This window comes from Lagenorhynchus albirostris, chromosome 10 (assembly GCF_949774975.1).
Source record: "Lagenorhynchus albirostris chromosome 10, mLagAlb1.1, whole genome shotgun sequence".
NCBI lineage: Eukaryota > Metazoa > Chordata > Mammalia > Artiodactyla > Delphinidae > Lagenorhynchus > Lagenorhynchus albirostris.
Window position 1 is genome coordinate 5407771 of NC_083104.1, and position 288358 is coordinate 5696128.

A 288358-nucleotide genomic window follows, 5' to 3' on the forward strand; every position below is an offset into this window, starting at 1 on the left:
GAACACGTGTAGGAATTATTTAGATAAGATGTTAGTATCAATGCAGATGTGGTATGCATTCTCACAGCATTTGTGGCTTTTTGGGAACATACTCCTGAGTCCCAAAGAAGCCACAGTGAAACCCCTCGAAACCCGCCCTCTATCACAGACTCCTTCAGGATGCCGGGAGATTGGCGGACCCCACTCACGAGAGCAGGCCCATCCTGCCTCATGGGCACCTCCGTGTGGGTTTTAGCTGAGGAGACTGATGGGCCAGACAAGTAGCTCCAACTGGGCCACTACGGAAGCCAAGATGCTATGCTTATTAGAAAGGCTCCACATTCAGGACAACTGGTAGAACTGCCAAGTTACTGGGGAGGTGTCAGGAAGCGCAGCCTGGGGGGCATCTAAAGGACAGCCGTATTCTCAACCGTTGCAAAGACAGTCACACACACACCAACACAAACAGCTTCACCCTCCTGGGTTTTTCTCGTCCCTATACTCACACGCACACACACGCACGTGCCTCACGTACAGTCTCTCAGTCAAAAGGGGGGCCTAGGGGAGACCTCATGGCTGAATCAAATGCTGGTTAATGCTGCTGCTTTTATTACACCAAAGGTCTTAACATTTATTTGGAGAGGAACACAAAACTTGGCATACTGGCATGCATTCTCTACAGCACAGTTTTGGAGAAGCTCAAGATCACTGCACCCCACACAGGAGAACAACGCCGGAGGTGGCAGGGGGACTGTAGGTTCTTGATCTCTCTGGTCAGCAGACTACAGGTGCTTCACTACCATAGCAATCGAGGAATCTTGTGTGCTGGGCAGGTGTGTTTTCAACAGCTAAACAGGTGTGACAAGGGATCCAGGTGTGGGTGAGTCCCTAACACTTAGAGCCGAGAGTTATTCTGGGGTAAGTATATTCTCCCCAAACAGGTAGCACTGACTACAGGGGGGCATGCTTAGCACTGCATCTGAGCTCGGTTAAGCAACCAGGTGTCCTCAGTGAAGGGAATCCTGGTTTCAAAGAAAGAATAAGACATGATGGTGCTATCACAATAAGGCCACTAAAGTCACAGCGAACGAGGATCTCAGAGGAAGCTCTCACGACTACAGGGAAGCAGCTCTATCGTCTCTGACGTCAGGTGCCCCTCGCTGGGTAGGCGCCTGCTCTGAGACCTTCACCTGGTCCTTTCTGAGCTGCAGCACATCACTGAGCGCAACAGAGCAGAGGAGGGGGCCACACACGTTAAGGTCATGGGACATCACCACCAAGTGTGGCTGACTGTTGTCGGCAAATGTCTTGGATTCCTTTCCCGGTTGGGCTGGGTGCCCCTGTGTGTCGGGAGAGCTAATCTGAAAAGAGGCTGGCAAAGGACTTCCTCAAGCTCCGGATGGTCTCTGCCTTGGCTTCATCCTCATTGGCTGAAGACCGGAAGAAGGAGGACTCAGAGAAGCTGAAGGCATTTGTCAGGGACTGCGACTTGCTTGAAGATAAAAACCAGAGAGAATGTGAGAGGGTGGTGTTCCCAGTGAGGCAGGGAAGGACGGTGACACGAGGATACACGACCGGAACGCCCACTCCCACCCCAGGGAGACTGGGTGGCAGAGGAGAAAGCCAGCATGGGGCATACTAGCAGGCCCCTGGGAGGTCCCTGTGCTCTTTTGTTTACCTGCAGTGCTGCTCAAACAGGAAAGGATGGAGGCAGCGTGGGAGAGAGGGAGAAGGGGGAAAGAGAGAAGAGAAGAAGGAGAAGGGAAAGAGGAAGAAGGGGTGGCTCAAGGCTCTTCCTTTCACTTAATGCTAAAGGGCCCACAGGCTAAATTTCAGGGCCCCAACTTGGCAAGAACTAATCCAGGAATCTCACACCCTTCCCCTTGGATGAAACGTAGCAACCAGGGGCCAGTGGACTCTTGTGCTCTCTTTCTCATCAACTGTCCAGTAGTGGAGCCAGCATCAGAAGACCTGGGTCAAAGCCTTGGTCCCGCCTCTCACTCACTCTTGACCTTAGGAAGCCACGTGCCTCTCTGAGACTCGGTTTCTTGTTCGGTTTCTTAATTGTGTTATGTAGATGTCTGGTAAAATGATCGCTAGGCCTTTTCAGCTCTTTCTTTTTTGCTTTTTTCTCTGATTCCAGAAGAACCTTTTGACTTGGCACGAACTCTAACAACTCCATTTACCGTCCTTACAATGGGCGTAATCGCCCTTGCAGCCTTCCTCAGAGGAGCCTAATATGAGGTGTGTGAGTTTCAGGGTGTCCAGGGCAACAGAGATACACATCAGGCCTACACAAGGTTACTGGGTAGTTTTCTAATGAAAAAACCCAAACTGCACACATTTTAGGGACCAATTTTTCCCTTGAGACACTAGTGAGTCAGAGAGAAAAACTGTGAAGGCAAGAAGGTGGAGGGGAGGCCAAGCCAACACTGCAGGAGAGGACACGTGGTCTGGCGTCTCCATGGCCGTCTTCTCTCCTTCTTGACTTCTGCTTGTCTCCTTCCTGCTGGTTCCTGGCTCCAGAACTCCTCTCCCAGTATCTCAGCGCTCCCAGCCCTCCCCTGAACTCGGACAGCCCCAGAAACTCCCTTCTGCAGGGCCGTGAGCCTGTCTCTTCTCCCGCAGTGGCTGAACAGGTGCCCTGCCTCTCACTGGGCCTGCCTGGGATGAGCCCCAACATGCTGGCCTCTGGGAGCGGCGACTCCTCTGCATGCACAGGCCGGGGGCACAGGTACAAGCCTCCCGCTTGTCATCAGAGGCTGGCTCGATTCAACAGCTTCAGCCCAAAGGCGGTGACAGCCCACAGATCTGCCCTCAGACTGGGGCCAGAGTTGGCTCAAGAGAAGGTAGGAGAGATTAAAAAGTCAGCTGCAGAAAACGACGGGGTTGAGGGGAAGGTGTGAGGCAGGCGAGACATGAAATGTACCCTTGGCCAGAGCTGCGGAGCAAGGCCGGGGGATGGCCCTCCCATCATACAGGACTGGAAGACCCAACGGAAGTGGTCATCCGGACCACCCGAGCCCTCACCCTGGCTCTGCTGCTAACTAGTAGAAGGGTTTTGACAACATCAGATCTCTCTCAGCAGTGTTTTCTCATCTGTGCAGTGACTAGAGATGATCTCTGAGTGGCTCATCTGAGCCCCAAACTCGACAGCTCCCTGTTCTCCGTCCCTGAGAGTTTCATCTCTTTACTGAGATGCACTCACGGAACGCTTCCGATCCCCCGGGCCGTGGCTGTCTGTGCTGACAGTCATGACAGAGGTCTGTGGTTGGGGACCTTGAAGAGAGCCGTCTCTGGTTCTGGGGGAGGGTGGAGCTGAGCACCCAGGTGCTGTCCCTACCAAATGCAGCTATACTGTTTTCTAGGGGCCCTCAGTTCTGTCCTCTGAAGCAGGATAGCGTGACAGGGGTTTCTAGGGTTACTGTTGGGAATGAGCGAACCCAAGAGGATGGAGTTCCTCAGGGTCTCTATATGGGCCTCTCCTCTGATGACCACACCAGAAACCAACCTCCTTCTGACAAAGCTGAAGGTAAAAAGCTGAAATGGATTTAACTACTTCCCCCTTTTCCTTCTGGGCAGCCTTGCTGATTGGCACACCCTAAACTGTGAGTCAGAGGCAGAAAAGAGAATTAAAATTTTTTTTTTTTTTTTTAGAAAGAGAAAGACACATATACACACAGAGAAAAGGAATGGAAAAAAGAGTGGGAGGGAGGATTAAAAAAAAAAAAAAAAACCCAAACCCAAAGCTCATATAAGAATGGGAGAGGGGGTAGTAACTGCTTTATTGCCACTCCCCAGGAAGAAAGGGGAGGGTTTGAGCTTCTAGCTAGACCTTAAGACTTTCACTTCCCTCTTTCTTGCCCTCCCCAATCAACCCAACCATGCCCCCCACAAAAAAAACCCACCAAAACCCAACCCCCGAAAAACCCCACAAAAATATCTTTAGGAGGAGGTCTGATTGAAGGTGCTTCCTAGCAGCTCTGGAGCCCAAGGCCTGAGAGGAGGGGCAGGAAGAGGGGAGGGAGGAGCTGCTGAGTCGTCTCTTACTTGAGCTGTGGGTGAGGCTGGGGCTTCTGTGGTGGAGCAGCCGGGGGTGGCTGGACCTCTGCCAGGGAGCTGCCGCTGGAGGGTGCATCTCCGTGGGTGGTGGGGCCGCCCGAGGAGGAAGAAGAGGAGGAGGAGGAAGAAGAGGAAGGTGGCAGCGACGGTCCAGGGGGGAGCCGGCGTGGACGTAGCACCTTGCCTGGGGGTGGCATTCCTTGGGGTTGCCCAGGGCCCCCTAGGTTCAGTACAAGAAAAACTTCATAATTTACCCATATCAGAGGGTTTCCTTATTAGAATCTATGTCCCAAAGGGTGTGGCTATTTAATTACCAAAGGATAAGCTCTATGACAAGAAGCCATCCGAGGCTCTGAAGGGCTCCAGAGCAGGCCCCCGGTTACCCTCAGACGTCGCCACTACACGCTCCTCCTCACACTCACAGCGGCTCAGTCACAACAGAAGTCGGAGCATGGGGAAGAAGCCATGGGATGAGCGGCCCCCATCAGAGGTGAGATCTCTTACGGAAGGCCCCCAGACCACAGGGACCACCCCTCTCCCCCAGAGTTTCCTCAGGTACAGGCCAACCTGGCCCACGGTGTGCTAGGAGGTCTCAAGTTCCACATTGTTATTTTGGAGTCGGCCTTAGTCTGTCCTGCTCCACGCCTGCATGTCTGATTGCTGTACCCCCAGCAGGGCTTCCTTTCAGCATTAAGTCATGCCCATGACTGGGACCTTTCGTGTCCAGTTGCCTCTTAGTACCATCCTCAGGGGCTCCAGTCCCTCCCAGGTGTATGTGGTGAAATTCTCCAGAAATCCAAGTCCCATTCTCTCCCTGGAGATGTTGTGAGCACCATTTGGCAAAGAAGAGGCCCCCCCCAAAAGGACCAGGATCCCCTTCTCCCAACATGAGACAGAAAACCATGTGGTGACCTGGAGATCTCATTTCTCAGTCTCAATCCCAGAGTCCACGTTCACGTGCCCACTGGAAGGAGCTGGCTTACAGAAACTCAACGACAGCTAAGAGTTGTACTGTAACTTAGTTTTCTAGAAACACCAGGACACCTGTACCCTCTGGAGAGGCAGAACTGTATGTCTATACCATAGTACATCCATGATTGTAAGTCAGTTTCCCCTCTACACGGCATGGACTCCACTTTACCATCAATGACCAATTAATACCAGGGTGAGTTACACATAAATAAGTAAATAAGTGAATGAATGAAATTTTGCATGTTGAAGAAGTTCTAAGTTCAAATCAGAAAACTAGTGAAGATGGTAGATTAGCAGCGCATTTCATATTAACCAGTTTTTGCCTCTTCCAAAGTTTGACATCATTTGTATCAGCATTTTCTTGTAAAGTACTGCAGGTTGATAGCTCAGCCTCTTGTACCAGAAACCTGAGTGCTTTCCCAACTGCACAGAGATGCTTGAATAGCCAGAAACTTTACAACTTAACACTGAAGACAGATATAACTTTTCCTTTATTGCACATTAAGCTGTACAGGAGTCACAAAAGAGAGGTACTTCAATCACACTTCCAGCATTGGCTGAGGGTCTCCCCGCTGGATTGGTACAAAAAAAGGCGACAACATCAGAAAAGAAATGGGTACAAAACACCTGAACGGCAATCCTATACTGTGACACGGATGCCCCAGGCCACAGAGTTGTCCTCAGCATGCTGCCTGAGGGCACAGGACAGTCAGGGTGTGCTGTCTGCTTGTGTTTGGCCCTGGGAGGGAGCCCTAGTCCCTTTCTCCCTCACCTGATAGACCGTGGCTGACACCACCACCCTGGAGCCTGACTAAATTCAAACGGCAACTTCGTATTTGTGGCTCACAAATGTCACATGAAAAGCACCTGAATGTTCACACGGATCACATGCAAAGAAGCAACACCACCGTCAGCTCACCGCTTGGACAAAAATAAATTAAAAAAATAAAATGTATTCCTCCATTCTGGGAAATGTTTCTTTATTCCTTTCTATCATTTCATCAGATTGGGAGGTATTTAAGGACCTGATTCTTATGCAACCCACCTGGAAGTGCTTAACTGCATATATATGTATATATTTACAACAGATCGACTACCATCGGCATCTACATCGTCTAAGGGAGGAATCGCGGACAAGAACATTCACACTCAGTGCATTTCCCTGTAGCTCAGAATTTGCCAGCAATCAAGACAGAAACCAGGGCATGTGCCCCTTGACACAGAAATCATGTTACACACCACCAACACCAGTTATTCCTCAAACCTGGCAATCCAGAAAGGTGACATGTCAGTACAGAAGTGAGAGGGAATGCAAAAGTAGAGCTAGAAGCACTTCTTCTAAAAGGCAAACTGCTGGCGTGAACTCCCACAGCCCACGGTGCTAGAGGAGGCCACTGGATGCCCGATCCTGGTCTGGCCAGGACATGGCAAGATGAGGCACTGACCCGAGGCCTGGTCTAGTAACTGCCTCATCCCTGCCCAGGAGCTGCATGGCGGAGGAAAGAGGACAAACGGGTGAGGGCTCTTTAAGAGCCACCGCTGTGGAACCACGGCCCCAAACACACAAGCTAAAATCTGAGACAGTCCCTCTCAGGAAAGATAAAGCTCTTCATTCTCTGGACTCTGGAGGGCTTTTGGAACAGCTGACAGCGAAAGCAGGTGCCCACCTCAGAGCTCTGGAGGCAGTGTACCCACTCGAGGGAAACGGCACAGTTTCGATTCGCTCCCATGTCGTGATGCCTCAGGAGAGGCCAAGAGAAGAATGGTTGAATCCTTCCCAGACTTCTCAGTAGCTCCCTGCCTTCTACGTCCCAAATTGCTAAAGAATTATCTCTGTACACAGTAAGCTTTGGGGAAAACGAAGCAGCCTCAGTTCCACAGAAGCGCACAGATGGCCAATTCAGAAACGGCAAAGTAGAAACAACTTACAGGGACTAAGATGAACACAGGGAGAATACTCACAAGTTCACTTTGATATTGCACATCAGCGGCCCCATTTTTTTTTTTGTGTCTAATCTCATAGCTAATTAGTTAATAATAAAACGAAGGGTATACTGGGATGTCAAATACAGAACACGCTCCTGGAAATAGCTTATTCTTTATATTTCACGTCATCACTGAAAACACAAGAGCTCTACAGGCACGGCCAGCTTATTCACATAAACTCAAATGCACCAAACTTTAGCAAATGGAGAAAAAGATGGATGCCTTCAGATTCAACGGATGAAGCTACGGAAATAAGACCTCGAAAATCTCTTAAACTTCTATCTATTTACCCTAGTCATGCAGAAAGGAAGCAAAAAGCACAGTTCATTGAAGATCCCAAGCACACTCACGGAGGTAAGCAGGGGGTGGGGGGCAGTTTATCTGAGTCTGGGGGGAGAAGGAGGGGAGTTGGGTTTTATTTTTGTGGTCTTTGTTTCTCCCCTGTCCACCCCCCCACCCAGTCCTATTTCACCCCACATTATGTAATTAAAATATACTATCAAACCACCCAGAAGCTAGTCACACTGAACTTGGGAGAGGCACAATTCTTTTGTACACTGTTGACAAACAGCCCTGGAATCACAAGGTATACAGAGAGACATAAGTGAGCATTACAAGCACGAACAGGAACAGGTAAACAACCAGACAGAGGCACTGACACTGCATAGGAAAAACACAGTCCAGTCAGCCTTGAAAAAACGCAGAAATGGCACCAATGGGAGGGTCTGTTGCTCCCCTCCCCGCTTTCCTTTCTTTCCTTGTTTGTTTTTGGCTTAAAATTTCTGCTTTGAAAACTACCAATCGCTTTAAGAAGCTTGGACTTGTTTTGGCCCTACTGCAATGCCATTACAGTCGAGAATATACTGTAAACAACCTTGGGGGGCTGGCCGCTGAGGTGGGGTCTTGCTCGAGTCCGGATCCTTAAGTGTTCCACTCTGGAAGACAAAAATGCAAAAGAGATACAAACAAAACTCCAAGCAGATTCCAAAGAGAAACCCTGTGGCTCTGTGGCAAGGCTGCAGAGGGATCCGGTGGGATCCAGCGGGATCTGGCCCAGGGGCTTCTGCTGTTCCGGAAACGCCTCAAAGGGACTCTCAGCCTCTGGGTTATTGCCGGGGCCCAAGTGTACGCAGCCTGGGGCTTAGAACCACTCTGACAGGAGTGTCTGACACCTCCTTACCCTCTTTTCATTTCACTCCCTTGTAGACACTCTTTCTAGAAGCTTTGAGACTTCCAACAGCATCTGCTTTCTTCTCTGGGGGCTGCCCAAGGCCCAGCTCCCCCGGCACTCACAGGCGCAGCTTCCTGAGGAAGGATCAACACCAAACTCCCGAGAGTGGCTGGAGTGCCAGTGGGGGCTGCACCAGGTGGCTAGCCTAGACTTGGCTCACTTCTCCTGTGGAGTTAACTCTGGGGTGGGATCAGCCCTGGGGCTGACCTAGGGGTCAGAGCCACTCTTTGGGCTGGGCTGGAACTCCCACAGGGAGGGACTTGAAGGAGGGGGCAGTCTTTTGTGTCCCAGGACCCTCCTTAACCAGAGGGAAGGAGTAAGATGTTAATGTTTGTAAAAGTGCTCAAGGCCAAGCTGTTTTTCCCTCTCTAACAGCATAATTGCATTTTACCCAACAACATGGCTCTCCTCCCAGGCTTCCTCTCCTCCCAGCTGTGATTCTGATTATGCCCCAACGGGATCAAAGATGCATGTGACTTCAGTTTGTCTAACACTTGTACCAAAGGCAGTGAGCATTTGGGGCTTGAATTTGGCAAGGGGGAAACGCTCCATGAAGCCTGGGGGCTGCCGAGTGTGCAGATGGTGATGCCAAAGAGGGAGATTCGGGGGCTTCCCTGGTGGCGCGGTGGTTGAGAGTCCGCCTGCCGATGCAGGGGACACGGGTTCGTGCCCCGGCCCGGGAAGATCCTACATGCCGCGGAGCGGCTGGGCCCGTGAGCCATGGCCGCTGAGCCTGCGCGTCCGGAGCCTGTGCTCCGCGACGGGAGAGGCCGCAACACTGAGAGGCCTGCGTACTGCAAAAAAAAAAAAAAAAGGAGGGAGATTCGGAGGCAAGGCTGTGAGAGGCTCAGTGTGTCTTCAGCACACCCCACTTCCTCTTTCACTGCTCCTCTCCCTTGTGACAGGCCCCCCAGCCCTACTCCCACATTAAAACTGTTCCCCATTCCCATGGGCCTCCAATCTGGCCTTCAGGCCCGTTTTCAGCTCCACTACTGGGAGAGCAGAAGCGCTACCCTCTCCAGTATTATGGTCTGTTAATGACAGCACTGCTGTCACAGTTCTACTAACAGGATCTCAGATAGGAGGCAGGGGGCCTTTGAAAGGTCCTGGTGCCACTGCATCAGAGGGTGCCCATTCTATCTACAATCCCGACCTCTCACAGATCACAGCAAGAACACCCACACTTCCTTTCCTTTCTTCCAGGGACTTTCATGGGATCCACGAGGTGGGTCTGAACCCCGGCAATGAAACACCCACACCCAGTAAGCCAGCTAGGGCCCACACCATCCAGTCAGCAATCGAGACCCATCAGTTCTTCCTTCTTGGCATCTAAGATTCACCATCTCCTCTTGACCAACTCTGGTCAGGCCTGTATCATTTCCTGTTTAGACTACTAGAACAGTCTCTCAAATCTTCAGTCTCTTCTCCAATCGATGTTCTGGATACCTATTATCCTCTTAAACCCCTTCTCTAATTGTATCAGTTTACTGCTCTAAATAATTTATAGCTAACACTACATAGCTGGGTAACATGATGGACAATTTTATGCAGTATTTCCCTTAAACCTCACAACAGCTCTACGAGGTATCAACATCCCTAATTTTTAGATAAGGAAACTGAGGGCCAACTAAGGCAGGTAATTTGCCCAGGGTCGTACTGAGGCAACTGGCATGTGAGCCCAGGCAGTTTGACCTTCTCTTCCCATTGCCCACAGGATGACGTCCACATCTTCAGGCTGACACCAGAAACTTGCTTCAGCATGGCTGGACTGGCCCTTCTAGCCTCTCTCCCTCATGTTCTAAACTTACCTCCCTCATGTTCTAAACTTAGGCCACTCCAATGTTTATGCTAAATACCCTCCAGAAATACCTTTTCTCCTTTTCTACCAATCCAACCCAACATATCCTGGAGGTCTAAGTCAAATTCTACCTCATCCATGAAATCTCTCCTCTGATTGCCCCTTTCAATTCTGATCTCCTCTCTGAAATCCTACAATAGCACTTAATAGACTGTCTTGTTATCCTGAAGGCTGGGATGCTGCTGCTAGGGAGGCCGCCAGATCCTTGAGGGCATGGGCTATGAGTCTTCATCTTCTCATGAATTCCTAACAATTACAGTGCCCATTCCTTTCCAAAGAAAAATTGGGATATATGGTCTGATATGGTAACTATTTATTAAAAAGGTAAAAATACTTAAAATTGGGAGTATTTTGGAAAATTTAAGACTATCGCCATTTTACCAATGTCATCAAGCACAGGACTGAGCACGTAAGAGGTCCTTAATAAATGCTTATTAGATAAATGACCATGCAACAACAGTGAAGTCCAAAACGGAGTAGAGTAGAAGTCTTTTATGAGAAAAACGTTGTTAAACCATAGATGTTAAACCACACTGTATTGGATATCAACTCTGATTAGCAGCTCTGAAAATGCTCAGGTTAGCGAATTAAACATGAGGCCTGCTCCATGTGCCTGCATATTAGGTGCAGAAGGGAAAGTCAAAACAAGTCTCGAAGAAGCAGAAATTGTTTCCTTTTCTTACATCAAGCCTGAGTAATCCAGTCATGGTAGGGATACTTCAGTCCCAAGAGTTCTTTCCCATTGTGAGCTCTACTTTCTCTTGGCCTGGCTGCCAACTGGAAGAGAAGTCTGCAGGATGGTGTTTGGTAATGGGCGCACAGGATACCAGGGCTGCCTTTTTACCCAAGCTGGGTGTCAACCCCACCCAACACACACACACATACACACACACACTGCTGTTGGGTCTCCAATAGTAAGTCTTTAAGATTGGGCAGCAGAGTGACTGAGGAATTTGGGCTTTGGGGTTAGGAAGACGGTGGGTTAAATCTAAATCTCCCACTTACTAGCTTTGTGACATCAGGCAAGTCATTTTCCCTCCTGCATCTGCCTTTCTTCAAATGGTTTCTATGATATAAAGTGAGGTTACCTATTTATCTACCTACTTACCTACCTACCTATCTATCTATTGAGACATCTATCGAGAGATATCTATAAGTACCTGTTCCTGGCAGGTGCTACAAAAGATACGACAGATGATGGTAATGGTGATGCTGACGAGGCCTTTTCCTCTGAAGCTTTGTTGCTTCTTAGGTCTCACTCTCATAATGGAATACCCCCTCATACAGTTTGTGCAGCCACTAGGGGCACTTGCCAGTCCCCTCCCCCAGGGCCTCACTTTGTACCACTGACAGCTGCCAATGATTCACCTCAGACATTGATCAAGAGCAGCTTAAGATGCTCTCCTCCCAGAGAACTGTTATCTTCAGAGACGGTTATGGAAGACCATAGGGCACAAGGTTAGAAGAAGGGCCAGTGGGCAAAAGCTCCAACAGGTAGACTTTCACTTACAGGAAGAACTTCCTATAGTAAAAACAGTGGAAGAGGCTGTCTTGGGAGATGGGTATGTTTGTGCAGAGGCTAGAGAATTACCTGACAAAGATACAGTAGGGAATATACCTTTATGGAATATGAAATAGATTAGATGAACACTACAGTTTATCTTCCAACTCTGAGAACCTATGAGTCCAGGAAAAAACTTTAAAAATCCCACAGATTAAGCTCTGATGGGGAAACTCACAGCATGAGCTGATAGGGGTAGTCATACCATGAAGCCTGGTCCCGGCTCTCCTCAGCCTCAGAAATATACAAACAAGACACCCAAGGATGAACTGAGCCCAAAAGTTCCCTTCCAAAAGCTTCAGCGGAAGAGCTCCCAGTAACCTCCTTTGCACTGGAGCCTGGGAATGTGCCTTGGCCACCCCTGTCTGGCGCCTAGGGAGCTTCTCCTGCCCCCGCACCCTGGAGCCTGTGGACTGAAGACTTCCCAGGGGTTATGGGAGCCAGGAGAGTCCCCCAGGACTGTCCCTTGCCAGGCTGAGACTCTCTGGCCCTGCCTACAAGCCTTCTGTCTGCTGGGGCTGGGGGCCTATTCCCTATGGGGTTTGGCTACCATGGAATCTGTCTCCAGTCACCAAGAGCCGCCTGGGATGCCGCATTCCACAGAAGTCTGGCCACTCTGGCGTCACTGCCAAAGTCTGGCCTGTAGCCAGCCCACAGCAGGAACTCAGGGCCAGATTGAGCTGCAGCATTTCCCTCAGGAAGCTGAGTTGACTCAAACAGGTAAGAATGTGAGGTCCAATGCTTGTGCCCAGCTGCACACAAAAAAGGAGAATAAATGGCCTTAGGGCAGCATAAGGAAAACCCCCAAACAACCCTGGGCTTAGAGAAAGACGACAGGCTCAGAGGGTGTCAGCTTGTAATGCTGCTGCCAAAAATGTGATGCCGCTGGAGGTGCATCAGTGTCCCAGCAAGGGGAGGTCACAGGTCCACTGCTCTTTGGGCTGCTAAGCCTCACAGGAGAGCACTGTAATCATCAGTTCTGGGCACCTTTTTTAAGGTGGACACCAGTGGAATAAAATGGGTACATGGAGCAGACAGGATGGTGAGAAGTGTGAAATGACATCTTTCCTCATGGGACTTTGGGCAAGTTACTTAATCTCTGAGTCTCAGTTTCCCAAATGAGCCAAGTCTAAGGATTAAATGTGGTAAATGGGGAAGCCTCCAGGACTGAACAGAAGATCAAGGTTAGCCAAATGTAAATCTGATCAAGGTCAAGGGCTGGTGTGGGTAGTAGTGAGCCTCCTGGCATTAGTGTTTAAGCAGGGCCTGGACGAACTGTCAGAGACGCTGTGGATGGGCTCATGCAGTCGCAGGCAGGCGACTTCTACAGGCTCTTCTGGCTCTGGGCTTCCATGAAGCCCTGCATACACTTTTCGGGTCTTTAGGTGTCTGCGGTAAGAGACGAGCCCTCCTTAGCTGTGGAGTCCTGAGCCCAGCAAGAATGCAGGGAGGTGTCCTGCAGGCACAGGCTTTGAGGGGAGGCTGCTGCTGCTCCCCACCCAAGCCGACCGGGCTCGGGTCCCGCTGTGCTGAGGCCACTGGCCTTAGTGACCAGGGAAGCCAGGGAGAGGGGAGTAGGAGAGAGCTGGTGAAGCACGGGTGCCGCCAGGTTGGGAGGTTCAGCACGGGGCTGTACGAGGAGGAGGGCGAGGGTTCCCCCCCCACAGCACAAGGGCCAGCTCTCTCCATTCTTACCATCTGTGTGCTCTGGTGGCGCATCAAAAGGGCCCAGTGCAGGTTACTGCAGAGCGTCCTTGGAACTGGGGACCAGAAGATCCAGCTCTCCTGCTTATAAGCTGTGTGACCTTGGACAAATCATTGGCATTCTCTTTGCTGATATGTAAAACAGAGTCAGAAATACCAGCTCAAACCGTCTCATGTAAAGGTTGTGAGGTTTAAAATAATGGCTGTGCTTTGTAAGTCATAAAGTGCCAGGTAAAGTAATGATATGAGCATCATTACTATTATTTGGGTAATAATAAATATCAATCCAAAGGCATGACGCCTTAATGGTAGGATTTCACGCATCAGTGGAGAAGATATTGTTGGGTGGGCGGGGTAGGGTGTGGACTCTGGGCTAAGCTATGCCATGCCCTCTGACTTGTATCACTGACTTGTCCCAGCGAGGTCCCTGAAGATGCAGAAAAGTCACTTCAAAAGCAGTAAATGTCAGCTCTTGAGCTGACGGGAAAGGAAATCACGGGTCTGGGCGAGAAACCAAGTCCACGGTTGAGGGTTTGTGGGTTTTTGCCAAAGGCACCTTTAATTTGCCATCCTGTGGCTTTCAGCAGACCAGCTGGGAGAGAGGAGCTCCTATCTGAGGTCCCAGCAGGCTGGAAAGCTGAGGAAGGAAAGACATTGACTCAACTCTTGAGAGCTGCTGGCCTGAGTCCAGCTGCCCCACCATGGAGGAAAGCCTGTGCTTGCTCAGCATATCTGAGACAGGAAATTGAGAAAGGGTCTCAGGGTCTGGCCCCAGGAAAGAGGCCAGGCCAAGCGCCTCGCCGGACACGCCACAGAGCTATTCTGATCAGCTCCCCAGGCCCCACTCCCCCGGTCCAGGACCCCAGGGGGAATGAGGCAGCGGGAAGGAATGTGGTCGGGAGGCTGTAGGTTCAGCCAGAGCAAAGGGGACAGCGTGTTTTCAGGCACCTTGGGACCTTTCTGGGATCACTCCTGCAGTCCCCAGTGCCCAACTGCCTTCTTCTGAAAGGGTATAAAAGGCACCCAAGGATGAGCTCCTCCTCCTTTTGTGAGGGGAATTGCTGCTCCAAGGGCAGAGCTCATCGGATTGGAGCCCTCCCATAATCAGTGATTTCCTAACGACACAAGAAATGTCCTGTGGCGCGGTCCATGAGACCTATGGGGACCCAGAGGGCCAGGTCACCCGAGGTCAGAATGTCAGCTACAAGTGATTAAAGATGTCCCTTAAAAGTTAAGACAGCCCCAAAATAGTCAGTTTCCCTGAATAGTCTGTTAAGGGAGCTGGTCACTAGTGACTTTATCTGAACCTGCCTCAAATCTCACATTTTCAGCTTATCCTCACAGGGGAACAAATTCCCTAAAGCAGTCCAGCTGTGGGAAGCAGGAAGGCCTTTCCTTGAAATTTACTTTTTCTGAACTGAACGAAGCCCTCTTAGTCCCGTGTTTGGGATCTGAGTTGTGTTGCCTCCTTAACTGCATGGCCCTTTAGACTCCAATGAAACCCCTTCTCAATCTTGGTCTCCTTGTACTCAAGAGACTTCATCTTTATGAGCCCTTTGTAGCTTGAAAGACCTGGCTGGAAAGGTTTTTGAGTATCTCTTTAGACCAGAGAGCCAGTGAAAAAGGACTTGCATAATGCCCCGGCAGAGGCCAGAGGTTATCAGGCCTCAGTCCTTCAATTCGGAACACTCATCACTGCCTTTCCCAGGTCTGTGGCTAGCACACGGCCTGCATCACAGCATCTTAGATCTGGAAGGAGATTTTTAAAAGTTGCCTGTTCCAACAGCCCTAGCCCCCAGCCCAGCCTTTCACAATGTGCCTGACAAGTGGCTTGGACATCAGCAGTGACGTGGCAGCCACATACCGCTTTCCCGAGCAGCCATTTCCTCTCTTAGCATCAGAGACTTTACTCACGTCTTCCAGTAGGCTTGCCTTTGGCACCAGTTCTGCCCCATGACAGCTGTTGGAGAGCTGAAGATACTGAGTCATGGGCTCCTTGAGACTACTGCTGCTTCACGACAGCCCCTTTAACTTTTACTCATAGAACAGATCTGCCAAATGCCCCAACCTCTAGGTCTCCCTCCTCTGAGCACCGTCCAGTTAGAGTTCGTCCTTGTTATGCTGTGACCCTCAGACAGGAAGCAACATTGGAGGTGTGCTCTGATCAGCTCAAGATCGGGGAGGAGCCTCATCTTCCTCCTGGACACATTATGTGTGTTAATGTTTCCAAAGGCTGAATCTTAGAATCACTCCTCATGGGTCTAGCCCATAGCCAAACAGAAAGCCCATGGTGTCCGAAATCCCTTCATTAGCAATTCAGCCCTTTGGCTCTGGAAGATTTTACAGGAAAATAAAAAGGGAGCCATGTAATAGGAAATGAAAACAGACTAGCTGCATGAAGAAAGAGCCCTAGGACACCACCTCTGCAGGCATGACCTGAAAGCTCTGTCCACCTGCAGTTCTCTCCCTGGTTCCCCCGAGTCTCAGGAGTAGCACCTCTCCAGAGCCCCAGGATGTAAGGCCCAGCTCAGATTCCAGACGACAGACCCCAGGATCAGTGAGTGTGACAGAGGGGAGAGCAGGCCTACAGGGAAGAGGTTCTGGAGGTAAATAGCCTAGAGGCTTTGGCCACCACTGGCCACCAGGTGTCACTGCCACCTTGAGAACAGTATCCCTAAGGCACTCCAGAGTAGAGGGTCCTTTGCCATGGCCAACTCTCAGGGCAGCCCTAAAGCCGGCAGGCCAGCCAGGCTGAGACCAAGCTGTCATCAGCCAGAGAAGGCTTTGCCACTCACCCACTCCCTGCTCTCAGAGACTTAGCGCCTCTCACACCCTCAGAACTGGGCACAGCAGGTGGCCTGGGCCCAGCCCCATGACTTTGCTCTCTGTTTCCTATAATTAACCCACTTTGGTCTAGGCAGTTGGCTGACAACAAGATAAGGGAGGCCCTCTGCTCACCTCCCCTGTCCCTAACCTCCTTTAGGCTCTCTTTTAGAGTCAAAGAAATGAAAGCTTTAATAGGGGAGCTGTAGGCAAGGAGAGAGAAGGAGAAAGAGAGAAAGGTAGACACATGGCTAGTCATAAGTCTGTCCTGGTCTTGACCTAGAATACTGGGCAAGAAGTAGCATCTAGGGCTTGTGACTCAGGCCAGAAGCTCTCGCAGCCTGAGCTACAGAAGAAAGAGGCCAGCAAGAGGGGCCTGACCATGAGGAGTGAAACGTGTTAGTGGCAGCACCTGAGGGCTCAGCTCGCCATTCAAAGTCCTGGCGGGGACCTAGGTAACAGACTTTGGTTTACATCTCTTCCATTTGCACTCTACTAAAATTGTTCATAGAATCCCAACACCAACTCCAATATGCTGCTAGGGCTGTTAAAGACACTTATTCCAACCGGGAACTCGTCCAACAAATATGTATTGCAACGGCAGATCAAGGAAGGGGTAGGTGGGAGTGGTTTATCACTGTTGTTTATATAGAATTGCTGTCACGTGGTGATAATAAAAAGCAGACAGATTAGTTTTGTTATTGCTGTTCAACTTTTCTACCCACGATAGACTGTACCTGGGCAGACCATGCCCCCACCCCTCCTTAGTGTACCCAGGGTACATCCAGTGGCTGCCAGGGGCTGGCCACTCTGCCAGACACAGGGACACAGCAGTGAACAAGCCCTACTCTTGAGGCGCCGACATTCCAGTGGAAGAGACAAAGAGACACAGATGAGAATGATCATAGCCGACAGCAAGTGATGTGCAGAAAATTTAAAAAGGGAGGGGTGGTAGCCAGTGACTAGGTGGCAACTTTGGATTGGAGGGTTTAGGAAATATGTTATACAATCATGAAAGAGCCAGCCATGCAAAAATACGGGAAGAGCACTTCAGAGAGAAGACACAGCTAATGCAAAGGCCCTTACCAGCATGGCGAGGGCACAGCGAGCTAGGATGGTATGAGGGCACTGCATTTATCACTGTGGCCCTAAGTCTATTAACTAATTTTAAGCACATACTTTGGGGTAGGCCTGTGCTAGTCAGTGAAAACACAGACAAATAAGGCTCGAAAGTATCTGAGAGACATTTGCTAAATTAATTAAATTATGTATGTAGTAAAGAATTTGGCCTTGCCCAAAGACAGATCTGGCCTTTACTCACACCCCCCTCCCCCCTTGGAAAGTAGCCTCTAAACTCTTGGAATTTCCTGAGTGACAGGAGTGTCTCTGTTATTCAAGGTGGGGGCCCCTCAGCCCACCTGATGGTGCATGATAATGAAGTGACTCATGGTGGGCCCCTCAGGCCCCTTGGTATTAGACTGACCTCCAGGGAGGGGAAAGTTGGAGACTTGAGTTCAAGGAGGTGATCAATCAATCAAGCAAGCCTACAAAATGAAACCCCAACAAAAACTCTGAAATTCAGGTGAGCTTCCCTGGTTGGCAACACTCCATGTGCCTTATCACATACGGATGCCAAAGGATAACGCATCCTAAGGACAAAAGCAGCTTTGTGTTTGGAACCCTCCCAGACTCTGCCTCATGCATCCTTCTTTCACTTATATTTGACCTGTATCCTTTCCAATAATACACCTGTGAGTATAACAGCTTTCAGAAAGTTCTGTGAGTCCTTCCAGAGAATTATTGAACCCGAGGGTGGTTTGGGGAACTATCTGAACTTCCTGCTGCTGTCAGGAGTGAGGGTAGTCTTGTGGAGGACTTAAGGGCCTTTAGACTTTGCAGCTGGGCTGACTCCAGGTTTCATGTGACCTTAGAACTGAAAGGGATCTAAAGATCATCTAATCCAATTCCATTTTATAGGTGAGGAAACAGGTCTAGAGATGGGAACTGACTTACCCACGGTCATGTAATGTCACGGCAGAGTGAGACTAGCTCCTGAGTGTCTTGACTCCCAGTGTGGTGTGCTTTCCACAGTTTTACAGTTTCTGTTGTAACTTCAAATGTAAGGCTCAGCAGAGAAAAACTCACCCTGAAGCCAGACTGGCTTTGTTACAAGGAAGTTTTGCAGGTGTGCCTATATTTAGGGAAGCTCATTCCCTACCAGGTTTCCTGCCTTGACTCTGACATATTTCTCTTTAAAATATTTAAGCTGAAATATGTAATGTTTACAAAGTAAGGGACTTATATGAAAGAAGAATCAATGCTTTCATTGGGTGAAAACACTTTTTTTGGTAAATTCTTTCTTTGTTATTGAACTTCTATCATTTTCATATAATCTAAATTTTATTGTTAGAAGAGATCTTAGCGATTTGTTTTTGGTTCAACCCTTCATTATACACGCAAAGATACTGGGGCAGAGAAACAGAAATCTACCAAGCTGACCTGGTGAGTCAGTGGCAAGGACAGGCTGAACTCAGGTCTCCTGACTCTCAGTGTAGCCTTCATTCAAGTCAGGATGATTTCCCTTTAGGAGGCCAAGACAGTGTTGCACACATTTATAAAAGTACTTAAGCAACCTTCACAGAATCCCAGAGCAGCCCATTTTTGGTTATCTTGCCTGGGTAGCAACAGGCTCTCTTACTCTGTCATAAATTGTTTAAGCAGCAACCAGATATTCTCTGTATTTCTCAGTGGGTAAGGGGGGAAGGGGGCTCTTGTCACTTTTCCTCTGGAGCAGGAATGAACATCAATCTGCCAATCCCATCACTGAGACAGTGTGGACTGAAAGGCAAGACTAGGACTCAAACACCTTGATTCCATCAGATTTACAAAATCATAAAATCTACTGCGGGCCTCATATTATTTTAACCGGGAAAATCTTGTTATCACCTCTAGTTAAGTACAATATTCAAATAATGGGCTTGTATCTCTAACAAGCAACTAAAGTGTGTTCTCCTAATTACCCTACCTAATTATCTAGTGACTACATTCCTGAAGCACAGGAACAGATTCTTGCACTTGGTCAGAGGCCCCCAGAGCGTGAGCCACCTATAGAAGGTGTGAAACAAACACAAGAGCTAATCTATGGTAACATCCCGCCACATGGGGCCACTCTCAACTTGGATACCCAAAGAGAGCACAGATGTTTCTATGTTTCTATGCTATGATTCTGTGATGTTCAAATGATGAGAAGATAAATGTGGGCTAATTTGCTTCTATACTAAATAATCCAGACATTTTTATCTTGTTTTTCTTTTCTTTTTTTTTTTTTTTTTTGCCCTCTCCCCCTCCTTTTCTTCTTTCTTACTGAAAGATTTCAAGAATCCAATTACTTGGCTCCTGATTGCAGTATAATCCCAGCACTGATCTTTAGAAAAGGGAGTGATGATCTCAAAGCCTAAAGCTGTAGGGAACCCACACCCAGAGGCTGCTTACATAACAACACAGGTAGCCTTTACTGAGCATTTACCATGTGCTGTGCCATGTGTTAGGTTCTTCACTTCATCTGATCCTTGTAACAGCCCTAGAAAATAAGGGCTGTTGTTTAGATCTCTCCTGAGCCACGGATATGGTCCTCGTGCAAGGTCACAAAGCCAGTAAATGGAGGGTCCAGGATTCAAATCTGAATAGTTCCTGCTTCAAAGCCCACATTCTGAATCACTATTCTATTCCACCTCCCTAACTGAAGTAGGATCTCGAAAGCAAGATTGCTGAGAGATTTTCATTATAAGGCATAAAACCTGAGCCCTGGAAAGGGCAGTAACTGCCCCCCAGAGTCACAGAGCTGTTTAGGGGAAGAGCTAGTCTAGGACTCAGTTCTTGGATTCATTGTCCCAAGTTCTTACTACTCTATTATACGGTGGAGAGAAGAGTTTGGCGATACTTTTGAAAAATGAGCTACCTCCTAGATGACTGTCTTTAGCCCACTCTAGTGCCACGGGGCCTGAGGTTTCACAGAAACCTCAGTGTGGATTTCCCACTAGACCTGCAGCTGGAATACTGTCACTGTGAATGTGACTGCCTGGAGTCATACACCACAGTCAACTGGAGACAGCTTCCTCATCTCCCTCAGGAAGGAAAGCAGAACTTGAATATGAGCTTTACCTTGTCACTCTCGCTCAGAATGAGAGACCTGACTCTCCCCTCTCTCCAGACCAGGAGATTTCTCAGAATCACCCTTCTTTCTCTACAAATGCGGCAGACCTCTCAGGCAGTGAACAGCTAATGAGAGATCCGATCGAGCCCTTCCTCAGATACCTCCCAGTTTAAAAGTCCCAGGGGAAACAGGTTCTGGTTCCCTGGAGTCTTCAAGTTCAGAGGGAAGGGAGCCAGTACTCCAACTCTGGAAAGTTCTAAAGCTGATCCTGCAGCTTGCTAATGAGAAGGTTTCTATAAGGGGTGGTAGAAGATAATCAGGTGTCCAAAGGGGAGGGAAGGGAAAGAGAGGGAGAAGGAAAAGACTACACAGAGCCCATGCAGGCCTCTAGGTATCTGACCTCTGCTCCATCCTAGAGCCACCAGTCCAGAGCAGTGGGCTTGGCAATGGTTCTTGGCTCTCCTCTGTCTCCTCCCTGCTTACCTGTGGCTGCTGAGTAGTTAAGGGTCTCTGAGGAGACAGGCTAGGGGTCCTGGACAGCAGCTGGTTCATCTTGCTGATGACCAGTTCGGTGATGAGCTGTCTGTCCTCCACTTGGTGTTCCCCAATCAGCGGCATACTACAGTCCATGACCTGGTGGAGGAAGTGGCCCAGATTAGGAAAGGGCCTGGAAACATCCAAGGCCTGGTACAGTCTTTCAGAATGAGCAGGACTTAAGCCAGCAGAGAGAGGTTGGGGTGAAGCTGGTGCTTTTGTCTTCGGCTAGAAGCATGTTCCTTTGCATATATTGGCCTTTATCCCCTTCTCCTGCAAGCCTTTGCCTTGGGCCTCCCCCAGACTTCACCCATGCCAGGGCTCAGGGAGACTTCAGTCTGGTGGCTGAAGGTGGTGGGGAGAAAGAGAGAGCAAGGAGAGAGGATGCCTTCTCTTCTCACCACCAATCCAATTTTTCCTGTACCTCAAGGTCCAGATCAATACTCTCCTCCTCGAGGGAGTGTCTGCTTGCCCAGGATCATAGACTCTGGAGTCCAACTCTCTCATTCATGGATAAGAAAACTGAGGCCCACCGAGAGGCGGAAGGTATGACCATCCAGAAGTTACATGCCAAGCAGACCATGGAGCAGATGCCGAGCCCACTTTGGGCTCCTGACATGAATCCTCTGCAAATACCACCAATTCTTGGCAAGGAGCCTCTCCTGCTCCTGGGAAGACTGGATGGGAATGTGTGTGAAAGACCATATGGCCACTGACTCTCCCTTTAATACAGGAAAAGAGTCAGCAAAATTGTGCCGGAGGCTCAGGCTGAGTCAAGTGTCTCAAGGCTCACAGAAGGGCTAAGAAGAATCTCCTGCACCCAGGAGTTCTAGTCCAGGCTGACACCGATTCACTATGTAGCCTTGGGCACATGTTCATGGCATCAGGCCTCAGTTGTCTCACTGGCAAAATGAGCAGACTGGACCAAATGATTCCCAAAACCAGCTTCCTGAGACCAAGAATGGCAAAACCACTAAAGTCTTCCCAGAGGAGTGGCAGGCTAGGACCCAGGAACCCAAGTCTGGCATCTCTTACCAATGGTGTGGGTCAGCCTAGCTGGTTAGAAATAACATCTCCCACTGGCAGGTGTGTTTTTGCTATGCATACCCCCTGGCTGTGTCATCTGGAAACCTTCCCAGGGCTCAGGAGACTCTAACATAAATGCAGTCCGTGCTGCCCATGTAGGTCTCAAGCCGAAAGTCTGGCCTCCAGCCTAGGGGGTTGTCTCTTACTGAGATACTGTGTGGGCCAGACTCACCTCAAAAATGTAGTCTTTCCCATCTTTGCCATGCACAGCTTTGACAGCACAGATGTCCAGGCCACCAAACATCTCAGAGCAGGTGTCCACCCACAGCTTGTACCTGGAAGGGAGGGGAAGGTGTCCCGAGGCTGGGGCATTAGTCCCATGCTCTCCTTGCTGTCTCTACCTCTCCCAGCCCCCGCCCCATCCCTCCCGCCCTCCACCGCCACCAAATACACTGCCTTGTCTACAGGGCCCTCCTGCTTTGCTTTCCAGATCCTACCTGCCTTCCCAAGCTCAGGGCAGGTCTCACCTACTCCAGGTGGCCTTTCTTGGCCATGCCAGCCCACAGTAACTCCTCCTTTCCCGGACCTTCTATGGCATGTCCCGTCTTTATCTACACAATTCAGCACATAACCCATTCCTGCCTGATCTTGTTAACTGGGTGCTTGGGCCTTTGGGTTCCATCTGTCTGGCCTGATCAGAGGCTCCCTTTGGGCAGGGCTCTTTTCTTACACCTCCTCATCTACGGACACCTCCCCTTACTTACCTGTCTGACATGGCGATCTGCTCCAGCATTGCAGAGCCAGTGTTTGTCTTCCAGTTCCCTGAGATCGACGTCCTCCTACAACAAGGTCCCGCCAGGACAGACAGTGAGCCGGGCCAGCAGGAGGAGGGCTCACCACCACTTTCCCCACCTGCTTCTCCCGCAGATAGCCGGGGGCCTGTCTGCTGAGCCTAGGGCCTGGCTGCCTCCGCCAACCCTGGCCTGCAATGCTCTCCTCCTTTCTACAAGAGTCCCACCCAGACTGCTCTGGCTCCACGGAGCCTTCCCTGATCCTTTCAACCAGATGAGCACTTGCTCTCTTTAGAACACCTAGAGGACTTTGCCTACACCTCACTTAAAATCCTGCGTCTACTTTTTACTTTAGTTATTTGAGCTAAGTCTTCTGTCCACAAGTCTATTAATCACTTAAGGGTATATATTTTGTCTTGTATTCCCAGCAGCCTACCCACTTGGTATCTAGGCTGAGTTGGTATATACAAACTGAATTCTATTGATGCTGGAAATACCCTCAGGGTTCCTGTGAATATCTCCCCATGGCTTCCTCACTAGCTCACTTATTAATTTAGCAGTTAACTTTGAGGGCCTACAGTATCAGCAACATGACTCTGGACAAGTCAGTTAACCTCTTCAGGCTTAAGCTGCCTCATCCACCACATGCAGCTGATGGAGTCAGGTCCCCAACCCCTTCTCTTCCATGCCCTCTGCACCCTCCCTCCAAGAGCACGTGTTAGAGTCAACTAGTCTTGGACTAAATAGGAGGCAGGTGACCTGGCTTCTGGTTCTGGATTTGCTCTTGACTGGCTCGATGACCTTGTGTGAATCGCTTCAACTCTCTGTGCCTCCCTTATCCCTTTGTAAACACAGGGTTGTCATGAGGACCAACTGATACAGTTTTAAATAAACTGTAAAATACCAAAAATATGGCTTTTAAATTATTAGTCTTCACTCAGACACAGTCAAGAGGAAGGGGATGGCCTAGGGGACAGAAAAGCCCTGCTCAACTACTGACAGAGCCCTTCACCTGCTGTCCTTATCACTCACTATGACTGAAGACAGGATGATGTGCTTCTCTGCTTAGCAGTTCTCAGGAGTATTCTCGCAGAGATCTGATTTCAGACACTGAGAAACCGAGACACACGGCTGGTACTTCAGAGCCCTGAGCCAGCCCAGTGAGCCGACCGATGTGGCAGTAACAGCTCCTCACATTTGTACAGTACTGACTACCTTCCAAGGCTCTTCCTTCCCAAATCCCTCGCCAGAGCCTCACTGCAACCGCCCTGTTGTGAATAGGCTGCGATTCCTGCCCCCACTTTACGGACAAGGAGATGAAGACGCAGAAAGGTTAGATGACTTGTCCAGCATTGTATATCTACTCAAAGTAGATACAAGATAAAAACTCAGGACTCTTCGTTCCTTCATTGTGCTGCGCTTTTCCCTACACCCCACTACCTAGTTCAGAAAAGGAAAACAACTGACAGCTGAGTGGCTTGCAAAATATGAATAGAAACACAAAGACAGATCATAGTAAAAATAATGCTGTCTTTCTAACAGTGGTGGTTCACAGGTGTGTTCTTGTGGCGAGGATGGACTCCTCAAGGACAGGGGCAGAGAGTCCCTCACTTCCATGTCCCCAGCACAAGGCCACGGTACATAATAGGGTCTCAGAAACTTTGAGTAATAATAATGTCCCTTATACTTTACACCTTTCTCTAACAACAGGATGCAGGGCACAGATCCATGCAGGCTACCTGGGGCACGTGGGAGCAGAAGGGAAACTGAGAAGCCATTTAGGGAGACTCACAGGTCATCCGACCTCCACAGAGGGACCCACATTACTGCCTACTGACAGCGGAGCAGGAGCTGCGCATTCTTTTCACCGACCGTGGCTGCCTCTAGGTCTCTAGGGTGAGGGCTGGGGCAGGAGGGAAGAATCTCAAACCTTATCCTGACTATTGCCAAGGCAGTTCCTTCTTCTGAGAGCAAGAGAATGGCCAAAAGTTTGGAGAAGAGGAACTGAGAGGGCCTAAACATTCCCCCAAATAACTGATGGTCCCTTGCAAATAAAAAAGTAAGTAAATGGTCATCATCAAAAAATCTACAAACAATAAATGCTGGAGAGGGTGTGGAGAAAAGGGAACCGTTTTGCTCTGTTGGTGGGAATGTAAATTGATACAGCCACTATGGAGAACAGTATGGAGGTTCTTCAAAAAAATAAAAACAGAACTACCATACGACCCAGCAATCCACTACTGGGCATATACCCTGAGAAAACCATAATTCAGAAAGAGTCATGTACCACAATGTTTATGGCAGCTCTATTTACAATAGCCAGGACATGGAAGCAACCTAAATGTCCATGGACAGATGAATGGATAAAGAAGATGTGGCACATATACATAACAGAATATTACTCAATCATAAAAAGAAATGAAACTGAGTTTTTGTAGTGAGGTGGATGGACCTACAGTCTGTCATACAGAGTGAAGTAAGCCAGAGAGAGAAAAGCAAATACTGTATGCTAACACATATAAACTAAAAAAAAAAAAAAAAATAGTTCTGAAGAACCTAGGGGCAGGACAGGAATAAAGATGCAGACATAGAGAATGGACTTGAGGATATGGGGAGGGGGAAGGGTAAGCTGGGATGAAGTGAGAGAGTGGCATGGACATATATACACTATCAAATGTAAAACAGATAGCTAGTGGGAAGCAACCACATAGCACAGGGAGATCAGCTCGGTGCTTTGTGACCACCTAGAGGGGTGGGATAGGGAGGTGGGAGGGAGATGCAAGAAGAGGAGGATATGGGGAAGTGTACGCATATGACTGATTTGCTTTGTTGTGCAACAGAAACTAACACAGTACTGTGAAGCAATTATACTCCAATAAGGATTTACTAAAAAAAAAAAATTATAAACTTAAATAAAGTAGGAATCAGATGAATAAAGGTAAAAAAGATTGTGTGCTTCAGTTCTTCATAAGGGCTTTTCCCTGCATACTTACTGAGGGCCTACTACACGCCTGCTACTGTACAAGGAAGCAGGGCCACAGAGATGACTCCGGTTCCGCCTAGAGAGCTCAGAGGAGCGTGGTACAAATACCCAACGTGTGAAAAGCGCTCAACTAGAGGTGTGCAAAGGGTTACAAGAAGGGAGTGCAGGGAAGGGACTCCTAACTACCTCCAGGGGTGGGGAGTGTACACACTAAAAGGAAAGATGAGGGAAGAAAAATGAAAATAGATGGTGAGAGAGGGAAGCTGCTCAACCCTGACATCTGCTCAAGTCCTGAGTGGCAAAGATCAAATTCATATATTGTAATGTTCTCTCTTTGTAAAGAAAAACACTACCTTAACATTTTTTACAGTGTGAAGTTAATATTTCCAAAACTGGACTCGTAAGCCATTTGCATTCTTATGTATTTTATGGAAGATCAGGTAGTCTTGAAATCTTTTCTTTTTCTAAATTGTACTGGAGGAAACGTTTACCTTTCCATTCTGGCAAATGGACACAGTTACATGGAGAAGTCATCTATTCTCATAACCACTAGGCTTTTAACGTTCTGTGGTGTTTGCAGGGCTATATCGTTACGTCAGGAGTTTCTTAACATTTTCTGTGCTCTGGCCGCCTAGTGAAGCCTATGGATTCCTTTCAATGTATAAAATATGTAAGACGTGTGAATGTAAAATAAACTACACAGGACAACAAAGGAACTCAATTATTTAAAAGAATTTACCAAAAGAGTTATCAAAAATAGTAAACAAATCTCAGATTAGTAAAAAATATGTTTCTTCATAAATAACAAATGTATTTACAGGTGTGAATGCAGTGGCAAGTCTAACTACCATGATTCTTAAATAGTGATAAAAGTAACGGGTGTTCAGAGATATCTGTGACAAGTGTATGTGTACAGAAACCTCTGTGCTGCCCATTAGTGACAAACCACATGCGCTGCTGCTGATACTCCAGTCTGCTCATAACTCAGGAGAATGCCAGATTCCACTCAGAGGCTAAAATGAAAATAAATACCCATTTATTTCTCATCTCAGTTCAGGAACCCCTCCTCTGCCTTGAAAGGAAGCCAGGCTAAGACTCCCTTGACTGGAATGGCTCCCGCTCTCTGTTCTCTGCCTTGTGGGCCAGAGGAGGCTAAACTGCGAGGTGGCTACCACCTGGAGGCCGAGAGTCTCCCCAGAGCTGAGGAGACAGCGAAGAGCATCTGTGGGGACCCCACCCCCACTCACATGTAAGCCTTGTAGTTGTTGCCTATCTTCTGGACCCGGATGTCATACTTGGCGTCAATAAAAGGCTCTGCTGTGGCGTACGTCTGGGTGAGGGCCACCACGCTGGCAATGTCCTGGAAATCGTAGTGGTTTTCCACTCTGACCTAATGGAGAAAGCGCGCACACACACACACACACACACACACGAGAGTCACAAGAGCCCTGAGCCCCCAAACCCATCAAGATGTTTCCATCCAGATGCAGACCTGAGAGCCACATCTCCCTAGGAAGTCCCTACTCTATTTTTTTTTTTTTTTTTTCCGGTACGTGGGCCTCTCACTGTTGTGGCCTCTCCCGCTGTGGAGCACAGGCTCCGGACGCTCAGGCTCAGTGGCCATGGCTCACGGGCCCAGCCGCTCCGCGGCATGTGGGATCCTCCCGGACCGGGGCACGAACCCGTGTCCCCTGCATCGGCAGGCGGACTCTCAACCACTGCGCCACCAGGGAAGCCCCGGAAGTCCCTACTCTTGAGCTTCCCTTCCCAGGGCTCAGGAGCCACATTTGCTGCAAAGAACACAGGGACCAGTCAGGTGGCCTGCACTATGCCTGCTGCAAGAGGACCGTTTGGGTAACACTCATGGCTTCAGAGGGGCCAAACGGTCTTCTCCTTGAAAAGAAGTCATCAGCAACAGAGGCAGAAGAACAGTCCACAACCAGGCTCTCTGAAAAGTGCCCTTCTTGGCCTCAACCCCAGAGCACAGCAGCCCCAGCCTTACCTTGCCCATGCCCGAGTGAGCATGGCCGATCTTCACCACCACAGGGAACGTGGGCAGAGTCAGCTGAAAGCAGAGGAGAAAGGAATGAATTGGTCAGAGTGTACGTGTGGAATCTTACAAATATTTTTCTTGGGAACACCCTTGGAAGGGCTCTTTAAAGAACTAGTGCAACCTACTTGCCTCGCAAATTAAAAAACTGAGGCCCATAGGGTGACAGTGACTTGCTTAAGGTCACAGCATATTAGTAGCAGAACCATAAGGACCCTGCTCTCCAACTTGGTACTCTCTACATCTTTAAAACTTATCGCTTCATCCTTCATGTGTCCAGCTTTCCTGCACTGAACCTGGCTTTTCTCCCCTCTTTCACACTCTCTTCCTTGCTCACCAACACCCCACACTCAGCACCAAACACAGCTTACTTAGTATGCAAAGGCCCATCTCTGCCCAGCTTGGGGTTTGGAAGAGAGCTGACATAGGAATTCAACACGTTTATCACTCAAAAGAGATCCTTAAGAGAGTAAACATTACCTTGAGGTAGCCGTATTTTAACAGAAGAACTATGAAAACTTAAAAGAAGAACTACCCTTCAAAGGCAAGATTTCAAGCTGTTACAAAATGGCGATGGAAGAAATAACGTGGTGGAGGGGAAAGAGCACTGGACTAGACGTCAGGAGACTTGCATCCCAGTCTCTCTGCAAGTCCCCTTACCTCCCTGGGCCTCAGCCTTCACATCTGCCAAGCGAAGAGACTGGACTGGATGCTTTCGAGATCCCGAGCAATAACACATCAGACTCTATCTTGATCCGGTGTTGCGTGAAGAACCAACCTGGACACCAAATCTCATCCTTCTTAGTCAGGCCTCAGCTCTCTTTCAGTTTCCTTCTTTTCAAACATCACCACCACATCAAGATGAAAACATGTCTTTCAAAGGAAATAATGTTGACTCTGACGAAAAGTCAGATCCCCACGGGAATCCTGAGTGTGACCAGATACTGGGAGTACCTGACCTGAGGATTTCAGTATTCCTGGCTGAGGCCAGCTGAGACTGGGGCAAAATCACGTAGTTCAATCCTACTTTACGGAGAAGGAAGTGAGGCCCAGAGAGGCAAAGGTTGCCAAGCTACCTAGTGACAGAATCAGTACCCAGCCTGCGACCTGCTGGTGGAACGCTGGGTGGAAACATGCTACGACAACAATCCCGTGGGTTTCTTTCTGTTTGGAGGGTCGGAGAACTATGCCCTCTGTCAAACAGTGGACAGGACTCCAGTCCGTGGCCTCAAGTGCCTTGCTTCTTTGTTTTCTAAGCTGCCCCACCCTCTATAACAAGATGTAGTCTCTCAGCTGAGTAGGGGCCTGAGATAGGAACCAGGGTGGCCTAGGGTCTGGAGAGAGCTTTGAGAACCCAGGTTTGCCCTAAGTGATGGGCTACCCCGTGCTTTGAGCCCCCAGCAAGAGCACTGTCCTCAGACATCTGCAGAGTCTGAGCTCTGGGCACGGGAAAGGGTTTCTAAAGCACTGGCTGCTTTCTCGGACATCTCTCCCCACCCCCCAGCCGACAGAGCCAAGACACACACACACCCCAACTTTCTCTGTCCTATTCCATTACTGTTTGCTGTTGCTTTGGAGCCTCATAAATAGGGCATTGAAAACACTTCCTGCAGCTGAAAGAAGCCCTGAGTAGCTTGTCTCATTCCCAGCGTGCAGCTCAGCAAGAGATCCGTCCTTCTCTGTCACTGTCTCTTTTGCCTGTTGTAATTCCGTCTGCCTCTCTCTGACTCCGCCTGTCTCTTTCTGTTTGTGCCTCTCTACACTCTTGTCCTTTCTGCCTGAATCACAGTCGCTTGGTCTCTGTGTCCCGGTGCATTTGTCTTTGTTGCCCTGTCTTTCGATCCTTACACCATCCCCTTTCCCACCCCTCCCTCTACTTCCAGAAGGCTCAGGCAAGGAAATAGAGGCTAGGAGACTCTCCTGGCTTCCCTCTTCATCTTGCTGAGCCTGCCACTGAGCCTGCCGGCCAGGAGGGCCGCTGGTCCCGCAGCCGCGGGTGGCCTACAGCCAAAGGAGGGCGGAGCCCATCGGGGCGGGACTGGCCCTAGGTCCACCTCATAAAACCAGGGGCGAGGGGCGCGACGAGTTCTGGAGAAGCCCTGGAGGAGCTGCTTGGTCCGACAGTCCCCAGAGGCTGAGTCAGGGCGCTGCCGTGTGACATGCCGCGGAGCCCCCGGACCGCGCCGAGCTGGGCACTGCTGCTGCGGTTGCTGGCGCTGCTTCGGCCGCCGGGGCTGGGCGAGGCGTGCAGCTGCGCCCCCGCGCACCCCCAGCAGCACGTCTGCCACTCGGCGCTAGGTGAGTCCGGGGGAGCCCTCGAGGTCCACGGCAGGGGGTGGCTGTGTGGGGTCGAGGTGGGGCCCAGCGGCAGACCTGGAGTCTGGAGGGAAGGGGAGGAGCTCCAATCCCGCACCAGTTGCCTCCTGCTGGGGCCCCGTGGGTCGGGCAGGGCCGGCGCCACAGCCACCTTGCAAGCGCCGCGACCCGGAGACTTGCGAGGGAACAGACTGCATAAAAGGCCTCCGCAGCGACCCCGTCTCCCCTGCCTACTGCAGTTACGGGGGGGGGGCGGGGGGGTGTTGTCACTGAACAACAAGTCTCCGGAACTCTGCGGTGATTATTCTGATCTACTGGATGGGGGAAGGGAAAGCCAGGGGCCAGGGGGTTGCGCTTTCATTATAAACATCCTTGGGTGTCCAAGCCTATAACTGAGGTTGTCACCACGCCCTCACTTCAACACACAGCTTTTGCCCTTTCTGTCCCTCTGCCTGGAATGCCCTTCCTTGAAACCCTTAAATTCCTGGCAAACTCCTATTCATCCTTCAAGATCTTACTCAGGTGTCTCCTCTTCTCTGAAGGCTTCCTGACTCCTTGGTGCCACCACAGCACTTCTGTGCTCCTACCATGCTGTGCTGTTGGTCTTTCTAAGGGTGTTCTCCACCACACCAAGAGTTCTGCAGGGTGCGGACCCTGTCTTAATCATGTTTGTGGGTCTAGTATCTAGCGTTAGGCCAGGCACAGAGGAGGAACTCATAAACAGGTTTTGATTAATACCCAAGTGGCAAGAGATGAACTACCTCTGTGCAGGGTCAGGACATTTATTAATTCATAAACATTTACCAACATCAACTCGGTCAGTCTCTCTCTGAGGCCTTGGACTACAGCAGTGGATGACCGCACACCAACTGCCCTCAGGTGGCTCCTGCTTCCTCCTCTACCTGCCGCACCTCCACCCCACTGCACCCTGGCTGTGGAGAACCAGACTCCCCAAACCAGCTGCTAAAGTGCAGGACCCAACAGGCCCGAGGGTTTTGGAACTTCCAGCAAGTGCAGAGGAGTTTCCCTCACATGCAGCATTCTCCCCATAACCCACCAAGACCTAAACCCAGAATTCCCCTGCACAATTCTCCAGGGTGATGCCACGTCATCTAGATCCCAGATGGACCACTCCCACGTGTTGCTGAAAGTTCCCTCTTTTCTCTTCCTGTGCAGCCATCCGGGCCAAAATCTCCAGTGAGAAGGTAGTTCCTGCCAGCGCAGACCCTGCTGACACTCAAAAAATGATCCGGTATGAAATCAAACAGATAAAGGTACATGGGGACAGGCCAGGGCGATCACCCCCTTGGGCTGTTAGGAGGAGTGGAGTCTGTGATCTGGGAGCGGTGAGGCCGATAGGTGAGGCGGCCTGGCTCAGCGGTGTTGGGGCACAGATGCTCAAGTGCAGGGGATGACATGTAGGCAACAGGCCCACCGGAGCCAAGGCACAGTGCGGGACAGGCCCTCAGCGCTTGTGCATAGCGCTGCTAGAGGCACCTCCCTTCTCACTGGAATCAACCAAGGTTTAGATTGTTTTAGAGAGGAAAGACCCAGTTGGGCCATCTGTGTGCAACAAATCCTGAACTAGACTTTCGCTTAATTTTTTTAGATTAAGAAAAAGTTTTTCCTGTGAAGATATAAAGTACACTCACTGACCCAGTACTGCTCTTTTGTAAATGCTTTCAGATGTTCAAAGGGTTTGAGAAAGTCAACAGTATTCAGTATATCTATACACCTTTTGATTCTTCCCTCTGTGGGGTGAAACTAGAAGCTAACAGCCAGAAGCAGTATCTCCTGACTGGTAAGTGAAAGACCAGCAAGCGGCCCTGAGAGTCTCTGCCCTAAGGAAGGCAGTCAAGGAGGAGCCCAGGCTGACCCTGGGTAGTGAGCTGAGCCAGGTGGCACTTTCTTGGGCATAAAACAGAGCTGTGTTACGAAGAGGCAGCCTAGGTTGGGAGGAGCCTTGGTAACGTCCCTTTCAGTGCAAGAGTCCTCACTGCCACTGGCTTGCTAGTTCACAGGTTGCTCTCCCAGCCTAGGATAACTGGTTCCATTTCCAAACAGCTTTAATTGGTATAAGATTTTTGGTATCTTGAGCCAAATTCTGCCATTCTGAAACTCTCCCTTATGGGTTCAGCTCTGCCCTCTATTCTACAATGACCCTTCAGAGGGCTGAGGACGACAGATACATGCACTCTAGCTCCAGGTCTACTGGTTGTGGTTCCCAGACCCCTTCCTGCCCTGGCCACCTTCAAAGGGATATAGCCTGTCCCTGTCCCTCCCCAGCACAGGACCCCAAACTGGACACCACACTGCAGGGGAGGTCTTAGTTACACAGAGCAAAGGAGGATTGTGCATTTTGCAAACTCCCCCTGCAATACACACATAATTGTCACTGTAGCCTACAAATGTATTAGCTTTAGACAGCCAGGACAGGTCACACTCTTGGCTCGTGGCTGACTCACATCCGAGGCCCTATTCTGGGGGTGCAGTAAAGCACAGGCCCTAACAGGAGCCTTGACTCTAACGTGATTCTCTCTCCATGACCTTGGACCCAGGCAGATCCCTCATACTGAACTGGTTGGGATAGAACAGTTAAAGAACCTCACAAGAATATAATCCATAAGTGAATGAATTCAGTACTGAATTATTTTGCAGTTCAGGGAAAGGCATTTGTGTGGTTGTAAACAGTTAGGGAAGCTTCATTGTCTAAGAGGGATCTGAATCGGCCCTAAAGTATGAAAAATATTTAGAGAGAAGGCCAGGAAAAGAAAAACATAGCAGGTGGGGAGGACAGGAGGAGGAATTCCACTATCTGTCCAACCCCTTAGCAATGAATGACCACCTACTCACTGCCTGGCCTGGGGCAGGAGAGTGGAGACTCAGTAACAAGTCGCAGTCCTCAAAGAGCTCACAGTTCAAACTTCTGAGAAGTCATAGGCATTGGAGGCCACACTGGTAGGGGCCCCCAGCTCTGAGCATGTGCTGATCGGGGCGCCTCTGGATGGGAAAGGCAGAGGCGGGGCATGCCCCTGAGCCCTCCAGGTCCCAGGACTAGCCAACGAGGCCACCTCCTTCCTGAGCACCTGCCCTCTGCCTGCCTAGCCCTCTCCTAGGTACGGTGGTGCATCAGGGGAAGCAGCAAACATGCTGGCTGCCCTCACAGAGGTCAAGTCTAAACGAAGGTGGGGTTAGGTGACGAAGCACAAGCGTACTGAAAAGTCATCAGTGGCGCCTGCAGGAGAAGGCACAAGCTCTTCTGCCTAATACCGAATGCCCTCTGTGACCAGACCCTGCCGACCTCTCCAGCCTCGCCTCCTGCCACTTGTCAGTGACTGTTCCCAGCCCCTCGCTTCTCCTAGAGCTGAATGAAACTACTTATGGTTGCAGTAGGTATACTGCTGGGCTACGCCCCTCTGTCCCAACATCCAGAAGTTCTTCCCCACTTGTCTGGCAGGTGAACTCCTACCCATCCCTTCAAGGCCCAATGCAAGCATCATCTGCTCTTAGACACCCTTCTTGCCCCCAGCCCTTCCACAGACGGAGATAATTGTTCTTTCCTTTGTTCTTATACTGCATCTTGTATATAATCACACAACAGTGTCATTTTTGCCTACTTATCTGTCTTCCTTACTAGTGTTTAAGCTCCTTGGGGGCAGAGATCCTGTCATATTTATTTCTGGATTCCTGGTACCAGGTCATAGTAGTTGCTCAGTCAGTAAATGACTGAGCGACTGAAGTTCTAAGAGAGGTGTGTGCTAGCACGGTCAGGGATGGCTTTGCGGACGAGATAGTACTAAAAAGGGTCTTTGGAGACAGGAAAGAGTTTGATAAGTAAAGAAAGGGAAGGGGAAAGACTCACCAAGATAGGTATCACTGGGGCAGGAGACTGGCCTGTGTAGATATTGGGAAGGGTTGGAAAGGGTTGAAAAGGAAGAAAGACCTACTATCTATTGAACATCTTCTGTGGGCCCACAACTGTGCTGGGAACTTCACAGACATTCTCTCATTTAATCCTGCCAATAACCTCATTATTCTCATCTTTCAGCTGAGAAGTTATGTGACTTTCTTAAGGTCACACACTAGTAAATGATAGAAAAGAAGGGGGTTCCACCAAGATTCTGACTTAAAGCCCACATCCCTCTGTCTACACCATGCTAACGTAAAGGTCTTCACCCCAAAGTTCTCTCTCATACAAACATCATCTGGTAACAGCTTCGATATAAAGACAATAGAGGTATTTCTGGTTCCTTCACTGAGTCCCATGTCACCACTGCCACCAAAAGATATTGAAGAGGCTGTAATTTGGGGCTCCTTCAAGAATCTGGACTCCTGGAGCTCCATGAGCAGATTCCTCATGCTAGGCTCTCCTCCATCTCCCCTTGAAGGTCAGATCCTCAGTGATGGGAAAGTCTTCATCCATCTGTGCAACTACATCGAGCCCTGGGAGAACCTGTCCTTTTTGCAGAGAGAAAGTCTGAATCACCACTACCATCTGAACTGTGGCTGCCAAGTAAGGAATGTCCATTTCCAAGGTCTTTTGGGGGCGGGGGAAGGGTCTTGAGCCGTGCAGCCTCACCTTTCATGTATTCCTTCCTTCATGCATGCGTGGTCTATTCACCTGCTGTACTATACTTGAGATCTGCGATGGACCAGGCATCGTATGAAGCTGGGGATGGGAAAGCGAGATGGCCCATAGTCCCTGATCTCAGAGTACTTACATTTTAGCTGGGAAGGCAGCCATCGTATTAGGCAGACTGGGATAACACACTACCGTTTAAAGAGAGTCTACTTTTTTTGCCAGGACCTGTAATGGTTAATTTATTTAAAATATTTAATTTAGTCTTTAAAACAAATTTTTGAAGACTTAAGATTTCCATCTTAAGGTGAAGAAATTAATGCTGTGGGAAGTGAAGTGACTTGCTTAAGGTCAGTGGTAGAGTAAGGACCTTCAGGTCTTTCTGACTCCAGAGATGCCATTAGGGAGGCAATACTATATATGCAGAGCACAGGGGGAAGGAGAACTAAGGGAGAAATCTGGAGACTAGGAAAGGCTTCATAACGGAGGGGGCGTTTGAGTTAGGCTGTAGGAGAACATGTAGGAGTCTGAAAGGCAATAATGGAAAAAGGACACCCTACTCACTTTGATGTTGTGTGGCTATGGCTCTAGATCACCACCTGCTATATGGTGCCCTGTACCATCTCTACTCCCAACGAGTGCCTCTGGACAGACTGGCTATTGGAACGGAAGCTCTATGGGTACCAGGCCCGGCACTATGTCTGCATGAAGCATGTTGATGGCACCTGCAGCTGGTACCAGGGACGCCTGCCCCTCAGGAAGGAGTTTGTTGATATCATCCAGCCCTAGGAGGGACCACCACATACCTTCAAGAATCCTGAAAACCAAGTCATTTTCCTTCCCTCAGAGCTCTGGCTGTCACCACCTGCCTCATCACTGCCAGACAATGGGAAGTAACAAGTGGATGGTCTGGCCAGCATTAGGGCAGGGATGGGGCATATTACAGCTTGTGTCCAAGACCCCAGTCCAGAACCTGTCAAGGGCTAGGGAAAGTAGCATGACTTTTCTCTCCTGTCCTCAGCCCTTCATCCCTGCCTCCCAAACCCTTTTAGCTGAGCTGGTATTTGTTATTGATTCTGGCTTAGTTTCTTTTCCAAAGCTAGGACTATTCCTTCTTCTCCCCAGATAAATGTGCTTTCTTTTTGTCTTAACTGATCTGACAGGGGAGAGATGGTGACTATTATACATATGAGATGGTGTGGTGGCCTTGTGACGTACAAGACCAGAAGGTGGGTTGACAGTATCATAAACAGGCTGATTTGGAGAAATGAAAAGAACAACATCCTTTGGCTGTGTATCCTCTACTCCTCCTGTCTCACCTCATTCTGATCCTTCAATCCCAGCTTTGGGGGAGTGACTTGGGGGACAGAGAATCATCCAGTGTGAAGCCTACAATGGCGTAACCTCCCTCCATGTGCTGTAATCCCCTCTATACCATTCCTGGCAGAGGGCCTGGCCCAATTAGCAAGATAAGAACAGACTTGGGTTGTCTCTCTAGGTTAACTATACTTAATGCCCTCAACTGATGTCCAAAAGGCTTCTCCTCTGTCTCTTTTAGAAAGTCCTTCTCTACTAGATTACTAATGTTTTCATTCCTACTTCAAAACTTTTTTTTAAGCTAAAAAAAGCCTTTCTCTTATAGAGTTGAAATTCCCACTTAGCTTTTGACACCTCAGAGAGACCTTAGGGGTCCTCTCTTGAAGGCAAATATCAGGATAGAGGACGGGAGAAAAGTAACGCAAGGGCCCTTGGGGCAAAAGGATGAGGAATACACTTTGCACGTGTTGCAGTTTTTTTCAGTGGTCAGCCTGCTAGACGCTACAGCAGGAAAAAGCCAGCTTTGAGAGCCCCTTCAGTCTTCAGCTCAGTCCCCTCTTGGACTCCCTGAAATCGCCAAGCACAGACCCCTAGGGTTCCTCAGCCTCTGCAGGGCTTCCTGACTTGTCCTAAAAGGGAAAGCCCTGATGACAGTCTCAAGGATTTATTAAACACAAGGGCTTAAGGTTCCAGGGCCTCTCCTGGGGAAGCTCTGACAAAAATGAAGGAGGCAGTTCTTTTCGAGGCCCAGGGTTGTTATTCATCTTCCATGCGTGGCTCGCTGATAAGCTGGGCCACGCACAAAATGCCAGGAGCAGGCTCCTCATTCACAGAAATGGTGCAAATGGAGATTCCTTCTGGAACTCTCTGTCCCCGAGTACCAGACTTGGAAAGCTATGGCACAGAGAGTCTCCGCTGGTGGGTTAGGGAGGACCACCAACTGACCGTGCAGGCCTGAGGCAGAGTACGTGGGGCCAGAGAAGAAGAAGGGGGTTAAGCCCCAGGTCACCACGAGAGAAAAACATTAGTAATAGCCTCTGTACCAACCATCCATTCCATTTTTCTGCTCCTTCTGCCATCCTAGGATGGCCTCAGAGAAGGCACAGTGCAACCCTAGTCTTATCAAAATTTTGAGGAAGCCAAGGGAATGGAAGGGCCTGATGAATAACAACAGGAACAACACCTTACATCTGAAGAGCACTTCACATTCTTCACAGACTGTTACTTAAAGAATCTCACTTAAATTATGCAAGTACCATATTAAATGTCCTGGCCAGGAATAATTATGCCCACTTGCCTTTCGCACTGGGAAACTGACATGCAGTGAGGGAATGCAACCATCCCTGACTTGTGGGGCTGGGCTTGGACCCGAAGCAGCTGGATCTTCTGATTGTTGATTCATGGATTTGTCGCTCGATAAAATGCCCTTGTTTCTGCTCTTTCCTATGCTGTCTCCAGGTTTTGGAGACAAGGGGCTATCAGCTAAAACCCAGCCACCCTGGTTTCACAAAGCAGGTCTGCAGTTCAACCTCAACAGAGTCTCTGGGGTTGGGAGGCTGAGGCCCTCTTCAGAGCCCCACAGTCACCACGTGGCTAAGCTCAGAGTGCGAACAGCAGAGAGACTGAAGCCCGCACTCAGTCACCTACCATTTCTTTGTGGTTGGGGTAGTATGTCTGCTCAATGAGTGGGAACTTTTCTCCTCCCAGTGTCTTGTAGACGGCCACCAGCTGGGCAAACTGCAAAAGAGAAGCAAAGGTTTCAGTTTCCCTAAACAGCTCTGGAACAGACAGACCAAGTGTCAATCCAACAAATATCTGTTTGTCAGTCAAACAATTATTTATTGAGTATTTGCTCACTGAGGACTTTGTGCAAAGCTCTCTGAGGATATAAAAGAGGTGTCCCATTCCTATTCTCCAGGAACGTATGCTTTAGTTGGGGAAGGGAGAGAGTGAGCTAACATTCATTCAGTGCCTACTCAATTTTAATGATATTTCATTTAATCCTCATATCAAATTGATGAACTAGGTTCTTTATCATCTTCATTTTACATATGAAGCTCAGGGAGGGTAGGAAGCTTGCCTAAAGTCACGGAGCTGCAAAGAGCTTGTAAAGCTGGGATTGAAATTTGGGTCTCTAACTCTAAACACCTTCGTCTCTAGAGATGGCAAGTGATGAAGCTGGATAGGTAACATGGGGCCCAGTCATGGAAGTTCAAATGCCAAGCAAAGGAATGGTAGCTTTTTCCTGCAGGGAGAATGGAGTCATGGAATGCAGGAAAGACAGACGCAGTCTTCTAGGACTTACTACTCATCTATGAACTGAACTCACTGGACCTTCACCTATGAGAAGCCAGAACAGCTCCATGGAGAAGAGATGAAGTACACAGACTTAAGTGTCAGGGTTTGCCTTTGGCAAACATGTAGCACCCCTTGGTGTCCCCTGCCCCCCACACTTTGTAAGTGAAGAAACTGAGGCCCAGAGAGGTCACTTGCCCAAGGTCACACAGTAGTTGAGCCAGATTCATAGCCAGGCTCCTCTATTCCTAACCCGTAACTCTCCCTACTCACAGCAGCCTTTCAGGCTCTAAAGAGATCACGCTCTTCCCACAGGAAGCTTTCCGGTTCCGCCCACTCACACACAAGCTCCCCACATCCACCCCAGTGTGCTGGCAGCAGGGGTAATCCAGCTTCTTCTCTCTAGTGCTACTGGGTTCACGCTCTAAGCCACTGATATCTGGAACTGCTAGTAGGAAAAGCTGCCAGATCAAATCTACCTTCTATTTATTAGAGAAAGGAAAGCTAGAACATTTTTCAAAAGCTCGGGTTCTGTTTTTGATCAGGGATGTTAGCGCATGAGTCAGTTCGGGGGAGACGATAAAAGCCAGAACTGGGTTGTTAGAAAACTGCAGTCTTCTGATTCTTCTTGTTCTGCTCGAACTTGCTAGGTGTCCTTAGGCAAATGATATCTCCTCTCCGGGCCTCCTTTTCTTCATATATAAAAAGAGAGAACTGAATTTGATCAGTTCCTCAAACTTTTTACCACAAAAGAACATCTTTTTATTACATTTCCTCCCAAACTCCATGATCAAACTGTTGTTTAAGTGATCATCTGCTGTGGTCCTTTTGTGAGTAGAGATAGAATCTGTTATTCTTGAAATGCTGAAAAACAGCGGAATTTCCGGGTCACTTCCCTTAGTGACACGCAGTTGGTGACTCTAGATCTCTACGGCCTCCTCCAGGGCTGCAAGTATGACTGATGGACTCTCAAGGCCCAAAGATTTTATTATTGGAAGAGACTTGAGAGAGTCTCTAGGCCAGACATCTCATTTTACAAAGGAGGAGACTGGAGCTATAGAAGCAAAGGAAAGTACAGGCTCCCACATCATGCCTGGACTTGGGGCTGCACTGGGACAGCGCCCAGGTCTCCTCCTGCCCAGTGCATTCTCCACTGTACCCTGCTGTCGCCATTCTCTGGTTCTTCAACCTTCTCTGACTGTCTAGACCACCCCTCAGACCTTTCCTGCCTTCTCTGATTCTCTCCACCACCTCATCTGACCTTTAAGTCCTGCCTGCCCACCTCGGCCTGGCTGGACTCCTGCTCTGTGTCTGGACACCTGCCTGAGCTCCCAAGGCTCTCCAGCCTCCCCGGAGAGCTGATACCAGCCCTGCCTCACAACCTCTGTCCTGCTGCAGCCCACGCCCTGGCACGGCACCAAGGCATGTGGGGCCCTATCTTCCCAGCATGTGGGATTGTTAAACAGACACCACACCGATGCCAAGAAGGCCCACGGCAGGTTCTCAGAGTCCCGGCACAGCCAAGGCTAAAATGGCAGCCAGTTCCCAGGCACTAGCTGGGCCTCTGGGAGCTCATACTACCCTCCTCCACCCCCTGCAGTCCCTTCTGCTCAAAGTACTGGGCTTGGCATCTAACCCCTGCCTCCTTGGAAACTTAGATTCAGTCACAAGCACACAGTCACCAATTAAACAAAAGGAATATCTGATAAGGGTTATTTCCACCATGCCTAGACAAAAGAATGGATTTGGGAGGCTGGGGGTGGTATTGGCAATGAATAGGAAGCTAACATTCAATATAACCACTTTCCAGTGTATCAGGAAAGACTTCTTGGATGAAATGGGATTTCAAGATCAGTCTGAATTTAATGTTATCCTTATCCCTCCTGGAAATAAAATGCTTTAATTCAACTCACGTGCATCTGTCTCTAAAAAACACCCAGAGTGACAGGATTTTCAGATAAATTTGCAGCAATATGTGATGGTGGCATTCTTGCACTCTCTGGAATGCTACTTTCATTGGTAGGTCTACTTCTGCTTTCAAAATCCCAGTGTGCCTGCCCTGACCAATTTATGAGATAGTGGATATGCTCAGAGACACTGTGATAGAGACAACGTAGAGCCTTTCCCAATCCAGCTGAGGCCTCTCCTCACACCAAGAGCAGCCACAATAAAGAAATTTAGAAAATACACACCAAAGTCATCATCTCAGCGGGACCCTCCCCTCACAGTCACCAGATTCGTTCATTCCCATTAACAGACAGAGAACGATATATAAAATGCCATCAGCATGGCAGCTGCTTAGTGAAAACGAAGGGAGAACTTGGTGTTTTGCCAGGGAGCCCCGCTGTTCTCATGCGATGCCAAAGGCAATATGCTGGATTGTGAAGGGGTGAGAATGTGAACCTTCACCAGATCCCAAATCCCAGGAGGGGCAAAGCCCCAGGCACAGGCTTTCTGATCTGCCCCTCCCTGGCCTCCAGCACAGTTTTGGAACATAAAGCAGGGAATTAGTTTCTTTCAGATCCCCAATACTAGGGGACCGTAACACCAGGCTGGCAAGCTGGTGGAAGGTACTATGATTATTCCTAGTTTACAGACAAACCAGAGCACAGAGAGGTTTAGTCAGAAGGCTGATTAGTGAGGGTGCCCCAAAAAAGCTGATAATAGCAGAATCGCCCTGTGTGGCTATGAGGGAGCCAAATTCTAACAGGTATTGAAGGGGTGAGGGCGGAAAGGGCTAGGACATGAGTGCAGTAGGAAAGGTCATGTGACGAAGGGGAAACCTGGTGAAGGCCTCATATGTGCTCTTCTGTGATTAGCAACTCATTCAAATCACACAATTCCTGTAGCCTGTTTCTGCACAACTTTAGGACTCCAGAACCTCAGGCCAGACAGAGGGAAAGGCTGAACAAGTGGCAACTACAGCAGCTCCCAGATCTTTCTACTCCTTGCTCATTGGTCTTTCTCTCACACTGTCAGGTCTCCCTGGCTTCCAGTGGAACAGGAAAACTGAGTTCAGGTGTAAAAGTAGAGGTGATGGATCCATTTAGTTAAAAAACACCCCCTCCAGCTCCCTGAGTCTGGGAGCTTGGGGTCTGGGAACTTCACAATCAGCCACCAGTGCCATGACCCTTGGCAAGCCAGTATGTGAGACCTGAAATGATTTTTGAAAAACAAGAAGAGGAGGATGTGATTACGGGCAGGTGTTTCCTTCCAAGACGACCAGCCTGGAGCAGCAAAGTTATAGGAACTGGATCCCCCAGCTGTCAGAGGGGAGGCCAGAGAAGCCCAGGACCATCACAGGCCACTTTCCCTCCTAGCGTCACTCTTCTCTCTGCTCAAACGTTTCTACTGCCTCCAAGGCTTCCAGACTAGCCAAGGAGGAGAACACCAGACCAGCTTCTTCCTCACGTGATAACCCAATTTATGCGAGAGGGACTGTCATCTAGAGAAATCCTTGCCCTGAAACTTTGGTAAGTTACTTAATCCTTTCTGGGTCTCATTTCTCTGTAATAAGTGATAATAATGATAGTAACTTCCTTGTAAGGTTATCGTGAGGATTAAATGAAGTTAATGTAGGAAAATCTCAGATCATGGCGTCACATAGTAAGTGGTTTTATACTCCTTACCTTCCTTCTTTAATTTTCACATCTCTACGTGAAGGGGAGAGAGCTGATGATCTCTAAGGGCACTTCCAGCACACGTACGTGTCTGACTGATATATGTGTGGATGAATCTCATGTTAAGGTTGTTGAAACACTTGGTAGGACTCTGACACGAACATCCCTCTGAGATGGACCACCCCCTTGGCCCCCACTGGCCTCAGGCCTTTCCAATGGTTAGGCCTTTCACAGACAAGAAACTGGCACTTTTATTGTTGTACCCTATGGCTAAGGGCAGAGCCTACAGACCTGTAAGGGCGTCTTCACAGAATCTTTGGTGTGACTTCGCTGTGAGGCCAAAGGTCCACTCTGCAGCAAGGGCGGCCCAGCCCGTGATGACAAAGTCCTACTGTGAGAGCCTACCCTACCCTGCGTCCCAGCTGAAGCTCCTCCCACATCTTCTCAGCTGGCACCTGCTGCACCTGGATCACCAGTGGTCCTCCTAGGGACTGGGAGATAAGAGGACCAGGGTCCTACCCTTTTACCTGGCCGAAGGGTAACTCACTCACCACCCACGGCTTGTCACAGAAGTTGTAAATGGATTCCAGGGAGTTGATGCTGGGGAGGCCTGCATACTGCATGCCAATGATCAGGTGGCGGAAGTCCTCATTCTCTGCCATGCCAAACGCATGCTGCCGGATGAGCACAAAGTCTGGTCGGAAGGACCTGGGAAGAACGTAGAAATCTGCCATCAACCAGAACCTCAGGTCATATACATCCTCTTGTCTCCCATCTCCGAAGACCAAGACAGGGAAGGAGTCTTGGGGGTTACCCGAGCCAAGCCCTTCATTTTATCATTACTATTCTTTCATGGACTAGGAAAAGAGGTATTATGTTTGGCACTTCTCAAAGGAGATTTGAACAGATTTCTGAAATTCTCTTATTCCTCTGGGTTAAGCACTGTCTTTTTCTAAGGTGCAAAGCCCTCAGGAGGGAGGAAACACTTTAGACGCTCACACCTTAGGTCAACAAGAATTTTCCCTGCGCCTGTGGGGCATGACAAGAGCTGGAGCTCCTGTGGCTCCAGCGCTGGCACCCCAAGGGGGTCCCAGCAGACTCTGAAGACCACACACGTGGCTGGCTTCACTGCCCTGCCGTGTAGATCCCTGATCTCGGCGCCCTGCTCTGACTCTTTAAAGCTGCTCCTTAAAATAGGCAGTGCCCTCATCAGGTCCCCGGGTGAGCAAGGGTCCCGGCTGGCTGAGAACAGATACCAGACGTCCCCATGTTATTCTTCCAAAGCGGATGCTAGGGAGGGGTGCAAATATTTTTTGCAGAACTGAGGTTGAGCAACTGGCTACAGGAAGCACTGAGAGTACAGAGTGTTCCCATGCATGGAAAGGCTCCTTGCATTTCACCTCTAGCCAGCAGAGCTCCCAGCCCCAGCTGCTCCACAGGACCAGGGCCCCCATCTTCATGCCCTGATTCCAGAGGAACCCCACCTTCCTGGAGAGTCAGTTCTGTGGCAGCATCTGCCCTCAAGGCTCTAGGCCTTGGCCATTTCACACATGTGTAATGACCTACCCGGTTCTCTTCCCAGGCACCCAACCAATCCCCACCTACAGCTCCAGCCCCACCTGGGCTCAGAGATCAGTCTTTTAAAGTGGGGGTGGAAGGACCCCTCCTCAGTCGCTCAGGGGAGCTAGCATCAAGTCAGGTGGCATGTGCTCTGACCTCCTTGTGCCCTAGTTCTGGGAAACTGGCTCCGGCTGTATGCCTGAGACCAAACCTTATATCCTAGTCACACGCACTGAGCTCTAGGCTTGCGGTCAGCTCCTGATTCCCCACACTGCGACTGGAAGGGCCTGCCTTATTTTTGCCAGATCCCTCCCAGCACCCTGACATGGGCCTTCCTGTCACCACCTGCTTGTGTCATGCATCCCTGTGATTCATCGCATTTGCAGTTGGAGGAGCCCACCATTCTCTCTAGAAGGAGCTTCCTGAGCTCACCCCCATGTGGACAGATGTCTCCTTTTCTGTCCTCCTCAGTCTCCAGGATGGATGAGCTCACATTTCCTGACGTGAGGCTCCAGACACCTGAGTTCTGCCTTCCCTGTCACAGACCCAGGTCCTGTTGGACACTGGCAGCCTCAGTGTCAGGGTAGCGTAGATTGAGGTAGGGAAAAGGGTGACGTGAACACTCTTCCTGGAGCAATACCCTGATGTCTGAAAACCCGAAGCCACGCTGAGCCCCAGGGAAGAAGAACACTGTGGGAACCTTGCTCCCTCATCTGGAATCCCCATCACTTCCCGCACAGAACTGTTGTGTTACAATTGATGATGTCTGTAAGTCACCCAGCACCCTCCTGGCACGTAAGTGCTTTGTAACTGCAAATTTTCTTCCACCCACAATGTCCCTTCCCACCCCAGGCTTTCCTATCAGACTTATGAGTTCCCAGGAATTTGGAACATAGAAAGAACACAGGGCTGGGAGTTAAGAGAATTCACATAGAACACAGGGCTCTGCTACCAACTTACTGAGGGAATCTAAGCAAATCAATGTAAAAAAGGAGGCTGAACCAGAGCAGAGGTTTCCAAACTTTTTTTAAAAAGCAATGGAACCCTGTTTTCCAGGGGAAATATATTCAGAGATAAAAGCCCAGAGCTGCACTGGCTGAGGTAGGGCGGGAGTCTTGGAACACCTCTCACAGGAATCCAGGTACCGCTCAGAGAGCTCTGAGCCCATGGAGCGTTCTCTACCAGTGGACTATGGCCTCCCTAAAGGCAGGAGCTGCCTTCCTCTGCCACTGCCGCACAGCACACATCATCAACTTCTGTACACTATACATAGCAATGCTGTCCCACTGCAAGCCAGAGATGGTGACTGTGGTGACAGTGACAGCGACCCAGAGGACAGAAAGGACCTTACCGGACAACCTTTGTGCCATTCCGGAGCACCTGCATATCCACAGCATAGGTCCCATCTGCATGGGCCACCAGGTTGAGCTCTGAAAATTCTGCCTGGAAGATAACAGGAGGAGATTAAGAGCGTAGATTTCACGGTATGTGTTTTTTACTATGATAAAAAATGAATAAATAAAAATAACAGTAGGGGAGTAAGCCCACAGTCCTGATTCTGCGGGGCGCTCCGCATAGCAGCAAGAGCATCCCTTCCAGCAAACATTTATTTACCGTTTGCAAAGCATTTTCCCAAACTGATCTCATCTAACTCTCACAGCTACTCTATGAGGCAGGAGGGGCAGAGATAATTATCCTTATTTACCAAAGGAGCAGCTAAGTGACTTTTCTGGACAAACAAAACTTATTGTTGGCAGAGACAGGAGCATAACTCAGGCCTTCTGACTCCCCACCCAGCATCCTTTGTGCTGCCTCTCTACAGAGCGGGAATGCAAACTGGGGCAAACATGCCCTTTATCAATTTTAACATAAATACACTAAGTTTTAGTTTAGACTTTTAGTTCTGCTCCGGCCCAACTAGCTGCATAAGATGTTCAGGCAAGTTACTTGTTCTCTCTGGGTGGACAGTTTCTCCCATCTATAAAATGGGAATAATTTTTTTTATCAACCTTGCCTATCTAATAAGTTATTTTAAGAACTGAATGCAACAATGGATAGGAAAAGTACTCTGTATCAATCACAGCACACCATGTAAGGAATGATGAGTAACTTCTAGCATTACATATAAAATACATGCATTGTTTAAACTGGACATCCCCCTATGCACTCGAATGGACCTAATCTCTATTTATCACGAAGCAAACAGTACAGGAAGATAAAAAATGACCTTTCAGGACTTCTCTGCATTAAGACCAGGAGGTGTGCTTTTCTAAGTTCTCTTTGAAGTGTAGCCTCAGGCGTGCAGAGGAGGCACCACTGGAGGCCACACAACTGAATGGCAGACGTGTGCCTACCCAGCAAGACCATGCCACCAGCAATATGTAGGTGTGGCCATGTCCTAGGAAGACATTCCTCTAAAGTGTTCCTCAGCCTGAGAACCCTGCACCCAGAGGGCCCCAAGAGCCACGCTGCTTGCCTCTCTACGGACACCAGAGCCATGAAAAGAAGTCAGCGAAGTTGAAAGATGCAGCCTTCAGAACCATGTCTCATAGAGAGAAAAGTCCTGGAAAGGGTTGGGGGAGGAGATGGAGAGCCTAGAAGCTAGTGACGGACACTGTGATCTCCACTTGGCAGAACTAAATGGTTCATTCTGGAATGTCAAGAGGGGCCAACAATGATGCAGATGCAACCCTGGGCTCCAGGCTGGTTACCTGTTCCACTTTGATATCATAATCTCCAAGGACTTTTTTGCCCCGAAAGCACTTGGCCCTGGAAAAAAGGGGAAAAAACCCACACAAATTAGTTCTGTACAGGTGTTTGTGGTCAGAAATTCACTCTCACAAAGACGAGGACCATGGCAGACAGAATCCCAGAATGAGAGTCAAGAGACCTGGGTCAGTCTGCTATTGGATCACCATGAGACAGCCTCCAGTCAAACCACGGCCTCCCCTCTATAAAATAAACCAAGAGGCCTTTCACTCTCAGGCATTGTCATTTTATGATAACATCCTTGGTCTTTCCAAAAGGAGGCTAGAAGTAACAATTTCCCTAATGTTACTCCTGGTAAAGACTAGGTCAATTTTATACATCCCTATAGTTTCCTCATCTTCCCCCATCCTGCCTTTCACTCTGTTTTTCTAGTTGGTTTCCACCCTTGGAATTTTAGTTTCTAAGGAAACTGTTATTATTTTACCTCTTCATACCCATACTTCCAAAAAGGATTTGAGACAATAATTTAAAAAGCAAATATATCCAACAAAACAAGGATTAAAGGACAATCAATGAATGAAGGAGAGTTAATTATACCAGAAAAAAAGCAGAGGGCAGGGGGAGAGGCTGAGGAAAGCTACTATAATTGAACACAAAACCTATCCTGTGTTTCTGGGCAGTCGAGAGAATGAGTCAAGCCTAGATACACTGTACTTATTATCTTCCCGTTTTGTCACAGAGCTGGAGGAACCTCACATTACAGCTGCTGGTAAGAGGACTGTTTATGCTTATATTTATAGCCATTGCTACTTTGCTCTTCACCTCCCCTTCCTCTCATAAGAGTTTCTTATGTGCCTTTATAGGCTGGTTCTCCACCTGTAAAAAGGGCCCTTCCACATGCTACCTAGGTTGGGCTTGCTTTCCCAGTGCTTGAAATTTCAAATTAGTATGTTTCACTGGAGGTTTTCTAAAAGTCCCTCTCCAAAACAAAGGGATAAACTAACATGTATTGGGCATCATGTTCTAGGAATTATGTGCTAATTTCTTTCAAGAACATTTCATTTAGTCCTCACAACAACTTATGAGATAGGGAGAAAGGCATTCATTTTCGAGATGAGGAAACCAAGACTCGGGATAAAAATGGCACATTCAAGGTCATATGGCAAGTTAGTGACAGAACCAATATTCACACCCAAGTCTGAGTCCAGAGTCGTTGGCGCTGCACAGCACTGTCTCCCTCTGCTTATCCATTCTTGCCATCCTCATTCCCACCATTACAAAAACTGACTTGTCATGTATGCTGCATTGCCTGTGTCTTTTCCCATTTTCTCTCTTCTGTGCAAAAGGGACTTGATGTTGTGAGCGCTAGTTCCACTACAAATACTTCCTACACCGGTTCCTGTGAACTACCCGGGACGAGGCCAGGCTATTTCCTTTCCGATCTGGTTCTGGAACAGTCTGTTCTAGGAAGTTGTCATTTGTCCTATCCAAGTCCCTGGCTACCCTCAAATTGCTCCTCAGAGGCATTCAGCCATCCTGGAGCTGGAGCACTGAAGTCCATCCCCCTACCTCTGCCCCAATTCCTTACTAAGCTTCATCAGCTTGCTTCCAGAACGCTGTTCAACGTTCACAGCTCAGCAAGCCCCTTCGGCAAGGGGCCTGTAGCACATCCCATCCCTTTTAGGGTTCCATCTTATTTATGGGTTTAAGTAATAGTGTATGCATGGCACTATCACTGCTCTGCAGATCTTGAGGACTCCGTACGTCTTCGCCCACGACTATAAACAGAAGGAACTGGAGTAAATGATCTAAGAGGTTCCTTCCCTGTGTTGGTGAGGTGTGCCTACCCTGTTACCAGCAATGCTTTTCTGATGCTTCCTCCCATCTTCCTGTCTCAAAATAGCTCTCCTTCTGTGAGCTAAGTCTCAGAGGCATTAACAATAACCTCTCATTCTGTATGATGCCTTGCATTTTCAAAGCACATTCTTGCCTTATTTGTTCCTTACAACTCTGTGAAGCAGCCAGGACAGACAGTGCTGTCCATTTAACCAATGGGGAAAGAAACCCAGAGCAGCTAAATAATATGCTCAAATCACAGAGAAGTTCATAGGAGTTAAGCTTAGAACTAAGAGTTTATGTCTAGGTACTTAGGTGCTGCCAGGGTTTTTAATTCACTCATTTATTTTGTGGGTTGTGAACACTGATATTGAAGTATAAATATAGATTCTGTCTGCATTTATCTGCCACTTTCTGCACCTGCCCATTGACCAAGTTGGCTAATGATACTGTTTTCAGGCCTTGTGCCCACCCCCAACTCTCCAATTATCTTAATGCCTTTTCCTTAAGGTAGTCTGTCCTCTTGGAAATGTTAGTTTGAGTTTCTGGCTCTGGGTGATGGACCTCTCTTGGCTGAGCCACAGTCTTATAGAAAAGGAGCCAACGTGGCAGGCGATGGAGCAGAGTCTTCTGGAGAATGAGCACATTCTCCCAGGTATTTTCATGAAAAATTTTGTAACTTACAAGCAAGTGACAGAATTCCTTCCTGATCCTAAGAGAGCACTGTTAGGGAGCAGTGTGCTAGAATTCAGAGGGGTTCTGGATCACAGGGCTCTGGAATCACAGTCTGCGTGGGAATCCTAGCTGTACACTTTTTTGGTTGTGTGACCACAAGCAAGTGGCTTAAAAAAAAAAAAAAGTATGTCACATGGTTAAACCAATAAATCTATCTTCAAAAGAATAAGATGGATAAGATGAAAAATTTTTTCCTTTCCCATTTCTCTTGCATCATACATACTCCCCATTATCAGTTGCAAGCATATCCTTCCAGTGTGTGAAATTGTGTGCATATATCTGCATACATATATGTTTCAAACATATGGCATCATGCTACATAAACTCTTCTTTTTTGAACCTTAATTTTTTATTACACTTAAAAATATACCAGTCCTTTGGGTAGTGTAGGCATTTTAAAATATTAATTCTTCCCAATCCATGAACACGGGATATCTTTCCATTTACTACTTTATAATAACTTTGTATAGAATATAACCTTTGAAAATGTTGTATGTTACTATGTTGTATGCATGAAACTAATATTGTAAGTCAGCTCTACTTCAATTAAAAAAATACATCTTAGTGATATGCTTTCAACACATACTGATAGACCTCTTTCTTTCTTTCTTTTTTTTTTTTTTGTGGTACGTGGGCCTCTCACTATTGTGGCCTCTGCCGTTGCGGAGCACAGGCTCCGGACGCGCAGGCTCAGCGGCCACGGCTCATGGGCCCAGCCGCTCCGCGGCACGTGGGATCTTCCCGGACCGGGGCACGAACCCGTGTACCCTGCATCGGCAGGCGGACTCTCAACCACTGCACCACCAGGGAAGCCCTAGACCTCTTTCTTTGTAATAGCTGCATGAAATTCCATTTGAAGGTCATACAGTAATTTAACCAATATTTACTGGTGATATGGAGGTTCCTTAAAAAACTAAAAATAGAACTACCATACGACCCAGCAATCCCACTACTGGGCATATACCCTGAGAAAACCATAATTCAAAAAAAGTCATGTATCACAATGTTCACTGCAGCTCTATTTACAATAGCCAGGACATGGAAGCAACCTAAGTGTCCATCAACAGACGAATGGATAAAGAAGATGTGGCACATATATACAATGGAATATTACTCAGCCATAAAAAGAAATGAAATTGAGTTATTTGTAGTGAGGTGGATAGACCTAGAGTCTGTCATACAGAGTGAAGTAAGTCAGAAAGAGAAAAACAAATACCATATGCTAACACATATATATGGAATCTAAAAAACAAACAAAAAAAGGTCATGAAGAACCTAGGGGCAAGACGGGAATAAAGACAGAGACCTACTAGAGAATGGACTTGAGGATACGGGGAGGGGGAAGGGTAAGATGGGACAAAGTGAGAGGGTGGCATGGACATATATACACTACCAAATGTAAAATAGATAGCTAGTGGGAAGCAGCCGCATAGCACAGGGAGATCAGCTCGGTGCTTTGTGACCATCTAGAGGGGTGGGATAGGGAGGGTGGAGGGAGGGAGACGCAAGAGGGAAGAGATATGGGGATATACGTATATGCATAACTGATTCACTTTGTTATAAAGCATAAACTAACACACCATTGTAAAGCAGTTATACTCCAATAAAGATGTTAAAAAAAAACAAACAAAAAAACCCCCCAAGTGTAGGGACTTCCCAGGTGGTCCAGTGGTAAAGAATCCACCTTCCAATGCAGGGGACACGGGTTCGACCTCTGGCCGGGGAACTAAGATCCCACATGCCACGGGGCAACCGAGCCTGGGCACCTCAACTAGAGAGCCTGCGTGCCGCAAACTACAGAGCCCATGCCCCCTGGAGCCTGCACGCCATAACTAGAGAGAAGCCCGAGCACCACAATGAAGAGCCCGCAGGCTGCAACAAAAGATCCTGCATGCCTCAACAAAGATCGCACGTAGCACAGCTAAGACCCAATGCAGCCATAAATAAATAAACAAACAAACAAATAAATAAATAATAAATAAATCTTAAAAAAAAAATTACTGGTGACCGTTTAGATTTCCAGTGTTTGGATTGTTTTTGCTATTACAAACAGAGCTACAATGGCTTACATTTAAGAATATATTCATAAGATAAATTATTTTTTCCAGCTATATTGTTATAATTGACAAACAAAATTATAATATTTTAAGTGTACACCATGATGATTTCATACATGTATACTTTGTGAAATGGGATAAGCACAGATTAATTACCACACCTGTCACCTCACATTACTACCTTTTGTGTGTGTGTGTGTGTGTGTGTGTGTGTGTGTTGTGTGCGTGTGTGTGGTGAGAACACTTTAGATCTACTCGCTTATAAGCAAATTTCAAGTATACAATACAGTATCATCCACTACAGTCACCACATTGTACATTAGAAGGATAATTTATTGCAGAATTGCTGGTGTAAGGAACAGACAGAGTTTTTACTGATAACGGCACACTGCCCCCCACCCAAGAAAAAGATTATATCACTCTCCCCAGTGTTCGAAAGTTTGGGAAAGTTACTTCACCTCCCTTAGTTACCCGCCCCCCCCACAGTCCCTTGCTTAAGCTGGGCACAGAGAAGGTGCTCAGTAAGGACTTTCCAACAGCCAGTCTTGTCAAATCAATCCAAATTCACCCCCTGGTGCTCAGTCTAAACAGAAACCAAGATGTACATCCTTGAAGCAGGGACTAAAAATGTCTATGGTGCGTGTGTCGTCAATTTCCCCCTATTGTAACATTTTCTTAACAAGCCTACCAGCTGAGGATCTTTGTGAGTTTAATGGCTTGCCCAGGCAATGAACCACCTCCCCTTACTGCTAAAATGAGTAGAAGCTTCTAGGTTTAACTCTTCTTACTCAAGGCACAGAACACCCTCAGGAATTCCCATGCTCTTGCAAACTAGGGCTCATGAGGCTGAGGAGACATCATCAGAGACTTCTCTGCTAAGGCTGCCTCAAAACTTGGCCCAATCTTGCGAAGCCCAGCTTAAATACTCCCTCTTTATGCATGGGGAAATGGAGAAAGGTCTAGAATTAGGAGCCAGGGGAGCTGAGTTCAGGCCTAGTTCTACCACTTCTCAGCTGTGTGACTTTGGGCAAGTAACAGCCTCTCTGAGCCTCAGTTTCGTCATGTATAAAATAGGGCTAATAATGATTTTAATAATAATAGCAAACATTCACTACATACTAACCACTATCTTAAGTATTCTATGTATCTTACCTCATTTAATAATACCTGACTCACAGGTTGCTGTGAAGACTTAATGAAGCCAGGTAAGAATAAATGACATGAAAGTATTTTGGAAACTCTGAAATATTATGCAAATATAAAGTACTATTAGCAAAATGCAACAAACATTCATGTACCAGGTATTACTGCTGTTTTACTATGACCAGAGCCAACATGCCTTCTTCCTCTTCTGAACTTGCATCCCATTTATTGTCTACTCCTGATATCTGGCTTATAGCAGCATCATCTGATACCACCTTTCAAACTCAGTTGTCTAATAAGTTGTGATACCCCTCCCCCACACCAGCCTCAGATCACTGGATTATGCAACAATACTTCAGAGCAAGGACTACCCAAATGAGCCCTGGATTCTCCATCATTTTGTATTTTAAATATTGATTATGTCCTGTTGTCATATGACATGCTCTGAGCTAAGGCTTGTACAAATATAATCAACATATTATAAATTTCCAACTACTTCCCTAAACTGTGTACTTATTCACGATCAGGTCTTGCTTATTGACTGGAGATGTTAGGAGTGATGGTGCTGGCTGGACAGATGCAGAAAACCAGAAGAGGCCACCCTCAGGACTGAGTGGACTGAGTGTGTCCCTGCAGCCCCAGCCGTCTTCTCCTTTCTTCTTGCAGGCGCACGTCCCAGGGTGTCATGTTCTTTCTTCTCTCTTCTTCCCCACATGAAAATCTGTTCTCAATCTCCATCCACACCGGAACAAGGACCTAAAAACGGCCTAGAGTGTAAATCCTCCCTGGGTGCCTGAGGCTCGCACAGGGATCCAATCCTCAAGCTAGAAGATGAAAGCACTAACAATGCACCTAGTAAATGCCTAGCACGGGTTAGACATAAATGTCCAGACAAGGTGCTTAGTTTCTGGGTCTTACTGTCTATAACTCAGGCCCTATTCTTTTGGTCAAGCATCTCAAGGCATCAAGAAATTAGAAAATAAACTAGAAATAGTAGAGGAATATTCCCCACCCTACACTCAAAGGGTAAATCAGGCCTGCCGGTCTTGGAGAGAGTTTGTGGGCGCCTGCCGCCACCCCCTGGCAGGATGTGTACTGCAGACACGCCGTAGTCCTAGCTCACTCACCCACTGAGCTGACTCCACTGGCTCAGTGATAGCCCTCCAGGTGCTTATTTGCTGCTCTGACAAACCATGCCTGAAAATTCACTATTCCTCCTAAAAAGTGTGTGTCCACATACCCCAAGCTAGATAGTTGGCTTTTTGCCATCTGTAGAAAGAAAGGATGTGATTTATCAATAAATTCAGCAACAATTTACTGAACACCCAGTGGTAGGTGCTGGAAATGTAAAAATGCATTAGTAGGTGCCAAGTAGAGAAAGCACAGTCTAGAAAGGGAGACCAATATGCATGTCGGTAATTGCTAAGGACCCTTTCAACTCTTAAGATTTATAGCTAATATTCACATTCCCACCTTTCAATCTTTTCCTTAAAAAAAAGAATTTAATGCACACGACTAAAACAACAGCAACAAAAGTTTCATCTAGCTCAGAAAGATGTACAGTGAAAAGTAAGTTTCCTCTACCTTCATGAAGCTCGCAGGTTAGTGGTGGGCAGAAGCATAAATAAAAGATCATAATACAGGGTATAAACTGTATCAGGGGTGTGGACAAGGCACTGTGGGGACCCAAAGGAGGGAGTTCTCTGCCTGGAGGAGCCTGGGAAGGCTCCAAGGACGCAGCTGAGTTTTAAAGAATGAGGAGGAATTTGCCACACAAGAAGCAGAGAGCAGAATTGAAAGGCACAGAGGCTGCCTGAGTACAGAGCGCTGCAGCGGCCCAGCTGACTGGGGGAAGGGCATGCAGGCTGAGGCTCCTGAGAAAGGGAAGGGATGGCCTGTCAAAGAACTTCAAATGTCAGGCTGAGTAGTTGGGATGTAATGGCCAGCTTCCAAAAGAACTTTTTTTAACTTTTTATTATGAAAAATTCCATCCTCAGTAATCAACATTTTGCCAGTCTTTTTCATTTATCACCCTCACTGTTGCTGTTAGGACTGTTGTTTGATTGTTTTAAAGCAAATCCCAGACATCATGTTATTTCTCGTGTAGAATTTTAAGTAATATCTCTAACTGGTAATGCCTTAAAATTTTTGTTTACTGTGGCAAAATATATATAACAAAATTTGCCATTTTAACCATTTTCAAGTGTACAATTCAGTGGCATTTAGTGCGTTCACAATGTTGTGCAACCAACATCGCTACTTCCAAAACTTTTTCATCATCCGGAACAGAAACTCTGTGGCCATTAGGCAGTAACTGCCCATCCCCCCCAAATCCACCCCCCAGTCCCTGATAACCTCTAACTTACTTTCTCTTTATCCCAGGGAAATGACTTTTTAATAATTATTATTATTTAATAATTAATAATAATTTAAAACATCTTTACTGAGTCTATATTCAAGTTTTCCCAACTGTCTCCCAAAACACTGTCAAAGATTTTAAGCAGAGAGGTGACATGATCAGATGTGCCTAGGCCACGTTGTCTGGGACACAGAAGAGATGGCAGGGAGCCAACCAGGGCTTGAGATCATTTGGGAAGCTGGTGCAGTAATTAGACTTCAGGACTTGCTGTTTTCCTGATACATGGCAAACCAATAGTTACTGTACAACACTCATCAGGCAACTCAATTGATCATTTGACTGATCAGGGCTAGGAATTTAGAAGCTAGCTGGGAAACGACAGTGATAGAAAGTGGTATCAGACAGACACCTCATATAGATGTTCTGGAACAAAGCCATAAATGAGACATAAAATAGGCGGGCCTTACATTGGTAAAGGGGTTCTTAACTCAAATTTGGATTTGTAATCTAATTCATAAACCATAAAACTTGCTTTCAGTACATGGAGAAATGCCTGTTATAGATAACTGGTTTAGGAATAAGATACAAAGAATAGGAAGAAGTGAACAGTTTTCTGGATAAAGGCAACGTTCTGTGGCTGGTCCTTGATATTATTAATTCAGTGATTAAGTAGTTAAATCAAATTCTCTGCTACTTCTTAGATAGAAAGCAAGCTGCATGGTGTCTTAGTTAACATTCATATAAATGATCTGGAAAAGAGTGCATGGGGAAATTGCCAAATTTGCAGATGGCATTCAGCACTTCCAGGGATTAAAATGCCAAGTTGATTAGATATAAAGTGAAAGAAGATGTGGACGTGGGCAGAAAAGTGGCAGAGGAGTTTTAATGTGACTAAGTGTAAGAAAACATATTATATTCAATGGAAAATGATTTTATCAGGGGATCATGAGTGTTCCACTACAATCCAAAAAAGAACCTGAAATAAAAGAAAATTATTTCCTTAAGACATTAGTCCTGTGAGATGTAACAGAAAAACACAAAAAGACTGAGAGTGAAAGGTGAAAAATAATGTTGATTATCATCAGAAAGTTTATTGGAAACTCAACATAAAGGGTTTCTTACACTCTGAACTCACCTTGTACAAGTCATAGTACTTTCATATTTGTGATACAGCACATCACGTCCACTTGTCTAAACACAAATGACATGATGAAAGTAGAAATGGCCCAGAGAAAAACAGAACAAAATAAAAAGGCTCTGATTTTAGGAGAGGCTGATATAATGAGTCTTCTTCAGTCTGTAAAGGTAAAGATCCAAAGGGCACAGAAAGGTGTAAAGGAGGGAAAGAGAACTTGAGAGACTACATACTACACACATTATTCATCCCAGATATCCAAATTAATCTCACGATATTTCATGCCTTACAGGAACGTCATTTCAATGCTTCTGGTTTTATAGGAAAAGGAAGCTCGGATAAAATAAGTGACTTGCTTAAAAGCAGCAGTGAGTAGGTGGCAGAGCTAGTAAAATTAAATTTCAGCACTTCTGATGATCAAGTTTAGAAATCGTATATTTTAGATGGGAACTGGGCTCTACTCATTTTTGTAGCCTCAATGCCTGTCTTACTCTTCAACACACAGCAGATGCTCAGAAAATGTTTATGGAGTTATTAAAATGAATACAGCTAGACATTTGGAGGTTAATATCAGAGAGAGTAACCATGCTCAATCTGATTGAGTCCTGGGCTTGTAGATCTCTGAGGACACCTACTTAGTCCTTCCCTGGAGTTCATAAAATTCCCTCAAGTGACCTGCAGGAGGGCTTCAACAGACTTAGATGGCAGATGAGACCCCTTAAGAAAAACAGCAATCTCAAAGTTCTGAAAATGACTAATTTCTGAGTAAACACACCAGCTGTGACTTCAGTTGGTAACAGCAAATCACTTTTTTTGAGCAGATTTTCTGAAGATCTCTATTTTGGGGAATAATTAAATGATGCAGTATCACAAGATAACAAGATTATCAAACACAGAAGAAATAAAAAAGAATCCTGTAACTCAGGAGAACACATGATGGGAAGATTAGCTGCATTTGTCCGTAATTACAGTGGAGCTACAGAACAGAATGCTTTGGAGTCATGGGACAGATTCACTTTCCATGACTGGCTTATAAAATTAAATCAGGCTGATTTGATATTCAAGTAGGTCAGTATTAAAGTTTGCTTTGGAGAAATATCAAGCAAGTATAATTTTTGAAAGATATGGATTTCTTTTATACCAGAAAAACAGGGATCCTAGCATTGACAAATGTCCAGGTTCAATTCCAGTGTCAGGTCACAAATCATACCCACAATCACCACTACCATCAAAGCCATCCATCTCTAGATACAGAGAAATGTCCTCTATCATCTGACCCCATCCTTCTATTCTAATCTCCCACTGTTTCCCTCCTGCAAGACTGCTGCAGAGTCTGTGTGAATTAGAAAAAGGCATTCTTTCCTGCAGGTGGATACTCCTACACCAGGCTTCTTGGCTTGGCAAGCAGAGTGTGGGTCTGCATTTCACCCCGCCTTGTCTCCTCAGTCAGATGCCCTTGTGTGGTGAACAACCTGAACAAGCATATGCAGGCGCCCTGTCCTGCTACCATTCAGACACTGAATGGTACTACTAGGTCCAACTGCCATTCAGACACTCTTTCCCAACTATCTCTTGTCAAACTACTGCTTCTGTGTATTGGTCCATTTAGAAATCACCCTTTTCTATGGAAACAACCTAAATGTCCATTGACAAACAAATGGTTAAAGAAAATGTGATATATACATACGATGGAATATTGTTCAGCCATAAAAAAAAGGGAAATACTGCCATTTGTAGCAACACGGATCAACCTGGAAGACATTATGCTAAGTGAAATAAGTCAAACACAGAATGATAAATACTGCATGACCTCATATGTGGAATCTAAAATAGTCAAACTCAGAAGCAGAGAATAGAATGGTAGTTGTCAGGGGCTGGAGGAGGGGTAAATGAAGAGATGTTGATCAAAGAATCCAAAGGTTCAGTTACGCAAGATGAATGAGTTCTGGAGATCTGATGTATACGGCATGATAGTTAACAATACTGTATGGTAAACTTGAAATCTGCTGAGTTCTCACAGAAGAAGGAGAAGGAGAAGAAGAAGGAAAAGAAGAAGAAGGAGGAGAAAAAGGTAATCTCAAAGGCATTGTTTTTCTTACTAAATTTGCTTGTGTGGTAAATCACACTGATTGATATTCAAATGTTACATGAAACTTGAGTTCCTGGGATGAACTCCACTGGGCCATGATGCATGATCCTTTTTATATATCATGGGATCCAATTTGCTAAAATGCTGTTAAGAACTGTTGCAACTATGTTTATTGGGGATTTTGGTTTGTGGTTTTCTATTCTTATGGGGTCTTTGGTTTGGTGTCAAAAGTAATAATTTTGGCTTCACAGAAGGAGATGGGAAGTAAGAAATTTTGTGGAACTTGTATTATCTCTACTATAAATGTTTGAGAGAGTTCATCTGTGAAGCGATCATAGATTTTCCACTTCGGGCCCAGGAATTAATCTTACTTTATCATATAATGTGCTTTTTAATGCTTAATTGGATTCGATTAGTTAATATGTGACAAAGAATGAATGCATCTAGATTTTTAAGTGCACTGGGACAGATATTGTTTTCTTATTGCTCTTATCCAAATTATTGTCAAGGTTATTTTAGCCTCAAGAAAATTGGATGGAGAGTCTTCCATTTTCTTTTCTGGTACAAATTTTATGAATTATTTTAGCATGTATCCTCAAGCTTATTAAAGTAACATTTAAAAAAGAAATCACCTCTCTCCTCGTTTTTAAAGGTCCCAAACAAGTTCTGCCTCCCTTTTGAAATCTTCCCTGTTCTCCCCTCTGTGGTGGTTTCTCCTTCCTCTGAAAGCTTAGTCTGAAACCTATTCACTTGTCATTTTAAATAGACTCAGCTTAGTATCATCTGCTGGTTTTCTTTATTTGTGCCTCTTCCTCCCTACCGTATCACCCTCTGAGGGTGCACACTGTCTTATACTTCCTTCCGAGTCCCCCACTACTCACCGTCACGCTCACCACTGCCTTATACAGAGCACACCTGGGTTAGTTCATTTTATGTGTCAACCTGAAAGGGCCACAGGTGTCCAGATATTTGCCTAAACATTATTCTGGGTGTGTCTGTGAAGGTGTTTCTGGATGAGATTAACATTTGAATCAAGACTGAGTAAAGCAGATGGCCCTCCCCAATGTGAGCGGGCCTCATCCAATCCACCGAAGGCCTGACTAGAACAAAAAGGTGGAGTAAGGGAGAATTTACTCTGTCTGACTGTCTTTGAACTGAGACATCAGTCTTCTGCCTTTAGTCTCAGACTGAAAGATATAGCATTCCTGGTCCTCAGGCCTTCAGAATTGGCCTGGAACTATACCTTCGGCTCTCTTGGGTCTCCAGTCTGCCAACCTTAGGACTTCTCAGCCTCTATAAATGCGTGAGCCAATTCCTCATGATAAATCTCTCTCTCTCTCTTTCTATATATAACTATAATCTTATCTCTCTCTCTTGCTCTCCCTCTATATATCTATATAAATAGATATATAAAGAATATATATAATCTATATGTTATCTATATTATCTATGTGTTATCTATATATAGATAATAGATGGATGGATATAGATATAGAGCTCCTCGACTGCTATAACAAAATACCACAGACTGGATGCTTAAACAGCATACATTTATTTCTCACAGTTCTAGAGGCTGACCAGTTCAGATCAAGGTGCTGGCCTGGTAAGACTCTTCCTGGCTTGCGGACTGCCACCTTCGTGTTCTCACATGGTCGAGAGAGAGAAAGAGCTCTGGTCTCTCTTCCTCTTATAAGGACACTAATTCCATCACTACGACACTACCCTCATGTCCCCACCATGTCACATAGAAACGAGTCAGTTATTCAAGCCAACTCAGAAACTTTGCATTTTAATCAATTGCTGAGTGGCATGGCACAGTGGAAAGAGCATGGATTTTAGGGTTAGACTAACCTGGGTTTAAATCTCAGGTGACCAACTTACTACCTAAACTTGGGCTCTTTACCTCTCTGTATTTTCACCTGTAAGATAAGAATAATACCCATTTCTAAAGTTTGTTAGATTCAAACGACGCTGCCTTTACCATACTCCTCAAACATGCTAAACTCACCATCTCTGCTGGGCTTTTGCACTTGCTGCCAGATACTTCCTTCCCCGGGATCTTTGCATGTCCCGCTGCTTCTCACTAATTGAGTCTCAGCTCAAACATTACTTCCTCAGTGATTTTTTTTCTGACTACCTGAGCTAGGTAGTCCCCACCCCTCCCAATCATTCTCTTTATATAATCTTCATAGATATTATCTTTATTTCAAAATTACCTTGACTATTTATGATTCATTTCCCCAACCAAAATGTAAGTTCTCTGAGAGGAGAGACCTTGCTGTTGTGATAACTGCTGTGTCAATCCCGTGTCCAGCTCTATTATAATGCCTGGTACATATTAGGTGCCCAATAATATTTGTTGAAAGAATTAATGAGTATATAAATGTGTATCTGGTATATAAATGTGTATCTAGCACAGCACCCATTCACACATTTAGATTCTTTTCTTCCCCCTTTTTATGTAAAAATCATTGGGTTAAACAATGTGCCTGTGTGAGTCCTTTGAAATGGAGAGCACTTCAACAAAATGAATTCACTGAATGCTCATCAGGCATTTATAAATGTAGACAGAAGTATGGTCATTTACTTCCATGTGCAATGAGACTATCCTCCGCATTAATGTTCTATTTTAGGTACAAATTAACATACCAGTTATTGAAGTGTTTATAGATTTTACTCTCATATGAGACGTTAATAACATAATATTCTCTCAGCCTTCTGAGAGGGAAGATTTTGCTTAGAGGTCTTTTATTTATAAGGAAACAGAGGCCCAGAGAGAGGAGACACTTGATAGTTCAAGGTCAAACACCTAGTCAGAGGCAGGTGCATTCTACCATGCTGCCTCCTTAGAGTAAGAACTGCAAATCTTTCAAAAATCGAAGAACAGTGGAATTCAAAGACAGAGATCCCTAAATGATATTATAGGATGTGGAAATTGAGGATTTGATTTCCATTTGGAGTGCTTGTGAGATCAAGTATGATAAAGAAGATAAACAGCTAAGCATTACAGAAGCATAAGAAATTTTTTATTTTTATCACTTTGCTGATGCATTGATTCTGTTTGTGATACTGCATCACCAGGGCACGGTTCATACAGCAAATTGCTGGAAGGAAATAAGAAAAGAGCTCTCCCCTCATTCTGCTCTCATTAGCAAAGGAGACTTGACCGTCTTTTCCCAGTCCAAGTGCAAACTGCCATGACTGGTATTATCAGCCTACTCACCACCATGGCTGGGCAGAAACATCCTTGTACCTCAAGGCAACAACACTCTGGATTTCCAAATCCAAACCCAGGTGGCACATTCCATTCTACAATTTTCCAACCGGCACCAATTCAGGGGGAGATATTATTCACCAGAATAGGCACTAACAACTGAATTTTGGCAGGTTGGGAGACGAACACATGCCACAGGCTCCCAGATGCACCCAAGTTTAGCAACATGGTACCAAATGTGTTCTGAATGGAGAAATGGATCTTAGATGCTATACTCTCATTTTTATAGGTGAAAAAACTGAGGCTTAAGGGGAAAAATGGCCCAAGGTCATGAGGTGGTAACCCTCATCTCTTCTCAACAGTGCTCTTTTCGTTACACCAAGTTGAGCTCACAGTGGATCTGGATTGAAGCTCATGCCTTAGAATCGAAGCACAAAGATATATGGTACTGCTCTGGCTCTATTCTCAGTGAATTTGTCTATCTTCTCAACCACCTCTAATGAGCCATTGAGGATACATGGTCCTCACATTCAACAAGCCCGAAGAATAATTTTAAAAACCAACCCAAACTGATTTGCCTGAAAACCTGGTTAATTTTATCCTTAGTGTCTCCATACATTCCTTTGAAATAGAGTTTACTATCCAGTGTTTTTATAATGAAATATATTCTATCAACCTTTAAAAATATTCTCATCATTTATTCATTCAACAAAGATTCATTAGAGTAGGTACCTACTCTTTTTCCAGCAGTATGCAAAGCACTGGGTGGAGGGTAGGAGAAGGAAAGACTATAGACCTCACCCAGCTCTGCCACAAAGAATAAAAATAGTGTTAACAGAAGTACAGGAGATTATTTACCCCAGAGTTCAGGTATCAAAATTATATCAACTACAGTAAAATTGATAATAGCTAATATTTATTAAGTACTTAGTAAGCACTAGTTACTGTGCTGACTTTAAACACCTTATTCAATTAATCCTCACATCAGTCATACAAGCCAGTTAGCATTATCTCCTAATCTTACAGATAAGATAACTAAGGCACAGAGAGACTGATTAACTTGTTCAAGGTCATACAACTACCGGTGGATTCAGGATTTGAGACCATGCAAACTGACTCCAGAGCAGATCTTATTCATCACTTCACACTACTTCTGAAATATGGAATTATTCAAAAAATATTAAAAGGGAATTCATATTTTAATACTCACACAGGACAGTAAAGACAACCAATACCTTTAGATAGAGTTTGGTGGCTTTCTCACTAATAATCAACCACTATAAATATTAATCCTCTTCTTTTTTCCCATAGTGGCTTTCAGAAGAAAAATCTTTTCTTCATCAGGCTCCTAAATAACTCTTCAACTTTTGAAATTAAAGTTTTCAGTTTCTTTTTAGTTAAGACATAAAGACTTTTTAAATTTCTTTAATCACACCTTACATGATAAAACATCTCTTTACAATTCAATGGGGATTTGTTGTTTGATGGACATAGAGATTCAGTTTTGCAAGATGAAAACAGTTCTGGAGATTGGCTGCACAACAATGTGAACACTACTTAACACTACTGAACATTAAAAATGGTTAATATGGTAAATTTTACGTTATGTGTGTTTTACCACAATTAAAAATATGTAAACTTTTAGAGTTAGAATATGTAAACTTCAAAGATATTGTTAACTTAGAACAGATAAGGTCCCAGACATTCTACATATATGATTTTCTGTTTGTGTTACAGTACAGAGAAAGGAGTGATAAATTTTGATTATAGGGTAAATAATAGAGAGAAATTTTGTGTAGCTTAGGAATTCATCTGAATTGCATTTTCTTCATGTGCAATTGATAAAACTTAACCACATGGTTTCTTTCTTTTTTAAATTGAAGTATAGTTGATTTACAATGTTATATTAGTTTCAGGTGTACAACATAGTGATTCAATATTTTTATAGGTTATACTCTATTTAAAGTTATAAGATATTGGTTATATTCCCTGTGCTGTACATTACACCTTTGTATCTTATCTATTTTACACATAGTAATTTGTACCTTTTAATCCCCTTCTCCTACCTTGCCCCTCCCTTAACCACATGGTCTCTAAAGGCATTTTTAGGTTCTGACAGTCTGGGAGTTAAACAGTTAGTAGGATTTCACTATGTGATGTGGAAAGGACACTTCAAAAAGAAAAGTGGCTTAAACATAAGTATTGCAGCATGAAAGTATAATTCACAAAGCCCTGCTAAGTGGTGGTGCAGTTATGGTATAACATAGGATATGCATATGGCAGAGGGGGAGTGAGGATAAGGTTGAAAGGTAGGATGGAGCCAGTTCCTTGCTTCCTGGCTTGCCAATAACCAGGAGAGGGGCCTCTGAAGACCTGTGAAGCTAATAATTTGGAATCTTGGGAATGATGAAACAGAAACCTTAACAAGTACTCTCTCGAAGACAGATTTTTACTTGAATGTTGTTTATTTCCCGGGTTCTTGATTTTGTACTTTGGGGATTATTTTCTAAGATAAAGCTGAACTCCTGAGGCCCAAAGTAGTTTCTCCCTTTGTGTCAACAATTCTGATATGTGGCGATCTTCATTTGAATGGCTTAGAGACTTAATAGTCTGTCTCTCTAACATTCACGTGTAGGAAACTTCAAACTAGGTCATCAAATCCCAACTTCCATCCTAATGCAAGAATCTACACTGTAATGTTCATAACAAGGGGTCACTGGAAAAATTACTATTTTTCAGGTTTTTCTGTGTTTTGTTTTTTTCATTTTCAGACAGCTGATGGGACAAAATTTGTGTGAGGGCTTTATTACACATTTTATTTCTATCCTTGGTGTGGTTACCATTAACTTTTTTTTAAACATGCACACTTTACTTATCAAGTATAAATTTAATCAGTAGCTCTACTTTTCTCCCAAGTTTTAGTATGTTTTAAGAGTGATCACTCCTCTTTTCTCTTTACTCCCTTGCCATGTCACATATTACAGCCCAGTGTCTTAATTTCACCTTGTTTTTATACTCCCTAAATTAATCATTATTTTTGTTGTTATTCTGTATAGTCAAGTTATTTCTGGTTTTGTTTGTTTTAGATTTAGTCACATGTTTACCAATTTCTCTAGTCTCTATTGCTTTTTTCATGTCACTACTTCCTTTTGGATTCAATTTCCTGCTTCTTGAAGAATATCTGTTTTTAGCAGTCCTTTCAGAAATGATCTCTGAGATGTAAAATTGACGCCTCTATCTGTCTAAAATTGTCTCTATTTGACCCTCACTTTTTTTTTTTTTTTTTTTTTTTTTTGCGGTACGCGGCTCTCTCACTGTTGTGGCCTCTCCCGTGGCGGCTCACAGACTCCGGACGCGCAGGCTCACGGGCCCAGCTGCTCCGCGGCATGTGGGATCCTCCCGGACCGGGGCACGAACCCGTGTCCACTGCATCGGCAGGCGGACTCTCAACCACTGAGCCACCAGGGAAGCCCTGACCCTCACTCTTGAATAAAAGTTTACCTAGGTGGAAAATTCTAGACTGGGTGCGATTTTTTTCTCTCAGCTTTTGAGGGCATTATTCTTTTGTTTATTTTGCCACTGTTCTTGGTTTAATTGTGATTTCTTGTAGGGTATCTCTTTTATCTTTGGATGCTCTTAAGACCTACTTTTTTTTTAAATTGTGTAATTTTAATTAATTTATTTATTCATCTAATTTCTTTATTGGAGTATAACTGCTTTACAATGTTGTGTTAGTTTCTGCTGTATAACAAAGTGAATCAGCCATATGTATACATATATCCCCATATCCCCCTCTTTTTTTTTTTTTTTTGCGGTACGCGGGCCTCTCACTGTTGGGGCCTCTCCCGTTGTGGAGCACAGGCTCCGGATGCACAGGCTCGGCGGCCATGGCTCACGGGCCCAGCCGCTCCGCGGCATGCGGGATCTTCCCGGACCGGGGCACAAACCCATGTCCCCTGCATCGGCAGGCGGACTCTCAACCACTGCGCCCCAGGGAAGCCCTATCCCCCTCTCTTGAGTCTCCCTCCCACCCCTCTAGGTTGTCACAAAGTATCAAGCTGATCTCCCTATGCTATGCAGCAGCTTCCCACTAGCCATCCATTTTACATTTGGTAGTGCATATATGTTAAGACCTACTTTGAATCTTTGCTGCTATGCAGTTTCACTACAGTATGTCTAGAAGTGGCCTTCTTTTAATTTATCCTTTGGAACTCAGTGCGCTTCCTAATTGAGGTCTTTCATCAATTTTGGAAAAATTTCAACCATTACCTCTGAGTATTGTCTTTTTTCCATTCTTTCTATTCTCCCCTTCTAGAACTATTATTAAACATGTATTGAGGATAGTATTCTCATTCTATCCTCCATGTCTCTTAATTTTGCTTTCATAGTTTTCTTTTCTTTGTCTCCTTGAGAGGCATCATGGGTCATTTCTGCCTTATCTTCCAGTTTACCCGTTTTTCTCTTCAGCAGTGTCTGATCTCATGTTTAAACAGCCCATTATGTTTTTTAATTTTGATGACTATGTTTTTTTATTTCTGAAAACTCTATTTGTCATATCTACCATAGATAAAACATATCTATGTTTTTATCTCTTTATTTGTTCTTAATCATTTAAATATATTAATTTTACAGATTTAAAAAATCATCTCATAGTTTTAGATCTTTTATAATCTTAAGAGGTTTTGCGGTTTCTTCTGCGAGGCACCTCGGGTGGGTATCACTGGCTGGGTATACTTTTTATGTTAATTAATCAGCTTGCAGGACCTCAGACCACACAGGGAGTAGAAATCTAAACACCAGAACCCACCTGAAGATAGACCTATCATTCTGAATTCTGAGAGAGAGACTTTCTTCTTTCCAGAGACTAGGCTGAGAAAGACAACTTTCTTGTGTCCATGTATTAATGAAAAGATTTTTTTTCTGACTACCATGTTACTGAAAGTCCCATCTCACTTGTGGGTTTCAGCTTTAATGCCCATCTTGTGAAGGCTCAAGTCTTCATTTTCTCTTCCTGTGTGGGTATTTAAATCCAAGTCCCAAGATTACCAAGACAGATAGCTGAAGAGGCCTGATACAACATCATCTGACAGACTTACTACTCAAGTCTGTCTTTATTTTCAGCCTCTGGAGAGTCCCTTACTTTCTTGCAAGTTCAGTTATGCATTAGAATGTTGTTACTTTTTATTCAGAGCTGTTAGGAGTTTAGTGGTAGAAGATTTTTAGGTTATTGAGTCCAAATTACTGCTGGAAAAAGAAGTAAGATTGTTCTCTTTTTCTGAGCTTCAGATAAGAAGCTCAAAAGCATACTTCAATTCAGCAAACATTTACTGGTCACTTATTGTGATGATTAAATTTTTACGTGTCAACTTGGCTAGGCTATGGTGCCCTGCTGTTTGGTTAAACACTACTTTAGGAGTCAGGTACAAATAGATAAAATATAGCATGTAAGTACCCAGATACAGATAGGTATATTCTATTATGTGACTAGCCTGACTTAGCTTGGAGGCATCAGGAAAGTCATCTTGGAAGAAGTGATGCCTGAGCCCATCCTAAATTTAAATCGGACTTAGCTAGGCAAAGTGAAATAAAAATTAAAGCAGGGATTCTGGGCACCCGGACAGCATTAGCAAAGGTAAGGAAGTGAGAAATAACATGGTGCAAAGTTGCGCTATATAAAATATGAGGCAGGGAATGATGGGAGATGGGGCTAGAAAGTTATAACACTACAACAGAGGGAGAGAGAATAAGCGTGGAAGTTTTTGAAAAAGGCTTTTTGAAGTGGTGTTTAAGCTTAATCTGGAGAAATGAGTAATATTTTAATAGGTGAAGATGATGAGGAAGGGTAGAAAACATAGTACTCTGGGAGAAAATGTAGGATGCGTGAAGGGGACTCTGGGAAATAAGAATACAGAGGTAGATTATGGCCAGACTACAGAAAGCTCTGAATGACTGATGACTCCCAGAGGAGACGCTTAGATGTATTCCCTCAGGTAGTGGCTTAGAAGCCTGTGAAAAACAGAAGCTAATCAGGAAATTGCGGTTATAAACACCCACCACCTCCAAGGGCTTGGAAGACCCTGAAAGACACACCTGGCCATGGCATTCAGCTGCCTCTGAAAGACACAGCCAGACTAGCCAAGGGACAGGAAACATCTGTGCCACCCTGACCTGTCTGAATCTGCTCTCTCCCCTAACTTTGGCACTATAAAAACTGGGAACAGAACAAAGGCTAAAGCAAGCCCCAGCCTCAGTTCTAGAGAAAAACAGTAACAAGAGGAGGGCCAACCTCATTTACTAGCATTTACTAGCAGAGAAGAAGAGGTGGACCCTGTCAGGTCTCATCAAGGAGAATATAATAAAAGACTCATTGTTACTGTTTTCTCCCCTTGTGAAATGAGTCTCTAAACAGTGAACTGTGGCTGAACGAGCACTGACCTGGCGATGAAACCTGGGTTCTAGTCCAGATCCTGTCACTAGCTTGCTGTATGGATTAGGCAAGTTGTTTTACTTCTCTGGGTCTCTGTTTCTCCATTTGTATTGTGAGGGAGTTGAACTAGACTAGTGGAGTTCTGTGGACCCCAGACTATCTCTGGGAACCCTAACCCCATTTCAACTAAAGCAGCTGCATTTTAACCAGTTTTATATATAATGAGTTCTGCCTAAAGCTTTGTTTGAAAAAGAAAATTCAACTACTTAAAAAAAATAAGACCCTTGGATTTGAATCTTTAAGACCCTTTCTAACTTCAGTGGTCTATGAATTTGTGGTTTCATGATAAGCTGTTGTTAGGGAGCTCCCACCTTAACATCAATTGGGGCTGAGGTTGCATAAGAAACTCATGGTCAAGGGAAGGTCCAGACAGAGGGCACAAAGGCAGGTAAGAAGGCAAGAAGGAGGAAATGAACTGGGGAGCAACATCAGGAATCAAGAAGTAGGCAGGGGCTTCCCTGGTGGCGCAGTGGTTGGGAATCCGCCTGCCAATGCAGGGGACACAGGTTCGAGCCCTGGACCGGGAAGATCCCACGTGCCGCGGAGCAATTAAGCCCGTGTGCCACAACTACTGAGCCTGTGACCTGGAGCTCGCGAGCCACGGCTGCTGGGCCCGCATGCCACAGCTACTGAGGCCTGCGCGCCTGGAGCCCGTGCTCTGCAACGAAGAGAAGCCACCGCAGTGAGAACCCCGCGCACCGCAACGAAGAGTGGCACCTGCTCACCGCAACTAGAGAAGGCAGTGAAGACCCAACACAGCCATAAATAAATTAATTAATTAAAAAAAAAGTAGGCAATTAAAGGGCCAAGGCTAATAGATAGCAAAGGCTCTCCTGGCAGGTAAAATCAGGTAACCTGAAAAGTGAATAAAGATAGGGCTTCTGGAAAGAACTGGAATATGGTCTCAAATTTAAAATTTGTTTCCCTGCAAATAATAAAAACCACAAACAACAAGCATTGCCTATAGGTGCCACAGCATATGGTTCTGTAACAAAAACTATTGTTAGAGAGAAAACTCACTGTTGAGGGGGAAGATAGAGCTGGTGAGTTATCCAGGAAAAGCTCATTTATTTGCCAAGTTATTTAAAATTTATCAAATTTCTGCTATGGGCCAGAACTATGCTAGGTTACTGGGATTACAGAAATGAATAAAACACTATCTTTTTTCCTCAAGGAGTACAAAATTTGAAAGAGACAGACAAACAAGTAAAGTGAGATGGGAAGCTTGGTTCAAAATAGCTGAAAGTTCACAGAATAAGAAAGGCACAGTTCAAGGAACACTAGCTGATTTCAAATAGTAGCTAGAAGGGAACGTATTTTCTTACCTGAACAAAGAAGGACACCTGGCACTTAGAAAAGAAGCTTGTTTCTTGAGGGACCAAGGAAGGGAAGAATACACAGATCCGTTAAAAGGAAATAATGAGGACAGGAATGAAGGTGAGGCAGCCAGAACTGAATGCTGGGAAGAATGGGGACTGTGGAAGGCTGCCCTGTCCAATAGAGCAGTTATCAGCCACATGCGGCTGCTGAGCACCTGAAATGTGGCTGGCTAGGGCAAACCGAGATGTGCTGTGAGGCAAAATACACCTCCAGCTTTAAAGATTTAATATGAAAAAGAATGTTAATATCTCTTTTAATGATTTGTTTTATATTGATCACATGTTGAAATGAGAATATTTTGGTCTTATTGTATTAAATAAAATATATTATTAATTTCAACTGTTTCCTTTTATTGATTTATTTTTACTGTGGTTGCTAGAAGATTTAAAATTTCACATAAGGCTCACATTTGCAATTTGCATTGTATTTCTACCGGACAGTGCTGTGTTAAACCTCTGCCATGCCCAGTGAGTAAGGTGACAGTGTATCCCTTTGACCAATATCTTTAGGAGAAAATACGGACCCCTAAACTTCCTCACACTCTAACAAAACACACTTTATATGGTGCCAACAGCATACGGGCTACTTAAAAGTCTTGCAGTGGACAAGGTCTATGAAGGAGGGAGAAAAATGAAAAAAATTGTATTTTGTGCTTACATAATGGAGGGCTGTTTCATAGCAAGCATGTGAGACTTTCAGCAAGGTTTTTCATGTCTGCACCTGTCTCCTCTACTGTAAATTAGATAAGATCACTTTCCACCTGTGTTTGTATTTTAATTTGTGTTTTCCAAAGTTTCTCATACAGTATCTCACTTGACCCTTACTACAACCTTGAGATTTAGACAGGGTAAAGATCATTCTCTCCACTTTATAGTTGAGTAAACTAAGGCACAAAAAGGTTCATTTGCTCATGCACATAAAACTGAGCCTTTGAACTTGGGTCTTCTAACTGTAAGGTCACGGCTCCCTCTACTACTTTATGCTACCTCTCACTGCACAAACTTCACTTGTCTGACACTTGCTGCTCTTGCTATCTACTTAGCTCTTCCTGTATATGTCCCATCTCCTTAACCAGATTAAGTTCTTTGAATGCAATATCCATGCCATATTCATCTCTGAAGCTACCATACCATCTAATACACATCAGCAGTAGGAACTCAGAATTAAGACTAAGTAAAATGTGGCACAAAGGGCCAAGATAGGAAGATCTGGGAATCCCTATTTTCCAACTCACTCCAGGGAGGCTGACTCCTGCCTCTGGGGAAGATGCCACTGACTTCTGGACAGGAAGTTCTATCATTTTACAGAAGGGCAAAAGGCAGAAAACATAGATAAATGGGAGAGGACTTAAAGCTGGACAACTCTAACTACGACCTCAAGGCAGAATTTTTAGCAAGTTATATTACAGCTTCTGGCACTAGCCACTCATACCATCCAGAGTGCTGTTGATTCCAGTTCCTGGTGTTATTTGGGAGGGTGGGCTGGGATACAGTCTCTGTCTTCCAGGGCCTTTATAAGCAATGAATGATGAGATCTTATATGAGCCAGCACTGAATAGTACAAAATCCAGAGCAGTGTATCTTTAGAAATTTTCAGCAATTCTTTGTAGATTTTGAGACCAGATTTAAACAAAATAGGATATTCCTTTTCCTAAAGCTTGTACCTTGGTAAGACATAATTTAGAGACTAAATCCATCTTTCTCAACACTGAATCCAAAGCACCTAGCAAAACTGTCACTCAAAAAACATATGCTGAATGACTCAGTAGTCATTACTGAAAGAATCTGCTTTGTAGTTTTCTCTACAAATAAAAACTGGGTCCAGTGATGCTGTATTTGGAAGCTTGTGAGCAAGGAGAAATCATGGTGATGGTACATTTTAAGTGAGTCCTTTTACACATCCATGAAGGTGGGGAAAGGGGCATGTGGTTGTAACTAACTGCACTGATTTCATGTAACTCCCATGTGATATATTTATTCTATAGAAAATTCCTGGGTGACATTGAAACTGCAACGACTTTTGCATCCCCTTGAGGTTAAACTCCAATCAAGAATGCCCTAGGCTCTGGAGTTTACAGTAACATTTCTAATCAACAAGAGGGAGCCCTTTCTAAAATGTCAGGAACTCCTCTGAGAATCTTTACTGAGGAGGACAGCTGTTATTTAAATGCCTCCTTCCCTCTTTCTCCACAAAAGCTGTAAAGCTCACTCTGGATCGTAAGGTCCCACAAGATCTAGAAAAGGTTAGAAGGATGGTAAGTACCAAAGTCAAACCTAAGGTAGTGGATATCCTGGCCATGAAGAGAACATGGCTCTCTAGCAACAATTCCTTTGCCACCAGATCACCAAACCAATCACCAAACCAGGGTCAGGCCACAGCCACTATTCTTTCAAGTCATCTTTCTCTCCCTCTGCTTTCCCAGATACCTTTTCCCTTTTTCTTCTCCCAACTGTGTCCCCACTCTCTTCCCCTCTTCTCCCAACCTTTCTCTGACCACACTCCCCCTTTCCATGCTGGCAATCGGAAACACAACATCCTCACAAAAATCCCTAGTTTCAAGTCCAGAAATCTGATTAAGGAGGAGTTTTTCATTTACTTTTCCTAGTAGTTCAGGAAGATCCACAATATTTGCTGTCTGGGGGCTACGGGTTCATTATTTCTGGTCTTTGATTTACACAGGCCACCTCTCCAAAAAGTGCTGACATCATTTCTATCATTAACCCTCTGATTCCGACTCAATAACTCATTTAGGGTCATTTAGACACTCCTGTCTCAGAAATTCGTAGCTAAAAGGACAGGCAGTCCTCTCAAAGTGAAGTAACAATCTCAATTCAATCAATTCTTTAAACATATCTATTTTATGCTAGTAGATATTGTACTAGGAGATGAGCATATACAGATGAGCAAGTCCAGACCCTCCTCTGATGAAGCCAACAATTACTCAATTCATCAAAAGCTCACAGAATGCTTAGTATGTACTATTTACTATATTATGTGCCAGGGAAAAAAGAGTGGTATCCTGGGGAGCAAAATAATATTCCCCAAACATAATCTCTCACCTTAATGTAAAATTAGGGAGGCAAACATCAAAGACTCTCAAGTCAGAAGCCCTCAGGATTAAAGCTCCCATGTAAACTGGAACTTCAGGTGCTTTTGCACATCTTTCCCCAGGAACTGGTTAAGAAGGATCATAGACCAGGTTATTAAAAATGCAGAATTAAAGAGGTCTTTAACACTGGGGATTCCTGAACCCTGGAAGGTTTCATCTGACATATGGCACAAAAATTCATGGTTTTCACAGCTGATTTTCTTGGAGTGCTTTTTGTAGGTAAAGGAGAAAAAGTCTAAGGATATGAAGTTTGAGACTGTTCCTAGGCTGCCACTGAAAATTCACTATAGGCTTTCTTCCCTCACAAGTTGGTTTTACTTCGAGGGCTAGGTTCTAAAGGAGGTAGCTGTCCATACAGCAGGATTTAAAGGGTGAGATACGCCCTTGCTTTCTGAAACTTCACCACACATTCCTTCAGGTCCCAAAGAGCAGCGGTACAATAAACTGTAATCAGGCACTCCTGGATGCAAATTCTGGTTCTGCCATATATCAGTTGTTTGACCTTGTACCAGTTATTTATCTGAGTCTAATCTAGAACACAAGTCTTCTGCCTACTAATCGACTGTTCTTTCTGCAAAAATGACTTTGCTCGGATGAAAATTAGAAATTTCCTTGGAATGGTAAAGCAAGATCTTTTCAGGGCAATTAGACTTTCCTCCAACAGAAATAAATTCAATAATTAGGGATAAAATTGGAGACTGAAGGGCAAGTTTCTTTTTGTTTGTTTGTTTGTTTCACAGCTTTATTGTGTAGCTTACACTTTTTTAATAACTATATTTTATTTTTTTGAATTTTATTTATTTTTTATACAACAGGTTCTCATTAGTTATCCATTTTATACATATTAGTATATACATGTCAATCCCAATCTCCCAATTCATCCCACCCCTCCCCCACCCCTCGCCACTTTCCCCCCTTGGTGCCCATACGTTTGTTCCCTACATCTGTGTCTCTATTTCTGCCCTGCAAACCAGTTGCTCCGTATCATTTTTCTGGTTTCACATATATGCGTTAATATACAATATTTGTTTTTCTCTTTCTGACTTACTTCACCCTGTATGACAGTCTCTAGATCCATCCACATTTCTACAAATGACCCAATTTCGTTCCTTTTTATGGCTGAGTAATATTCCATTGTATATATGTACACATCTTCCTTGTCCATTTGTCTGTTGATGGGCATTTAGGTTGCTTCCATGACCTGGTTACTGTAAATAGTGCTGCAATGAACACTGGGGTGCATGTGTCTTTTTGAATTATGGTTTTCTCTGGGTATATGCCTAGTAGTGGGATTGCTGGGTCATATGGTAATTCTACTTTTAGTTTTTTAAGGAACCTCCATACTGTTCTCCATAGTGGCTATATCAATTTACATTCCCACCAACAGTGCAAAAGGGTTCCCTTTTTTCCATACCCTCAACAGCATTTGTTGTTTGTAGATTTTCTGATGATGCCCATTCTAACTGGTGTGAGGCGATACCTCATTGTAGTTTTGATTTGCGTTTCTCTAATAATTAGTGATGTTGAGCAGCCTTTCATGTGCTTCTTGGCCATCTGTATGTCTTCTTTGGAGAAATGTCTGTTTAGGTCTTCTGCCCATTTTTTGATTGGGTTGTTTGTGTTTTTAATACTGAGCTACATGAGCTGTTTATATATTTTGCAGATTAATCCTTTGTCCGTTGATTCATTTGCAAATATCTTCTCCCATTCTGAGGGTTGTCTTTCTGTTTTGTTTGTAGTTTCCTTTGCTTTGCAAAAGCTTTTAAGTTTCACTAGCTCCCATTTGTTTATTTTTGTTTTTATTTCCATTACTCTAGGAGATGGATCAAAAAAGATCTTGCTGTTATTTATGTCAAAGAGTGTTCTTCTTATGCTTTCTTCTAAGAGTTTTATAGTGTCCGGTCTTATATTTAGTTCTCGAATCCATTTTGAGTTTATTTTTGTGTATGGTGTTAGGGAGTGTTCTAATTTCATTCTTTTACATGTAGCTGTCCAGTTTTCTCAGCACCACTTACTGAAGAGGCTGTCTTTTCTCCATTGTATATCCCTGCCTCCTTTGTCATAGATTAGCTGACCATAGGTGTGTGGGTTTATCTCTGGGCTTTCTAACCTGTTCCATTGATCTATATTTCTATTTTTGTGCCAGTACCATACTGTCTTGATTACTGTAGCTTTGTAGTATATAGTCTGAAGTCAGGGAGTCTGATTTCTCCAGCTCCGTTTTTTTCCCTCAAGACTGCTTTGGCTATTCGGGGTCTTTTGTGTCTCCATACAAATTTTAAGACTTTTTGTTCTAGTTCTGTAAAAAATGCCATGGGTAATTTGACTGGGATTGCATTGAATCTGCAGATTGCTTTGGGTAGTATAGTCATTTTCACAATTTGATTCTTCCAATCCAAGAACATGGTATATCTCTCCATTTGTTTATGTCATCTTTGGTTTCTTTCATCAATATCTTATAGTTTTCTGAGTACAGGTCTTTTAGCTCCTTAGGTAGGTTTATTTCTAGGTATTTTATTCTTTTTGTTGCAGTGGTGAATGGGATTGTTTCCTTAGTTTCTCTTTCTGATCTTTTGTTGTTAGTGTATAGGAATGCAAGAGATTTCTGTGCATTAATCCTGTATTCTGCAACTTTACCAAATTCATTGATTAGCTCTAGTAGTTTTCTGGTGGCCTCTTTAGGATTCTCTATGTATAGTATCATGTCATCTGCCAACAGTGACAGTTTTACTTCTTTTCCAATTTGTATTCCTTTTATTTTTTTCTTCTCTGATTGCCACGGCTAGGACTTCCAAAACTATGTTGAATAATAGTGGCGAGAGTGGACATCCTTGTCTTATTCCTGACCTTGGAGGAAATGCTTTCAGTTTTTCACCACAGAGAATGATGTTTGCTGTGGGTTTGTCATATATGGTCTTTATTATGTTGAGGTAGGTTCCTTCTATGCCCACCTTCTGGAGAGTTTTTATCATAAACGGGTATTGAATTATGTCAAAACCATATGATCATCTATTGAGATGATCATACGGTTTTTATTCTTCAATTTGTTAATATGGTGTATCACATTGATTGATTTGCATATATTGAAGAATCCTTGCATCCCTGGGGTAAGTCCCACTTGAATATGGTGTATGATCCTTTAAATGTGTTGTTGGATTTTGTTTGCTCGTATTTTGTTGAGGATTTTTGCATCTATATTCATCAGTGATACTGGTCTGTAATTTTCTTTTTTTGTAGTATCTTTGTCTGCTTTTGGTGTCAGGGTGATAGCGGCCTCGTATAATGAGTTTGGGAGTGTTCCTTCCTCTGCAATTTGTTGGAAGAGTTTGAGAAGGATGGGTGTTAGCTCTTCTCTAAATGTTTGATAGAATTCACCTGTGAAAACATCTGGTCCAGGACTTTTGTTTGTTGGAAGATTTCTTTTTTGGGTGTGTGGTACGCGGGCCTCTCACTGTTGTGGCCTCTCCCATTGAGGAGCATAGACTCCAGACGCGCAGGCTCAGCGGCCATGGCTCACGGGCCCAGCCGCTCTGCGGCATGTGGGATCTTCCCGGACCGGGGCACGAACCCATGTTCCCTGCACTGGCAGGCGGACTGTCAACCACTGCACCACCAGGGAAGCCCTGTTGGAAGAATTTTAAACATAGTTTCAATTTCATTACTTGTGATTGGTCTGTTCATATTTTCTATGTCTTCCTGGTTCAGTTGGAAGGTTGTACTTTTCTAAGAATTTGCCCATTTCTTCCAGGTTGTCCATTTTATTGGCATAGAGTTGCTTGTAGTAGTCTCTTATGATGCTTTGAATTTCTATGGTGTCCATTGTAACTTCTCCTTTTTCAGTTCTAATTTTATTGCTATGAGTCCTCTACCTCTTTTTCTTGATGAGTCTGGCTAAAGGTTTATCAATTTTGTTTATCTTCTTAAAGAACCAGCTTTTAGTTTTATTGATCTTTGCTATTGTTTTCTGTTTCTATTTCATTTATTTCTGCTCTGATCTTTATGATTTCTTTCCTTCTGCTAACTTTGGGTTTTGTTTATTCTTCTTTCTCTAGTTCCTTTAGGTGTAAGGTTAGATGGTTTATTTGAGATTTTTCTTGTTTCTTAAGGTAGGCTTGTATTGCTATAAACTTCCCGCTTAGAACCGCTTCTGCTGCATCCCATAGGTTACGGATCATCGTGTTTTTCTTGTAATTTGTCTCTAGGTATTTTTTGATTTCCTCTTTGAATTCTTCAGTGATCTCTTGGTTATTTAATAGCATATAGTTTAGCTTCCATATGTTTGCGTTTTTTACATTTTTTTCCCTGTAATTGATTTCTAATCTCATAGAGTTGTAGTCGGAAAAGATGCTTGATATGATTTCAATTTTCTTAAATTTACTGAGGCTTGATTTGTGACCCAAGTTGTGATCTATCCTGCAGAATGTTCTGTGTGCACTTGAGAAGAAAGTGTAATCTGCTGTTTTTGGATGGAATGTCCTATAAATATCAATTATAACTATCTGGTCTAGGGCTTCCCTGGTGGCGCAGTGGTTGGGAGTCCGCCTGCCGATGCAGGGGACATGGGTTCGTGCCCCGGTCCAGGAAGATCCTACATGCAGCGGAGCAGCTAAGCCCGTGAGCCATGGCCGCTGAGCCTGCATGTCCAGAGCCTGTACTCCGCAACGGGACAGGCCACAACAGTGAGAGGCCCGCGTACCGCAAAAAAAAAAAAAACCAAAAAAACTATCTACTCTATTGTGTCATTTAAAGCTTGTGTTTCCTTATTAATTTTCTGTCTGGATGGTCTGTCCATTGGTGTAAGTGAGGTGTTAAAGTCCCCCAGTATTATTGTGTTACTGTCGATTTCCTCTTTTATAGCTGTTAGCAGTTGCCTTATGTATTGAGGTGCTCCTATGTTGGGTACATATAATTTATAATTGTTATATCTTCTTCTTGGATTGATCCCTTGATCATTATGTAGTGTCTTTCCTTGTCTCTTGTAACATTCTTTATTTTCGAGTCTATTTTATCTGATATGAGTATTGCTACTCTGGCTTTCTTTTGATTTCCATTTGCATGGAATATCTTTTTCCATCCCCTCACTTTCAGTCTGTATGTGTCCCTAGGTCTGAAGCGGGTCACTTGTAAACAGCATATATATGGGTCTTGTTTTTGTGTCCATTCAGTGAGCCTGTATCTTTTGGCTGGAGCATTTAATCCATTCACATTGAAGGTAATTATCAATATGTATGTTCCTATTACCATTTTCTTAATTGTTATGGATTTGTTTTTGTAGGTTCTTTTCTTCTCTTGTGTTTCCCACTTAGAGAAGTTCCTTTAGCATTTGTTGTAGAGCTGGTTTGGTGGTGCTGAATTCTCTTAGCTTTTGCTTGTCTGTAAGGCTTTTGATTTCTCTGCCAAATCTGAATGAGATCCTTGCCAGGCAGAGTAATCTGGGTTGTAGGTTCTTCCCTTTCATCACTTTAAATATATCGTGCCACTGCCTTCTGGCTTGTAGAGTTTCTGCTGAGAGATCAGCTGTTAACCTTATGGGAGTTCCCTTGTATGTTGTTTGTTTTTTCCCTTGTTGCTTTCAATAATTTTTCTTTGTCTTTCAGTTTTGTCAATTTGATTGCTATGTGTTCGCCGTGTTTCTCCTTGGGTTTGTCCTGCCTGGGACTCTCTGTGCTTCCTGGACTTGGATGGCTATTTCCTTTCCCATGTTAGGGAAGTTTTCAACTATAATCTCTTCAAATATTTTCTCAGGTCCTTTCTCTCTCTCTTCTCCTTCTGGGACCCCTATAATGCAATTGTTGTTGTGCTTAATGTTGTCCCAGAGGTCTGTTAGGCTGTCTTCATTTCTTTTCATCTTTTTTCTTTATTCTGTTCCACGGCACTGAATTCCGCCATTCTGTCTTCCAGGTCACTTATCCGTTCTTCTGCCTCAGTTATTCTGCTATTGATTCCTTCTACTGTATTTTTCATTTCAGTTATTGTATTGTTTATCTCTGTCTGTTTGTTCTTTAATTGTTCTAGGTGCTTGTTATTTAATTCTTCTAGGTCTTTGTTAATCATTTCTTGCAACTTCTCGATCTTTGCCTCCATCTTTTTCTGAGGTCCTGGATCATCTTCACTATCACTATTCTGAATTCTTTTTCTGGAAGTTTGCCTATCTCCACTTCATTTAGTTGTTTTTCTGGGGTTTTATCTTGTTCCTTCATCTGGTACAAAGTCCTCTGCCTTTTCATTTTGTTTATCTTTTTGTGAATGTGGTTTTCCTTCCACAGGCTGCAGAATTGTAGTTCTTGCTTCTGCTGTCTGCCCTCTGGAAGGGCAAGTTTCTTGGGGGCATATGTAGAGGAGAGACTCTGGGTGACAACATAGAAGGAGTCACAGGCTGACACAGGAGTTAGGGTTAATAGAAAGTTGTTTTGCTAGCTTGGAGCCTGGTGAGTGAATTCCTGCTACATTCATCTTATCTTTCATTATCCTTTATCTCATTATGTCCATCTTATGAAGCTGAAGAGAAGGTGGGTAGGAGAGGGGGCTCAAAGAGGAACTAACAGATTTCCAAATGTGGTTTCCTTCCCTCCCTAAACTTTTTATTATGAAGAATTTCAAACATATAGCAAAATTGAGAGTTGAAAGAATTTTACAGAGAACTTACCACCTAGACTCTACCATTAACATTATACTGTACTTGCTTTATGACATATCTGCCTAGCTGTCTATATCTCTGCCTATCCATTAACCCATTTTATTTTTTTGATCAGTGTCAAAGTAAATTCAAACATCTGTACACTTCCTCCTAAATACTTCAGCATGCATATCATTAACTAAGTTTAATACTTGATTCTTTTCTTTCTTTTGTTATAAAGTTTACACACAATGAAATGCCTAAGTATTAAGTGCATTTGCTGAGCTTTTATAAGAACACACGTTTCTGTATTCCAAACCCCTATAAACACATAGAATATTACTGTCACATCAGAAAACCTCTTCATACCCTCTTCCTGTCCCAACACTCCTGGAGGCTATCAGTGATATGATTTTTTCCATAATAGATTAGTTTGTCTCTTCTAGAACTTCATATAAATGAAATAAGATAGTAAGCCTTCTTTTTACTCAGCATAATCTTTTAAAGATTATTCGTGTTGCTCTATGCATCAGTAATGTTTTCCTTTTTGTTGTTGAGTACTGTTTCAGTGTATGAATATAAGAGTTTGTTTGTTTAGTCTCCTTAAATGGGATGTTTCCAGTTTGGAGCTTTATGAATAAAGATGCTATGAACATTCTTGTATGACTCTTTTTTGTGAACATACATTGGTTTCATTTTTTGTTTTACTGCATACTGACCCTAACCACAGAATTGTCAAGGTCATAAGAAAGGCCTCTCAAGTTCATAAGAAAACTACTGTGTCCCAAAAGTTCTAACGACTACAGGAAAAATATGAAGGAATTAGAGTTCAATCAAAAGAGTGTTCGATCTCTAGGGAGAAGACCTCAGCTCTAATTAAGTTTATGTGAGCCTTCAATAAACCATTAAACTTGCCAGAGAGCCTCAGTGTCCTTATCTGTAAAATGAGATATTATTTTGAGCCACCTTATTATTAAAAGAATAATGAACCACCTTGTTATTAAAAGAAAAATGAGCCACTTTGTTACTAGAAGAATAAAATTAGATGTAAAAGCACTTTGCAAATTTCTTTTGTAAAAACAAAAGAAATATGTTACACTGTTTCTCACACTGGGATAATGTATACTCCCAGTGAAGTTAAATCATATATTGCAATGGGTAATATATTTTAAAAAGTAGGGAGGGAAGTAATTCACAGATGATATGATCTTATATTTAAGAAACTGTAAAGAATCCACCAAAAAATTAGACATAATAAATGAATTCAGCAAAATCAAATGATATAAGATAAACATGCAATATCAGTTGTATTTCTATACACTAGCAATGAACAATCTGAAAAGGAAATTAAGGAAAGTCCATTTATAAAGCCATCAAGAAAAATAAAATACTTAGGAATAAATTTAACCAAGGAGGTGCATGACTTGTACCTCTGAAAACTACAAAACATTGCTAAAAGAAATTAAAGATGACCTAAATAAATGGAAAGACATAATATTAAGATGGCGATACTCTCCTAAGTGTTCTACAGATTCAACACAATCCCTACTGAAAACCTAACGGCCTTTTGTCAGAAATGTAAAAGCTGATCCAAATAGTCATATGGAATTTCAAGGTACCGCAAATAGCTAAAACAATATTGCAAAAGAAGAACAAAATTGGAGGACTCACACTCCAACTTACTACAAAGCCACAGTAATCAAGACAGTGTGGTACTGACATAAGGACAGACATACATATCAATGCAGTAAAATGGATAGTCCAGAAATAAACCCAAATATGTATGGCTAATTGATTTTAGACAATGGTGCCAAGACTAGTCAATGGGGGAAAGAATAGCCTTTTCAATAAATGGTGCTGAGACAGCTGGATATCCACATGTGAAAGAGTAAAGTTGGACCCTTATCTCACACTGTATACAAAATTAACTCAAAATGGATCATAGCCTTAAGTGTAAGATACAAAACTATAAAACTGTTAAAAGAAAACATAGGGATAAATATTCCTGACGTTGGATTAGGCAAAATATTTTTAGATATGTACCAAAAGCACAAGTAACCAAAGAAAAAATAAATTTGACTTCATGAAGAACTTTTGTGCATCAAAGGACACCATCAAGGAAATGAAAAGACAACCCATGGAATGAAAGAGAATATTTGCAAACATATACCTGTTAAGGGTCTAGTACCAGATTATACAAAGAACTTTTACAACAAAACAACAGAAAGACAACCCATTCTTCTAAATGGGCAAAGGACTTGAATAGACATTTCTCCAAAGAACACGTATACATGGCCAACAAGCATATGAAAAGATGTTCGACGTCATTAGAGGAATGCAAATCAAAACCACAATGAGCTATTTCTTCATACCCACTAGGATGGCTGTAATAAAAAAAGATAGACAATAACAAGTGTTGGCAAGCATGTAGAGAAATGGAAACTCTCATATATTGCTGATGGGAAGGTAAAATGGTGCTGCCGCTTTGGAAAACAGTTTGGCAGTTCCTCGCAAAATTAAACATAGAGTTACCATACGACTCAGTAATTCCTCTCCTTGGTATACACCCAAAAGAACTGGAAACAGGTGTTCAAACAAATCTTTTACATGAATGTTCATAGCAACACTACTTCCCATAGGAAGAAGATGGAAACAGCTCCAAAGTTCATCAACCAATGAATGAATAAACAAAATGTGGTATATCCATACAGTAGAATATTATTCAGCCATTAAAAGGAATGAAGTACTGATACATACTACAACACAAATGAACCTTGAAAACATGCTAAGTGAAAGAAATCAGACACAAAAGACCACACTGGAGGATTTCATTTATATTAAGTATACAGAATAAGCAAATCCATAGAAACAGAAAGCAGATTAATGGTTGTCAGGGTGAGGAAATGGGGAAATGGAAAGCAAATGCTCAGTGGGTACAGGGTTTCCTTTTGGGGTGGTCAAAATGTTCTGGAGTTAGATGGTGGCGATGATTGCACAACATTGTGAATGTCAAGGATTGTCCGATTCTTCAACAGGGAACAGTGGTCAATATCCTCAGAGATGAATGGCTCAATGCAGTGAACTGATGGGTAAAGAGTTCCAGATTTCCCTTCCTTAAAAAAAAAAGCCCACTAAATAGGACCATTTGGTAGGCTGGTAGACTGGACAATATACTGACACCAAAAGCAAATTCAAAGCTTTTGAGTCAGAATTCCCATTTAAGATAAAGAAGAGGAAGATCTAAAAAGGAAGATGGCCTAAAAGATGAAAACCACTTTCTCTGAGCTATTCTACAGGACTGATTAGGAATTGCCATTTCTTTAAAAGTTCATTTAGGGTTGTCTAAGGACCTGAAGGGGATCTGTATGGGACGATGATAATAACAACAATGGCAACTAACATTGATTGAGCATCATCATAATGTACCAGGTACTATGCTAAGTATATACACACCACAACTTATTAGGTAAGTGTTATAAATATTGCCATTTTAAAAAGGAAAAAAAACAGAAGTTTCATCAAATTAACTTGCCTTAGCTTACTCAGCTAGTAAATGATAGGAGCCAGGATACAAATTCATACCTGAATTTCTCCCAAGCTTGAGTCCTTAATCTATATACTCTGTGGCCTCTTACAGAAAGCCCAGATAGGCAGAGTTCCCTCCTCTCATCCTACCTTTACCTCAAACCCTTGAGGGGAGTTATCTGTAGAGTTGGGTCTTATTCTCTTCCCTACAGAGAAAAGAGCTGGTATCAGGGGAAAAAATCAAGAAGTTTGGCAGTGGGGAAGGAAGGAAAAGAGAGATGAAAAGAGAACTAACTGACCACTTAGCAAATGTCAGGTACTTACGTATTTCCTTTTACCAATACATTAAAGCAAAAATATCTTTACTGGTTTTCTGATACCACATAATTATCATAAAAAGTTCAAATAAAAAAGAGAAAGTAAAAAAATTTCTCAATCTCATTTCCCAAAGGCAAACTCGAATTGGTGTGATGAACATAATACAACATAACATAATAAACACTTGTACTTTGACTTATGTAATCTTCATAAGCCTGAAGATAGGTAGTACTGTCTTCATTTTAGAGATCAGATAAGAAGCCTAGAGAGATTAAATACCTTATCCAAGATGACATAGCTCAAAAACAGGAAGTGTGGTGACTTCAAAGTTCAGGTCCTTTTCACTGCTGTGCCTCTGACAGCTGTATCTTCTGTGCCTGTTTCCTGCCTTACACCTCTCCAAGTCCCCAGACCTCCAATTGTGTTCCAATACTGCCTCCACTCTATTCCACTTCCTATAAAATACTCCCTTAATTTCTGATAATGAAACTTTCTGACAAGACAAAGCAAGGATGAAAAATCTTCAACATGTATAAGAAATAGGTATTTAGGGATGGAATTACAGGCTACAAGCAGGAGCAACCTGCAAACCTCACTGGGTCTTTATGGATTTTTTCAATTGAACAGCCCAATATGAGGAATAGGTATTTGAGTTTTCTCCATATAATCTCTCTCTCCCCCACTTTCCATCTATTTCCTCCCTCTTTCTCTTTTAAGTAGATGGTCCCGAAAAGCTCTGGGAGAATTGGCTCTTAAATGGATTGTATCTTAAAAAACACCCAATCAAACAAACAAAAAAACTAAAAAAAAAAAAAACCCACTAATGTATGGAGAATGCAAGTCCCCTCTTGTAACATGCATTCCTATAGTGCAGACGTTAGAAAAGAAGATGGCTGGAGCCTGATAACTTAGTAAGAGTTTTTACTCCTGAAGGGAGAAGGGAAGATAAGAAGGCTTTACTTAAAACAGGGACTCTGCACACAAGAAGAATGGAACTAGAGTTGAAAAGAGCTATTTTGTGACATTCTTTAAAAAAAAAAAAAGAAAACTCCAGTATATTCTTTAAGTCAAAGCGCTCTTCTCACTCCTACCCCCAAACTGAAGCCCAGTCAATGTTAAAGTTATGGTCATCTTTAGCAAAAAAGGTCTTATGGCTCACAGTTGCTAGGTGAGCCTATCAGTTTGCTAAGAACTGCATTATAGTAAGAGAAGCACAGAAGTGGGAGACAAAACATCTGAATAGTTTTCATGCAAGCTTTGCCACCAACTCACTGTCCTAGGTAAGTCTCTTCAACCCTCCAGAGCCTCAGATTCTCCAGCTTGGATGTGGTAGTTCAACCAAATGACGTCTAACGCTACTTGTAATGAAAATACTCTATAATGCTCTTTACAGTTGGTGTTGGTTTCTTAGATTTTAAAAAACCAGCCTTTCCCAAACTGTTTTCTATGAAATTTACTGGGTGTTCAGTGGCAGGACTTCTGTAGTCAAATGATTTTAGGAAATGTTGGGTTAACACCCATCCTGCACTGAAAAGTCAGAGAGGATGAATACGTCATATTGTTCCTCCTTACATGGTGTTCTTTGAAATACAGTATTGTATTCCAGAAGCCTCCACATGAGTCATCTCAAATAGCAATGACCTCTCTAGATGACCATTAGCAACTGAGCTAAGCAGAAAATTACATTACCCAGTCTGATTACAGTGACATCATTACACAGACAAGCTCTCTGACGGGATAAGTATCCACTAATCTATTTTTTGAACAGATTATCAATAAGGGCCGAGCAAATGTCATTAAATACCCATCACTCAAAACTACAGGTTCAAAAGCTACTCAAGCAGGAAGGAAAACATTAACATTAGATAGTCCCAGGGTAACAGACTTTCAATTCCAAAGATAAACTTGTCTTGGAACCTACTGTTGGCATCCATCTGGATGCCAGGAAGAAATGGTTAATCCCTCTGATACCTAACTTCAAGTATTTCTTTCTTTACTTGGAATATTTCTGCTGGGTATCTGGAAACAAAATGTATAAAGCACAGGGCCTCCCTGGTGGCACAGTGGTTAAGGATCTGACTGCCAGTGCAGCAGACACGGGTTCGAGCCCTGGTCCAGGAAGATCCCACATGCCGCGGAGCAACTAAGCCGGGTGCCACAACTACTGAGCCTGCGCTCTAGAGCCCGCGAGCCACAACTACTGAACCCTGCGTGCTTAGAGCCCGTGCTCCGCAACAAGAGAAGCCACCACAATGAGAAGCCTGCGCACTGCAATTAAGAGTAGCCCCCGCTCGCCAAAACTAGAGAAAGCCTGCCTGCAGCAACGAAGACCCAAGGCAGCCAAAATAAATTAATTAATTAAAAAAAAAAGGATAAGGCACAGAGTTATGTGAAATAGTATGTTTGAAAAATATAGAAGATATTTATGTGAAAAAGCAGTTTGCAAAAGCAGTTTGCAAAATTCTGCTTTTAAAGCAGCAATTAAAAAATAACTAGGGGGGCTTCCCTGGTGGCGCAGTGGTTGAGAGTCCGCCTGCCAATGCAGGGGACATGGGTTCGTGCCCCGGTCCGGGAAGATCCCACATGCCGCGGAGCGGCTGGGCCTGTGAGCCATGGCCGCTGAGCCTGCGCGTCCGGAGCCTGTGCTCCGCAACGGGAGAGGCCACAACAGTGAGAGGCCCGTGTACCGCAAAAAAACCCCAAAAAACTAGGAGACTCTATCTGTACTCTATCATTTTATTAAAACTACAAACTGAACTACACATGATTTTAGAAAAATATACCATGCTACATAATAATCAGAATAGTGTTCATAGCCCTGAATTATAGTTATTCATTCTTTCATTAATTCATCTAAATATTTGCTAAAACTATAGTATAAATCATATGCTATGTCAGACACTAGGGATTTAAACATGAATAAGATTATAAATCTCATACATAACCTCTAACATGAATTTTTAGTCACTGATGATGTAAATATCAGTATTTACTAATTGTTGTTATGTACAAGGACTCCTAAGAGTCCTCAAGACTCTTAGGACCTACTAAATGAGATAAACCATACATACAAATGCGGTAGGCATAACTGTAAGATGGCCCCATTCCCGCCATAATCCCCAGGATTGTTGAATATGACGGATTTTATTCCCATGAACAGCTGACTTTAACAGAGGGAGTTTATTTAGGTGGGACTAACCTAATCACACGAGCCCTTTAAAAGCACAGTTTTCTCTAGCTGGTGGGAGTAGAAGAAGTCAGAGGTTTGAAGCACAATTAAGATTTGATGTGCCACTGCTGGGTAGAAGACTGAGAAGGCCACATGTTAAGGAATTCAACTGGACATTAGGACCTGAGAGTGGCCCCTGGCTAACAGCTAGCAAGGAAACAGGGATCTCTCAGTCCTATAGCTGCAAGGAAATGAATTCTGCCAACAAGAGTGAGACTGGAAGCAGATTTCTCTAGACGAGAACTCAGCCCAGCCGACATCTTGATTTTGACTTTATAATAGTCCATGCAGAGAATCTAGCTACCCTGTCAGACTACTGACCTACAGAACTGTGACCTAATAAATGGATGTTGTTACGCAGCAACAGAAAACTAACACAACAAACTATTACCATAGGAATTGTATGAGTTCAGCATGTCTGCTAAGGTGGCAAGGTAGGTCTGAAATAATACATAGCTTCCCTTCAAGCCAGGCTAGAAAAGTTTCCCTGTACTATAACAGAGTCCATTTGTTCTCCAAAAATCTTGAGAGAAAAATTTCAAGTGTCGCTATATGAATTCTACAGCTAAAGGACTCTGAGAATATCATGGATTGTTTCATTCGAAGCTTCTGATGCTTTCCTTCTTCATGGAGCACCAGATTTGCCTTAGACAAGGCTCTTTTCTGATAAGTCAGGTTTTCTTTCCTCTCCTGGGCTACCTAGGACCAAACCCCCTGGAAAGCGTGGATCTTCTTTCTCCCTCTTTCCCTTCTATTTACTCATTCAAACTCTTGTTAGATGACCACTTCATGCCAAACATTGTGCATAGATAAAAGACTGCAGTGACTCAGAGGAGGCGGGGGTTACTTCTGGCTATAACGGGGTGGGGTATATTGGAAAGGCCAAAAATTACTTTACCAGGCTTTTGCATACGCAAAGAAGTTGAAATTTAGGAGTCAAGAATGCTCAAAGAAGGGCTCTGCCCCAGAATTCCAAAATCTCTATTCCTCTCATTCTAGTGACTGGATGCAAAGCCCTTGCCTAACACTGCAGCTGCTGCATGAGTTGGCATTCTCCTAATTTAAACCTGATGAACAGATGAAATCAGATTGCTCATACAATTCAATTTTGTTGTCAAAGACACAAGCAGTTCCCTCTCAATTCATGGCAGGGCTTGAAAATTTAAAATATAGATGAATTTCACAGAGATGATCAAGGCTTCAGAAACAGTGATTACATGTATTGTGCTCACTTAGTGCTAGCAATGCTCAAAATAAATCAAAGATTTAGAAGGAAAATCTTTTGAAGCCAATCTTATCTATAATACACTTATCTGTACCACCAATCTCTTCCTTCTTAGCTATTTTAAGTTTTGTTTTGTTTTGAAAAGTGTTTCATATGTGCTTAAGAAGGATGTATAGTTGACCCTGGAACCATGTGGGGGGTTACGGGCACCAATCCTTCCACTCCCCAGCTCAGTGGAAACTGCGAATAACACGATCAGTCCTCCTAACCGAATCCGAGGTTCCACATCTGAGGATTCAACAATCCACGGTAGTACTTGTGTAGTACTGTAGTAAGTATTTATCGAAAAAAATCTGTGTGTATGTGGACCTGCACAGTTCAAACCCATGTTGTTCAAGGGTCAACTATATATTCTCTAATTGTTGGGTGTAGGATCTTTATAACGTGCCTATTAGATCATGCAAATATGTTGTTCAAGTGTTCTATATCTTTACTGCTTTTTTGATGCTTGACCTTCAAATAATTAAGAAAGATGTATTAAAACCTCCTAACAAATATACTGCATTATACATTTCTCCCTGTGATCCTATCAATTTTGCTTTATTTATTTTGAGGTCATTTTAGTATTATTAAATCTTCTTAGTTGAACCTTTTTGCCTTAAAATGTTTTGTCTGATATTAATATGGATACACTAACATTCTTTTTTTTACTTTCTAAACAGTTTTATCGAGGTACTATTGCTCCCCTAGCATACTTTTGTTTTCGGTTTTGATAGTAGCCCTCTAATGGATGTGAGGTGATACCTCATTGCAGTTTTTAAAAAAAATTTTTTTTAATTTTTATTTCCCCTAGCATTCTTTAGTGTTTGACTGGTATATCTTTTTGATATTTTTATTTTCATGACCTTATGTTTTGGGTGTTTCTTGTAAAAAGGATATAGTTGAATTATTTTAAAATCCTACTTGATAAACTCTCTCTTTTAACTGGTTAATTTTGGCCACTGACATTTATTGGAATTACTGTTATGTTTCAACTCAACTGTGTTTTTTATTTGCCTTGTACGTCTTTTTTTCTCTTTTCCTGCCTCCTTCTTTCTTAATTTGTTAATTTTCTGAGTCAAGTTTTCTGAGTCCTGTGCTGATTTGGAAGTTATATACATGCTAATTATTTTTTTAGTGATTATTCTTGAAATTATATTGTTGACTTTAAGTACATTTGAAGTTAATTGATATCATAATCTCCATCCCAACCATTCATGGATGTTGGAAGAGTGTTTCTCAATCTTTAGTGTATATATGAATCATTTGGGGAGTGTTAAAATGCAGATTCCAATTAAGTGTGAGGTAAGCCTTGCATTCTGCATTTCTAAGCTCCCAAGTGATGCAATACCACAGAGAAACACAACCTTAGAATACTTCAACTATTCCCCTTTAGTTTGACATGCTATTGTTGTCTGGGATTTTGTCTTTTTTAAAAAAATATTTATTTATTTATTTGTTTGTGCTGGGTCTTGGTTGCGGCAAGTAGGCTCCTTAGTTGCAGCTTGCTGGCTCCTTAGTTGTGGCATGTGAACTCTTAGTTGTGGCACGCATGTGGGATCTAGTTCCCTGACCAAGGATCGAACCCAGGCCCCGTGCATTGCGAGCGTGGAGTCTTAACCACTGTGCCACCAGGGAAGTCCCTTTAATTGTCTTTTTTAAATTCCATAATTATACATTATTTTTTTACAATGTTCATTTAGACTTACAGAGAAAAGTTTATTCATTTCTTTGCTCACCTCTCTTTTTTACATCTCAGACTTTCCTTCTGGGATTTTTGCTTTCTTTATTCCTGAAGTTCCTTAAACACAGCTCTGCTAGATGGTTCATTCTCATTCTTGAAAGACGGACTACCTGAGTTTGGATCCCTGTTCTGTTAGTTACTAATTGTAGACTTAAGGAAATTCACCTCACTTCTCTGGTTCTCAGTTTCCTCATCTGTAAAATGAGGATAATAATAGCATTTACTTCAGAGAGTTGTCGTGAGGATTCAATGAATTAATATAAAGCTCTTATAACTGCATTTCACACATTGTAAATTCTAAATAAGTATTAGTCACTATTGGTACGTAATTCTAAATTGTCAGTTATATTCTCTCATCACTTTGGAAATACCATTTCAGTTCTTCTGGCTCTTATTATCACTTTTGAGAAGTCTATTATCTGTATCAAGTAGGATAGGCTAGGTTTTGCTTCAGTAATAAACAATCCCCCAAGCTCTGTGGCTTAACACAACAAAAGTTTATTTCGTGCTCACACTACGTTTTCTACACAAGTTACAGAAGGTCCTGTCCCTCACAGTCACCCAGGGACTCAGACTTTTAAAGGTTCTGTCTTGGCACATGCTTCCATAATAGCTTAGACAAGAAAAATGGAAGTGCTGACTCACATACAGGTCCTTCAGGGAGTGACATCATTTTTATTCATATTTCATTTATCAAAGAAAGTCACATGCTACACTTAACTTCAAGGAATAGAGAACTGCAATCCTACTACATGGCCCAAAGAAAGAAATGAAGTATTTGTAAAGACATTGCTGCCTACAAGTCTAACTGTAGTTCTTTTATCACTTAAATTCTGGTTGTTTCAAAGATACTCTCTTTTTCTTTAGTATTCTAGTTTCACTAAAATGTGTATAGGTGTAAGATGTTGGATTTTTTTTTTTAAAGTATTTAAAAAAATCCTGTTTTGTGATTCCTCTACAGATTTTTTTATCAGCTCAAATTCTTACTATTATCTTTTCGGATAATGCCTCTCTTTTATCTCTTCATCTCTGGGACATCAATTTAGATGTATTTTAGATCTTTAATTCTATTCTCTATATCACATAGCTTCTCTTTCATATTTTCCATCTCCTTGTCTGTGTCCTTCATTTTAGGCAATTTCTTTAGATCAACATTCTAAATCATTAATTTTCTTCACAGCTGTATTTAATCTGCTGTTCAATCCAATTCATTTTTTTTTCCACTGATGGTTTGTCTTTTCTGTTTAACTCTTGTACTGCATTATTTAACTTTTCAAATCACTATTGCATGTCTCAGTTGAGTTCAGCATGTGTTTACTAAGAGTCTACTATGGGCCAGACTAACATCTGCTCTCTCCCTACCACTCTTGTGAAGTATCTAAAACACAAACACAGAACCTTGAAGCCTTATTATTATTTTGTTGTACCATCTTAAATATATATATATATATATATATATACTTTTTTTTGTGCGGTACACGGGCCTCTCACTGTTGTGGCCTCTCCTGTTGCGGAGCACAGGCTCCGGATGCAGAGGCTCAGCGGCCATGGCTCACAGGCCCAGCCGCTCCGTGGCATGTGGGATCTTCCCGGACCGGGGCACGAACCCATGTCCCCTGCATCGGCAGGTGGACTCTCAACCACTGCGCCACCAGGGAAGCCCTTCACCTTTCTTTATTCCTGTTTCATCAGAGTCTCCATCTCCTGGCGCACAATTTCTTTCCTCCTGGATCTAGAGTCACTGTGCACTTTTATGACACATTTCCAAGTCATCCTCTGATGTATTCTTACACCTATGGGCATTTTCTCTTCCTAAATACCCTCTTCCTGTTACGGCAAACTCAGATTCATTCTTTATGATCTAGTTCAAATATCAACTCCTCTGTTAGGTCCTCCTCACTCCATTTAGCCATGAACCAAATCATTCATTCCTGTCTCTTCTCCTATAGCCCTCTTTACATGCATCTATTATAGTTAATGTTTAATGTATCCTATCTCCTTTACTAGACTGCAAATCGTTTAGAACAGATACACTACCTTATTCATTTCTGTACACTTAAAATCTAATACAGAGAAGGTATTGAGAAAATATTTTTTGAACTGATTCTCAGTAAAGAAGTTATCACTCCACTGGTAGTAAGAACCAACTTCATCAAAGGCGCTGAGCCCTCAGACCTAGGCAGAAGCTGATGATCACAAATGAATTTTATAATACAAATCTAATAGCAGAAGTCTTATAATTAACAGAATAAACAGAAAAGCCATGTACTTTCTTTTTATTTAACTTTGAGAAAATGTCACTTGGAATCAGATTAGTGAGAATGTCCTTCTGGTGCTCTGGACTGGTTCTCTGGACGCCTGGGTTCTCTTCCAAGCCACCCCCTGACCTGCTGTAGGATTCTGAAGGAGCCAAAAAGAATCTGCCCTTTAGGGCTTCCCTGGTGGCGCAGTGGTTGAGAGTCCGCCTGCCAATGCAGGGGACGCGGGTTCGAGCCCTGGTCTGGGAAGATCCCACATGCCGCGGAGCAACTGGGCCCGCGAGCCACAATTACTGAGCCTGCGCATCTGGAGCCTGTGCTCCGCAACAAGAGAAGCCGCGATAGTGAGAGGCCCACGCACCGTGATGAAGAGCGGCCCCCGCTTGCCAAAACTAGAGAAAGCCCTTACACAGAAACGAAGACCCAACACAGCCATAAATAAATTAATTAAAAAAAAAATCTGCCCTTTAATGTGAAAGTGATTAATTTCATCTTTAACTCATACATGCTCAATCATATTTATATTTTTGAGGGTTCTCTTTCCCTGCTGTATGGAGAAAGCATCACAAGAAGACAAGTAGGAAGTAGGAAGAGTAGATAGGAGGCTACTTCAAAAGTCTAGTTGAAAACTGATAGTGACCTGGACCAAAGTGAAATGAGGTGATGTGAGAAATTCGGGAGACAGAACATATTTGATCTGGTGTTAGATGAGATGTCAAGAATGAGGGAGAAAGAGTCAAAGCTCATCCCAAAGTTTTAGCTTGAATGATTAGATGGTGGTATTATTTATTAAGATGGGAAAAAAAGTGTTGAGGAAGAGACAGGTTTCAAGGTGAAAATATTTAAGGGCTCTGTTTTGGACATGAATATAAGACATGTAAGTAGAGATGTCATGCAGATAATTGAAACTCAAAGGACAGGTCTTATCAGAGATAAAAATTTGGAAGTTATAAGATCAAGATAGTATAAAATCTACAGCATTGGTTGAGATAACCTAAGAAAAAAATTTACAGAGCCTGAGGAATGCCAACATTTAGGGATCAGGTAGAGTGGGAATAACTAGGAAAGGTACTCTAAAAGAACAGCCACTGGGGTAGGGGAAAGAAAGAGGGAATGGCCAGCTGTGCTGAATGCTGCTGACACATCAAGTTCAATGTGGAGAGCGAAATGCCCACTAAATTTGTCCAGTTAGGAGTGCTGGTCCTTGTAAAAGAGTCATTTTAGTGCAGTTGAAGGGGATGGTGCAGAAGCCAGACTGTACTGAGTTGAAGAGTAAATGGAAGGTGAGAAAGAGAAGACATCATGTACAAATTGCTTGAAATGTTTTTTTCCCCTTGGCTTCAGTGACACTGTACTTTCCTGATTCTCCAACCTATCTGGCTGCCTTCTTTTCAGTCATCTTTGCTGGGTTATACTCTACTTACCTTTAAATGTTGAAGTTGTTCAGAATTTAGGTCATCTAATTCTGTTCTCTCTCTTCCACCTAAGGGCTTCAGTTATCACATGTATGCTAGTAACTCCCAGATTCTATACTGTATCTTTGTCTCAGATCTCTCCTCTGAGCTCTAGAATTGCATATTCAATTGCCTATTCAAGATCTCATCATTAAACTCAATATTCCCCTTCCACAATTGTTTTTCTTCCAGTGTGCCAGATTCTCTGTAAATTATATCATTATCTTCTCAGTAGTTCAAGATAGATACCTGGGAGTCATGCTTCGTTTTCTTCTCTCCCTGTGTACCACAACTAATCCAGTAGGAAGTCCTGTTCATTCTACCTTCAAATATGTCTCCTTTATAGACTGTCTACAGGCCATACATCCAAAGGCTCTTTATCTACATTAGCTTTCTCCTTAAAGTTCACAAATATCCAGTAGGGTAGGTATCATCCTCATCTTGAAACTGAAGCTCAGAAAGGTTAAGTAACTTACTATGATAACACAAAAAGTGAATGGCAGAGAATAGTGATTTAATACTAAATACTCTGACTCCACACCACCTCTGACTCCTACTACTCAACCTCTCTGAGGCCAAGTCTCTTCAGGAGTAAAATGGACCTAATATTTCCAATCTTTAGGCTAATATAAAAATTTTTAAATAAACTATAAGGTACATATACCTAGTACTGGGCATCAATTCAATAAATGTTAAGTTCCTTTACAGTCTTTTACTCCTTCCTCTATACTTTTTTCCCCCCTGGGGCCAATTCAGCAATGTTAGGATTACAGAGATGAATAAAGATTGCTCCTGATTTCAAGAAGCAAATAATTTAAGGAGACAAAATGAACATGAATAAAACAATGAGATAATAATATAAGACAGTAGATAACAAATCATTACATGGCATTGCAGAGGCTTCCTATAAAATTTCAGAGAAAGGAGAAAGGGCAGTTGGGGGAAGGGAACGGGAGTGGGCTTTTGGAAAGGTCTATTAGAACAGTTAGGATATATAGTAAGGATATCAGCAAAGAGGGGCAGGACACTCAGAAAAAAAAGATACTGATGTGGAAGTGAGAACAATATGCTCAGGGTCAATGATGAGAGCAAATGGATTTCAGCTAAAGGTACTATTTTTCCCCACATCGAAGTATTTTTACTACTAAGTTTCTTTGAAACGATTTAAGTTCCCAATGGAACAAAGGAAAATTTGAGCCTATTATTAAGACCAAATGTCCTGGCAGGCAGAGCCATCATTAAACTATCTACCCGCCTTCCTAGGGAATAGGAACAAGCCCTAGACTCTAACCCACATGAGATAAAAATAACTCACATGCTGGGGTATGCTTTGAGAATAAAATCACACTGTCAAAATGGGTCTAATGAAGTCAATCACCTTTTCATAGCTTTCGTCTCTCAATTGACACCAACAAACATCACCATTCCTATGTCCAAAGTATCCTTGGATAAAACCCCACAAAGACCACCAATACTAATATACCCACTACATCTGGGGCTTGGATTAAGAAGTTTTAATTCTCCAGAGCCTGTTTAATAAACCAATTTGGCTTCTATGACAATGAAATGTGATACATAACTTGTTCCACCATTCAGCAGAGCTTCTGGACAGTGGCATCATAGAATATTAGAGCTGGAAAGAAACTTAAAGATTACTTTGGTCTTACTTTACTAATGAAGACACAGAGGCCCAAAGGGGATACGTGAGAAGTTCAAGGTCAAAGGGACCCTGCAGGAGAGAAGGTCATCAGGATGGCCAACAGACCTTGGAGAAGGAGAGTCACATAAGACCCCTGGTGAGAATACTAATGAAAATAAAAAGGGGAAAAGTAAAAGGGGGAAAAGTAAAAATATTATAGAGCTACTCGCAGAGCTCCAGTGGTTCTTTGGTACTGATGAAGAAACGTAAAAGATTATTCTGAAGTCACCTCAGATTCTGGCCCAACAATCCCTTTCCCTAACTCCCCATAAACTGCTGCCTTATATTTGACGGTCAAGCCCTCTATTCCAGTAATCAGCAAGCAGAGATGAGTCATGGGCAAAATATAGAGGCTAGACCACTGCTAAGTTCCCAGTAAATCTTGATGTTTCATTATTTTGACAGAAGTAACTACATAGCATAAATAATACCCATAATCCAATTTAAGTTTTTAAAAAATCCTCCCAAATTAAGTACAAAATAAGAGCCCTGTGACAAATCAAAAGGCATGGCTTCAAGTCCTAGTTCTTCTGCTTACACAGGAAGTGATCTCAGATAAGTCACCTGCCCTGTGTAGGGTCTCACTTATAAAATAAGGATGAGATCACTTGAGCTGTGAGGATCACAAAACAGACCTTGAATATGAAAGCTCTTTGAAAGGAATAAAGTGTTTCCTCAATAAGAAGAAAGAAGCAAGGAAAAAAACATTTAAGTATTTAAATGCCAAGCACTAAGTGCTAAGTGCTATGCTGGGTACTTATACATATCTTACTTAATTTTCACAACAACCCTAAAGGGGGGTAGGGATCATCTCTGAATAAAGCCATGGAAGTTCACAGAAGTTAGATATCTTGCCAAGACCTCATAACACATAAACAGAACTCAAGTTTTTTTGCTTTTGGTTTTTGCATATAGATTTTTTTTTTAAATCCAAAACCCAGTCCTTGTCCTGTTACATCATGCTGCCTCTCAAAAATACTGTAACAATCATACTTCCTCTCCATACCCACCCAGTTGAAATAATCAAACTTGACTATACATATCACAGTAAACAGTGTGGGAAACATTAACGTTAAAAGTTATCACTCACTCAGCCTAAACTGTCAAAATATTTCTGAAGGAAGATTAGGGCAAAGTTGTCATCTCCTTCCCCTAGTCCCATGCTCCTTAAATTGGAATAATGTGTCCAAAGTACATATCTCCACAGAATGTGCACAGAGATTCTTCCTGCAGTACCAATTTTACGCAATGATTTTTGGGCAGAAAGGTGGTTATTTTTTAAAATCCTACTTTTTTTGAGTATATACTGGTAATAAATTCAATATAAAAATGTAAACTTAAATGAAAGTCCTCGTCAATGTCTCCTCTGAAGATAAACTACTAAAGACAGTTTACTGTTTATCGTTATTCCAAACTTAACCTATCTACCAAGATTATGAGGGGAAGAGACAGAGGAAATAAGTTTTTAATTTTCTTTTCCCTAAAAATAATTTAAAACACATGCTGATATTTTTTTAAAAAGAGAAATATATTATGGAATAGATTGTTAAAATTTTACTTGACCTTGTCTTAATATAACATTTAAAATATATATATCTATCACTCAACCTGAAGTAAACTGTTTAGTGCTATACTGTTCCCCTCTCCCACAAAACCTTGAGGTTCATCTTCCTCTGTCATTTGGGATATCCATGGAGGAAAAGTTAGAAAAGCACTACCTGGCCAGACGGTCAGGGGTGCAATCAGATACAGCTCCTTGAGTTCAACTAGGCCAAAGTACAATTGTAAGTAAAGCTCCATTTTCAGGCTCTTGGCCAGGAACATCCTGCTATCCCTGCTGTCATCCCACAAAACCTTCTATCCAGGGGCTTCCAGCTCTAGTCCCTTATTTCTGAGTTGCTAAGTCGCAGTCAACTTGAAAGATAGTCCAACTATCTTATTTTACAGCTGAAGATCCTGAGGCACAGAGAAGTAAACTCAGTAGCTCAAGGACTTATTGATAAGTATGTGGCAGAGCCAGGACTTAAACTTAAGTCCTCAGACTCTCAATTCAATATTCGTTCTGCCCCATTGTGTCATCTTTCTTTTTGAGTCCTCTAACTCACGTGAACTCACTGTTTGTATTTAACGCTTCCATGGGACCTTAGGTATGTCCTGTTTCAGTTACGTGGTCATAAAGTCTACCCCAAACCTGGCAAGTGCTGCCTAGCTATTCAGAGACAAGCTAGAGTTTCCTCATGGTCCTTTATAAATAACAACACATTTGCAGTAAAATGGCTTAAGCTTTCTGAAGGCCACAGCCAGAGACTTCCTTTCTTCATCAGTTCTGGGTAAAGATCTCTTAAGGAGCTATTGATTTTATAACCCATAATGACCAAGGGGCCCGTCAAAAGGACAAAAGAAAGTTTGGGATTACATTCGCTAGTGTCAAAGATATGTGTCCCCTGGAGGCCAAGTCTAGGCAGAAGTTTTCTTTAAATGCAGTTAGTCTATTTCCTGGTAATCACAGCCTATAGTGCTTTCAGGCTACCTAGTGCTTATTAAATTCTCTAATCTAACTACCTCACATTATAGATAAGAAAACTAAGCACCAGAAGTGACTGCCCAGAATTACAGAACTTGTCAGGAACCAAGGCAAGATCCAGGACTCTTGAATCCAGCCCAGGATTTCCTCCTGTCCCCCACTCATCTTCAGGTAACAAGAAACTGCTAGGACACCTGGTCTACCTTTCTACACCCTCTAGCACTCTCCAACTATTTCCCCCTAACTCCCCTGGACACCTCATGCCCTTAGGCTTCCTATAGGCTGCAGTTGTGTTGTAACACAATTCACCCAGGATTGCTCTAAAATCTGTGATCCCTTCTAGATTCTCATCGGATTCACTGTCCAGGAGGAAAGAATCTGATTAATTTGCATATGGATTTAATGGATTACACTTCCCAGAGGCATCTGCAGAGTACAAGAGAACAGCAATTAACAAAAAGAGAATAAAACTCTTTAAAATTTTGAAAGGCCCTTCACAAAATAATGGAGTAGTCTGAATGACATCAAGAGACATAATTAAGAAAATTAGAAATGAGAAGATATTATAGGGAAGCAGCATTCACCTTAACATTATAAATAATAGTCAAAGTGACCCAATGGGGAATTCAGTGGCGGTCCAGTGGTTAGGACTCTGCACTTTCACTACCAAGGCCCCAGTTTCAGTCCCTGGTGGGGGAACTAAGATCCCGCAAGCCTCGCAGCACGATCAAAAAAACAAAACAAAAACAAATAAACAAGACCCCCAAACAAACAAACAAAAAGCCAAGGTGACCCAATGGATTATCTCAAGGGGCAGAAATAAACTCCTGATCAAGGAATAGTTTTAATTAATACCTGATGATTACCTAATAGGGATGCCATAAATGGGATTTCTGAATTACATCAGCGAGGAGAGACATCTCTGGACAAAGGACGATCCCAGTGTTCTCCTCTGCCCCACTCCAACCCATGGAAAACATTACAGAGCCTCTACGGATTTCTTGCTCCCTAGCTTTGGTCATTTTCTACTTGGTTGAATATTGACAACACATGGGGGTAAAATTCAGATGTTGCGGTAATTCTGTTAAGTAGATGGAGGGGTTAGGTTTTCCTCACCCCCAATGGGCTCCTGTTTCCACACAGATTACAACTAGCAGATGGCTGGGCTCTGCACCATCCTAACCAGAGACCACTGGTGGAACAGATGATGAAGAAACATCTTCACTGGGAGCAGGAGCCCACCTATAAGCTCTTTATGCTCAGGGAGAGTCACGAGAGTTCACAGAAACAGAAGTTACAGGGACATAAGGAGTTCCAGAAAAATACAGCACTTCTAGTATTTTCTGAGTGTTTTCCTAAACCTGAAGACTTTCCAAATCTAAGGGGGAATTGTTGGGGGAAAAAATAAACATTTCTATTGTCCTTAGCTCTCCCCTTGAATTTTCCCATTCCTCAATGACCCAGTTCCACCAACCTGGGGTAAGATGCTAAACTCAAACTTCAGTCTGCAAGATTTGTTAGCACCAATGGCACAGGTGGTGAGACTCTTAGTCACAAGGATTCTAGGTGAAAAATGGAGATGTGTCCAAAAGACATTAATTAAGAACAGGAATGGTTAGACATTATACGTAAGTAGATATTTACCTCAGTATCATCAAGAACTTTGTAATCATCAAAGTAATCCAACAGACTCCCTCAAGGTGGCAGAGACATGAGAGCTAGGCAGAACCTTCGAGATCAAAAACTTCAAGTCCTTTCTAGACAGGTAAGAAAAATTAGGGCGACAAGTCAAGTGTAAGTCAAGCACTAAGTCAGTCAAAATTCAGGTCTTCTGATTTCTAATCCAGTGCCATTCTCCAGTGTAATAAGGGACTAACACATGGAACAAAGAACCTACAAAATAACATATATTATGGGACTATAAAAGTCCCAGAATTGTAGAGCAGCAATGCATATATCTCCTACAAAATGTCTCATGCAGGTTTCTATCCAATTTATTTGTAAATGCCTTTCATTAACAAGTTAATATTTATCTCCTAAGTTAGCCTATTTCACCTTCTGACAGCACTTTTTAGAAGTCTTCCTAATACCTTACAGAAAAGAGTTAACATAGCAGGTCAGGTCTGAGACTGCTATACTAAGAAATGCCTGCTTGCAAGGTTGGCCCTTGGCTGGCATCTAGGAACCTGAATTTCAGGAGGATATCAACATTCTCAGAATTCATTAAGAATGGATCACTGTGCCTAAACTGTTAGTATAAACAATGTGGTTTACGCTGAACACCTACTTTCCTTCTAGGGGCCTAGGATTATGTATGTGCTAAGCAGAGGGTGCCCATGTGACCAGGCCCAGTAAAACCTTTGGGCACTGAGTCTCTAACGAGCTCTCTTGGAAGACAACATTTCACACTTGGTACAACGTGTGCTGTAGGAATTAAGTATATCCTGGGTGACTCCACCAAGGAAGCTTGCACATACTTTCCTCCAGTCTTCATCTGTGCACCTTCTCCCTTAGCTGATAACTGCTTTGTATCCTTTTGCTATAATAAATCTTTGCTGTAAGTATGACTATATGCTGAGGCCTGGGAATCTTCCCTCCTAGCAAATCACCAAACCTGGGGGTGCTCTTGGGGACCCCTGACACATAGATGGAGCGTAATTCTCCCTTCCTTAGTTTCTGCCCATTGGTTCTTCAGTTCTACACCTTAGAACAAATGCTAAAGTTAATGACAAACCAGGAAGCATATAAATAAAGGACAGCATGAGCTATAGGAAAGCTCGCTGGAGGAAATAATACTTGTGTTGGGCCCTGAAGAAAGTGGCATACAGATAGGTGGAAAATAAATTACAAATCAATCCATTTAGACAGTCGGGCAAGCACTCTGACACAGTATAAGGCTGGGGATTGGTGGGGGAGGGGCATATTTGGTGGCAGAGGATGGGTGAGATGGCTACTGAAAAAAATACATCTCAGATTCTCACCCTCTAATTTTTGAGCACAGTTAGAAATCATCAATTCAATTGCAGAACATTTCCTAACCCAGAAATGTACAGAACATATTCTTTGGGTCTATCACGAAGGACGGATCACTACTAAATTTTCTTCTCAAGTATTCTTTCAGTACATTTGCGATTTGCATCGTTAACAAAAAAGGTAAATTAAGGGAAGAAGCTAAAAGCTCAAATGTCTAAAATGAACAATTTGATAATGTGCACTAAAGTAAGGAATGCTAAAAAAGCAAATCATCTTTCAGCTACATTTTTATTGTAGAAATGCAAAATATCTGGAACAATAGCTCATTCCTTCAGAAACCAACAGAAGGTTATATTACATATTCCATTTTCCTTTCAAGTAGTTCTTTTTGTGATTTGATATTATGGACATACTTATGGCATTGCATTAGAAAAGACAATTGTGTGTGCTTAAATAAAAGCCAGCTTTTCACTTGTTTATTCAATGAGCATTCATCAAGCATTTACATGCCAAGTACTACCAGGCTAACAGTACAGATTAACCTTTGACTAAACTTTGTTGTTTGTTGTCTAAAAATGCTCTAAAATCCAGATATAAATCCTCTCATCAGTGAAAATACACTAATAGGTGATGCTATTTACTTTCTTCATACTATTTACAATTTAATTCTTTCCTCTAAACTATCGGTCTTCAAATTCTTATGGATGAACAATTTTCTTCCACCACAATTAGGACAGCAAAAACCCTAAAACACCTTATTCCAATTTTGTTTGAAATCTGTAGCCAGGTTTGGAGGTTATTCTTACATGAATTCATCTCTCCCTGGGCTATAAGGATGATGCCAGTTTGTTTCCAGAGCAGTGTAAAGGGAGGTTCGAGGACTTTGTAATGACACAGATATAGGTTTAAAATACAGCTCTACTACTAAGGAACCATGTGATACTAGACAAGTTACTAAACCTTTCTTAGCCTTGTCAGGAAATAATACTTACCCAATAGGATTGTTGTGAGGATTAATCAATACAGGTAAAACACTTGGCACATAGCATCTGGCACCTAGTAATCACTATTAGCAATATTCCCTTGAAATTATTTTTTCTTCAGTCTCACTCCTCATGGTGATCATGTTATCATACTAAAAAATTGGTACACGTAGTCTGATTAAAAAAAAAATTACCTCTAGGTTCAAAAAGCAACCTGAGAAATGTATTTTACATGCCCAAGCACTGGATTTTGCCTAACATTTTCATGGCTCATGGGATAAGGAGACTATTTGAAATCAGTACTGAGAAAATTAAAGAGCTATGGTAACACAGGCACTTATCAACTCAGACTGGGATTACTTCATTTGCCTCCTTACGAGCCTGCTTTTTCTCACCCTGGAAGGCAGCATAGCATAATGAGAAAAGCATGAACTTCGGAATGTCAGGCACGTATTCTAGTCCTGGCTCCACCTAGTTATGTGACTTGAGCTTGTTACTACTTTAGTGGCTTTCTATAGCTGAGAAGGTGAGGGGTGATGGGATGGTTGCTAATGGGTACAGAGTTTCTTTTAGGGGTAATGAAAATATTCTAAAATTGATTATGGTGATGGCTGCACAACTCTGTGGACGTACCAGAAACCACTGAAATGTATAGTTTAAATAGGGAGGTTTTTTAAAGAGAAAAAAAATAGTATCACTGAAAAAAAAAATAGGAAGGTTAGAAGAAAAGTTGAGGAAATCTTCCTAAAAATACATTAAAAAAACCTCAGAGATGGAAACGAGAAGAGAAAAAAATGAAGAAATTAGCTGATTGGTTCAGAAGGTTCAACATCCAAATAACAGTAGCTCCAGAAAGAGAGACCAGAAAAATATGGGTTGGAAATGAACAATGAAATAATTCAAGAAAATGTCACAGAATCAAAGGACTTGTTTTCCACATTGAAAGGGCTCCAGAGAGCCCAGCACAACGAATGAAGATAGATTCTCACATGAAGGTTCATCATTACAAATTTCAGAAGAGCAAGCCGAAGAGAAAATTCTTAAAACTTTCCGAGAAGAAGGTGGGAACAGATCGCATACAAAGGATCAGGAATCAAAGTGACTTTGAACTTTCCAGGAACAATACTGGAATCCAGAAAATAACTGAGCAATGCCTTCAACATTCTAAGGGAAAATGACTTCCAATCTAAAATTCTAAAGCCAGCTAACTATCAATTAAGTACAAGGGTAGTATAAAGATATTTTCAGACATGAAAAGTGGAAATTTAAATGTTTCTATAAAGAGAGAGAGAGATCAAGTACATGCCAAAAAAGCTTATTACACTTGAGTTCATTCAAACTTTAATTTAAAAAATTTAGGGGAGACCTTCAAGATGGCAGAGGACTAAGATGTGGGGATCACCTTCCTCCCCATAAATACATCAAAAATACATCTACATGTGGAACAACTCCTATAGAACACCTACTGAATGCTGGAAGAAGACCTCAGACTTCCCAAAAGGCAAGAAAATCCCCATTGACCTGGGTAGGGCAAAAGAAAAAAGAAAAAACAGAGACAAAAGAATAGGGACAGGACCCGCACCTCTGGGAGGGAGCTGTGAAGGAGGAAAAGTTTCCACACACTAGGGAGACCCTTCACTGGCAGAGACAGGAGATGGGTTGGGGGAAGCCTCGGAGCCACGGAGGAGAGCGCAGCAACAGGGGTGCAGAGGGCAAAGCAGAGAGATTTCCACACAGAGGAGCAGTGCAGACCAGCACTCACCAACCTGAGACACTTGTCTGCTTACCTGCCAGGGCGGGTGGAGGCTGGGCGCTGAGGCTCGGGCTTTGGAGGTCAGACCCCAGGGAGAGAACTGGGGTTGGCTGTGTGAAGACAGCCTGAAGGGGGCTAGTGTGCCACAGCTAGCCGGGAGGGAGTCCAGGAAAAAGTCTGGACCTGCCAGAGAGGCAAGAGACCTTTGTTTCGGGATGCACGAGGAGAGGGGATTCCTTCCCAGTGTGCCCAGAGAAGGTAGAGCACTGCCTGAACGAGCTTCAGAGACGGGTGCAAGCCGTAGCTATCGGCTCAGACCCCAGAGACAGGCATGAACCGCTAACTCTGCGGCCGTTGCCACCAAGAATCCTGTGTGCAAGCACAGGTCACTATCCACACCCCCCGGGGGAGCCTGTGCAGCCTGCCACTGCCAGCGTCCTGTGATCCACGGACAACTTCCCTGGGAAAACACACGGCACGCCTCAGGCTGTTGCAACATCATGCCAGCCTCTGCCACCACAGGCTCCCCCCACATTCCAATTATGACTACCATACCCCTTCCTCTCCCCAGCCTGAGTGAGCAACAGAGCCCTAATCAGCTGCTGCTTTAAACCCCTCCTGTCTGGGAGAGTAACAGACTCCTGAGGGTGGCCTACACGCAGGGATGGGGCCAAAACCAAAGCTGAACCCCAGGAGCTGTGCGAACAAAGAAGAGAAAGGTAAATTTCTCTGTGCAGCCTCAGGAGCAGCAGATTAAATCCCTACAATCAACTTGATAAACTCTGCATCCAAAGAATACCTGAATAGACAACGAATATTCCCAAAATTGAGGCGGTGGACTTTGGAAGCAACTGTGGACTTGGGGTTTGCTTTCTGTGTCTGATTTGTTTCTGGTTTTAAGTTTATCTTAGTTTTGTATTTAGTGTTTATTATCATTGGTGGATTTGTTTATTGGTTTGGTTGCTCTCTTCCTTTTTATATATATATTTTTTTTCTCCTTTTTCTCTTTTTGTGAGTGTGTATGTGTATGCTTCTTTGTGTGATTTTGTCTGTATAGGTTTGCTTTTACCATTTGTGCTAGGGTTCTGTCTGTTCATTTTTTGGTTTTTGTTTTCTCTTTCTTCCTTTTCTTCTGAGCCTTGTGGCTGGCAGGGTCTTGGTGCTCCGGCTGGGTGTTGGGTCTGAGCCTCCAAGGTGGGAGGGCTGAGTCCAGGACATTGGACCACCATAAACCTCCTGGCCCCATGTAATATCAATCAGTGAGAGCTCTCCCGGAGATCTTCGTCTCAACAGTAAGACCCAGCTCCACCCAATGGCCAGCAAGCTCCAGTGCTGGACGCCCCATGCCAAACAACTAGCAAGACAGGAACACAACACCACCAATTAGCAGAGAGGCTGCCTAAAGTCATACTAACTTCACAGACACTCCAAAACACACCACCGGACATGGCCCTGCCCACCAGAAGGACAAGATACAGCCCCACCCAGCAGAACACAGGCACCAGTCCCCTCCACCAGGAAGCCTACACAAGCTACTGAACCAACCTCACCCACTGGGGGAAGACACCAAAAATAATGGGAAATACGAACTTGCAGCCTGAGAAAAGGAGACCTCAAACACAGTAAGTTAAATAAAATGAGAAAACAGGGAAATATGCAGCAGATGAAAGAGCAAAGTAAAAACCCACCAGACCAAACAAATGAAGAGGAAACAGGCAGTCTACCTGAAAAAGAATTCAGAGTAATGATAGTAAAGATGACCCAAAATGTTGGAAATAGAATGGAGAAAATACAAGAAACATTTAACAAGGACCTAGAAGAACTAAAGAGCAAACAAACAATGATGAACAACACAATAAATGAAATTAAAAATATGCTAGAAGGAATCAATAGCACAATAACTGAGGCAGAAGAACGGATAAGTGACCTGGAAGATAAAACTGTGGAAATAACTGCCACAGAGCAGAATAAAGAAAAAAGAATGAAAAGAATTGAGGACAGTCTCAGAGACCTCTGGGACATCATTAAACACACCAACATTCAAATTACAGGGGTCCCAGAAGAAGAAGAGAAAAAGAAAGGGTCTGAGAAAATATTTGAAGAGATTATAGTTGAAAACTTCCCTAACGTGGGAAAGTAAGGATCATACAAAATGGATACAAAAGGATCATACACCATGATTGAGTCAGGTTTATCCCAGGAATGCAAGGATCCTTCAGTATACGCAAATCAATCAATGTGATACACCATATTAACAAACTGAAGGATAAAAACCATATGATAATCTCAATAGATGCAGAAAAAGCTTTTGACAAAATTCAACACCCATTTAAAATAAAAACTCTCCAGAAAGTGGGCACAGAGGGAACCTACCTCAACATAATAAAGGCCATATATGACAAACCCACAGCCAACATTGTTCTCAATAGTGAAAAACCGAAACCATTTCCACTAAGATCAGGAACAAGACAAGATTGTCCACTCTCACTACTATTATTCAACACAGTCCTGGAAGTTTTAGTCACAGCAATCAGACAAAAAAGAAATAAAAGGAATCCAAATCGTAAAAGAAGAAGTAAAGCTGTCACTGTTTGCAGATGACATGATACTATACATAGAGAATCCTAAAGATGCTACCAGAAAACTACTAGAGCTAATCAATGAATTTGGTAAAGTAGCAGGATACAAAAATTAATGCACAGAAATCTCTTGCATTGCTATACGCTAATGATGAAGAATTTGAAAGAGAAATTAAGGAAACACTCCCATTTACCACTGCAACAAAAAGAATAAAATACCTAGGAATAAAACTACCTAAGGAGACAAAAGACCTGTATGCAGAAAACTGTAAGACACTGATGAAAGAAATTAAAGATGATACAAACAGATGGAGAGATATACCATGTTCTTGGATTGGTAGAACCACCATTGTGAAAATGACTATACTACCCAAAGCAATCTACAGATTCAATGCAATCCCTACCATCAAACTACCAATGGCATTTTTCACAGAACTAGAACAAAAAATGTCAAAATTTGTATGGAAACACAAAAGACCCCAAATAGCCAAGGCAATCTTGAGAAAGAAAAACAGAGCTGGAGGAATCAGGCTCCCTGACTTTAGACGATACTACAAAGCTACAGTAATCAAGACAGTATGGTAATGGCACAAAAACAGAAATATAGATCAATGGAACACGATAGAAAGCCCAGAGATAAACCCATGCACATATGGTCACCTTATCTTTGATAAAGTAGGCAAGAATATACAGTGGAGAAAAGCCAGCCTCTTCAATAAGTGGTGCTGGGAAAGCTGGACAGCTCCATGTAAAAGAATGAAATTAGAACACTCCCTAACACCATACACAAAAATAAACTCAAAATGGATTAAAGACCTAAACATAAGGCCAGACACTATAAAACTCTCAGAGGAAAACATAGGCAGAACACTCTATAAATAAATCACAGCAAGATCCTTTTTGACCCCCCTCCTAGAGAAATAGAAATAAAAACAAAAATAAACAAATGGGACCTAATGAAACTTAAAAGCTTTTGCACAGCAAAGGAAACCATAAACAAGATGAAAAGACACCCCTCAGAATGGGAGAAAATATTTGCAAATGAAGCAACTGACAAAGGATTAATCTCCAAAATATACAAGCAGCTCAATATCAAAAAAACAAACAACCCAATCCAAAAATGGGCAGAAGACCTAAATAGACATTTCTCCAAAGAAGATATACAGATTGCCAACAAACATGTGAAAGAATGCTCAACATCATTAATCATTAGAGAAATGCAAATCAAAACTACAATGAGATATCATCTCATACCAGTCAGAATGGCCATCATCAAAAACTCTATAAACAATAAATGCTGGAGAGGGTGTGGAGAAAAGGGAACCCTCTTGCACTGTTGGTGGGAATGTAAAGTGATACAGCCACTATGGAGAACAGTATGGGAGTTCCTTAAAAAACTAAAAATAGAACTACCATATGACCCAGCAATCCCACTACTGAGCATATACCCAGAGAAAACCATAATTCAAAAAGAGTCATGTACCACAATGTTCACTGCAGCTCTATTTACAATAGCCAGGACATGGAAGCAACCTAAGTGTCCATCAACAGACGAATGGATAAAGAAGATGTGGCACATATGTACAATGGAATATTACTCAGCCATAAAAAGAAACGAAATTGAGTTATTTGTAGTGAGGTGGGTGGACCTAGAGTCTGTCATACAGGGTGAAGTAAGTCAGAAAGAGAAAAACAAATACCGTATGCTAACAAATATATATGGAATCTAAAAAAAAAAAAAGGTTCTTATGAACCTAGGGGCAGGACATGAATAAAGATGCAGACATAGAGAATGGACTTGAGGACACGGGGACGGAGAAGGGTAAGCTGGGATGAAGTGAGAGAGTAGCACAGACATATATACACTATCAAATGTAAAATAGAGAGCTAGTGGGAGGCAGCTGCATAGCACAGGGAGATCAGCTCGGTGCTTTGTGACCACCTAGAGGGGTGGGGTAGGGAGGGTGGGAGGGAGGCGCAAGAGGGAGGGGATACGGGGCTATATGTACACATATAGCTGATTCACTTTGTTATACAGCAGAAACTAACACAACATTATAAAGCAATTATACTCCAATAAAGATGTTAAAAATTTTTTTTAATAAAATAAAATCGTGATATAGTTAAATTCTAAAAAAATATATTTATAGAATGCTTGAAAGGTGAAGACATGAAGACAGAATTAGTTCAAGGATTTTCTTCTAGGAAAGGAACAAAGAAATTGGAGTATGGGAGTCAAGGAAATTTTTGTTTGTTTAAGATGAGTCTAGAGCTTTTATATACTGATGGAAATGATTCAGTAGAGAGGAAGAAACTGATGCTACTTGGAAGGCCCCTTCCATCAGCTCTGTGAGGTCTCTTTTATAGCAGCATAAAGCTTCCAAAGGAGCTAAATAGATACCCTCTAAATCTTTAACAATCCTCTGAATATAACAGCACCAACTGCAATCAGATCCTTAGGCTGGACCTGTGTGACCTGATATAAACCTTCCTGTGTACAGCTGCAAAGGCCCTGAAGTGAGTCTATCTGGGAGGTAATACTGCTCATAGTGCCTAAAGCACTAGAGGCAATCATTACAAATTATCTGGGAGAAAATCTTGATTCTCTCAGTGCTCTGGGTTCAAGCTATGAATGTGACTGTGATTCTTGAAACTTTTATCACCCATCAGGAGCTCCAAGCAAAGCCTATCATCTTCAACCAAATACTTAAGCCATACAAGCCCTGGAATGTTAGCTCTGGAAAGGACTGCAAGAATCATCTTGTCCAGCTCCTCAGTGTGAAGATGAAGAATCTAAAGACCTGAGAGGTATAGTGATTTTCCTAAGGTTAAAAGAAGGTAAAAAAAAATTCTGTGTAAAATGATTTGGGACCAATAATGTTGGGATTAGATTTAAAAAACAACTTTATTGTTTCAAAAATAAAAATCAGAGGCAGAGCCAGAACCAGAACTTAGGAATCTTAAGTTCAATTCTCTTACATGTCCTCCTATCTGCCTTTGATCAATGATAACACCTTCGTATACTTGCTATCTCCTCCCTGAATGCCTGACAATCCCATATTACAACATCAATGTATACTACAGGGGTTACAGTAACTCAGCTGATAAATGGGCCAAACAGAACATCAATGATATTGGCACAAGTGCAGCCACTTACTTGCCAAGGCCCTACAGAAGGCCCCAGGATATGTGTAAACAGTTTACAATGTCTGCAGCATAGAAAAGTCTGCACTCCTTAGTGTCACGTGAAATAAATGTACCTTCTCATCTTTTACTAAGAATGAGTGTGATATCAACTTGAAAATATAAATAACAATGACTCCACACACAGAAACAGTGCCTGGAAAAATGTTTAATTAAAAAAAATTATTAATATCCTAACAGGTATTCAGCTCTGTGTAAAATGCTCTGCAAGATATAAGAGACGAAAGACAATTTCTGCCATCAGAGACTTTCACATAGTGGGACGAGACTGACATACATGCTTATTTTATATCAGGAAATGACCTTAGAAATCGTATAAGACAGTTCTTTCATATTGCAAGTGGGGAAATGGAAGCTAGGAAATGCAAATGACTAGTTAATGTCCCAGATCACATGAGAACCCAAGTCTACTGACTTTCTAATTACTGTTCTTATCATACCAGCTATAACTACACACCCACAAGTAATTTTAATGTTTAAATCCTTTTACAAAGGATTTAAGAGTGCCTCCTAACATACATACAATAGAGAAGAATAAAAAATAAATTATTGATGGTGTTAAGCAAGGAAAATTGCAGCAGCGGAAAATAATGAAGCTAGGAGGAAGAACAATTCAGATGCATGCCCTAAGATCCTACATACAGTTGCTAGTGATGGACAATAAACTTGGCACTCTGTTTCTGTAAAATAAAGCAACGAGCGAAAACCAATGACTTGTAGCATCATTAAATGAAAACAAATCTGTTAGTTGGGAGTAGCCTCACTACACCTCACGGTAAGAACTAAAAGGAACTTCTCCCACAGATTCTCAGAAAAAGGAAACATGTCATATATACATGTGATATCCCAACTAATCAATAATTATAATATATATTCTGACAGACTCTTATTTAAGGACCAAAGTAGTGATGTCAATTATAGTTAGAGCAACTCAACAAAGAGACATAATACAGACTAGAGAGAAACAGAGGTTTCATAGAAGACATGGTCTTGGAGGATGGAAAGAATTTCACAAGGAAAGGTAAGATCAGACAGAGTCAAAACAATAAAGGAACAACATTCCCTTTTTTATCACTGAACGTGACTTGAGTTAAATCTTGACATAGGTTTGTTCTGTTTCTCTTCCCTTGCTAAAATTTGCATCCATCCTTTTTCCCTGGGGAGACATGAAACAGAATTTCACCAAACTGGTGAAGAGGTTCTGGAACAGAATGTAGTGCTTCTGAACGTACCTATCATGTTACTCTGTGATGTCAGGGCTCCAGCTGATTTATTTCCGCATCCTACGTGCTGTAAACATTCTGATATAAGTATACAAATGTTGTTAGGGAGGAGAGAGGGAAATATTTGGGCTGGAAAACTCAGTAGTTACGCAAATAAGATACCCAGTTTGCATAAGAATCAGCCAGATTTTCTACCAATGCCTCCAAGAGTTTTGGTGAACATATTCAATCCATCCTTTGCAGTGTGATTAGATTTTTCTCTCTTTCTGAATTTTTTTTTTTTTTTTTGTAAAACAACTGACTCCAACTATTCCTGTTTTCATAAGTGAGAATTTGTTTTCACTTCTGAGGCTGAAACAGTTGTTTTCCTTTTTTAAAACTATTTTTTAGGACAATTTTAGATTGAGAGTTCTCACAACCCCCAATCCCAGTTTCCCCTATTAACATCTTACATTAGTATGATACACTTGTTATAATTAATAAATCACTTTTATTCATTATTATTAACTAAAGTACAAACTTTATTCAGATTTCTCTAGTTTTTTCCTTATTGAGATATAATTCACATACCATAAAATTCACCCTTTTAAAATGTACAATTCAGAGAGTTCCAGTGTACTCAAAGGTTGTACAAACATCACCAACTACCTAAGTCTAGACAGTTGACTGTAATCCAGTTATTACATCAGAGCCCTGTTAATGTGGTGGTAAGATGTGGGGAGAAGGAAGCATTCTATAGTCTTATGACTGTATCTCAGTCTTTTAGTGGGCTTGTGTCTCTGGGCTGTGACCTTCACAAGTATTTCTCAGTTTCTTTCCCCTCTCCTCACTTAGGTGAGACAGTAAGACTCGAGGGGCTGGAGGCAGAGAAATGTCCTTTCCCAAGTGGAATAAGGCTCTGGTAGTCTTTTCTCCCGGAGAGCAGACCTTTGTTATGGAGAAGGCTCTAGGTATATTTCATAATGGTTACTCTTCTCCTCTTCCTGCTAGAATCAAGATGGGGTCTTTCTTGGCGCTTCAAACTTTAATGTATGCTTTTAAAGCGTCTTTCTTGGCACTTGGGTTCTCACTGGCGCACAGTGAGAACCTGGTGAGGTTCCTGGATGTAAAACCCATGAAAATGTGGGACATGTCTAAGACTCTGGCCCCTGAAGTTTCTCAGTGTCGAGCTAGCCCACACTCAAGCCTCCAGCAATTACCATCGAAGTGTTCCTACCAGTTCATGACTCCAGCAGCTCCTGCTCCGAGTAAGCGGATCCCAGCTGTGACTTTCTGGATCCACCTGTCTCTCCGTATTTTGGGGCAGCGATTTCAGTTCTCTGATAAGAAAACTTACTTATTACTGACTTCTTACTGTCCAAAAAAAGTTACCAATTTTTATTTTGCTCAGCTGTTTCTTGTGTAAGGATGGGAATGTTGACTTCTAAGCGCTTTGTATGCATGAACCAACACCTTACTGCTTGCATTTTCATCCATACGGTTTAATCAATTGCTTTCTTGAGGAATCACCTGGGCAACATAATACTTGAGATGCATGTAACCAGGTAGGTAGATTTATATAATATATGCCTTAGTGGTGAGACCCAGCTCTTGGCCAAATACTAAGGCTCCCTCATCCAAATTGATGGCGATGTGGGGCTCAAGTGCTACTATTAGAGGATTGTTTTATAAGATGAGAAAGTACTTGGAACCAGCGTGGAACTGAAATGAGAAGGGCCTCTCGGGACAAGGGGGGGCGGTGGGCGAGGATAAAGGTGAGTGCTCTTTTCAGAAGCCATTCTCAGCACCTTATGACACTCCAACAGAACCTTTTAAATAGGTCAGGGAAAGTAAAATTATCAGACAGATTTCCAGCACCCATGCTCCTTTCTGGGTTTTTCTCTGCCCATGCCTCTCTTCCTACTTCAGCACTGTCCTTGTATTTCCTTCCCCAATACTTTTATCTTCACTTATTCACTGGGTCCACTTTTATAGGCTAGAGCTTAATTGTTATCAGAAGGGCTGATACTAGAATAAGTGGAAATAATAGAGGCAAATTGTCCATCATTGCAAGGAACAGTTTGCTTCAGGAGAGAGTTTCCTGCCACTGGCATATTTAAACAGAAAGGGAACAACTGCTTGTCAGGAAAAGAAGTAAATTAGATTACCTTAAGCCACACAAACATACAAAGGTTAATAATGACTGGAATAACTGACACTCATTCTGGAAAAAGAAATTCTGAGTCTTGATTCCTTTTTTAGTCTATATATACACACAGCATAACAATATTTTAATTTAATGTCTTTGATAATGCAGCTGGGAATCCTTCAGAAATCATATACTATCATTAAAGAGATCATTAATTTGTTGGAAAGAAAATGTATTTATGCTGTCAAGATCTCCAACTTACGTCACAAATCTATTGTTTCAAAAACATGCAAATGGTCTGCTAAATCAACCTCCAGATGGTCTTTTGATATCTATGTCATTAAAGACATTATGGATAAGAAATAAATGCAGAAACTGAAAAAAGGATGAGGATCAAATTCTAGACATGTGCACTTGTTTAAAAATGCAGAGATTTTGATTCAGAAGGGCTGGGGTGGGACCTATGGAGTATGCTTTCAAAGTAATAAGCATCCTAGATTTTTTTTTAAATTTTGGCTGCATTGGGTCTTTGTTGCTGTGCACGGGCTTTCTCTAGTTGCGGCGAGCAGGGCTACTCTCTGTTGTGGTGTGTGGGCTTCTCACTGCGGTGGTTTCTCTCGTGGAGCACAGGCTCTAGACACACTGGCTTCAGTAGCTGTAGCACGTGGGCTCAGTAGTTGTGGCACACGGGCTCTAGAGCACAGTTTCAGTAGTTGTGGTGCACGGGCTTAGTTGCTCTGCAGCATGTGGGCTCTTCCCGGGCCAGGGCTTGAACCCGTGTCCCCTGCATTGGCAGGTGGATTCTTAACCACTGCACCACCTCTAGCCCACCCTAGGTGTTTTTGATGTAGGTAGTCAGACTACCACACTTTGAGAAATCATGCTCTGAAATGATCAAAACTAACAATATATTTATATAATTATTTTTAGGTTTTTAGTTTTAACACGCTTTTAAAATTTAAAAACCAACTCAATTTACATGCTTATTTTAAGTATTTTCATAAAATCTTACCTGATTGTCTTATAGTAACAATAAAGGCATGCCAAGGGAATGGAAAAGCAGAACAAAAGAGAGAGTAGAAGAGATCAGTTCCCTGTAAACTAAGAGTACAAATAAAGTTATAAACAGATAAAATGCTAAGAGAAATAAATCTAAGTCAAAATTAAATATAAATTAAATATAAAACAAAATTTCTAAAATCAAGCTGCAGCCAGAAAAATAAGTTTGAATCCTGGTCAAACCACAGGCAAGTCTAATCCAAGTTTATACAGTGTGCAGGGCTAAAATCAACACAAAATGTTAAAAATAAAATCTCTCCTGATACATATATTTCTATATGTTTAAGACTGTTCTGGTACTGTTCAGCTACTGATCTAAATTTGAAACTCATTCCAAATTTCAAATATCTTTTTTTCATGTTTCACTAGAAAATTCCCCTAAAAACAGGAGATTTAAAGGTATCACTGTATGATACTTATGATACTTATGTTATCTTCTTAGAACTATCTTTTTTTTTCTGTTAGAATGAATAATATAACTGGTCTTTCTATATAATAGATCAGTTGGAGAAAGAGAATTTAACATACATGTTTCCATAAAATTTTTCATATACATGAAACACACAACTTTTCAGAAGGGTGACTAATTTAAGGATAGATACTGCAGACACTGCATTTAGAGAGAAATCAGTGTACCACCCACACTTCTGCTTGCCAACATCAGTCAATGAGAAAAGTAGAAGTAATATGTACTTTGGAACCAGGTCAAGTTTGGGCTTTAATTTCTACTCTGCTACTCACTAACATGAATAAGTTATTTAACCTCTATAACACTCAGTAAAACAGGGATAGTTGGTTTTGAATATTAAGATATTATCTGTGAAACGCCCTAGCACAGAGCTCAGCATAGAGTAGTAAAAAAAAAAAAAATTTTTTTATAAAGCTCCCTTCTTTTCTCCTCTGTGCCCACTAATCCTCTTGTTCATTAGTTCAGACCACAGAAAACATTCTTTTCTTTAAACTGTATATTGTAAAATAAAACAAAGGCACAGAAAGTCACACCAAAAAATGTATTGCTTAATGAGTTGTTATAAGGTAAACACTCATGTATTCACCATCCAGGTTAAGAAACAGAATTTTGCCTGCTATCCCAGCAGCTCCCGCAGTCCTCTATCCCAAATTTAGACTCCTCCCTTCCCCTAAAAGTAATCTCTATCCTGACTTTTATAATGATCGCTCCATTATGTTTGCACCCAAGTATACATTCTTAGACACTACAGTTTACAGTTGCCCATTAAAAAAAACAAAAACATTACGTGTCTTCTAAATCCCTTTTAATCCACAGGTATTCTCGTCATCTGTTTTTTTTTCCCCTTGTGGCTGCTATGTTGAAGAACTTGGAGCACTGGACATACAGGCAGAATTTTCCGAGAGGAAGATAAACATGTTCCTTAGGCCTCTGTGTTCCCTGCAAGTTGGCAGCTGGATCCAGAGGCTTCATCAGACTCATGTTAGGTCCCTTTATGTTCTTTTATCAGGAGCTCATAATGTCTGCAGTATCTCTTTTTGTGATGTTAACAGCTGTTGGTGGTCAATGCCTAGATACATTAATTCACTAGGAGTTGCAAAATGGAAATAATCTAATTGTCTTTTTTTTTTAAAAAAAAAAAACTTACTTGTTTCTAGGTGCCAGCAACCAATAAATAAAAAATGAAATTCAAAGAATAATGCCATTTACAATAGCATCAAAAGAACCACCAAACACCAAGGGATAAAGGCAATGAGATATGTGAAAGGCATCCACACTGAAAAACCACATAATGAAATTTAGAGAAGTTAGAGAAGCAACAAATAAATGGTGGGATACATCATGTTTATGAACTAGAAGATTCATAACTGCAAAGATGTCATTTCTCCAAAATTGGTCCACAGAGCCAACACAATCACAAAATCCCAGAAGGTCTTTTCTGTGTATATGGGAATCCATGCTTTTCTCTGTATTTCTTTTTTCCTTTCAGTTTATTCTTTTCATTTCCTAACTTTATAAAATGGCACTTAGTGCATTCACTTTAAAGTTTTCTTACCTAATTTACGTATTTAAAATTTAAATTTTCTTCAAAATTCTACCTTTGCTTTATCCCTCAAATATTGCTATGTAACGTTTTCATTGTCATTCAGTTCTAGGTATTTTAAATTTGTGTTACTTATTTAGCAGTATGCTTTTTAAAAATTTTTTATTTTATATTGGAGTATAGTTGATTAACAATGTTGTATTAGTTTCAGGTGTACAGCAAAGTGATTCAGCTATAGATATACATGTATCTATTCTTTTTCTTTTTTTAATTTTTAAATTATTTTTAAATTTTTTATTTTATATTGGAGTATAGTTGATTAACAATGTTGTGTTAGTTTCAGGTGTACAGCAAAGTGATTCGGTTATACATATACATGTATCTATTTCTTTACAAATTCTTTTCCCATTTAGGTTATTCCAGAATACTGAGCGGAGTACCCTGTGCTCTACAGTAGGCTAACAGTATGCTTTTAAATTTTCAAAATACATGGGGAATTTTAAAAATTTATCATTTTGTATTAACTTCTATGTTGTAGTCAAAGATCATTCTTTATAATTTCTATTTTTGAAATCTGTTAATGTGTTCTCTAGAACTTGTTCATATTAATTTTTATAAATGTTCCATGTAAATATATCCTTAAATTGTTTGATATAAAAATCTATATAAGCTAAAGTTCAAGCATCAAGCTTTTTATTCTTTAATTCTGCCTTCTTAACCTATCAATATTAAACTTCTCAAAGTAATATGAGATGGCAGAAGACAGAGCAATAATTTTCTAAATTTTGGGGAAAAATTACTATTTTCAATCTAGAATTCTGTGTTCTAGAAAACTGTAAAGCAAATGTATGAGTAGAATAACAACATTTTTGAACATGCAATTCTCAGAAGATTCATCTCTTAGGCACTCTTTCTTAAAAACCTCCTGCAAGATGTGTTCCTGTAGAATAAGGGAATAAAAGTAAAGCAAAAAAGAAAAAAGTGGGATCCATGAAACAGCAGCTACTCCCCAGGAGAGCAGTAAAAAAAAAAAAAAAAAAAATCCCAAGATGCAATAGGCCTAGGTAGCAAATAGTACAGATTGAAACAGAATAGAGGGTTCTAGGAGGGAGATCTCCAGACAGGGGACGGGAGAGGAGAGTGTCAGTAGATTTTTCAGATATTGTTAGAAACTGATTGTATTAGACACATATCTGAGGCCAACTAGCTACATTCCCTGAGTCTCTGACTCCTCCCACAACTTCCAGATTCAGACAAGGTGTCACACTACAGAAGGTAGGATCTTGCTTCCCTCCAAATTGCCAAAGACACATCTGATGATGCAACCAGGAAAGGGGAGGTTATTCTTCATGTGGAAAATTATACACAATGGGCAACAAAACAGACGAAAGCCAATAGACAAAATCTCTCCCTCTTTCGAACGGACTATTCTAACCATTTTCAGTACAGTCCATATGGAAATGTCCTGAGTGGGTGAGTAGGTGCACCTGCCAAATGACCAGCTGTTATCTCTTCACGGCTTGTTGTTAAGCAGTAGCCAGTGCAGTGATGCATCACCTTGCATTTGCTTCCCATTCTTGCTGCCTCCTTTCCCCTTACCCTCACTCTTGCTGCCCTGGGATTGCACCTCTCAGTCAGCATTTAATGCTCGCCTCAAGCTCTGTTTACTAGGGAACATGGACCAAGTTACAGGTGTATGATGAATTCTGATGAAACAGTATGAAAATTTTAAATTTAGATTTATAAAATTTATTCAAGGAAAAAACATCAGAATACTGTTAACTCTAGAAAAAAAGGTGTACGGTAAGCATTACAATCAGAGTACAATATATCATCTAGCTCTGCAGAAAACAATATTTACGTAATTATAATAATATAAACACTGATCACTGATATAAGTACAAACTGTGGAATAATTAAATTTGATGGATGGAGAGTAGACGGGGAGTGTGAGAGCTAAGTTTACCTCTACCAGGTAATGAGAAAAAACTATCACTCATCAGAATCCTATCCCCAGCTCTAAGGTACTTTAGTGTGTGATCTTGCACAAATTGTTTAATTTACGTTGGTCTCGGTCTCTTCATTTATCAAATGGGAATAACATCTGCCAAGCCTTTTGCAGCACAACTACTGTAAAAGTAAAATGAAACAATGTGTATGGAAGATGTTGAGAAACAGAAAGGTCATCTTTCAGAAGAGGCATGGGAACCAGCAGCAAGTTCAAAGCAGCATTTTGGGGTCAAAGGAAGAGAAGAGGGATATGTGTCCAAATTCCCTAACCTACCACTTCTTTGAAGGCTAAACTGCAGGGGCAAAGCTAAGAATTTCAAGAATGCTATGATCCTTTGCATTAAAAAAAATTCTCTTTTCCCTTAGAAGTAGAAAGACATGACCAGGCCTGGCTCCTATGGGTAATCTAGATTAAAACAATCTCCTAGCTTGTTTTCTGGCCTCTAATCTCTCTTCCCACTAATCTCTCTAGCTAGCTTCACATTCCTAACCTAACTCTTTATCATCTTATCCATGGATCAGGGACCTATAATGGCTCCAGATCCCTCAATTTAGGTTCTATCTTCTCTTCATAAAATTGTATTCGTTTCTTTGGTCCACTCTGATTTTTCTTGCCCTCTTCTAACAGTTCAACTTAATTTTTTTTCTTGGATGTATAACCAACAATTAACTCTTAACACTTGATTAAGTTCTACACTGTCTTTACAAACCTTGACTCCCTCAGACACTCCCACATGAGTTCTGGAGAACAGCAAACATGTCTTTTACTTCTCCTAAGTGCTAAGGACAGTTCTAATCGGTGGTAGGTATAAAAAAACAAAAATGAATGGAATAGAAGTTACTTAATCTCTTTAAGATTCTATTTCTCTTCTCTAAAATGCGGATAACACTTTACAGAGATGTTTAAAAATGATATATGTGAAAGACTAGCACAATGTCTAGCATGTATCTAGCATTCACAAATGTTTGCTAAATCTAAATGCTAAAATGTGTATAATATCTATCTTATATGATTGGTGGGAGGATTAAATAAGGATGGGCCAACAATTTTAAAACCGAAACACCTGTGAAAGGCAAAGAATTATCGTCATTAAAAAGAACAACATAAAGAAACAGAATGGAAGAGGAAACTAGCAGAAAGCCAGCCCAGCAGCAGTAACCCACATGGGAAACATATAGTGGATTTAATAAGATTTCGGGCCTCCAAAAACCTTCTTTCTTGGAGAAGCTGAATGAATACCTGAGAAAGTTTTTGCCTGAAGAAGTGAGATCCTAACACATAAGGCCAGATGCTGTTGCAGAGTGTGCTTCAAAGGATGTTCTCTGCAATTGACCCATTTAAGGTAGATTTCCTCTGGCCCAGAGAAGATCTCTGGTAAAGCATTTCCAAGTGGGCTAATGCAAGAACAAGCCTCAAGGTACAGTTTCAGAGCTCTGAGACATACTTAATGTTGAAGAATAACTCAGAACTAAAAGTAATCCGTAAAATAAAGGAGGCAGACCAAAGGTAAGACCCTTCAGCTCTGCCATTTGGGTATTTATCTGTACTAAGAAAACTTACTGGGGCTGCAGCAGTGTGAAGAACAGACCACCACCACCCAAAACTAGAAGCCCAGCAGCAGCTCTGGAGAAGAAATTATCAGAGCTTGTGCCTCTTGCAGAGATGTAGAACAATGTAGCAACTCATCTCTCAGCACAATACCCTCTGCTTATGTTCCAATTAAAAAAAAAATTATCCACTGAAAGCCACCAAGAGAATGTAAAGAAACTGACACTATATATCCCTTTGCCTCAGTCCTATGAGGCCATCTTAAATCCCTGTTCATCCAGAAAACTATAATTTTTTGCTAAAAATATTGTGTAGGATTTATTACTTCTTTTATTCTTATAATCTGAACTGCTTTTATTAAGAAGACACTTAAAGACAGGTAGATCCATCATCACACACGAAGCACTGGCCTGTCACTCAAAAGACTTGGATTCTTGTCCAGTCTTTTCTAATGACTTGCTGTGCTGTCTTTGACAAGGCACTTGTCCTTTTGCTATTCTCGTTCTGCGTCTCTGTTTTCTCTATATTTAAAATGAAGAAGTTAGATGAGGTGACCCCAAAGATCTTTCCAAGTCTACAAACCTACAAAATCAGTCCAAACTGGAGCCATCATTGTCAAGGAATCTACACTAAATGAAGGGAATAACTTCAGGATCTGCTAACATTCTAAGATTCCTGCAGAGAATTATAATCATTGACAGCCTAAGGATTGATTTGTTGCTTGGATCTCCTGCCTGCTTGGAGCTCTCCAGGGTACTGATTCCACCTCTGGCTGGCATCTGCTCTCCCAATCCTCTGGACACAAGCATGTTTCCAAATCCATCAACCACCCAGGCAGAGGTGTGGCACAAACATATGCGCTGCCCAGTGGATATATAAATAAACAAAAGAGAAGAATTTCGTAACAGAAAACATCACAGGACGCAAAACAAAATTAGTTCCAAACCATGGTTTTCATTCAACACCTTTTAGCCACTTTACAGGAAGTACTGTACCATTTCCTATACATCACCCAAGCCATCTATAGCATTCTGGTACTAGACTTGAACCCAGATCTCTCAAGCTTCAATCTAATGTTCTTCTCACAATTCCTCTCTGCTTCTCTTTTGAGCCCCAATGTTAAATTTCCCAAAGTTATGCTAAACCAGTAAGAATTCAGACTGTCTTAACGTACCATACACCTAGCACAATGTCCTGACATACCCTAAGTCTTCAATAAGTTTTTGTAAAATGAATGATAAAGATGGGGCCATGAACATTTCTAAACTTCAAGTGCCTCCAGTCTCATCTGCATATTCATAAACCCTGACAATCCCTTCTTACATAGAACTCAAAAAGATGGACACACAAGCTCCCAGAGCTTAAGTGTGCATGTAATTGCAAAATTAGTAAACCAGCTGACTTAATGACCAAAAGTAGACACTACTATGTTGATTGCTGCAATTCTAGTATAGTGATTATGAACAGGCATATGGAATTGGACAACCTTGGATTTGAATCCCAGCTATCACTTAGAAGCTGCATGACTTGGGCATATCACTTACCTAAGCCTTACTTATTTGTAAAATAGGGGAAATATAATTTATACCCTCATAAGACTGCTGAAAGGATTCAATGAAATACTGTATTAAAACACTAAGTAGGCACTTCCTTAGACTGTCCTATTTGCTGTGTAACTGGCACAATGCCTGGCACACAATTAATGCTCAATAAATGTTAGCTCTCATTATCATCTTTATAATAAATCACCAGATTCTATAACTAAAATGAAGACTTTTCATTATATGTGAAAAACAGTCTCAAAAGAATGCAAAAAAACTGTAGTTAAAAAATAATGAAAAAAATAATGTAATCTCATACTATCCTCATGGGAAAGTAAAAACAATGCAAATATTGATTGCCTCATTTTAAAAAGGCACAGAGAGGCTAAATCTTTCACTTGGGATCACAGAAAATGCTCAATCCACTAGAGACAAATAATGGGCATTTTGCCTGTAAGTCAGAAGAAAAAAGCTGGAATACACAAAGTGTGTAAACTGTATGTAATCAGGTACCTAGGAAACTGAAGTATTCTTATACCAAGAGTTACTTGCTAATTTATTGAACCTCCTTAAACCTGAATGCCTTACCGCAAAAAGCATGTTAATAGCTCTCTTCTAATTAGAGAACATTCACATGCTGCCTCCTTAATATCCTACAACAATCAAATGAGAAAGGCATCAGAACTTACCTTCCTATTTTACAAATGAAAGCAATCTATGTCTTAACAAATCCTCCAAATGATTCTGATGCACACTAAAGTTTGAGAACCACTACCTCAGTCCATTGCTCCTTTCCTATCTTCTTCTGCCTCTCGATTCCATGACCTAGTATTTTAATAACCTATATTTCCTTTGCCTTTCATCCTTTCTACCTGGTAAAACCTCAAAAACCCCTGATAAGCTCAATTACACACCTTCTCCAAATATGTCCCCAAGTTGCTGAGGAATGCCAAAACACACAACACTGCAGAAAGGCACCTCAACAAGGCCTTTGACTGTCGATAAATCATGTGTTTGGTCAAAAGACAACGGTGATTTCAAATCTTATTCATTCCCTTCAAATAGCACCCCTTCCTTCTTCCTTCTCAGTAGATGACCTAGCCTCCTACTTAACAAAGAAAATAGAATCCACCAGATGGATACATCCTCAACTTCCCACCATTCAATCTACACAACTTTCTGTATCTTCCATCCCTCGGTACATTCTCCTCTATCCCTTCTGTTCAAATAATAAGTCAGGTGGCCCTCCGCTAATCTAAGACCAAAACCACCTGTTAGCTGGACCTCACTTCCCCTTTCTCTTAAAGGAAACTCACATTTATAAATTACTCTTCTCTCCCATCCAAGTACTAACCAGGCCCAACCCTACTGAGCTTCCAAGATCAGACAAGATCTGGCGGGGTGCCTTCATGGTGGAACTATATTCAATATCTTGTTATAACCTATATTGGAAAATAATCTGAAAAAGAATAAATATATGTATAATAATCACTTTGCTGTATACCTAAAACTAACACAACATTGTATTATCAACTATACTTCAATTAAGAAAAAAGGTCTGGGCAAAAAAAAAAAATTACTCTTCTCTCTCCATATAATTTACCTTTTCCTTAGGTTAATTATGCCACATAATTGGTATCTTAGTACTTACACATGCAGTCATGAAAAAAAGAATAAGGTAGCTCTTTCTGTCCTCGTAGTCACAGAATACAATACGCTTTCCTGAAGTTCAAACCCATATACCTAACTGCCCATAGTCATCCTCTACTTGGATGTCTCCCAGGCACTTGAAACACATGTCAAAAACATGTCTAAAATAACACTCATCCTCTCACTCTAAAATCTGTTTCTTCATGCTCCTCCAGTGTTCCTCATCTCAGTAAATGGTTCCCGGATCTACTCAGGCGCCCAATCAGAAACCTATCAGACATACTTTGCTACCTCCCTCTCCTTCATCTCACATCCAATTAATCATCAAGACCTGATAATTTTATCTAGCAAGTATTTCTTATATTATTCCACCTCCTTCCATCTCCACTGCCACTATCTTTGTCCAAGCCACCATCATCTCTCACCTGGGCGTCTCAAAGCATTTTAATGGTTTCCCAGCATCCACATTTCCCCTCCTCCAATCCAGTCCCCACCAGATAGCAGCTAGGACAGTCATTTCAAAAGGAACATCTATCATGGCTCTCCTCTATGAAAACTCTTATAGCATCCCATTTCTATTAGAATCAACTGCAAAAGCCTTAACAAAGCCTATAAGCCTCTGCATGATCTAGCCTCTGTTTACTCCAGTTTCATTTCACACCACCCTCCCCCTCCCTGCATTCCAGTCACACAGGGATGTGTTTCTTCAAACTAACTAGGCTCTTTCCCTTTCCCAGATGTTTCTTCCCCTCAGAACGTTTTCCTCATTATTTCCCTAGCCAACTCCCATTCACCCTTCAAGTCTCAATTTAAATGTAACATCCTCAGTGAAAAATTTTCCAACTCCTCAGATTCAGTCAAGCCAATTTTAATCCCCCTTGTCCCAATTTACCAGATTTATTCATTCAATAAATATTTATTAAGCACCTAAACTGTATCAGTTGCTGTGCTAGGTGCAGAGACTATAATTGTGACGAATACTGATAGTCTCTCTCCTGATTAAATTTGTATACTAGTGGAAAATATAATCAATAAACAAATAATTATTTAATTACAACTGCAATAAATACTACTGAGGAGAAGTACAAGAGTGCTTTGAGAATGAATGTCTGGTAAATAGGGGAAGGAATTCAAATCCAGATCTTTTGAGTACAAATTCTACGCTTTTTTCCTGCTACGCTATGCTATAAATAGAAGCTTCACTTTTATTTCTAAGCGAACTAATTTTAACTTTTTTCTCAACTCCAACAGATTCAAAGTTTATATCGTTCTGGGAGGCAGCTCTGAGCTCCCCTCCACTCAACATGGCAGTACTAACTCCACAGGGCCCACAAATCAGTTCCCTAGGAACACTGTTCTGGAGACTATAGTTGGGTGGGGAGTAAATAACACACAAAAAATGTTACAATACAGTGCAGGGCTCTGTGCAGAGGACTATGGGAACACAAAAGATGGAAAGACTAATGTTGTTTGGGCAATAACATAAGTGAAAGTACTCTGTAAAATGTAAAACATTACTCAAATGATTGTTATTAGTGGTGGTGGTCTCCCTAAGTAATGTAATCCTCCAAGGACAAAAAAAACACACACACACCCACTCGAATAGAAAAATAGCATAGCCACTTAGCCCAGGAAAAAAACGTGAAATATATTTCTCCTCATTCATTCTTAGCATCTCATTTTAAATCACTTTAAATACAAAATTCTTATTTGCAGTAAAGGGAAAATTAATTTATGCATTTTGCTTTTTATTTACTCTCTTTTATTGCATCAGAAAAATCTTAAAATGCTGAAAGTCCTAATTTATTATAATCATATCTCAGTCATTAAGCAGTCACTGAAGTTAAAATTTAAAAAAAAACCCACTAAATGTAGTAAACTCTCTCTAGATTTCATTTTTAGCACAGATTTTGTTACACCACAAGTACCGCCCCCTGGTAGTGGTACAGTGGAATGACACTGGGTGGAAAGGGGACTGTGACTCTAGATTACGAGGAGCCCAGGCTGGGAACCCCCAGACCACATAACCTTTAAGGCACACAATTACAGATTTTTAATTATTCCGGCTCTGCCACTTCTTAGCTGCATGACCTGGGGGTACATTTCTTAACCTGTTAATCTTCAATCTCCTCACTCATAAGATAGGAATTATATATAGACCTGAAACATTGTAAATCAACTATACTTCATTTTTAAAATATAGGAATGATAATTGTACCTATTTTATAGGGTATCTGTGAGAATTAGTCACAGATGGTTCCCAAATTATGATGTTTTGACAATTTTTTGATTTTACGATGGTGCAAGAACAATACACATTCGGTAGAAACCATACATCGAATTCTGAATTTTGATCTTTTCCCAGACTAGCGACAGGTAGGAAGGATGCTCTCCCACGATGCTGGGCAGCAGTAATGAGCCACAGCTTCCAAAACCAGTCAGCGACAGGAACACGAGAGTAAACAAATGATGCACTTACAACCATTCTGTACCTAGAGACCATTCTGTTTTTCACTTTCAGTATAGTATTCAATTACATGAGATATTCAACACTTTATTATAAAATAGGCTTTGTGTGAGATGATTTTGCCCAACTGTAGGCTACTGTAAGTGTTCTAAGGACATTTACGGCAGGCTAGGCTGTGATGTTTAGTAGGTTAGGTGTATTAAATGCATTTTCAGCTTACAATATTTTCAACTTACCAGAAGTTTATCGAGATGTAACCCCATCATAAGTCGAGGAAGATCTTTAATATATGTAAAGAAATTAGCACAGTGGATAGCACACAACTAGTACTCAATAAACATTTGCTCTATTATTCTTACTATCTCTTTCAGCTCTAAAGTGCCATGAATTCCATACACCTAATGCCATAAAGTACAATAAAATATAGAAAACTTGTTTATAGGTATTGTTCTTATTCCCCAATAGCAGAAATATCTGTAGTTCATGACAAGAACCACAACCAGGTAGACTTATAGTTAAAAGGGATGCCAAATGCTCATCCAGAAACCTCAGTGCCTCCACATATTTCCATAAAACGAGATGATCACGACTCAAGATAAAGAGAGTCCTCCTATTTTGAGGGGCTCTAATGTTTAACCAAATGTCTTCATTAGACTCCAAATATCTCATATCAATTCGCCTAGTTCTCTCCTCTGAAAGAATGGAAAACCATTGCTCAGAATTTTTTCGACAGAGCAAGATAATTATAGACAGTTACTAAGTTTTCAGTCATATTTCTGGAACCCTTTACTTTCCCACAAAGATCTTATTTCAAATCTTTCAGTACCCTAATTACTCATGCAGTGAGAAAGACAGAATGAAATACAATATTCCACCAGGAATGTGAACAAGTTTGACCTGCAGAAGAATTCTCATTCTTTTTTGCCTTTGCTCACGTCATTCATGTTCATGCCTTACCTCTCTTTTCATCTGAATCCTACCTATCCTCTATAGTCAAAATTATACTTCTCTTCTGACCCTCTGATTTCATTCCACCATTTGATTTTGTGAGTTGAACAAGACAGCTATCAGCATCAGCACCCTAAAAGAGGAAACTAAAACTCAAGAGGCTAAAATATGTGGTCAAGTTTACAGACATGATAAGTGACAATGCTATCATTTTATAAATCCACTGAAATATCAGTAGTCAGATTTAACAACAGGGAAACACAACTTAGTAGCACCAAGAACATCCAGACCACCAACCTGGGTTATTCCAATGGAAAAAAATCTAGTTTATTTCAAACAGGTATCAACATAGAAGTAAATCTACCTCTTAATGAGCCCAGTGTGCTCATTTTAAAGATACTAAAATAAAGGCTCAGAAAAGCTTGTTTGTTTTTTAATAAATTTATTTATTTTTGGCTGTGTTGGGTCTTTGTTGTTGTGTGTGGGCTTTCTCTAGTTGCGGCGAGCGGTGGCTACTCTTCGTTGTGGTGCACGGGCTTCTCACTGCGGTGGCTTCTCCTATTGTGGAGCACAGGCTCTAGGCGCGCGGGCTTCAGTAGTTGTGTCATGCAGGCTTCAGTAGTTGTGGCTCGTGGACTCTAGAGCACAGGCTCAGCAGTTGTGGCACACGGGCATAGTTGCTCCGTGGCATGTGGGATCTTCCCGGACCAGGGCTCGAACCCGTGTCCCCTGCATTAGCAGGCGGATTCTTAACCACTGCGCCACCAGGAAAGTCCTGAAAAGCTTGTTTAAAGTCACCTTTTCAGGTGACTTGCAAAAGTAAAATAGGCAAAAACAAAATTACTAATTCACATATATGAAAAGTCCAGGTTTTGAGTTCAACAGATTTTAGGAGTTCAGAGGATCTGGTTGCTTTTCATCTCTGTTTTGGCTTCATTCCCAGGCAGAACTTCTCCTGAGGACCCCAGTCTTACATCTTCCCAGATTCATATCCAATATAAAAAGAATACATACCTTCTCTAAAAAAAATTGATCAAAAATAGATCCAAACTGAGATTGCTGCCCATTCCTAAATCAATCTCCATGATCAGAAAAATATAATACTCTAATTAGCAAGGCATGAATCACATGTCCATCCTTGAAGCCAGGGGTGAAGTGGGCTCTGCCCAAAGCACAAGACCTGAGTTCTAGGGAGAAGATGGCTCTCCAGAGGAAAGTCTGGACGATGGTATTAAAAGAAGGGGAAATGGACACTGGAAGGCAAAAACAACAGAAGTCCACTATAATCATATAAATAATTACACTCATGTTTGGGACCAGAACTTGCACTGTGAACCCCACGTCAGTGTTCTTTCTCTCATGCTACGCTACTCCCCTAGAGGAAGAAACTATAAAAGAGGATCTCAATCTCCTCTAAGCCTTGAATTATCTGAAGCTTAAAATGTTGTACTTTGCTTCTTAAAAGCTATTTGCTATTTTCATGAAAAGATAGCTTCACAAAACTCTCCTGGAAATAAGTTTGCTCCATATGGAGAGTTTCAGCATCACTTTTCAAGATGATCTTGGCCTTATGATCTACTTCGCATCTATACCTGGCAGGACCAACCATCTAAAATAGAGGGTAACCTATAAGGTTGAATATTAGGGGAATCAAAAGGCTCCCAACCCAGACCTCTACCTCAATATTTGTTAATATTTTAAAAAATTCTACCACCAAATTCAAATGGATTTGGAAGGCCTATCGGGCTACCAGTTTTCCTAGAAAAATACAGACATCCTAGGAAGTAAAACACCATTAATTTACTCACTCAACCAACATTTAATGAATGTGAAGCAAAAAACTAGGCATTTTGGGTATTAGAATGGGCAAGAAAAACCCTTCTTTTAGAGAAATTTGTAGTTTGGGAGGCAGGCATCTAACATGATTATAACATTGTGAAAATGCTATGATAGACCTCTTAAAAACGTGTTTAGAATACAGCATAGCAACACTTCAGAATAGAATTAAATGAGAGTCAGCGGACAACAAGGCCCAGCAAGGGTATGAGGTACACAAGGATAATAACGTCACTGAAAAGGAAGACAGGAAGAAACCAAAGATGAACTCTGCCTTCCAAAAGTTGGCACTGGAACCTGAAAACTGGGGAAGAGGGAGAAGAGGAAAACAGAAATCCAACTAACAATTAATTAGCAGATGTTATGAGTAAGGATTCCCAGTACGTAACATGGAAGATATAAAAATGAATACGACAAGATCCTCATCCTCAAGAAGCTGACAATGTACCTGGGAGAGTAAGACATAGACAGAAATCACATAATAAAATATAGACTACGATAAGCGTAATAAAATTCAGTAGATAAACTGTTATGGAGTTTCAGATGAAAGAGAGAGAGAAAATTATTAGGTAAAGAGGAATCTCGGAAAGTTTCATGAAGGCTGAGTGAATATGTAGGTAAAGATGTTGGGGGAGAGAGGCTAAAACTCAGGCCCATTAGAAAGGTCATATGAGACTTCCGGCCCTCTTTTGACTGATCCACCGTTCACATCTTTAACCAATCTAGTAGGGATAGACCATCACAATTCAGTGCCCAATCACTGTGAGGACCACAAAGTAAGTTCCTCAGGCAACCAACAGAAGAAAGTATTGATATATAGCTGAAAACAGAATGATAGAATATTTTTGAAACATGAGTTTTCTATTTTATCTTTCTGAATCTTATTTTTCTGATAATAAAATATGGATAAATAATCCCTATCTACAAAAAGCTGTTGACAGATAAAGTAAAATAACATATTGTAGTACCTAGAATAAGGCTGGTATATAAGAGACTTTTGGTAATCATTTTTTCTTCCCTTCTGTATTAGTTTCCTAAGGCTGCTGTAACAAACCAGCACAAACATCATTGCTTAAAACAGTCAAAATTTATTCTCTCACAGTTTTGGAGGCCAGAAATCTGAAATCAAGGTGTTGGCAGGGCTATGTTCCCTCTGAAAGCTGCAGGGGACCATCGGTTCTTTGCTTCTTCCAGCTTCTAGTGGCTATCAGCAATCCTTGCTGGACCCTGGTGTGTAGCTACCTAGCTCCAATCTCTGCCTCTAACTTCACATGGCCTTTTCGTCCCTGTTCCTCTCTGTGTCCTCTCTTCTCCTTATAAGGACACCAGTCATTGAATTTAGAGCCCACCCTAAATCTAGGATGATTTCATCTCAAAATCCTTAACTAATCACTTCTGCGAAGACCTTATTTCCAAAAAAGGTCACATTCTAAGGTGATGGGTAGATATGAGGGACACTATTCAACCCACTACACCTTCTTTCTTCAGATCCATTTGAATGTGAAACATTCATAACATCTTTTATAACTATCTAGTTCACAGGAAGACAGCACTTTTTCTTTGCACTCCCAGCATATTTCCATGGTATTGAATAACAATGTCTACAAATCCCTTAGAGAAAACTGGGATTTTAAGAAAACCTGAGGTAAGTTGGCATTTTCAACAGAACTAAAAACTTGGACTCCAGTTCTGTCTACCAGTTAGCAACTGTGAGACCTTGGGCAAATTATATCAACTCTTTTTTGTTTTTTTAGCAGTAAGTTATTTTTATTCCTTTTAGTTCACCTTTTTACCCTCTAAAAGTACTACATAATTAAAGAATTTATGAAAATAAAAAAGCTGAAAATAAATCACCTGTAATCCCTAAACAAAGCTTATTTTAACATTCTTTTAATGTATTTTTCTTATTTTTTTCTAAGTGTGATTGTATTTTTACCAATGCAATAATACTAAATGTGTGATTTTATTTGTTTTTTGTTTTTGTTTTTTCGGAGTATAATTGCTTTACAGTGCTGTGTTACTTCCTGCTGTACAATGAAGTGAATCAGCTATATGTATACATATCTCCCCTCCCTCCTGGACCTCGCTCCCCGCCCCCATCCCACCCATCTAGGTTGTCACAGAACACTGAGCTGAGCTTCATCTCTTTAAGTGTCAATTTCTTCATCTTTAAATGGGAATATCACAAAATTTCTGGAAGAATTAAGTGAGATAATAAATGTAAAAGCATTTGTAAACTCTAAAATAATATACAAATACTAGTTATTACTTACAAAACTTTCAGTGTTTAATAATTTAACAAAATGTACTGACATGTGCCCAGCGCCACCTTAAATACCATGGGGAAGAGGAGGAAACATGGTCCATAACTTCAAAGGGCTCAGAGTCCAACACTAACATACAAATAACCATTATGAAACAATTTACCACTACATTATTTAGAAATTACTATATATGGTTGATAAAGCACAGAAGACGGTGATCGATGCTAGCTTGAAAGAGAAAGAAATTGAGCTAAGACTTATAGGACAGGTAGGTAGGTTTTAGCTAGAGAAGAAGGCCAGATATAACACATTTCAAAGCTAGACAGCATGCCTAGACTTGATGCAGAGCGGCAGCTACTGGAGCTACCTGAATGAAGAGTGCCATGATGAAAGTAGGGTTTCAGGGAAAAAAGCCTGGCAGCATTTGTAGTCTAAATTGGCAGGGGAGAGACTAAAGGCAAGGACACCAACTAAAAGGCTGTGGCCCTAATCCAGCACATGTTCATCTACACTGGGTGCTAAAATCGTGACTGGCAGCAAGATCTGTCATTTTCGGAAAGCTGTTTACATCTTAGGCAATAATTCTAAGTTTTTCCTAGGGTTTTTTCCTATGCTGACCTCACTAAACCAATCATGGACTATATAGAAGCTTCCAATTCACATTTCTCATAATCTCCAGGCAGAAAAGAAGCTTGGAGAACACACAGGCAATCCAATTCAATGTAAAAATCCTCCCTAAAGCAACATGGACTGGGGGAGTCATCCACCGGGAGTTAACAGCCTCTGTTTAAACACTTCAATCTAAGAAACGTCCATTCCACCAAAGCCACTGTCCCTGCAAACAATAGAGGTCAGATATCAATACTCAGCTCCTTGCCCAAACACTTGGTCTGCCTGAGTCCTGGGCAGCTCTTCGTCCAGGAAGGTTAGAGTTTGCCACTGCTAGAGTAGAAGGAGAAATAACATGATCCTGCAGCTTTTGACAGAGATTCAAGCCATCCCCAATAGTGGCTGCCTGCAGGGAGGCAGGTCTGAGTCAGTCAGTCAGGCTGTGAAATCCTCACTCCATCTGCTCTGAGGGAGCTGTCTGCCAAGTTTGGTGCCTGGACACATGAGCTCCCACTCCAACACCTACCACTTTCTCCCCTGAGAAACAGAAACAAAATCTGTTTCAAAGCTTCATTTTCTTCTCCTCTTCCCAAAGCTTAGCTCTAGGAAATTACCTTTTAGGTTTAAGTCATGGAAGCAAAGAGAGAAACATATATTCTCCTAATAACTCTAAATGGGCAAGATCACTGTAACACGACATATATTAAGCAAAGGCTGCCTGGCATTAGTTCCTTGCTGGGACTTGATTCTCTTCCTTTATTCTTCCACCTGTTTTTCTTTCATCTCCCCCTTTTGTGAAGAAATATTTGATATATTTTAAAATGTGATGTACAAGGAATTTATAAAGCCTACTAATAAAAAGAACACTCATGGATCTACCACTCATTTTAAGAAACAGAACCTACCAATACCATTAAAGCTCTCTACCATACCCTCCTGCCTCACCTTGGCTTCCACTGGAAGTAATCACTATGCAGAATTTTGTGTTAACCATTTTTCTCTCATATTCATCAGAACTAGATTAATCTGCAATCCGAAGACCTCCTACCTCCAACTTTTCCACTCTAAAGTCTACTTTCACTGCCTTTTCTGTCTGCAGCTACAGACTTGCCAGGCAATCTCTCATCAAATTCCAATCATCTTCGGAAGCTGAATCCCCATGAAATGCTAATACTTGGTAATCCAGCTGTTGAACACCCAGGGAATCTGTGTTCCCCAAACACGGGCACAAATCTCCCAAATCACCAACTGGTGTCCCAAATCGGCATACTTTATAGTTAATCATTCCATACTTTATTATTATTAACTAAGTATACAATAAGGATTCCAGGCTCCCCCAACACCAATGCCCACCTGGTTAATGTGGGCATTGCTAAAGGCCCAGAACATCACTGTACAGCTTACATGTCATCCACACTACAACACTAACTACTTACGGGCAGGAAAAGTGTCTTCTTGAACCCTGAGGCTTAAAGACGGTTTTCATTTAAGGGTTAAGGCCTGATCCTATCTGCTATCAAAAAAGGGTGGCCATACAACCAAGAAAATCTTGTATTTCTTTCTATGCCCAGCCCTTCACCTTCTATAAGAGCTCTAGCCTATGATTATACCCACGACGGGTCCAGTTCTGTTATTACACACATAAAACTAGCTTTATAACTTATAACACACCTTCAAAAAACCCGCTGCTTTATCTGGCTATTTGGCTCTGCCTTACTTCTTTTCCTTGCAGTATCAATCCCTATTTAAGAGAAGATAAGTGCTAAACCAAAACAAATTTGTTTTTTGCCTCTTTGTTTTCTCATCTGCAAGACAGGGACACCACTACCTAGAAGTTTAAATAAGAGAGCATACATAAGGCCTTTAGCATGGTAGCAGCACACAGCAGTTGGTAAAATGCGAGGCACCTTCTATTTCTCTCTGTATAATGTCAGATCTACTAAAAACACTTTGCAAAAAGCTCCAGCTACAAACAGTATGCTAACAAACCAAATCTAGCAATATATAAAAAGAATTATATATAGCCAATATTTTATAATAATTATAAATGGAATACAGCTTTAAAAATTGTGAATCACTCTGTTGTATATCTGAAACTTACATAATATTGTACATCAACTAGACCTCAATGTAAAAAAAAAACACCTCAGGGGGAAAAAAGGATTATATATGATGACTAAGTGAGATTTACCCCAGCAATGCAAGGTTGGTTCAACACATAAATATCAATATAATACACAATATTAATAAAGGACAAAAACCACATGACCATAGACACAGACAAAGCATTTAACAAAACCCAATACATTTTCATCATAAAAAACTCTCAGCAACCTAGGAATCAAAAGGAAATTCCTCAACTTGATAAAAGGCATCTGTGAAAAAAACCACAGTTAACATTATATTAATGGTGAAAGTTTTCCCCCAAAGACCAGGAATAAGACAAAGATGTCTGCTCTCTCCATTTTTACTTAGCATTGTACTAGAGATTCTAGCCAGGACAATTAGGCAAGAAAAAGAAATAAAAGGCTTCCAGATTGGAAAGGAAGAGGTAAAACTACTGCTATCTGTAGATGACATGATCTTGTATATAAAAAATTCCAAGGAACACACATATACACACACATTCTATTAGAGCTAATAAACGAGTATGGCAAGGTTGCACGATACACAGTCAATATAAAATATCAGTTGTATTTCCATATACTAGTAATGACTAATTAAAAATTAAGAAAACAACTCCATTTATAACAGCATCAAAAAGAATAAAATTATTGGTAACAAATGTTTAAAAGGAAGACTACTGAAAACTACAAAACATTATTGAAAGAAATTAAAGAAGATCAAAACAAATGGAAAGACAGCAGTGTTCATGGACTGGAAGACTTAATAGATGCCAATATTCTTCAAATTAATCTGCAGATTCAATGCAATCCTTATCAAAATCCCCATTGCCTTTTTAAAAGAAATTAACAGGGAATTCCCTGGTGGTGCAGTGGTTAGGACTCAGTGCTTTCACTGCCGGGGCCCAGGTTCAATCCCTGGTCAGGGAACTAATATCCCACAAGCCACATGGCACAGCCAAAAAAAACAGAAATAAAAATAAATAAAAGAAATTGACAAACTGACCCTAAAATCCATAAGAAAATTCAATGAACCAAGAATAGCCAAAAATCTTAGAAAAGAACAAAAAGAACAAAGTTGGAGAACTCATGCTTTCCAATTTCGAAGCTTACTACAAAGCTATAGTAATGAAGACTGTGGTAGTGGTATAAGGATAGACGGCAGATCACTGGAATCCATGTCATCAACAGAATAGAACTGAAAATCCAAATATGAATCCATAATTCTATAATGAGCTGATTTTTCAACAAGGGTGCCAAAACAATTCAATGGGGAGAGAAGAGTCTTTTCAATGAATGTGCTGGGAAATATAGATATCCACATGTATAAGAATGAAGTGGGACTCCTACTTTATACCATAAAATTTATACTTATAAAAATTAATGCAGAATGAATCAAAGACCTAACTGTAAGAGATAAAACTATAAAACTCTTAGAAGAAAACAGGTGACTTTGAATTAGGCAATGATATACCAAAAGCACAAGCAACAACAGAAAAAATAGATAAACTGGACTTTATCAAAATTTTAAAATGTTGCTTGTGCTTTAAAAATCACTATCAAAAGTAAAAAGATAATCCACTAAGTGGGAGAAAATATCTGCAAATCATATTCTGGTAAGGTACTTATAACTAGAACATATAAAGAAAACTCTTACAACTCACCAACAAAAAGACTCAAACCAACCCAATTAACCCAATTAAAAATAAGAATTTCAATAGGCATTTCTCCATATAAGATATACAAACAGTCAATAATCACATGAAAAAATGCTCAGCATCATTAATCATTAGGGAAATACTAATAAATAACATAATGAGATTCCACTTTATATACACTAAGATGGCTAGAATTTTTTAAAGTACAATAACAATGTTGTCAAGGATGTGGAAAAAAAATGGAACCATCACGGGACGTCCCTGGTGGCGCAGTGGTTAAGAATCTGCCTGCCAATGCAGGGGACACGGGTCTGAGCCCTGGTCCAGGAAGATCCCACATGCCGCGGAGCAACTAAATCGTGCGCCGCAGCTACTGAGCCTAAGCTCTAGAGCCCGCGAGCCACAACTACTGAAGCCCACACGCCTAGAGCCCATGCTTCAACAAGAGAAGCCATAGCAATGAGACGCCAGCGCACTGCAATGAGACGCCTGCGCACCGCAATGAAGAGTAGCCCCCCCTCTCACCGCAACTAGAGAAAGCCTACGTGCAGCAACAAAGACCCAACGCAGCCATAAATAAATAAATAAATTTATTTTTAAAAAAATGGAACCATCATACATTACTGGCGGGAATGTAAAATGGCACAGCAAAAAATAAATAAAAATAAAAGATAAAATGGCACAGCAGCTTTGGAAAACAGTTTGGCAGTCCCTCAAAAAGTTAAACATAGAGTTACTCCTATTCCACTCCGGGGTATATACACAAGAAAACTGAAAACATGTTCACATAACAACTTGTACACAAATGTTCATAGCAGCATTATTCATAATAGCACAGAAGTGGAAAAAACCCAAATATCCATCAACTGATGAATGGATAAATAAAATATGGTACATCCATACAATGGAATATTACAAAAAGGAATAGAGGAATAAACTTCCATTAAAAAGAACTAAGTACTACTAAGTGCTATTTATGTAGTTCTTTCTTATGTCCATGCTACAATGCGGATAAACCTTGAAAACATTATGTTAAGAGAAAGAAGCTGGACGCAGAAGAAGAAAAAGTCACATGTTATATAATTCCATTTATATCCAATGTCTAGAATAGGCAAATCCGTAGAGACACAAAGTAGATAAGCAGTTGCCTGGGCCCGCGGGAAGGGGGTTTGGGGAAGGACTGCTAATGGGTATAGGGTTTCTTTTTGGAGTGATGAAGATATGGAATTAGATGGTGGTGATGGTTACGCAATCTCATAAGTATACTAAAACCAATGAATTTTACACTTCAGAAAGGTGAATTTTATGGCATGCAAATTATATCTCAGTGTTTAAAAAGAGCCCCAGCTACATATCATATCACTCTCTTGCTTCCTACTCTGCCTCACACCTGGATATTATATAAACTTACCACTGGCCACAGAATAATGTGTTTCATTCCCAAAGTGAGGAAAGTACTAGAATTGCTTTAACTCTTTACACTCTATACTTTATAAGGCTACTCTTCTGATTAGCCTTTAGTGTTGATTCTCCAAAGCCACTTTTCTGGCTCTAATGCCTAAAGGCCCCCCACGTATAATTTTTCCATCGAGCTACAAAATTGCTATGACTGTATACGCACAATTATTCTGCTTTCAGAGTCATGAAATGGACAAAACATGAGTTTTGAATTCAGACAAAGATTCAAATCCTCACTTAACACTTTCCAGCTATATGCAACTTTGGGGAAGTTACTTAACTATCTTTTCATATGTAAAATGGTGATAACAGCTGTTTTAAGGTGCAAGGAGTCAATGAGGTAATGTATGTGAAGTGCCTGCTCATAGTAACTTTTCAGTCAATGTCAGCTCACTCCTTCTCACTATTTTGTAAAATGAATGAAGGTGACATTGGTCCCAACTGGGCGGATCCTGTGCCCCAATCTGAAACCTGTCCTCAACCAGGATAGGACTCATGGGATATAGGGACACCTCAAGGGCACAAACGAAAAAAGAGGGCAAATGGGTGAGACACCCTTCATACATGTTTAACTGGGAACCTAATTCCTAACCTAATGCAATTCATAGGCTCATTATTATCAGGCTCTGAGGCTCTCTAGGCAGGGAGACGAGTGTTTGACAGGAGAATGAAAAGCCACGCTGCTCCAATTACCACGAATGTAATACATTACAAATAAACATACGCTTCCAGGGACAGAATGAGGAGATCCATTATGGAGAAGAGCTGGGAAGTCGGAGTCATAAGCCTGACTCTAATTTTTCACACAGGAGGTAAAATTACAATCTTCCACTTCCACCCCTGATGATGAGTTTAAATGGAAAGGACACCACTGAGTTTATCACAGTGTGGAAAGTCACTGCCCAGCAGCAGAGCCTCCCCCACCCCTCTACCCTTTCATTTTACACAAGTATTACACATATATATCCAGCACTCTGAACCAATTAAGAAGAAGAAATTAATGTAGACCCAGGCCACCAAGGTTCCCTCTATTCAGAGTCACTTCTGAGTATGTGAGCATCACCACTGCCATAGCTCCTATGCAGAAACACTGCTGTGTGGATCAGGGATCCTGAGTCTAAAGGAGCCCCAAATGAATGAAGCAGGGCTAATTCAAATGATATGTACACTTCTTCATTAGCCCTCAAATGTTCAAGTCCCTTTACAAAGAGGCCTCGTCGCCTAGCTTTCCTCCTTCTTCTTCCATCATATACAATATCTATACCAAGAACACAGTATTTCCAAAATAGCAATGTTTTTTCATGCCTTCCTGCCTTATTTCTCTACCTGAAATGCCTTATCTCCCCAATCTCCTAATCCACCTAGTGAAACTCTACTCTTCTCTTAAATCCAGCTCAGATGCCTCCTCTTTGGTGAATCCTTCCCCAACCTCCTATCCTAGGCAAAATTCATTATACCCCCTCCGTTCCCTCACAGTGGTCAGAGGAAAGCATGACCACAGAGGAAAGATGAAGCCTTGTATACATATTTTTTTTAAATGTAAAGGGTGAAAATTTTGCTCATTTCAGTTTTGTCACTCATAATCTTTCACAAGGTTTTCACAAAGTAATACATTGACTTAGCAGATATCACCTAGTCTAGTGTATTTCAAGCATGTACTTGTCATATAATCTTTCACTTTAAAATCTCAGGAGGAAGCTCAATACATACACAACAAATAAAACCAGAGCTGCTCTGTTTATAATAATATACAGAGGATTCAAAGTATCTTCTGCTTGAGTCTTCCCACAGTAAACCTTAAGGACGGCCCATGTAACCACTAACCCCAGTCCAATGAATGCCCTCTTTCTACAAATTAGAAAACCCGTGGCTTCCCTGGTGGCGCAGTGGTTAAGAATCCACCTGCCAATGCAGGGGACATGGGTTCGAGCCCTGGTCCAGGAAGATCCCATGTGCCGAGGAGTAAGTAAGCCCGTGCGCCACAACTGCTGAGCCTGCGCTCTAGAGCCCACAAGCCACAACTACTGAAGCCCGCACGCCTAGAGCCCGTGCTCCGCAACAAGAGAAGCCACTGCAATGAGAAGCCACCCCCCACAGCAACGTAGACCCAATGCAGCCAAACAAATAAAATAAATTTTTAAAATAAATAAATAATAGAGAAAAAAAACCTTTACAAATTGACAAATTAAAAAAAGCAAAAAAAAACCCCAAAAAACAAAAAACCCAGGTCAAGAGCAGGTAGATGTGATATTCAAAAGCATACAATTTAGTGTTAGGGTCAGGATCTAGGTCTCCTGCCTTCTAGCTCTTTCTGTGATGTCATTCCTGTCTTCCTAGTCTTGAGGGGGACAAAAGCTACAGGAAGAAAGCTGGTAAGAGAGAGAAATAAGAGGCTTGGCTAGGGTTAAAAATTCCATGGGAGCTGTTTCCGTCATCCTGCCAGCTGGAGCAGAGGATGTGCCAGTATAATATCTACCTTGAGACAGTCTTAACGACCGGCTGCTGAGTGATTCAGTGGCGAAGCAGAGAGGGCACAAGGCGGGGGAGGTGCCTGGTTGGGAGGCTGCTGTTTACAGCATCAGCTAAGTACTAAGTCTCAGAAGGGGGCTACCTATATGATGGGACTTCAGGGTCCCCAAGAAGAGCCTCCTCTAACCACCAAAAAGCCGAAAACACCGCGCTGACAAACTGCAGTTTTATGTGATGTCATTGTTTGGATTCAAGCAGATCTAGATTGCATTCTAGACAGCAGATATGAGCTGCCGAACCCGTGAGTCTCAGTTTTCTGGCCTGTAAAATCAATGTGATAACACTGATCACACAGTTTACAGGAGTATTATCTTCATTAAATGAGACAATGTAAGGAAAAGGCACCTAGGCAGTATCTGGTATGTGGCAGGCCTTCAATAACCAGTACAGTCAGCCCGCTGTATCTGAGATTCTGCATCTGCAGATTCAACCAACTGGGGGTCAAAAATATTTGGGAAAAAAATTCCAGAAATTTCCAAAAAGCAAAACTTGAATTTACCATGCAGCAGCTATTTACATAGCATTTATATTGTGCTAGGTATTATATGTAATCTAGAGATGATTTAAGGTATACAGAAGGATGTGCATAGGTTATATGTAAATACTTCACCATTTTATACAAGGGAGTTGAGCATCCATGGACTTTGCGGGGGGGCAGGGGGGCTGGAACCAATCCCCTGTGGATACAGAGGGAAGAATGTAGTTCCTTTCTTCCTTTATGCTAGATATAGCCCTCTCTGTTCAAGTTTCTTATAACATGAGAGCCTTTGAAATTTAAAATACTATATATAATACTGAGTTATTATGGACTGAATCTTTTTGTCCCTTGCCAAAATCCATATGTTGAAGCCCTAATCCTTAATGTGATGGTATTTGGAGGTGGGGAGTTTGGGAGATAATCAGATTTAGATAAGCTTGTAAGGATGGAGCCCCTATGATGGAATTGGTGCTCTCATAAGGAGTTGAAGAGACCAGAGCTCTCTCTCTCTCTGCCATGTGGGGATAAAGACAGACGGCATCTACAAGCGAGGGAGAGGACTTTCAACAGAACTTGATCATGCTGGCACCCTGATCTGGGAGTTTTAGCCTCCAGAACTGTTAGAAATAAGTAACTGTTCATTAAGCCACCCAATCTATGGTATTTATTATAGCAGCCCAACCTAACTAAGACACAAGTATTGGTGAGGAACTCTTAAACTCTGCTAACAGCAGTGTAAATTGGTAAACTCTGTAAAACTCTATAAAGTACTTGGTAGTATCTACTAAAGCTGAACTTGCATATGCCCTATAACCCAGCAGATTCTACTCCTGGGTAGGAAACAAGAGCTTATATTCACCAGAAGACATGTAAAGGAACTGTTCATAGCAGTATTATTCATAGTTGTTCCCAAACTGGGAACAACTTGAGCATCCATCAACAGCAGAATGCATAAATAAATTGTGATATATTCATACAACGAAATACAAATGAGCACTGAAAAAGAATGAACTAATTCTCCATACCAGAAAACAGAAAAATCGCATAAACATGATGTCAAACAAAAGAAGCCAGACATAAAAGAGTTTGTACTGATTCTATTTATAGAAATCTCAAAACCAGGCAAAATTAACATATATTGAAGCAAGCCAAAATAGCGGTTACCTGTTGGGGAAGGAGAAGTAATGACTGAAGGGGGATATAAGCTTAGCAGGTGCTGGATATGTTGTATATCTCGACTTGGGTCATACTTTATACTTTGTAAAAACTCACTGAACTGTTAGTATTTATGCACTTTTATACTTCAACTTTTAAAAAGTTTACAGGGAAAACAAACCTCTGAGAGATATAACAGACTGAAGGTCATAAGGTACCAGAGCTCCTTCAGCCTGGGACTATACTCTCTGACATCCTTGTATCCACTCCTTCTTTTCCACGGCCACGGTCCTATTAGAAGCCTCCACTCTCTCATAGATGGAAAACGAAAACATGCCTCTAAATTGGTCTCCAGCCCTGCACAAGTTCTTCCTCCTCCCCACTTTCTACAGTGTCCCCAGATAAACCTTCCTAAGCACAGCATTGATCAAATCATTCCCCTGTTCCAAAACCTTCACTATTCCCCACTGACTACCTCTGAGTTTTGCATTCAAGGTTGTCCTTATTGGATCCTAATCTACTATTCCAGGATCAGCTCATGATTCCTCCCTATCTTAACCCACTGCCTCAATCAAATCACTTACTGCCTCTGAACACAGCCCATGCTTTTGCCATGTTCATGTTGTTTTTACTCTTCTTTTTGCTGTGCTTCATTCTCTAGGAAAAGGACTTGGGCAGAAAGAAACTAATCATTTGGTAAAGTGATAAAAAGCTTAACAAAGTCTATTCAGTCCCTAAAGCTACCCAACCACATCCTCCATCCTTCCTCACTATTTCCTTGGCGGGAAAATAATACTTTAGAAACTTCTATTTCATCTTCAAATGATAAAGATTGACTGCAAAATATGAAGACTAAATCTAGCTCCTGGAAAAAAATAAAAGTAACTTTATCCCTCTGCTCCTTGGTTACCTACATGATGGTGATGATAACAATGATTTTTTTATCCACATAGCACTTTAGAGTTTACAAAGCACTTTTATAACCTACTTTATTTAAATAAAGTCTCACAACAACCCTGGAAAGTATGCATTCTCATCCACATTTACACATAAGGACACCAAAGCTCAGGCGACCGCTAAGATTACATTCCTGTTCTCATATTCCTGGGATTCTCTGCAATAGATGAGGTTTATTCTTGACAACTTCCTACTACTCTTCTGAGCATCTCTCTCACCCCCTCTCCACTCCTCCATCACCAGGTATCTATTTTTTATTCCACCCCTACAGAGTATTGCTCTCGTACTGTGGTTAGAATCTCCGATATGTTGCCTGAGACCACCACGGCATTGATGGTATTTATAAATCCTAGAAGTATTTATAAATTCCAGGAGGTATCCTTTACAGGTATTTATAAATTCCTAGAGGCCTCCAAGATTAGAAAGTCATTGAGAACCAAAGAATGAATTTTAAATGGTGAAGATGTGAGAATGATATTTAGAGAAGGAGACTGTCCCAAGAAAGTCATATTCCTTCAACAATTTTTTGAGGCCTATCATTGGCCAGGCTGCTAAATGCTGAGCCAAAGAGTAAAACATGGCCCTTGCCCTGAAGGAACTCACAGCCCAGTGCAGACCCCACAGGTGTCAGTCCTACACAGAGTACTGACTCTAGCTCAAAGAATCTGACCCTTAACGTCACAATCACAGAAGTTTTTTGTCAAATTAGAGCAAATCCCCAAGAAGACATTCTACGCAGTTATCCATTCCTCTTCATTGACAATGAATATCCCATTCAAAATCAAACTGTCAAATTAGCAAATCAACCAATAAAATGCCAAAAAAACAGAGCAATCATTTCACATACTATATTTATAAACAAACATTAGGGAAAACATTCAACTCATGTGTACTCGTAGAAATACATGATAAAATAGCCAAATACTGCTTTCATACCTATCATATCAACACTTAAAAAGATAATACTGCATGCTGAAAAGTGAAGTGAATATAGCTGATGGACTGCAAACTGGAAAAACCTTTTATAGGAAGCAATATAGCAGTATCTATCAAAAGCTACATATATCATCATAATTTTTTTTTAAGCAACCCTCAGAAAGCCATAGCCCCAGTGTCCCAAAGGCATTCGAAGTGTCAGGGATCAATGTGTCCTGCAATTCTCATTAATTCTGGCAACTAATTGCGCTCTTCATTGAGGTTTGAGCCAAGAGATCCCACGCTAAGAGTCGTATTATCATAATCTCTGATCAAATAGTTCATTTCCTGAAAACTGAGAATGCCTATGGTAGTACTACGTAATAATGTTGGAAAATTGGAAGTCAACAGTTCTCTAATAGAAACATAATTGAATAAATCATGGTACAACAGTTATTAAAATATATAATAATTATTAAGACTATATGACAATATGTAAACATTATTTACAAGTAGAAAAAACAAAATATGAAATTATAGCTAGACAACAATCACAACTATGTAAAAATATGTCTGCATTTGGACAAATATTGGAAGAGAACATAAAAATGTGACAGCAGCTGCTCTATTGCTATGGTGAAATTATGAGACAAACATGTTCTATTTAAAACTTCGTTTAATCATGTTGATATAATAATAAATCATACTTCATTACACTGCTTGTTTAATTGACTATCTTCCCAAATAAACCATAAGCTTTGTGAAGACAGGACAACGTCTCTTGTGTTCAGCACTATAGCACTAGTTCCCATGGAATACTTCATGAAGGAATTAATGAGATAAATGGGAAACCTCAAAATAATCCCCAAGAAGGAGAAAGGAAGTAGACCAGTAAAAACAAACAAAGGTGGGAATTCCCTGGCAGTCCAGTGGTTAGGACTTTGTGCTTTCACTGCCGAGGGCCCAGGGTTCCATCCCTGGTCGGGGAACTAAGATCTCACATGCGTGAGGCCAAAAAACCCAAAACAAAACAAAAGGCTGATCTCTATGCCTGTTTTTAAGCTCTAACTATGGGAAAAACCAAATCAACTCATTGAAGAATCTCTGGGAAGTCTTTCTTCCCTCAAGGCCACCACCCAGACCTTTGCTCTTGAAGGGTCTGGAGAAAGGCACAGGTTCTGCTAAGTGGACACAGCAGCAGGGTGCTTCCACGATATTCAGGGAACATGAGCAGTCAGAAGGGACAGGAGCTTCAGATGCTTTCTCTACCCCAAACTCACTGCCCTTTGACTCCCAGAATCTTGCAAATAACTATAGTTGGAATTAAGGGGAAGAGGGAGGGGGCTGTAGCGAGAGGGACCGGCTATGTGGGGGAAAAAAAAAAAAAGGCAGAAGAAAATTGATCGGCGGGGAACAGTCTTTTTAGTAGGAACTTAAGTCTGATGCCACCCTGAGCTCTGGCTAAGAAATAAGTTTCCAGGTACAAAATGATAATAAGAAGTTTTAAAGGAATTGAGCTCTGGAGTGAAAATTCCCTTTCCTGACAACTTAAAATCAGTCTGAAATACACCAGAGGCACCAGAAGGACTCTAAGTCATCAGAGTATTATAAGCATTAACAAAAAACACATAGGGAAAGGAGACAATCTTTAAGTTATTTTTCAACCAACCTACGCAGCACCTGTCACAGACCATACAGGCACTTTCCAGCTTAAGTAATTTCTTATCTGTTCTTGGTGCTTTGAGGCAAAAGGATCATAATTGATTAACGCAGAGCTTGGAAAGTTTAGCTGCACAGAGAAAAGGGGCACTGAGTAAGGAGAAAAGGGTACAGAGAAAGAAGAATCTAGATTTTACATACAGCTCTACCTATTTCATGTAGTAACTCTAAGCAAACCACACTCTCTCTGAGCCTTGGTTTCCTAATCAAAATAGGCAACTATACCAACTTACCTCACAAGGTTAAGGTGACAATTAAATTAGATGATACATGCAAGTGGAAGTATATACTAAATTATAAAGTTTTACTTAAACATGTGACCTAATTACAGAATCACACATGCTACAGTTTCCTTCCAGGATGAAAGTTCAGTTCAGTGCATTTTTCAACCTGATCTGAGTGTGTAAGTAAGTCATCTGGTGGCTACAGGAAAACCAATCTCATCCCTCTTTGCCAAGTTTTTTCTTTTAAAGAGTAGACTTTTCATGTGGGTGTGGGGCAATAAAGAATGATTCTCTTTTTCCCCCAATCTTAATGCTAAAACTGTACTATTCATTACTTAGGGTCAGAGAAGATTTTCTATTTTCCAGCTTCTTCTATGAAAATGCAAAAACCTGTGAAAAGGGATTGCCAACAGCCATTAACAACTCACACTGAGCAAAGATTAACTCAGCCTGATGAAAATAAAAAGCTAGGAAATAAGGATGCCAACAACAATCTGGCCAATTCCCAGGAACCTCTGGATTTCAAGAAGGTTCCAACCACCAACCACTAAAATTTCCCCCCAATTCCCATATTGCAGCATCTAAAAATCTCTCAGACTATTTCTTACACTGAAAAACAAGACCTCATGTCCCAATTTTGTTTTAGAAAATATGTTCACCTCTGGAATGGGTCCCAGGTCACAGGAGTCCATGGACACAGAGTGAAAGGCATCAGTGGGGGGAGAAGACACAGAAAAGTGAAAAAACAAAATTTACCAGTTCCACAGTTCTAACTAGAATCAGCAGCCCTGATACTAGGGAAAAACCTATTGTCTCCCCCAAATTTCTACTCCTAATTAACTAGAAAAACTGCCCATGACAAAACTTAAGAGGAAATTAAGTGGGGAATTCTTCCTCATATCTACTCTCAGTCCCACCTGTTGCTACAGTTTCAGTCCATATATATTTAAATCTGTTGTGTATGTTACAGTTTGCAATCTGACCTCACAACAATCCTATGAAGAAAGTAGGGCAGCTTCTATTACTCCAACTTTAAGGATGAGGAAACTGAGATTCAGGGAAGAACAGAAGCTTGCTATGGCTGAATTAAACCCAGACCTTCTGACTCCAAATCTCCTGTGCTGTCCAAAACACCACGATGTTTCTTGAGGTCTTCTGGTTCCAGTCTTGCCAGAGAAGATAAATACCAGTCCCATCCTTCCTGTGACCACCTTCCATGGCTCTGTTCACTGGCTTTTTGTGTCAAATCTAGCAGTTTCTGCAAGAGAATCCCAAGGTAGCACTAAAGGGAAATCATTAAACTAAACACCCATGGAAAACAAAGTTTAATAAATGGCTGGAAGAACTAACATTATTGTTCACTTAATACAAGCTTCCAACTAAATTAGCTCACCATCTAGCTCTATGGCACCTGCAACTCAGTCTGGGAAGCCCACAGCAAAATACAGAAGATCCAAAGGCAGAGACCTGGGTGGGAGTCCTAACTCTGTCACTTCCTGAGTATGTGATCTTGGGTAACCTCCCCATCTTAATTCCTTCATATGTAAATGAAAATAACATTAATTACTGCCCCACAAATACTGTCGTATGGAGGATTAAATGAGACAATGGATGTGACAGTGCTCAAAGTATAAAGTTTCTACAAATAAGCCATCTCAAAAACATCTTCCCCCAAGACTGTTTCAAAACATTAGTAATCATTGTTTTCTAAACTATGTGCAACAAACTACTCCAAAACCAAAATGAAGGAATATTCATTTAGGCTTGCCCTATTTTTCAAAATTACTTTTAGTGTCACAGAAACCTGCCTACAAATGACTTTACTTGACTTGAAGGCTCCTATAAAGACTCACATGGTAAGCTGTTGCCTCAAAGTTGCTATGAAAATCTGCTTGTCATGGTGGAACTTTTATTGAACATTTCCCAGGTCCCAGTCACATTAGGCATTTTGAGAGTTTATGTCAATTGATTCTCATAAGAATGAGAAATACTTTATCTCCTCTTTATAGAGGAAGAAACAAGTTCACAAAAAACAAGAAACTGCTCGAGGTAAAACAGGTGTCCCTTTCGCTGAGGAAAAGAAACACCAAGGTGTTAAGTGGCAAGGAGAAATTTGGAACACTGTTACCTAGTGATTATAGAGCATGGTGGATAAGAGCGTGGTCTCGGAGCTGCACTACCTGGATTCAAATCCTGAATTCGCTATGCGTTTCTTCATTTGCAAAATTTGGTTAATAACAGTAATCTATTTCATAACTTAGTAAATCAGTTAATACATCTACTTAGAACACCTACCTAGCACATTGTATACTCGACACATTAGATATTATTGCCATCATTTCTCCCACCCCGCTTATCCAAACCTCTCCCTCTTTTCCCTGCCCTGAAACCTGTGTGCTGACTACCCTAAAGCTCCCTTGCACACATTTTACTCACTGTTGTTTATGATTTTGCTCTTTCTCTTCCTTTTAACTGAAATGCCTCTCTCCTTCCTCACCAATCTAAATCTCACTCAGCCTTGAAAGCCTAGCTCAGACCTAGCCCCTTCTGTGAAATATTTTCTGACTTCACCAGCCCACAGTGATTTCTTCCTTCTCTGAACAAGTCTTTATACCGTCAAACGATCTAACCTTTACAAATCACTTGACTTCTAAAGTGGTTTCTAAAGGACTCTGAAGATAAATGATTTAGCTCAAATCCCTAATTTTTGAAAGAGAAAAAGAGGCTTAAAGTGTTAAACTGCCTATGGTGACACAAAGTTACACGGCAGAGTAGAGGCTTGACCCAGATATTTTAAATGTTTGCGATGCTCTTTCCACTAGATAATGCTAATTTTGTCTTCCTTGAGATTCCCTACAAGTTCTCAAAAGTGAAAGCATGTATTATATAATTGTCTGATTCCAAGTATTTCACTTACTTTGTAGCCTTCATGGAAACTAACACACTGGAGTTATTAGCTCTTTGCTAACTGATTAGCAGATCAATCTTTCACTGCTACCCTTTTGCCCCGCAGTCAAAATGTTAGTAAACATAGGACTCTCTAGAACTTAAATTCTCATCATTGGCTATTCCTCAGGGGGTGACAGGGACTGCAGAGGGAATTATATCCATATGTGTCCCTGAGTCACATCACAGGGTCCAACAAGAACAACAAAAAACTCATTCTATATCACTGAAACCTGGAAGTGTAAAAGAAAACAGTCTTCAGCTGTGCTATTGTAATATTAGGGCCCTCGAAGGATTCAAGTCCACAATAGAGAAAGGGGACTTCAATTTCCCCCCCACAAAGCCCAAGCCTCTTTTTGTAGGATTAAATCGGGCTAAAGTTACCGCATAAAGTTGTTAGACCCCTTGAGCGGAGAAATAGATGAGAGGTATATATCCTGGAAAGGGATTAAAGCTGTGCTTGGGAGGAATGGAATGGAAGAATGGTCCTAGACAGAAAGAAAAAGGAAAGAACAGATTCTAAAATCTGAGAAAGGCTCCAGTAAACAAAAGACATCTTAGCGCCTAGGCTGAGAGAGGGGAAGAAGCAGAGAGCACAATAGCTGTTCTCCAGAAAGGAAGGAAGAGCAAGCGTGGGGTGTTCATGCACATCAGAAAAGGGCAAGCTGGAGAGCTTAATAGCTATTTAATATTTGGAAAGCGACTACTTTTATGAGTCTGTTTGTTCATCATTATGAAGATAAAATGAGACATTGGGTATGAATATGTTGTGCAAACTGTACAACACAGTGCACACGGCAGGGATCAGGAAATAAATGCTGTTAGCCAACACTTCAACATATGTATACAAAAGTTCTTAGAGCTATCAGGGAGACAGGAATTCAACCACAAGTCCACAATTCCCATGACTGAGTAGGAAACATACACAGTGGGCATTATAGGATTAGCCCCTTTTTTTCAGGATACCACATGGTAGCAACACTGTAAGAAAGGGGTACTGAATGGAGAGTACTCGAAGATGAGCTTTTCATCCAAGGACATGTTTAGCCATGTACTGACCTATGCCTCCCCTTCCAAAGATTTACAAGCATTACCACATAGAATAAATCATAGAGCTAAAGCTTTTGAAAGAAAATGGCACAAAAACTGTAACATGGAAATAATGTAGTGCTGTAAAGGATCTGAGAGAATGTTTCAATCCTCTCATTTGACAGAGTTTAGAAAATCAAACTCCAAAGAGGCAAAATGGTTTATCAAAGAATACACAGTGGCACATTTTTAATGGTACAAACATTTCTAACCACAACATCTTCATTCCTCTCTGCTCCCACAGCATCCTATGCATACTAATTACCATAGTGTACTAAAATCCTATTTAAACGTCTGTCGTCTCCCCTACTCGACTGGAAGATCCCAGGGGACAAGGCCTATGCCCAACTTAACCTTATATCCCCAGCACCTGGCTTGTGTTTAGATGCTCCACTGCACTGAACATATCCCCGTTAAAACTGTTTTGTAAATATGAGGGAAAGTAGGCAATTCTGGAAAACTTGCTAATTAGGCCTCCATTACATTTTGCTTAGCAAGATATTGAAAAGGCTAATGTTACCACAGACCTCAACTTGGGTACAGAAAGACAGTAAAATCTTAGGCAGACAGGGACACTAAGGTAAAAATGGGTCCCTGAAAGCAAGGTCATCATAGTAGCGCAGTCCTACTAACTTTATTATATTGTTGGAGTTTGATGACTAGGTCTCTAATTAAGAGTCTCCTTCAACCATTTTACAATGACCTTTGCTGAAACAACAATAACACAAATAAGACAGTGAAACTGCTAGTGGGGATATAGTGCAATATGCTCATGTGGTTCTTTTTTAAGCACTTACAACTCCACAGTGGCTCTTTAAAAGCAGCAGACACGGGCTTCCGTGGTGGCGCAGTGGTTGAGAGTCCGCCTGCCGATACAGGGGACACGGGTTCGTGCCCCAGTCCGGGAAAATCCCACATGCCACAGAGCGGCTGGGCCTGTGAACCATGGCCACTGAGCCTGTGCGTCCAGAGCCTGTGCTCCGCAACGGGAGAGGCCACAAGAGTGAGAGGCCCGCGTACAGCAAAAAAAAAAAAAAAAAGCAGCAGACAAAAACAGAATTTTCAAGGAGAAAAAAGGTAAAATTTAAAGAATCTACTCATAGAGTAACTTAAGAGTCAGAAGACGCGAATTCTGGTTTCCATTCTCTCACTAACTTCTTATTTGACCTTGGGCAAATTGTTCCATTTCTCTGGGCTTAGAAGGAAGACTGAAATTCTAGATCCTAGTTCTGAATAAATTTGAACAAGCCACTTTGCTTCTTCAGAACAAGATTTCCGCCATTTATGGGACTTCCCTGCTGGCACAGTCATTAAGAATCCACCTGCCAGTGTAGGGGACACGGGTTCAAGCCCTGATCCTGGAAGATCCCACATGCTGCGGAGCAACTAAGCCCCTGCACCACAACTACTGAGCCTGTGTGCCACAACTACTGACGCCCGCACACCTACAGCCTGTGCTCCACAACATGAGAAGCCACCGCAATGAGAAGTCCGTGCACCGAAATGAAGAGTAGCCCCCGCTCACCGCAACTAGAGAAAGCCCGCGCGCAGCAATGAACGCCCAACGCAGCCAAAAAAATAAATTTATTTAAAAAATTTCCCCCATTTATAAAGTAACCCGGAGTATCTTCCAGCTCTAATAACCTAGAATTCTAAGCTATAAGCTACTGTTGCTATGAACAATGAAATTCAATGTAATCAGTATGTTTGTGTTAGAAACAGGACATGTAGATAAAATATTTGGCAGAGAGAAGCCTCAAACCTCACCGGAGCTTTCCCCCCAAGTTTCAATTCAAGTATTTTTCTAGAACTACACACAAGCACTGGTCCAGACTTCTGCGCTTCCCCTATTCTTAATGAAATGCCCAAAGACTGACCAGAAAAGAATGGGAACCGGCACTTCCCAGATAATGCATCAACCGAGTCTCTTGGTTGTCTCCCTCTTTTCTACCAGTGCACTTTCCTTATACCATCCACTGTCTGGACTGAGCCAACCTATCTCTTTTGATTTAAATTCTTCAAGGCTCAGTTCAAATCTCACTATTTCCATGAAGCATTCCCTTCCCATTCTAGCCCACATCCATCTCTCCCTCTTTTAAACGTCTACAGTACAATACATTGTTGTGGTAGGGATTAAATGATATTTCCAAAGAACTCGGTATCACATGTGACATATAGCAGTTGCTCAAAAAGTGATAGTACTTGGTGTTGTTGCCACATCTTTAGCACTAATCACATACCCTTTAGTTCAGTGCATCTTAAATTTAATATGCATGTGAATCACCTGGAGATCTTATTCAAATGCAAAGTGTGATTCAGTAGGCGTCAGGTGGGACCCGATAATCTGCAGTTCAAAAAGCTCCTGGTTGATGCCTATTCTGCTGATCCAAGGACCATAGTTCAAATACAAAGGGAAGTTTTTAGTAAACTTTTTTTTAAATGTATTTATCTTGTCTATCCAGCCAGATGGAAAGATCTTAGAAGAGAGATACTATGTCTCATTTTTCTTAGCATATATACTCTATACAGAGGTGTGCAATAAACATCTGTGGACTTATCAAATCTGCAATCTCTAGATACTCTAGATAATCTCTAGAATGCCTGCTTTACCGATTTTCAAATTCAAACATTGAGACATTCGAGGTTGAAAAAGCTCACTTGATCACTGGAATTGGAATCACTGGAACAGAGGCAGGGGAGAATCTGAGAGAAAACTTACCTCATAACCAGTGAGAAGGTAAAACACAGAAAAAACAACATATGCAAATGGACGCTTGTTCCTTGTTTAAGCACAAACATCCTTACAATGCAATATTAACTGCACTTCTAATTTAGGTACGAACCTTGAAAGAAGACATGCATTTTCAGGCATATATATATATATATATTAGTAATAATTAACTAAAGAGGTATATAATGAGCTTGATATCACGTTTTAGTGGAACAGAAATATTTTTCAGTGATCCGTTAATGTGCAAATGTGCAATTAACCTAAAGAGCTCAGGCAACCAATGAAAACACATTTCAAGCAAAAGAAAGAGAGAAACATCCTCCGATTTTCCCATCAACCTGGTCAGTGATATGATCCCCAGATTCCATTGCCCCCAATTACACTACAGAAATTCAAAAGAATCTGCTGTGTATCAAGGCTGCTCTAAGACGCTGCCTATTTTAAGCCCTCCTTTAAATCTCCAATTATTTAAATACTTGTTATAACCCTCCGTATTTTAGCATTCCATAATTCAAATGGGACCAATATTCTCAAATTTTACTTGGAGGCTATACTCTGACTTCCTATGCAAGCACCAGGAAAATAATATCAGGCATGTATGACACCTGCTCACAGAATACTATCTAGGTAGGTAAAACTGTGAGACAAATCTATTAAAATCAGTCTTTAGAGCAAAAAGCACCTTTTTAAGTCACTGAGCTTGTCATAAACAGGCATCTGCGCCTTAACTCATAGAGACCTTTCAATAAAGCCACTCACCAATACTTAACTGCGATGTTTTTAACAAATACAGACACCTTAAAAGAAGACAGACTCTGCAAAATTCTGAGAACTGCCATTAAGCACAGAAACACAGAAGCACAGAACTGCTGTCAAGCACTAGACTCAAACTGGGTTTATGAGTTTTAATAAATCAATGTTATTACTTTAGAGAAAATCAGAAAACAGTTGGGAGTCAGCCTACAGTAAAGTGGCTTCTATTTCTTCCATCCGAAGTCTAGTCTCCTGGGCAAGGCAAGTTCTGTGGTTCGTGCCAGGCAGGCAGTCTTCCTAGAGAATAATACTATCCAAGGAGAGTTTCAAGTCCCAAGCCACAGAAGCAGTTATAAACGCATACCCATACAAATGAGTGTCTTCCTACCTGCGGGTACCTAACTAGTAATTACACCCAAAACAAATGCCTTCAACAGGAAAGGAGATCAGGACCACGTACAGGAGGGTCAAGGTTCTTGCATAAAAAAATGAAGCACCAATTTCATTCTCATTTCTCCCCTCCTTTTCCTGGTCTTTCTTCAAGACTCATCCTTTGTGAAGCTTTCTCCAATAACTCTGACCCTTACCCTCAATAACTCTAATCACACCATTTAGTGAAAGCCTGAAACACCAGTCTCAACTAATTATTCTAGATTCCTTTTTGTTAACTGTTTCATGTTTTCATTTTGTCTCCCAAATTTGAGTGAGTTCTCTGTAAGGCCCATACACTGCCTAGCCCCTAGAGGGGGCCAATTATTAATATTGCTAATAATATAATAATAATAATGATATAACATATAATATATATATATACACATAATAATATAATGGAGTGGCAAAAGTGGAGTCAAGTAGGCCTAAGTTCAAATTCTGGTTCTACCATTTGACTGTGAACACATTACTTACTTTCTCTAAGACTCAGTTTGGTGGTGAAAATTCAATAAGATATATATTAGTGCACCTAGTACAGGGTTTAGCATATAACAGATGCTCAATAAAGCTTAGCTACCTTCCCTTCCCATTTAATAAGCACTTGTTGATTTGAACTGAGTTAGAGTAATTCTCCTAGGGGACTGCCAATGGCACCATCATGTACTCTCTTACCTTCCCCAGTACACTCTTGCGTGTGTCTGTGTCATTTCCTTACAAAGGTCACTTCAGGTTTTCTACTCTGCTGTCCTAAGAAAAAGCCAACTACACAAGTCAGCAGGAGGGCATCTCCACATCTACATTTCACTTTTATCACAGCCACGCCAGCACTCTCTCCGTCTGGGTCTCCCAGTGAGAAAATGATAGAGAAAACCAGGGAAGCAGCCAGAAGAGGAAATGGAGATAAATAGCTCTGTGGTCCCTCTGTGCCTCCCTCTTGGGAGGAAAGACTTAGGTCTAGTCTCCAACCCCAACTCTTGTGAGGAAAGGAGAAAAAAAACCCAAAAAACAAAAAAAAACCCTTGCCATGTTCCAGAAGAAAAAGCAACCCCTTTTCCTCACCTCTTCACTTCCTCAAGCCCTTCACCAGTCAATTCCACTATCACCTCCCACCCTAACCATCCCCTGGGTCAACTTCCTCCTCCATAAAACAGAGCCTCTTTTAACTAATTTGTCTTAAACAGACCTCATTCATGCTTTTATCGACCAGAGGTCACATATTCCCTCAGCCTTCAGCATTCCAAGTTGGAATATCCCTTAAAACAAAAAAAAAAAGAAAATTTTAAGTTTCCCATCTTCTGCATTAAGGCACATCTCTTTATTTGCGTCCCTTTAATGATCCAGAATATTTAATGATCCAGAATACCTCGGTCATCATCCTTCCAGCTGGAAAAAGTAACATCACTTCCACCCCAAAACACATACCCACCCCCCAAAATGTTTTTTTAATCCACAAATTGGAGATTTGGGAAAATACAAGAATATTTGGGGCTGCAGAAAATACAAGAATTGTATTATTCTTAAACGAGTTCACCATGCTGCACGGGAACAAGTCCGTGTACACCTGGTTCCCACCAGCCTTAATCGGACCAGGTGAAAAAATACCCCCTCGCCCTCTCGCTTCCCCGCCCCCAACTACCCATTTCCATTCCTGATTCGCCCCGGGGCCCATAAGGCAGAACCTTTCTTGTTGGCCTTCATGTCCCTCGGGGGATCTGGGACCCTTTTCACGTCAGCTTTGATGTATTGAGGCAGAAAAGTCTGTTCCCTCCACCCCTCCCTCAAAAAAAAAAAAAAAACAACTCTATTTCTTAAGACTCTTCCCTGTTGGATAAAGTAGCTCCAGCATTTGTGTGTTGGGGGGATTTGAGTCAACTGAGGGACTATTTTACCGCAGGCTTCACCTTTCCAGGCTGACCAGTGCCTCCCCCCGCCCTCGACACACACACGCCCGCTGGACCCCCTCTCCTCGCGGCGGGACCCCAGACCCTCCTTTTCGTTGCTCTGACACCTCCCTGGGAGCCGGAGCATCCTCGGAGCGGCCCCGAGCCCCGGGCGGCGCCGGCCGGGCACCTACCAGTCGGTGTGCGGCTCGTCGACGACCAGCAGCACCTTGGCCTTCCTGGCGGCGGCGGGCGCGGGCGCGGGCGCGTCCACCAGCCCGGCCGAGGCTGCAGTTTGCTTCACCGCCTGGGAGAGCGAGCTGAAGAAGCTGCTGCCCACCGACGGCGCCGGGGCCGGCTGCGGCGCGGGCTGCGGCGCGGGCGCCGGGGCGGGCGGCGGCCTCCGCTCGGGGCCCGGCGAGGCGACCGGGGGCGCAGACGAGGCCGAGGCCGAGGCCGCGCCCGGGCCGGGGGGCGGCGGCGGCGGCGGCTGCTGGGGCTCCGGCCGCTGCAGGTCAGTCATGTAGCCATTGGGCAGGTTGGCGATGAAGCTGCTGTCGGACAGTCGGCGCCGCAGGAAGTTCATCATCTGGCTTGAAGGGCTGAGGGCGCCCGGGGCGGCGGAGCCGGGAGGCGCGGAGGGCGAGACGGAAGCGGCGGCGGGGGCTGAGGTGGCTGAGGCGGTAGAGGCTCGGTCCGAGGCGCGTAAGCCAAGCAGACAGCCGCGGCCAACTGGGCCGGGCGGGCGGGGAGGTGCGAAGCTCAGCGCCAGGGAGAGGGCGGAGCCGGGGGCGGGGGCACATGTTGCCCCGCCCCGCGCCGCAGAGCCGGCGCCGCCCCAGACTCGCAGCCTGTGCAGCCGGCTGTGAGCAGCGGGCCTTCGGGGGCTGGGGACACGCGGTCTGGGGAGGACTAGGCCTCCTGAGACCTGAGCGTGGCTCTCTGGGGAGGGCGTGGAAGCTAGTCCTGCTCCCCAAGAATAGGGACAAGAGAGCTCAGAGCCCCTACCATCTTTTTGACTGGGAGAGAAAAGAACCGTGTCCGGGAAACTGTCCCCACTCCCTTTGAAGGAAAGAAAGGTGTCAACCTCCCCACCCTGAGGTGTGAACGAAGCCATTCCCCTCTCGCGCGCGAACATGCACACACACACACACACACACACACACACACACACACACACACAAACACACACACACCCTATAGTGAGATGAAAAAGAACTATCCCTTCCTCAATGCTGGGAGAGAAAGACATCCCCCCGTACCCTAAGGTGACAAGACAAGACCTAGTGGGGAAGCGAAGGGTCGTCTCCTCTACTTTGGGGAGAAAGGGGGTGGGACGCAGACCCTCTCCACCTGTCTTGGAAGGATGTGTGGGATGCGCTTTCAGCACCTGAACCTTAGGGATGGCTCACCTCAGAGCACCTACTCCTCTCCCCCATCTCTTGCACAAGAGAGAGGAAACATGTGTAAGTCTGGAGATCCCCCGATGCAGGACCCCTGAGTGGGATACCTAAGGCTCTGCCACCCCTTCTGCGTTCTTGCTTACAGGCATTGGTGTATCCTATGTAGTAACGAGAAGGTCACCTCTTTAAGATCTTTCTGTTTGTTTTTTCCAGTTCGTTCATTGGCCAGATCTGCCTCGACCTCCATGAAGGCTTTCTGATTACCACCTTCCCATGGGCACTCCCTGAATCTCGTATGCCCCATGAACCTTTGTTTTCACCTCTCAGGAGATATACTTTTAATCCCTATGTTGAATTGCAGCAGGACTCAGCAGATATACCTTACATTCAGACCACTCTGCGTGATACGTGACCTTGGGCAAATCAGCCCTCTGAGCCTCTTTTCCTGAGCCAGTGAAAGGAGATAACACTTTTCAAAGTCGTTACACAGAGTAAGTGAGAGCATGTATGTAAAGCACCTGGCAAATAGTAGGCATTCTAGTAGTGGTGGCAAGATTCTTATACTTTTTTTTTTTTTTTTTTTTTTGCCGTACGCGGGCCTCTCACTGTTGTGGCCTCTCCCGTTGCAGAGCACAAGCTCCGGACGCGCAGGCCCAGCGGCCATGGCTCACGGGCCCAGCCGCTCCGTGGCATGTGGGATCTTCCCGGACCTGGGCACGAACCCATGCCCCCTGCATCGGCAGGCGGACTCTCAACCACTGCGCCACCAGGGAAGCCCAAGATTCTTATTCTTATTGGAACTAGTTCTCAGTAAGTATTTATTGGGCTGAATGGAATCAATGAGCAGCTTGTCACTAATGTTGGCAGGCAGTTCTTGCTTCCTACATCCCAGCTGGCACTCAGCTTGGGCACTGGAGATGCACAAACCAGCCCTGAGCCAGAGACCCAGTGATGTCCAAGAGGTCTTCGGTCAACTATAGTTATACAGTGGTCCTCCCATCTCCCATGTGCCAGGCATGGTTAGAGCTGGATAGACTGACATGAATGGAAAGTGTCCCTTGTTTGCTAGTTCACCGTCTATGTGGGCTAGAGGGGGAAAGTAGGGAGGACAGACAAAGAAACAATCACCACAATAAGATGGGCGAGGTGTTTTAGGAGCACCAGAGAGCGAGGGATTCATTCTGCCTGTGAGGCTTAGGGATACCTTCTCAGAAGATGTGATATTTGAGATGGGTCTTGAGGCATCTGAAACGGTTTACAATCAGAGAAGAGGGAAAGCAGTCAGACAGAGAAGGCCTGCAGGAATGTTCCTTGATGACTCCTCCAGGAAGCCTCCCCTCAATCCTCCAGGGTGGGCTGTTTCAATGTCTGTGCTTGGTTTCGTCATAGCCCCTGAAGAAATGATAATAAAATATTCTGGTGACTAGAATATAAGCTTTTCAATGATGGGGTTGTGTCTCAGTCATCTTTGGACCCCAACACCAAGCACAGTGCCTGATACATAGCAAGGACTCTGCTGTTTAAGAATCCAGCTCTACTCTTACCCAACTCAGTTCTTGTGTTTATTGGAGAATAAAACTGATGTCACTAATAACTTAAGTAAATAAACTCAGTTTGATGTATTAAACTGAGTATTTTTTAGAAAATGAGAGGAATCTTTTCCAAAGGCATGAATCTCTACTGATGGGATTTCAGACACTGTATCACCTTAAGTTTTTTGAATGAGTGGGTTGTCTTTTTTTATATATATTTCACTAATTCCCCCCTAACCATTAAGCTTGTAGAGCACGTATAATATTTAAAAATCAACCAATTAACAAACATGTCTTGAGTACCTAATACACACAAGGCATCATGCTAGGCACTGGAGGGTAAAGGAGATTCAAGATGAAGAAAATCCAAGTTCTGCCCATAAGAAGACAACTCAGAAACACGTGAACACATAATTAGCAATAGCAGAGCGTCTGTGTGTGACCAGAAAGTGGAGCAGGCAGTGAGGATTAAAGGAGGCAGAGGAAGAAGAGATCTCTGGGGTAGGAGGAGAGTTCACAGGAGCAGTAGAGCCCAGGCCGTGTAAAATGGGTGGAATTCAGAAAACCAGGACAGCGTAGGGGAGACAGTCAAGACGGAGGAGATGGCAAGAACAAAGTCAGGGAAGCTGGATTGGATAAGTCATAAGAAGGTATAGATCTATTCCTTGAAAGCAAAGACCCTCCCTGTATTATCACTATACTCCTTAAGCCTTAGAATAGCACCTGGCATGTAGAATGCACTCAAATATTTGTAAGAGGGGTTCCGAGAGGCTGTACTTGTGTGTGTGTTTATTTTGTTGGTGTCTGTCCAGCTATAGTTTTAGATGGCAAGCACCTCACAGTGAGGAATTCTGTCTGCTGCTTCTCTCACCATGATCTGCAAAGCCTGATGTAACATTCAACACACAGGAAGTATCCCAGTCTTGGGTGGTAGATCAGAATGTTCCCAGAGAACTGCTTACCTATAGATTCCTTCACTGATACAATGGAGGCCCACAAGACCATTAAAAATATTTATCAAATATTCCACTAATTTATAACTATTTTCTGGTAGGTTTTAATAAGAATATTACTCTTATGGAAGAACAGAATATTTTCTTATGATTGGGCATGGGTGGTTATTAATCAGCTCAATATAATCAGAAGATTTTCGTTAGTTGGCACAAATGTAAATCACAGCCGATTAAAACAATATCCTCCGTGTTCCACTGAGTCCTTGCCAGGAAGTGTCTTTAGCATGCAAAGACACTGTATTATAAATGGGCTTGGGTTTTCAATGAGCTGTAATGAAAATCTTTCCCGTATCCTTACCTGTGGATCTAGGTTCCAGATGCAGGGAGAATATAGCCCTCTTCATCTATCTTATATCCTGCCTTTTCTCTGGAATTGAAGAGGGAGCAGGATTGGGAAATGCTATAAAATATAAAATTCTGGTGCAGTTAGGGCCTTTTCTACCTATCTCCCTCTGAGACCAACCAGCCATTCCCCATCTCCAGGTAGAAGGCATTTCTCCCAGAACAATCAGTGAAGAAGTGGGGACGGGGGATCTCTCCCATCTTTCTTTCTTTCTTTTTTTCCTAACATCTTTATTGGAGTATAATTGCTTTACAATTGTGTCTTAGTTTCTGCTATATAACAAAATGAATCAGCTGTATATATATATATATATATATCCCCATATCCCCTCCCTCTCACATCTCCCTCCCACCCTCCCTATCCCCCCTGTCTAGGTGGTCACAAAGCACCGAGCTGATCTCCCTGTGCTAATCATTCAGTGACTGACTAAGCCCTGACGGACTATTCTGATTCTGACTATCAGAATCTTGGAAGTCTCTTCCAGTTCTGGAAGACTGGGACTCTTTGAGGTCCTTCCTTGTGTAATCTTTATCTTCCCACTGAATTGTAAACACAAGTAAACACCTGGCGACTGCAGATGAAAGAATCCTGCTAAACTCGGGAACCAATTTAAATGCTTTACCGCGCCCCTCTGATTTCTCTCTTCCCCTTGAGCAACAGTGCGGCAGAGAAGGCTCACAGGGAGCCAGGCTGGGTACAGGTCAGAGGAGCAATTGAAGTGCCTTTTGCAGGCAGAGCTCAAACACAAAGCTTAAAGGGAAACCTCGGCACACTGTCTTGGTTCCTCCCAAACAAGGAAGTTTGCTGGAACATGCCAACCTTGGCCCTTGCTCATGCCTCAGGATCAGGGACCCCCTTCAGACCCAGCTGCCCTAAAAAGAAGTAGAAAGCGTTTGGGATTGAAGAACTGTGGGTTCTTGTCCTGGCTCCATCACTCGTTGGCTTTGCAGATTTTCAACAAGTTGCTTGGCTCCCTGGGCCTCTTATGTAAACTGGGGGTATTAGGTCTTCCTCGGGCCTCTCATGAGATAATATGAGAACACTTTGAAGGCGACAAAGCTTTCCTGGAAGAGGCATCATTATTGCTCCCATACTATCTTGTTACCTGCCGTTTGGAGAACCCGGTTGAATTGAGGGTTTGCCATCTCTATTCAGGTGGGCCTTGGTGACCGTCAGCCCTGGGGATGCCCTCCTCCTCCACTCTGCACAGAAGACGGCTATGTCCTGAGCTTTGAATTCTCCGAATGTGGCACATCAGCTGGGCCACTTTGCTATACTTACGAATCACACAAATATAAGTTCAACTCCTAAAGCTGCCTAGTGGTAACTGTGTCGCTCTGAACAAGTCACGTTCAGCCTCAGTTTCCTGATCTGTAAAAGAATGGCGATAATTATCATAACGACCTCGAAGGACTATTTCAAGAGCTAAATAAGATCAAGTATATGAATGTATTTTATCAGCCATAAAGCACTGTGCAAATGTTAGCTATTAATATTTCTGATGCCAGGGGAATCACAGAACTTGCCAGTAGCACAACTAAATAAAAAAAAGGACTCTCCTCATACATGTGTATCCCCACGTTACACACCCAAGAGAATTCATAGAAGGCACGAGGTCGACCTCTGCCGCTACTCCCAGGCTTAGTCATACCTGCCCAAAATAAATGCAACAACCACTTCAACAACCACTTCAACTATTGGCTTCTACCTTTCTGGATGACCTTGAAAAGACACTTCACTTCTGTCTCCAGGCTTCCATTTCCTGGCCTGGAAGATGAGGGAGAGGGAGCTAAGCTGGGCGATCCTCAAGGTCTGGTGTTGTGGGATTCTCTGGGTGGGGCCCCGCAGGGAGAAATAAGCACCTGACGTCACCGGGCTGAGCCAGGGAACACAGGGGCAAACACTGAACGCTGAGATGGCTTTAGGAAGAGAGAGAAGCCGGGGCGCCCAGAAGAAACACAGGTGGCATGACTTCTAATTCCAATACCCCTGACTTAAGGGAGTCAGAGATGGTCCCCTTGCCAAGTCTCCATTTCTCTGACAGTATTGGGGACATCATAATATCTACAACTGATTAGATGCTGACCAGATGCCAGGAACTGTCCATGTGTCATGTCATTTAATCTCCCACAAGGGAGGTGTTAAATATCCCCCTTTTACCAATGAAGCAATTAGACTTCAGAGAGGGTACAGCAACTAACATGAGATCTTTGAACTAAAAAGTTACAGAGCTAGGAGTCAGGTCTCGTTGTCTGCAAAGCCCATGAAATTCTGCACTAGGGTGTACTGACAGCCCCCTTAGAAAGGTGCCATCCATCAGCAGCTTGCCTAATAAACACATTCATTGGAAGCCATGGAAAATGTAATATGCCCCCTGGGCCCTCCTCAGCTTTCCGGCCATCTCCCTTTGCCCAGATTCCTTCAGACACAGGAGGCTTGGAATCCTGTATAAACATTCCTGCCCCAGCAACAAGCTAGCCTCAAGCAAGAAGAATCTAGCTGATGAGACACCCCTCCCCCATGCACCCCACTCCTACTCCCACCAAGCTTGGACCACAGCTCCCCACAGAGCAGCTCTGGCCTCTTGTGGGATGCTGGTGTATTGGCTGTTGCCATGGTGATAGAGGAACATTTCTGTCATGTGCGCAGGAGCAGCACAGAGTGGGTTTCCCTGCCTGGGAAGCTCAGAGGATTCATCAGAGGTTGCTTTTTAGCAGCATCTGCACACCACTTCATGGATAAATAAAAGAGCATCCCTTCCACTTAGCATTTAATCCCACTGCAGGGAAGGAGCTGAGCTCTCCGTACAAGTCGGTGCAGAAGGCAACCCCTTCCTTCTACCTCTGGTACAGTTCCTCTTCAGGGAGGTGCCTTCCAGGTGGTAGGAAGAGATATTTACAAGATGCCAGTAAATTAGCTGTTTACAGAAAGTGAGCAGCCCTTGACTCCCCATCCTGCTGACCACTCCCAGACTGTGGATCAATTAGATCTTTAGTGTCAGACCCATGCAGGTTTATCCTCTGCTTCAGCCACCTATTAGCAAGGCAGCCTCATGCAATTTCATTAATGAGACTCAGTTTATTTATCTGTAAAGTGGGGTTAATCATTCTTTGCAGAGTTATTGAAGAATATTGAGATCATGTAAAAATACTGCCCAGTACAGTGTCTGGCCCATGGTAAGTGCATATCCATGATAGCAATTATTTTTTAAAAAGAAATGTAATGAAACTTATGTTCTGATTTGGAGACAGACTAATATTTGAATCCCTGGCTCACCACTTAATAGCTCAAGAGCTATGTAATATTCTGCAGTCAATTTTTTTTGAGTCTCCCATTTTCTGAAGAGGTCAGGATGAGATTCATAGACTCAGACTCTATGTGAAGATTTTATTTAGAAGGTATGGTTATAATATCTCTGCTGAGGACCTGAGGATCTGGGCTAAAAAGAAAAAGACATCTCTTTTGGTGAAATGGCATGAGGCATTGATGGCATTACTCCTTAACGTAAATATCCGTACATTGAGAAGAACCTTTCCCACCTCCAACACATTGTATGAGTTCCTGCGTGGCTGTCCCCCAGGGAAAGGTTCCTCGGTGCCAGGGCCAGCTCTGAGCAGATGGCCCCACTTCTTCTGCTCTTGAAAACAGCCAGCTCCAGGGATTGGAGAAAAATAGAGTCATAATCCAAGGTCAACACTTGACTGTTGTTTTAATGAGTGTGATTCAGCCTGAAAGTCCATCAGTACTCTCTCTCCAACCCCTCCCCTTCACTCTGCACATCTTCAGGACTCTGCCAGCACTAGAGGCCCTCTCAAGGGCTGAAGACACCTGGCTGGCTTGCCTGTCTTCTGTTCCTGATCAGGAGTGGGTCAGTACTACTATTTCTTGGTTTTTATCTTCTCCCTACACTGCCACTGTCTTTTCTCATCTCCAAAATAGCATGTGGTCCATTTGAAGCAGACTAGCAGTAGGCTGTCTGCCAGCACCCTCATTTCTCGGAAAATGGAAGGCATCCCCCATCCAATTATCTAAAAGTCCCTTTGCCTGGTGATTCAGCCAACCCCTCCAACAAAAGCCAGCCCTGGGTGTCCTAAAGGCACCTTGAACAGATTGATTGTAATTCAACGCTTCACACGTTGCCTTGAATTCTTATAACAGCTCTACAAGGTAGGAATCACATGCTCATTTAAACAAATGAGGAAACAGAGGCTCAGAGAGGGGAAGGGACTTTCGCAAGATCATACAGCCTGTCATAGAAGAGCTGAGATGCAAACTGTAATTTCCAGCTCTAGGAGGAAGTGTTGAACACTCACTTGCCACTTGCTTTTCTCACAAGCCATAGTGAGTGCTTTGGAAAGTGCTAGAGTTTAAGAGAGCGTGGCAGCCGTGGGTTCCAGAAAATCAGCCCCATGTCATCCCTAGTGTGCCTCCAAGCCTTTGCTCAAGCTGTTCTGTCTGCTTGGGATACCCTTCCCCACGCCTTCTAGCGTGGCATGGTGGAAAAACCACAGGCTCTGCAATAGACAGAGCTCTTTTGGAATCCTGTCTGTACCACTTGCAGCTTTATGATCTCAGACAATTTATCCAATCTCTCTGAGGTTTTCTTCCTCCGTAAAGTAGGGCTGTCTACGTCATAGTATTGTCACGAGGATTCTCGCAGAAAGGGCCTGCCTAGCATGGTGCTAGTGACTATAACCAGCCCTTCCCGATGAGCTCAGGCACCACCATCTCTGTGAAGCCCTCCCTGACTGCAACTCCTGTCTCCATGCCCTAACATTCATTCATTTTTTCTTTCTTTCTTCATTCAACAAGTATTTGAAATACATAAATAACTCAATCATAGTGCTCAGCACACCATACTGTAATTATTGGGTCATCGTGCTCTGTTTCCCTCTTTAGACTGGGATCTTTCTGAGGGCAAGAATTTCAACTGAGTCATTTCTGAATCCTGAATGCCTAGTCCAGGGCCTGGCAGGAGAAAGGAAGGGAAAAAGAAAGAAAAAGGAAAGAATAAAAGGAAAGACAGAAGGAAAAGAAAACAAGGCACAGGACTGCTTATGACAATCTGCTACCCCAAAACGCCTCGTCTCTATATCCAGGCAGACAGGAAAGGCACCTGGTCCCCCACAGCATCCTCTGAGAACGCATCCCGATTCCTCCATTGACGGGAGCCAACAACTGGATGAGAATATCAAGGACCGCCGGAGTAGGAGGCCTCGGATGAGCCCCACATCGAGAGTGGAGCCGGTGGGAAGGCGCAGCTGCGAAAAGGAAAATTCCGTCTGTGCCGCCGCTGGGGATAGACTGCCATCCCAGGCCTGGTAATGGCGCGTGCGGGCTGCGGGCCGCGCCCCGCGCCCCGCCCACCTCTGGTCCCGGCAGCTGCAGCCCTGGCGACCGCTCAGCCCGGCGGGCGGGGGAGGCATCTACCGTCTCAGCCGGGAGGGTGGAGGCTCGCCCGTGTTGGCTGGCTAGAGTGGAGTGTGCTGAGCCCCAGAGCGGGAGCTGGGAGCCCCAACCCTCGGGCAAAAGCATCAGGGAGGGGAGAGGAGAGGAGAGGAGGGTCTTCTTCCTCCCTGCTCCCCAGACAGTTCCCCTGCCCACCACCAGATGGGCAGGGGAGACTTCTAAAAAATTCCATTCTAATCCCACACCCCTTTCTCCACCAAGGGGGAAGCCACTTGATATCCGTGATTCTCCACACCACCTGACTAGCTCATCTCCTGGTCTTCCTTGAATGGCTCTGCAGCCATATTCAACTTCTTTCTGGTCCCCAAACAAGGCATGCTCTGTCATACCTCTGGGCCTTTCTCATGCTGTTTCCTCTTCCAGGAATGCACTCTGCCCATGCTTCGCTGTGTGGGGTCAGTTTCCCAGAGGCAGACCCTGAGACTAGGATTTGAGCACAAATAGTTTGCTTAAGAGGTGACCTAGGAAGCACAAGTGGGAACATGGACAAGCGGGACCCAGGAAGGGAAGGAAGCCAGGAAAATGTGCATTAGGAAGCAAGTTATCTCTTTGAGCAGCTGGGGCCCAATCCCACTGAGCAACCCCGGTAGATATTGTAGAACACATCTCGGAGCTGTCCCACTCAGTGGGTGAGAAACTAGGGCATTTATCACCAAATTCCATTCCCGATTGGTTGAGGACTGCTCCTGGGAGCATTAACTACCACCACCACCCCTCCCCGACACCCTGGCATCCTGCCCTGTGCAAGAGCCAGGCCCATCCCACCAACAGAGCTAGCTCTCGAGTAGAGCCTCACAGGGCACTAGTACCATCTGCTACTCTTGCCAAACTAGCTAACTACTCCTTATCTTTTAAGGCCTAGCTCAAAAGCCAATACCTCTAATCCCAAATAAATTCCACAGCCTCCTCCTCTGCATTCCCATGGCATGTTGAACACAAGTCTATTGAATATTTGTCCTTATTCATTATAGTGATTTTCTGCCTATCTTCCCCACTGGATGGCTCCTCTAGGACAGGATTTGTGACTTTATTCATTTCTGTGTACTCAATGCCCAGCACAAGATGGCACATAGATAATAGGTGCTCATTAAATATTAGTGATGGTCAAGAATGCTAACGAATATTGACGAGTTCCAATACCAGCCCAAGATTCAGTTTCTCTGGGAGGACGCCTGACACCCTATTGCCTTTTGTGATTTGAGAAAAAAATGGAGTCTCATCTTAAAAAGTATAATACTAGGGCTTCCCTGGTGGCGCAGTGGTTGAGAGTCCACCTGCCGATGCAGGGGACACGGGTCTGTGCCCCGGTCCGGGAGGATCCCACATGCCACGGAGCGGCTGGGCCCGTGAGCCATGGCCGCTGGGCCTGCGTGTCCGGAGCCTGTGCTCCACAATGGGAGAGGCCACAACAGTGAGAGGCCCGCATACCGCAAAAAAAAAAAAGAAAGAAAACTATAATACTGAATGCTGCCTCAGTTTCCTCAAGTTGATCAGCTGTCAGGACACCAAAGATAAGTCTATCCAAAGAGTCTCAGACTGAAGCAACATAAGCTTTACTTTGCCATCTTCTGCCCTGGTGTAGACGGACACCTCATAGAGGATAAAAAGGCATTGGATTCATACAGATTTGTAGTTGTTTATGACATGCATAACATCATCAACCTATTTTAGTATACATGGCACCCATCCTAGAGGTGCTTAGCTGTATGGATAGGGGATTCCTCCTGCTAGAACCCTCAGACTCCATCTTTATCCCAAGGGGTCTGGGTCTTGCCTGCAAGCTGATGGCAGCAACTGGAACCCAAGTCAAGTCAGATGTGAAGTTTCCCAAGACAACTTGAGGCAATACTGCCAGAGTGGAGTATTGTTGTCAGTTATTCCAACAATGTTGGAATATTGTTGGAAGTATTGTTGTTACAATTGTTGCCAAAACAATATCCAGTTAGGAAATATGAGGGAAGGGAAAAAATATTTATAATAGCAATAAAAAAGATACATTATCCATCAGTAAACCTAACAAGATGTATGCAAATTCTATTTGAAAAAAATTAACATTACTGAGGGACATCAAAGAACACTTAAAAAAAGAAAGGTATATCTTTTTCTTGGGTAGGAAAACTCAACTCCTAAAGATGTCATTTCTCTTTAAATTAATCTGTAAATTTAATGCAATTCCAATAGAAAAAATACCAACAGATTTTGGGGTGGCAGGGGTGGGGAGGGAACTAGACAAATGGATTCTGAAATTCACATGGAAAAATAAACAATCAGGAATAGCTAGGTGAATTCTGAAAAGGAAGAGCAGAAAGAGAGGGACTGACTCTCCCAGATATTAAAACATGGTACTAAGCTGCAGTAAATTAAACAGTGTGGTACCTGGGCATGGAAAGACAAATAGATCAATAATATAAAGCTCAGAAATAAACCTAAATATGTCAAGAGATCTAATATAGAATAAATGCGGCATTTCAAATCAGCGAGGAACAAGATTATCCAATAAATATAGTTGGAATGACTGGTTTGCTATTATGGGAAAAACTTAAATTGGAGCCATATGTCACTCATTACAGCAAAAAATTTACAGCAAAAACCCATAACATTAATAGAAGAAAAAGTAGGGAACTTTGTTTTATAAACTTGGGGTAATTAATAGCTGTCTAAGAATGACATATCCCACTCATAAAATATAAAAATTGACAAATTCAACTGCCATAATGTTTCTCCATGGAAAAAACCTTTGCATTTTCAAAAGGCAAAAGACAAACTGGGAAAATATTAACAATTCATACCACAGGCATAGGACTAATTCCCTTAATATATTAAAAGCTTCTATGTATCAATAAGGAAAAAAATCCAATAATTCTATAGCAAAATAGGTAACAGACATGAAAGAAAGAAAATACAAATGACTTCTAAACTTCATCATAATAAGAGACTGGGTAACAGGGAAATACCTGGATACTCTTTCGTACCTCTAAATTTTGTACCATTTGGCTATATTACCCAGTTTTGTTTTTTTTTAAAGCACCCAAGCTCAAAAAAAAAAAAAAAAGAAAAGAGCAAACAAAAATTATTTTAAAATAATAATAAGATTCTTGGTACTAGCTGAAAGGACCACTGTGGACATCAAAGGCATACTTGGGAAAACAAGTAACAAAGTTGATAACTGAGGACTTTAAAATTAGAAGCAAGGGTGGGGGAGTATAGTGGGGTGATCAGTCACACAAGCTTTGGTGTTCAAGTTCCAGAACTGTTTTGTCCTAGCTGTGTGACTTTGGCAATTAACTTCATTCTATGACCATCAATTTTCTCATCTGTGAAAAGGGAACAATCGTAGATTTTCTGAGGTTCAAAGAGGATATGCACAAAAAATGCTTAGGGCAATGTCTGATATATAGTAAATGCATGAAGGGCACCTTGCGTGTGCTAGAAGAGAGTGGGTGTGACAACTTAGTGGCTGAGTTTAGGTTTGTTTATGTATTCTGTAACTTTACTGTTTTCTAGGGTCCTATTTTTTCTACTGCTGAAAGAGGAGTGTTGAGATCTCCAACTGGAATTGTAACTGACTTCATTCAGTTCTGCAAGTTTTTGTTTCACATATTTTGAAGCTCTATTTTAAGTGCATACATCTTTAGGATTGTTGCCTTCTTGATGAATTGACCCTTTTATTATTATGCCCTTTTTTTATCCCTTATAAGTATTTCTTGTTCTAAAGTCTACTTTATCTGAAATTTCTTGTTCTAGAACCAGTTTTTTTAAATAAATTTATTTATTTTATTTATTATTATTGGCTGCATTGGGTCTTCATTGCTGCGTGCAGGCTTTCTCTAGTTGCGGCGAGCGGGGACTACTCTTCGTTGTGGTGCGCGGGCTTCTCATTGCGGTGGCTTCTCTTGTTGCCGAGCGCGGGCTCTAGGCACAAGGGCTTCAGGAGTTGTGGCTCCCGGGCTCTAAAGCGCAGGCTCAGTAGTTGTGGTGCACGGGCTTAGTTGCTCCGCAGCTCGTGGGATCTTCCTGGACCAGGGCTCGAACCCGTGTCCCCTGCATTGGCAGGTGTATTCTTAACCACTGCACCACCAGAGAAGCCCACATTTCTCCATTCTTGAATCTTTATCTTAGGGTCTGCTTGTGGTCAAATCCAAACTAAGACAGCTCCCCTCCGCAAATCTTTGAAATAGACAACTAACGCATTCTCAAATATACATAAAATGTTATGCCAGTGGAATTTCCAATCCCTTCTGCTAACCAGGTTTGCTGCCCATAAAGCACCCCCCTGCCAATATAGGAATTCCGGAACTGCCACCACTTTGCGGGACAGATCTTGATAACCCCCGCCCTGCAATTCATACAATCCCTTACCTGGAGCTCAGTCCATCTTCAGCCTTTAAATTCCTTCTTGGGGACCAGTGAAGGCCTGCTCCAAAGCAAGAAATTTTCTATTCATTGTTGGCCTGGGCTCCATCCAATGGCACAGAAGCAGATCAGCCTTTTTTATTCCTATTTATTTTCAATGTCAGGTCCTCTTGGCAGGCAAGATCATGCCCCTGCCTATCAGTCGTGAGGGCTGTCTGAACCTTTTGAGAAAAATGGATCACAAACTAACTGCAGTGTAAATGTAGAGCGGAGGAAAGCAGAATTACACATGCAGGAAGCTAGAGCAAAGAGACCCCGGGGAACAATGGGATCTGATGGGAGCCACAAGGAGAGGACCCTCCCCCAAGCCCACACCCAAGGTCTGTTCCCACAAACCTACCTGACCTGTGTGTGAGATCCCACTGTTAGAAAGTTGTGCCAGATGGTATTTCCCAAAGACAGCTACACCAGTACATGTCCATCCCACGTGTTCTTCTTATAATGTGACATTGACATTCCTGCATCGAGAAGTGGGTAGACCTCTGGTACTGCCTCAGCCAGTGGGATGAGGCAGAAGCGACACTGCACGAACTCCAAGACTAGATCATAAAAGGCAATGAGTTCTGTCTGACTCTCTTTTGGGTTATGTGCCCCGGGAACTCAGTTACCATGTTGAGAGGAAGTTCAGGCCAGATGGAGAGGCCATGAGGGGGTGTTCCAGCTGACAGCCGGCCCCAGCCACCAGGCGTGTGAGTGAATGAGTCTTCCTTCTGTCCCCAGGCTTTGAGTCCTGCAGCAGAGGACCAAGACATCGTGGAACAGTCAAGACTTCACCGTTCTGCCCTGTCTGGGTTCCTGACTCACAGAGCTTACGAGAGATGATAAATGATTGGTGTTGCATCAAGCCACCAGGTCTTAGGGTAATTTTTTATATAGCAATAGATTACAAATATAGGAATGAACCCTCAGCTGCAGTTGAGAGCAATCTCTCTAAGTGCAGACACACCCAGACGGAGAAACATCTGACCCTAGGTATAGTCATTCACACTTCAGTATGAATCACCCATACTCAGCACCACCATCCCAATGAGAAAAGAGACAGAATTAAAAGTCTTAGGAGGGCTTCCCTGGTGGCGCAGTGGTTGGGAGTCTGCCTGCCAATGCAGGGGACACGGGTTCGTGCCCCAGACCGGGAAGATCCCACATGCCGCAGAGCGGCTGGGCCCGTGAGCCATGGCCGCTGAGCCTGCGCGTCTGGAGCCTGTGCTCCGCGACAGGAGAGGCCACAACAGTGAGAGGCCCGCGTACCAGAAAAAAAAAAAAAGTCTTAGGAAATGAGAGGGAGGACCTGGGAAACTGAAGAGGCAGAAATGGATACGGGGTATTTTGTAGAAAGAGATCTGGACTTAAAGCCGGACAGGACTGTGTTCTAGTCCTAATCACGCCCCTTTCCAGCAGAATTTCCTGAGGTACGGAACGGGCTCTGCCACTTATTAGCTATGTGACGTGGGCACAGCCTCAGCTTTCTCATTTGTGAATCATTCACAACAATACCTACCTGTCTCTCAAGATTGCTGGGAAAAGCAAGTAAGACAGTTGTTATGAAGACAAATTGTTTATGTAATTAAGAAAGTTGCAGGATGTTGTGGACAAAGCAGGACTCAGCAGATCTGGGTTCTAGTCCAGGCTTTGCCAGTAACTCACTCTGCAAGCCTTGGCAAACTCACTCACCTCTGCACTGTAGTCCCCACGAAGCTCGTGCCAATGTAATACTCACCTGTAGACCCAAGCACTCCTGGTGCAAGAAGGCCTACAGCCATCAGTGCCAGCAGAAGGTTGCAGAGTCTCAGTCACCAGTCCAGGTAACAAAGAAAGGTCAAGGTTAAATCAAGGTCAAAGCAGGGTCAATCTAGCAGAGTGAGAAGCCAGTTACAAACAGGGTTAAAGGGGTCCAAGGTGAGTCCCATCGTCTAAATATACCTTTTCAGCTCTGAGAATGAGATGCAACCAGGGATGCAGCTGATAACTAGTCATAGGACCATCCATTGCCAGTATAAAATATTATTTAGGAGTTTAAACTCTGGAGCCAAAACACCTGAGCTCCAAATTCCAGCCTTACTGTCGATTAACTATAGCGATCGTGGACATGTTATTAACCATCCTATGCGTCAGTTTCATCCACTGTAAAATGGAGGTGATAATTACTTACAGCACCCTGTTGATGGGGTTATTGAGAAGATTACATGGACACCTGCAGTAAGAGTTCTTTCACACCTGGGAAGCTGGCCCTCAGTGAGGCAATTCTGGCTCCTGTTTCCTAAACTGAAGAAAATGGTTATAGGGCAATTTTAGGAGGTAAATTCACAGGTCCTTCAACATAAGATCACACGTCCCCCTCCACTCCCACTAAAATCATTTTTCAACGCTCCTTTGATCCTTCTGACTATACCAAAGAGAAAGCGTCAGCTTGGTGTTAGTAAATCTTAACACCCCTCTGGCTCCTACTAATTTGCTAATCCCCCTTCAGCAAAGTAAAGTGCAGGGCCTGTAGCTCAGAGCCTTTCCAGGCAACAGCGTCTAGCTACAATTTAGTAATCTTTTGCTTCTGTCATATTTATTTTTATAGTTACTTTCTTTCTACTTGAGTGATTCTGGTTTTACATTGATAGTCATGATTTAAAGTTCTCTTTTAAAGTAAACGTATTTTTTAAGTAAGTCTTTTTTGATATTAAACATTATGATATATATGGTTCTTCGATATGGAAAATAATCATGAAGGTGGGAAACATGGTATCAGGCTGCACGAGCAGACATGGCATCTCCAGGGAGCTACATGGGTCTACTGACAGCTAAAGTACATGTCCTAGTCCTAAGTTGCGTCCCCAGAGTCCCCCGTTTTGTTTCCAGGACCCCAGAGACTCACGCTGCTCTTCAGTCCTTCCAAATGCTGCCAGAACGTAAACTGGTACAAACTCTGGATAATTTGGCAAGTATATCCTCTATACATCGGCAAATCCATTTGCAGGAATTTAATAAAATAACCAGAGATATGCCCAAAGATACATGGTTGTGAATATTTGTGGCCACATTATCTATGACAGGGAAAAATTGGAAATCATCTAAAAGGCCAACAATGGGGGACCAGCTTTGCAAATTACAGTATTTTCACAAAATGGACTGATCTAAAAATAGTAATATGACAAACACTCTGCACAAGGTAGATATTATTATTAACTCCACTTTACAGATGGAAAAACTCAAGCACAGAGAGGTTAATTATCTTGCCCAAAGTCACAGAGCTAGTAAGTGGTAGAGCTGACATTTGAACACAGGCCACCTAGATCCAGAGTCCATGTTCTTAACCGCTAGGTTGTCCTGTCATTGAAGCTGACATTGTAGATGAACATTTATTGCCATGGGAAATTGTTCCCTCAATGTATCGGTAAGTGAAAAACAGGTGGGAAAAAAACAATCTGGAACATACACCATATGTCAAAAGAGGTTATTTCTGGTTGGTGGAATTATTTTATTTTTGTTGTTTGGTTTGTTTGTTTTTTTAATTAATTAATTTTATTTATTTATGTTTGGCTGCGTTGGGTCTTCGTTGCTGCATGCGGGCTTTCTCTAGTTGCGGCGAGGGGAGGCTACTCTTCGTTTCAGCGCACGGGCTTATTGCGGTGGCTACTCTTGTTGCAGAGCACGGGTTCTAGGCATGTGGGCTCCAGTAGTTGTGGCTCATGGGCTCTAGAGTGCAGGCTCAGTAGTTGTGGCGCACGGGCTTAGTTGCTCAGCGGCATGTGGGATCTTCCAGGACCAGGGATTGAACCTGTGTCCCCTGCATTGGCAGGTGGATTCTTAACCACTGCACCACCAGGGAAGTCTGTTTGGTTTGTTTTTATATGTGTTTTCCAGGTTTTCTGTTCCGAATGCCTATTACCTTCATAATAGAAATGAAACATGAAAATATGACTTTTCTCCTCAGTTCTCCCATTCCTTTCTGCTTCTAAAGACAAGACAATTGGTTCTTCATGATGACAATAAAAATGACAATGATGGTAATAATAGCCAACATTTAATTTTCTTTTAGTATGCTAAAGGAATGACAAGCACAATTTCATTTAACTCATCACTGCCACTTCCTGTGTACTGCCTCCCAGTCTGTGCACTGCACAACTCCAGGTAGTACCACTCATATATCATCTACATTATGGACTGAGCTGTGAATGGTGCTTCTGGGAGCCATGCGACAAGGCCACCCTGTCAACAACCCTCAGGGGTAGATACCCTGATAATCTCCATCTGATACAAGAAGAAATTGAGGCCCAAAAAAATGCTAATTAACTTGCCCCATATCACCCAGCTAGTGATTGGAACCTGTATTGAAACTCAAGCAGTCTGGCTTCAGGATCTGGTCTCTTTTTCTTTTTGGCTGTGAGACTTGTGGGATCTTAGTTCCCCGACCAGGGATCGAACCTGGGCCCTAGACTGTGTAAGCGCGGAGTCCCAGCCACCGGACCACCAGGGAATTCCCTGGTCTCTTATTTTTAATGGCAGAGGGGAGATAGGGCATGACAAAGAAGGTACAGTAAAATCTGGACATCTAGACAAAGATTACAGATCCAACAGGACATTGTGGCAACATGAAGAGAGCACTGGTGTCAGAGGGAGGACGTTGACATTCTGTCCCTTGCTCTGTCCCCACCTAGCTAGTGACCTTAGCAATTAGCAAAGTTCCTTTTTTTTTTTTTTTCTTGCTCTGGGCTCAGCTTCCCCATGTGTAAACTGAAGGAATTAGATCTTTAAGATCTCTCGCAGCTCTGAGTGTCTACAACTACAGATGGCATCCCAATATGGGCCCAGAGCTCTGGCCTCCCACTCAGCACAGACATTCTCCCACCTGCTCAGGGAAGCATCTCTCAAGCTGACCTACTTTGTGTATGGGGGAGAGAAGGGCAGAGAGGAGGCCTAAGGCAGGGGCGAGAAACCAAAGGTTTGCCCTCCTGAGCAGCCAGGCTCCTCTCCAGCTGCTAATGATTCAGTCAGTGCCCCCTCAGAGGCTTCTGGGGCCTGTCTCCCTGCTCCGCAGAAGGCAGCGGGCTTAAAATATCTGACAGGGTGGCAAAGCTGTTTTAATGCATCGCTTTTAGTTTTTAATCACGCTGGTGATTCATCAGGGTATTTCTCTGACTTTCCAAACATGCTTTGTTAAAGTCATTCTTGCAGGATCTTTAGAATGTTTAATTAAACAAAAAACCAAGGTACAGAACAGCGTGTATAAGGTGAGAAAAATTATTTAGATATACAGTTGTGTCTGTTTGCGAAGGGAGAAAGAATGAATAACTCTGGGAGGAAACATGAGAGATTGGTAACCATTCACCTCCCAGGAGGGAAACCAGGTGGGTTGGGGGAGGGGCAGAGGCAGGAGGGAGAATTTATGCCTTTTGCACGTGCATGTATTATTACCTAGACAATTTCCCATCTCAAGAGTGTTTAGTTCTGACTTCTCTTCTGCAAAGATATTCCTGGCTGTATTAGTTTGCTAGGCTGCCATAACAAAGTACAAGAGACTGGGTGCCTTAAACAATGGAAATATATTTTCTGATAATTCTAGAGGCTAGAAGTGCAAGATCAAGGCGTCTGAAGGGTTGGTTTCTCCTGAAGCCTCTCCACTTGGCTTGTAGATGGCTGTCTTCTCCCTTTGTCCTCACCTGGTCTTCCCTCTGTGCATGTCTGGATCCTAATCCCGTCTTATAAGGACACCAGTCACGTTGGATTAGGGCCCACCCATACGACCTGATTTTAATTTAATTACCTCTTGAAAGATCATATCTCCAAATACAGTCAGTTTCTGAGGGCTGGGAGCCAGGACTTCAACACGTGAATTTTGGAGGATACAACTCAGCCCGTAACCGTGCCCTACACCAATGAACTCACCCCATCAGACCAGTGACCTCTGAGGAACAAGTACAGGTTCTTATATTCATTCAACTTTAATTGAGCATCTCTTGTGAGGGAAGCAATGTTTTAGGGTTGGAGGTGATATCCAGTTGAGTTAGATTTGATTCTGGCCAGAAATAAATAGGAAAATGAGAAAGACCGCAAGACTAAAAATCAAAAGACCTGATCATCCAATCCCACCTCCCCCTCTTCCTAGCTGAGTTAGTCTGGACGTAGCTTTTAGCCACCATTTTTATCCTCAAGGGCAGGTTGTAATACATACCTCAAACGGTAGGGGAGAGGATTAAAGGAGAAAAGACAGGTAAAATACCTTGTCTATAGTACTTGTTCCCTGTACAGTGCTTATTCACCTCAACTCCTCCCTGGGTCGGGGCTCGGGGAGCAGGGTCCACACCCTTTCATCCTTATGGCCCTGGAGTATAGCAGTGAACAGTGGGGCACTGGCTGGGCAGCTTTGCTGGAGCAGTAGCCCACATGGATTTGTGAGGCCACGTGTATATACCCCAGAGGGACTTTCAGAAACATCATAGAGGCTGCCTTTAAAAGCAGTTTTTCAAAATGAAAAAATTTGAGTATTAATGTTAATACGACCTCCTTGGGAATCACAGGCTGATGGAGCCCAGGAAGATCTGAGCTATATTTGGAACTTCTGTCTTTCATGCCACACAGATCTCCCCAGGAGAACAGGAAGCACATAAGATTTGTAGTGGACGTTTGCTATTTTGATCTGCCAAGCACAGATCCTGCTTCTTCTGGTAACAGAATTCCACGGTTCTTTTGGGGAAGCACACCCTCCAACATTCCCAGCCCATTTGGTTTAGACCAGCAGACCATATCTCCAGCTCCAGGAATGAGCCCATGACTCAGGCCTGCCATTGAGAGTTCTACCTTCTCTGGTTAACTGTGGCTGACGCGGCAACTAGCACATGACCCCAACTGGGCAAATCAGCAATTCCTGGGAGTCTGACAGGCTCTGTCAGGAAAGAAGTGCTCTTTTCACCAGGGTTGCTAAACTAAATGCTAAACTAAAACCTAAATGCTAAACTAAGTTGCTAAACTAAATGACCGTTTTGCCACCACCTGGGGAAAGCCTGCCTGAGATCCTGGTGACATTGTTTGAGCACCTGGATTTAGCCTTGCCGGAAGCCAGCAACCCTGAACCTCATGTTGATGTGAGCCGATAAACTTTCCTCATTTCTTAAATCAGTTTGACTTGGGGTTCTGTCACTTATCAACCAAATAAATGGCACGTACAGGATTAGTTCTCAGTAACTTCTTTCCATGTGTAACTCTGATCCTTTCTTTGGGGGCTTAGAACTATTCACTACTCGAAATCAATTCATCAGACAACTTGCATGTAAACTCGCTCTGGAGTTTACAGACACCTTTCACAAATCCAGGGGTATGTGTGAAAAGAGATAGTGGAGATGGGGAGGAGATAAAATGAGAGCTGACTGGTAACTACACCTGCCAGGTGGATCCAGATGCTGACTCTGGCCCTGCCAGCACATCTGGCTACAAGGTGGCTGATTCTGTGCTCTGGGTCAGCCGCGTGCTGAAGCTGGCTTGTACCAGCTAACAAGAGGATTTGTTAAATAACTGGGAATTTTGCAGCTGGTTTTAAACCACTGATAGTTCGAAATTGGCCATGGTGAGAGTATTTATACCATGGATATCACCAAACACTAAAAATCAAGTTAATTTTTTTCCCCTTGGAGAGTTTGTTTATCAGCAAACCACAGGCTTTGGCCTTGATTCAACAGGTCTGAAAATGGCCCATAAGAATGAGGGCTAAACAGCAAAGATAACCAAAATTTATATTCCACTCCACAGCACTTCCTCACCCAAAACCTCATCTTGCCCCTCTAGCAATGCTGTAGAGTAGAAATTATTACTCACATCCTACAAGTAAGGAATCCAAGGCCTTGGAGAAATGTCTTCCTTGTGGTCAGATGGCAGAGCTAAGAAATAAACTCAGGTCTTTGGACCCCATGCCTAACGTTGTTTCCCTGACATCCCAGTAGGAGGTGACTGAAGCATCAAAACAGGGTTTAAACAAGTAATTTTGTCACTGGGTATGGAAAGGCTGTTTCCAAAAACAAAAGAGCTTTTTAACAACGTATTTCTGAACAGAGGTGGCCAATTAGCAAGGCAGCTGCCCGGAGATTAGCAATAACACTACATATTCAATCCTCTAAGACAACACAGCACCACTTCTAATAAATTAGACAGCTCACATTTGTACGGAATATTTGGTTGGTTTATAAAACCCTTTCAAGTATGTTGCCTCTGTAGATCAACTCCTTTAAAATATTCAGAAACTTTGGCTCTGCGTGGCATGCTGATTAACTTAAAACTAACCATCAACACTCTTTTCCCTTAACTGCCTCCACTAAAACATCTGGAAAAATGGAATATTTACTTTTTCAGCCTCCATTAGAGACCTACAGACATGTGATCCAGTGCTGGCTATTGAGACTTAAGCAAAAGTCGGCTTTCCTGATAAAAAGTATTGCCTTTGCCCCTCTCCATCCTGTCTTAAACAAGGACGTGATAATGGTAGTGCAGCAGTCATTTTGTAACCATGAGGTGACAAGACAAAAAGCTAAGCAGAGCAGAGCAGAAATAGAGCAAAAGTATGGGTCCTCGATGGCATTATTGAGTCTGCACCAGGCTGCTTCCTCTGAATCTTTTATAATGGGAGAAAAAGAAACCATTGTCATTTGACTATTCTGTTACCTACAGTGGAAACATTCCTAACATAACTAGAAATTCTACTTCTAGGAATTTATCATAAAGATCATCTATAATAGAGGAAAACTGGAGTCTCAATGTGCAACAATAGGAAGTTGATGAAACATAACGCAGGGTGGCCATATAATGTATACTATTCAATTATTGAAAATTATATTGCAGGCAAGAGATTCTTCAACTTGTGTTCTTAAACAGGTGCCCCTAAATACATATAGACATTATGTGTGGATGCATATATGCATTTTTCTTGGTACATCATTATTTTCAGATTCTCAAAGCTTTCAGAAAAAAAGTTTAAGTATCACTATTTCAAATTAATATTTGTAGACATGGAAAAATGTTCACAATCTATTGGGGGAACAGAAATTGACAAAACAGCATGTTCAATATTCTTCCACATTGGAAAAAATTGCATATATATTATAAATGTATGTATGCATGGTGGTGAGCTGAAATTTACCAAATACATACTTGGGAGCCACCCCCCCAAAAAAACCCCACAAACTTTATTTCTGTAAACTTAGCTTTGCCTACTATCCCGCATTCTTGCTGATTACAGAAAACTTAATCTTGCGATTCAAAGTAACTCAGACACTTCCTGATTTAAGATGGTCAGTTCAAGATCCTTCCCATTTCTCCCTCCTCCCCTGCTCCTCTAGTTCTTCCATGGACAGATGCGTTGTCCTGGAATCCAGAGGAGTGGCATCTGGTCCTATGCTACCCTCGATTCTTCCCTTGGCCTCTGCAGTTCATCTTTTCTGGTCCCCATCATGAAGCTCTGGCATCTGCTACTAATGTCTGTGGTCTTGTCCTGACTGTTAGTTGAGAAATCTATGCACTCCTGGTCTACCTGGTCTCAATTTATTCTCAGCCCGTTTAGTACCCTTCACAGGGGTCCATGGGGACCATTCTTAGATTCTTTCCCACATCTGAAATGGTGCCCTCAGCCTCACCACCCCCACCCAAGCAATGACTGCTTTGCCCCTCAAGGTACCAGGTTTGACATGGACTTTAACGGACTTACATCCTGGGAAGAGAGGCTCAAGTGCCTCCTGTTTTCCTGTTCTCACTAAACTTATTTAGGATCCCTAAGGCCCTCTCCCAGTCTCAGGTGTGGGGCGGAACTCTGAGCCCCTTCTCAGCACCGAGGTAAGGTGTCAGCTCTGATCTCATCCTTCCAATATTCCCTTTTCTCTCCAGATAGTCCAACTCTTATCTCTTTCTTCAGACCTGCATTCTTCTTCATGCTGGGGCTTATCTTCCAAACACAGTGCTCTGAGGCTCCCAGGTTTGCTCTTTTATATACTAAGTCAGGCTATTGCAAATCTGAAGATAAACTTTTTGTTTTCCCTCAAAACCCTGGCTCTTGTGACCCAAAAGTACTCTGGCTTCCAAATTTTGTGCCTGCTGTAAGTTTTCAAGTCACCCTAGGGGTCGCCAAGAATTTGGCTTTTTGTTTTTGTGAACACTTTATTGTCCCTCGTGGGTAATGCCTGAAAAATGCCCAAATGGTGGGTGTAGAACACAAGGTACAAGGTAGCATGTGTTAGGAGGAAACATCTTAATGTCTCAAATTAGTTTCCTGCTGCATATTCATCGGGAAAGATCTGAAAAGATGCAAACTGAGATGTGATCCCTGGATGATGAGAGTACATTAATGTAATAGTTATGATGGAAGTTACAGAAAACCCAACTAACAGTGGCTTAAAATAACAAGGGTTTATTCTTCTCACAAGATAAGAAGTATGGAGGTGGGTAGCTGCTGGCGTTGGCCCAGCAGCCCAACACTGTCAGGGTCAGCATCTGTACTGTTCCCTCAGCCTTCCTCCATGGTCTCAAGATGGTTGCAACACCACACATTACATCCCACATTCAAAAGGGAGAAGGGATGGCACGAGCTCCATCTGTTCCTCGGAGCCAGAAAAGCCAAAGCCTTCCACTTTTATCTCATTGGCCAGAAATGGGTCACATGGCCACCCCAGCTGCAAGGGAAGCTGGGAAGACCCCAGGGACCGGTTGGCATGGGTTTAGCCAGCCGATGGTGCCTACCACAAGGGATAGCTACAGTCTTTTTTCTTCTTGCTTCTCTGTGTCTCCTAATTTTTCCACTATTGACAAATATTACATTTATAATAAGTGCAATATTTATTTATTATTATTTTTTAAAAGAATGAGAATTTTTTTAAATTTAAATTTTATTTTTGGCTGTGCTGGGTCTTTGTTGCTGCACGTGGGCTTTCTCTAGTTGCGGCGAACGGGGGCTACTCTTCGTTGCAGTGCACGGGCTTCTCATTGCGGTGGCTTCTTGTCGCAGAGCACGGGCTCTAGGCGAGCAGGCTCAGGAGCTGTGGCTTAGCGGGCTTAGTTGCTCCGCGGTGTGTGGGATCTTCCCGGACCAGGTATCGAACCGAACCCGTGTCTCCTGCATTGGCAGGCGGATTCTTAACCAATGCACCACCAGGCAAGTCCCAATAAGTGCAATATTTAATTAAACAAATAGACAATGCTTAGAAACCAAATACATTGCCTCATTTGATCCTCCCAACACCTTGCCCTGGATAATCTTACCCTTGTTTCAGGAAAAAGTGAAGATCAGAAGTGAAATGACTTCCAAGGACACATAGCAGATGACTGATAACACTGAAGAAAGAAAGCAGGTATCCATCCTCCAAATCCTCTGATTTTTCTCTACACCAACTTGCTGCTAAAGATCAAGAAGCTTAGAAATGAAACTTCACAGTTGCGGTTACGCTGAGAGAGAGGCGAGTGGAGATTAGTGAAGCACAGCACAAAAGGCCTATTCCCCATGTTTCAAGCAACGTCCCGTCAGGCCCTTCCTGACCGTCCGAGCCTCTTCACCTCCTCCTGCCTCCTCTGTCCTCAGCCCTCCTTCCTCACACTCTCCGCCCAGCCTTTCCCACCTGCCACCCCCAGCAGAGTGTCACCCAGTGGAGGTGTGCCTGTGTGCCTTCAGCTGCTCCTGAGTCTGAGTCCCCGTTCCCCCAATTAACTACCCAACTTGAGCAAGTTGCTTAGCTCTCTGGGTCCCCAATTCTTCATCTGCTAAATGAAATAGTATTACTTGTCTCATAGGACTAATTTGTGAATTCTACGTAACAACATAAGTGAAAGCTTCTTGGGTGGTATCAGACGCTTAGTACATGCTCAATTAATGCCAATATTAGTCATTATAGTCATAATATGGAAGCTCAACAACCTTTGAAATCTCAGCCTATAGTCTTGCATTATTATGAACTAGGGCAAGCATATGCCAGAGCAGAAGGTCATCAAGTCTGCTGTCTGTCAACAGAGCAGTCACTTGTACGTGTCACTTAGGATAAAAGCAAGTGGATTTAGGAGTCGACTTTGAGGACCCACTCAGTTTGCTGAGTGGAGGAATTCTTAGTAGCACATAGTTTTGAGCAGAGATGGTTGAAATCATGGCTCTCACACTTATCAGCTGTGACCTGGGTCAAGTGACTTACAGTCTCTGTGCCACAGTTTGCTCATTTAGAAAATGGGGATAATAATAGCATTTACCTTTCAGGGTCGTTGTGAGGATTCAAGGAGTTAAAATATGTAAAGCACCTAGAAGAGAGCCTGACATATCAGATCAAATGTGTTACGTAACTCTACTATTAATGCTATTATTATATCATATTGAACACCTACTATGAGCCCAAGGTCATGAACTAGTAATAAGTGAAGACAGGATTTAACCTCAGCACTGTCGGAGCCTGAATCAGCACTTCTAACCCCTAACCAGCCTACATCCATCATCTCTAATTTCCTCCCCTCCCCCATTGCTTCCCCTTCCCTTCACAATCCAACGCTTCCCTTGTGTTCCTAGGATACAGGTCCTTGTCTCCTCTTTATCCATTCTTGCCACCTTTTATCTCTACTTCTCCTTCTCCACCTCTTTTCCCCTGTGACAAGCCTGGAGCTGAGGACAGACTATAACACCAGCTATATCAGAGACCCAACTCCACTGGCTTAAACACATTTTTATTTTCTCTTCTCTTTCTCTTACATAAAAGAAGTCTGGAAATGGGTAGTTCAGGGCAGTTGCGATAGCTCAGTCATCAAGTTCAGGGCAGCTGTGATAGCTCAGATGGAAGTCTAATGGCTTCCGTCATCAAAATCACCTCATGGTGACAAGAGTGATGCTGCATTTCTAGCCATCACATCTATACTCCAAGTAGTAGGAAAGGGTAAGATTATAAGAGGTAACCTTGTTGACTCAGCACAGTCAACATCCTGGAAAGAGCTTTCCTTGAAGTCCCACTTCAGTACCGTCATCTGGCCATTCTTATCTTCAGGGGAGACTGAGAAATAGTTTTTCATGTGGGCACATTGTTACTCCCAACAGAGTCCTGTTATTAAGGAAAAGAAGGAAAATTGTAACTGGGTAAGTAGCTCGCTCTCACTGATACCCTATCTTCAGTAAGAAGAAAAGGAGACTGGATGTTGGGTAGGCAGTTAACCATCTCTACTGCTCCATCCTTAGAATTCCTTCCAAGGAGAGTACTGTGAGTGGTTGGGAACGATTCTCTGATGAACCACTTAGACACATGATAAGACACCTAAGAAACATGGTCCAATAATTATGGGTCCCTAACTCACCTTTTAGGAAGGAGGTTCAGATTAATTCTGGCCTTTGTGCCGCTGAATGGAGATGTGAGTTTGAATCGAGAGCTGTTTTGCTTAGACAACAGAGAGACTAAATACTGCCAAGAGGACTCATTTGTTTTCATTCTTAACACGCAACAACATTCAGCCTCTTCTCTAAATACCCTTTTAGCAAATGTTTGAAGAATAATGGTTTGAAGGGATACCAAATTATTAGCCTGCCTGGGATAGACATTACTTGTGCTCACCAGGTTCTGGTTTTCCTTTTCCTCTTTCTGGGTGCACAGGGAGACTACACTCTTGCAACTATATGGGGCCACGTGGCTAGTTCTGGCCGGCAGGCTTCAGCAGAGGTGACATATGTCACTTCCAGGGCTAGGCACCCAAGAGCTGATGTGAGTTCTCTTTGCTTCTCTCCGCCCACACCCTGGTCAATGCAGAGGTCTTGGGTTGAGATGGTGAAACCACAAAACTGAAGCAGCCTAGGTCACGTGCAAGACGCTGACCTAGGGGCTGGAGGGGGGTGCCAGTGAACTTTGACCAAGCAAGAAACAAATTTTTCATAATAGCTGAAAAGTATAACTGTTTCTTTCTCTGTAAAATGTAGACACTCATTCAGAGTTTGCACAGAACAGCTAGTATCGTGTCACATAATAGTTACCCTCGATGTATGACAATAACAAAAAGAACTTTATTTTCTCACTTAATCCTGACGATAATCCCTTGAGGATTAGAGCTCAGTGTTTCCCTTGGGACTTCCCTGGTGGTCCAGTGGTTAACAGTCTGCCTTCCAATGCAGGGGACGCGGTTCGATCCCTGGCTGGGGAACTAAGATTCCACATGCTGCGGAGCAGCTAAGCCCACGCGCCACAACTAGAGTGAAGCTCGCATGCCATGGTGAAGAGCCTGCGTGCCACAATCGAGACCCGACGCAGCCAAAAATAAATTTAAAAAAACCAAAAACTCAGTGTTTCCCAAACGTGCCTCGTTATAAGAATCACCGGGAGGGAACATGGTATAATTATAGATTCACAAACTCTCGCCCTGGACATTCTGATCCAGTGGGACTGAGGTAAGGCCTAATGATTCTGCATTTTCATCAGGTGTTCCGAGGACTCTTGTGAGCAGGTAAGTTCGAGAAACACAGTGGGTGTTACTATTACTTTACTGATAAGGAAAGCGAGTTTTGGATCAGTGCATCTTCTGAGCATTTTAATGGGCAGGAGAATCACCCGGGGATTCTTATTCAGTAGGCCTGGGTTGGGGCCTGGGGTCCAGGAGTGCTAGCAAGTGCCCAGGGGCTGTCCGCACCGCAGCCTGAGGACCGCACTGAGTGGATAGGGCGAGCCTGGAGAGTGAGCTCACGGGTCCTCAGGCAGCTGTTCTTTGGTGTCAACTAAAAATGCTGATGCCCGAGTCCTGCCCCCATAGACTCTGATGTAATTAGTGGGGGTGTGGCCTGGGCATTGGAAGTTTTAAAACCTCCCCAGATGATTCTACTCTACAGCAAAGTTTGAGAACCACTGGTTCAGGTAAGTCATATAGTTTGAGTTCACAGAGCTAATAAATGGCCAAGCCATTTTTTTTCTTTTTTAAGATTGAAGTGTTGTTGATTTACAACGTTGTTAATTTCTGCTATACAGCAAAGTGATTCAGTTATACATATATGCATTCTTTTTTATATTCTTTTCCATTATGGTTTATCACAGGATATTGAATATACTTCCCTGTGCTCTACAGCAGGACCTTGTTGTTTATCCATCCTATATATACTAGTTTGTATCTGCTAATCCCATCGTATATATGCTAGTTTGTATCCCAGTCCTTCCGTCCCCCACCCCCCTCTCCCTTGGCAACCACAGGTCTGTTCTCTACTTCTGTGAGTCTGTTTCTGTTTCGTAGATAAGTTCATTTGTGTCCTATTTTAGATTCCACATATAAGTGATGTCATATGATATCCATCCATGTTGCTGCAAATGCAAGCTAAGTATCTTGTGAGAAGAGTATACAAAATGGTAACTGATATTATTACTAATATTATTATTATAGGGGGGACCCTAGAAATATGGCACAAAAAGGTAGCATAAGGCTGGGGTCAAAATCTGTAACTGGTCAGCACCAAGTGGGCCAGGCCAGTGGTGCGAGCAGCCTACAGTCTAGGCACGAGCTCCCTGCCTTGAGTCTCCCAGCTGCGGGCAGACAAACGTGGGCGTGGGCCACCCCCTCTCTTGCTGGCAACCCTCCAAGTGTCGTGAGCAGCTGCTGAGGCCTGAGCTCACCTCACACCCACACTGACAGCTTTTTGAAGATGGAGACAAAAGCCAGGCTGCCCTGGCGCCGAAATGGGAGTCACGATCTGTCAGCCTTGAGAAAAGGGCAGCAGCCCCTAACTCAATTTCTTACCAATTATCCCAGCAAAACGTCTCCAAGGGACAGATGTCCATGGCCTGATTAACTAGAACGCCAGACCACTGGAGACAGACAAATATTCCAACCACAAAATTCATTTGGAAGACTCAAATAGAGAAGGGATGTCAAAAGAGACTGACTGTAATTTCAGAAGCCATGAGTGGTACCACTTGACATGAATAATAACAAATAAAAGCTATCATTTATCGAGGGCCCGCCGTGCGCCAGACTCTAGGCTAGGTACTCTCCACGCATTATCTCATTTAATCCTCACCACCGTGCTATCAAAGAGGTACTCTTGGACCCTCTGAATATGCAAGGAGATTCAAGTTCACAAGCCCCAAGTTCACACAGCTAGTAAGTGACAGAGCTGTGGTCTGAAGGTTTAAACCACACCCTAGCTCTTACCCACTTTCTATTTTCCTTCTCACCCTGTATAGCTGGACCTCATAGATCACTGTCTACTTTGGCCTTTAAACAAAGAAAGAAATATTCTTTCTCTGACTCTGCATGGTAATAATTATTCACCTCCACTAAGCCATGGAGACACGGAGCCCAGCTGTTCCTCGTACCCATATCCATCTCTCCAAATGCCTGCTCTCCAGCGAGGAAAGGGACTGGCTCCGCGATCCTGCAGGGCCCCAAAGGAGGGATGAATATACTCGGCTTTGCAGGGCGCCAGTAACAGAGCGAGCGAGGTTGTTCTGAGTCCTTGTCTTTAGTTTTTCATCAGAGCTTTCTGCTGTTTTAATTCGCCCCAGGGATCTGGAAAGACAAGCCCTCTGTTCTAAAGGCTTCATGCAGAAACAACTACAGGTGTGGTCATTTAATTTCCTGTCTTTAAAAAAAAAAAAGGGATCCAGAGATGTTTTGAACCAGCTGGCAGATTTTTGTTCTAAAGAGCAGCATCGTTGCTGGTTCTTATTTTATGCTCTCCACCGCAGGGCATACCATGGTGCTCTGTCCTCTACCAAGGTGATTCCGGGATACAGCATTATCTACCCCCCTATCTGATCTCTGAAGCCTGAAAACCCTTTCACAGGGGGACAAAAGCTTTCCTTCCATTAGAGACCAGGGTTACAGGCAGATGGCCAGGAGAAAGGCAAGGTGAGGGCTTTCCAGCCTGTTTGCAAGCAAAGGCCTAGAATCACCAGGAGTCAGGCCCTTTGGCGACTCACAACCAGGAACGCCTTGGGAGGGCAACTGTAAGCAAAAAGCTGGGAGCAGTCTTCAATTGTAGGCTTTTAGCTAGCTGACAAATTGGCGAACAAAGGATCTGAATTCTTTTTTTCTTTCTTTTTTTTTTTTTTAACTTGCACGCTAATGAGGAAATCTCTTCAAAGTTCAGAGCTAGCTAACAAGCTAGGGAATAAATGGACTCCATGGTGGATTTCAAGCTCTTTTGTTGGCTGGGATTCAAGTTGGTTTGGAAACTATTTAGCTAGCAAGCACGCAAGCAAATAATTTGAGGGACCGTCTTGACTTTCTATCATTTTGGCTACAAAAGCCAAACACAGATCCTTCACCAGTTCTTTCCCTAGCTGTCAGCAGGCTTGGGTTCCACTATCATTATTATTGGAATAAAGTACCCAGTATTGATAGAGTACTTACCATTTGCCAGAGATGGTTTTGAAGGGTTTATGGGTCTTAACTGATTTGCCTTTTTTCATTCCAATTTACACGTAAAGAAACTGAGACACAGACATTAGTATCTTCTCCAAGGACACAGACAATAAGAGCCAACCAGTCTGATTTCTGAGCCCACACTCGTTAATTTTTTTTTTTTTTTTTTTTTTTTTTTTTTGCGGTACGCGGGCCTCTCACTGTTGTGGCCTCTCCCGCTGCGGAGCACAGGCTCCGGACGTGCAGGCTCAGCGGCCGTGGCTCACCGGCCCAGCCGCTCCGCGGCATGTGGGATCCTCCCGGACCGGGGCACAAACCCGTGTCCCCTGCATCGGCAGGCGGACTCCCAACCACTGCGCCACCAGGGAAGGCCCTCGTTAATATTTTAAATTGTGAACATTTTATAGAAGGATAACAGAGATCAACAAACAGAATATGATCATACCCAAGTGACTTCCTGCTCAGTTCCAATCCCTTCCTGCCACCCCAAGGTAACTACTATCCTGATTTAATACCACGAATCACTTTGCCTGTTTTGAACTTTATATAAATCTAAGTATACAATATGTAACTTTTCGTGTTTATCTTCTTTTATTCTTCATAATTGTGAAATTCACAATTGCCTCTCTATCCCATTCTGTCACTCTGTCTGTCCTTGGGCCAATACCACACTGTCCTAATTACTATAGTTTTTTGTTGCATCTTCACATCTGATAGTATCACAAAGCTATAATAATTAAGACAGCTTTATTCTTCTTCAAAATTGTTTTGGCTATTCTTAGCTCTTTGCCAAGCTTGTCAATCTCCACCAAAATACGTGTTGGGATTTTGTTTGTTTGTCGTTGGGATTGCATTAAAATTATGAATAAATGTGGTGACAATTGTCATCTTCACAATAGAGAGTCTTTTGAATGAAATATCCCTTCATTTTTTAAAGATGTTCTTTCTCTCAATAATGTTTTGTAGGGTTTAAGGTATTATATATCTTCCATTCAATTTATTCCTAGGTATTTGATGTCTTTTATGCCATTATATATAGATTTAAAATTTTTTCCTTTTTGATTTGTTTGTTGCTAGCATTTAGAAATAAAATGATTTTTGTACATTGACCTTGTATCCAGTGACCTTGCTAAATTCACTTATTAATTTAATCATTTTGTGTAGATTCTTTAGAATTTTTCACATACACAATTATATCTACAAATGATCACATTTTTGCTGCTTCCTTTCCAATAACTATGGCTCTTATTTATCTTTCTTCCTTCAGAGCTCATTACCTAAGTACTCTGCTAGAACCCAAATCGCCATGCAGAACAACAGAGCTCTCTGTAGAACCTGCTTTCCTCTCAAGTTAAACATTCCTGGGAACCCACAGCAGGTATTCTTTTCTTGTGTTCGCTTCTCAAGTTAGGAATGCTTTTTGCCCCAAAGGACAGAAAACCTGACCTTTGTGGCATAAGCAAATAGGAGAGTGTTTTGTTTTCCTTTGTTTTGCCTCAACCATTTATGGAGATTCTAAATAAATGGCTGCTGCAGCTCCAGCCATCAAATCACATTCCCGGCAGGAAGTAAAAGGAAAGGGACCAGGGCACCTCGTGTTTATATCCTGAATACGTTCTCAGAAGTATCCAGAGCGGATTGCCCCTTAGGGTGCATTGACCAGAACTAGGGCACATGGTCATTCCTTAACTTCAAGGGAACCTGGGAAAGTGGGGTATGGACTTATTAGAAATCCATCATCTGGGCCAGATTCATTGCCTCTTTGAACGAGATGTTAATTCAGCTGGCAAAGAGGAAATGGTTTTGGATAGACAACGAGCCGCGTCCACTACAACCTGAATAGACTCATCTCCACCCTAACAGGCTTCCACCCGCTCTCTCTCCCTATCTCCCCTCTTCTGCACGACACCATCTCCTCCCACAGCTGAAGCCTCCAGGTGGTCAAGCTGCCCTGTGTGTAGCAGCCAAGTGGAGCGAATGCTTCTCACCTCCTTTCCTGCTACCCTCTGTTTGAAGTGTCACAGATCAGTGCGGATCACACTGAAAACGTTATAGAATTGTTAGTAAAACAGATTACTTACAATCCTCTCCTTTGCAAGGACCTCGACACAGGTATCTGAGCCAAAGCCAAGTGGGAACCACCATGCGTGCACATGGCCCCATCTGAAGATGGGAATTTGCTGGCCAGCCAAGCTCCTTATGCTAGGCGCCCTCCCCCTTAGGATGAGCTCTTTCCCAGGAGGCACTAGCCTTCCAGTGAGCCAGGATTCTGATATGAATCCCCACTCAGGCTCGAGCTGGAACCCGGGCTACTCACATAACTAAGCTAAAAACTAGGAAACCCTTTTGGCTTTGGAGCACTTTTGAACATGGATGACAAAGCAGTTTTGAATTTTTTTTAGCAAGCTGGCAAGTCAAAAAACCTGGGTCTGGACCCAATCCTGGTAGTAATTGGCAAATTAGTCTCAGGCAAGTCCAAGCCCCTCTCTGGGCCTCGGTGCCCCCCTGAAAACATAAGAGAGCTAGCTGGACCAAATGGCCTCTCACATTCGACCCAGCTCAGCTCTTCAGAGCCCACCGATGAGAATGTGCTAGGGCAGCAGTCCCCAACTGGTCCCTGGTGCCGGTGTCTGGCACCAGGGAACAGTTGCATGGAAGACAATTTTTCCACGGGGTAGGGGGAAGGTTCAGGTGGTAATACAAGAGATGGGGAGTGGCAGATGAAGCTTTGCTCAGTGGCCCGCCACTCACTTCCTGCTGAGCGGCCAGGTTCCTAAGAAGCCGTGGACCGTTACCCGTCCGCAGCCTGAGGGTTAGGGACCCCTGTGCTCAGGGAATGCCCCGTGAGCCCTCAGTATCTGTCCCTCAGTGTTTGTCGGCTTAGACCACAAGTACCCTAAGAGGATTCCAATACCGTCCCACGTTAAAGATGCGGAAACTGTGCGGCTCAAAGGTGAGGCACTGTCAAGATGGCACAGTTAGTAAGCAGTGATCAGGGTTTGGACCCAGATTTATCTGACTCTCTTCCAGGCTCCGGCTCACAACAGGTGGCCTCTACAGTACTGGTCCCACACCCGTTGAGAATGGAGCCACTGTGCAAAGCCTCGGCTGCAGGGAAGATTCTCTTGCTTCTGGGTGAGTTGAAAGAGCTCCCAGATAAGGGGCAGGGCTGTCATCTGCCCACCCATCCTTCCTGTGCATCAGCTGCCTACATGATTACAATTCTCTGCTAAGCCTTCGGCTTTTCTCTGCCTTCCCCTACCAGAGGCTTCTTATTTCATGATTTCCATATAAATGATTTCCTGGGAATTGTCATTCCCTACAGTGGTCAGCTGCTACAGAAATCGGATTGCCCAAATCTACAGTTAGGTTGAACAGAGGCGGTAAACGTACCCCTAGCTCTAAGGATGCAGGACTGAGCCAGTAGGCAGCCTCTGCACGTGCACCGTGTCATTCACCCGACATACATGCATCCCTGGACCAGCCACGCAAGTGGGCTGCAAAGACCCTCGCATGTGTGCATGCTCTTCCCAGAGTCTCCACGGGAGCCCGTATGCACTCCAACAATTCCACCTTGAAAACTTTTTGTGAGAACTTATGTCGTATTTGTTGAGCTGCCTCAGTTTTCCCAAAAGCAATCAACCTTCGGGAGGACAAAAGGCAAAAAAGCAGATGGGAGCATTTGGTTTCTGGATCATTCTCTTAGGCAAAGGCAGCCAAGACCGCAAACTTCTGAACTCTCCACCAGCTGCTTACCACTACAGGTTCCTGAGGGACGGCTGTGGAAATCTCAGCAGTACCCGCTCCTCGTTACCTTCTTTTCTCCTATTCTAGTAAGCGTGGAACAGAAAGGACCTCTTTTCCCCCTTTTTTCCTGAAGCTCTCAGCAAGTGCTTCTCAAAGTCTCCTTGGTGAAGGACCACTTCCTCCAATCTGTCATGGACAGATAATTTTATAAAATACAATAAAAGTGAACTACTAGAAAAAAAGTAAGGAAAAAAATGCAAGTAAAAGCCTAAATGTTTTATTATTAGGTTCAATAAATTCAATAGATTTGATAAAATTACCCTGCCAAATTGCTACAAAGTTTTTTTGAACACTTACTCTCAATTTCAGTTCTTACCTTGTTGCTGACCAGTTTCAAACAGCCCACAGATCAGCCCTGGTCCTTGGTCTGTGATTGAATAGCACTTGTCAGACCCCTGAGGGGCAAATTGGTGGATAAGTGCCCTCAATCTCCTATCCCACAACTACAGCAGACACTGCTAACTGATCATAACATTCGTTCTTGACTGCAATCCCAGACTCCTTCTCTTTCACCTACTCCCAAAATCAGACTGAGTGTGCAAAAGGAAAACTCTGCTATCCCTGGTTCTCTTTTTCCCGCCCCACGCTCTGATCCTGGATCATTTGACTCTGTGCAGAGCTGCTGTCCTGAGTCATCCACTCCACCCCTCTTTGCCACTCTCTCCAACATGGATAGGTCTTCCAAGGGGCCAGAGTTTGCCTGCAGAGGAGACAGCCCAGGATTCACTGAATTCACTGAAAAGTGAATTCACTGAAAAGAAGAGAGAGAAGTGCAATCCTGAAATTTCAAGGAAAGAAAAATCTAAGGATGTTTTCCCTGCAACCAGTGCTTTTAATGATCTCTTTACACCCCTCTAGCAGTATGTACTAATCACATGCTTTGAATCTAGAGATGCCATCTGTGGAGCACCTGCAATGGATCAGACCTTATTTTAGGTGGTTATTTTTGCTGTCTCAATTCAAAACACCCGTATGAAATAGCCATTATTTTATCCCCATTTTAACAGAGGATGAAACTCAGAGAGAGAGTGACTGAGCAAAGTCACGGAGCTGTGAGTGATGGAGCTTGGAGTCAAAGGAGGTCTGTCTCACTCCAGGGTCTGTGTTTTGATTCACTTTATCTTCTCATCTCCATCCAGACCCAGTTTCGGAGTCGGGGAAGACAAGCTTGAGCTCCCTCTAGAGGTGACACTATGCAATCCACCGTCTTCTCCAGAAGCTACCACCAGGCAGGAGAGGCAGCACTTCCCCTCCCCACCCCTAGGCGGCAGTGGAGGGCAGACCAAGGCACAGCCCCAAACCCAGCGTTTTATCTTAAAGACCATATATGAATGACAAACCCACAGCCAACATCGTCCTCAATGGCGAAAAACTGAAAGCATTTCCACTAAGATCAGGAACAAGACAAGGTTGCCCACTTTCACCACTCTTATTCAACATAGTTTTGGAAGTTTCAGCCACAGCAATCAGAGAAGAAAAGGAAATAAAAGGAATCCAAATTGGAAAAGAAGAAGTAAAACTGTCACTGTTTGCATATGACATGATACTATACACAAAGAATCCTAAAGATGCTACCAGAAAACTACTAGAGCTAATCAATGAATTTGCTAAAGTAGCAGGATACAAAATTAATGCACAGAAATCTCTGGCATTCCTATACACTAATGATGAAAAGTCTGAAAGTGAAATCAAGAAAACACTCTCATTTACCATTGCAACAAAAAGAATAAAATATCTAGGAATAAACCTACCTAAGGAGACAAAAGACCTGTATGCAGAAAATTATAAAACACTGATGAAAGAAATTAAAGATGGTACAACTAGATGGAGAGATATACCATGTTCTTGGATTGGAAGAATCACCATTGTGAAAATGACTCTACTACCCAAAGCAATCTACAGATTCAATGCAATCCCTATCAAACTACCACTGGCATTTTTCACAGAACTAGAACAAAAAATTTCACAATTTGTATGGAAACACAAAAGACCCCGAATAGCCAAAGCAATCTTGAGAACGAAAAACAGAGCTGGAGGAATCAGGCTCCCTGACTTCAGACTATACTACAAAGCTACAGTAATCAAGACAGTATGGTACTGACACAAAAACAGAAAGATAGATCAATGGAACAGGATAGAAAGCCCAGAGATAAACCCACGCACATATGGTCACCTTATCTTTGATAAAGGAGGCAGGAATGTACAGTGGAGAAAGGACAGCCTCTTCAATAAGTGGTGCTGGGAAAACTGGACAGCTACATGTAAAAGTATGAGATTAGATCACTCCCTAACACCATACACAAAAATAAACTCAAAATGGATTAAAGACCTAAATGTAAGGCCAGAAACTATCAAATTCTTAGAGGAAAACATAGGCAGAATACTCTATGACATAAATCACAGCAAGATCCTTTTTGACCCACCTCCTAGAGAAATGGAAATAAAAACAAAAATAAACAAATGGGACCTAATGAAACTTCAAAGCTTTTGCACAGCAAAGAAAACCATAAACAAGACCAAAAGACAACCCTCAGAATGGGAGAAAATATTTGCAAATGAAGCAACTGACAAAGGATTAATTTCCAAAATTTACAAGCAGCTCATGCAGCTCAATAACAGAAAAACAAACAACCCAATCCAAAAATGGGCAGAAGACCTATATAGACATTTCTCCAAAGAAGATATACAGACTGCCTGCCAACATACACATGAAAGAATGCTCAACATCATTAATCATTAGGGAAATGCAAATCAAAACTAAAATGAGATATCATCTCACACCAGTCAGAATGACCATCATCAAAAAATCTAGAAACAATGAATGCTGGAGAGGGTGTGGAGAAAAGGGAACACTTCTGCACTGCTGGTGGGAATGTGAATTGGTACAGCCACTATGGAGAACAGTATGGAGGTTTCTTAAAAAACTACAAATAGAACTACCATATGACCCAGCAATCCCACTACTGGGCATATACCCTGAGAAAACCATAATTCAAAAAGAGTCATGTACCAAAATATTCATTGCAGCTCTATTTACAATAGCCCGGAGATGGAAACAACCTAAGTGCCCATCATCGGATGAATGGATAAAGAACATGTGGCACATATATACAATGGAATATTACTCAGCCATAAAAAGAAATGAAATTGAGCTGTTTGTAATGAGGTGGATAGACCTAGAGTCTGTCATACAGAGTGAAGTAGGTCAGAAAGAGAAAGACAAATACCGTATGCTAACACATATATATGGAATTTAAGGAAAAAAAATGTCATGAAGAACCTAGGGGTAAGACAGGAATAAAGACACAGACTTACTGGAGAACGGACTTGAGGATATGGGGAGGGGGAAGAGTGAGCTTGACAAGGCAAGAGAGAGGCATGGACATATATACACTACAAAACATAAGGTAGATAGCTAGTGGGAAGCAGCCACATGGCACAGGGAGATCAGCTCCGTGCTTTGTGACCGCCTAGAGGGGTGGGATAGGGAGGGTGGGAGGGAGAAAGATGCAAGAGGGAAGAGATATGGGAACATATGTATAACTGATTCACTTTGTTATAAAGCAGAAACTAACACACCATTGTAAAGCAATTATACCCCAATAAAGATGTTAAAAAAAAGATGTGGCACATATATACAATGGAATATTACTCAGCCATAAAAAGAAACGAAATTGAGCTATTTGTAATGAGGTGGATGGACCTAGAGTCTGTCATACAGAGTGAAGTAAATCAGAAAGAGAAAGACAAATATCGTATGCTAACACATATATATGGAATTTAAGGGAAAAAAATGTCATGAAGAACCTAGGGGTAAGACAGGAATAAAGACACAGACTTACTGGAGAACGGACTTGAGGATATGGGGAGGGGGAAGAGTAAGCAGGGACAAAGTGAGAGAGTGGCATGGACATATATACACTACCAAACGTAAAATAGATAGCTAGTGGGAAGCAGCCGCATAGCACAGGGAGATCAGCTCGGTGCTTTGTGACCACCTAGAGGGGTGGGATAGGGAGGGTGGGAGGGAGGGAGACGCAAGAGGGAAGAGATATGGGAACATTTTATGTATAACTGATTCACTTTGTTATACAGCAGAAACTAACACACCATTGTAAAGCAATTATACTTCAATAAAGATGTTAAAAAAAAAAAAAAAAGCATCGGCTGGAGAATTCACCCATCTGGCCTCCTAGACAGCTGCGGAAACCAATAAAACCAAATAAGAAAATGGGGATAACAACTGCTACTATTTATTGAGCTCCATATGCTGAGCTCCGTGATAAGCATATATGTATTCCAAAATACATATATTCCAAAACTTCAAGCAACATTCCTTTGCCATTTCTTCACGAAGGGAAAATTTTCATACTTTGGGTGAGTGATTTTTCACCAGATCCTAAAGTCATTTGATATAGATGCAGTTGAATTAGGTGGGTGATGGAACCAAATAACGGCTTTTTTTGGATCCAAAATGAAATGATGACTACAGAGTAATATAATCAATTTCCTGTGGGTCTCAGGACCTAGCTCTTAAGACTGCTAGAGACGGGGCTCTGGAAGAGTTTGAGTAGTGGCAACCTTCCAAAAGAATATTTGTAGCCAGGGTGACTTCTTTTTCCCTTTTCAGAAAAAGCAACGTTTATTTGTTTTCTGAATCGCAAAGGCCATTTATCTATACTGTAGAAAGTAGAAAATAGAAAAGATGAAAAACAAAAACATAAATTATTTGTAATGTCCTGTTATTGTTTAGTTGTTTCCAATTTTGTTGCTATTAAAATTATGATGCAATAAATTCTCCTATTCATCTACTTTTTGCACATCTCTGATTATTTCCTTCATACAAATTTTTAGACGTAGAATCTCTGAATCAAAGAGTATGTATATTTTTAAAACTTTCGAAATTCATCGCCAAGTTGGTAAGTGAAAATGTTATCTTATTTTAAGATGAATGTTTTAATTATTAGTAAGATGGAATTTTTAATAGGTTTATTTGTATTTGTTTTTATGTGTTGCCCATTTATAACTTTGGCTTATTTTCATATTGAAGTATTTAGCTTTTCCTTTTTTCTTTTTTGTAAGGAATGCTTATCCAGTGAGGAGGCAACCCTTTGTGTCTCTTGTTGCTTTCCCTAATTTGTCACTTGATTTTCAATCTTTAATGATTTTTTAGCATCATGGTTTTTACTTTCATGTAGTCAAATACATATTGATAGATCTTTTCCTATGTGTTATCTGTCTTTGCTAGTATACTTTAAAAGCCTTTTCCTAAATGGAGGTAAATATTCATTAAGGAGATTGCTTTGCAGGGAGCAGTATGGTTTGGGATGTGTAAACACTGGTATATTGTTTTTGAAGTCTTGGTGCTTTATAGTCACACTTCTTAATGTATTCATTCAATCATGTTTCTCAACCAACATCAGATGAATACCTCTATTTTCCAGGCTCTGTGCCTATAGTTGGGTCATATATTTTCACAGATCATGAAAATATTTTCACGGATCTCCTGACCTCACTCTACTTTGGCTGAAGCCAAACTTGGCAACCCATGAGGCACAGGAAGAAAAAAAGCAGGGTCGCTCTCCTCATCTCCTGTCCTTGACCTCAGTATGTCCCTTAGATTCCGTGCTTCTTAGAGTTCTAGTTTAGGTCTTCTTTTCCTCTCACATGTTACAAGGTCCCTGGATGATCACCTCCAATGACTGTGGAGTCACCCTCCTGAACATCAGGATATATGTTACCTTCATCAACACCTGTGGGTCCCACAGGCACCTCAAACTCAACTCATCATCTTACCCACAATCCTCACTCGCCTGTTCAGCTCAGTAATGCCCCACTGTCTACTCAAAGTTCAAGCCAGCAACGTGGGCTCACCCTTCATTCCTAGCCTCTCTATTGCCTCTGTTTTCTAACCAATCACCAAATTCTGACAATTCTACCTCCTGTCATATTTCATCTCCACTCCCTTCTTTCCAAACCCATTACCATGACCTTATGCTGGGCCCTCGCATCTTGCACCTGCATGATGTTTCAGCCTCCTAACTAAACTCCATGCTTCCCGTCTGGTCCCCTTCCAAAGCATCTTCCACACGGCAACCAGAATGATTATTCTAAAGAGCAGCTCCGACCACATGACATGCCTCCTTCAACTGGTTCTCCCTGGCCTCAGGATAAAGTCCATGCTCCTTAGCTGGCCCTACAAAACCCACTGTGATGTGGCCCCTGCCTGACCTCTCTAAACTCATCCGCCATATTCCTTGCCCTCCGCCCTTCCTTATTCAGACTGCATAAACTACTCACAGATCCCTGAATGTACCAAACTTTTTGTTGCCTCTAGCACTCTTCACATGCTGTTCCCTCTGCTTGGACCTTTTCCTCCCGCATCTTCACCTGGCTAACTCCCATTTTTCCACAGGGCTCAGTTTAGATATCCTTTCTCCAAGAAGCCTTATGTGAAATCCACCTCCATGTCCAGTGATTTACATACCCCTCCTCTCTGCTCCCACAGTCTCCCTCCCTACTTGCCTTAAATACACACAATGGCCTGTTTACTGGTTTGCCTTCCTCTCTAGACTGTGGCATAGCTGCATGGGTTATACATTGCACAACTCACAAGAAACAATGATGTAGAGAGTGGCCCCCGAAGTTAGGCAGCATCTGGCAGTCCTACCTGTGACCCCTTGAGGAGGACTCTTTCTGTTCACTCTCGTATAGCACGTGCTCGGAAAATAATTGTTGAGTTGATGGATGGAGAGATGGATGATGAATGGGTTGATGGACGGATAGGTAGATACAGAGCTTCCTCCTTGGTCTCCATGTCTGCTGGCCAGTGAAAGTCCACATCTTTATCCTTGTCGTCTCCCATCTGCTCTGCTCACCTCTAGCTTCCAAGCAAAACCTTATTTATGGGGTTTAGTCCTTATATTGCTTAAAATCAAGACTCATTGCTCTTTAGTTGCCACCCCAACTCCTAAGAGTCTCCTGAAGGTTTAATCAGGAGTGACTAATGACCTAGGGTTATGTGGGGTTTTGTCTTTGACATTATGAAAAGTTAACTAGCCTGTCTGCTGTGTTTCCTAAGGCATAGAAGATTTAAAGAGAAAACAAGTCAAATCCTCCTTCCTCCTCCACCCCTTTTCCCACTGTTTAAAGAGAAATTTCCTTTGGAAAATTACAGAGTTGTTTTTTTTCCTGCATCCTAAAGAAGGAAAAAAAAAAACTTTGTGAGAATTATAACCAAGGGATGTGCCTAGGAAACATTTGAAGATATACTGTGCAGATACACCAAATGAAATAAGCCATACTCAAAAGGCCAAATCCTATATAATTCCATTTATATGACATTCTTGCAATGGCAAAATTGTAAGTTCAGAAAACAGATTAGTAGTTGCCGGGAGTTGAGGGGCTGGGGGATTTGGGGGTTGGGGGGGATAGAACTGTTCCGTATCTTGATTGTGTTGGTGATTATACAACTGTATACATTTGTCAAAACTTGCAGAACTGTACACTAGACAGGATGAATTTTACTGTAAGTAAATTATACTTTAATTTTTAAAAATGAAAAAGGTTGTAACATCCAGAGACCATTAACAGCCATGTAAACGTGAAGAATGCAGAAGGCAATGTATGGTAAATTCAGTTCTGTTCATTTCTATTCACTCTCTACCTCTGGAAATCCACGGAGAATGTCATTTTTTCTCACCCTTTACTTGCCCCGTTTTCTCAAACAAAAACAGACTTAGGTTTGAAGCTCACTTTGCTACTTCCCAGTAGAGGAATCCTGGGCAAATCACTCAACCTCACTGAGTCTCATTTTGGGGTTTCCTTATCTTTAGAACAGGAAAAATCATATCCACCTTTGAGGGGGTTTCTGTGAGTGCAAAAAACAGATGATGTAAATTCAGGCAGGTACAGTGTCCTGGGATAACCTGTAGGATAGGTAAAGTGCCATTGCATCCATCCATCCATCCATCCATTCATCTATCCATCCATCCTCTACTGATCACTTAGGGATCAAGGAGAAAAAGGACCAGTGAATTCACTTTGTTAAGGGTCTACTGGTACTGTAGACCAAACACTTTCATTTAAAATTTCTCATTTAATCCTCCCAATCTCATGATGAGACTCAGATTCAGAATATCAGGCTGCATCCCCAGGAAAAGGACTCAAAAGAATGCAAATTTTTCTGAGTCCACCCACTCCTTCCCCAGCTGTCAGAAATTCTGTTTTTCAAATGCCATCTCCTTTGGCCCTCACAACAACAACCCTACAAGGCACACAATCTCATCCCATCTTTTACCTGTGGAAACTGAGGAGCTGTCCCTTGCCCAAGAACACATGAGGCTAGTGAGTGACTTTCTTCTACAGCTCCCGTCCAGCTCTTGTCGCTGCTAACTGGTCCTGGTCATGTTGCCAAGCATGGCAGCCACCCTCTTTTGCCAAGAGAACACCTGGGCTGTCTGTGATGCAGTGCACAGTCAGGGCACATAGGAAGAGAGGCTATCACTGTCCTGAAGGGTGGGAGACACTTGGGAGTGAAAACCACCCTGACAGGTAAACAGTTTTCATAGTATGTGAGCTTTTCCATTATTCAGAGTGTGACCCTGTACCTATTACTTCCACCTTTGGAATCCCCATGGCCTCCTCTGTTAAATGAGATTATATCATGCATACCTGTCAGAGTGTGACGGGGATTTAATGAGATACATATGTGAAATCACCTGACACGGAGATGGTCCATAGTAGATGCTCAATAAAATGTAGCATTTCTCTCCCTTCCTTTTCACAGTCCCTGCCCTCCCAAAGCTCAATCCACCTGTGAGCAAGTAGTGATGATATTTATGGCTCGTTTATGTGCAATGGTGGAGGTGAACTCAAATCAGCAGCACCTGTTAATATGATTAGACTGGAACGGAATCATCTTAGCTCCTGCCCCCATTCAGGCCACAGGCTTGGAAGAAGAAATCTAAGGAGGCAAGTTTATGGAGTTACACGTGGTTGTTGGGCGTTCAGATCAAGGCCTCTACCCTCCATGTGAGAAGGATCAGGAGTGTCCTTCCTTAGATGCGGAAAGGGGAGTAGTTGCCATAGTTACCATGTGCCCTGGACAACGCAGCTGGATGGGACCCAGCCAAGTCTTGGGACCGAGGTGGGCATTACTCCCGCAGGACCCTGCTGGGTGCTGTTGAAGGAGGCCTTCACTCCTCACCAGCAAGACAGCAGAGCCCTTAAAACAGAGGCTGGGTAGCCCCAGGGCTCCTGCTGGCAGGTGAGGGCCAGCATTCACGCAGGTAGAAGCTGGGTGGTGGGCAGAGCCTGGCTCAGCGCCTCTCCATGGGGTCCTTTCAGGCACACACCCACCTCCCCACCTCCTCATGCCCTGTCTGTCTCTCTCCTCCTCTCTAGCACAGAGAGTCATTCTGTAGTTCTGAGGACAAGAGGCCTTAAATTTTTCTCTCAAATGTGTTGAATATGCCCTGAGTTCTTTTCATTCTCTTGAAAGTCTAGGCTTTGGGGACTCCAAACCCAGGAGCTCAAAACGCTCTTTCCTCTGCCAACGTATCCCCTCCCTGGGATAATCTGTCCCGGAATAACCTAACCCACCCCTGAAAGTGATTAGCAGTAAGTGCATCAGCAGGAAATTTGTTGCAGGTACAAGTTCTGGGGCCTCACCCCTGACGTACAAGTGGGAATCTCGGGGTGGGGGGTGGGTACCGCTCAGTAATCTGCTGGAACATCCCTCTAGGCTTTGCTGACACAAGATACAGTTTGAAAAGTACTGCTTAGCTGATGGCTCAGTGCCGAGGTGAAGTGTGTTGGGAAGGGGTCAAGGAGGAAATAAAAATACTAAGAGGAACCAAAGCGTTATTATTTTAAATATGTTCTCCTCTTATAATGATGGCTAATAATTGTATTTGTAACGACTAACGCACTTGACTGCTTACAGCGTACCAAGCTCTAAAGCAAGCGCCTGACCTGCGTTGCTCACAACATCCCTGTGAGGTAGGCACGCTTGTAATTCCTATTTTCCAGGTAAGGAAACTGAGGCTTAGAGAGACGATTAGGAATTTGCCTTTGGCTATATAGGAAGTAGTGGGGTCAACATTGGGATCTTGTGTGTGTGGGTGAACAAAATGAATGAAGGAGATCGAAAGGTACAAACTTCCGGATATAAGATGAATAAGTCCTAGAGCTGTAACATACAGCATGGTGACTAGAGTTCATAATACTGTGTATTATATTTGAAAGCTGCTAAGACAGTAGATCTTAATGGTCCTCATCACAAGGAACAAAACTGTGTAACTTTGTGTGGGGATGGATGTCGACTAAATTTATTCGGGTAATCATTTTGCAATATATACATATATGAAATGATTATGTCATACACCTAAAACTAACGTAATGTTATATATCAATTAGATTGCAATAAAAAAGATGAGGATCATGTAAATATTCAAGAGCTCCATTTGAGCCCTAACTTAAAAATATCAGATTACAGAACAGTCACTAGTACGGAAAGTAGCATTACAGATGACTTTTATTTTCTTCTTTCTAATTTTCTATATTTTCCACATCTCCCCATGAACATGTGTTGCTTTTTAATCAGAAAAAGCGTTGCTCTTTAAAAAAAAAAAAACAATTTGTACACTATGGTCCCTTATTGGTAAAAGAAAACCTATAAGACATATAATTATATATAAATGCACATATATACTTACATAACTAGATATATTGATAGTTATTTATTCATAAAAGACTAGAAGGCTCGCATAAAATGTCAGCAGTGATTATCTCTGTGTGGTAGGTACTAAATGATTGTAATTTTCTTCTATTCGCTGCTCAGTACTGTTGTATAATAAACATAAATTACTTTTGTAAATGGAAAGAAAAATATCTTAAAAAGTCAAAAGGCTTTTTTTTTTTTGGCGCTTTGGGTCTTCATTGCTGCCCGTGGGCTTTTTCTAGCTGCGGCGAGCGGGGGCTATTCTTCATCACAGTGCACGGGCTTCTCACTGCGGTGGCTTCTCTTGCTGTGGAGCACGGGCTCTAGGCGCACGGGCTTCAGTAGTTGTGGCACGTGGGCTCAGTAGTTGTGGCTCGCAGACTCTAGAGCGCAGCCTCAGTAGTTGTGACGCACGGGCTTAGTTGCTCCGCGGCATGTGGGATCTTCCCGGACCAGGGCTTGAACCCGTGTCCCCTGCATTGGCAGGCGGATTCTTAACCACAGCACCACCAGGGAAGCCCTACTCTCTGTTTTTATGAGCTTGGCTTTTTTAGATTCCACATACAAGTGATATCATACAGTATTTGTCTTTCTCTGTTTGACTTATCTCACTTAGCGTAATGTCCTCAAAGTCCATCCGTGTCGTTGCAAATGGCAGGATTTTCCTTTTTCCATTGTGTGTGATATATATAAACAGCATCATCTTTATCCATTCATCTGTTGACAGGCACTTAAGCTGTTTTCATATCTTGGCTATTGTGAATACAGCTGCAATAAACATGGCAGTGCATCTGTATCTTCAATATCCTGTTTTAATTTTCTTTGGTGTATATCCAGAAGTGGAATGGCTGGATCCTTACTAGCAGACCTTGTTTCTGTCCAGGGGATTTACTTCTCCCCCAGGGAAGGGGGAAGCTGATACCACGCTCAGCTCTAGGAGACCATGTAGGAGATGAGACAATCCACCTTCCAGTGATTGGTTCAGGTACCCAGGCTCAAGCCAATCAGTGCATGTTGTTCTCTCATCAACTGTTATTGGTCCAGGGGTGGGCATGTGACCCAGTCAGGCTGAAAGGAATAAGGAGGGTAGAGAGAGTTTTGATCTGTCCCACCAGAGGTGGAGTGAGGAAGCATGCTGTTTCAGTTGATAACCAGCAACCATCTTGAAACCAAGAAGCCAAGCTAGAGGAAGCTAGAACCTAGAGGAGAAGAGAAAAATGGAAGGAGAGCCCTGTCCTATACCTGAAGCCTACTTAACCCCTGAATTTATTTTAAGCTACTTTGTATCCAGACCTGTTATGTGTAGAGAAAGAAGCCTAATGGATGCACCTCTTAAAGCATAAGGGTGGGAGCAGAAGTTGTTTGTTTGCTAATCCTGTGTCCATCCTCTTACCCCAAGGGTTCTACAGATAAAGAAACGGAGTTACCCTTAATAAATGCAGTTTGTGATAGAAGTCATTTCAAGTTTCCACAGGGTGTGGCTGTAGTACATTATAAATTTTAATTTTTACATTTTGTATTTTATAGTACATTTTAATTCTAATTTTTTTCTCTGTTATAAGACCCAGGGTCCAGCCAGTGCTTGGCACACACACACACTCATAAAATATGTGTTGAATGAATACATCACAAGAAACTCATAAAAATGGGTCCTTAGTGGTGAGAGGGTTGGGAAGTTATTTAACCATTGTAAACACAGAAACGTTGTATGCTTTAGGTTAAATAAGACAGTGTACCTACAATGCCTAGCACAGGATCTGGTGCCTAGTAAATAAATGAAAACTGACGTTAAGATTATTGGAGTCAACTAAGCCAGTCCATCTTGAAGGTTCCTTTTAAATTTAATTATGTTGTTGTTCTAGGACATATAGTATAGTGACTGAGAATGTAGCCTTCATTCATAATTTTCTAAAACCAGAAACGAATCCAAATTCCATCAGCAGGGCAATGGATAAACAAATTGTGGTATAGCCATATATCAGGATACTACTCAGCAATAAAAAGGAACAAAATACTCATACATACACCACATGGATGAATCTCAAAAGTATTAATGTTAAATGAAAGAAGCAAGAGACAAAAAACTACATTCCGTGTGATTCTGTTTTTTAGCATGATGGAACATTCTCAAAAAGACAAAACTATGGAGACAGAAACCATGTCAGTCATTGCCAAGAGCTGGGGATACGAGCAGAAAATTAACTAGAAAGGAGCACGGTGCAGCTTTTTGGAGTGATGGAAATATTCTATATATTATTTGCAGTGGTGGTTAAACAATCATATATTTATCACAACTCATTGAACAGTACACCCCAAAAAAAGTGACTTTTACTATAATTGTATCATACCTCAATAAACCTGGCTTTAAAAACAAAAAGTAACATGCAGACTGTATAGACTGAATTCACACAGACTTGGTTTCAAATCCTGTCTTCATCACTTTCTGTGTAACATCAAAGATGTTTCCTTAATCTCTTGGGGCCTAAGTTCACCACCTAAATAATATCAGAGGAGATTTTGTTCTGGGTAAGATGGATTAGACACATTCTACCCTCTTTCACCCACTGAATACAGCTGTAAAACTTAGGCATGATGCTTGGCACAGATATTTGAGGTCTCTGAAAAGTAAATACTAGCAGTCAAATTAGGAAAGGAGACTAGAATTCGAAGTACCACTAAACTGAAATATAACTTTTTTTTTTAACTCCAGTATCTCCCAGGCTGGTCTCAGTATAGCCTCAGCCTGCAAGTGGACATCCACGTGGACAGAGAGAAGTCCTCTAGTTATGGTTCTGGGAGCAGGATAAGAGAGTCCTGGTGTTCAGAGAAAGTGAGGGAAATCTCCTGGGGATTGTACTTTTTTTTTTTTTTTTTCTTTTCTCAGCTCCTGTGTACTCATCCCCAAGCAATTGCACGGCAGTGGCAGTGATGTCATTGGCAAAAGGGATTCACAGGTGCCTAAAACTCTGAGAGGGGAAAATTCCTCTCTGATTATAGCAGAAGTGGTCCCAAAGAGGTGGGGCAAACTTGTTTATTTTTCTCTTTCTTGATCCCAGATGTGGGCAGTAGAACAGGATAAATAAATCCCCAGCTTTCTGTTTAAGGGCCAGAAAATATTTAAGGTGTTAAAAGAAAGAAACTACAAAAGAAAACTGAATAAACAGAGAGACTGACATACCATGTTAATGGATCAGAAGATCCAACAGAATAAAGAAGTCAATTCTTCCCATACTGATCTATAGATTTAACATAATCCCAGTAAAAATTCCAGTGGGATTTTTGAAGAAGAAAAAAAAAAAAAGACAAGCTGATTCTAAAATATAGGGAAAGGCAAAGGAACTAGACTACAAACCAATTTTGAAAAAGAAGAATAAAATTGAAGAAAACCACTATCCAATTTTATTTTTTTATTATTTTATTTTATTTTATTTTTTTGGCCATGCTGTGCAGCATTCAGGATCTTAGTTCCCCGACCAGGGATCAAACCCATGCCCCCTGCAGTGAAAGTACCTCCAGCGAAGTCCCCAGTTTTAAAATATTGTAAATCTCCATTAATCAAGACAACTTTTTAGTGCTACTAGAGAAGGAACAGACATATAGATCAATGGAACAAAAAAGAGTGTCCAGAAATACACATAAAATATAACCAATTGATTTTTCACAAAAGTGCAAAGGCAACTCAGTGGAGAAATGACAATCTTTTCAACAATCGGTGCTGGGCAAATTATATACCCATCTTTTTCAGATTCTTTTCCATTATAGGTTATTACAAGATATTGAATATAGTTCCCTGCACTATACAGTAGGTTCTTGTTGTTTGTCTATCTTATATATAGCAGTGTGTATCTTTTAATCCCAAATTCCTAATTTATCCCTCCCCCTTTCCCCTTTGGTAACCATTAAGTTTGTTTTCTATGTCAGTGAGTCTATTTCTGTTTTGTAAATAAGTTCATTTGTATCATTTTTTAAGATTCCACATACAAGCAATATCATACGGTATTTGTGTTTCTCTTTCTGACTTATTTCACTTAGTATGATAATCTCTAGGTCCATCCATGTTGCTGCACATGTCATTATTTCATTCTTTTTTATGGCTGAGTAGTATTCCATTGTATATATATACCACATCTTCTTTATCCATTCATCTGTCAATGGGCATTTGGGTTGCTTCCATGTCTTGACTACACAGTGCATATTAATATATTAATGCTCTGAGAAATCCCACAGCAAAGAAGTCTGTTTATCTCTACTTAATCTGATTTCCCAAACTTAGGTGACTATGGAATTTTTTTTCAAATAACTCCAAATAATAATTCAATGAAACCCACTTTGAGACATGCAGCTCTACGCCAAATCCAGATTGCAGACTTTGGTGGCTAGAGATAGACTAGGTATATAGTAATGAATTCTTTCTTCTCTAACTGGGTTCTTTGCCAATTCAATTTCTCCCAAAATTCAGGGCCAGTTTTACAAAGAGATAAAGTAGACAGTTGCTGACTTGCTTGAAATTCAGGGACAGTATATGATGATGATGATGATAATAATAATAATGGCAAATGCATACATAGTATTCACTACATGTCAAGTATTTTTCTAAGCACTTTATGTATGTTAACGAGTTTAGTCATTGTGACAACCCAGTGAAGTAAGCACTACTATTATCCCCATTTTATACATGTGAAAACTGAGGCACTGAGCTACTTGCCCAAGGTCACACAGATAATATGTGGCTGAGCTAGGATTCAAACCAGGCAGTCTGGATCCAGGGTCCGTACTCTTGACCACTGTATTATACTACCTCTCAGATGAGACACCTGTTCTGTTCCCTGAAATTCTACTATTATTCATTCATTTCTTTAGCACTGTAAGAGTGTGATCTTCCAGAACTTCATTGGAAAACACAGTGCCAAGAAGCTTTCCCAGAGTCCTTGAAGAGCTGTCTTACCACAGGTATGGTACAGACCATCTCTGTATTTTACTGTAATTGGTTTTTATACATGTCAATGACGTTCTCAATTGCAGAAATTTTGTTTCAGGCACTGTGCTAGGTACTAAAGGATAGAAATATGAATAAGGTATGGCTCCTGACCTCGGAGAGTTCCCAAGCCTTTTATAACTGTTCTTGATGGACACATTTCGTATTTAAGACCAGGGCTGGAGAGCTATAAGCAAAGGGTTACATGTGGGCATGGAGGACAGAACAGTTACTTCTGATTAGAAGGGGGTGATATTTGAACTGAGGAAGAGGAAGATTTCAATGGGAGAATGAATGAATGAATGAATCCCTTGGGAAAATAAACGGTTTGTGTTATTTTTATGGTACAAGAGGAAAAGAATTAGATTTGGCACTCTGTTGGGACTTCAAGCAAATGACTTCATTATTCTACACTTCAATTTATCCATCTGTAAAATTGGACTAGTAAACACTAATTTCCCAGGGTTTGTTTTAAGAATTAAATAAAACCATGTCTGGAAAAGTTCTCTGTGTGAAATGCTAAGTGCCACGAAGATACTAGGTATTCTTACGCTTCTTAATTCCTCTTGTACATGGTCTCTTCAGAATCCAACACGACGGAGAACATTTACTGAGAGCTTGCTCTGTGGCAGGCACTTTCTGGATACTATTTCATTGGCTGTCCTAACGATGCTAAAAGGTAGGTATTATTTGCATGACCATCCTACAAATGAGGAAAAGAAGGCATAGAGATCTTCAGCTGTCTTGCTCGAGGTCACACAGCTATTAACTCCTGGGGCCCTGATTCAAACTCAGGTGGTCTCTCAGCGCCCCGATGAGAGGCTAAAAATGTATTAAAGATGCTCTCAATCTGGCCCAGTTTTGACACATCCGTCAGCTGAGAATGGACAGATGTGGCAGGTGACCCACCTCTGATGAGACAGATCAAGACATTTCTCCTTTACGTCCGTTAGCAGGTCAACTGAAAATTTGGTTAATTGTAAGGATCACAGTACCTGAAGTTTCTTTTCCCAAACACTTTATGCCTTTTACTTAAACACTGATTAGAAGAAAAACTGAGGCATAAAAGTTTCAGAGATTTCACAGGGTTTTTTAGAAAATGGAATAGGTGAACATTCTCTTGGTGAAACCTAGCCTGACTTGGTCATCGTTAAGGAGCACAAAGCCAACAGCGGGATAAATCAGAAAAATGAGGTCCAACGTGCAGTCAAGTGGCATTTATCTATATTTTAAAATGGCTCCTAATGCTTATATTTCATTGTATGAGAGTTCCAATAGAACCCTGAAGCGATTATATAGAACACTGGAGCTTCTTAATAGCTTCTAACTTAGCAAGGCACGGTAATTTAAAAGGAAGTGGATGAGCTGCTAGGAGCAGGGAGAATTCTGATGAAGAATACAAATGTGTTCTTGCTACATTGCTTCTGCCTCATTCTGGGGAGAGGCGAAATGCACACAGGAACGTGATGGAACTTTCCAGTTGGTGCTTTTGCATTATCAGGAAGGAAAGTGTTTATGAAAACGAAAATTACTGATAATTACGTGTGAAAGCCTGCAAGGGAAAAAAACGGAGAAACGTTGCAGAATCTTTATTTATATCCAGGGCTGAACTCCATTGGTGGGAGTGGAAATTGGTACAATTTTTTGGAGGGGACTTTAGCAATGTCCTGACACTTTGACCCATCAAGTCCCCTTCTAGGAATCTCCTTTTTAGCAATACTTGCATATATTCCAAAGCTCTGTGTAAAAGGATGTTCACTGTAGCATTGTTTGCATGTACAAAAAAATGGCAATAATCTATATCTATCAACATGAAAATGTTTAAACAAAGGATGGCATATCCATATTTTAGAAACTTTTGCTAATAAATGGAATGAGATAGATCTACATATTCTGATATGGAAAGGTGTCTGTGATATTTTAAATGAAAAAAAGCAAATTGCAAAAGAGTATCTATCATGTGCTTCCATTTTAAAATGTTTTTAATGTTAATATATTCATAGAAAATTATGTTGAGGAATATGTAGCAAAGATTACCAGTGGCGATCTCTGGCGGATGGTATCCAGATTTTTGTAATGTTTACATTTTTATGAGTATGGATTACTTTTGCAAAGAGAGGGGGAAATAAAATAAGCTGAATTATTTCCTCAAGGGAGGAAAGAAAAAAAAAGAAAAGAAGTATGCCTGCAGAGATTTATTCACTATCTTTAGGTGAAAGGTGTCAGTGTAATTCCACGGTGAGTGCATCTCAGATTCTGGCCATCTGGGCAAGGGTAGTGTTTAGTCAGAATGAACCAAAATGCCTGTGTTCCCAGAAGGAGACTGAGCCGCACTGTGTCTCCCTTCTGCCGTCCTCTTTCTGGCCTTGTGGTGGGCATGGCAGCTGCTCCTCAACCTTGGTTGATGGAGTAAAACCAGCTGGTTTCCCATTCCCTTCCCTTGCCTCACAAGGTGCCCACTTTATTTCTTTTTCTTTTTTTTTTCTTTTCTTTTTTTTTTTTTTTTGCGGCACGCGGGCCTCTCACTGCTGTGGCCTCTCCTGTCGTGGAGCACAGGCTCCGGACACGCAGGCTCAGCGGCCATGGCTCACGGGCCCACCCGCTCCGCCATGTGGGATATTCCCGGACCGGGACACGAACCCGCGTCCCCTACATCGGCAGGCAGACTCTCAGCCACTGTGCCACCAGGGAAGCCCACAAGCTGCCCACTTTAGAAGGCTCTGAAACAAGGTGGTAAAGAGCTCGGCCTTTGGAGCTCAGGAGCCCTGGGTTCAAATTCTGACTTCGCCACGCTCCTAACTGTGGGACTGGGGAAATCTGCTTCTCCTCTTAGGTTGTCTGTTTCCTCTTGTGAAAGATGATAGTCTAAGAGAACCTGCCTCAGGGGTCTTTGGAATGAAGAGAATAGATAAGTATAGAGAATGCTTGGAATAGAAAATAAACAATTGTCACCTATTATTATTGTCCTATCGATTGATCCTTCCTTGGTAGAATCTCCCATCTGTCTTCTGCTTGATAATCTCCTACCCATCCTTTAAGGCCTGGCTCAAATGCCATCACTGCAAAATCTCCTCTGGTCTCTCCCTGCACATCCAGAACTGATTGACGCTCCCTCATCATAGGTCCTGCAGGGCACTGGGTACCCAGCTTCACCACCACATGTTATATTCTGGGTTTGCTTGTCTGTTTCCTCCATAGACCCTGAGTGCCTGCAAAGCTTCATTCCTAGTCATCTTGACTTACCTCAGAGTTTGAATTCCAATAATCATTTTTCACATTGAATTAATCCCATCCCTGCCTCTATCACCCCAGGCCAGGCAACTTAATTCACAATGAAACTATGGTAACAGCTTCCTAACTGGTCTCCCTGCCTCTCTTTCCCCACTCTGATCCAGGCTAACGTTTGAGCCTGACAAGTCCCTGCTCAAAACCCTTCAACGACCGAGTGGAGTCGTAGGACATGGAGCCAGATTCTTCATTCCAGTTTTGCCACAAGCTGATGTGATCCCAAGCACGTTGCTTTCTCTAACGCTTAGCTGCTTCATCTGTAAAATGAAGGCAATCACATCCTCCCACAAGGCAGTAGAGGGAACTCAGTGAAAAATGCATGTGAGTGCATCACCGTTACCCAAATTTAGCTATTACTACTTCTGTTATTGTTGAGAGGACATGAGCATCAGGGAAGAAGGGAAGAGTATCTGAAAAGTCTCTGTCTGGGGACTCAAACTACATCCTGAATGGCCCTGTGACCTGGAGCAAGTTTCTCTAGTTATACACAAAGAGGTGAGCTCTTCACCTGGGGTCCCGTTTCCACCAGAAACTGCATTTAATGTGCCCTTTTGTGAGCCCAGTCCACAAAACGAAGGGGCAAATACTCCTCCCCATGCTTAAAATTAAATACAAATATCAGAGAACCTTGGTGCAGGCTTTTTGTTGTTGTTGTTGTTTTTGCTTTTACCATTTATGGAACGCTTTAATACCCATTATCGGATCTGAAAAGGGCTTTAATGGCAAGAAGGCACAGCAAACTCTTACCAGTAATAATCTCTGGATGGTGGGATTGGGGGTGATTTTAATCTTATTTGTGTTTTCCTAAACCTTCAAAATCTTCTGCAGTTTTCGAGCTGCATAGAGACATGGTTACACACGTTGCGAATGCAGTAAATGCCACTGAATTGTAAAGCGTACAATTTTAGGTTATATGAATTTCACCTCATCAGAAAGATGATGGGAAGCTGCAATACTACATGCATGATTTCCTAGTCACTTATTAAAATGTGGTTTGAGGCGAGACCAAAAGAGAACTTTTAAGGTTCAAAAACAGTTCAATCAGCTGTTACATTCCCCCACTCATGTTCAGGTCACTGTCCCAGGCGGCCAGCCTGCAGTGCGGTCCTCCGACCACCAGGGATCTCTGCGAAGGCCTCGCGTCCCCGCTCGCGAGCGAGCGCCTGCTCTTACTCTTGCGCCTTCGGAGCACGTGTGCGTGCAGGAGGCGTGGCCCAGGGTGGGCGCTAGACAGGCCAGGCAGACGCCTACCCGGTTGCCTGTTGGGTTCGTACCAGCCTCGTGTCTGACTGGTCTGCAGCGCCGAGTCCTTGCCGGGTCTTCCACTCCCCGCCCCCGGCTCCAGCCTTCTCCCGTCTGGGCCGGTCCCCGGCTTCCATCTCCCCACCTCAGCGGGTACTCGTTCCCCGCCTGCTGCCCTCCACGGGTCCCTGTCAGAGCCCCGGCCCCATGGCTCTGCAGGCTTTGCAGAGCTCGGGGGTGGCCTTTCGCAAGATCCTGTGTCACTTCCCCGAGGAGTTGAGCCTGGCTTTCGCCTACGGCTCGGGGGTGTACCGCCAGGCGGGGCCCAGCTCAGACCAGAAGGTGAGCCCGGGTCGGCCCCACGCCGGGAATGTTCTCACGAGTTCCCTTTGCCTTCGGTCCCTCCAGAGCCGTAGAGCTGCCTGTTTGCTCTGCGCACTCCACGTATCAACTGGCAAAGTACAAGCCGTACAAAAGTGCTCCTAGTAGAACGACAGCGTCAGCTGAGTTTTGAAGGATACATAGGAGTCAGCTTAGGTCTAGAGCGGGAGGTGGAATCATGTGGAGGGAAGAGCTGATGCGGGGACAAGATGGAAGAAAGGAAGAGAAATATTTGCCAGGAGCTAGTTCAGTGCTCCCAGCCTTGGCCGAACATTGGAGTTTTCTGGGAAGCTTAAAAAAATACTGATATCTGGGTTCCAACTGCGGAGATTGAGATTTAATTGGTCTGAGATGAGCCTGGGCTTCAGGAATTTTAAAAACTTCCCAGGTGATTCCACTACGCAGCCAAGCTTGAGAATCACGTCTCTGGTTGTAGGAGAAAATACAAAATGATTCTCCTGACTTTGGGAAGCTGACGGAGTGATTGTAGGGTCAGGGCATGTGCAGTGACGTTAACTGACCGCAGAAGTTAGTGATGAGCAGTATATTTGCCCCTGCTCGGGACATGTAACAGGAGTCTGTTTAAGGCTACGCATTGCTCTCTTCAGAGTTGGCTGAGCACAACAGTAGTGAGGGTACAGTTTTCCTTGTGATTGCAGTTTTTTTTTTTCTTCTGCAAATGGAAAAAAAACTTTGCTTCCAAGGTGGCGACAAGATTCAAGACATAGCAGACAAGTGGCAGGCAGGTATTTTCCATTTAAATGAGGCTTTTAATTGACTTTGATACAGCTTTTGAGCTCTTGCTGAATTAATGTAAAAGGAGCGGGAGTCTAGATGGAGATGTTTTCTGTCTGTACAGCTCGTGTTCTGGACTGGGTTTCTTTAATAAATGAAGGAAATGGTAGTGTGCAGTTTGCAATAGGGCCTCGTGGATTTGGACACCCGGCTGTAATCTGTCTTTCAGTTAACCTTCGTCTCTTCGCTTCCTGGTGAGGCCGTCTGTACTGTTGCTTGGATTTCCTGTTTCCCACCTATACTAGTATTTAAGTAATAGTTTTCTTTAAATTGAGAGCATATGAGAAATTACAGATTTGGGGCATATAGGTTGGGCAACCTAATTGTAGTTTGCAATAGGCTAGTTATTTTCTTGTAACAAATTAACATAAATTTTTAAAAAAGCGTGTCCACCCCAAATCTTAAGTATCACCACTGGTTTGTGGATCACACTGTGGGAAACTCAGAACAGGCCTTGGCCTCCTGATTCTCTAGCCACCTCTTCATTTTCCTGTGTAGATTTTCCTTTGAGCAGACCTGGAATTCCCTCCAAGGAAGGGTCCTTCATTTTCCCTCACCCTCATTCCCTACAAGTTAACAAGTAAACTCCAGCACCTAAGTCTCTCCCAGATGAGCCCCTGCCCTCAGTGCCTTAGTGGCAGTTAGCCTCGTGCGGTGTTCCATCCTCTAGTCTCTCCTCCTCCCTTTCTACTGCAGGAACATTAGCATGGTAACCAGCCTCCCTCTCTGGTCCCATCTCCCGCCACTCCCCTGCCTGCGTCACATTCCAGTCCTACCAGCTCTCATCTCCACAAGAGTGTTTTCCTCTAACAGTACTCCCTCCCTTCCTCAGGCCTCCTAGTACTTCACCAAGCCTGCTGAACTCTTGCACATTCTTTTAAGACTCAGACTTATCAAGAGTCTGGAAGAATGTAAACCTGTAGGAAAATTCCTCCTTCTTCTCTGAGCCCACTCTGAGTGAAGTTAGTGTATTTTGTGTTCTCCTACCAAGTTTTTGCTAGCAACCTGTCTATTCTCCCCAGCAGACTTTGAGGTCTTTACCTCTATCCCAGGACCTATCAGAGCTCATCGTAGGTGTTCAGTGAGGGGTTGGCAAATGGGTGAGAGTTAAAATAACTTATTTCCCTTTACATAACACTTTATAGAGCTTGTCCATATGGTGTTATTGATCTGGGAGAAAAGTAGAGCACGTTTAACTAGATTTAGATGAAAGACAGTGTGGCCAAGTGGTCCAGCACAGAATTTGGAAGCAGATTATGTCTCACTCAGTAGCCATGTGTCCTTGGGCAAGGAACTTACTCTGTGCCTTGGTTTTCCTTTCCTATAAAAATGGGATAATGACAGTACCTACCTTGTAGGATTGTTTTGAGACTAAAAAGAGTTACTATATGTATAATATATAAAGTGTTTAAAAGAGGTCTGGAACATCACTTCAATAAGTGTTACTGTTGTTATGTGAGTTGACAAAAACGAAGCTCAGATTGGTTCCAGAGACTTGCTTAAGTTTCTGATGACAGCCCTGGGTCTGCTGTTAATCACAGCAGCATAGAGTCTTAGAGCTTTCCACTCTGCCTAGGTGCCTTTCTAGGAATTAAAACTAAAATTATTCTCTTTTCTTCACCTCCCAGAATGCCATGCTGGACTTCGTGTTCACAGTCGATGACCCTGTTGCATGGCATTCAAAAAACCTGAAGAAAAACTGGAACCATTACTCGTTCCTAAAAGTTTTGGGGCCCAGGTTTATCACCACTGTCCAGAATAACTACGGTGCCGGGGTTTACTACAACCCATTGATCATGTGTGATGGGAGGGTAAGTGACTGCGGGCCTTTGTCTTAACTTGGGTGGTTATTAACCTTTGTTAATAGAATACCAGCTAAATAGATGTGTTCTTACAGTTAGGAAATGTTCACACTTTTGCTGGATGAAGGTGGTGAATGTGACTGTTTTTAGTTTTTGCTTTTGGCCAAATTTTTTTGGTTCTCAAATTTTAGTGTGCATCAGAATCACCTGGAGTGCCTGTAGGACGCACAGATTGCTGGTGCCCACCCCCAGAGTTCCTGATTCAGTAGGTCTGGGGTAAGGGTTTGAGGATTTGCATTTTTTAAAAACTGAGCGGTAATTGTCATATAACATTGTAGTAGTTTTAGGTGTGCAACGTAATGATTTGATATATATATATATATAGTGAGATGATTACCCACAGTAAGTCTAGGTAACATCCATCACCACATGTATTTACAATTGTTTTTTTTTTCTGGTGATGAGAACTTTTAAGGTTTACTCTCTTAGCAACAAAGATTTGCATTTCTAACAAGCTTTCAAATGTTGCTCATGCTACTGGTCTGAAACAAACTTTGAGAGCCACTGGTTTGGGCAGTGGGAGGAATAGGCGGACCCACTGTGGATCAGGGTGGAAATTAATCTTATCTACATACAGAGGGGCAGACACTCCCAGAAAGAAGTTGGAAGTGGAGAGGGTATCATAGGAGAGGGTTTCATAGGTAGACGGGAGCATATGGTGCCTCTTGTTGCCATCGGGTGGGTGGAATTTGATGAGGGGTATTGGAGAGCAGGTGAGAACCCCGATCCCAGCAGAGGGTTGTGTGACAGCGGGAACCCTGCCCAGCCGTCTTTCATATGGAGGGCCCAGGCTCTAAAAGGGCTTCCCGGAACTAGGCAGGACCCCAGTCTGAGAGGACCAATGGGGAACTGAGTCAGATGCCTCCTAGAGGTCAGCTGGGCTGAGGGTGACTCTGCTGTGCCTGCTTTGCTCCATGCTGCCGAGGGCTTAGAGCAGTCATCCTTTGATGTGCAGATGAGTCACCTGAGGCTCCTTTTGAAATGCAGATTCTGATTCATTTGGTCTGGAATGGAGCCTGGTATTCTGCATCTGGTGATGCTGGTGCTACTGGTCAATGGACCACACTTTGAAGGGCAGGAGGTTGGAGTACTGACTTGAGAAGGATTTTGAAGACCTATCTGAACGTGGCAGGAATGAGTGCTGTGGTTGATTGGTGACGTCTTTGGGCCATACATTTACTTTTCTGGTTAAGGTCCCACCCGACACCACCTGTGGTTCGCAGATGAGGAAACCAAGGTTCAGAGAGAGGAAATGACCTCCCTAAGGTCTTTCAGCTAGTTAGTGACAGGCCCCTGTGATGTTCCCATTACCTCTCAGCTGTTACGCACCTGCAGCAAGAAGGGCTGTCTGCAATACTGTGGCCAGAGTGGAGGGAAGAAGGTTATTCAGCGCAACGTTGCACATCCACTCTAGTCCTGCCAGACGCGTAGCTGTGTTCTTTCTCCATATTAATATTATGCTGAGCCGATCTGTAATTAGTAGTTTCAAATCATATTACAAGCTCCAGTAACCCAATGTTTGGGCATAATTATGTGCCAAAGGGACTGTACTTTTTAATTGAAATTCTTTAGCTACTTTTTAGATACTTGCAGCCTGAGAAGGCTGTTTGGGTACTGAAGTTCAGTGAAGTGAGTCTGAAGATATTTGTTGAAGCAAATGGGATTTCATAACCTGGAACAACTGCATTCAGGGTTTGTGTGAATTACTATTGAAATGAGCTTGACCATAATTCCATGTGTTCAGCACTGATAAAGAGGTTTTATTTTTGAATGTTGCTGTGTGATTATAAAAGTGTTTGAAATAGCCTATAGTGAAAGAGAACTTCACCATGTAAAGGATGTCAGTGAAAACGTTAAAGAAAATTTCTTGTGCTTTGTCGTGAAGCAAACGTTGGAAGCCCAGACTGAAATTCAGGGACCTGGTTTAACTCTGCTATATGTGGTACCATCTTGGGCACATCATCTGTTCTCTCCAAGCTTCAGGTTTCTTATTTCTCAAGTGAGAAACGTGAACCATGTTATCACTTCTTGAAATGTCTGTGGTGAAGGACCGTCACGAGAGCCTGAGTTAAAACAGTGGTCACTTCACCTCGAATACCTGAGGAAACACACAGTCTTGGAAACTAATCCTTTGCAAAAGGTTTTGTGGAGATGTGTATTTTTACGAGGTAGGCAGTTTGAGTGGCTTTGGAAATCGAGCTTCTGCTCTGGTCAGAAATTCATTTTATTTCTTTATGTTTTGTACTTGCATAAGCATCAGTGTGGTATTTTGCTATTTTTCATGCCCATTTCTTTTCTTTTCCAGCTTATCAAATATGGCATTATTAGCACTAGTGTTTTGATTGAAGATCTCCTCAACTGGAATAACTTATACATTGCTGGACGACTCCAAAAACCGGTGAGTGAGTGTTTTATTAGGGATGTCTCTCCTCTCTGAACCTCACCTTACTTTGATCTTTGTGATTGCAATGATGTAGAAATGAGTTTCACACTCCTTTCCCTCCCTACAGAACTTGTTGCCAGACAGTATCCAGGTATTACCCACACTGCTCCCTCCCTCCTTCTCAAGATTCTCCAGTTGTCTGAATGCATCAGGTTCAGAGTCAGTCCGTTTGGCTGGGGAGGATGGCAGAAGAGGTGTCCAGTGCCTTGGCGGAGCCTCGGTCGGCCTCCCCAGATCGCCACCTCTTCTGGAATGCAAGTGCCGTGGGGCACTGTTTGTCCAGTGCTTTGTCCCAACAGTGCCTGGGACGATGCCTGGCTTGTAGTACGCATTCAGCAAGTGTTTGTTGAATAAATGAATGAGACAGGTCATCATTCTGAGGCTAGTGGACTCTGTTCCCCTTTATTCTCTTCCTCAGGCCCTACCCTCATTTGGGACGTTGCTGGAGGAGGCTGTAGGGGCAGGCTTCTCCGGCTTTACTAGAAATGGAAACAAACAGAAAACAGGAAAAAAGTCGAGAGGACTTGAACTTTTGACTCGCATTCACAAATATCAGGTTTCCTCTTTTTTCCAGTCGTATAGTCTGTTTTCTGAGAGGGGGTATTTTCGAACTATTTGAGGACTTCCCTGGTGGTCCAGTGGTAAAGAATTCACCTTCCAATGAAGGGGGCTCAGGTTCGATCCCTGATCGGGGAACTAAGATCCCACATGCCGCAGGGCAACTAAGCCCGCGTGCCACAACTTTTGAGCTCGCGTGCCTCAACAAGAGAGCCCGCGTGCTGCAAACTACAGAGTCCACACGCTCTGGAGCCCGCGCACCACAACTAGAGAGAGAAAACCCGCATGCCACAACTAGAGAGAAGCCTGCACACTGCAATGAAAGATCCTGCATGCTGCAGTGAGGATCCCACATGCCACAACTAACACCCAGTGCAGCCAAAAAAATTTAAAAAATAAAATTAAAAAAAAAAAAAGAACTAGTCGCAGTTGTCTGCGACTGCCTCCAGTTTCCCTTTCCCGCAGAAATCACGGCTAACTGGAGAATTCTTAGGATAACTAGACAGTTGCTAATCTCCCAGCAAGGAAGAATTTTCTCTGTGCTGTCAGAGGGTCTTAGGTCCCAAAGAGGGTTCAGGAATTATTCCCAAATGCCTCTCATGGGTGACTATGCTGCTCCTTTTTTGTCAGCTATGGCAAGAAATTAGAGAAATTTATACAGTCCTAGCTTGCTTGGTTGTGTCATAGAATCTCTGTTGATATATGTGGGAGGTTCAGATTCTCTTGCCTTGTATCTGGGCTTAAAATTTAACAGTGTAGATCATTAAGACATACAGAAGCATTTGATCAGGGTGATAGTTACATGGGTACATCCATGTGTAAAAATTTGTCAAGCCGTGCTGATTAGATTTCTTTGCTTTACAGTATATAATTTTTACTTCACTAAAAACACATTTTAAGTCTGGAAACAATAGGTTACTGATTTAATTTCATATTTATGTAGATGAATTTCTCATTTCTAGGCTGGATAACTAGTAAGCCTCATAATTAAGCAAATAAATGTAATTGGAAATTTGTAAATATTCCTTTTCTTTCCAAGTTTCTTTTTAAATATACAAAATATGTAGTTTGATGGGAAGATTAATAAACGTGGAATTAGAAGCCTTGGGCCTTATTCATTCCTGCTACTTATTAGCTGTTTATGTGATCTTAGGCAAGTTGTTTTACCTTTCTGGACCTCAGGTAGTTTCTCTGTAGAATGGGAGTAGCAATCCTTGCCCTGCCTACTTCACAAAGGTGTTGAAAATTGGAAGCAGAATGGTAATGCTGGAAAGGACACAGGTGTTTTAGAATCAGACAGATCTGGGGTTTGGGTCCCAGCTGTGACACTCCCCAGCTGTGTGACCCTGCACCAGTGACTTAATCTCCCTGGGCCTTGTGACACCCTCACCTGGGGACAAGGCCAGTGACACCGACCTCAAAAGGTGTTTGAGAAATGCCTAGATCTAAAATGTCTGGCATCTACTAGACACTCAGGAAACAATCTTTCTCTTCTCTCTGTCCTTGCCTGTCTCAGAGTTATTTTGAGATAAAATGAGATATTGAATGTGATATTATTCTCTGTACTATGTTTTGTGCTTGGAATAGTTCAAGTTTTTTTAGAAATAGGCTGTAGAAAACTATAATGCCATGAAATCTCAGAATGTAAACACTGGAAATGACCTCACATTTCATCTAAATGTCATGTATCCTAAAAAGATTAAAACATCAATTCAAGGCAAGTAGTGACAGATACACTTATCATACAAAACTGCATTTCTCAGCTAACTTGGAGAAGAAAACGTTCTTTGTAACAGTGACTGCCCCTCCGACTTATTAAGAAGCTTCTAGCACAAGAAAATTAAACAATCTTAAAAACCATTTGAGGTGTTGAACATGACACGATTTTAAAAAATCAAAAATCATAAATGGGTGAATTAACTCTTCCACCCACACCTGCCTCCAGTTTCCCTTTGCCGCAGAAATCACGGTTAACTGGAGAATTCTTAGGATAACTATCTTTAAACTATTTTTACCTCTAGGTGGCAGCAAATATTAATCAAACTCCATGAAACAAATCCGATGAAAAGAAAGGGTTGGTAGCATTTTGGACAAAAATAATGGGTGACTATCTTAAGAAAGAATTGTGAGAATGAGTGTGAATTTTTTGTTTTTATGTGTTTTAAAACGAGTTACATTAAATTATATTGTCTAAAGCTCTAAAATTATCTTCCATATTGCAAATAGAGTAGAATTTCTCAGTCACTAGCAATTTAAGTCTTTAAAAGGAATATGCAGAGGATATATGGGAACTCTCTGTACTTTCCATTTGGTTTTGCTGTGGACCTTAACCTGCTCTAAAACATAAAGTTTACTATCAAAAAAATATATAAAGGAGTACTTGGCTTAAAAAGATGGACATTTCTGGAAAAAGTTGAGTGCAAATTAAATTTCTATCAGACTTTACCATTACCTTACCTCATAATTGAGGAGATGACCCATTTTTACTTCTAGTGCAGCTTTAAGTTTGAGTTATTTACCAGTCAGTTTTCCAAGTCAAGAAACAAGAAAAGTATTTAATAGAACCTTGTTGTGGCCAATCTTTTTTTAAGTCAGAAGTCTAAAGTAGTATTTTCACTTCTGTAATTTATTTAATGTAAGTTGGATTTTTGTATTTCATGTTGTTTTGTATTTCATGTATAGATAACATGGCTTGAATTTTTAAAGCATTCACATTGGCAAACAATGGTATTTTGCCACCTTGTTAAGAGGATTTTAATTTATTTTAATGTATTCATTCCAATATATTTTCTCTTTTACTTGCTAGTCATATAGCTTTTTATAACAGGTTTACTGAGATATAGTCACATAGCATATAATTCAGCCCTTTAAAGTGTACAATTCAGTGGTTGTTAGTATATTCACAGTTTGCAAGCATCACCATATTGTAACTTTGTTGATTTACTTTTTTGTAGATAGTAAAATCCCAGCGGTATAAAAGGTCCCTGAATGGGACTTGGAAAGCCCAGCTTACTAGTCTTGGCTCTGCCCGGCTGAGAGCAAATCTTTGGACTTCTAGCCTTGGAAATGAAAAGATTAAGCCATTCATTTACTTATTCAAAAGACAACTAAGTTTTTTTCTCTGTGCATGCCAAAAGAATTTTTTTAAAAAAATCACCACATTGCTAGCCTCAAGAGCCCACAATCCAACAGGTAGATGATAAGGTTTTTTTTAATTCAGCTCAAATGTTCACTGTTTCTTTTTGGTCCTCCAGCAAAAATTAGCCTTTCTGTTCATTTGGAATGGAAAACTACTGCGGGAAGTGTCATTTGCTTAATGGTCGAGTATTTGAACACGAGGTAGGACTGTGTCCTTTGTGACTATAACTTCACTCTTTGCAATTCAAGCTCTGTCTCCATGTGACTATTATAGAGGAGACCACATGTGACTTTCTCTTTTTTTCTATCTTGAAAGGTACTCACAAATCTCTCAAGTTGGGCTTTTGAAAGTCCCTTCAAGTGTTGCCCCTTCCTCTCTCCAGTAAAGATTTTCCCCTTGGCAGTAGTGCTAATGCTATATCTGTGGTTCAGTTCGGGGCATTCCCAGTAAGATACAAACAGCTATTCACAAATCTGAGGACTTTCTTTTTTTCCCAGGCCTCTCTGGCAGTGTCCCAAGGGTTCACTGGCTTTTCACTCTGAACAACAAATAACAGTGCTTCTGAGACAAGTTGCTAGTTCACCTTACACTGGAGAACCAGATCAGCACAGTAGCAGAGTCTTCTGAACTGACATTTTTCCTTTGAGTAAGGATGATTTTATTTTCACTCTCTTAACCTTAAGTAGCAAACAGACTGCCTTTTTTTTTTAACAACCTCACGTAGACACTTTCTTGGAGAACAAGGGTATTTTATTGAAAAGGAAAATTTCCCCAAACTTTTTCCTTTGCATCTTTGTTAGTATCTCAAAATCACTTCTATTTTCATTGAGTTTCTATAAAAAGTTCCCCCCCACACACACACACACAGAAGAGGGTGAGGAATTATTGAGCAGGACCTGGTGAATGAGGATGAAAATAGGAATTTGGAAGTAAACAGGCTTCACAGGCTCACTTCACGAATCCTGGGTCCTGGTATGGTGTGCCACTGTTCCTCGTGGGGAGATCTTTTAACCCTCTGGGCCTCAGTTTCCCCGTTAGTGAGATGAGGAGGTTGCCCTCCTAGATCCTTGACTCTGTATGGAGTATAAGGAGGGAACGTTATTCAAGGAATAGACATAGGAATTATAATAGGACCTTAAATTTTGTTTTAATCATCTTTCAAGATTAAAAGTTAACAAGAACAGAATGCATGAGGATAACTCAAAATATTTAGATCTGGATTTGCCAAGTACAAGGGTGTTACCCTGATTTTTGCCATCAACTCATTATGCAACCTTGGGCAGATCATGCTGCTGGACTGCTTCTTGCTTTGACTATCTGCAGATGTTTGCAATAATACTGAACTCACCCAAGTGCTGCAAGCCTTAATTCAGGGCCATTAAGTCCTTGTAATTATGAGGGAGGAGGTGGTAGTATGGAATTAAGTGGCTTACCTATCACATGAGAGTTTTGTACGGTATAAATATTCCCTTAAAAAAAAGTAGGGACAAAAGGTAAAAGACAGATTTTAGGTTCTTAAGCCAGATTTATAAAATAGTTATGTTTTCTAATATTGCTTTTCACAATTAATAAAAAAAATTAGAGAAGAAACTATACTTGGGGATATACATCATTCCTGTCTTTCCTTGCTATCTAATAAAATTTTAGTTTGGAGTTTCTCATACTGTATGTGTCTTTTATGTGCCATCTGAATTTTGTCAGAAATTATCTATATTTGATAAATAAAAGGCAATTTAAGCCCTACTTTCTAGAACATGAGAAAAATGTGGTGACAGCACTAAATGATTTAGAGATGGTGGTTACATTTCAGATACATGGGTGTCCTTATTAGGGATTTCTAGATCCTTCACTTGTTGAGAAAATCAGTCAGAAGCAACATGATAGTTTAAGATTATGTCAGGAGTGCAAATTGGCACAATTGCTACAAAGAGCGATTTGGCAATTCTAGTTCAAAGTAATTATACACCTTAGAGCAGTGGTTCTCAAAATGTGGACCCTGGGCCAGCAGCATCAACGTTACCTGGAAACCTGTTAGAAATGTACATTTTCAGGCCCTAGCCAGGCCTACTGAGTCAGAAACACTGGAGGATGGGCCTAATAATATGTGGGGGTATTTTTGGCTGCGTTGGGTCTTTGTTGCTGCGCATGGGCTTTCTCTAGTTGTGGTGCACAGGCCTCTCATTGCGGTGGCTTCTCGTTGTGGAGCACGGGCTCTAGGCGCGCGGGCTTCAATAGTTGCAGCATGCGGGCTCTGGAGCGCAGGCTCAGTATTTGTGGCACACGGGCTTAGTTGCTCCGTGGCATGTGGGATCTTCCCGGACCAGGGATCAAACCCATGTCCCTTGCATTGGTAGGCAGATTCTTAAGTACTGCGCCCTCAGGAAAGTCCCATAATATGTATTTTAGCAAGCCCTGCAGGAGATTCTGATGCTTACTAAAGGTGAGAACCCCTGGCTCAGAAAAACGCTTGCGTGTGCAACAAGAAACACAAGGAATCTCACTTCAGCTGCGGCTTCAGATGAAACATCTCATTTAATCTTCCCAGCAACCTTATAAGCTTGGTTCGGTTATTAACCCTGTTTTACTGATAAGGAATGATGCCCATAGTCAAAGAGCTAGTAAGAGATGGAGCTAGGACTTGAACACACTCTCTGAACTGCAGTGCAGTCTTTAAAACCAATCTGAACACACTGGAGCAATTTGTATCTTGATGGATTGGGAGAAGTCAAAGACAGCAGATTCTACTGTAGCTAATTTTCTTTCCCTTTTCCTTAGTCACATTCAAAATCAGTTCAAAATAGAGCATGACCTGCTTAGGTTATGTATGGTTAAGAACAGAGGTGCGTTCTAAATAAAGAAGTAAAATGCCTTTTTCCACCATAAAATTAAGAGAAGAACAGTGAGATTAAAAAATTAAAAAATACTAAATTTCCCAAAGGTCATTTATTCCATTTTGTGCTGACTTCTTTTTCAAAACTCATGTTGAATTTCCTCATTTAAGAACAATATTTGTTTTTCTTTCCTATGTCACGAGTTCTCTGATTTGGGCTTAAAACAGGAGACTCTGGAATTGCTTATTAGAATAATAAATATTTCATGTCAACTGGCCTAATACTCAAAGATCATCAGGGCTAAGTGTTTAGGACAGTTCCCGTGTATGTATAAACACATAGATTGGGCAGTACTCCACTTCTGGAATTTTTCTTCTGAATGTTCTGCTTTTTCCAGGTGAAAATCGTAGCAATGAATGAGAACGTCGCTCTCAGGTCGGCCCTGGATAAAAATCTGAAGAGTGCCGTGACCGCTGCTTTCCTCATGCTCCCCGAAAGCTTTTCTGAGGAAGACCTGTTTATAGAGATTGCCAGACTCTCATATTCAGGTCAGTAGGTTTCATGCCTGTACTTTCTACAGGAAGGAGATTCGCTGTTGGAAGACCGTGCAGGCCAGACACCCCGCCCCTCGCCCTGCACTGGAGCTGCAGCAGCCGAGGCTCGAATCCCACCACCTCTTTGAAGGTCGAGGCAGGAGTTCTTTGATTTGCCTCCTTGCCCTCAGGGTCTCTTCCTTTCCACTTCTCTACATAGGGTCACCTTTTTGTTGTTGTTATTGTTCAATTTTATTTTGAAACAATTTCAAAGGTACAGAGACGTTTCAGTAATGATCCAGAAAACTGCCATGTGCCCTTTCCCCGGAAATGTTTCGCCACACTTGTTTTATCATTCTGTATCCGTGGTTTTCCAAAGCTAGTGAGCAGCTGAATCCTCTGGAGGGCTTGTTAGAACAGACAAGACAGCTGACTTGCGAGGTCTGGGCTGGGGCCCGAGAATCTGTATATCGAGCAAGTTCCAGGTGATGCCTGATGCTCCTCCAGGGATCCCACTTTGAGAACCACTGCTCCCTCTGTATGTGTAAATGCGCCATATTATATATATTTTTTCTGAACTACTAGAGAGTAGGTCACAGATACCGCGTCCCCTCTAGGCCAGATTCTTCAGTACGTGTTTCCTAAGAACAAGGACATTCTCTTATATAACCACAGTACAGTCACCAAATTCAGGAAATTTAACATCAATACAGGACTTCTGTCAAATTGCTGATCCTTATTCCAGATGTTGTCAGTTGTCCCAATAATGTCCTTTATACTGTTTTTTTCCTTCAAGTACATGATCCAGTCAAGGATCATATATTGTACTTCGATGCCATGTCTCTCTTTTTTTTTTTTTTTGGTGGTACGCGGGCCTCTCACTGTTGTGGCCTCTCCCGTTGCGGAGCACGGGCTCCGGATGCGCAGACTCAGCGGCCATGGCTCCCGGGCCCAGCTGCTCCGCACCATGTGGGATCTTCCCGGACCAGGGTACGAACCCATGTCCCCTGCATCGGCAGGCGGACTATCAACCACTGCGCCACCAGGGAAGCCCACCATGTCTCTTTTATCTTTTAATTTGTAATGTTTCCTCAGCCGTCCTTTGTCTTGCATGACATTCACATATTTGAAGTCTACAGACCAGTGATGTTGGTGCCCTGACAAGCAGCATTTTCTCCTTTCTAAGCGAACTCTGGGGAGACATTTGAAGGTGAGGCAGATACGCTGCTTCTTACTAAACTTGCCCTCCTAGTGTGAGTTTCCACTGATGGTCCTTGCTTGAGCCAGTCTTTACTATGATGGGCACAAAGTGGAGACTTGCCCACTCCGTCTTTCCTCACGTTAAAGAAAGCTTGCCCTCCTTCCCCAGTCATCTCTTTATTTATCTAAATATTAACTTCCTTTCCCCTTAAACCAGTTGTGCTCCTCAGAGATGTCAGGGCACAGGGGAGGCTGAGAGGGCGGATCCCGACCCCTCACCGCACCCCACTGATCTTTTTAATGTGTTAAGTGTCCATGTAAAACTCTGTTTACAGAAAAGTAGCCTGCTACCTAAAAAATAGTTTGAAAACCACTATCTTAAATAAATATCGTCTTTCCCAACTTTTAAGTATGAGTCAAAGAACTCTGTACTCAAAAAATTGCAAAGCGGGCTTCCCTGGTGGCGCAGTGGTTGAGAGTCCGCCTGCCAATGCAGAGGACACGGGTTCGTGCCCCGGTCCGGGAAGATCCCACATGCCGCGGAGCGGCTGGGCCCGTGAGCCATGGCCGCTGAGCCTGCGCGTCCGGAGCCTGTGCTCCGCAACGGGAGAGGCCACGCAATGAGAGGCCCACGTACTGCAAAAAAAAAAAAAATCGCAAAGGCAGTTGACTCATTTTCTGAATCCCTGTACAGATTAAGATTTCATGGAAACGCAATGCTGAAAGAGACCTGAAAGGTCTTGTTCTTCAGTCTTTTTTCCAAAATGTGTGTGCTGTGACCACAGCTGTCATTGCAACACGGCCGAGAAAGGAGGTGGCATAACCTTGGTCTTGGTTGCTTCCAGCTTCTCATGGCAAAGGCAGGGGAGCAAGCGTGGCGTGGCTGCCTCCAGGGTGAACATGTGGGGAGGGCCTCTGGGTACCTCCCCACGCTCCCCTGTGAGACAGCAGGGACCAGAAGCCTTTTGTCGACTTCTGTGGGAGAAGATGCAGAGCCGTTCTCTGCTCTGCCCACGTTGTCAAGATCAGCATAGTGTTAGGTGGATTCCAGTTCTCTGTAAATTCAGAACACTGACTAAAGACATTTATCGAATCTTATCACTGCTCCCACCTCTTTGCAGACTTTAAGTCGGCACTCAGGCTGCTCTCAGTCTTGAGCTGAGTTTTGCTCTGCCTCCTGGAAGGGCTGTGTCTTATGCTCCTGGTTTCTCCTGTTGTTCAGTAAACACTTGCTGATTCATAGCAGTATCATCCTCTGTTTCGCTTCTTCTATAATATTTATTAAGGGCTGCTGTATAGAGACACTGTTCCAGACACAGATAAGGAGGTCAGTAAGTAGGTAGATAGATGTGTAGGTAGGTGGATGGATCATTTATTCCTTTATTCCATTACTGAATCCTCGTACTACAGCCCTGTTTGTTCAACAAATGTGTGTTGTGTTGTGTGTCTTCCCTGTGGCACACACTGTGCTAGGCCTGGGTGCACACTAGCAAGCGTGGCGCGAGTGAAACTCCTCGTGGAGTTTCTGGTCTTTTAGGGAGAGGCAGGCAGTAAAGAAGCAATAAGGCAGTTTGAGATCGCGCTAAGTGCCATGAAGAGAAGAAAATATATCAGGCTGAGGGTAAGGCTGTCTCACAGTGGGTAGCCCGGGAAGGCAGTCTGAGGTGGTGATACGGAGCGTAGGTGGAAATAGTGACAAGGAGCCGGCCCTGGGCTGTTGGGGGAAGAGCTGGCAGAGGAAGCGGGCTGCTCCCCACAGCCGGGTCTCGCACCTCGCTGTGTCTGACTCCAGCCCCTCGGCCTCCGGTCACTTCCGTTCCTCACCTTGCCGCTTCCTGTTATTTGTGATTGCTTAACCCAGATTTGGATCTGAGAATTTGGCCAAGTAGCCTACATTACTCATTTCAAAGAGGTTGGCTTCTTTTTCCCGCAAAACTTAGGACACAATACTTGCCAATCCTCTCCAGGGGGACTACTTCCAACACTGTGTAGTCCCTACCTTATGAATGAGACATTTTCCAGAAAGTCTTCTGTAAGCCAGTTGTTTAGACTGGGGATATATTTTCCCATTGAAACAACACTGTATATGATGGTTGTTCCTCAGCCAGGACACAGTATAATTAATGGTTACCTAGCCTATAATATGATGGAACTATACGAGGAGAGTGCACATGGGGAAGGATCTAGGCCCTGCAGGCATGTGTCCTTCATAGGTATGAGACTTGCCCCAGGCGATGTGTTGAAAGGCAAGCTTTTCTACCTGCCTTTCTTAGGCTTCTGAGAACCCAGTATCCTTGAATTGATCAGATTCTATCCCTTGGGCAAACTACCTAAACCTCCCAAGCCCTCAGAATATTCCAGACTTCAAGTTACCCACCAATGTATTTTTATTTCCAACTTAGACATTTATTTTCCACCTGGTTCCAGTTGAGAGAGAGAATATGTTGTCCCTAACCTGTGAAATTCAACATTTCTCCCAGGCAGGGTCAGGAGGGACACAGAGAAAACAGTGTCTCCGTGTTATTGGACACGTTCCTGCCAGTAATTACTGGCAGAGGCAAGATCTGTCAGTATTGCTGGTAGTAATAATAACCCCTATATTTTATGCAGTATTTAAGGATCACTTTAACTGTCCTGGGGTCAGTATTTATGGCATTATTGTTATAAATGATGGTGAGAAAGGAGTAGGTGGATAATGAGAGCCTGCAAAATTGGGGAGGAGAAAGCTTTCTGATCCTTCAGTTATTCTTAGAAGTCAGCATTTAAGTAAACAAAAAGAAAACCAAATGAACTTTAAAGGGCCACCTTGAACATTCTTATGGAAGTACAAACTATTAAAATGACTAATTTTAGGTAATGATCCTGGTTTAATATTTATCAAGTGAATCAGCGTACCATAACATATGAAGAACTAAAGCTACAGTTTCTGCTGTAAAGAACTGCACATTAATAAACGTATACAGCCATGGTGAGTCAGTGGTAGATTTAAAAAACAGCCCATGTGGAAAAGGCAGGGGAGTGTGAAAAGCATGGCTTGTTTAGGGAAGAAGGAGCAGATTGACGTGACTCAGGTCCATGGCTTATGGCAGGAGAAAGTCGCATTTTTTATTGTGTACCAGGAATGGCTCTGAATACTTTTGATCTAATAACTAGCTTAATCCTCACCACAACCCTTTGATTGGGTGCTCTATTATTGTCGCCATTTAACAGGTGAGAAAACCAAGGCCCAAATCTGTCTCAGGTCAGTTGTTTGGTAGATTAGTAGGTGGTGGAGCTGGAATCTTAGCCCACACTCTTAACCATTTAAATTCACTGCCTCTCTGGTATTTTGGAGAAGAGGTTAGGCCGGTGTTGGGCAGGGCACTGAATACAAAGTGAAGAGGTGGGAATTTCACAAGCAATACACAACTAAGAGCCACAGAAGTTTTCAGGCATTGCAAGTTGGTCCAGGATTTGTTGTTTTGGAAAGATGATTTTGCCAGCACTGTGCAGGAGGGAAAGAGACGAAAAACAGGAAAGTTTTTTCATTCAGCATATAGTTAGGGGAGCCTTCTCTGCCCGGCGCCCTTGTAAGCTCTGGGGATGAAGGAAATAAACAAGGCAGGCACAGTCCCTGCCCTCATGGGGCTTTCTTTGTAGGTAAAAAATCAGACAGCAAACACATGGCAGCACAGACTAGGGGAGGAAGGAGAACGTTACTTTAGTGTAACCAGGGAAGGCCTCTCCCAAGGTGACGTTGGAACTGAGCACCAGCCTCTGAGGACCCGTGAGCAGAGCCCGGGTGAGAGCTGGCCAGGCAGAGAGGAGTCTGTGGGGAGGACAGTTAGGACCGAGTCTGTGTCGGTTGCCCTGTATCCTTGACCTCCGGAACTCTGCCGTGGCTCATGGCAGGCATCTGTGCATGTGTGTTGGGTGGATGGACAGAGCCCAGCAAGTCTGGATGGTGACGAGGGCTTGAACTAGGGCAGTGCCTCAGAGATGTGAACAGTTTCACGTGAAAATAATCAAGGTCAAACCCTTAACTGCTTCAATTAAGTATTCTATTGATATTTACTACTTTGCTTTTTTTTTTTTTCCTAAGTCATAATATTACTTCATGGAAGGGAGCATTTGTAAAGTGTTAAAAACCCAGTCAGACTCCTGGGTTCACGTCTTAGCTATAACCTTAATTAACTTTCTGCCTCCTTGTAACTCAGTTTCTTTCTCCCTAAAAAAGGTTTTTATAGGGATTAAATTAAATCATACATGTAAAGTGCTTAGCCCAGTGCCTGGCACATAGTAAATGCTCAGTAAATGTTAGCCCTTATTATTCTGGATACATGTTTGCTTGTATTAACACAGACACTTAGAAAGGGCAAGACTACAGTCAGACCTGAGTTTGAACACCAGCCTTGTGGAGGTGCTGGAACCTTTCTGAGCCTGTTTTCTTCTTTGTAAAACAGAAATAACAATCTCATAAAAGGTTTTCAATGAGATAATATTTATAAAAGCCCCCAGCTTCATACCTCATTGATGGTTGGGGCTCAGAAAATGACTGTTATTATTATTTATTACTATTATTGTGTACTATTGCTGGCTATAGAGGTTTTCCTCAGGCTGAGACACCTTTATTCGCTTGATCATTCAGTGATTGGTGGGTGCTCAGGCTGCCTCCGTCCATCATTGTTTTATTAATGACACTGCTGCGAATCACTTTGGCCAAATTACTTTGGTACAGAAGGGGGCAGAGTTGGAAGTTGTCCAACTTCCTTGGACACATTCTCCAAATTGGAATTATGTTGTCAGTTATAATAATCATAAAACTTGTTACATGTTGACAAATAATGCCTGTTGAAGTTAGCAGAATACTTAAATCAGGTGGATTCACTTGGCCCTTTACAGTCCTTAAGAAACAAAAACCACCTTCAAGGACTGTCAGTAAGAGAGAGAATGGGTTTGTTTCGATGCCAGATTGTCTGAACGCAGTCTCAGCTACTTCTAGGAATAAGACAAAGCAGTGAGGAAGTGCCAGTTGAGTGATTCTTGGAGAAAAAAATTAGAAACGGGTGTCCGGACTCTAAGTGTGAGTAAACATCCCCATTTCTGGAACTGGTCAAAGCCGGTAAAGAAACATTTTCTCTGGGGTGAGAGTGTTAAGATTTAGTCCATGACAGTCACACCATCTGTGACCTTGCAAGCAGTGTCACTGAATGACTTGCATGTTGGGGATTGACTCTTTCAGTAATTTGGAAGCATATTTCTCCAGGCTTGGCAAGCTCGAGCTTTTGCTGAAACCTCACTTGGAACTCTTTTTACTCAGTCGCTTGCTAATTTCTGAGCATGCAACACTCCTGAAGGGATGTTAATCACCAGTCATATCTAACGTTTCTGGATTACTTACTGTGTATCAGGTATTGTTCTAAGTGCTTTACGTGTATTAACTCATTTAATCCTGGAAACTTGTAAACTAACAACTACTGCTGCTTCCACTTTACATTTGAGGATACCGAAACCCAGAGAAGTGAGTAGCTTGTCCTGGGTCATGTAGCTTCTAGTCCTGAGCTTGGATTAGAACACAGGCACTCTGGTTCTAGAACCCTTGCTCTTAGCCCGTCACTGTTCTACAAAGTGTCTGTGAGGTATGTGTCATTCCTGGTTTACACCTGGGACACTCTTCCTCCAGGGCCCCTTGTGTCTCGCTTCCCATTTCCGGTCAGCTTTTGCAGCTTGTGTTTTCTTCGGTGCACTTTCCATCATCTGAAGTACTGTTTATTTGTTGGGATTCTTGTCTCTGGTCTTTGTTCTACCACTTAGGATGCTGAGGGCAGACGTTTTTGCCTTGCTTTGCTCACTGTCCTCCAGTGCTTACAGTGGTACCTGACATGTACTGGGCGCTCAGTAAATACTTGATGAATGAATGGGTGGATCGTTGTGACATTGGTTCCTTCCTGAACCAGTATCGTAAATCTGATTCCTCCCCGTCCCTCCCTACACCTCTCCGTTATGTGTTCTCTACAGGAAGAGAAAATTTTATTTATTTATTTATTTTAAATAAATTTATTTATTTATTTTTGGCTGAGTTGGGTCTTCGGCATTGGGTTTTCGTTGCTGCACGCAGGCTTTCTCTAGTTGCGGCGAGCGGGGGCTAATCTTCATTGCGCTGCGCGGGCTTCTCACTGCGGTGGCTTCTCGTTGCAGAGCACAGGCTCTAGGTGCGCGGGCTTCGCTAGCTGTGGCACGCAGGCTTCAGCAGTTGTGGCTCGCAGGCTATAGAAGGCAGGCTCAATAGTTGTGACGCATGGGCTTAGTTGCTCCGTGGCACATGGGATCTTCCCGGACCAGGGCTCGAACCTGTGTCCCCTGCATTGGCAGGTGGATTCTTAACCATTGTGCCACCAGGGAAGTCCCCAAAAATTTATATATGATTCAAATTTATATCACCAAGTACATCAGCTGTTTATTCTTATCTCATTCTCTTCCACGTGCCATGGAGGTATTTTGGGGATGTATTTCGAATGATGTGTTAGGCTGCCTCCTAGAAATACTGCCTTAGTCATCTTTTTTCAAATAAGAATTATTTTGTCCACATGCAAAAGAATGAAGTTGGACCCCCTAACGTATACCCTACACAAAATTAACTCAAAATGAGTCATGGATGTAAGAGCTAAAACTGTAAGACTTTTAGAAGAGTCACTTTGGGTTATGCAGTGGTTTCTTAGGTATACACCAAAAGCACAAGCAACAAAAGAAATAGATAAATGGGACTATATAAAAATTAAACTTCTGTGCTGCAAACAAAACTGTCAAGAAAGTGAAAAGGCAGCCAACAAAATGGGAGAAAATACTTAACAAATCATGTATCTGATACGGGACTAGTATCCAGAATGTATGAAGAATTCTTAGAATGCAGTAAAAAGACAAATAACCTAATATAGAAACGGGCAAAGGACATTTTTTCAAAGAAAGTATACAAATAGCAAATAAGCACATGAAAAGATGCTCAGCATCATTCGTAATTAGGGAAATGTCAAACAGAACCACAGAGACCCTGTTTCACACCGACTACAATGGCTATAACCAAAGTGACAGGTGAGAACAGGTGTTGACGAGGATGTGGAGAAACTGAAACCCTTGTACATTGCTGGTAGCACGTAAAATGGTACAGCCGCTTTGGAAAAATAGTCTGGCAGTCCCTCAAAATATTAAACTTAGAGTAACTATATGACCCAACAGTTATACTCCTGGGTATCTACCCAAGAGAAATGAAAACATATATCCAGACGAAAAGTCATACACAAATGTTCATAGCAGCGTTATTCATAAAAAATGGCCCAAAAGTAAAAACAACCCAAATACCCATCAACTGAGAGATGGATAAATAAAATGTGGTACATCCATCCAGTGGAATATTATTTAGTCGTAAACAGGAATAAGTACTGATAAGTGCTACAACATGATAAACTTTGAAAACATTATGCTAATCATAAGAGACCATATGTTGTGCAATTCCACTTATGTAAAATGTCCAGGATAGGCAAATCTATAGAGACAGAAAGCAGATTAGTCTTTGCCTGGGGCTGGGGGTGGATGGGTGGAGGGAGAGTGACTGTTAATGGTACAGGGTTTCTTTTAGGGAGGCTGAAATGGTCTAAAATTAGATGCTTGCATAGCCCTGTGAATAAGCATGGAATTATGTAGTTGACATAGATGAATTGTATGGTGTGTGAATTACATCTCAAAAAAACCCACAGCTGTTTAAAATGAGTATTATGCTGCCGTGTCGACTTCCAGTTTGGGCTCCTATTCCTGAACACTTTCACATGGGAGTCCCACGTTGTAACCTGCACTGAAATGCTCTGTTTTCATGTCACTTACCTCCTGGGCAGAGCCTGTATCTTTGTATCCCCAGAGTTCAGCACGGCTCCTGGCACTTAGAAACCACCCAGATATTTATTGAACTGAGATGACAGCGGTAGTGCGGTTAGTCTAAGAGGGGAAAGTTACCCAGTCAGTATCTTAAAAACTCAGGGCTTCCTGCACCCTCTGTCCTTGCCCTTCCCATATACACATTGTCACAACAATATCTGCTTCACTGTTTACAAAGCATTTTCTAATACCTTAATCATTTGAACCTAAAAGCAATTTTGTGAGGTTAGTATGACTATTACAGACATTTTTCAGGAAAGGAAACTGATTCAGAAAGGTTAAGTAACTCAACTGCAGCCACCCTGGGACATTGCCAGACTTGAGAGCCGGGGCCTTTCCACTCACATCCCTGCCTTTGTAATAACGTCCCTGACTGCTGCAGACATGCTGGAATCATAGAGCAGGCCAGCTACAGATGCGTTACAAGCCTCTGAGTTTGTCTTATTTCAAGTCAAGGAGAGGTTACCCTTTTGGTTACCCATTGAATTAGACTGGCAGTTCTCTGGCTTGAGCAATTATAAACCCACCAGTAGAGGCATAAAATAAAAGTCAGCAGTCAGTTTTTCTCAATCCCTGTATTTTGTTGTAAACATATATTTGCAGGTAAGAAAAATTGATTCCTATGATCAGATGCTGGTTCATGCTGTGCTCACGATTTTAATTCATTTTGTTCTGAAGCAGCAGGTAATAAGCCCATTTGCTTGCTGTTCCCCGTGGCTGAGCCGGTTCTGCTGCACAGCAATTGGAGAAATTCAATTCAGCAGACATTTATTGCTGTGCCTTCCTGTGCCAGGCAGTGCGTGAGGAGCTGGCGGTTCAGGGACGAATAAGCTTCAGTCCGCGTTCTCAGAAAGTCCATGGTATTCTCCAGCTCCTTTCATTGTGGCATGCAGTTGTTCTTTGGGGAGGATTTGGATTTGTATACCCTTACATTTTGGTAATGTACAGTCCCTCTCTCAGAAAGTTACTCTCTAAAATATAAGAACTTTTTGTTTGTGGAATGTACAGGGGAGAAGAAATGGCACAAATATTTAGAACTCAACCGTGATGCAATTTGATCTTTCACTTCCGAGCCAGCCTGTTAGATTCAGAGTTTGATGACATTTCACCCCTTCAGAGATTAATAGAAGACATTTATAGGCTCTGAATAAAAGCGTAAGGATTTACACAATTGAAAGTTAACCCGGCTGCCTCTCCGTTCACATTTGCTGAGATAGCACGTCTGTGCATCTGCGAATTTACTTTAAAATGCCAGAAGTAGTGTGCCAGCGTTACGGAAGTGAGGGAAATGGAGGAAAGTTACGCAGTGAAGTAAGCTATTACCTGAGGCTGCTGCCCTCACGCTAAGAGGTGGCTGGGCCTTGAGCAAGCTGTCTTTGCAACCCCACCTCCTCATCACTGAAATTGAGAATAATCAGTACCTTCTTTTTTTTTAAAATTTATTTATTTTCTGCTGTGTTGGGTCTTAGTTGCTGCGCACAGGCCTTCTCTGGTTGCGGCGAGCGGGGGCTGCTCTTCATTGCGGTGCACAGGCTTCTCATCTCTGTGGCTTCTCTCATTGCTGAGCATGGGCTCTAGGCTCGTGGGCTTCAGTAGTTGTGGCACGTGGGCTCAGTAGTTGTGGCTCACGGCCTCTAGAGCACAGGCTCAGTAGTTGTGGTGCACGGGCTTAGCTGCTCCGAGGCATGTGGGTTCTTCCCGGACCAGGGCTCGAATACGTATCCCCGGCTCTTATAGGCAGATTCTTAACCACGGTGCCACCCGGGAAGTCCCAATCAGTACCTTCTTTATGAGGCTTTGCCAGCCCTGAACTAGACAGCCTGTGTGAAGCACAGGCCATTAAAAAGCCCACAATAAATGTGTATCTTATTAGAGCAAACATCACCATTTTAAAATAGCCCTTTTGTCTTGTTTTTCCTGTTTTTTACAGTTGTTTCCTTCTTGTACTTTTGTATCCTGGTTTCTTAGCTGCACATTATTACATGGTCATTTTACATCTCACAGTGTGTCGTGCCTGTAATTTTTAGTGGTTGCACCCTGCTCCATGGTAGGTGTGGGTGCACCGTTCCCCTGTCGTGGGACATTTGGTTGCTGCCAGGATTTCAGTGTTATAAATAGTGCTTCAGTGAACAGTTGTGTGTGTGGAATGTATTCAGTTGCTTCTGGTGAAACCTCAGGCGGGTTCCATCATCCCTGTGTCTCTTTTGCCTTCGTGCTAGATCGGGATAGGGCAGCAGCCACCGGAGAGGACAGGTGCGTGGACAAATGAGGTAATATGACAAAGCAAATGCTCAGCGAAGTTTGCCTCCTAACCTCTGTTTGGGTGTGTTGCTTGGGGCTTCCTCTCCAGAGATGAGGTTTCATCATTCACCGCTTCCAGAAGTATGTTAGCAGTTTATAAACTCAAAAGCATTATGTGAAAGAACCAATTTCTCTACACCCTCACTAGCAGTCGTCCCAGGGTTTAACTATGTAACTCTCTTCCCTTTAAAATAATAGTGAAAAAAACAGTCTTGTCTGTATTTGAGCAGCTTGTTAGGACAGGATTCACTTAAGCTCACTGCTCTAACCAGTCCCGACCTCATCTCACAAAGGTTGGGTTCCAGAGGCTGTTTGTAACTCTTTTTCCAAAGCTTATAGTCCCCACATGCTTTCTACCGAATTGTAGTGTAAGTTGGTCCTTTGAAGCTTAAAAATCCAGTGTATTTTATTCCTTACTGAAGTACATACTGACTACTGGATATCTTTTTATTTTTCCAAACAGACCAACAGTTTGCTCTAGAAGATCTGCTGTGGCTGGTCATAATTTTGATGATTCCCTTCCCTGCTCCCAAGAAAAGAAATCGGTGAGGGTAACCACATGTCCTGGTTTGCCCAGTTAATACTTGTCCTGATGACTTTGCATTGCCCACTTCACCCTCAAAAGTGACCTAGTTCGGATGATAAGTTACACTGTCACCCTCCCCCCAGGGGATTCCTCAGCAGCTGAGGTATCTGCCTGCTCTTTCCACCTCACTCCTCCCCCAGACTTCTTTCTATCTGCCCAGCAAAGGCTTCAGCCACATGGCTTTCTCCAAGCTTCCCCAGGGGTTCCTCACGTGTGCCCAGCCTCTTCTGAGTTAACGTTAGCCCAATAGGTATTCACACAAGTTTTTGCATTTCATCACTCTTTTGCCCCCATATCTTGCTGATGGTCGCCAGTGGCTTGGGCAGGGTAGGGCACTTTAAGGTTGTTTCAAAAGTTGCTCTTTATCCTTTGGAATTAGTATTTTGCAGCTCAGTTCATCCCACAGGCCAATGTAAGGTTCCTCATTTCTCACCACTTGCAATTTTTTTTAACTTTAAACTGAGCGTAGTCTTTTTTCTTCTTAAACTAAATTTCATACTTTTTCTCCAGATGCTTTGGCGTCATGTAGAGGCAGCCTTTTGGTGCTTTTTTTTTTTAATTGAAGTATAATTGACTTACAGTATTATATTAGTTGCAATGTACAACACAGTGATTTTATATTTTTATACATTACAAAATGATCACCATGATAAATCTAGCTATCATCTATCACCATACATAGTTATTACAATGTAACTGACTATATTCCCTATGCTGTATATTACATCCCTGTGACATTTCTTTTATAAATGGAAGTTTATACTTCTTACTCTCTCTCACCTATTTCACTCATCTCTCTCCCCCATCCCCTTTGGCAACCATACGTTTGTTCTCTGTATCTGTGAGTCTGTTTCAGTTTTGTTGTTTGTTTTGTTTTTCAGTTTCCACATATAAGTGAAATCATACAGTATTTGTCTTTCTCTGACTTATTTTGCTTAGCATAATACCCTATAGGTCAATCCATGTTGTCTCAAATGGCAAGATTTCATTCTTTTTTTATGGCTAATATTCCATTGTGTGTGTGTGTATGTGTATATATATATATATATCCCATCTTCTTTATCCATTCATCCATCAGTGGGCACTTAGGTTGCTTCCATATCTTGGCAGTTGTAAATAATTCTGCAGTGAACATAGGAGTGCATATATCTTTTCAAATTAGTGTTTTGTTTTCTTTGGAAAAATACCCAGAAGTGGGATTCCTGGATCATACAGTAGTTCTATTTTTAATTTTTTGAGGAACCTTCATACTGTTTTCTGTAGTGGCTGTACTAATTTACATTCCTGAATGAGGGTTCCCTTTTTTCCACATCCTTGCCAACACTTGTTACTTGTAGTCTTTTTGATGATAGCCATTCTGACAGGTGTAAGGTGGTATCTCAGTGTGGCTTTATTTTGCATTTGCCTAATGATTAGTGATTTGAGCATCTTTTCAGGTGTTTATTGGCCATCTTTATAAAACTTCTTTGGAAAAATGTCTATTCAGATCTGCAGCCCATTTTTTAATCAGGTTGTTTGGGTTTTTTTGTTGTTGAGTTGTATGAGTTGCATATATCATTTGCAAGTATCTTTTCCCATTAAGTAGACTGCTATTTTGTTGATAGTTTCCTTTGCTGTGCAACAGCTTTTTAGTTTGATGTAGTCCCATTTGTTTATTTTTGCTTTTATGTCCCTTGCCTGAGGAGACAGAGCCCCCCAAAATATTGCTAAGACTGATATTAAAGCTCATATGGACAGAGTTTTATGGTTTCAGGTCTTATTTTTAAGTCTTTAATCCATTTTGAGTTTATTTTTGTATGTGGTGTGAGAAAGAAGTCCAGTGTCATTCTTTTGCATGTAGCTATCCAGTTTTCCAGTACCATTTATTGAAGAGACTGTCTTTTCCCCATGATATATTCTTGCGTTCTTTGTCATAGATTAATTGAATGTGTAAGTGTGGGTCTATTTCTGCACTCTCTGTTCTGTTCCTTTGATCTATGTGTCTTTTTTTGTGCCTGTGCCATACTGTTTTAATTTCTGTAGCTTTGTAGTGTAATTGGAAATCAGGGAGCATGATACCTCCAGCTTTGTTCTTCTTTCTCAAGATTGCTTTGGCTTTTTGGGGTCTTTTGTGTTTCCATATAAATTTTAGAATTATTCATTCTAGTTCTGTGAAAAATGCCACTGGTACTTTGATAGGGATTGCACTGAATCTGTAGGTTGCCTTGGGTAGTATGGTCATTTTAACAATATTAACTCTTCCAATCCATGAGCATGGTATATCTTTCCATTTGTGTAGTCTTCAGCTTATTTCATCAATGTCTTATAGTTTTCTGAGTACAAGTCCTTTACCTCCTTGGTTAGATTTATTCCTAGGTATTTTATTCTTTTTGATGGAAGTGTAAATGGGATTGTTTTCTTAATTTATCTTTCTGATATTTCATTATTAGTGTATAGAAATGCAACAGATTTCTGTATATTAATTTTGTATCCTTCAACTTAATTCATTTGTTCTAATAGCTTTTTGGTGGCAACTTTAAGATTTTCTATGTGTAGTATCATGTCATCTACAAACACTGACAGTTTTCCTTCTTCCTTTCCAATTTGGATTCCCTTTACCTCTTTTTCTTGTCTGATTGCTGTGGCTAGGACTTCCAATGCCAGGTTGAATCAAAGTGGCCACTGTGGGCATCCTTGTCTTATTCCTGATCTTAGAGGAAATGCTTTCAGCTTTTCACCATTGAATATGATGTTGGCTGTATGTTTATCATATATGTCCTTTATTATGTTCAGTGTGTTTCCTCTATACCTACTTGGTTGAGAGTTTTGATCATAAATGGACGTTGAATTTTGTCAAAAACTTTTTCTGCATCAGTTGAGATGATCATATGATTTTTATTTTTCAATTTGTTAATCTGGTGTATCACATTGATTAATTTGCAGATATTGAACCATTGTTGCATCCCTAGGATAAATCCCACTTGATCATGGTGTGTGATCCTTTTAATACATTGTTAAATTTGATTTGGTGATATTTTGTTGACGATTTTTACATCTAAGTTTATCATTAATGTTGGCCTGTAATTTTCTTTTCTCTTCTTTTCTTTCTTTTTGTGGCATGTTTGTCTGGTTTTGGTATCAGGGTGATGCTGCCTGCTTGTTTGGTTTGGCATCAGGGTGATGCTGGATGTTTCCCAATCTTGGAGGAGTGGCCTTATGTAGGAGACGTCCTGTGGGTCCCAGCAGCACTCTTCCTTCTGGTCACCAGGACTATATAGGGGTGCCCCCTGTATGGGCCACATGGGCCCTTCTCTTGTGGTGGGGCTGACTTCTTTGGGCATGCTCATAGGCAGGGCTGGTCCGTGGCCCAGTTAGCTGTCAGGCCCTGCCAGTGTCGTGGCCACTGGCTTGCTGGTGGTTGGGGCTTGTCCAAGGGTGATTGGCTGTAGGGCCTGGGGCTGGTTCTGACCCAGTAATGAGCAGGCCTTGTGCTAATAGGCTAGAGGGAGGACTCCAAGATGGCACTTGCCAGCACCAGTGTCCTCATGGTAGAATGAGCTCCTCAGAATGGCCACCATCAGCGTCTGTGTCCTCAGGAGTCCCAGTTGCCTCTTGGCTTCTCTAGAAGATCAGCAAGTTCACCACTTGCAATTTTTTAAATTATATCTGCTTTAAAGTTTATCTTAAATGTAAACCTTGCCCTTATCAAATATAATAAGGTTATTTATATTCATAAAGCACCTCAAAAGCCCTCACGCAAACAGCAAGAGGGCCAAGCTGAGTAAGCAGTACCAAGGACACAGCTGTGGTGAGGCACACAGCCCCCATCTCTGTGATTGGTCACAGGCAGAGTTTTGTTCACAAGATGAAAGTTTATAAATACAGAAGCTTCTGCATTGGAAAAACAAACACATATTAACCTCTCAATGGTGACTACCTTTTGTACTTAGGTAACTATATTTTAACTGCTAAAGGGCTTTGTGATTTGAGAGGCTCTCTTTCCCCCCGAACATGTGCCTGCATTTCTGGGGTACTGTGTTCCCAGTTTTAAGGTGAAAAAGCAAGTGTTTTGAATGAGAGATCCTGCCAGGTTGAACTAGTGCAGTGTCAGCTGGGGGACTGTAGTTCACAGGTCAGAATGTGAATTCGCAGTGGAAAATTCGTTTTTCTGTTTGTTTTAACCAGGTGACTTTCGGATGGTGGTTGGAGAGGATAAGGCAAAAGTGTTGAATATTGTGAAGCCCAACATAGCCCATTTTCGTGAGCTCTACGGCAGCATTCTACAGGAGAATCCCCAAGTGGTGTATAAAATCCAGCAAGGCAGCCTGGAGGTAAACTATCTGTGGGAAATCCTGTGGACTTATGTTCTTCCGTATATTTGAAATAAGGCTAAAAGGTACACAAATGACTAGTAAGTGACTAGTAATAAGAGGCTGCCTTTGGAGAAGGGGACCAAGGGCTGACATGAGGCGGGGGGAGGTGGGGACTGGTCCTCACTGTGTGTGTCTTTTTTGCCATTTGAAGTTCTTACTATGTATGTTAATTATTAATTAAAAATGAGTGAAAATAAACTCTGAAATTACCTTCTTTCCATCCCCAAGCCCACCTGCCTCCCCAGAGGTAGCCTTATTAACAGTTTGGCATGTTTTCTTCCAGATCTTGTTGCATGTACTTTTGTATGTATTTGTACATATACACATGTATGAAGCAGTTTGGTCTTTTTTGTTTGGTTTTATTTTACATAAATGTATTCATACAGGTTATTCTGAAGCTTGTTTTTTCCCCACTTGTTATATGTATCATGTCTTGGAACTTTTCTTTGATACATCAAACAAAACTTTCTTTCAAGGCATTCTTCAAAATATTAAATTTTTTGAAAAGAAAAATCAAATAAAAGCCTTTCCTTTGAGAAAAGTAATTTGGATTTAAGATTTTTTAAACTATAGAATTCATAGTTTTTTATCCTTAAGTTAAGGAATACTATTTTACTTTTTTAATGCTCTTCCTCTTCCACATAATAGGGGCAACTAATATTATGTTGAATGACAAGTTAATGGCATTTCTAGAACTGAAAGGAAACTTTAAAAAAGTAGGAATTATTTTAAATGTAATGTTGGAGGATAACATGAATGCCCAGAATACCCACCACTCAGGTTAACAGATTTTGCCATGTTTGCTTTAGATTGAGGTATTTTGTTTTTAATTTTTACTTTTCTCAAAGTAATGCATACATATTGTTTAAAAACCAGGTGGCACCCCAAGGTTTGTAACAAAAAGCAGCAGTTCCCTGCCGTACACCTTCCTACTTGTCTGTGCTACTTCCCAGAGCAACTGCTTTCATCTCCTTCACTGATTCTTCTTACGTTTACCTCCATATTTCTAAGTAATATGGTTTGATTGTTATTCTTGATTTTTTTCAACTTGTACTTTATTTTTGTCATCTTTCTATGGAAAATGAGGATTTTTTACTCTCTTATGCACCGCAATCAACACACATACATTCTCTCTCTCTCTTTCTCTCTCTCTTCCTCTCCCCACCCCCCACCCCCACTCCTCTACCGCTTATGCTCCATGTATAGATATTACATAACTTTGGGTTAGGGTAATAGTCGATATTTACTTTATTGTGACACATAACTTTCTTCATTGCTAAGATATACTACTATGAAATTTCCTTTCCTGTACAACTTTGTTTTTCTTGGAGTTAATCACTGTCTCATTTTTTTCACTTGCTTAGTTTCTACATAGCTGTAACTAATTCACCCTCAAATTCTGCTACAGACCTGTAGAACATCTTCCACTGTAGACAAACACATCACGTGTGTTCTCTGTTTCTTACTGTTCTTGGGGACGTTCTTCCTGGAGCCCTGTGTCCCCTGTTCCTTTCGGGTATGGTTCCATTCTAGGCTTGATGCACAGCTCTTCTCCTGAAACTTTCTTTCATTAATACCCGAGAATTTCTTCCCCTCTCCTTTGCAAGTGTTTGGTTTACTGGATCTTTTCCTCTTTCACGGTTTACACTTTAATTTTGATGAAGTATACCTTTTAGTACTTCCTAACGTAGGTTGTGAAGGACGTAAATTTTTTGAGACCATGTACATCTGAAAATTCTACCCTCACACTGATTGATAGTTTGAGCTAGATATCAAATTCTAGGCTGGAAGTAATTTTCCCTCAGAAGTTTTAAGTCATAGCTTCATTTATTCTAGCTTCTAGAGTTGCATTCAGAAGTCCCACACTAGAGACTGTCATACAGAGTGAAGTAAGTCAGAAAGAGAAAAACAAATATCATATATTAACACATGTAGGTGGAACCTAGAAAAATGGTACAGATGAACCAGTTTGCAGGGCAGAAGTTGAGACACAGATGTAGAGAACAAACGTATGGACACCAAGGGGGGAAAACCGCGGTGGGGTGGGGATGGTGGTGTGCCGAATTGGGCGATTGGGATTGACATGTATACACTGATGTGTATAAAATTGATGACTAATAAGAACCTGCAGTATAATAAAACAAAAAAAACCCCCAACTAATACTAAACTTTCTTGGGGTTATTTGTATGGAAATATGTTAATATAAATGTTTCAGACATGACATGAAATTTCTAAAAATCTTATATGTTTTGGTATAATGTTATAAGTCATAATTCTAGTTATTACTTTAAAATGTATATCTCAGAAATAACTAAATTTCCTTGTCAATTGCATTATTATGAACTTTCATCAAATCTTTAACCGTGGTCATTTTTAAGTCTTTTGTCATTTACAGACAGTTCTGGGTGTACTCTGATGCTTTTGCAAAAATGTTCCTATAAATGGGTTTCATCTTCAAGGAATTCATAGAAAAGGCTCTGACAAGTACAGGTTTCTGGTAACTGACTGTACTGCTGAACTGAATGAATAAGCATTTTCAGAGCTCTAATGGAAAACTGATGAATTCATAAAAGTGCTAACAAAAATCAAGAATAAAAAAAATTAATTACATGGGACTGAGTGAACTGATGAGGATGATTATAATTTTTGTGACTTTCTGTTTGAATTAAAAAAATAAAATGTCTAACACTATTCAGATTCCCTATCCTTTGGATGTGACCTTTTTTATCTCTCTGACAGTATTTAGGATCTTTTCCTTTTTTCCAGTATTCTTAAATTTCATGATGATTTGCCTTTGTCTTTGTGTGTATGTTTTTCATTTATTTTTAAAATTATTATTAGTTTTATGGCTGCACCATGCAGCTTATGGGATCTTAGTTCCCCACCCAGGGATCAAACCCTTGCCCCCTGCAGTGGAAGCGTGGAGTCCTAATTGGTGGAATGCCAGGGAATTCCCATGTTTTTCATTTATTAGTCTGGCATTTCATGAGCCTCTTTTGGAAATTCACGAGCTTCAGTTCTAGGAAATTTTCTTTCATCATTTCTGTAATGAAATTTTCTTTCATCATTTCTTCATATCCATTTTCTTAGCTTGTTCTTTCTAGAATTCCTGTTAGTTGGTTGTTGGACCTCCTTGTTCGATTGTTTCTTTCCCTCATTCCTGTTTCTTTGGGTTTTTGTTCTGTTTTCCAGAAGAATTGTTTGAATCAATCTTCTAACACTTCTTTTGAATTTTTAATTTCCTCTGAATATTCTTTTTTATAGCATCCTGTTCTTGTATGAATGCATTATCTTTCCTCATCTCTTTAATGATCTTTATTAAAATTTTTGAAGTTTTTTCTTGCTCCCTATATTGTCTCTGTTTCTCTTAGTTCCTTTTTTTCTATGGATTCACTCTCATCTGTTGTGTTAGAAGCTTTTCTCAAATGTTTGCACATCCTTTGTGGCCTGTATTTTAAAGAGCAAGGCAGTTTAAAAAATGCAGACTGGGAGTTCTTTGTGATGGATAGAGCATGTCAGCTAGTGAGCTTCACTATAGGATTTGGGACAAGGACCTGGCTGTTTCATTGGAGGACCCCAAGTTTCAGTATTTGTAGAATTTCTCCAAAGAGACATCATCTACTCTCTGGTTAGAGGATAGGGAAAGATAATGTGCCTAGCTGCCAACTTTTAGAAACTGAGCAAGGGAAAACAGCTGGGAATTTCCTTTAACTGTGAAAATAAACTTCCAAATCCCTCAGTTTGGCCTCTGAAAGCCTGGATGGTCTATGTTCTAACTGACTTCTTATTGTGGGGAAATGCACAAGGATAAGATGAGTGGGCTGAGCTTCAGTTCCCAGAGATGCATCTAATCTTAAAGCTGCCACTGATACCCATCTTCTCCCGCCTCTGCTGCCCATTCCAAATTCCCCTCACCCTTTCTAGCATTTAGGCTGGTCTAGGTGAGGTGGCCCAGACTCTCATCCCTGAGGAGTCGGAGACTCTGGTCACCATGCCCATCTTGGACTGTAGCTACTACACTTTCCATTTACCATCAAAGTTGGGCAAGAGGTAATAAGAGATGTGTACCAGCAGCCCTACCTCCTGATGGTCAGGTTTAATTATTTCTGCCAGTATGGTGATTCATTTCTTTGTCTTCTGGACTTCTTGTCTGCCTGGGATTCTAAAGTGATTGGACAGCAGTTATAGCTTTAAGTTTGTTTGTTTGTTTTTAATTAGTTATCCATTTTGTACATATTAGTGTATATATGTCAATCCCAATGTCCCAATTCATCACACCACCACCACCCCCTGTGACTTTCCCCTCCTTGGTATCCATACTTTTTGTTCTCTACATCTGTATCTCTATTTCTGCCCTGCAAACCGGTTCATCTGTGCCATTTTTCTAGGTTCCATATATATGCATTAATATACGATATTTCTTTTTCTATTTCTGACTGACTTCACTCTGTATGACAGTCTCTAGGTCCATCCACGTCTCTACAAATGACCCAATTTCATTCCTTTTTATGGCTGAGTAATATTCCATTGTATATATGTACCACATCTTCTTTATCAAGTCGTCTGTTGATGGGCATTTAGGTTGCTTCCATGACCTGGCTATTGTAAATAGTGTTGTAGTGAACATTGAGGTGCATGTGTCTTTTTGAATTACAGTTTTCTCTGGGTATATGCCCAGTAGTGGGATTGCTGGTTCATATGGTAATTCTGTTTTTAGTTTTTTTAAGGAACCTCCGTACTGTTTTCCATAGTGGCTGTATCAATTGACATTCCCACCAGCAGTGCAAGGGGCTTCCCTTTTCTCCACATCCTCTCCAGCATTGATTGATTGTAGATATTCTGATGATGCCCATTCTAACTGTGTGAGATGATACCTCATTGCAAAATTGTAGTTTTGATTTGCATTTCTCTAATAATTAGTGATGTTGAGCAGCTTTTCATGTGCTTCTTGGCCATCTGTATGTCTTCTTTGGAGAAATGTCTATTTAGGTCTTCTACCCATTTTTTATAGGGTTGTTTGTTTTTTTAATATTGAGCTGCATGAGCTGTTTATATATTTTGGAGACTAATCCTTTGTCCGTTGATTCATTTGCAAATATTTTCTCCCATTCTGAGGGTTGTCTTTTCGTCTTGTTTATGTTTTCTTTGCTGTGCAAAAGCTTTGAAGTTTCATTAGGTCCCATTTGTTTATTTTTGGTTTTATTTCCATTTCTCTAGGAGGTGGGTCAAAAAAGATCTTGTGCTGATTTATGTCAAACAGTGTTCTTCCTATGTTTTCCTCTAAGAGTTTTATAGTGTCTGGTCTTACATTTAGGTCTCTAATCCATTTTGAGTTTCTTTTTGTGTATGGAGTTAGGGAGTGTTGTGATTTCATTCTTTTACATGTAGCTGTCCAGTTTTCCCAGCACCACTTATTGAAGAGACTCTTTTCTCCATTGTATATCCTTGCCTCCTTTGTCATAGATTAGTTGACCATAAGTGTGTGGCTTTCTATCTTGTTCCATTGATCTGTATTTCTGTTTTTGTGCCAGTGCCAGTACCATATTGTCTTGATTACTGTAGCTTTGTAGTATAATCTGAAGTCAAGGAGTCTGATTCCTCCAGCTCCGTTTTTTCCCCTCAAGACTGCTTTTGCTATTCGGGATCTTCTGTGTCTCCATACGAATTTTAAGGTTTTTTTGTTCTAGTTCTGTAAAAAATACCATTGGTAATTTGATAGGGATTACATTGAATCTGTAGATTGCTTTGGGTAGTATAGTCATTTTCCATGTTCCTGGATAGGAAGAATATTGATTCTTCCAATCCAAGAACATGCTATATCTATCCAACTGTTTGTATCATCTTTAATTACTTTCATCAGTGTCATAGTTTTCTGCGTACAGGTCTTTTGTCTCCCTAGGTAGGTTTATTCCTAGGTATTTTGTTATTTTTGTTGCAGTGGTAAATAGGAGTGTTTCCTTAATTTCTCTTTCAGATTTTTCATCATTAGTGTATAGGAATGCAAGAGACTTCTGTGCATTAATTTTGTATCCTGCAACTTTACCAAGTTCACTGATTAGCTCTAGTAGTTTTCTGGTGGCATCTTTAGGATTCTCTATGTGTAGTATCATGTCATCTGCAAACAGTGACAGTTTTACTTCTTCTTTTCCAATTTGTATTCCTTTTATTTCTTTTTTCTTCTCTGATTGCCGTGGCTAGGACTTCCAAAGCTATATTGAATAGGAGTGGCAAGAGTGGATATCCTTGTCTTGTTCCTGATCTTAGAGCAAATGCTTTCAGTTTTTCGCCATTGAGAATGATGTTTGCTGTGGGTTTGTCGTATATGGCCTTTATTATGTTGAGGTAGGTTCCCTCTATGCCCACTTTCTGGAGGGTTTTTATCATGAATGGGTGTTGAATTTTCTCAAAAGCTTTTTCTGCATCTATTGAGATGATCATATGGTTTTTATTCTTCAAATTGTTAATAATGGTGTATCACATTGATTGATTTGCATATATTGAAGAATCCTTGCATCCCTGGGATAAATCCCACTTGATCATGGTGTATGATCCTTCTAATGTGTTGTTGGATTCTGTTTGCTAGTATTTTGTTGAGGATTTTTGCATCTGTATTCATCAGTGATATCGGTCTGTAATTTTCTTTTTTTGTAATATCTGTGTCTGATTTGGGTATCAGGGTGATGGTGGCCTTGTAGAATGAGTTTGGGAGTGTTCCTTCCTCTGCAATTTTTTGGAAGAGTTTGAGAAGGATGGGTGTTAGCTCTTCTCTAAATGTTTGATAGAATTCACCTGTGAAGCCATCTAGTCCTGGACTTTTTTTTCTTGGAAGATTTTTAATCACACTTTCAATTTCATTACTTGTGACTGGTCTGTTCAGATTTTCTGTTTCTTCCTGGTTCAGTCTTGGAAGGTTATACCTTTCAAAGAATTTGTCCATTTCTTCCAGGTTGTCCATTTTATTGGCATAGAGTTGTTTGTCGTAGTCTCATAAGATGCTTTGTATTTCTGCGGCATCTGTTGAAACTTCTACTTTTTCATTTCTAATTTTATTGATTTGAGTCCTCTCCTCTTTTTCTTGCTGAGTCTAGCCAGTGGTTTATCAATTTTGTTTATCTTCTCAAAGAACCAGCTTTTAGTTTTATTGATCTTTGCTATTGTTTTCTTTGTTTCTATTTCATTTATTTCTGCTCTGATCTTTATGATTTCTTCCTTCTACTAACTTTGGGTTTTGTTTGTTCTTCTTTCTCTAGTTCCTTTAGGTGTAAGGTTAGATTGTTTATTTGAGATTTTTCCTGTTTCTTGAGGTAGGCTTGTATTGCTCTAAACGTCCCTCTTAGAACTGCTTTTGCTGCATCCCGTAGATTTTGGATCGTCGTGGTTTTGTTGTCATTTGTCTCTAGGTTTTTTTTTATTTCCTTTTTTATTTCTTCAGTGATCTCTTGGTTATTTAGTAATGTACTGTTTAGCCTCCATGTGTTTGTGTTTTTTACGGTTTTTCCCCTGTAATTGATTTCTAATTTCATAGCATTGTGGTCAGAAAACATGCTTGATATGATTTCAAAATTCTTAAATTCACTGAGGCTTGATTTGTGACCCAAGATGTGATCTATCCTGGAGAATGTTCCATGTGCACTTGAGAAGGAAGTGTAATCCGCTGTTTTTGGATGGAATGTCCTATAAATATCAATTAAATCTATCTGGTCTATTGTGTCATTTGAAGCTTGTGTTTCCTTTTAATTTTCTGTTTGGTTGATCTGTCCATTGGTGTAAGTGAGGTGTTAAAGTCCCCCACTATTATTGTGTTACTGTCGATTTCCTCTTTTATAGCTGTTAGCAGTTGCCTTATGTTGAGGTGCTCTTATGTTGGGTGCATATATGTTTATAGTTGTTATATTCTCCTGTTGGATTGATCCCTTGATCATTATGTAGTGTCCTTCCTTGTGTCTTGTAACATTCTTTATTTTAACATCTATTTTATCTGATATGAGTATTGCTACTCCAGCTTTCTTTTGATTTCCATTTGCATGGAATATCTTTTTCCATCCCCTCACTTTCAGTCTGTATGTGTCCCTAGCGGGGCTCTTGTAGACGGCATATACATGGGTCTTGTTTTTGTATCCCTTCAGCGAGCCTGTGTCTTTTGGTTGGACCATTTAATCCATTCACGTTTAAGGTAATTATCGATATGTATGTTCCTATTACCATTTTCTTAATTTGGGGGGGTTTGTTTTTGTAGGTCCTTTTCTTCTCTTCTGTTTCCACTTAGAGAAGTTCCTTTAGTTGTAGAGCTGGTTGTAGAGCTGGTTTGGTGGTGCTGAATTCTCTTAGATTTTGCTTGTCTATAAACCTTTTGATTTCTCCGTCAAATCTGAATGAGATACTTGTTGGGTAGAATAATCTTGGTTGTAGGTTCTTCCATTTGATCACTTTAAATATATCATGCCGCTCCCTCTGGCTTGTAGAGCTTCTGCTGAGAAATCAGCTGTTAACCTTAGAGTTCCATTGTATGTTATTTGTCATTTTTCCCTTATTGCTTTCAATAATTTTTCTTTGTCTTTAATTTTTGTCAGTTTGATTACTATGTGTCTTGGTGTGTTTCTCCTTGGGTTTGTCCTGCCTGGGACTCTCTGTGCTTCCTGGACTTGGGTGGCTATTTCCTTTCCCATGTTAGGGAAGTTTTCGACTATAATCTCTTAAAATATTTTCTCAGGTGTTTTCTGTCTCTCTTCTCCTTCTGGGACCCCTGTAATGCAAATGTTGTTGTGTTTAATGTTGTCCCAGAGGTCTCTTAGGCTGTCTTCGTTTCTTTTCATTCTTTTTTCTTTATTCTGTTCCACGGCAGTGAATTCCACCATTCTGTCTTCCAGGTCACTTTTCCATTCTTTTGCCTCAGTTATCCTGCTATTGATCCCTTCTAGTGTATTTTTCATTTCAGTTATTGTATTGTCCATTTCTGTTTGTTTGTTCCTTAAATCTCCTAGGTCTTTGTTAAACATTTCTTGAGTCTTCTCGATCTTTGCCTTCATTCTTTTTCTGAGGTCCTGGATCATCTTTACTATCATTATTCTGAATTCTTTTTCTGGAAGGTTTCCTATCTCCGCTTCATTTAGTTGTTTTTCTGGGGTTTTATCTTGTTGCTTCATCTGGTACATAGCCCTCTGTGTTTTCATCTTGTCTATCTTTCTGTGAATGTGGTTTTTGTTCTACAAGCTGCAGGATTGTAGTTCTTGTTGCTTCTGCTGTCTGCCCTCTCATAGCTTTCAGTTTAATAGGATGCTTACTGTGTCCTCTGGGAGAAGCATTTCTTCTTTTGAAACTAGGATCTCTAGACCCACAGTCCTAAAGTTGTGGAGGTGGGAAGCACAGATTGCCCAGGTGGTCCCTGGGAATGACAGTAAGCAAGGCTGTTTCTCCTTTTACCCCGTGGTTCCCAGACTCATGTAGTCTAGCAGTTGGGAACATGGTACTCTATAACGGCCATGAATTTAGGGTATGTACTGTGCCCCACTCTCGCAGGGTATCATCTCTAAGCTGTTGCTCAGCTCTTCTTCAAAGCTCTTTCACTGGGTTTTTCAGTAGTGACACTATTGACATTTTAGGCTGCATAATTGTTTGTTGTAGGGCCAAGAATGTGCCCCTTTTGAGAACTGCTCTCCCAGGCTGGCAGCTCTGGCACGCTGTGTGGTAGGAACAGTGGAGCCGTGATCCTGTGCCCGTCCTGCACCTGTGCCCTGTGAGCCCTGTACAGTGGTATTGGCTGAGTCCTGTGGGCAGGAAAGGCAAGCCCATGCTTAGAGTATGAGTCACTTCCAGGCAAGAGGAGTTGCTGCCCATTCCCAGGTGGAAGGGATCCAGTGTAGTCAACTTCTCACCAAGTGGCTGGTTAGTCTCAGGAGATGGTCGTGTTATGAGGATCTCAGTGTTGGCCTCTGTTGCTGTCAGGATAGACTTTCAACCACAGCAGTGACTCAGTCAGCCTTGGTGAGTAGAAGCCCCTGATATTGGATCTGGGCAGAGCCTCTATCTCTCCCGCCCACTACTCCTGCTACAAGCCGTTATGCCATCACTGGGATGAAAGAGCCTGTTGAATCAACTGGCTAAATTGTTCTTTTGGTTGTTGTTGCTTCTTCTGTGTTGGATGCTCTCAGATGGAAGCATTAACGTACAATACAAAGATCTTCATACTTTGTGTCCCCTCCCATAGGTCCATCCACATGCCTCTTCCCCCCAGATCCTGTCTTCCACCTTCTAATCTTCTTCCTTTTAGGTCCCTAACCAACCAGTGAACCATCGTCCACTCTTTGAGTCTTTGTATATTCTTATCTTGGGCCACTTTTCCATGTAAAGTGGGTAACCAGCTGTGCCACCTGCAGCGTACTCACTGGGACGATGGCTCCTCATCAGTGTCTTCCAGGGCCATCCCTGGGTGCGGCTGTAATGCATCATTTTCACCCCGTACATACTACAAGGCAAATCATCCATGAAGCAAGCCCATCCTTTATCCTCCTCCAAAAGCCTCCTTGTAGCCGTGTGCATGAGCCAGTGGAGAAGTAGAACATTATGTGCTGGTGCAACAGTGGAAATGATGGGGGTCTGGGTTTCCTGTTTGCGCAGCTGACTTGTGCCCTCTGGCCTTGCGCATGTCCAATGCTGGTGTATCTCTTACGTCCTACAGTGGATTGCTCTTGAGCTTCGTGACCTTATGACTTGGTGAAGCTAGCAGGTCCCAGTTCATAATGGGCAGTTCTTGATACATGGTCATTTGATGTCCCATGGTTAGAAGCTCTGTCTCTGCCGGGGTGTAGCATCTAGGAGCTGATTTCAAATGGTGTGTGGTTCTTCACTACAGATGGCGTGGCCTTGCTCCAGAACCCTAGCAGTCTCCATTGTGATCTCCCACTGGGAGCCCACTGTAACTTCCCCTGGCTTCTCTGTACACTGAGGAGGCCTTTAGTACCATAGTTTACAGGGAGGTGTGCCCACGTGGTGGAGGGCTGCTTACCCTGCTGCCTGTATCTATCGCAGAGCTCGTTTTTGCTCTTGCCCCTCACAGACCTTGCATCCTTTTATATCGCTGGGTAAATGGCTCTGAGCATTATTCCCAAGTGTGGAATACGCTGCATCTAGGACCTGAAGAAGCCTATCAGGCAGTGTGCTTCCTTCTTAGTGGTGAGAGGTACGAGATGCCGTAAGTTGATCTTTACTTTGGAGAGGCTGTCCCAGAGCTCCAGGTCACTTGACCCCTAAACTCCTCCCTGATGTGGTGTGCTCTCACAACTCATGAGGTTTATCTTTTACCCGCTGGGGTGCATATATCTCCCAAGGCCTCCAGTGTACTTGCCCTTTAGCGCTCACCAGGTGACAGCAGCAACGTGTCATTGATGTAGTGGACCAATGAGATTATACAGAGTATCCAAACAGTCTGGTTTTCTTTGAATATCTTATGACAGGGTGGGGGAGTTAACACGGCCCTGAGGCAGGTGGTAAGGCGCACTCTGGTCTGTCCTGTGCGGCCGCGAGCTGCTTCTCATCCTCCTTGCTCTGTGGATGGCAGAGAATGAGCTCGCCAGGCCTGTGGCCCCGTCCAGACACCTGAGGCTCTGCTGATACGCTTCAGCAGACTTCCCACATCTGCCACAGCCGGTACAGCGGGGCTTCTACTTGGCTGAGTTTGTGGTGGTCTGCTACCATCTGCCAGAATCCATTTGGATTTTGTGAAGGCCAGACTCAGTGGAGACATGATGGGACCGTCAGCTCTAGTATTAGTCAGGGTTCTCCAGAGAAACAGGACCAATAGGATATATAGAGAAAGATGTATTTTAGGGAATTAACTCACAGAGTTGTGAGGGTTGGCAAGTTTGAAATTTGCAGGGCAAGCCAGCAGGCCGGAGACCCAGGGAAGAGCGTGTTGTACTCTTGAGCCCGAGGGCAATCTGGAGGCAGACTTCCTTCTTCCTCAGGAAACTTTAGTCTTTTTTCATAAGGCCTTCAACTGACTGGATGAGGCCCATCCATGTTAACGGGGGTCATCTGCTACTCAAAGTCTACTGGCTTAAAAAGATACCTTTGCAGTAACATCTGGACTAAAGTTTAACCAAGCAACTAGGCCCTATAGCCTAGCCAAGTTGACATACAAAATTGAACATCACACCCCTGCATCCTGCAGGCCTATAGGTGGCATTAATCTCTGCCATTCCTCCTGTGATGTGGTTTTGTTTTTTCATTACTCTTTTGGCCAGGGGGTGAGAACGGCAGCTTCAGAGGCTTCCACTTGGCCTTCTACACTGTGATAGCTCTAAAATGCTGTCTGAGAATGTGCTTTCCAGGACCACTCTTGGTACCAGTTGTGTAGGATCAGGATTGGGGAGATTAGAAACAAAGACTCCATCTGATCCTGTGATGGCACTGTGGAGCTCGATGGCCCTTCCTAGCTGTCCCCACTTGGGGCAAAGAGACCAGGCCTCTGTCCTCCTGCATTTTCCAGTCTTTGGATACAGGCAGCTCCCTTTGCCTGAGGACAGTTGCGGGAGGGACTCTGAGGGAGGGAGTCAGCCAACTTTCCCAGCAGCTGGCAGAATGAGTACCTTGCCCCAAAGCCAGGATGTGGTCGGTGCAACGCAGCATCCACTATCATATGCCCATATCTGCTTTTTTAAAACATCAGCCTTATTGAGATATAATTTACATACTGTAAAATTCGGTGGTTTTTAGTCTGTTTACACAGTTGTGCAACCATCACCACAGTCTAGTTTTACAACATTTTCATCACTCCAAAAAGCAACCCCATGCCCAGTAGCAGTACCTAGCTTCCCCTCCCGGCAGGCAGCCACTAATCTACTTTCTGACTCCGCGGATTTGCCTCTTCTAGATACTTCCTGTAAATAGAATCATAGAACATGTGGTCTTTTCCATGTCTGCTTTTAAAATGCAATTTGACTCATAATTTAACTGAATGCTTTCACTTTTGTGTTTTAATGAGAATTGAAGAGTAAGGATAATTAAAATTTTGCAATTTATTTGAACATGTCACCTAATATTTTGTCTTGGAACACATGCTTTCAAACAAAAACTCCAGTGCATTCTTTTCCTCAAGAGAAAGCAGTGGCAAATAACTGTTTTCTAATTCCTCATATTACTCAGCCATTTTGGCATCTCTAAAATTCCTGGAAGTCTCATAGGTAAAGCCTTGAAATATAAGATCCTAGTGACTAATCTCAATACTTGGCCCCAAAATATGAGTCTATAAATGTCATTTCTAGCATCTTTTACAGAAATATTCACATTTTTTGTCATTTATCTAGCCAGAGCTAAGTGGAGGTTGAATCCTGTGAATTTAGGACCATCTCCATGATAAATATGAAATATTTAGGTTAAAAAAACCTTCACCTTATTGAAGCCACTATATAATAGCATTTTCTTCTTTTTTGCATAGATTTATAGATAAAACTAGAAAATCTAGACATTGGCATATACTCAGTAAATATTTGTTGAATGAAAAAGTGGTAGAATGAATGAATTCTAATTATTAAGAAAGTTGGTCATATCTGGAAAATCCAAATCTAAAATTTAATACATTCACGTATCTATTCTTTTTTCTTACTGTTCTCTTAAAGTTAAAACCTAAACGCTTGTTGAAAGAATACAAGACAGATTCTTACTGGGAGAATAATGTGATGAGCTGCTGAGGGCAGTGGTACTGCTTTTCACCTTGGCAGGGAGTCATGTTTACATGATTTTGGAAAAATTTAGTTCCATGACGTAAAATATATTAGACTAGGAGTTAGGGAAGCTGGGTGTGGGCTTAGCTCTATGGATAACTTTTGATTCACAGGTTTCCAAGTAAAGTCTAATGCATAGTTTTATATATGCTTTATTTCTGTATTTTTCTTTAAATTTGATGTATTTTAGAATACACTGGGAACAGAAACCATTGGTATAACTTACTGCTGTTTAAGAAATAATGACAACTAAGCTTTATTGGTGCAGTTATTTATCCTCTTATTCAACCGATGTTTTTTGAGTACTTACTATGTGCCACGGGATTAAAAGTAAATAAAGATTAGTCTCTGTCATCAGTTTATTCCTACAGTTTATGAAATACAGCATGGTACATAAAAGGCCCTACAGACAGGAGACGCGAATTTAGATCCCACTCTCTGATTGGCTGCATGTTACTGGCTATGTTACTTTGTGCCCCTGTGTTTAAAATGAGTACATGGGGAACTTCCCTGGTGGCACGGAGGTTAAGAATCCACCTGCCAATGCAGGGGACACGGGTTCAAGCCCTGGTCTGGGAAGATCCCACATGCCGTGGAGCAACTAAGCCCGGGGGCCACAACTACTGAGCCTGCGCTCTAGAGCCCATGAGCCACAACTGCAGAGACCACATGTCACAACTACTGAAGCCCGCGCGCCTAGAGCCCATGCTCCACAACAAGAGAAGCCACCGCAATGAGAAGCCCACGCACCGCAACGAAGAGTAGCCCCCGCTCGCCGCAACTAGAGAAAGCCCGCGCGCAGCAACGAAGACCCAACACAGCCAAAAATAAATAAATAAATAAATAAATAAATAAAATTTAAATAAATAAATAAAAGAAAATGAGTACTTGGGTGAGCCGGTGTGTCGATGAATTTTAGCTGAAATTTTACTTTCTTTAACTACCGGATTTAGAACAAATAGAAATTTTAAAACTGAGAGTCAAAAATTGATTCTTGAAAGAAATTTCTATTCTTAAGTACAAGTAGAATATCATAGGAAAAGAATTAACTTGTTCGAAGGAACTTAGAATCCTTAACACCTAGGCATTCAGTTTCAGAAAGGAGAAAGTCTCCTTAGCACCTGCCTAGTCTACTAGGTGTGAGTTCATATATGTTCATGTGGTTTTAAGGAGAAGCCATGTGCTTTGAATATTTATAGAATTCAAAGCACTTTCCATAGACGTCATCTTTTTTTTTTCCTTAGATCGATAAAAGCCCAGAAGGACAGTTCACTCAACTAATGACATTGCCCAAAACCTTACAGCAACAAATAAATCATATTATGGACCCTCCTGGAAAAAACAGAGATGTGGAAGAAACTTTATTGCAAGTGGCTCATGACCCCGACTGTGGAGACGTGGTGCGTCTAGGTACGTGCATGAATCTGACGGGGAGGAAGTGTTGGCTGGAGGGGGTCGGGGGGAGCAAACTTTGTGGCTGAGACGGGTTCTCTATTCTTTCTTGCCTAGTGAGATGGAGAGAGAGATTTCCTCTCAGAATAAGAAAGCACTAACAGTCTGGGGGTTTTCCCAACCTAAATTCTTGTTTGTTTGAAGTAGGGTGCCGAAAGTACTTCTATTTTCAGATCCCTGGGTCCTAAATCACTGGCACAGAGGGAAACAATGATTCTTTTGGTCCCAAGGGCATAATGTTTAGAAGTTATTTCAAAGACATGTGTTTGTTCCTCACGGTGGTCTGAGGAGGATGGAGACTGGTGATTTTTTTTTTTTTTGCGGTACGCGGGCCTCTCACTGTTGTGGCCTCTCCCGTTGCGGAGCACAGACTCCGGACGCGCAGGCTCAGCGGCCATGGCTCACAGGCCCAGCCGCTCCGCGGCATGTGGGATCTTCCCGGACCGGGGCACGAACCCGCGTCCCCTGCATCGGCAGGCGGACCCTCAACCACTGCGCCACCAGGGAAGCCCGAGACTGGTGACATTTTTAATGCTTTTATAACATCAAGAACACCACTCTCCTTGGCCGACGCCCCCTCGGTGTGGCTCCTGTGTGCACAGTAGGTCTGCTCCAACATGGCCCCTGTTCCTCACGTCATCCCCAATGTGGACCAAAAATCTGAGCCTGATCTTCAGAGACTTGCTGCCTTTTGAGGTGTTACAGGTAATTTACAAGGTCAGTCAGCAAGTAAGGAAATCATGAAATTGAAAATGATGAAAAAAAAAAAAAAGAAAAGAAAATGATGCCCTCCCTCAGATGAGTGCACCGTTTACTGTTGAGTACGTATTTGCTGAGCTTCCCCAGGGAGCAGGCTGGCCACCTGGCAGGATGCAAGTCACAGTGACGGTGTCACATGGAGACACCTGCCCGTCGGGCAGAGCGGAGCATGTTCCTAGGGTGCCGGCTACCTCTTCTGAAGATACATGTGGAGGCGTGTCTTTTCTGGTCATGGTGTGAGTCCTTCTGCCTTTCTGTGGGCCTGAAGGACTGTCCTGCTGTCCTCACCGAGGAGTCCTCTGAGTGATTTCAGAATAAGTTTTCCTCCTAGGCAGAAACGTTTGGTGTTTTTTTCCCCAATCTTTCCACATCTTGGAATTGAGAGCCAGCAGACTTAAGCAGATTTAAAGTGAAAAAAATGACCTTCAAGGGTCACCTAACCCACTGGTTGTAAGATGAGGCGTCCCAGACCCAGAGTGGGGAGGTCATTTGCTTGTGTTCACACAGCTGGTCAGCGACACAGCTGGTCGTTGACACAGCTGGCAGCTCCAGTCTCCTGGACCTCGATCCTGATACTCTTTTCACTGTCACTCTGACACCAGAGATAGATTTGCTGGTTTTATTGGATAGCTGGAAAGAATATTTAGTTTCAAGTTTTAAAAGTGTTAGGATGACTCACATCTGGCTTTTTTGGCATTGTTATTGTTTTTTTCTCACAGGGCTCTCAGCAATCGTGAGACCTTCCAGTATGAGACAGAGCACCAAAGGCATTTTCACTGCTGGTAAGAATTGTTAAAAATCCACACTTAACGTACCTGCTGGATTGAGCAGCCTCAGTGCTCCTGGTTAAAATGTAAAGCTTTATCTGTATCCTGCAACTACTTGCGAAATGCTGAATTTTGATGGTCATAACCTAGGACACGGCAGTAACATATAGACAGGCAGATGGCGCTGTAATCCGGAGTCTGAGGTGCTGCTGGGAGGATTTGCTGCCCCTCTGCGTTTTCCCAGTTACTCCTTATGTGCAGGTTTCCCCTTGCGTTTTTATATCTGTGGGAGTTACACATGATATTGTTGCAAAAACAGCAGTACCTTGCCCTCCCCGCCGGCCAGTGTTCCTCTCCAGAGACAACTACTGCTGACTCTCCTGGTGGGTTATTTTTGTTTTCACTGCTGTTTCTCTGGGTAATGAGCTTATATTGCTGCTTCTCTCCTTTTAATTTTAGGCATCGTCTGTGGACTTCTCACTCTAGCAGATTAGAATTCAACTGCCCCCACCAACGCGCACACACACACCCCCGCACCCATCCCTCTGTGTTCCAAATATGGTTGTGCCGTAGCTTTAGTGAAGCCAATCTTGAGTTTCCATTGTCTGACTGTGTTACTGTGATTCATAGCTGAGCCATGTGATACACTTCTCCTTGCCTTCACAGCTTTCTTTTCCCACAGAGGCTGTCGTCACCTGTCTCATGTGAGGAACCCTGTTTCCTGTATCTGGTGTCTTTGATTTTTGTGGCGCACAGCCTCATCATTTTGGTGAAGCGCACCATCCGGGAACTTCGTGGGAAAGGGGGCAGAGGAGGCAGATTTGGAGCCCATGTGTGGCCAAGTGTATCTTTAGTCCACCCTCACGCCTGACTGAGGCTTAGGCTGGAGATGATTAGAAATAGTTGTCCTTTAGAATTTTGATACCGTTGCTTCGATTATCTTCTCACTTCTAGGAAGTTCTGATTCTTAATCCTTTGTGTATGTTCTTTGTGGAAGGCTTTTAGGTCTTCTTTTAACCCCAGGGCTCTGAAGTTTCTCAGTGGTGTGTTTCGATGTGAGTCTGTTTTTATCTGTTACACTGAATACTCATTACCCTTCAGTTTGGAAACTCAGAGTATAAGAATATAGGAAAAATTTATTGTATTCGCTCTTCCCATCTGTTTTCTCTCTTCTCTTTCTGGAACGCCTTTTATTCAAACATTGGACCTCCTAGACTGGTCCTTTGGTTTTCTTTCTTTCGTGTCCTCTTTGTCCTTTTTTTTTTTTTTTCTGCGGTACGCGGGCCTCTCACTGTTGTGGCCTCTCCCGTTGTGGAGCACAGGCTCCAGACGCACAGGCTCAGCGGCCATGGCTCACGGGCCCAGCCGCTCCGCGGCATGTGGGATCTTCCCGGACTGGAGCACGAACCCATGTCCCCTGCAGCGGCAGGCAGACTCTCAACCACTGCGCCACCAGGGAAGCCCGATCTCTTTGTCCTTTTGCTTTGCTTTCTCCACTTGAGTTTCCATTGAGTTGTTTTATTTTTGTTATTTTAATTTCTAGGAGCTCTTCTCTTTTTTTGTTCTCTGAATATTCCTTCTTTTTTAAATTTAAAACATCCTGTTCTTGTGTTATGGGCTTAAACATTGGAACATATCTTTGGATATTGCCAAGTTGCCAAAGTGGTTTATCATTTTATCATCCCACTAGGGGTAAACGAAAGTTCTTGTTTCTCCCCATTCTTTCCAACACTTGGTATTGTCTGATGACGGACTTTTCCAGTTCAGTGTCTCTTTATGCAGCTGTCTACTGAGCATCCCTTATGTGCTCGCCACGCAGGATACAGGGTGAACCCTGTACCATCCTGCCTTCAGAGGCTTCATCATCTAGAAGGGGAGACGGACACATAAATAGAAGTTTGCATTACTAGGGATAAATGGCACAGAGGGAACCTGAAGAAGGGAGTGGTCTTTCAGCCTGATTCTGATCCCTGGCCTGAGATTGCCAGGGAGCTGCACGATCACACCTCTTAAGGCCTCGCTTCGGTTGCCTGGGGACACAGCCAAATGTTGCCCTCCTGAATCTTTGGGAAGATTCAGCCCGTCCACAAAGGTTTAGTAGCACGTGCGCCAAACCTACTCAGCTGAAGATTGCTCTGCCACTCAGGGGTGCATAGCTTTGCATTTCCAATTAAGACATTTATTTAATCTGTTTTCTTGCTGAGTTCTCCTGGCAAGGCTGAAGATGAGGTACTTTTGTTTGCTTGGGTGGCTCAGGCTATTAATCTGTGTTTTGCATGATTGCAACTCCCTTACCATAATCCTTGGGTGAGGCTGGATGCTTTGGGTTTTTTTATTTTTGGCTTCCTGTGCTATAAGCAACTACTAGATTTATTGATTTTTTTTTTTTTTAGTTGTGATAATGGTGGTGTTACGGGGTTAAAAAATCATTTTCTTGTGGAAATACATACTAACATATTTACAGATGAAATGACAGAATGTCTGAGAATTGCTTCAAAAGAAAACATGTTGGAGGGAAGTGGGTAAGGGTGGGGATGACTCGAGATTGGCTATGAGTTGATACATTGTTGAAGCTGGTGAACATACATGGGAACATAATATGCCATTCTTTTATAAGCTTGAATTCATCTCTAATAAAAGGTTTTTAAAAATCCACCCTCATCATCTCTATTTTTTTTTTTTTTTGGCTGCATTGGGTCTTTGTTGCTGTGCATGGGCTTTCTCTAATTGTGGCGAGCAGGGGCTACTCTTCGTTGCAGTGCGCGGGCTTCTCAATGCGGTGGCTTCTCCTGTTGCAGAGCACGGGCTCTAGGCATGCGGGCTTCAGTAGTTGTGGCGTGTGGGCTCAGTAGTTGTGGTGCACGGGCTTCCTTGCTCCACGGCACGTGGAATCTTCCTGGACCAGGGCTCAAACCCATGTCCCCTGCATTGGCAGGCAGATTCTTAACCACTGTACCACCAGGGAAGTTCCATCCACCGTCATCATCTCTTGACACGTCAACCTGAAATGGATCTTTGGTCCTCTTTCCTCTTGTTCTTCCTGGTTGCCAGCAGAGGGCAGTGGGTATCATCTCATGGAACCCGCAGCCCAGATTTCCTTGTGGCGGTGGAGTGCCCAGTGCTGCCTCCTCTGAGTGCTCACTAATTTTCTCCCTTCCCCTCTAAAGATGTCTCATTGGATTGTGGAACCAGAGGGACAGAATGTCTGCAGCCTGCTCTGAGGTTGCAGGAATTGTGGAAGGTGATGCGCGTTCCTTCAGATTTCGCTGGGTTTGCTTACCCTGTGCCCTGGCTTCTCTGGTTTCTGGTGGTTGAGGGCTGTGATGCAGGTGGCCCAGGCCAAGGGCAGGGGTTTGTGAGCCTCAGAGATTAGGGTTCGAACTCCAGCTTAACTACTGTGACTTGGGTAAGTTACCTAATTTTTCTTAGTTTTAATTTCATAGGGATAATTATGCCTGCCTCACTGGGTTGCGAAAATTACATCTTAAGACATATAAGAGCACCAGCACTGTGCCTGGTCTTTCCTCTTTGGTATCATTACCTAAAAGCTTCCTGCCGTCTCTTTAGAACATGCCTCCTTGCATTTTCCTATTCAACTAGCAGTAGCCCCGTCACTAGGTCTCCAGCTGGAGTAAACTAGCAACCGTAGGCCCTGAGTGGCTGGTTTACTCTTTCTCTGTCCTCTAACTTCACAGCGTCAGAACCTCTCTCTCCTGTGCGCTGCTCTTCGGAAGTCCTCTGGATGTGGCCATAATTGCTGTTGTTCTGCCTGGCTTGTGCTGGGTGCATCTTCCTGAAATCTCCCAAGTTCTGCCTCTGGTCAGGTTTTCAGCCAGCTGATGTATCACCTGCAGAGTGAGAAAATCCCAGGTTATTTGGTTGCACTTTTCCTCCTTTGTAGCCCTTATCACTCCTCCCCTCTGCAACCAGCCACTCGTAGTGGGGGTAAAAAGGAAGGGTCTCCTTAGCTAGTGAATAACCTTTATATTCAAATATTGTTAAATTCAGAGAGAGCGAAGCTAAGATGGTGATAAGAAGGCCTTGGCTCAGAGTTGTACTTCACGTGTTCGCTCTGTAACCTTGGTGTGTTAACAGCCCTTCTTCCTTGAAATGGAGGGGATACTAATACCCAACTCGTGGCATGTTGTGAGAGTGTCCAGTATGTACCCAGTACCTAGCAGGTGCTTTATAAACTTGAGTGAGTCTAGATCTAAGTATCAGTCTCTTCCTGGAAGAGATGGAAGCCAGGCTCTGTGTCAGCCCAAAGGGTTGCCCTTTCTAATGAACTGTGTTGGGCGACACGGCAGGTGTCCTCATGTGGTCTGACACTCTGTCTGTGTTAGTTCCCTGAAATTCCCCTACCATCAGATATACCCATGTTCCAAGGTGAGTACAGAACTACTTCCAAAACCAAACACTGTTTTTCCCTTTAGCCTGGGAGTCGGTTACTGGCAAGATAATACTGACTTCTTAGACTGTGCTGTTAATGGAGCAGCGGTTTTTATCCGGGTCTCGGGGCAGCGGCTGCAGCCAGGCAGCTCGGGAGGGCAGGAGACTGTTTAGCCTCCCGGTCCTTGCCTGCGCCGCCCTGCAGGGCAGCAGCACACCGCATCACGGCTCAGCCCGGCCAAGCAAACATCACGTTCTGATCAGCCACAGCCGTTTATGTGTCTAACCTGAATGAGTAGAGAGGAGTGGAACTCTTTGAATCTTTGCGGGACGGCGGCGGGGAGCTTGGGGAGAAATGGGTCAGGGGCTTAGCAGTTAGACTGAGAAGCAAGCAGGAGCCAGACAGGGGAAGGCCTGTAAAAGCCTGAAGGGGAATCCAGAGTTTCACTGAGGGGAGAGGGAAGCCGCTGAAGGATTGTCGAAAGACTGCTGTAGCGAGAGGATAGAGAGCAGCTTGGAGGGAGGTGACGCTGTTGCTTGGGAAACTGATCGACTGCGGCTGCAGCCCGCCAGGTGAGGAGGCCTGGCCGCCCTGACTCAGGGTTTTGCAGGAGAGGCAGAGGAGAGATGCAGGCAATACTTGGAAGACGCATCCCCAGGTCTTGGTGATGGGAGGGATTTGGGCAGTGAAGCAGAGAGGAGTCAGAGAAGCTCCCAGGTTTCTGGCTTGGGGAGCGGAGGTGGAGGTGCCTTTCCTGGGGTGAGGGAACGTAGGGGAGGATGACAAGTTTAATCTTTGAAATATTGCTTTATTTTCCCCCACCTGACTTTCTGGTCAATCAGAATTCACTTTGGAGTCAAATACCTATTTACCTCTGTAGCTTCAAAAGATTCAACTTAAACAAGACAGGTTTAGTCTTGTTCCTAAAAAGATTCCGGCACGCCTCGGCCGGTCCTTACCAGCCCTTTCCTGAAAGTGATAGAATGTATCATTGATTATCTTCTCCTTCTCATCTCTTATAACTGAAACATTTTATCCCCATTTTTTGGTACCTACATGTTTCAATAAGAAGAACACATGATAATAAAGATTTTTCTGGTGATGTATTTATCACTTAAACCTGAAAGTTTTAAAAATAAAACTGCCTCAGAAAAGATTTTCTTTGTAGATATAGCTAACTGTGGTTGGAAATTAATTGGAAGAATGTTTGGGGCTCGCTGATTTTCTCTCCTAAATATCTGAAATATAGGATTATGGGAAGGTAGAGACCTCTCACAACCTGGTCTCATCTCTGCCTCACATTGTTTCCTGGAGCATTTTGTCTGTCACTGGACCTATCAGTTTAAGGTCACGCAGGGAATTCATAGTATTACATATGTAGTGATTTTGCTGTAGGTAACATGAAACATACTGGGAATCAACGGAAGAAAAACCTTAGGAGCCATGTATTAGAGTAGATTTCCGTTTGCTTCCAAAACAAAATCCTGACTTTGGTTACTAATCAGTGTTCATAACGACCAGCTTTAGGTAAATAAGGATCTGCCTAAACAGAATGTCGCTAAGGAGATGTTTGTACCTTTATCCGCTGGGGAAGGAGCAAAGTCAACAATGATGGTTCTTAGAGTAGAGTTTCTCTCTTAGCAGGCTGTCTTCTTTCAAGACGCATTCTAGATGCAGACTTCCTAAGTCACCATCATCTTTAGAAAGGAAGCAGAAACCACACAAAAGCTCAGTGTCGGCCAAGTAGAAGTCTGTGGATTATAAACTCTGTGAGGGCAGAGACCAGGGCTGTTGTTCATACCGGTGTCCCGAACAACTAGCTCCGTGTCCCGTATGTGTTGGTGCCCAAGAAATGCCTGTTCAGTGTATCTCAGTGACTGAATAAATGGAAGATTCTGAATTTTCTGGTAGTAGGGAAAGTCTCCATATATACAGAAAAGTACACAAATCATAAATTCGGTGAATTTTCACAAAGTGAACAGACTCGTGAACCCAGTACCCAGATGAAGAACTAGAATAGGGCCAGTTCCCCCAGAACCCCACTGTGCCCCGTCCAGTCACTGCTCCTCCCAGAGTGCCTACTGTCCTGACCTCTAATGCCATGCTTCTGTTTTGCCCATTTTTGAACTTCATATAAATACGTACTCTCTCATGTCTTTCACTCCTTGTAACAGCAGTGAGATTCCTCGTGGTGTTGGGAGTAGTCCGTTTATTCTCATTGCAGCTCATCCATCGTCTGACTAGAGCACAGTTCATCCCTTCTACTGTTGATGATCTCCCGGGTTGTTTCCAGTTTGGGGCTATTTCAAAGAGTCCTGCTATGCGTGTTTTGGTACCTGTCTTCGAGCGAGCGTAGGTATGCATTTCTGTTAGGTTTTCAGTTGCGGGTGGAATTACTGTATCATAAAGTGTGTGAATGTCCAGTTGTGGTAGATGCTACCTAACGAGTGTCTAGGTTACACTCCAAGCAGCAGAGTTCCTGCTGCAGCACCTCCGTGACCAGTGCTTGATAGCAGGTCTTTTTCTTTTTAGGCCCTCTGGTAGGTGAGTAGACGTATCATATTGGAGTTTTAACGTGCACTTTCCTGATGACCGATAAAGTTGAGCGTTTGTTCACATGCTTACATGGTCGGAGATCCTCTTTTGTGAAGTACCTATTCTACTTTTGCTCATTTTTCTTTTGAATTGTCTGCCTTTTTTTTTTTTTTTTTTACACTGAAATCTCTGTATAGTGTGGATACAGGTCCTTCGTTGGACAAGTGGAATGCAAAAGTCCCCCACTCTAGGGCTTGTCGTCTCAGTGTCTTAATGGTGTCTTTTGATGAAAAGTGCTTAATCTTACTTAGTCCAGTTTATCAGTTTTGTCCTGTAAGGTTAGCAGCTTTTTGTGTCCTGTTTAGGAAATATTGCCTACTCCAAGTTCATGAAGTTTTGTCCTCCACCTTTGTTGCAACTAGAGTATTAAGACAGGATCCTTCCTTCTAATCTCTTGGTTCTTAACCTTTTGAAAATCCTGGCTCCCAGTGAGACTCTGACTAAAACTCTGGGCCCTCTGCACAGACATGCACACGTGCGCACACTCAGCAAACCTCCCTGCAGCTTCAGGGAGTTCTCAGACTGAGGCCTGTCTGTTGGCCCCTCTTTGGAGAACCCGTAACCTAGTCCAACCTGTCAGTTTGCAGATGAGGAAGTCGATGCCCAGAGACGGGGAGTCTCCCTGTCCCCAGCGGGGACTAGCATTCCGCTCTCCTGACTCCCATTCCAGTGCCCTTGCCAGATCCGTCCCCGGCTGCAGCCGTCCTGAGAATATGTCTCCGGCAGAGCTGTTGAGGGGAGAGACTTCTTAATTAAGGGAGGTTTCTATCCACTAGCAGCAAAACATGGCTCCACAATGCCGCTCGTGGACTGTGGTGTATTTACCGTACATGTTAAGCTCCCCAGAGTCTGTGAGGAAGGCGTGTGAAGCTGCGCTGGGACTCATTATGGTCGATGCCTCTTCCTCTCGCTGTGACTCAGTGCCCTGGAGTTGCCGCGTTGACCCTTACTGTGTGTAGCTACCTTGGTGTCTTGGTCGGTTCTGCCTGGAATTTTAAAAAGCACCTTACGTAATAAGATTCCAGTCCCAGTGCTCGAGTGGGTGAGGTTTACCAGAGTGGTTGCTCCAGGGAGAAAATTAAAACGGGTGGAGGCAGGAAAAGGAGCTCTGAGTTTCTTGACGAGTCTCGGTTTGCAGGAGTCAGTCAGTGGACAAGCGAGGCCACAGCTTCTAGAAGCATTCACTAATGACTTTATCGGTGCCCTGCCTTTTTACCTGACGCTGCCTGCAGTGGCGTCGTAAAAGGTCCTAAGTGCATGAGGCGGCCTACAGGTAACATGATCAGGTATTTTTGAGAGCACTTACACGCCAGTGCTCAGAGCCTCCGGAACCAGTCCTGTTATACCTTGTGAGCGGTGCCCACACTACAGGTCACACCTGCAGCGCAGACCACGGTCTGGATCCCAGGGTGAAAAAGACTGTTCGGATCTTTGGGCCACACCCTGAAACACAGACTGAATGATCTCATCCTCAGCACAAAGAAGGTCAAGCCCGTAACACCGTCTGCAAATGGGATCCTGTGAGTCCCGACAGACAGCAGCACCCCGCTTAGTCCATGCCGTCGGACTTCTTTCCCGTAAACTCCCCCGAGAGCCTCTCCTCTGGTTTCATCAGGCATTGTGACTCAGTAGATGGGGTGCTGGGAGGGCAGGTGTCTGAACAAGGTGCATCTGTTCCATCACTGCAGGTGTTTACTGAGCACCTGCTGTGTGCCGGGTGCCGCACTAAGTGATGGGGGACCCGGGATGAATAGGACAAGGTCCCTGTCCTCAAGGAGCTCCCGGTGTAGGCAGAGGGACAGGAGAGCACTGTGCAGTGTGGTGAGTGCTGAGCTGGGCGTCAGCACAGGCACCGTGGGACCAGGAGGAACAGTGGCTGAATCGGCTGGGGAGCCCGGTGCTTCCAGGGGAAAAATCTGAACGGGATCGCGGCGTCTACCAGGCAGGGTGTGGTGGGAACGCCCTTCACCGCGGGCAAACGGGCGTCACACGCAGGGACATGGCAGCAGTGCGCTGGGGGTGGTTGGGAGGCATCGGGGGCTAGAAAGGGGGCCAAGGACGCTCACTTACATACGGCGTCTTGTCTTTGCCTTCCTTTCTCCTCCTTTTTCAAAGAGCTGCTAAATTCAGAGGTTGCAGCATGCTCCTATCTGAAAGGACTCCCTTACCCCAGAAGCTTGGGTGCCTTTGGCATCCGTATCACTGCTTCAGCAGATGCGGAAATCAGTCTTCTCCCTCCCGTTGATCACGATGGCCCCCAGGGTCTCCTGGACCCTGTCAGGCCCCCAGGCTCTCCTGGAACCCCAGTCAGCCCATCGCTGTTCTACTCCAGAGATGAGTCTGATCCGAATACCACAGGACCTCCACTGAGCATCCCCTCAGTAAGCCTCAGTGTTCTTACTCTCTCTTCTTTTCTCTTTTAGGCCTGAAGAAATCAGTGATTTATAGTTCTCTAAAACTGCGTAAAATGTGGAAAGGATGGCTGAGAAAGACATCCTGATTTTGCTTGCTTTTATCTATGTTATGTGTAGCTGAATAAAATGATCCTTTTTGACAGAACAGCGTCTGTTACTCTGACCTATTTGGTTGAATTTGAAGAGGTCTTGGTTTGCATGATACTGTACTGGATTTTGGAAATGTATGCGTCAGACCTTTATCCGGGGGGGAACCAATACCTTTGAGGACTCAGCATGAGAAGAGTCCTCGTTACACACAGCACCATCTGGGCCCTGCTTTCCTGAGAGCTTCGGCTGTGGTCTGTTTGGCAACGAGGGTCGGAGGTCTAAGTGGCGGTGCACGCGCTGTGGACCGGCAGCCCCGTGCTAGGGCAGGAGCTTTGGCTCTGTCTGCCTCGGCTCCATCCGCTCACTCGGTTTTCTCCAGTGAGAGCTCCAGGCAGCATCTTCCTGGATCTGGGTGTTTAACATTTCTCCTTGTTCTCCATGAGGGTGTGTGGCAGTGACTCAAGTGAGGAACCTGCAACAGACCGGTGCAGAGCTTTCCCATGTAACAGGAGCATTTGGGGAGCAGGAAACGACAAAGGACTCATCAGCTCAAAGAACTGGAAAGTCAGAGGTTGGTGGGCTTCAGAGTTGGATTGATTTAGGGGGTTAACAGACCAATTTCTGTCCTTTCTCCATCCTTTGCCACATTGACATCACACTAAGGCCAGCTCTCCTCTTAACTCTGAGACCCCTGACAACAGCCTCAAGGGCTGTGTGCACCCCCATCTGCATCTGGGGAGACAGGGGGAGTTCCTTTCAGAAGCCCTCTTAGAAAAGCAACAGAACTGCAGCAGTTCCCAGCAAGCCTCTGTCTGGATTCCTGGGCCCTAATGGGTAACTTGCCCATCACTGCACCAGGAATGGCCAGGGGGAACCAGGCCAAGGAGCTTGGACCTGAGCCTGCCTCCCCTCCAGCTCATGGGCTGCAGGATGAGCTGACAGATGGATGGAAATGGGGGGATGGGGGGGAGGCAGCGTCTGTTCCCTCGCCTGGCACATCGTCTCTTCAGTCCAAGCTCAGGTTTTGTCTTTCTTTTCTTAGATTGTCTCTACCTCACCCTGTTTCCATTGCCCAGTGCTCTAGTGCAGACCCTTAGGTTCTTTTGAAAATTTGAACAATAGTTTTCTACTAATTTTTTCTACCTTTGGGTTCAGCTCATTCCAACCCAAAAGAGCTCAGGCTTAAGATATGACCAAACCAGGTTGAATCTTCGCTCCACTGCTGACTAGCTTTGTGACTGTGGGCAAGTTATTTAGTGTCTCTGAAGAGTTTTACCATCTCTGAAAAGGGAATAACAGTACAGACCTCCTTGGGCTGTAGTGAAGGTCCTGCAAGCCAAGTGTCCTATGTACTAGGACACTGCCTGGTAGCATTCAGTAAATGTCACTTCTGTCATTACTTTCTATTATTGTTTTTGTTACTGTTTTCTTCTGCACGTGTTTTTGTTTTATTGGGTCAGGTTCTTCCTCAAGAAGCTAAAATGATTCCCCACTGCTTGTGGGATAAAATAAGTATTTCTCATCAGCCTTGGTCAGTTTGGGCTGCCATGACAGATACCACACATTGGTTGGCTTATAAACAGCAGAAATTGATTTTTCACAGTTCTGGGGCCTGGAAGTCTGAGACCAGGGTTGCTGATATGGTCGGTTTCTGGTGAGAGCTTCTTCCTAGTTGCAGAGGCCTGTTTTCCCAGTGTCTTCTCTCACAGTGGAGCCAGCAGACCCAAAGCAAGGTCTCATGTTTCTTCTTATAAGGATACTAATCCCATTCATGAGGGTTCCACCCTCATGACCATGTTACCTGCCAAAGGCCCCACCTCTGAACATCATCACATTGGGGGTGGGGGTGGTGAGAGAATTCTGAGGGAACACAAACATTCAATCCATAACAAGATTATTCAAGACCTATAAGCTACAAAGTTGGTTCAAGATGGTGGAGTAGAAGAACGTGTGCTCACTCCCTCTTGCGAGAGCACTGGAATCACAACTAACTGCTGAACAGTCATCTATAGGAAGACACTGGAACTCACCAAAAAAGATACCCCACACGCAAAGACAAAGGAGAACCGCAGTGAGACGGTAGGAGGGGTGCAATCACAATAAAATCAAATCCCATAACCGCTGGGTGGGTGACTCACAGACTGGAGAACACTTATACCACAGAAGTCCACCCACTGGAGTGAAGGTTCTGAGCCCCACGTCAGACTCCCCAACCTGGGGATCTGGCGACAGGAGGAGGAATTCCCAGAGAATCAGACTGCGACGGCTAGCGGGATTTGATTGCAGGATTTCAGCAGGACTGGGGGAAACAGAGACTCCACTCTTGGAGGGCACACACAAAGTAGTGTGTGCATCGGGACCCAGGGGAAGGAGCAGTGACACCATAGGAGTCTGAACCAACCTACCAGCTACTGTTGGAGGGTCTCCTGCAGAGGCCGGGGGTGGCTGTGGCTCACCATGGGGACAAGGACACTGGCAGCAGAAGCTCTGGGAAGTACTCATTGGCGTGAGCCCTGCCGGACTTGAGTCTGCCATTAACCCCACCAAAGAGCCTGTAGCCTCCAGTGCTGAGTCACCTCAGGCCAAACAACCAACAGGGAGGGAATGCAGCCCCACCCATCAGCAGACAAGTGGATTAAAGTTTTACTGAACTCTGGCCACCACCAGTCCCTCCCATCAGGAAGCTTGCACAAGCCTCTTAGATAGCCTCATTACCAGAGGGCAGATCACAAAAGCAAGAAGACCCAGAATCCTGCAGCCTGTGGAACAAAAACCACATTCACAGAAAGACAGACGAAATGAAAAGGCGGAGGATTATGTACCAGATGAAGGAACAAGATAAAACCCCAGAGAAACAACTAAATGAAGTGGAGCTAGGAAACCTTCCAGAAAAAGAATTCAGAATAATGATAGTGAAGATGATCCAGGACCTTGGAAAAAGAATGGAGGCAAAGATTGAGAAGATGCAAGAAATGTTTAACAAAGACCTGGAAGAATTACAGAACAAACACCTAGAAGAATTAAAGAACAAACAAACAGAGATAAACAATACAATAACTGAAATGAAAAATACACTAGAAGGGATCAATAGCAGAATAACTGAGGCAGAAGAACAGATAAGTGACTTGGAAGACAGAATGGTGGAATTCACTGCCACGGAACAGAATAAAGAAAAAAGAATGAAAAGAAATGAAGACAACCTAAGAGACCTCGGGGACAGCATTTAACGCACCAACATTCGCATTATTGGGGTCCCAGAAGGAGAAGAGAGAGAGAAAGGACCTGAGAAAATATTTGAAGAGATTATAATCAAAAACTTCCCTAACATGGGAAAGGAAATAGCCACCCAAGTCCAGGAAATGCAGAGAGTCCCAGGCAGGATAAACCCAAGGAGAAACACGCCAAGACACATAGTAATCAAATTGACAAAGAAAAATTATTAAAAGCAACAAGGGAAAAATGACAGATAACATACATGGGAACTCCCATAAGGTTAACAGCTGACTTCTCAGCAGAAACTCTACAAGCCAGAAGGGAGTGGCATGATATATTTAAAGTGATGAAAGGGAAGAACTTAGAACCAAGATTACTGTACCTGGCAAGGATATCATTCAGATTTGATGGAGAAGTCAAAAGCTTTACAGATAAGCAAAAGCTAAGAGAATTCAGCACCACCAAACCATGTACAACAAATGCTAAAGGAACCTCTCTAAGTGGGAAACAGAAGAGAAGAAAAGGACCTACACAAACAAACTCAAAACAATTAGAAAATGGTAATAAGAACATACATATCAATAATTACCTTAAACGTGAATGGATTAAATCCTCCAACTAAAAGACACAGGCTCACTGAATGGATACAAAAACAATACCCATATATATGCTGTCTACAAGAGACCCACTTCAGACCTAGGGATACATACAGACTGAAAGTGAGTGGATGGAAAAAGATATTCCATGCAAATGGAAATCAAAAGAAAGCTGGAGTAGCAATACTCCTGTCAGATAAAATAGATGTTAAAATAAAGAATGTTACAAGAGACAAGGAAGAACACTACATAATGATCAAGGGATCAATCCAAGAAGAAGATATAACAATTATAAATATATATGCACGCAACATAGGAAAACCTCAATACATAAGGCAAATGCCAACAGCTATAAAAGAAGAAATCGACAGTAACACAATAATAGTGGGAGACTTTAACACCTCACTTACACCAATGGACAGATGATCCAGACAGAAAATAAATAAGGAAACACAAGCTTTAAATGACACAATAGACCAGATAGATTTAATTGATATTTATAGGACATTCCATCCAAAAACAGCAGATTACACTTCCTTCTCAAGTGCACACGGAACACTCTCCAGGATAGATCACATCTTGGGTCACAAATCAAGCCTCGGTAAATTTAAGAAAATTGAATTCATATCAAGAATCTTTTCTGACCACAATGCTATGAGATAAGAAATAAATTACAGGGGAAAAAATGTAATAACACAAATACATGGAGGCTAAACAATATACTACTGAATAACCAAGAGATCACTGAAGAAATCAAAGAGGAAATCAAAAAATACCTCAAGACAAATGACAACGAAAACATGATGATCCAAAACCTGTGGGATGCAGCAAAAGCAGTTCTAAGAGGGAAGTTTATAGCATTACAGTGCTACCTCAAGAAAAAGAAAAATCTCAAATAAACAATCTAACCTTACACCTAAAGGAACTAGAGAAAGAAGAACAAACAAAACCCAAAGTTAGTAGAGGGAAAGAAATCATAAAGATCAGAGCAGAAATAAATGAAATAGAAACAAAGAAAACAATAGCAAAGATCAATAAAACTAAAAGCTGGTTCTTTGAGAAGATATACAAAACTGATAAACCTTTAGCCAGACTCATCAAGTGAAAAGAGAGAGAGGACTCAAATCAATAAAATTAGAAATGAAAAAGGAGAAGTTACAATGGACACCAGAGAAATAGAAAGCCTCCTAAGAGACTACTACAAGCAACTCTATGCAAATAAAATGGGCAACCTGAAAGAAATGGACAAATTATTAGAAAGGTATAACCTTCCAAGACTGAACCAGGAAGAAACAGAAAATCTGAACAGACCAGTCACAAGTAATGAAATTGAAACTGTGATTAAAAATCTTCCAAGAAAAAAAAGTCCAGGACCAGATGGCTTCACAGGTGAATTCTATCAAACATTTACAGAAGAGCTAACACCAATCCTTCTCAAACTCTTCCAAAAAATTGCAGAGGAAGGAACACTCCCAAACTCCTTCTACAAGGCCACCATCACCCTGATACCAAAATCAGACAAAGGTACTACAAAAAAAATTACAGACCGATATCACTGATGAATACAGATGCAAAAATCCTCAACAAAATACTAGCAAACAGAATCCAACAACACATTAAAAGGATCATACACCATGATCAAGTGGGATTTATCCCAGGGATGCAAGGATTCTTCAATATACGCAGATCAGTCAACGGATACGCCATACTAACAATTTGATGAATAAAAACCATATGATCATCTCAATAGATGCAGAAAAAACTTTTGAGAAAATTTAACACCCATTTATGATAAAAACTCTCCGGAAAGTGGACACAGAGGGAACCTACCTCAACATAATAAAGGCCATATATGACAAACCCACAGCAAACATCATTCTGAATGGTGAAAAACTGAAAGCATTTGCTCTAAGATCAGGAACAAGACAAGGATGTCCACTCTCACCACTCTTATTCTACATAGTTTTGGAAGTCCTAGCCAGCGGCAATCAGAGTTTAAAAAGAAATAAAAGGAATACAAATTGGAAAAGAAGAAGTAAAACTGTCACTGTTTGCAGATGACATGAGACTATACATAGAGAATCCTAAAGATACCACCAGAAAACTACTAGAGCTAATCAGTGAATTTGGTAAAGTTGCAGGATACAAAATTAATGCACAGAAATCTCTTGCATTCCTAGGGACTTCCCTGGAAGTGGCGCAGTGGTTAAGAATCCACCTGCCAATGCAGGGGACATGGGTTCGATCCCTGGTCCGGGAAGATCCCACATGCCACGGAGCAACTAAGCCCGTGTGCCACAACTACTGAGCCTGCATTCTAGAGCCTGAGTGCCACAACTACTGAGCCTGCGTTCTAGAGCCCGCGTGCCACAGCTACTGAAGCCTGCACACCTAGAGCCTGTGCTCCGCAACAAGCTAAGCCACCGCAATGAGAAGCACACGCACCACAACAAAGAGTAGCCCCACTCGCCACAACTAGAGAAAGCCTGCACACAGCAACGAAGATCCAACACAGCCAAAACCAAATAAATAAATTTATTTAAAAAAAAGAAATAGGGCTTCCCTGGTGGCGCAGTGGTTGGGAGTCCGCCTGCCGATGCAGGGGACATGGGTTCGTGCCCCAGTCCGGGAAGATCTCACATGCCGCAGAGCAGCTAGGCCCGTGAGCCATGGCCGCTGAGCCTGCGCGTCTGGAGCCTGTGCTCTGCAACGGGAGAGGCCACAGCGGTGAGAGGCCCGTGTACCGCAAAAAAAAAATAAAAGAAAAATAAATAAATAAAAGAAATAAAATAAATCTCTTGCATTCCTATACACTAACAATGAAAGATCAGAAAGAGAAATTAAGGAAACAATCCCATTCACCATTGCAACAAAAAGAATAAAATATCCAGGAATAAACCTACCTAAGGAGGTACTGTACTCAGAAAACTGTAAGACACTTATGAAAGAAATCAAAGATGGCACAAACAGATGGAGAGATATACCATGTTCTTGGATTGGTAGAATCAATATTTTGAAAATGACTGTACTCCCCAAAGCAATCTACAGATTCAATGCAATCCCTATCAAATTACCAATGGCGTTTTTTACAGAAGTAGAACAAAAAATCTTAAAATTTGTATGGAGACACAAAAGACCCCAAATAGCCATAGCAGTCTTGAGGGAAAAAAATGAAGCTGGAGGAATCAGACTCCCTGACTTCAGACTATACTACAAAGCTATAGTAATCAAGACAATATGGTACTGGCACAAAAACAGAAATATAGATCAATGGAACAGGACAGAAAGGCCAGAGATGAACCCCCACACCTATGGTCAACTAATATATGACAAAGGAGGCAAGGATATACAATGGAGAAAAGACAGTGTGTTCAATAAGTGGTGCTGGGAAAACTGGACAACTACATGTAAAAGAATGAAATTAGAACACTCCCTAACAGCATACACAAAAATAAACTCAAAATGGATTGAAGACCTAAATGTAAGACCGGACAGTATAAAACTCTTAGAGGAAAACATAGGAAGAACAGTTTGACATAAATCACAGCAAGATCTTTTTTGACCCACCTCCTAGAGTAATGGAAATAAAGTCAAAAATAAACAAATGGGAACTAATGAAACTTAAAAGCTTCTGCACAGCAAAGGAAACTATAAACAAGACAAAAAGACAACCCTCAGAATGGGAGAAGATATTTGCAAACAAATCAACAGACAAAGGATTAATCTCCAAAATATATAAACAGCTCATGCAGCTCAATATTAAAAAAACAACCCAATCCAAAAATGGTCAGAAGATCTAAATAGACATTTCTCCAAAGAAGACATACAGATGGCCAAGAGGCACATGAAAACTGCTCAACATCACTAATTATTAGAGAAATGCAAATCAAAACTACGAGGTATCACCTCACACCAGTTAGAATGGGCATCATCAGAAAATGTACAAACAGCAAATGCTGGAGAGGGTGTGGAGAAAAGGGAACCCTCTTGCGCTGTTGGTGGGAATGTAAATTGATACAGCCACTATGGAGAACAGTATGGAGGTTCCTTAAAAAACTAAAAATAAAATTACTATATGACCCAGCAATCCCACTACTGGCCATATACCCAGAGCAAACCATAAGTCAAAAAGACACATGCACCCCAATGTTCATTGCAGCACTATTTACAATAGCCAGGTCATGGAAGCAACCTAAATACCCATCAACATACGAATGGATAAAGAAGATGTGGTACATATATACAGTGGAAAAATACCAGCCATAAAAAGGAATGAAATTGTGTCATTTGTAGAGACATGGCTGGACCTAGAGACTGTCATACAGAGTGAAGTAAGTCAGAAAGAGAAAAACAAATATCGTATATTAATGCATACATGTGGAATCTAGAAAAATGGTACAGATGAACTGGTTTGCAAGGCAGTAACAGAGGTACAGATGTAGAGAACAAACGTATGGACACTAAGGGGGGAAAGCAGGGGTGCGGGCCTGGGGGGAGTGGGATGAATTTGGAGTTTGGGATTGACACATATACAGTAATATGTATAAAATAGATAACTAATAAGAACCTGCTGTATTAAAAAATAATAAAATAAATTTTTTTTCAGAAGCCCTATAAGCCGGCTTTATTTTAACTTTAACTTGTCCCCCCTGTATCTAATATAGCCTTTTATGTCCCCAACTAGTTTAGACAGTAAATACTCAGAAGAGCACAGAATATCAGTGTAATTTTCCAGTGTGGGGATACCTGAGGCCGCAAGAGAGAAAATGACAGCCGAGGGTCAGAATGCACATGAGTATCGTGGCTGAGGCTTGACGCAGGCCTGCAAACTCCCTGGTCTGGTGCCTTTTCCTACACACCCCGTAGCTTCATAATTGATGAATGCTTGAGTCTCTTGTGTTCCACTTTTCCTAGATGTATTCTTATCTTCCTTTTCCTCAATGCATTTTGAAGTATAGATATCTAAGTTGGGAGTCATCAAACAGGTATATAAGGATGAGGGCTGAGACTTCCTCTGAGGAAAAAGGAATTCTATGGCAGGAAGTAGCTCTTCTCGAACTCCAGGAGACCCAAAAAATAAACGTACCTGAGAGTCAGACTTCCTTCCAGCCGTGTTCTTGGGCAAGTTATTTAACCTTTCTGAGCTTCAGTTTCTGTGCTGTGAGGTAGGTACACTCATACCTCTCTGGCAGGGCTGGTATTAGAATTAAATGAGGAAACATATGTTCAGCACCTAGCATGGTTCTTGGCACACGATAATAGTTCATGTTTCTACAAGTCACTCTACTATTCAATTCAGATGGTGAGTTTGGATAGCTAGGGATAGCCTGCATATATCCGTCAGGAAAAGAGAAACAGTCCTGGGTATATCAAACAGAGGGGATTTTATCAAGGGAATTAGTTACAAAAGGGAGAAGGAGGGAGGGATGACTCCCAAGGATCAGGAAGCAGCTAACATCCCGAGGCTGCAATCTCCAAGCAGACCTGCTTGCTGTGATCCAGAGATGCTGCCTGTGGTGGTTTCAAAATATGTTTGCAAATTCTTTGACCGTCTTCCCATCAGTAGGTGGACTCTTAATTCTCCTTCCCTGAATATGGGCTGGCCTCAGTGACTTGTTTCTAACAGATAGAATGCAGCAAATGAGATAACCTGACTTACAAGATGAGATCCTAAAATGTGGCACACCTTTCCCTTGGCTCTCAGGGCACTCGCTCTTAGAGCCCAGCCGCCATGTTGTAAGGAAGCCCAGGCCACACAGAGAGGACGTATAACTGCTCTGGCCGACAGCACCAGCTGCCAGGCAAGTGAGTGAGTGACCGCGGCCAAGCATGAGACCCCAAGCCAGGACCACCAGTCAAACTCCCAGGACTCTGAGGGGGAATCACAAAATGATTATTGTTAGAAGTTGCTAAGTTTGGGGGAGGCTTGTTTTGCAGCATTGGATAATCGGCCCAATGCCCCTGCCACTGCGGGAGCTGCTAAAGCGGTCTCACCCCTGCCCAGAGGCCACAGGGGACCACGAATATTGGAGGCAAACCGGGGAACTTCGCTCTTTCCTCACCCTCCGACCTCCTGCCACCGTCTCCAACTGGCAAAACCTGATAGGAAGTCACCAGGTAAGAAAGCCTGAGAAAGGTAGTTTACATTCCAGAGTGGAGTGTAAAGAATAGACGTGTGTCTGCATCCTACCCGATAAAAACTGCCACGTCCACTCCAGTGACAGGGCATCCGGGCACACCATTTAATCCATAGGTGACCCTCCCACGGTAACAGCAGCACCCCCAGCTCCACCGACACCAGGCACTATCCTTGGTACAAAAGAAAATGCTCTTGCTTTCTGGCAGAAAAGAACATTATATCCGTCTCTGGGTGATGCTAATTCCTCTTGCAATCACAGTCTCACCTGACTGTCGTGTAACCTAGAAACTAACATGTGAAGTTCACCACCGCTTCTTACAGAAAATGATAGAGGAGAATAAAGGGGGGTAAAAATACATACGAGGGCTTCCCTGGTGGTGCAGTGGTTGAGAGTCCGCCTGCCGATGCAGAGGACACAGGGTCGTGCCTCGGTCCGGGAGGATCCCACATGCCGCGGAGCGGCTGGGTCCGTGAGCCATGGCCGCTGGACCTGCACGTCCGGAGCCTGTGCTCCACAGCGGGAGAGGCCACAACAGTGAGAGGCCCATGTACTGCAAAAAAAAAACAACAAAAAACATATGAGCCGGTCAGTGAGTGAGTGTGTGTACTACACATTATCAAGCAAGGAAGAAAATACACCCACCTAATTTTTCTGAACTGGTCAGGGTGTCACAGCAGACACGTCCAGCATCTTTCTTTCATCACCTGTTCCGTGTTTCTACTGTCCTACTGGGGTGACCCAATCTTCCCTCCTGCAGGACCTGCATCCTTAGTGGTCCTGTCTTTATTGGGTCGTTCTAGTCTTTTATTAACTTTCACTGTTGAACATGTTCCAAGTTTTGCATGTTGAGTAGTGAGAATTTGATAATGCTTACTGTGCTAAGGACTGTTTCTTGCATTAACCCTCCCTGCAACCCTATAAGGTCGGTACTATTACTATCCTACAAATGAGGAAACTGAGGCTCAGAGAGGTTAAATAATGTACCCAACGTCACACAGCTAGTTAAGCGGTAGAGCCAAGATCCACACACACGTTTGAATAGTCTGAATCCAGTCGAGGCGCCCGTAACCACTGTGCTTATCCACAGCTGGGCACACAGAAGGTACACGGTCAGCGGTAGCTGCTATCATTCATGTTGCTTCCATTTGACTAATACTTGACCTTTGGGGAAGCTTTTACTCTCTGCCCTATAAAAATGACTAGTTGACTAAATAAAGCCTAAATAAAGAAATCTCCCTGATATCTGGCTAGAATTCCTTAAAACACTCTGAGAATTCACACCTGTCTAATGCAAAGCCTGATTCCCAAAGCAGCGTCCCCTAGAATTGAGTCATGGCTTCCGGTCATAACATGTCCCTTTCTCAGCCGGGCAACCTCGGAAAAAGCTTGGGACTTGGTGACCCGAGACTCATGAGCAAATCCCAGGTGAGCTCTGCCCCAGAGCAGCCGGGAGACATCGGGCCTACCTGAGGGAGGCGATGGCTGGGCTTGCTCACGTGGTTGCAGCAGGCGCAGTCTTTGCGGATGGGAGAAAAAATGGCAAGGGTACGAGTACAAGGCAGTGCGGCCCTGGAGGGCTGCCCCTGCACACTGCGTGTGCCCACGCGATCCCCAGGCGAGCGTCGGGAGAGCCGCGTGTTGAGAGGCCTTCTATACTCTGTCACGTGAGCAGAACTCCTTACAAGGAAGAGGTAGTCCTGTCGTTCCTAGGGTGTCTCCACGGCCAGTCCTGGGTTGCGGCTTCAGCCGAATCATGGATTCCTGCTCCACTGAGGTACTGTGTGGCCCCGTGTCTCCCCGCTGAGCCCTGCCCTCCAGGACCCCCAGGGCTGCTGGTCCCCTAACTACCAAAACACCCTCAGTGAACAGAAAGAAGCAGGAGTGTGAATTTGATCAGACTCACTGTATCTGACTGAGAGAAGATGCTCGTCGACCCAGGCGCTCTGTGTGGTCCTGACCAAGAAGTTCCCGAGCTCATCTAACCACAGAAATGCCCACTGCCAACCTGTGCTGAGGAGCAAGTGGGTCCAGTGGCACAGGTACCAGTGAGTGTGCAAGTCCTTTAAATTAATGGAGGATGGAACGGAAGAGGGAAATGACCCAACAGTTGCCAAAGGCCTGTGAACACCAGGGGTCATACACAAACCGCTTCCTTTAATCCTTACCCTGCTTCAACAGCATCCGTATGATTCCTGTTTTTTTTTTACAACCAAGGAAACTCAGGGTTAAAGAGGTTCCATAGCGGGCCCACCACCCCACAGCTAGTACGTGGCGAGGCTGGGGTTTGCGTTCGGGTCTGTCCGACTCAGAAGTCCACTTGCTGTTCAGCATCACACCCCACTTTGGCGCTTGCCTGCAAGAGGTGGTAATTCTCTCCAAGTTCATCCAGATGATCTCTCCTGTGATTATTTTCAGCCATCACTAGCCTTGGGACTAAAGTCATCTGGTTTAGTTTCTCCTACACTATTTCTATTTCTTCTGAGATCAAGTGGAATGATAAAAACAATCCTTCCTAGAATGAGCTCCTTCTGGAGAGATGATGCATGAAATATCAGACTCGCTGGGGAGCCTAGAGACCGTTTACCCTCCCTCACTGTCCCGGTGGGATAAGGAGGTCCCAGACAGGTTGCAACTTCCAAGGCCACACGTATTTGCTGACAGCCTGGACTAAAACCTGCAGCTTTTACATCCCACTTAATCTCCCCTTCACTTCAGCCTGCTCTTCTACCCACCCAGCAGGTAGGTCAATTATAACAGCACCTAGGGTTTCAGTAGCTTTTATGAGATCAAGAAGAACAAAATCTCCAGGCTCATATTCTTTCCAGAAATTACAGGACACCCCACCTAAATGTAGCTCCTAACTCTAACTTGAGTTTCATTATCCTCAACCCCTTCCTATATGACCGACCAACTATAATGTTTGGGCTACAGATAAAAGAAAGTCTTTCCCTGGAATTCCAGGTTACCATGGGTTACATGGAAGTATTATACATCAGGGACTGTAGCAGGTGGAAAAGCAGGAAAAGGCTAAAGGCTCTCAAGAGAATTGAATTCAACTGATAGTAATTCAATGTTGCTTAGCGATGTGGGGCTGGGGGGAGATGGGATCCCGCCCTCTGTAAGATTAGCAAGTAGGAGAACAGAGTTCATCCTCATATCATAATACAAGATGAGAAGGGATCAATGCCATGAGGAGAAGTTCATGGATTAATTGACTTCGTACTTAATAAATGTTTAATAAATGCTAACTACATGTCAACTGGAGCACTAATAATGAATAAGACATTGTCCCAACCTAAGGATCTTACAATGCAGAAAAGTAGTCAGGTCAGTAAATTGTGAATTATGTTTCTCTGATAAATGCTGAATTATAGGGGTCACTATAGGCTGCTATGAAGATACATAAAAGTAAAGGCAAGTATTGTTTGAGTCCTCCCAGTGTGTCAGGCGCTATTGTCAGCATTCTCTCTGTATTTATTCATTTAATCCTCCCCACAGCCTTATGTAATAGGGACTCTTATTATCCCCTGTTTTATACCTGAGGGAAGCTATACCCTGCACACTGTTTCACATCACAGTAGATGACAGCCAGGATTCAAAACTGGGGCGTCAGGTTCCAGAGCCCTTCCTTTTAGCCTCTTAGCTAAACCATCTTCCCATCACTTAGTGATCGCCTAGTCTGAAGGAAGGAGCAAGTGATGCCCAGCCTAGTACTTTAAGAACAAGTACGATTTACCCAGAAGAGGAGGAACAGTATCGCACACATGGGGATAAAAGCCCTGAGTGAAGTCATCACCGTGCATGTAGGGAACTAAAGTTAACTCAAGAGCAATAAAATGCCAGGCTGATACCGTACAGAAGTGAGGCTGGAGAGATGACTGAAGCCAGATCATGAAAGGTCTTACAAGGCCTGTTAGTGTATTAATCATTATCCCCAGAGCAATGAAGAGCCAGCAGGGATTTTGAGCTGGAGAGTGGAAAACGATTTTCATTTTATGGAAATGATTATGGCCTCAACATGGAGAATGGATTTGAATGGACAGGACTCTGATCATCCAGTGGAGAGACAGTGGTGGTCTAGGGCACAATCACCAAGAATGGACCCAGAGAGACAACTTCAGCTGATGTTTAGGAAGCAGACTCAGTACACCTTGATGGTTGAACATGGAGAAGGTGGTGTCAAGGTTCTGGCTGGGGCAACCAGGAGGATGGGGTGCTGTCTCCCAAGTCAGGGGTCCAGGACGAGGAGCAGATTTTGGGGTGATGAGGACGGTGATAAATTCAGGTCCTGGCATGCTGAGTTCAGAAGGAAAACCAGGAGAACAAGGCATCAAGTCATACAGGGGATAGTGAGGAAGTGTTAAATTGTATTCCTGTTCCCCTGAATGATCAGTGTTTCCTCCTTGGAGTGCCTGCCCTACGGGAGGATTAATTTTCTTCCCCCGTAGACATCAGATTTACCCTTATGACTTGTTTTGGCCAATGAAGTGAAAATGGAAGAGACACATGTCACTTCTGGACAGAAACTTAAGGAGTCAGCCCAGAGTGTCTCCTGTCTTGTTTCCCCCTGCCATAGGACTGGCAGTGTTCCAGGCAGAGGCAACGCCAACAGTCGGGGTCGCAGAGTGAAGAAAACATGGAGCAGAGCCACAGCTGACCCACGATGCACTCTTAGCTTGAGTGGAAAACAAACATTTGTGGTTGTAGCCTCTGAGATTTGGGAAATACTTGTTGCTGCAACATAACCTAGCCTATTCTGACTAAGTGGGAAAGGTCACATTCAATTGGGAGGGTCAAAAAAGCTGAACCCTTACCTCACACCATACCAAAATTAACTCAAATGGATCAAAGCCTAAGTGTAACAGCTAAAAATATATAACTCTTAGAAGAAAACATGAGTAAATCATAACTTTGAATTAGTCAACGGTTTCTTAGAACACCAAAAGTACAAGCAACAAAAGAAAAAATATACCAGACATCATCAAAATTTTAAACTTTTGTGCTTCAATGGACACCATCAAGAAAGTGAAAAGACAACCCACAGAATGGGAGAAAATATCTGCAAATTATATATTGGAGAAGGTCCTTGTACCTAGGATATATAAAGGACTATTTAATTCAATAATAAGAAGACAACCATATTTTAAAATGGGCAAAGGATCTGAATAGACATTTTTCCAAAGAAGATAAACAGCCAATAAGCACATGGAAAGATGCTCGACATCATTAGTCATCAGGAAAATGCAACTCAAACCACAGTGAGCTACCACTTTACACCCACTAGGGTGGCCCTAATCAAAAAAAACAGAAAATGGCAAGCATTGGTGAAGATGTGGAGAATCAGAGCCCTCAGCCACTGCTTGTGGGAATTGAGGGTGCAGCTGTTGTGGAAAACCATCAGGCACTTCCTCAAGTGGTTAAACAGTTACCACATCATCCAACAACCCCACTTTAAGCTACGCACCCAAGAGAAATGATCACAGATGCCCAGACAAAAACGTGTATGCAAATACTCACAGCACGGTGATCCACGATAGCCGAGAAGTGGAAACATCCCAGTGTCCATCACGATGAGTGGATAAAGAAAATGTGGTATACCCCTTACAACGGAATAGTATGCAGCAATAGGAAGGAACGAAGTGCTGACACATGCTGCAGCGTGGGATGCACCTTGATCACGTTATACTCAGCGAAAGAAGCCACACGCAAAAGACCCCATATTGTATGACTCAGTGTCTATTGAATACCCAGAATAGACAAATGTATAGAGAAGGTAGGTGAGTGGTTACCTGAGGCCGGAGGTGGGTAACGGAGGGGGCTTGGGAATGACAGCTAAGAGATGAGGGGTTTCTTTTTGGGTTATTGAAAATGTTCTAAAACTGATCGTGGTTATGGTTGCACAACTCTGGGAATACACTAAAAACCATTGAATTGCACTTAAATTCGGTGGTTTAAGTATATTAAACAGTGAATTGTATGGTATGTGAATTATATCTCAATAAAGCTTTTAAAAATAAACAGAAGAAAGGTTTTATGGAGAAGTCCCTTGAGATGGCCTCATAGGAATGGTAGGAGTTAAGGAGTTGACAGGAAACAGCAAGTAGGGCTTTAATTTTTTGGCCTGAGAATTTAGAGTTTAGTTTTAGGGTCTCAAACCAGGGCTGCCTCTCATCTCTAAGCCAAGCTAGACTTTAGGACACAGGGACAACTCAGAGGAGGTCCTACTCTGTTCGGTTGCCCTCCAGTGCAATGCCAAGAAATGCCTGGGTACATTGCTTCCAGCCCTCTGCTGGAGAGTGGGACTCCTCAGCCTGCCCCAGAGCCAGTGGTGCACTCCGAAGAGCTTCTGGGACTTTCGACTTGAGTATCTACACACCTCACATGTGAGGCAGCAGTGGCAAAACGGGGGGGGGCCATTGTGACATCCGATGACATCCAGTCGCATACTGAGTGCAAGTTTCTCAGTGTCTTATAGAAATTGGAGAAGCAAGTACGATTCCTGAGACTGGAGGGACTTCTAAGAGGGAATTTGCAGTGATGACGTATTTTCCTCGTTTGCTGCAGAGATGTAGCTAATCATCCTGCAAAAGGCCCACAGACCTCCATGTCCTTGGGCAACTATGGCAGACGAAAGTCTCAGTCTGTTGATAGAGTCACTTCCCTCGAGAAGGATGGTGTAAGTCCCAGGGGGGTTCCCTGGGAAACAGACTCTGAGAAGGGGATCGGCCTGCAGGAGGTTTATCAGGGAGTGGTAGAGGAACAGCCCCTGGAAGAAAGCAAGGGCAGCGAGGGCAGGCTGAGGGAGAAGCTGGGCTGGGATGCAGCTTCAATAGCGGCCTCCGCTGGTCCTCCAGGGAAGCTCCGGGGCCGGGTGGCCTTGCGGAGTACTCCAGATTGGAGCACGGCACCCAGGTCTGTGTTCCAAGGCAACAACCCTTTTCAGAACAGTTTCTTTCCTTTTCAGTTGTCTGGAACAGCTCTCTTCCAGATCTTTTCAGCTATAGCACCTCAGAGCCCCTGTAATATAGAACAAACATTCAAATATTGGCTGTTTGTATGTTAACACTTTTTTTTAGCCCTTTTCTCTAAAGATCTCACAGACCTGTGCAGCCCAGCATGGTGGCCACTAGACATGTGGCCATAGAGCCCTTGACATATGACCGCTGCAAAGTGAGATGTGATGTGAGTGTAGAATTTATGCCAGATTTCGAAGACTTAGCATGAAAAAAAGAATGTAGGATGGCTCATGAATAATTTTTAATATTGATTGTATATTGAGATGATAATATTTTGGATACCTTGGCTAAATATATCATTAGTGCTAGTGTTAATACTAATTTCACCTGTTTCTTTTTACTTTTTAAGATTTTTTTTTTCTTGATATGGACCATTTTAAAAGTCTTTATTGAATTTGTTACAATATTGCTTCTGTTTTCTGTTTTGGTTTTTTGGCCCTGAGGCATGTGGGATCTTAGCTCCCCGACAAGGGATTGAACCCACACCCCCTACATTGGAAGGTGAAGTCTTAACCACTGGACCGCCAGGGAAGTCCCTACTTTTTTTGTCTTAATATGCCACTGTACAGTTTAAAATTGTGGCTCCCACGATGTCTCCCCTGGGCAGTGCTCCCCTGGACCTTTTCAGACAGTCTGTACCCTGGTTTCTTTCTGAAGTGCGATGAAAACTGTTCTCTCTTCATGGGATGACCGGTAAGAACTCTCTTCATTTCTTCTAGTCACCCATGCCTTGCCCATGGAAGCTCTCACAAAAGTTTGTTGAGGAAAATGATGAAGCAGGAACATCCCACTTTGTTTGACTTCCCTCTTTTAGATGTTCCTGTGCCATTGTATCAGCTTCATCACGGATGGGAAAGAAGAAAGATTGTGGGTGTGTCGAGGGTGTGTAAAAGAAAGAGTAGCTTCTTAGGACTTCGTGATGTCATTCAAAGAAAGCAGTTGGGGAAAGATTGTACAAACACAATGGCCACTATTTGTGCAGAGTCTTAACAGCTATATACATGTCTCTGAATCCTTTTTCATGGGCATTATCTAACTTAAGCCTCATAACAGTGCTGTGAGACATATATTTTTATTATTCTCATTTTGCAGGTGAGGGAACTTATCTCTCCAAACTCTGGTTTATATTACCTGCCTGGCCCTGTGGGATCTGAGGTTTTGACACCCTGTTCCTTGGCCAATTACATATTTTTATATTGAAAACTTAATTGAAACCAAATGAGTAAGGTTCCAATATATGCTTTAGTCCAAAAACCTTGATTGAAGATTTTCATCAAATGCATTTACATTGTGATTTAAATATTTATTTAGACTTGATTCCATCCCTGGTACAGGAGATTCCATTTCAGTTTTTCTTTTGTAACTATACTCTAGTTGTTTAACATAACCTTATTATGCATCCTTCATAACTCAAAGATAATTTTAAGGTTTCCTTTTTGGGAGGACCAGATGCTGAAAGCAGTTTGGTTTTCAAATTTTGGAGCTCTTCCAGAATCCGATGCTAATCGAAGCACATAACTGTGAATTCACTGGGAGGTGACCTGTTTCCAAGTCAGCAGGTCAGGGAGGCGCTTGGGTAATATTTTCATTATTTTTATTAAGAGTACAGCCACAGCCACCACAAATGTAGAGCTCTCAGTGGTTTTATTTAACTAGAACAACAAACATATGTTTCCCAGATATCTTTATTCAAGACAAAAGAAACAGATTTTCTTCCAACAAAAGAATGAAAGTTTTACAAATGTTTAACTCATTTATAAATGTAAAATACATTTATTTTTAAAATATGCAGTAAGCATATTTTATGATGTTTCTATCAGAATATTTTTATGCTTTATTTATATATATATATATATATATATTTTTTTTTTTTTTTTTTTTTTTTTGCGGTACGCGGGCCCCTTACCGCTGTTGCCTCTCCCGTTGCAGAGCACAGGCTCCGGACGCACAGGCTCAGCGGCCACGGCTCACGGGCCCAGCCGCTCCGCGGAACGTGGGATCCTCTCGGACCGGGGCACGAACCCGCGTCCCCCGCATCGGCAGGCGGACTCTCAACCACTGCGCCACCAGGGAAGCCCTATATATATTTTTATGTTTTCATCAGGTTTGCGTGTGAACCTTAAACTACATGATTATTTTACACGATTACGTACGTACGCACGATTTTGTAGTGAACACTCTTCTCAGTTTCTCTTTCCTTTTTACTCACAGAAGAGAAAGCGTTTCTACTTTCCAATTCCCAAATGATATTTCCACATAGTATTAACTTATCTAAAGGAAATACATATTCCTTCTATGCTTATTGCTGTTAGAAGCTTAATTATTGACTCAGAAAGTGCGTGGTTTAACGGGAAAGGTGTGACCTCTGGGGGTCGTTAGACTGGGGTTCCAATCCCAACCCTGCTGCTTGTCACCTGAGAAGCCCCAGGAGGTCATTCATCCTCTAAGAAGTTGGGTTTCCTCGTCTGGAAAATGGGGATAATGCCTACTTTGCAAGGGTTGGCATGAAGCTCAAAGTAAATGACTGTGGTAGTATTTTATCCATTGTAAAGCTGATGTATAATATCCTCTCTGATGAGCTGCGGTGAAGAGGAGGCAGAGTGGTATAATGGAAAGAGCTGAGAATCTGAAGATGGAGGGGAAGGAAGGCAACATTGCTGTGCTCGCCTCCCCTTCACGTAAATTGTATCATTTTCCTACAATAACCCTGCCAGGTGGATGTTAATATTCCCATTTTGCACTCTGTTCTTCTCGCTATACCTCTTAGATTTAAGTTCAAGCTTCCATTATACCAATTACTGTGTAGCCTTGGGGACCACATTTATTCTAAGTCTCAGGGTTTGTTTTTTTTCATTAATTGATTGATTAATTAATTAATTTGGCTGTGTCGGGACTTAATTGCTGCATGTGGGATATTTAGTTGTGGCATTTGGATTCTTAGTTGCGGCATGCGGACTCTTAGTTGTGGCATGCGGGATCTAGTTCCCCTACCAAGGATCGAACCCGGGCCCCCTGCCTTGGGAGTGCGGAATCCTACCCACTGGACCACCAGGGAAGTCCCGTCAGGGTTTTTTTTTTTAATCTGTAAAACTGTAGTGATATTAATCCTGACATCACATAGTAGCACCACAACTGCTTTTTTAGAGATGCCCAAACCCTTTTTAGAGCTAGATTAACTATAAATCAAAAGTAAAAGTTCAAATGCTTACCTTTAGGATCCGGTGGGATAATGTGCTTCGTAACACCTCGCTTTCAGTAGGAGTGCAGTAAAAAGTCTGGATCTGTACTAAGATTCCTGCACCAGCACAGTGGTTTGACTTTATTTTAAGACTTCTCAGCACACACGTCTCCTAAAATTTGTAGCAGTTTACATAGTGGAAATGGGACTGCAGAACGATTAGACCCTGGCCACCTTCCTGAAACAGCAATGCTGTCCTGAGAAACATAGTTGAAGGGTGAGTTGTGCACGTAGATGTCAGAAATCGCCAGGACAGCAGCAGGGAATGTGACCCTGGGGGGGCTGGTGAGCAGGGCTCCAAGGCCTGCAACGAATGTCGGAGGTCAGCAAGAGGAACAGTGTTCTGGCTCGTGGCCTGAGCCTCAGAGGGAGAGAGGTGCGGTCCGAGGGCAGCTGTGGGAGTCAGGAGATCGCGGGCTACACCCCCTGGGCCTGTGGAGTGTGGTCCCTTCATGGCAAGTGCCCCCCTTCTGTCTGTGGTCCAGCTAGTCCATCTGTGCTAACCCCGCCAGCTAGTCAACAGCCATCCTGGATCTCAGTGACTGCTCTTGTTGGCAGGGTGGAGGGCCTGCCTGTGTCAGTCTGGTTTGATAGAGAACTTTCCAGGTGCACATTTAAAGGGAAAGGACATCTTCTGATTCCCAGGGAAGAGAAGCAGACACCTCGCAGGGCTGGGTTTTCTAAGGTGCTGAGAGAGCCCTCCCTCACTCTGTTCGTCCAGAAGTTTTCCTGCCCGTAAATTGCATCTTCTTGGAGTCAGAACCAGGGTGCGCAAACCTGTTTTCAGTCGCAGAGCACCTGGAAGTCAGCTTCCTTTGCAGAAGATGATGAAACACCTGTATTTCTATGTCTCATACGAACCATGATTTAGCTGAGAATATGTTGATGTACTTAGCATCTAGTTGGGTCAGAAATGTTCTGCTTGATTAAACTTGCACACTGACGTGCCTCAAGCAGACTGGTTCATGAAGGAGGCGAGCTGCTGAGGCTCCAGACAGGTTTCCTCAGGATCCAGTTTCCAAGAGTCTCCAGTACATTCATTTCATTTCCAGTATTCATTTTCCAAGAGGTTTGGGTGTTCTGCTACTATTTGATAGTAGTCATCAAAGAAAAATATTGGGAGAAAAACTTAAAATTGACCAAGTACTAGTCATTAGCTTTTTTTTTTTTAGAAAATCAAAAAGGAAAAAAATAATTATATTTGGGAGACTTTGCAGTCAGAAAGACCTGGGTTCAAATTAAGAGTATTAGCTGTGGGATGGTGGACAGGTTAATCAATCTCTTGGAACCTGCTTCCTCTTCTAAAATGGAGACGATACTTACTTGGCAGGATTATTCTGCAGATTAGCACTGGTGTCTGTAAAGCCCCCAGCACAGCACCTGCCCCATGGTAGGAAGGTTAATAAACACCAGGCATTATTAATACTATTGGTGTGGGAACACCTCGTTTTGCCCCTGGAACACCTGTGTTCCATAAGCCTGAGATGGAAAAGGCCTGGAGATGATTGGATTGTATCCTGCATCCCACAGGGGAGGTAACAGAGACTCAGAGAAGAGCCCAAAAATCACACAGCAAGTTTGCAGCACATCAGGGGTAGAATCCGAACCTCAATGGCTTCCCTGCCACGTTGTGCTGTTCCCTTCTGCAAACCCAGAGCCTTTCTAAAATTCCCCACATACTGTCCCTTGAGGCCACCGGCTGTTTTGCCTGCGTTCTCTCCTCTGGTCGCCTGCTAAGGCCAGAGGATGTGCAGTGACTCCCCAGGTGAGCCCGGCCCCAGCCCCTGTTGTGTTAAAGAAAACAGTCCTCTCCCGGCTAGGCCGACACGTTCGTGCTTCTCGTCATGTTCATTGGTCGCGCTGTGGCTTTGCTCTGTTGGAGAATTTGTCAAGGAGGCTGCCTGCCCCAGCACCAGGGCACAGCTCGAGATGCTGCCAGCATGGCTGCTGGAGCAGGGAAAGCCCCGGGGGCTCAGCCGGCCTGGGCTGCCCGCCTCCGGGCTGCAGAGAGCAGGTTTGGGCAGAGAGAGGGGGACCGGCAGTGGAGGGGGACCTGTCGGCACTTGCCTGCAAGTCTCCAGGGAGAGAGGGAGTGAGACACCTGGGACGGGGGAGGCAGAAGCAACACAAAGGAACCCAGGTACACCTTAGGGACCATGCAGAGATATCACTATCTTGAACACCGTCTTTATTATTTAAAACAAGAACCCGATGCTTTAAAATGTGTTGATTGGTGGCTCCCCCCCCATTCTGTTCCTTTTTTAGGTTCACGGCTCAGCAGCCGCGCCTGGCCCACCAATCACCTTCCTGAACTTCTATTATGTCACCAGCAGCCAATCAGAGAAGCTGGTGAGTGTGCGATTCCAGTGTTACTGCCTAGGTTGACTTAATCCCGGCCAAGAGCAAAGAAGCTTGACAGTTTTCATCAGCAGGCCGAGCCTTTTAAACGGACTTTTGAAAAGCCTGCGTATTTTTTTAGGGCCACTTACAAACTTTCTCTGTGTCTCCACCCTAGGCTTACGGATGAGCCCTCCACACATCAAGGTAGAAAGCCGGCTTGCAAAGCCTGCAGCAGACACTGAAATAAACAGGCATCTGCTTCCAACCGTGCAGCTCCCGGCTCTGGTCCAGGACCACCTGTGCATCCCACCTCTGGGTTACAGGGGGTGCCCTGAACAAATTCTTTAAATTACCTTGAATCAAGCCTTCCTGTCCCAGACCAAGTTATGCTTTGCCAGGACTTTCTACCTTGTTATCCAGGCTCCTTCTTCCCAGACTGTGGTTCCTTGGCAGGATGGTCCCTGATTTAGGCTCCATACCTCCCATGTGGCTAACACAGGGGCTGGCAGAGAACTCCAGTGGCCTGAAGGAATGGTGTGCTTTGGCAGAGCCTCAGAGTTCTGCCTTGCCTCGTATCAAATGCTGGCTGAGGGTTGGATGGGGCTGGGAAGCAGAGTTCCACTCTCCAGCCCAGCCCATGTTGAGGACATGACTCTTCTGGCACTCTGAAGGTAGCATCTGCCTCAACTAAAACTTCCCTTGTGGAAAACCAAAAAATAACATGCAGAGGAATCCCCATAACGTTATCAGCTGATTTTTCAGTGGAAGCTCTGCAGGCCAGAAGGGAGTGGCAGGATACACTTAAAGTGATGAAAGAGAAAAACCTACAACCAAGATTACTCTCCCCAGCAACGATCTCATTCAGATTCGATGGAGAAGTCAAAAGCTTTTCAGACAAACAAAAGCTGAGAGAATTTAGCACCACCAAACCAGTGGGAAACACAAGAGAAGAAAAAGACCCACAAAAACAAACCCGAAACTATTAAGAAAATGGTAATAGGAACATACATATTGATAATAACCTTGAATGGACATGGATTAAATGCCCAAACCAGGAGACACAGACTGGCTGAATGGATACAAAAACAAAACCCATATAGATGCTGTCTACAAGAGACCCACTTCAGACCTAGGGACAATACAGACTGAAAGTAAAGGGATGGAAAAAGATATTCCATGCAAATGGAAATCAAAAGAAAGCTGGAGTAGCAATACTCATACCAGATAAAATAGACTTTAAAATAAAGACTGTTACAAGAAATAAGGAAGGACACTACATAATGATCAAAGGGTCAATCCAAGAAGAAGATATAACAATTATAAATAAGCACCCAACACAGGAGCACCTCAATACATAAGGCAAATGCTAACAGCCATGAAAGGAGAAATCAACAGTAACACAATAATAGTAGGGGACTTTAACATCCCACTTATACCAATGGACAGATCATCCAAACAGAAAGTAAGTAAGGAAACACAAGCTTTACATGACACAGTAGACCATATACATCTAATTAGTATTTATAGAACATTCCACCCCAAAGTGGCAGAATACACTCTCTTCTCAAGTGCACATGGAACATTCTCCAGGATAGATCACATCTTGGGTCACAGTCAAGCCTCGGAAAATTTAAGAAAATTGAAATCATATCAAGCATCTTTTCTGACCACAATGCTATGAGATTGGAAATCAATTACAGGAAACAACTGTAAAAAACACAAATACCTGGAGGCTAAACAGTGCGCTACTACATAACCAAGAGATCACTGAAGAAATCAAAGAAGAAATAAAAAAATACATAGAAACAAATGACAATGAAAACACGAAGACCCAAAACCTATGGGATGCAGCAAAAGCAGTTCTAAGAGGGAAGTTTATAGCAATCAGTCTCACCTCAAGAAACAAGAAAAATCTCAATCTAACCCTACACTTAAAACAGGTGGAGAAAGAAGAGCAAAGAAAACCCAAAGTCAGTAGAAGGAAATAAATCAAAGATCAGAGCACAAATAAATGAAATAGAAATGAAGAAAACAGTAGCAAAGATCAATTAAACTAAAAGCTGGTTCTTTGAGAAGATAAACAAAATTGATAAACCTTTAGCCAGACTCATCAAGGAAAAAAAGGGAGAGGATTGAAATCAATAAAATTAGAAATGAAGAAGGAGAAATCACAGCTGACACTGCAGAAATCCAAAGGATTAGAAGAGACTACTACAAACAACTATACGCCAATAAAATGGACAACCACGAAGAAATTGACAAATTCTTGGAAAGGCACAATTTTCCAAGACCGAACCAGGAAGAATTAGAAATATAAACAGACCTATCACAAGTAATGAAATTGAAACCAAAATTTAAAATCTTCCAACAAACAAAAGTCCAGGACCAGATGACTTCACAGGCGAATTCTATCAAACATTTAGAGAAGAGCTAACACCAATCCTTCTCAAACTCTTCCAAAAAATTGCAGAGGGAGAAACACTCCCAAATTCGTTCTGTGAAGCCACCATCACCCTGATACCAAAACCAGAAAAAGATACCACAAAAAAAGAAAATTATAAATCAATATCACTGATGAACATAGATGCAAAAATGCTGAACAAAATACTAGCAAACAGAATCCAACAGCACATTAAAAGGATCATACAAGATGATCAAGTGGGATTTATCCCAGGGATGCAAGGATTCTGCAATATACGCAAATCAATCAATGTGATACACCACGTTAACAAATTAAGGAATAAAAACCATATGATCATCTCAATAGATGCAGAAAAAGCTTTTGACAAAATTGAACACCAATTTATGATAAAAACTGTCCAGAAAATGGGCATGGAGGGAACCTACCTCAACATAATAAAGGCCATATACGACAAACCCACAGCAAGCATCATACTCAATGGTGAAAAACTGAAAGCATTTCCACTAGGATCAGGAAAAAGAAAAGGATGTCCACTCTCACCACTCTTATTCAACATAGTTTTGGAAGTCCTAGCCACAGCAATCAGAGAAGAAAAAGAAATAAAAGGAATACAAATTGAAAAGAAGAAGTAAAACTGTCACTGTTTGCTGATGACATGTTACTATACACAGAAAATCCTAA

General features: G+C 42.9%; 3 protein-coding genes across 6 annotated transcripts; 2 read left to right on the forward strand and 1 right to left on the reverse strand.

The window, feature by feature from the left end:
• Positions 1-565: 565 nt before the first annotated feature.
• SYN2 (synapsin II) lies at positions 566-152804 on the reverse strand. The gene is made up of 13 exons (XM_060161152.1): positions 152314-152804; positions 46112-46169; positions 44752-44843; positions 42392-42548; positions 37573-37662; positions 27666-27728; positions 26911-27053; positions 22654-22728; positions 22122-22224; positions 20813-20962; positions 7874-7934; positions 4030-4261; positions 566-1471 (listed from the first exon to the last, which is right to left on the reverse strand). Exons 1-13 carry the CDS (start codon positions 152706-152708, stop codon positions 1336-1338), a joined length of 1755 nt encoding a protein of 584 aa, XP_060017135.1. The 5' UTR covers positions 152709-152804; the 3' UTR covers positions 566-1335.
• Positions 29397-40128, forward strand: TIMP4 (TIMP metallopeptidase inhibitor 4). The gene is made up of 5 exons (XM_060161153.1): positions 29397-30011; positions 31206-31303; positions 31716-31830; positions 34418-34542; positions 35200-40128. The coding sequence occupies exons 1-5, from the start codon at positions 29873-29875 to the stop codon at positions 35395-35397; spliced, it is 675 nt and encodes a 224-aa protein (XP_060017136.1). The 5' UTR covers positions 29397-29872; the 3' UTR covers positions 35398-40128.
• Positions 152805-207716: 54912 nt separating the features above from the next.
• On the forward strand, positions 207717-262767 carry TAMM41 (TAM41 mitochondrial translocator assembly and maintenance homolog). Of its 4 annotated transcripts, none has more exons than XR_009542694.1 (9): positions 207717-207982; positions 210445-210627; positions 212984-213076; positions 220047-220197; positions 236339-236484; positions 251490-251655; positions 253176-253238; positions 259838-259969; positions 262632-262767. XR_009542694.1 is itself a non-coding variant. In XM_060161156.1 (9 exons), the coding sequence occupies exons 3-9, from the start codon at positions 210451-210453 to the stop codon at positions 262706-262708; spliced, it is 873 nt and encodes a 290-aa protein (XP_060017139.1). In that variant the 5' UTR covers positions 207875-207982; positions 208726-208767; positions 210445-210450; the 3' UTR covers positions 262709-262767. The 4 variants fall into 4 exon arrangements, 3 of the variants coding, with proteins under 3 accessions (XP_060017138.1, XP_060017140.1, XP_060017139.1); XM_060161156.1 differs by lacking the exon at positions 259838-259969 and adding an exon at positions 208726-208767 and having other exon boundaries at positions 207875-207982; XM_060161155.1 differs by lacking the exon at positions 259838-259969.
• Positions 262768-288358: the final 25591 nt, after the last annotated feature.

Coding starts and splice junctions, on each gene's coding strand:
- TIMP4 (XM_060161153.1), top strand. CDS start 29,873: ATGCCGCGGAGCCCCCGGACCGCGCCGAGCTGGGCACTGCTGCTGCGG. Junction 30,012..31,205: donor CGTCTGCCACTCGGCGCTAG/GTGAGTCCGGGG, acceptor CTTCCTGTGCAG/CCATCCGGGCCAAAATCTCC. Junction 31,304..31,715: donor ATGAAATCAAACAGATAAAG/GTACATGGGGAC, acceptor AAATGCTTTCAG/ATGTTCAAAGGGTTTGAGAA.
- SYN2 (XM_060161152.1), bottom strand. CDS start 152,708: ATGATGAACTTCCTGCGGCGCCGACTGTCCGACAGCAGCTTCATCGCC. Junction 20,963..22,121: donor GGAAAGACTACATTTTTGAG/GTGAGTCTGGCC, acceptor TTCCTCCACCAG/GTCATGGACTGTAGTATGCC. Junction 1,472..4,029: donor CAGCCTCACCCACAGCTCAA/GTAAGAGACGAC, acceptor TTTATCTTCAAG/CAAGTCGCAGTCCCTGACAA.
- TAMM41 (XM_060161155.1), top strand. CDS start 207,848: ATGGCTCTGCAGGCTTTGCAGAGCTCGGGGGTGGCCTTTCGCAAGATC. Junction 220,198..236,338: donor TGCCAGACTCTCATATTCAG/GTCAGTAGGTTT, acceptor TGTTTTAACCAG/GTGACTTTCGGATGGTGGTT. Junction 251,656..253,175: donor TGGAGACGTGGTGCGTCTAG/GTACGTGCATGA, acceptor TTTTTCTCACAG/GGCTCTCAGCAATCGTGAGA.